At 43.3% G+C, this 288358-nt stretch overlaps 3 protein-coding genes and 1 pseudogene across 6 annotated transcripts; all 4 read left to right on the top strand.

Moving 5' to 3' along the window:
• Positions 1 to 41709: 41709 nt before the first annotated feature.
• LOC148038242 (beta-arabinofuranosyltransferase RAY1-like) lies at positions 41710 to 44458 on the top strand. Its single transcript, XM_087670272.1, has one exon. It carries the CDS (start codon positions 41834 to 41836, stop codon positions 44036 to 44038), a length of 2205 nt encoding a protein of 734 aa, XP_087526398.1. The 5' UTR covers positions 41710 to 41833; the 3' UTR covers positions 44039 to 44458.
• A 59042-nt stretch (positions 44459 to 103500) lies between these two features.
• Positions 103501 to 269247, top strand: LOC148038240 (poly(ADP-ribose) glycohydrolase 1-like). Of its 4 annotated transcripts, XM_087670235.1 has the most exons (12): positions 103503 to 104150; positions 104447 to 104656; positions 123547 to 123650; positions 123754 to 123931; positions 124019 to 124094; positions 124192 to 124232; positions 160533 to 160651; positions 202163 to 202306; positions 227969 to 228035; positions 228199 to 228435; positions 268823 to 268885; positions 268962 to 269247. In XM_087670235.1, exons 1-12 carry the CDS (start codon positions 103890 to 103892, stop codon positions 269091 to 269093), a joined length of 1632 nt encoding a protein of 543 aa, XP_087526361.1. In that variant the 5' UTR covers positions 103503 to 103889; the 3' UTR covers positions 269094 to 269247. The 4 variants fall into 4 exon arrangements, with proteins under 4 accessions (XP_087526377.1, XP_087526386.1, XP_087526361.1 ...); XM_087670251.1 differs by lacking the exon at positions 228199 to 228435 and having other exon boundaries at positions 103501 to 104150; XM_087670242.1 differs by lacking the exon at positions 124192 to 124232 and having other exon boundaries at positions 103504 to 104150; positions 124019 to 124123.
• On the top strand, positions 148452 to 149682 carry LOC148038241 (uncharacterized; annotated as a pseudogene).
• Positions 269248 to 284089: 14842 nt separating the features above from the next.
• On the top strand, positions 284090 to 285485 carry LOC148038239 (uncharacterized). Its single transcript, XM_087670222.1, has one exon. The coding sequence runs from the start codon at positions 284132 to 284134 to the stop codon at positions 285017 to 285019; it is 888 nt and encodes a 295-aa protein (XP_087526348.1). The 5' UTR covers positions 284090 to 284131; the 3' UTR covers positions 285020 to 285485.
• Positions 285486 to 288358: the final 2873 nt, after the last annotated feature.

Below are 288358 nucleotides of genomic sequence, written 5' to 3'. Positions count from 1 at the left end.
CTACATTCTCTTGCACAGGCACATTGATTCGATGCATTAAGGTGTTGTAGCACTGGCTGGAGAAGAGCATGTGCACTAGCTTTGCGTGTAGCCTGGCTTCAACATCAGGGATGTCGTGGATGTTGATATCGTCATTGGTTAGCACCTCCTCTCTTTTCATTTTCAGCACGGTGTAGACATCCCTTTTCTATTTTTTCTCTATCTTCGGTTTCAATCCCAACGCCTTCTCCACCAAGGCTGGGTTCAAGTGCACCTATACCTGTTTAGCATTTTCTCCCCTTCCCACCGTCACGGTGCCGCACTCCTGGTCGGGGTCGTATGCCTTAGGAAACTCCACAAACTTTGTGTGGTTAGGCTTTTGCACAAATTTCTCCAGGTACTTGGTGAGGTTGCACTGCTCGACGACTCTCTTGGATACTTCCTCCTTCGACACTACTTCTTTGATGTTCCGGATGGTCCAAAACTTCAGTTGATTGTAGGCGCAGTTTTCTAGGGATATGCCATACTGCGCTCTTTCCTCCTCCGTGAATGGGAGTCGATGGGCACGGTCTTGTTGCGACATTTCATGTTCCTGTCATAAATCGTAATTTTCATTAGTGCTTTCCACATAGTAATTTGTTGATTGCTGAAAAAGAAAAACTTTATGCTTTTTGAATGAATTCATTAAGGACCAATGTAGATTTTCCTTTTCAGACTTTGACTTATTGCCCTTTACTTCAAAGTTTCCATGCCCTTTTTCCTACCCCATCCATTTTTTATAATATATGTTTATGTGTTTTACTAATTTTTATTTGATTGGCCTGATTTGATTCACCTTACCCCCTCCCCTTCTAGCTTGAGAAGAATCCTTCCTAGGATTTAGGGTCAGAAGGGCAAGGGCGTTCGGCATGGTGGTGTAGGAGTTACTTGTGAAGGAGCCAATCATAGAATTGGGGGTTGTATTCTAAGTGAGATTTATGGTCCAGATCAAAGGGTCGAATCCCCACTTACTTGATGTATGTGAGACATCTGCTAGGAAGTAACCAAAGTTGACACGGCTAGCAATGTGTAACTCTTCCTCAGTCAACAAGCGATCGAGGTAGGGGTGTCCTTTGATGTGTTCTTCCATGGGTCAGCCCCGAAGAGTGGTTAACACTCTATACGAGGTTGGCATGACATATGTGGGGTCGTATTCCGTTGTTTTGATAGCGCGGCGCTACTCAGTGTTGGTCATTATGCGGCACACTTCAACTTCCCATTGCAGCCTAAGAGTGTACCAATGCCTCAAGAACGGGGAGTCAGTATCAGCGAGCTTTGATAATGCTGTGATTTCTTGATCAGTGATAGCAAAAGCGGTTCACTGATCGTATGACGTGATGAGGCGTTGTTTGATGGCTTGCTCCTTGGAGATCTCGCGAATGTGAATTCAAAGGTCTCCCAAGAGCATGGCATCGTTTTAACTTCAGTTGCAAAGGGTTCCTCTAGTAGTCCTAAGTCCAAGCGGTCGTAGCTTAGTACTAGCGACATGAAGGTGGTGTCTAGTTGTTTAATGCATTCCACCAGATCATCCTCGGTATCCTCAACGAGGTTGACGGCCAGCGCTAAAAAGGATTTGTGTTCATAGGAGGGCGTAAGGCCGACGAGTGGTCAAGGTTTGCTAGAACTAGAGCCTATGACAATGAAGAGTTGCAGTTAGGAGTGTTCTTGAGTCTGCAGTTGGGCTGCTTGGATTATGGGTGGATTAGGAGCAGCCACGAGAGACGGACCGCTGCCTGCAGGTTGGATTTGGGGAGTTGGATTGACTTGGTTGGGTGATGAATTTTGTGACGGAGTCTGTTGTTTGGGCCGATAGGCTTGTGTGACTCTCTTGGGTTTAGGCGTGGATGAGTCGGATGGCTGTGGATTTGGAGAGCACTACAGCTTATGGTTTGGAGGGTTTATGGGACTTGGGTTGATTAAGCTTGAGGGTGGCGTATGAGTAGTGCCTTTGGCCATGTAGGCCTTAGGGATCCACAGCGAGGTGTTGCCCACATAGTAGCCTTGCGCATGCAAGAGGGCTTCAGGGACCTATCTTTGCTTGATCATGCGGCGCTTTCTGTGACTACATCTTAGCCTCCTAGGTTTAGAGTTTTTGGTTTTATAAGGATAGGAGCATCGACTCCTAGGCGGTGGTTGTGGCTGCTTAGGCTGCCATTGAAATCTAGCCTGTTAGGCCTTAGGTTTTGCTATTATGGGCTGTGATTCATGATATCTAGGAGGTGGCGGCCACGCATTACCCCCCTCCTTGGACTTGGTTACTGATATTTCTACTGGTGGTGCTGCGGATAGTGATGAGGTTGCGCAGCCCTTGCTGAAAGCTGTGACAATGAGAACATTGCCTATTGCGAGGTGGATGCATTGCAACTCATAATCAACATTGCAATGAGTCTGCTTTTTGAAAGTTCGCCCCAGCAGCGACTCTGTGCCTGCATTTTTAGCACTTGGCAATACGTAAAAAATCATTAGGATAGTCTCAAACTCGATAGAAATGGCGGCTTTGCACTTGCCCAGAAGTGCGTAGGAATGGGCCCCATATGGGCTTAATTTCACATTAGTGGGTTGAAGTGGTGGTCTACCAAGTTGAGTCCAATGATCATGAGTTAAGACATTGAAGTCTGCTCCCTCGTTGATCAAAGCGTTGAAAGCGCATGTTTGTTTTGCAGTGACCATGATATGGAGGTATGCGGGATCTATGGCTTCCTCATCCTCATCATCAATGTCAATGATTGTGGCCACTCATATCTTGACAGGCGATTCTAACATCGGGGGCTTGTGCAAAGGATGGGTGGAAGGGTAGTACTTCTTGACATGACTGCCATTGAAGAATCCTATGCCCTCACCGTCTAAGGTCTCGAGCTCGACATTGCCTGTGCGGCTGATTGCACGAACTTTGAAAGGTCGAAGACCTCTAAATTTCATTTTCTGCTTATGCCCCTTAACTAGGTAGAGGAGCACTAAGTCACCCTATTTAAAGTCGCGGCTGCTTGACATGCTTGTCAAACCAACTCTTGCATCAGGCCTTCTCACATATAAGTGCATGGGTGGCTAGAAGGCGAGTCTCTGAGAGGCATTCGAGTTCGACCAGGCGTTGCGTCCATGCATCCTTCCCTTCCCATGGTTCTTGAAGTGCTATTCTCAGGCTAGGAACGAAAAATTCTATTGGTAGAACCGCTTCAGTTCCATAGGTCAACTTGAAGGGGTTTAACCGACAACTGTTTTATAAGCTCTGCGGTAAGCCCACAAAGCTACCATCAGCTTGTTGTCCCAATCGCTACATCAGGCTGAGACCACCTTGGTCAGGACATTGATAAGAATCTTATTCGTGGATTCTGCCTAACCGTTTGCCTAAGGGTAGTATGGGGAGGATTTGCGATGGATGATGAGAAAGGTGGACAGGAGATGCGCTATAACTTTGTTGATGAAGTGCATGCCTTGGTCACTGACTACTTCGATGGGGCAGCCAAATCGCGAGATCACTTGCTCCCATAAGAACTTGGCAGTTGTCCTAGCATCATTTTTTCATGTCGCTCTTGCCTCTGCCCATTTCGTGAGGTAGTCCGTGGCCACAATGATATACTTGGCCTATGAATACTGTGCCGAAGGACTGGTGGATCCTATGAAGTCAATTCCCCATTTTTCAAAGGGGTGTCGTGCAATAACTGGGGTCAACTCCATCTGATCCTTGCGAATTGGGACAGTGGGAGCTTTCGCTCAACCGCCAAGACCCACGGAACGCTTATTGTTTCAAGCATCCCAAGCAAGCTCTAATGGCTATCTCTCACCTAGCTGACACGCCGTCGATCCTACGAGTGTAGTGAGCTTACCTTGGTGCCGATATGAGTTGCCTCCTCTCTCCCACACTCTAGTAGCTCCACGATCCTAGATGCTAGCTCAAGCATCCTCAAGCCTCATCCACCTCCAAGCTCCATCCTCCATAGCCACGCGCAAGAAGAGAGAAGGGAAGAGAAGAAGAGATGGTGAAGAGCTTCACCCTCTTGATCCCTCACTCTCACACTCCCTCTCTCAAGAGCACACACAAGCAAGAAGGTGAGAAGGAGAGAAGAAGAAGAATACTCCTTTTGCCACACACCAAAGAATGATCTCTTATTCACTTTTTGAACTTTATATATACAAACCCTAAAATCCCATGGGCACCCATCCCTTTTTTACATGACCGGCCATTGTAGAAAGGTCCTTTTTCCGTTTCCCTCTTCTAGCCTTGTGCCTCTAGCCTACACCCATCTAATATTTTACAATTGACACAAGAGGGAGCATGGTGCTCTTTTATAAGAATTTTTCTGAGTTTTTTGAGGTGCCTTTTCTTTTAAGGTTGCGCTTTTTGCCCCGGTTTATCTTTAGAGGCCGCCTGTGTATCTTTGCTCTTTTTCCATCTTCCTTTTGCTTTTTCCTCCATTTTTCAGCCATCTCGACTTGGGGTTAACATTACCCCTCCTAGACGGGTACCAGTCCCATGGCACTTTGGCATGGGTGTGAGGGTGAGGGCCACATATAGACTTAGGTGCTTGTGGAAGCTCAAGAATGATGTTCGTCAAAGCAACTCACTAGATTGCATGGGTGGACGAGGGCCTCTGAAGTTGGTGGTTGGGCATTTTTGGTGTACCTGAAGAAGAAGGTGTGGTGCTCTACCTAAGGGGAGTGTTGTCCTCACCATGTTGGTGCAGTGTGCTTGTGCTAGTGGAATGGGGAGGTGGATCTAACCGCAGGTGAGCCCGGGTGATGTCCCACACTTGAGGACCCCATTTGTGCTAAGGGGGTGTGGTGCCAGTGGCTTAGGGTGATAGGTCTAACCATAGGTGAGTGTTACCTCCCTAGGTGTGTCCTACCGTTGATGTGCCCTAAGCGTGACGTGGGGGATCAAAAAGGGCTAGGAGGTTAGGAGCAGAGCTGGCCGACCAAAGCCACTTCACACACCTAACTTAAGGACCCCTAGGTGCAGTGATCGTGCCTTTTTTTCTTCTTTTTTTTGGATACATTTAGGGATAGTATTACATCAGGAGTATGAAAGCCATGTTTAGTTCTCATCGTCGAAATGAGGGGGGAGGGAGGATGGATGGATTTGCATAAAAATTGGTGGCTTTGCATGTATCCTTTCAGGTTCATGCAGATGTGGAGAGAGGTGGTGGATAGGAAGGGGTGATTACACCTAGTGAATTGGCTGTCGCTCATATCCTCTAGGAGAGCTAGGCAAAAGGAAGATAGTAGGCTAGCTCTCATCATTAAGCAGGTCATAGCACAGCTATCAATAGCATTAGGATCAAAAAAGAGGGGAGGCAAGCCGTTTTCTTGCTGTGCGGGATCTTGCTTAAGTAGGAGCTTAAGGAGCCTAAGGTAATTACAGGTGGTTATGAAAGCGGGATCTAGACAGAAGGAGAACTCAGCAAGGAAGCACATCATGTAGGTGGGTAGGCTTCCTAGATCAAAAAGTAGAGCGTCCTCAAAGGAGGTGGCATTGGAATTGTAGATGATAGGGAAGTCATGTCTCCCATGGAGGGTGGCGACAAAATCCATGCCTACCCTATGGGGATACACCATGCACGTGGGGTCGTTCTGCTCATAGGGTAGGGTGTTACAAAATGCCATCCAGGCAAGCATGTTGGTATTACATATTCGCCTTCTCTAGAGGGGTTGGCAGTCGTATCCCCTTACTGTGTGTGGCACCTCGTATACTTTGTCTTGCCAAAATTCGGCCTCCTCCGTGCCCCACAAAATGGGGGTCCATGCCCTGTCATCCAGCCACCTTTGGCCTAGTCAGCTGCCAGCCGTGATCAGCTCCTCCATCACTTTGATCAGCAGGACCCTTTACAAGCTGTCAGGCATAAGGAAGCTAAAAGAGAAGGGGTCCTTTTTTATTTCCTGTCATTTCGAGACCACTAGTTCTGCGTGGAAAAGCATTGGGAGGTCTTCGGGGCATGGTGGGAGGGATGGCCTACAGCCTTTTTCTAGCTTCTTCCACTAGCTTTTTCCGTCGCTCCTTGAGGGTGACCTGTCTGTCCAGGAGTGGGTCGGGTTGTTGCTAATCCTGATCATGCGGCGAGGGGGGTTGCGGGATTACATCTTCTCTAAATCTGTTCATGTCGACTTCGAGTTCGACTTCCTCCCCGGCAATCAGGAAGTGGTAGAGACTCCTTTCTATTCTAAAAGCTGTCTTGTACTAATCACCTTCCTTCATCCTGATTTGGTGGCTGCCTAACTTCAAGTCAATCTTAAAAAACATCTTAGTATCCTTGAGTTTATCCAACAGATCATCAATGCAATGGATTGGATACATGTTCTTTTTAGTGCTCTTGTTGAGGTCCTTATAATCAATGCACATCCTAGAGGATCTATCTTTCTTCCTAGCAAGTGGTATGGGAGAAGAAGATGATTGACTAGGGTGAATAAACCCCATTTTAAGAAATTTTTTAACTAGTTTCTCAACTTCTTCTCTTTCATATTTTGACAATCTATAAGGGGGTTTGTTAATAGGTTTAGTGTCAGGTGCCAAATCAATAGGATGTTCTACTTGTCTCTTGGGTGGTAATGATGTAGGAGGCCAAAATATATTTTAAAATTTTTCTAAAATGTGGTGCTCTTTCTTCAAAGCCGAGGGCATCTGCCTCCTGGGTTGTTAGGCTGGCCAGTAGTAGATACTTTTGCTGCTCCTCTAAGCCCAGCCTAACCTCCGCAGGTTATGGTGGCATCTATAGCCCCGCATGCAGGGCTCTGCGTGCGATGCTTAATTTCTTCTTCACCACCTCCAATGGCTCCTTTCCCTCTGGTTGAGTTGTATCCAGTAGTGTATTGAGGAAGGCCTATTGCTGGGCAATGAAGGCTATCTGGGCGGCATCCACTTTGCTTTCTGCCAAGATTTTTTCCTTCTCCACCAAGGCGAGGCACCGTGCCAGTGCCTTCACCCGTGTCTCGTTCTGCGTAGCCCATTCCTTGGCCCTTTTGCGCATTCCTTCCATGCTCTCCCCCTGCTTTTGAGCTAGGGTTATGAGCTTCTGCTCATGGGCCTTGAGCTCTTTGCTCATGTTGTCTTGCTCTTTCTTCCCGAGGTGCAGCTGATCGATCATGGACTCGATCTCCTTTTGTTGTTGCTCCCTCTCTTGTCTTCTCTCCTCTTCTTTGGTGCTCAGCTCCTCCATCATCTTCTCAATGGTGGTGGTCTTTGACTCCAGTTCCTTATATTGCATCAGGAGGAGCTTGTACTCTTGCTGCATCTGCACGAGTTTCTATTTCTTGTCCTCCAGCTGCTTGTAGCTTTCTTCCCTATCCTCTTTGGCTTTCAACACTTGCTTGAGTTCAAATATTTGGCGTTGTTGCATGGCGATGATGCGGGTTTTCTCCAGTTGGAAAGCTACTACTGAATCTTTTTCTGTCACCAACTCAACCACCACCATTCTTTTTTCCTCCTTCTCTCTCTCCAGTTGGGAGAGCAGCTCAACAACGTATTCATCGTAACTGGCTGGTGGCATCATTGTTGTGTGGGTGGGGGTGGTTGAGGCCTCCATACATGGATGCTGGGGTCCTGCCTCGATTCTGCATCTGCAGCTGGCCTTTTTGGTCTCGTGATCATGGTTTCCGTGCTTTTTCCTTGGGTCATTTCCTTGCTAATGAAGTATTGCATCCAGGCCACCAAGTTGGACACTTCCAAGCTGGTGAGGATGCTAGGGGTGAGCGTAGTGGGTTCAGCAAGGGGTGCCATGAGGGTGGGGATAGGATGGAGGGTGCTTTGCCTTTTCCTTTTGGAACTTCGGGGGGTGCAGGTTCTGGTACCTGCATGCTAGGGCTAGGCCTCTCTTCCCTTGGCTGATTCCAGGCTTCTTGGTCATCTGCCCTGCACTGCTGCTCGATGGACCGGCATGTAGCCTCGGCCAGGTCCTCCTCCTCCTTTCTTCTTAACTCCTCTTTCTCCTCCGCGACTCTTCTTTTCCTTTCCTCTTTGGTCATTTTGTATCTAGTTTTTCTTTTTCCTCCTGTTCTTCTCTTCTTCTCCTTTCATCCTCTTGCTTGGACACCTTTTTAGCCTGCCTGACTTGCTCCGTTGTTTCTTCTTCTTCCTGCTTTCTCTTCCTTTCTCTCTCCTCTGCCTCCTTGAGGGATTGTCGTTTCGCTTTCTCCAAGTCTTCCCTCTCCTTTCTACTGCCTTTATCCTGTTTATTTTTCTTTTGCGCTACTTTTTTCTTGGTCTCCTTGACCTGCATTTTGATTTTCTGTTCTTCCCCTTCTTCCTCGGTCTCCGTCCTATCACTGGACCTCTCTTGGTGTTGATGAGGAGGTGATCTGTCAAGTGTTTTCCCCTCCCCCTCTTCTTCTTCCTTCACGGCCTCCTGGATAAGCGCCATTAAGATGCCCCCGTATGCGATGAACGAGGCTTTGGAGGAGGCTCTCTTTCTTTCTACGGCCTTAGACATCGGGGATTCTCCTCCTGCTGTCATGCTTCCTAAGGCTAGCGCTCGAGCTGCCAGGTTGATAGTCGCAGTTGCGCATGTAGTCGTTCCAGTCGACTTCGTGCAGGGTATGGGCTGCTACATTTTCCAGTATTGGTATGATAATCCAGTGCATCAATGCATTGTAGCGTTGGCTAGAAAAGAGCGCATGTATGAGCTTCGCCTGTAGCCTGGTCTCTACATTGGGGATGTCCTGGATACTGACGCCGTCGTTTGTCAGCACATCCTCCTTTCTCATCCCCATCATGGCGTATACGTCCCTCTTCTGCTTCTTTTCCACCTTTGATTCCAGTCCCAATACCTTCTCCACCAAGGCCGGGGTTAGACGAACCAATACTTGCTTAGTACTCTGTCCTTTTCTCACTGTGACAGTGCCGCATTCGCTGTCGGGGTCGTAGGACCTAAGAAATTCCACACAGCTCGTGTGATCGGGTTCTTGTGTGAAACTTTCCAGGTACTTCTTGAGGTTGCAGCTCTCTACAACGCTCCTAGCCACCTCTTCCTTCTCCACTAATTCTTCCAAATTGTGAATAGTTTAGAATTTCAATTGATTGTAGGTGTGGCTCTCCAAGTTGATGCTGTACCACGTTCTCTCCTCCTCCGTGAAGGGGAGTCGGTGGGCTTGGTCCTAATTTGACATTTTTTGTTCCTGTCATAAACCGTAATTTTCATTAGTGCTTGCAACATAATAATTGCTGGAAAAAAAAAACTCTATGCTTTTAAATGAATTCATTAAGGTCTAATGTAGATTCCCTTTTTTAGACTTTGACTTTTTGCCCTTTAATTCAAGGTTTTCATGCCCTTTTCCTACCCCATCCATTTTTCACAATGTATGTCTACGCGCTTCATTGACTTTGATTTGATTTACTGATTCTGATCTAATTCACCTTACCTCCTCCCCTTCCAGTTTGAGAAGAATCATTCCTAGGATTTGAGGGTTAGAAGGTGAAGGGCTTTCGGCATGGAGGTGTAGGGGCTACTTGTGAAGGAGCCAAGTATAGAAATTGGGGTTGTATTCCAAATGGGCTTTGCAGTCTAGGTCGGAAGGTTTAATCCCCACTTGGGTGATGTATGTGAGAACATCAGTTAGGAAGTCCCCCAAGTTGACTCGGCTAGCAATGTGTAACTTCTCCTCGGTCAACAAGTGGTTAAGGTAGAGGTATCCCTTGATGTGTTCTTCTATAGACGGCCCTACAGCCTGGTTAACACTTGATATGAGGTTGGCGTGACGTATGTGGGGTCGTACTTTGCTATTTTGATGTCGCATCGTTGCTCAGCGTTGGTCATTATTTGGCATCCTTCATCTTCCCATTGCAGCCTAAGAGCATACCAATGCCTTAAGAACTGGGATTTTGTCTCAGCAAGTTTTGAGAGCTCTGTCACTTCTTGGTCAGTGATAGCAGAAGTGGTTCGCTGATCATACAACGTGATGAGGCATTGTTTGATTGCTTGCTCTTTTGAGATCTCACTACTGAGCAACTTAGCAGCAGAGGTAGCGGCTTTTGCAAATGCAAATTCAAACGTTTCCCAAGAACAAGGCATCGTTTGAACTTCAACTGCGAAGGATTCGTCCAATAGTCCTAAGTCGAGGTGATCATCCTAGCTCAGAGCTAGCGACACAAAAGTGGCATCCAGTCGCTTAATGCAATCCACCACATCGTCCCCTGTTTCTTCAGCTAAATTAGTTGCTAGTAAGAGAAAGGATTTCCTCTCGTAAGAGGGCCTAAGGCTTGCGGGTGGTTGAGGTTTGGTAGGACTTGAGCCTTTGGCGACGGAAAGTTGCAGTGATAAGTGTTCTTGAGCTTGCAATTGGGTTGTTGGGACGAAGGCTATGTTAGCAGAAGCCTCGAGTGACGGCCTGTTGCTTTCAGGATGGATTTGGAAAGTCAAATCGACTCCGGTGGGTGGTGACTCTTGAGATGGCGGTTGTCGCTTGGGTTGACAGGCTTGGGCAACTCACATGGGTTTGCGCGTGGATAAACTTGATGGTTGCGGGTCAAGGAAGCTCTGCGGCTTGTGGTTTTGAGGTTCTACGATTTTTGGGATGACCAAGCTTGAGGTTGGTGTAGGAGTGGTGCCTCTGGCCATGTGGGCCTTAGGTATCCATACCAAGCATTGCCCTCATAGTAGCCTTGTGTGTGCAAGAGGGCCTTGGGGACCTATCTTTGACTGATTACATGTCTATTCCTATAACTGCGTTTGGGCCTCCTAGGTTTAGAGTTTCTGGTCTTATGAGGGTAGGAGCGTCAACTCCTAGGCGGCTGTTGCAGTTGTTTAGGCGTCCACTGAAGGCGAGGCTATGGGGCCGTAGATTTGACTGCTATGGGTTGTGGTCTATGAAGATCGGGGAGTGGCAGCCGCGCACTATCCCCTCCTTAGACTTGCCTACAGGTGTTTCTATTGGTGGCTTGGTGGCCCATGATGAGGTTGAGCAACCCTTGCTAAACGCTGTAGCAATGCGAATGTTGCATATTGCGAGGTGGATGCACTGCGACGCGTAGTCAACATTACAGTGGGTCTGCTTTTTGAAGGTTTGCCCCAGCAGTGACTCTGTGCCTGCGTTTTTAGCATTTGGCAATATGTAAAAAAAACATTGGAACAATCTCAGACTCGATAGAAACGGCTGCTCTGCACTTGCCGAGTAGTGCATAGGAATTGGCCCCATATGGGCTTAATTTGGCAGTGGTGGGTTGGAGTTGTGGTTTGCCAAGTTGAGTCCAATGATCATGGGTTAAGACATTAAAGTCTACTCCCTCATCGATCAAGGCGTTGAAAGCACATGTTTGTTTTGCCATGACCGTGATACGGAGGTATGCGGGTTCTATAGCCTCCTCATCCTCGTTGTCGATTTTAGTGATTGTGGCTACTCGTACTTTGACAGGCAGTTCTAACATCGGTGGCTCATGCAAAGGATGCGTAGGGGGGTAGTACTTCTTGACACGACTGCCATTGAAGAAGCCTATCCCTTCACCGTTTAGGGTCTGAAGTTCGACATTGCCCATTTGGCTGATCGCACGAACTTTGAAGGGTCCAAGACCTCTAAATTTCATTTTTTGCTTATGCCCCTTAATTGAGTAGAGGAGCACTAGGTCACCCTGCTCGAACTTGCGCTACTTGATGTGCTGGTCAAACTAGCTTTTGCGTTGAGATTTCTCACAGATCAGTGCATGGGTGGCGAGAATACGAGTCTCCGAGAGGCGTTTGAGCTCAACTAGTCGTTGCGTCCATGCTTCCTTCCCTTCCCATCGCTCTTGAAGTGCTATTCTCAAGCTAGGAACGAAGAACTCTAATGTTGGAATCGCTTCTGTTCCATATGTCAGTCTAAAGGGGGTTTGACCAATAGCCGTTTTATAAGCGATTTGGTAAGCCCACAAAGCTGCCATCAACTTGTTGTCCCAGTCTCGCTGCGTGACGTAGAGACAGCCTTAGTTAGGACATTGATAAGAATCTTATTCGTTGATTCGGCCTGGCCGTTTGCCTGAGGGTAGTATGGCAAGGATTTGCGATGGATGATGAGGAAGGTGGACAGGAGATGCGCCACCACTTCATTGATGAAGTGCGTGCCTTGGTCACTGACCAGTTTGATGGGGCAACCGAATCATGAAATTACTTGCTCCCATAAGAACTTAGACGTCGTTCTAGCGTCGTTTTTTCATGTGGCTCGCGCTTCTACCCATTTAATGAGGTAATCCGTGGCCACAATGATGTACTTAGCTTGCGAATACTATGCCGCAGGACTGATGGGCCCAATGAAATCAATTTTCCATTTTTCGAAGGGTTGTCGAGCAATAATTGGGAATAATTCCATTTTATCTTTGTGAATTGGGACCTTCGTCCGCTGGCACTCATCACAATACTTGACAAATTGTGTTGCGTCGCGGAAAAGTGTGGGCCACCATAGTTAAAACTACAACACTTTTCATGATGTCGTGTCTCCGCTAAAGTGCCCTCTGGCAATGCCACCGTACACTTCTGAGAGCACATCATGCATCTCATATTTGCACCCGCATCTGTGCAACAATCTGTCTTGCCCCAGCCTATAGAGTTGGCTTGCAATCAGCTGATAGGGCTGGATCTTAAGGATTAATCGCCTAAGTTGGGCTTTTTCTATTGGTCGGTTAGGCAGTCCATGCTCAAGCACTTGGACTATGTCATCTGTCCAATACGGCATTAGATCGGCCTTAAATAGATCTCTCTTGCTGGAAAGGTTAAACAGATGGGCATCGGACAGTTAATCAATAACACCTTGTCCAGCAGCTTCTCCTGTGGGAATGCGCGACATGTGATCAGCTATGTAATGTTGTTTTACCTTCCGTACCACTACGGAGAAGTCAAACTCTAAAAGCAAGAGCCATCGAGCTATGTGTCCTGTAGCACAAGGTTTGTTTACTAGATAGAGCAAGGCTTGATGGTCCACAAAGAAGGTGAAGGGCGTGGCCAAAAGGTAATGTCGGAATTTCTTCACTGCGAATACCATGGCTAATCCCTCTCTTTTCGTCGTCGAGTAATTCATTTTCGTCTCAATGAGTTGTCTGCTAGTAAAGCTCACTCGATAATCTAAATTGTGTTCGCTAGGCTGGCACAACACTGCCCCCACGGAAAACTTAGAAGCATCGATATGCACGTGGAAGGTGATGGTCCAATCAGGGGCTCGTAGGATTGGTGCTATGGTTAGAGCCTTGTTCAACTCTTCATATGCCCATTGGCATGCCTCAGTCCATTCAAAGACAATAAGCAGCTTGTACAATGGTTTGGCTATCAACGCATAATTGAGTACAAACCGCCGATAGTACTCAGTATGGCCTAGGAAGCATTGAACTCCCTTGTAGTTTCTTCGAGGTGGAAGGTCAACAATGACCCTGACCTTCGAGAAGTCAGTGGCCATGCCGTTCTTTGACACCACGTGCCCTAGGATGCATCCATGCTTCACCCAAAACTGGCACTTTAAGGGGTTCAAGGAGAGACGATATAAATGACACCGCTTGAAGACTGCTCAGAGTTTATCTAAGTGTTCGATCCAGGTCGAGTGGACATAGAGGTTGTCGACAAAGACTTCTAACTCCTTGCGAAGCATGTCCTTAAAGATAGTGCACATGAGGCCTTGGAAGGTGGTAGGGGCATTAGTCAACCTGAAGAGCATGACTATGTAAGCAAAGATGCCCCATTCAGTGGCAAAGGCAGTCTTATGCCTGTCCACATGATGCACTTGCACCTAATTGTACCCTGAGAAGCCATCCAAAAAACTGTAGGCTTCCTTGCCTATCACTCTCTCAAGCATGTGCTCGATGTACGGCAATGGATAGTTGTCCCTCTTGGTGGCAGCGTTTACCTTGTTGTAATTGACGCACACTTGGATTTTTCCATTCTTCTTCATCACGATGACTATGGGCGATACCCAGTCTGTGTGCTCAATCTCATAAATGAATCCTGCTCTCATCAGCTTATCAATCTCTTCCTTGATAGCATGAGCGTGTTTTGGATTCATAGGGTACGGTTGTTGCTTAACCAATATTGCGTCTGGCGTCATGGGTATGTTGTGAGTCACGACACTCGGATCTACCCCCTTAAGCTCTTCTAAGGACCAGGCGAACACGTCTATGTACTCTCGCAAGAGAGCAAAAAGACTCGTTTCTTCTTCATTAGTCAAGTCATCAGCAATGAAGACTGGTCGGGGTGGTTCCCCTTCTTGGGCTAGGTCCACCTCCTTGACCTTGGCTGGTACGTTTGCTTGTCTGTGCTTGACATTTGGCACCTAATAGAACTACCACCCTATCCCCTTTTTGAATTTGGTAAATCGTTATGGAGGTCCTAGGGTTTTCGTTGTTCTTCCGTTTGAGCATCCCTAGGTTGTTTTGCCTTTTCCTGTCTTAATCGTCTGCGCCTCAGGTGGACAGATAGGTCCCCCTTGGTGCATCTGGTTGTGGGCGGCCTAGGGATCTCTGGATCACTATCCAAACTAACCTCCCAAATCCCCCGCCTTTGCTAGAAGAAGTGGTCTCCCCTGGTGGGCGCAGTTTAGATGGTGATTCAGTTCTAAATACTAATGTCATTCCTGGTCGGGTCTAAGGCTCCTACCTGTTCCAACCAGGTGCGGTCACATTCCACATGCATGACTCCTTGCTCCATCCTGAAGATACTCTTTCTCTGCGGCTTGGAGTCTGCTCGTATTTTCTCTATTTCTTGTCCTTCAGTGTTGTATTCCATGGTATCTACCTCACCCTCACTTTCATCACTGAAGGATTGGCAGTCTTCGTATTCGTCATTAGAATTTCCTTCATCACACTGCTCGTCGTCCCCTAGGACTAGGTCTATCTCTGGTCGTTGGTCAGGAACCAGGGCCTAGTTATACATGAGGTTTAAGTCATGCACTCTAGTCCATTGCCACTTGGATTCATCTAAGAGATCCTGGAGTGGTTTGAGATTTGCAGCTGGATTGCCAGCTAGCTTGTCCGATAGATATTGTAGTACCTCTTGGAGTTCCCTTTTGTTGGCTGGGACGTGGCAATTGACGGCGGGCTTCCGTTTCCCATGAAGGCTTCCTACCAATCATGTAGACTGGTACCGAGGGTGTGTCGTTAGCCTTGCCGATTGTTTTGATGGCTTGCTCATATGCCTCGTGATCAGAGAACATTAGGTCGATTGTAGCAAGGACATGCATCCAATCGTGCTCGTCCTCTGGGCATGGAATATACTTGGTCAAGGGCCCATAGGACTTCTTGACCTGAGCATTACCCTTGAGCATAGCAGAGATGGCATCTTTCCAAGTGTCCATCTCTACTCTCACGGTCTCCGTCCTATTGGCAAGGAAGATTAAGCCGTTACCCCAATCTTCCATGACACTAGTGTTGTGCATCCAGGGGCGGCCTAATAGGATGTCGTAGTCCACTCCCTTCATGACTATAAAGTTAATGGAGAACTGGACATTTGTGATCTTCACTAGCCAATTCTTAAGCACCCCGAATGGCTTGACTCTCACATCGTTTTCTAGTGTGACATTAAACCTAGCAGTCTCAACAGGTGGGTTTCCCTAAGTCTGAAGCACTGCGTGTCTAAGCACACTAACCCCAGCCCCCATAACTACGATTCCGTTCCTCGTTGTATCACCTAGGGCTAAGACTGCATGCATCTCGGAGCCTTCCCAGAAGACATTGACGTGCAAGGATTTAGGTATAGAGTGCAACGTCAAACTCAGTATTTGTGTTTCTGCCTCATGGTCATGAGGGTCTGTCATGACGTGCTCTTGTGACCCTTCAACCCACTGCTTAAGATCTTGCCATAGGGTGGGGTGCTGCCTAAGCAAATCTCCCAAGCTAAGTGTTACAGGGGTAGTCACCAACATGGTTAGGAGATCGTTGCGTGTTTATCTCTCTCCTAACCTGGATTGTCCTGGCGAGTGGTCGTGATCGAGTTGCAGCCCTATAGTAGCACCGAGGCTTGGCCTTAGTGGCACCGCTTGTGGTGCAATTGCTTCTCTTGACTTTGGTTGTGGGGGCCAGGTTGGCGTACTTATGCTGGCGAGATCATCGATCCCATCCTCTATGATGGGCTCAGTGCCTTTTAGATATTCTTGGGCTTCCTTCACCCATTCTTTCACCTTTTCTATGGCCTCTAATTTTCGCTTCGGGTGCGGGTATTCCCCTACCTTAGCGCTTCCCTTTTTGGTCGTCTTAGGGACTGACGTCTCTGCTTCTGCGTCAAAGACCTTCTTCCCAGCGGGTAGAGTTGTAGCACTCTCTGTTTTTAGTGCGATTTTAGCTTCCGACTTCCTCCTCTGCCGTCTACGGCTCTTCTTCCCTATCGAGGCTGCATCGAGATTGCTAGGTCCTGGCAGAGAGATGCCGGCCTGCTTCATTTGGGCATAGGTCATGACCCGCAATGGGATAGGCGTGGCCTCCCCATCATGGTTCTTGACACCAAACAGCCCCAATGGGACAGATGGCTCGTTGGCTGAGCTAGATGACAGCTTCCGCCTTGGGCAATCGACGAAGAGATGGGTGATTCCGCACTCAGCACACCTTTGGTCAGCCTTGTCTCTATTTTGCTGCTCCCTTTTAGGGCAGCGTGATGAGACATGACCTGGGTGGCCACAAGTCCAATAGGTGATTGGATCCTGCATCTGCCCTCCTAAGCCTTTACCTCGTCCTCTTCCTAAAGCCATCACCAGTATGGGACGATTATCCATGAGGACAGTGTTGCCCTCATCGTCATGCGAAACGTAAGGGCATATGTAAGCTTCCTCCTTGATTGGTTCTTCCACATAGTGGACAGGAGCGTCACTCGATGGATGGGTTACGTAAGGACCAGATAGCCTAGGAATGCCTGTAGGATTTATTTCCATCCTAGGAACGGCCGACTTAATGTCGCTAGGCGCAGGGAGGGCCAATGGGGCTCCCCTTCTGAAAAATGGTTGTGGCCTGTTTACTAGGCAAGGATGGCTATATGGTTGTGAGTATGGAAGTCTCCTTTTGGCAATCTACAATGTGCGACATCATGACCAAACCTACCACAATTAGCGCAAGGTCTTGACCTAGGGTCTTGACACTCAACTAGAAAGTGGTTTCCACCACAGTATACGCATTGGACGTGTGGGCGTGTTGGTCGTCTCAACATGTCTTGCAACTTGGCTAGTTCCATCCTAACGTCAGCCAAGTCTTGGTTCATTTCAATGGTTTTTCCCTTATCCTGGGATGATGGGGCTGATCGTTCACTCAAAGCCGACGCCCTTTCTGAGCTTCGCGAGTTAGTCTCTTCTAGGTTCGTGCTTCTGGAGCTCCGCTCCTTCAGCTGATCGTCAACTCGGATGGCTTCCTCAAAGACCCTAGCTAGCACATCTCGCTGCAAGCTCGAGTTGCCTGCCAAAGCCTTGTATAGTTCCTCGTTCTGAATCCTGCTGATGAATACAGTTGATACTGCTCTTTCAGTTGGCTCTCCAGTAGGGATTCTCTTGAAGAGACTCCGCACATGGGTCACGTAATCGCGAATGTCCTCCTTCTCTTTCTGCTTGACGTCCATCAAGCACACTAGTAGATTATCGGAGTACCCGGGCTCGGCAAATCTCTTAATGAAGAGATCCTTGAGGGCATCGAAGTTGGCTTGCTCTGCGTTATCTAAGCTCGTATAGCACGTCCTACCCTTGTCGCCCAAGCAAAGCCTGAATGCTTGAGAGCATTGAGTCAGGTCGTTGAGGCCATTGGCTTTACAGACTTGCTCGAACTGCTCAACAAAGCTATATGGATCGTCATGGGGTTGGTACTTATCGAGTTTCTTGGCAACAATAGGGATTTTAGCCTGGCTCTTTGAGCCCTGGTTTGCTCCTAATCCTGCGAACAACGATGTCACTAGAGCCGTGGCACTTTGCTCTATAGTCATGTTATCGAGCAACCGCTTCATGAGAAGCTCACTCAGCATTAAGTCTCCTTCTAATGCTCTCTCATGGTCCGTTCAATTCCTACTAGCAAAGTTCAGTACCCGTTGCACCTCTCGCAACTCCATGCCTTGCCTTTGGCTCCTAGCCTGCTGATCCCTATTGTTCTCAGCCATGCTTTGCAATGCTTTGCCGACCAACTTTCTCTCCTCTTCTAGATCTGTGATGATAGTGTCTGCTGTCCTACCATGGTGCTCGTACCGAGCATGAGCATCGTAAGTACTGACCAACTCTGCTGAATAGCATCTAAAAAGGCTTCTAAGTTGAATTCCTCATTAGATCTGTGGTCTGAACTTTCTTCTGCCAACCATTGTCGAGTTGTCGTTCTCCACCAAGCTATCGATCAGGTTCAATAGACTTGTCAGATCCACTTTGTCGACATCGCTTGCTTGGTCCTACTTCTCGCGTTAATGGTTTGTCTATGTATTGGGTTCACTCCTACTTGTGGGTTCCTTGAGTGGTTTATCTGGGTGAGTTCCTTCAATTATTTAATACAGTCCTCAATTTATGGGCACTCAATGTGTCTTTCCTTGTGCACTTGTGCTCAATCAGGCTCTCAGTTTCCTTAAGTATACTTCAAGTGCAAAAATTCAGGGTGAGTGCAACAACCAATTCCTAGACGTCTTACGCACTCTCACATTATTTTGGGCCAAATAGGCTTGTTGGTCAATTTCTTGGCCATCTTGTCAGGGTTTAGGGTTTCTTTAAGGTGTTGTCTCGTTCGTTTTTGGTCTAATCAAGCCTTACAACTTAGTAGTTCGTGTCTAAGCCTCCGGGTCTTGCAACTGCCCACTTCTAGCTGCTAAGTAGCGGCGCCCTATGATTTTGCCTATTCCATGTGCCAGAATCAAGTTCTGAGCGCTCTACGAGCTTTTGATAGTTTGATCTACTGAGTTCTAGCTGGGTCAGGTCAAATTTCTGAAAATCTGGTAAAAAACTACACTCGACCCAACTGGTCCGAATTCCAGAGTCCGAGTGGGTTACTCAGACGGGCCAAGGACCAAGGGCCGAATTTGGGACTTGGAAAGGGTGGACTCGGACGGAGTCACTCGAACGAATTGGCTTGGATGGGCCGAATGGTTGATTCGGACAAGGTTGCTCGAACGGGCCGAGGCAAGTGGGCCGAGGGTCGAATTTGACATGTGGCAAAGGGCCAAATTTGTCCACAGTCCGTATGATAGACTCAGATGGGCCGGATAGGGTTTTGGTCAGATGGGCCGAATGGCAAAGGACCGAGGCAAGTGGGCCGATTTTGGGACTCGGCCCAGAGGTGGCCGTTCGGATGGGCCGAGTGTGGCGCACGTAAACAACGTGAGCTCGATTTTGATCATTTCTCGTGCTTCACTCAATCATACCAAGCACAACCCTCCAGATCCTACCTAAGGGGGTAAGAGAAGGGATTCATATACCTAGATGGAGTGGCGGGCTTGTCATTGGTGCGATCGAATCGAATCGAGCGGTAGCTCTCTCTCTCTCTCTCTCTCTTTCACACTGAAATGGTCGCAAATGAGTGCTTCATTGGCCTCTTGGCTCTTATACCCCTTCCCGGGTATGGTGTTCATGCCCCCAATCACTCACTTGCCAATCTTAAGCATCGCAAGCAAGCTTTTTGCCATTTTTGCACAATTTTTTGCCATGTTTTGCAACAGTAAACCCTACCCTTCTTCGATGCTATTTCCTAATCCTATCCTACTCTAAATGCAACAAGAATCGAAAGCAAAATACTGAAATGATTTCTCCATATTTTCTAATCATCAAACAAACAAAATAACCCAAAATACTTACTTGTTTTGAAGATAAAAAACACCCAAACTTCCTACCTATCTCAAGCTCCTTTTCGGGGATGAATCCCTTACTTCGATGCTCGATATGAGGCGCGCAAGTGCTCAAGCTTGAACCCGTTTGTCCCGGCAACGGAACCAAAATGTGGGAGCTTTCACTGAACTGCCAAGACCCACAGACCGCTTATTGTTTCAAGCGTTCCAAGCGAGCTCTAATGGCTATCTCTCACCTAGCCGATGAGCCGTCGCGATCCTACGAGTGTAGTGAGCTTACCTTAGTGCCAATATGAGTTGCTTTCTCTCTCCCACACTCCAGTAGCTCCACGATCCTAGATGCTAGCTCAAGCATCCTCAAGCCTCCTCCACCTCCACGTTCCATCCTCCATAGCCGCGCGCACAAGAAGAGAGAAGGGAAGAGAAGAAAAGAAGAAGAGATGGTGAAGAGCTTCACCCTCTTGATCCCTCACTCTCACACACACTCACTCCCTCACACTCTCACACCCCCTCTCTCAAGAAGACACACAAGCAAGAAGGTGAGAAGGAGAGAAGAAGAAGAAGACTCCTTTTGCCACACACCAAAGAATGATCTCTTATTCACTTTTTGAACTTTATATATACAAACCCTAAAATCCCATGGGACATCCCTTTTTTACATGACCGGCCATTATGGCAAGGTCCTTTTTCCGTTTCTCTCTTCTAATATTTTTTACAATTGGCACAGGAGGGAGGCTGGCGCTCTTTTACAAGAATTTTTCGAGCTTTTTGAGGTGCCTTTTCTTTTAAGGTTGTGCTTTTTGCCCCGGTTCATCTTTAGAGGCCGCCTGCATGTCTTTGCTCTTTTCCCATCTTCCTTTTTCTTTTTCCTCCATTTTTCTGCCATCTTGACTTTTGATTTTTCCGCCATCTTGACTTGGGATTAACAGGGACTTTTGTCCATTGGCACTCATCAGAATGCTTGACGAATCGCGCTGCATCATGGAAAAGCGTGGGCCACCATAGTTGAGATTGCAACACCTTTCATGCTGTCATATCTCCGCTAAAATGCCCTCCAGCAATGCCATTGTGTGCCTCTGAGAGCACATCGTGCATCTCATGTTCGCATACACATCTGCGCGCAGCAATCCATCTTGCCCCAGCCTATAGAGTTGGCCTACGATCAGCTGATAGGGCTGGATCTTAAGGATTAATCGCCTAAGTCCGGCTTTTTCTATCGGTCGATCAGGCAGTTTGTGTTCAAGCACTTGGACTATGTCATCTGCCCAATATGGCGTTAGATCAGCCTTGAATAAATCTCTCTCGCTGGACAGGTTAAATAGATGGGTATCAGGTAATTCGTCAACAATGCCTTGTCCAGCGCCTTCTCCCGTGGGAATGCGTGACATATGGTGAGCCATGTAGTGCTATTTTCCTTTTCATACAACCACGGAGAAGTTGAATTCCAAGAGCAAAAGGAGCCACCGAGCTATGCATCCTGTAGGGCAAGGTTTGTTTACTAGATAGAGCAGGGCTTGATGGTCCACAAAAAAGGTAAAAGGTGTGGCCAATAGATAGTGCCAGAATTTCTTCACAGTGAACACCATGGCTAATCCTTCTCTTTCTATCGTCAAGTAGTTCATTTTTGTCTCAGTGAGTTGTCTGCTAGAAAATCTCACTGGATAGTCTAAGTTGTATTCACCAGGTTGGCACAACACTGCCCCACAGCAAACTGAGAAGCATCGATATGCACGTGGAAAGTAATGGTCCAATCTGGGGCTCATAGAATTGGTGTTGTGGTTAGAGCCTTTTTCAACTCTTCATATGCTCGTTGGCATGCCTTGGTCCATTCGAAGACAATCAGCAGCTTGTACAAAGGTCTGGCGACATCAATGCATAGTTTAGTACAAACCGCCGATAGTACCCCATATGGCCTAGGAAGCATTGAACTCCCTTGTAGTTGATTGGGGGTGGAAGGTCAACAATAACCTTGACTTTTGAGAAATCAGTGGTAATGCCATTCTTCGACACCACGTGCCCTAAGAAGCATCCATGCTTTACCCAAAACTGGCACTTTAAGGGGTTCAAGGAGAGACGATATAAGTGACACCGCTCAAAGACTGCGCGGAGTTTGTATAAGTGTTTGATCCAGGTCGAGTGGACACAGAGGTCATTGACAAAGACTTCCAACTCCTTGCGAAGCATGTCTTTAAAGATGGTGCACATGAGGCGTTGGAAGGTGGCAGGGGCATTAGTCAACCCGAAGGGCATGGCGATGTAAGCAAAGACGCCCCACTTAGTGGCGAAGGCAGTCTTGTGCCTGTCCGCAGGATGCACTTACACCTAGTTGTACCCTGAGAAGCCGTCCAGAAAACTGTAAGCTTCCTTTCCTGCCACTCTCTCAAGCATGTGCTCGGTGTACGACAATGGATAGTTGTCCCTCTTAGTAGCAGCATTCACCTTCTTGTAATTGATGTACACTCGAATTTTTCCATTCTTCTTCATCACGATGACTATGGGCAATACCCAGTCTGTGTGTTTAATTTCGTAAATGAATCCCGCTCTCATCAGCTTATCAATCTCCTCTTTGACAACATGAGCGTGTTTGGGATTCATAGGATACGGTCACTGCTTGACCGGCATTGCATATGGCGATGGGTATGTTGTGAGTCATGACACTCGGATCTACCCCCTTAAGCTCTTCTAAGGACCAGGCGAGCACATCTATGTACTCTCTCAAGAGAGCGACAAGACTTGTTTCTTCTTCCTCAGTCAAGTCATCGGCAATGAAGATTGGTCACGGTGTTTCCCCTTCCTGAGCTAGGTTCACCTCCTTGACCTTGGCTGGTCCCTCGATTGGTTCTCTTCTTTTCCCTTGACCCTTGGCACCTAATAGAACTACTATCCTATCCCCTTTTTTGAATTGTGTAAATTGTTCAGGGAGGTCCTGCGGTTTTCACTGTTCTTTCGTTCGTGTATCCCTGGGTTGTTTTGCCTTTTTCTGCCTTAATCGTCTGCGCCTCAAGTGGACGGTTAGGTCCCCCTTGGTGTGTCTAGCCATGGACAGTCTAGGGATTTCGGGATCACTATCTGAACTAACCTCCGACTCAGAGTCGAACTCCCCGTCCTCGCTAGAAAAGGTGGTCTCCCCTCGTGGGCGCAGTTCGGACGGCAACTCTGTCCTAAGTACTAATGTCGTTCCTGGCTGGGCTAGGCCTGCTTACTCAAGGTCTATGGCTCCTACATGTTCCAACCAGGCATGTTCACATTCCATGCGCATGACTCCTCGCTCTATCCTGAAGATACTCTTTTTCTGTGGCTTGGATTCTTCTTGTATTTGCTCTATTTCTTGTCCTTCAATGTCGTATTCCACGGTATCTACCTCACCCTCACTTTTGTCACTAAAGGATTGGCAGTCTTCGTATTCGTTGTTAGAATCCTCTTCGTCAGACTGCTCCTTGTCTCCTAGGGCTTGGTATATCTCTTGTCATTGGTCAAGAAATAGGGCCCAGATATACATGAGGTTTAAGTCATGCACTCTGGCCCATTGCCACTTGGATTCATCTAAGAGATCCTGGAGTGGTTTGAAGTTTGCAGCTGGATTACCAGATAGCTTGTCCGTTAAGTATTCTAGTATCTCTTGGAGTTCCCTTTTGTTTATTGGGACTTGGAAGTTGACATGCTTAGGTTTTCCACGAAGGGTTCCTGCCATCATGCAGACTAGTACGGAGGTTGTGTCATTAGACTTTCCAATTCTTTTGATGGCTTGCTCATACGCCTCATGATCTGAGAACGGCAGGTTGATTGTAGCAAGGACGTGCATCCAATCCCGCTCATCCTTTGGGCATGGGATATACTTGGCCAAGGGCCCATAGGACTTCTTGACCTGGGTGTTACCCTTGAGCATAGCAGAGATGGTATCTAAGTCGACTGGTGAGGTCTTCCAAGTGTCCATCTCTATTCTCACGGCATCCATTCTATTGCCAAGGAAGATCAAGCTGTTACCCCAATCTTCGATGACTCTAGCATTGCACATCCAAGGTCGGCCTAATAGGATATCATAGTCCACTCCCTTCATGACTATAAAGTCCACAGAGAATTGGACACCTGCGATCTTCACGGGCCAATTCTTAAGCACCCCGAATGGTTTGACTCTCATACCGTTTGCTAATGTGACATCAAACCTAGTAGTTTTAACAGGCAGATTCCCCCAAGTTTGAAGCACCGTGTGGCTAAGCACACTAACCCTACCTTCCGTGTCCACGATTCCCTTTCTCGTTGTATCACCTAGGGCTAGAACTGGTAGGATCGCATGCATCTCGAAACCTTCCCAGAAGGCATTAACGTGTAAGGATTTAGGCATAAAGTGCAGTGTCAAACTCGGTATTTGCGTCTCTGCATCATGGTCATGAGGGTCTGCCGTGACCTGCTCTCATGACCCTTCAACAGATTGATTAAGATCTTTCCATAGGGTGGGATGCTGCCTAAGTAGATCTCCTAGGCTAAGTGTTATAGGGGTAGTCACCAACGTGGTCAGGAGATTGTTGGGTGCTTGTCTTTCTCTTAACCTGGACTGTCCTGGCCAATGGCCGTGACTGATCTACGGCACTGTAGCATCAAGGCTTGGCCTCAGTGGCATTGCTTGTGGTACAGTTGCTTCTCCCGACTTTGGTTGAGGAGGTGAGATTGGCATGCTTATGCTAGAGAGATCATTGATCTCGTCCTCTATGATGGGCTCAGCATCTTTTAGATGCTCTTGAGACTCCTTCACCCATTCCTTCACTTTTTCGATGGCCTCTAACTGTGCTTCGGATGCGGGTATTCCCCTACCTTAGCACTTCCCTTTTCGGCCGTCTTAGGGGCTGAAGTCTCTGCCTCTGTATTAGAAACCTTCTTTCCAGCAGGGAGAGTTGTAGCACTCTCCATTTTAAGTGTGATTTTAGCTTCCAACCTCTTCTTCTTCTACCTGTGACTTTTCTTTCCTATCGAAGCTGCATCAAGGTTGCTAGGTCCTGGTAGTGATATGCCGGCCTGCTTTGTCTGGGCACGGGTCATGACCCGCAATGGGATAGGTGTAGCCTCCCCATTGAGGTTCTTGACACCAAACAGCCCCAATGGGATAGATGGTACATTGGCTGAACTAGAAGGCGGCTTTTGCCTTGGGCAATCGACGAAGAGATGAGTGATTCCGCACTCAGCACACCTTTGGTGAGCCTTGTCTCTATTTTGCTTCTCCCTTTCAGGGCAACGTGATGAGACATGACCTGGGTGATCACAAGTCCAACAGGTGATTGGATCCTGTGTCTACCCTCCTAGTCCTCTACCTTGTCCTCTTCCTAACGCCATCAGCGGCATGGGGTGATAATCCATAAGGACAGTGTTGCCCTCATCGTCATGCGAGACATAAGGGCATATGTAAGTTTCTTTCTCATTTGGTTCTTCCATGTAGTGGACTGGAGCATCTCTCGGTGGATGGGTCACATAAGGACCAAGTGGTCTGGGTATGCCAGTAGGGTTTATGTCCATCCTAGGAACAGCTAGCTTAATGTTGTTAGGTACAAGAAGGGCCAATGGGGCTCCCCTTCCAAAGAATGGTTGTGGCCTGCTCGCTAGGTAAGGCTAGCCATAGGGTTGTGAGTGCATAAGTCTTCTTGGTAATCTACAATTCGTGACGTCATGACCGAACCTACCGTAGTTAGCATAAGGTCTTGACCTAGGGTCTTGACACTTGGCTGGCAAGTGGTTTCTGCCACACTACACTCATTGGACATGTGGGCGCGTTGGTCGTCTCAACATGTCTTGCAACTTGGCTAACTCCATCTTTACATCAGCCAAGTCTTTGGTGGCCTTCCCCTTATCTTGGGATGATGGAACTGATCGCTCACTAGAGGCTAACGCTCTCTTTGAGATTCACGAGTTGGTCTCTTCTAGGTTCAAGCTCCTAGAGCTCCGCTCTTTCAGTTGATCATCAACTCTGATGGCTTCCTCAAACACTCTAGCTAGCGCGTCTTGCTGCAAGCTTGAATTGCCAGCCAAAGCCTTATATAACTCCTCGTCTTGAATTCCGCTAATGAATACGGTCGAAATTGCTCTTTCAGTCGGTCACTCGCCCATAGGGATTCTCTTGAAGAGACTCCTCACGTGGGTTACGTAGTCGCGAATGTCCTCCTTCTCTTTCTGCTTGATGTTCATCAAGCGTACTAGTAGATTATCGGAGTATCCAAGCTCGGCTAATATCTTAATGAAGAGATCCTTGAGGTCACTGAAGTTGGCTCATTCTGCGACATCTAGGCTTGTATACCAAGTCCTTCCCTTGTCACCTAAGCAGATCCCGAACGCTTGAGAGGGTTGAGTTAGGTCGTTGAGGCCGTTGGCTTTGCAAACTTGCTCGAACTGCTCTACAAAGCTGTCTGGATCATTGTGGGGTTGGTATTTGTCGAGTTACTTGGCAATAATGGGGATGTTAGACTGGCTCTTTGAGCCTTGGTTCGCTCCTAATCCTGCAAGTAGTGATGTCGCTAGTGCTGCGGCACTTTGCTCTGCTATCATGTTATCTAGCAGTCGCTTCATGAGAAGCTCGCTCAACATCAAGTCTCCTTCTAGGGCTATCTCATGATCTGTTCGGTTTCTACCTACTAAGTTCTCAGCACTTGCTGTACCTCACACAACTCCATGCTTTGCCTTTGGCTCCTAGCCTGTTGGTCCCTATTGTATTTGACTATGCTTTGCAAAGCCTTGTGGGCTAGTTTTCTCTCTTCCTCTAGGTCTGCGATGATAGCATCTGCTATCCTGCCGCGGTGCTCGTGCCGGGCGTGTGCATGCTGACCAACTGCTGAATAGCCTCTGGGAAGACGTTCAAGTCGAGTTCCTCATTAGGCCTATGGTCTGAGCCTTCTTCTTCCATAGTCGTGTTGTCGTGCTCCACCAAGCTGTCGATCAGATTGAGTAGATTTGTCAAATCCAAGTCGTTGATGCCACCTGCTTGGTCCTATTCGCGTGTTGATGGTTTGTCTAATGGCCAGTTAATCTATGGTCCCGTGAGAGAATCAGTCGAGCTCCATCCTCTTCCTCTCGAGATCTGCTGATCATATCCTTCGTACTCACTAACCAACTGAGGGTTTGAGAAATAGAAGTGGCAGGAGATGGAAGTGGAATAAGTAAAAGATGGTGAAGAGATGGGTAGGAAAAATCATAAAAGGAGGAATAAGCTAAAGAAGGAGTGGCTGAAAATTTAAGTGAATCAGTTAGGAAATGTGTCAATTGATAAACAGGAAAAGTAGAAGGGATATGGATAGATGGAGAAGGGCATGGTGGAGAAGGGGAAACAACTCGATCTTCAATGAAAGAATAATAGGTAAATATAGGAATTTGAGGAAAACCCTGAGGTTGGAAAAGAAGAGATAAGATAGCTGCTGAGTTGGATTGATAAAGGGAAATATAAGTATCATAGCGATGAGCCATTTGTTGATAGTACAATAGGCTAGGAACAGAGGGACCTAAAACAAATTGTCTCTGGTAGGCATCAAAGAAGGATAAATCAAATGGATAGCGGCCGGCATATCATTGCTAGGGCCTAGTAACCTTGATGCAACCTTGATTGGAAAAAAGAGTCAGAGACAAAGGAAGAAAAGACCAGACACTAAGGTCACCCTCAAAACCAAAAGTGCCACAACACTGTCAGTTGGAAGGAAAGTCATTGATGCAAAGGAAGAAATGTCGGCCCTGTGGACGGCTGAAAAGGGAAGTGCTAAGGTTGGGGAGTACCCCAACCCAAAGCGCCAACTCGAAGCTATCAAGACGGTGAAAGAGTGGATGAAGGAGGCCCAAGAGCACCTAAAGGACATTGAACCCATACTAGAAGAGGAGATCAATGATCTCTCAAGCATGACCATGCCAATCTCTCTCCCACCACCAAGATCGAGGGAGGCGATGGCATCCCAAGCTGGGCCACGTGGACAAAGTCTAAATGATTCGGGCTAGCAAACCAGTAAGGCCATTGGCCAAGAACCACAGACTTAGGCAAGTGACTAACAACCTCCTCAATACATTGGTGACCACCCCTATAACTCTAGGCTTAGCGACCTGCTTAGGCAGTATCCAATGTTATGGCTAGAGCTGAAATAGTGGGTTGATGAACCAAATGAGCCAATTGCCACAGACTTTCCTAAGCATGATGCAGAAACTCAAATACCGAGTCCGAGGCTGCACTCCATATCTAAATCCTTGCACATCAATGCCTTTTGGAAAGGCACAAAGATGCATGCAACCCTACCAGTCTTAGCACTAGGGGACGTCACCAAAAACGAGATAATGGACATAGGGGTAGGAGTGAGTATGCTAAGCCATGCAATGCTTTGAACCTAGGGTAACCCACCAGTCAAGACTGCTAAGTTCAACATCACACTAGCTAATGAAATGAAGGTGAGACCGTTTGGAATATTAAAAATTTGGCCAATGAAGATCACAAGAATCCAATTCTGTGTTGACTTTATAGTCATGAAGGGAATGGACTACGACATCTTGCTAGGCCAACCTTGGATGTGTAATGCAAGTGCTGTAGAGGACTGGGCCAATAATCTTATCTTCCTCGGCAATCGAACAGAGGCTGTAAGAGTGGAGATGGACACATGGAAGACTACATTGATCGACTTGGATGCCATCTCTACTATGCTGAAGGGCGATAGACAGACTAGGGGATCCTATGGGGCCTTTACCAAGTATATCTTGTGCCCTAAGGATGAGGAGACTGGATGCATATTCTTGCTACCATCAACCTACCGTTCTCACACACTGAGGAGTACGAGCAAGCCATCAAGGCAACTGGCAAACTCAAGGATACACTTTCAGTGACCGTCTGCATGATGACAGGAAGCCTACATGGAAGACCCAGCCCTATTACATTCCAAGTTCCGAACAATAGACAAGAGCTCTTGGAGATCCTAGGATACTTGATCGACAAGTTGGCTGGTAATTCAGCAACGAAGCTTAAGCCACTCCGAGATCTCTTAGGACGAGCCTGAATGGCAATGGTCCAAAGTGCACGATTTAAACTTGAGATACAATTGGGCCTTAATCCTCAACCAGCAAGAAGAGATGCGTCAAAAGAACGATGAGCAATCGAACAAGGATAGCTCTAATGACGAATATGAGGACAGTTTTGCCTTCAGTGATGATAGCAAAAGAGAAATTGATAACATAGAATATGACACTGGGGGACATATAATCAAACAAATACAAGTAGACTCAAGACCACACAATCAAAGTTCCCTTAGAGTAGAGAAAGGATTCAGATAGAAGGATTGCAATCGAACTTGGTTGGAGACACAATTGCAATCAACTATGAGTAGGCAAGTCTAGCCCAACCAAGCGATGCGCCACTGCTGCGAACGGACTCACCTTCTGAGCTACGACCGCCAAGAGAGAGCCCCTCCTCTAGTGAAGACGGCAAGTTCGATTCTAAATTAGAAGTCAGCTCAGATAGTGATCCTAAAATACCTCAACCTCCCAAGACTAGACGCACCAAGGGGGACCTACTCGTCCATCTAAGACGCCGATAGTTAAGGGAGGAACGACGAAAGCTACCTAAAGAAACATAGATAAAAGAACATAAAAAATTGCAAGACCTACCGAAACGATTCAGGAAGTTCAAAAAGAGAGATAGGGTGGTGATCTTGCTGGGAGCCCAACGACAGGGGCAAGCAAGCAAACCAATCGAGGGACCCGCCAAGGTCAAAGAGGTCAATTTAGCCAAGGAAGGGGAGACCCCACGACCTGTCTTCATATAGCCGATGACTTGGCAGAGCAAGATGAAGCAAGACTCATTACTCTCTTGTGGGAGTATATAGACGTCTTTGCTTGGTCCCTAGAAGAGCTCAAAGGGGTAGACCCAACTGTGGTGACCCACAACATACCCATGACACCCGATGCAACGCCAGTCAAGCAGTGACCATATCCCTTGAATCTAAAGCACACCCATGCTATCAAGTAAGAAATCGATGAGCTAATGAGAGCAGGATTCATCTACAAAATTGAACACACAAACTGGGTTTCCCCCATAGTCATCGTATTAAAGAAGAATGGAAAGATTAGAGTGTGTATCAATTACAAGAAGGTAAATGCAGCCACAAAGAGAGATAACTACCCGAGCACATGCTTGAGAGAGTGGCTAGCAAAGAGGCCTACAGTTTCCTAGACGGCTTCTCTGGATACAATCAGGTGCAAGTACATCCTAATTATAGGCATAAAACTATATTCGCCACCACTGAATGGTGCATTTTTATCTACATAGTCATACCTTTTGGGTTGACCAACACGCGAGCCACCTTCCAACAATTGATTGTACAATATTCAAAGACATACTAAGGAAGGAGTTAGAGGTCTTTGTGGACAACTTGCATGTTCACTCTACTTGGTGAGAACACCTAGATAGACTCCGAGTAGTCTTTGAAAGATGTCGACTAAACTGTCTCTCATTGAACCCCTTGAAGTGCCAGTTTTGGGCGAAGCATGGATGTATCCTAGGACACATGGTGTTGAAGAATGGCATTGCCACAGATTTCTCAAAGATCAGGGCCATTGTCGATCTTCCACCCCCAACTAATTTCAAGGGTGTTCAATGCTTATTAGGACATACATGGTTTTATCCATGGTTCGTGTTGAACTATACATTGATTGCAAGACCTCTATACAAGCTGTTGATCATATTCGAATGGATCGAGGAATGCCAATGCTTATATGAGGAACTAAAAAAGGCTCTAACCACAGCACCAATTCTATGAGCCCCAGATTGGACACTCACGTTTCATGTGCACATCGGCACTTTGAAATTTGCCGTAGGAGCTGTGTTGTGCTAACCTCGTGAACATAACCTAGATTACCCAGTGAGCTTTGCTAGCTGACAACTCACTAAGACCAAAATGAATTGCTCAACAACGAAGAGAGAGGGCTTTGGCCATGGTGTTTGTCGAAAAGAAAATTTGGCATTATCTTTTGGCTACACCTTTTACTGTCTTCATTGACCATCAAGCCTTGTTATATCTTGTTAATTAACCATGCGCTACAAGACGCATTGCTAAATAGCTTCCTCTGCTTTTGGAGTTTGACTTCTCCGTAGTGGTGCATAAAGGGAAGCACCATTACATGGCTGATCATCTGTCTCGTATCCCCATGGGAGAAGCGGTTGGACAAGGCATTGTGGATGAACTGCCTGACACGCATCTATTCCGCTTATCCACCGAAAAAGACTTATTTAGAGCTGACATGACATTGTATTGGGTAGATGACATAGTTCAAGTGCTTGAGCATGAACTCTCAGAACGACCAATAGAAAAATCCCAACTCAGGTGGCTCATCCTGAAGATCCAACCCTATTAGTTAGGCTGGGACAAGATGGGTTACTGTGCAAATGTGTGTGAGAGCATGAGATGCATGATGTACTGACAGAGGCACACGGTGAAATTGCAGGAGGACATTTCAGTAGAGACGCGACAACTCGCAAAGTGCTGCAGTCCGAGCTGTGGTGGCCTACCCTCTTCTGAGATGCGACACAATTTGTGAAGCATTGTGATGAGTGCTCATGGAGCTAATCCCAATTATCATACGATAACCTTTTGAGAAATGGGGGATTGACTTCATCGGACCCATTAGTCCTATGGCATAATATTCACAAGCTAAATACATCATTGTGGCCACCAACTATCTCACAAAATGGGCACAAGTTCACTCTATGAGAAAAAATGACGCTAGGACCACTGCCAAGTTTCTATGGGAGCAAGTGATCTCACAGTTCGGCTGCCCTATCGAACTAGTCAACGCGACCAAGGCACTCACTTCATCAATGAAGTGATAGCTCACCTTCTGTCCTCCTTTCTAATCATCCATCAGAAATCCTTACCTTATTACCCTCGGGCAAACAATCAAGCCGAATCCAAAAATAAAATCTTAGTAAACGTCATAACCAAATTCATCTCTGCTTCACGGAGTGATTGGGATAACAAGCTAATGAATGGCGGCCTTGTGGGCCTATCGCACGGTTTATAAGACGTCTATAGGATAGACCCCCTTTAGATTGACAAATGGTACAAATGTAATCCTGCCCTTTGAATTCTTCGTATCAAGCCTCAGGATAGCCCTTCAAGAAAGATGGGATGGGAAGGAGGCATGGACAGAACGCTTGATTGAACTCGAATGCTTATTAGAAACCCACGGGCTTCTAGCCACCCATCCATAATATGCAAGAAGACAATATGCAAATGCTGGTTTGACAAGCATGTCAAGCAGCACAACTTTGAACAAGGTGACTTAATACTGCTATACTCAGTCAAGGAGCACAAGCAAAAGATAAAGTTTTGAGGGATAGGACCTTTTAAGGTTCAAACCATCAGCCAAATTGGCAATGTAGAACTCGAAACCCTATAAGGTGAGAGCATAGACTTCTTCAATGGCGATCACATAAAGAAGTACTTCCCTCCCACGCACCCATTGCATGAGTCCCCCAATGCTAACACCCCTTGTCCATGTACAAGTAGCCACTATCACTAAGGTGGACGGTGAGGATGAGGAAGCAGCACCACCAGCTTACCTACGCATGATGGTCACTGCTAAACACACATGCACCAGTAACGCATTCATCGATGAGGGAGCTAATTTTAATATCTTAACCCATGACCATTGGATCCAAATTGGCAAACCCTACTTGCAGCTCACTAATGCTAACCTCACCCCTTATGGAGGCCAACCCTACATACTTTTGGGAAAGTGTAAGGTTGTAGTTTCCATTGAGTCTAAAAGTGTGCCGATAATCTTCTATGTGTTGCCCAACACTAAGAATGCAAGCATGGAATCACTGTTAGGATGAACTTTCAAGAAGCAAGCTCGTTGCAATGTCAACTATGAGTCACAATGTATCCATCTAGCCATGGGCAATGTTTGCATTGTTACAGCTTTCAGCAATGGCGGCATGACTCTTTCCAAGTCTGCAAAGCCACCGATAGAGAAACCCACCATCACATCTAAGGAGGGGGGTTGTGACTTGTGACAACCTACCAAGCCTCAATGCCAGCACCCCACTAGAACCAACGATGAAGCCCATGAACCCCAATTCAAATGGAGCGCCACCTAGGAATAGAAACCCACGGCCTCACAAGGCTCATGATCCGCACTCAAAACCTAAGAAGCCAAGATGAAATGATAAACATCGGTGTACGGTCTAGCCACGATAGGTCCCTAAGGCCTTATTGCAAGCACAAGGCTACTACACGGGTAACACTTGGATTTGTCTACCTAAAGCAAAAACAACCAAAGGCCCTACTTAAAAGCCACCCTCAAGCTTGACCACACAAAACATCATGCCAAAGACACTCAAAACACAAGAGAATCAAGCCGCTAAGTCCATAGAACCTCCAAAGCCTAGCTCAGCAGGGCCTGAACCAATCTATCACCCAAAATCGCAATGTGCTACTGACAAACCGCCCAAACCTAGCCCCGAATGTGCCCCTCAGACCTTAGACGCATCTAGTAGCACCACAACCGCAACTACAACCCAATTCATCTAACATGAGGCCAAGCTACAACCTAAGGAGTAAACCATGCTGCGACCATTAGTTGCTGAACTCTCTAGTTCTGTCAAGCCTCAACCACCCACCACCCGGCTTAGGCCCTCTTATGAGCAATGATCAATTCTAACCTTGGCTGTGGATTTAGGTGAAAATACAATGGATGACTTGGTTGCTTGCCTCCAATGCTTGGACACTACTTTCACGACATTGGCTAAAAGCTATGATCGACTAGACTTAGGCCTCTTGGAAGAACCTATAGCGACGGAAGTAGGAACACTCCCTTTCTCTTGGGAGGAGTCGAAATTTGTATTTATTAAGGATTTTGAACCAGTTGAGGAGTTAATTGCAATCGGGATATCCAAGGAACAAGCAATGAGATAGCGTCTCATTACATTGTGATAGTCTAGTAAGGATAACCAAGCTTTCTGCACTCCCTAATGCCAATAGGTATGTTCCATATTCTGTCAACTCTCTTTTGGGTTGATCTAATTAACCCCACTTCATTCAATGCAAGCTCCTTCAAGATCTTAGTACTTGTGTCATGGAAAGTAGATTGGTCATTCCCTATGCAAGCATTGAATCTCATACTAGTAAGGCATCCCCAATACTCTTGAATCTCATTATGCCCTTGTAAGGACCAAGTCTTAAAGCCCCATTATAGTTCTAAATTGTCATACGTAGGGTCTCATAGGCTACACACTTTCATGCAAACCAACGCTCACTCGCTTGTCATGATATACAATAGACTTTCCTTCTTTTCTTGCCTCAAGAATGTGTGGCATGTGCTCTCTCTTGAGCACTACTTGAGTACTAGGATCCTCATTGAGGAATATTTTTTTTCCCTTTGAATGTATTTCTCTGTGTCAAGAAAGCTTTCTTATTTTCTATATCCACAAATTTGAGGACTAGAATCTTTCCTCGACTATCCCCATCTTTACCGACATGCCATGAATCCATGATGGGCATCTCTGTTTCCTTGATTTTACTACTTACTAACTTTGCATCCTCACGTGGGTGCCTTTCTTAGCGTGTCGCCTTATCACCTATACTCAAAGTGCACGTATCTTTTTTTTTTGCCTCTTCCCCAAGTGTGCCATTTATCATTTCTAGCTTGTTCCCTGGCACTCGTTCACACTTCTTGACTAATTCTATCCATGGAGCATTTTCCTTCATTACATTTTCTGCATTTTCCATCTTTTTCTTTTCTCTTGCTACCATATCTATACTTGTATGGGCATCATTTTTCAATCCCTCCATATTTATTTTCAGCTCAAGTATCACTAGTAGTTCCCCTTGTACTTTCATTGCTCATCCCTTATGTGAGTTTAGCTCTTCTTTTAATTACAAGATTTATGTCTTGCAAGCATCTATAGTTTTTTGCATTTTGGTTTTCATCATGTTAGTTTCAATTCTAATGATGGTTGCATTTGTATTTCCTTTTCAATTCTAATGATGGTTGCATTTGTATTTCCTTTTCCATAGTTGCATTTATTTCTTTATGCATTCTTGTCATCTCTTCTTGAAATTAAGCCCGCACCTTTTCACAGATTTCTTTCTCCATTTCTTGCCTCATGATCCGCAACTCTGTATGCATCATGATTTGTATCTCCGTGTAACTAGATTTATTAATGGTCCTTCAAGTCTTCCTAAGCCTTTTTTATCTAGGAGAGATTGTTCATTCTGAGGCTTTTTGGCCATATGTTTTATACCTTATACTTTTGGTGGACAATGGAATATAACTCCCATTATTGGGTCCTCAAAGGCCTTCCCCATGTATGCATTGACCATAATGGGAGTGGCCACATTGTTTGGCATGTTTGGCATGTTTGACATGTTTGGTACATTTTTCAATTTTGCATCCACAAGTGCATTGATCACAATATTACTATATGCAATCCTTACTTTGTGTTTCAACAATCTAGACTAAATGTGTAGTATATATGCAATGTGTGCCTTCCCTAAATCATTAGACTATTTACTAACATTGTTGCTATGTCAGACATGATCTTATTGTCTATATCAAAACTACATTACTGACTTGTGTATTCAATCCTACTAGCATTCATAGCATTTAATCACAACTTGAATATTCAATTCCCCTTTAGCATTTAGATTCACAAAAGTATTCTAGTCACACTTGAGTATTTGATCACACACATGGAACATTCATGCTTGAGCATTTCGGTCACATGTGAGTATTTTTGGTCACACACATGGATCATTCAGGCCATGACAAAACTAGTGCCATTCACTAGAATAGCTAGATGTGAGACGAAGTTGGAGATGCTTTGCATTTTTCATTCTCTGGTGCTATAAATAAGGCATCATTACCCGTACTCAACCTTGTGGATACATTGTGCAATTAGCTTCCACATTCGCCTATCAAACGGACCATAGTCATCCCAAAGCACTCGATTTGATGCCACAAACTTAATTTCCTTAGAGAGCATTTCATCGAATCACTTTGTCACTTCCATTTTACGTCTCATCACTAAGAAAAGCATCACTGCATTTTGAGAGAGAGATAGAGAGAGAGACAAACGGACAAACAAAAAAAGATGGGGAAAGAAAGAGGAGGAGGAGGAGGAGGGGGGGGGAAGAGAGAGAGAGAGAGAGTAAGGAAGAAAAAGAGGAGGGAGGTAGAGAGAGAGAGAGAGTAAGGAAGAAAAAGAGGAGGGAGGTAGAGAGAGAGAGAAGAAGAAGAAGAAGAAGTAAGAGGGTAGAGAGAGAAAGGAAGAAAATAGGAGAGAGAATATAATTTTATTCATTTAATTTTTTTGAACTAAGAGAGTGGGAGAGAAATTAAAAATCATCTATAATGTTTAAAAATAGATAGACAGAGAGAGAAGAAGAAGAAAAAGAAGAAGAAGAAGGAGAAGAAGAAAGGGAATAGCAAGAGAGAAAGAAAAGAAAGAAAAAAGGGAAAAGAGAAAGGAGAGAAGGAAAGAGAGAGAGAGAGAGAGAAATAAGAAGAAGAAGAGAAAGAGAAAAAAGGGGATAGAGAAAAAAGAAAAAAACACACACACACACTCTGTGTGTGTGTGTGTGTGTGTGTGTGTGAGATGAGGGAACATATGATAGAGAGAGAGAGAGAGAGAGAGAGAGAGAAGAAGAAGAAGAAGAAAAAAAAAGAGGATAGAGAGAGAAAAGAATAAATAGAGAGAGATATTATATTTTCTTCCATTTAATTCTTTTAAACTAAGAGAGAGGAAGAGAAATTTAAAAAAAAGTTCTGACTATTATTTATACTTTTAGATATAGAGAGAGAGTGAGAGAAGAATAAGAGGAGGAGGGGGGGTTTTAGGGAAAGAGAGAGAATATGAAGGATATAACTTCACTTTCCTTATAATGCTACTTCACAACATCATGTGAAGTTGTCACAAATCAACTTAGTGTTCCTTGCACCCAAAGCACAGTAAGGAATGGTGGTTGTTCTTATTGAAGTGTACTATGTACTCACATCATTTGTTGAAGGCAGAGAGACAGAGGAGGAGGAGGAGGAGGAGGAGGAGGAGGAGGAGGAGGAGGAGGGGGCAAGGGGGAGAGGGGTGGTTGGGGAAAGAAAGAGAAGATGAAGAATATAACTTCGCTTTCGTTACAATGCTACTTCGCAACATCACATGAAGTTGCCATGAAGTGGCCTAGTGTTCCTTGTGCACAAAGCACAGTAAGGAACACTAGTTGTTCTTATTGAAGTGTACTATGTGCACACGTCAATTATTGAAGGGAATTGATTTAAGTAATGGGATATATTAAATTTTCCTACTTTATAGATAGCAAACCTTTATGAAAACTAAAAATTTCACCTAAACAAGTTAACCATCGTGAAGTTGTGTGTGTAAAAGAATCTTAAAAGGGGGTTATCCAATGAATGATTCAATACTAATCATCAAGATGAGCTAAATTAGTGTGTACATGAGCTTGAGGGGGAAAACCTCTTGAGGAGGAAAATAATTTGAGGAGTCTAAGTATGTTAATAGGGATTGTCATTTTGCAAGTGAAAACCAATGGGATGATGTGCTATGGGTCATAATATAAGTTCAAAATGGTCAATATTGCAATTACTAATACCATTTTTCAAATATCTTATGGACAAAAGTCCCTTGAAAGAACATTATTATCAATTTCTATGTAAGCACAACAAATTTTAAGGTTTACAAATGTGGACAAACATAATAGATACTTGGATATCCTTAGAGGAACTTATGTTTATAGGTGTGGCTTCTTGTAAGAATTTCCTTGCAGGAATCAATAAGTTTTTTAAAAGGCATATCATGGTTCTCAAATACTTAAAATACCAATCTCAATACTTTTATCAAGAAAATGTTAGAATGCTAGCTTTTAGAGTCACCTTATACAATATAAACACGTGTATCTTTTAATACATGACTTGCTATATCATATTTAATACAATATTTGACTAAGGAAACGTGCTTAGGTCACAATTTCCCTTTGATTTGAGTTTTTGAATGACTACAAGTCAGTAAGTGCACATATCTATATATTGAGACATCATTAATATATTAGATTCCACACTTTCTAGTGATGTAAAATGAATGACCTAATGCATATCAACATGAAGAAGTTTATTGGGGATAGATGAAAGATAATGCACATCTATAGTTTAAGGACTATCTCATTTTTAGTTGGAAAATTAACCTACTAATGTTGTGAGATGGGCCATCCTCCTTACAATGTAAAGGTGTACAACAACATAGAAAAAGCCATAACCAACAAAAGATACATTTGTTTCTTGTAGTTGCTCAATTAATTTGTCAATTTGAGAAATTGTAAGTTGAAATTCTAGTGAGCAACAAGTCTATCTAACTAGTAAGAGAAATGAGGCAAATAAACCTACAAAGGCAAGGTAACATCAATGTAAGAATACCTAGATGATTATGATTTTTGATACATAGTTTCCTTCTACAACTAAAACCAAAATAAGTAGTAGGATTTCGAAGGAAAATAGCACTATTTAAACATGTACAAAAGTATCTTTAGATATGGTGCATTATTAAGTACACCTCAAAGTAAAAGTCTCTCATATATTATGCTATATATCTCAAAGCGTGTCTTCAGGTAGTAGCAAACACTTGCAACCTTTAAATGTCATATATATGATATCTACTTAAGCAATATGTACCTAGATTCTCCTAGTGCTTCATGCTTGTGTTCTCTTATGCTTCGTAATGGGATTTGAAAGCGCATTTTATGTGGCAATAGGACTCATGGGAGGTTGGTATAAGGAACACAGTTCAAACTTCAAAAGCGTTGGTAACTTAGACTAATACAATGTTAAATGCAAAAAAATGCAATATATGGGGATGTGACAGTCACAAATGTATATGGAGTAAAAGACCAGCATTAACGACATCAAGTCTAAACTATATCTCCAAAAAAACCTTGTGACCATTTCTCAAAGTTTCTCAAAGACAAACACGTTTAATGGTGATTTCTATTCATATTGAGCCTATCATTGTATATATATTATCCTCGTATATATATATACATATACATACAAATATATGTATATACATATATATATAAATATATACATACATACATACATACATACATACATACATACATACATACATATATATATATATATATATATATATATATATATATATATATATATATATATATATTAAGATAGTGATAGTTATTAATTAATACATGAGAAATTTTATGAATATATTAATATATATTAATTTTATATATTAATCCTATTTTATTTAAATAGTAAAATAATAATTATTATACATAATAATTAAGTATTAATATGTAATATAAATGTCAACTATAAACATATGTATTGATATATATATTAAGTATAACTTACATAATAACGATTAATAATTAATGATCAATATGTAATCAATGTGTGGATGTAGGTGTGGTAATATGTGTATAAATCTCTCTCACACACACACACACACACACAATTTTTTCTTTTTACCTATTCTTTTTTTTCTATGCTTTGTAAGTGTGTATGTGTTTGTGTTTAATATATGTGTGTCTATTTGTGTGGTCTCATAAATGTGTATCCTCTCTCTCATCATTTTTATTTTCTTTCATTTCTTTTTCTTACTATTGCATCTCTTCTTACTTTACCTCATATGTGTACATGTACACACACACATATATTTTATAAGTCTCTCTCTCTCTCTCTCTCTCTCTCTCTCTCTCTCTCTCTCTCTCTCTCTCTCATATATAGTTACGTGTGTATGAGCATGTCTGCACATATGCATACATGTGTGCATCTCTCTCTCTCTCTCTCTCTCTCTCTCTCTCTCTCTCTCTCTCTCTCTCTCTCTCTCTCTCTCTCTCTCTCTCTCTCTCTCTCTCTCTCTCTCTCTCTCTCATATATAGTTACGTGTGTATGAGCATGTTTGCACATATGCATACATGTGTGTATATATGCATACATGCGTATGTGTTTGCACATGTGTGTACACGCTTACATGTGTATATGTGCATATATTCTTAATGTCTTTTCATAGTTTATGTGCATTTGTGTATGGTTTTAGAGTACGTATACATTGCATGAATATTTTTAATCATTAAAATTATTATATCATCTCATGTTTAATTGTTAAAAAAAGACAACTTTGTTTTTATAGTGTGTGCATTTGTAAAAAAAATTAAGAATATGTACACATTGCATGCACATGTTTAACTATTCAAATATCTTTTCATTTCATATGTCTAATTAAAAAACAAATTCATAGAGAGAGAGAAAGAGAGAGAGAGAGAGCTATATACACATTTTCAAAGACTCGTGTTCTCACTTTCCATGATAATATCCTATATTTAGTTCAAAAAGAAAAAGAGAGTGTGTGTAAATGTGTTCTATTAGGTAGGGGAAATAGTAAAAAATAAATATAAGCCCCACTCACCCTTCAAGAAAAAGCCATCTTTATTTCTTAAATATGAATCTCCTCCTTCTCCTTGTGCCACAATATAGGCTTGGGAGCCTTCTGGTTAGTTTAAGATCCCCAAGGCAAAGCTCTCAGTAATATAAAGAATAGATACCTCAAAAAGAAGTAATCACTTGAAACTCCATAATTTTGAAGAGTTCATACTCTAAAGTCTATTCTAGATAAACATAGTCATATGACTTCTTGAAGAATTTGTATTAAACTATAGGTAGACAATCATATGACTTCTTGAAGAATTTGTATTAAACTATAGGTAGACATAGACATATGACTTCTTAAAAGAATTTGTATTTGTAAACTCTTATAATAGTAGACATGGTCATATACTTTTGCAAAATGAGGGCAACATCAACATGGCTATCCATAAACTATGGATGTTTATATTTTGACATAAGAGATAAAGATAAACTATGAGAAAGTGTTATAAAGCATGTGGAAGAAAGTTTTCCTACGTGAGAAAATGCATTTGCGCTCATGCAATCTTGTATGAATTCAAAACAAAATTTTCGCATACATGCATGGAGCACCAGCAATATGAGAAGTAAAGGATTTAACAACAAAGAACCACAATAATTTTTGCTCGATATTGGGATTCTTGGTTTGACTCTTTACTTGGGCAACTATTTGTACCTTGGTAGTTTGTCTTAGTCTTATGAAAGACAATCTTAAGATAAATTATCATTCAATTTATGGGCATAAGTTATTGAATGTGATAGGATAAGAAAACTTTACTAATGACAGGTTTTGAAGGTATGTATAGTCATTTTTTACTGAGTGTTAGTTTCTTGTTGCATAAGCACAAGCTCCTTCTCCTCACTTTTTTCTCCCCAAACTCCTCCTCCTCACTTGGAAGGAGTTGTCAAAGGAGAAAGCACAAACCCCTTCTCCTGACTCATTCACTGAGGAGGAGGAGTTGTCTTGTCAAAGGCATGGGTCCAAAACCCTCTTTGAAAGGTCTATACCTTCTCTCTGAGGGAAAGTGAAGCACCCTTTGAAGGATGTTCTAACCTCTCACATTTGCGAGTAGCATGGCAACCGCATGTAGACAACAACACATCTTCATGATAGCGATGACTACCAACAACAAATTCAGGATAACCTAAATCAAAGAGTACGTGCCGTATAGATTCACGTTACGTACCATGAGAGAATTGTCAATGCAATTGCACAATAACATGTTGTGCTCATGATCTCGCGTCATCACCGCGTGTAGTAAGGCTACGACTGATTGTCAATTGAGTGTGTGCTGTGTGAGGAGTCAGGACTGATGATTCTTGCGTAGGTGTACTATATTAGGACTTGATTGTCGCTAATTATTATGATTGGTCGTCTACGTATGTGTTAGGAGCGTACCCAAACACACCAGATATTGTTATCTGCAATAGTGTTGTAACCATGAGTTCTTTTTGTGTGTTAAGAGCCCATTAACCAACAGACACAGAGTACTCTCTCTAATGGGAAGTTGAGGTGGTGGATGAGAAGCGTGTTGATTGAAAGTTTCATCAGACAAATTTATAAAAATTTGCATCTTAGACGGATACTTTAGAACCAACCCCCGCCCACCCCCTCCCCCCCCCCCCCCAGCCAAAGTCATATCGCAACCGGTCTCTCTAGTCTCACTTCAAACACCTGACTTTGATATTCTTCTGTCATTCTCCTCCTCCTCCTTGTGCTAAATCCCAGCATGATCATAACCTCCCTGCCCAAGCTCAAGCTGCCATGGCACCTCCTCCTCCTCCTCCTCTCTGCCACCATCATCGCCCTCTCTTTCCTTACCCCCCTCAATGACTTATATGACTGTGGAGCATTTCATCCCACTTGCCTTCATCATGGCATCCAAAAATCCCTCTCCAGTCACTACAAATCAGCCAGCATGCCCACCATCACCATCTTCACTGCCCCTACTCCCCCCTTCTCTGATTCGCCTGATGATCCACAACACCAAGCTTTGCTTTCTTGGCTCCGCCTCCTGCCCTCTCCAAAGGTTGTGTTGCTTGGGGCAGACCCATCTTTTGAGAGGGTCTCCCAGCTCTACTGCGGCAAGGTCTTTGTGGAGCCTGCCATAGATTACAATTTCAAGGGCACCCCCCAATTCCACAGCATGTTTGCTAGAGCCCAGCAAGAGAGAGGCAGGGGCATCACTGTGCTCATCAATTCAGACATAATTCTGCTGCAGGACTTCATGGATGGGCTATACAAAGCAGAGTCAGCCCAGCAGGGATGGATTGTGTTCGGGAGGCACTGGACGCTGAGGGAGGGATCTGCGACGCCTGTGTCATTCGTGAGAATGAAGGAGCAGGGTAAAGTTCATGTGGAGATGCAGGGAGGCTCCCTGAATGTGTCTGCAGAATGCAAAGACATAACAAACCTTATTAGATCAATGAGATCAATGCAAATCGATTCAGAGATAGACTACTGGGCATGGAACTATATTGGTCATGCTGCCAACTCTCCTCTTCTTACAACCCCAATGCCTCCTTTTGCCCTGCTCAGAGGCACATATGAGAATTGGGTCCTGCAGTACATGATCAAGGAGGCCAAGTCCAGGAGTGTTATCGATGCAACAGAAGCCATTGCAAGCCTTCGTGCAATCTCAAACACCAGCTCTGACCGATTCTCAGGTGAACCAGGAGGGGCATCAACCTGGGAGAGGTACATCAATTCACATCTCTCAAACTCATCAACGGATGTCAGGATTAATGGCAGACTGATGAGATTAGTACCCTGTGCAGAGGCACGAGCCAACAATCTATGCATGATGGAAGAAGATGAGCTCAGGGCAGCAGCGAGCATGATCTATGGCAGGAAGGAGGATATCAAGCCAACCAGGTTTGAGGGAGGCCAGGTGGTCTCTTCTTCTTCTCCGGACAATTATTCTGATCAGTCAGGGGATAAGCAAATGAGAACAGTTCACCCATGGAATCATGTGGCAGGTCTACCTGAGACTCTAGAGCAGCTCCTCCCACAAGTGGCAGATGAGATGGGAGTGGTGGTGATGGTGGGGGGCACGTCCAACTATAAAGAGATGCTCCTCAGCTTCATATGCAGGGCCCAAGCCTTGGGTGTGAAGAAGGTGCTGGTGGCAGCCTTCGATCAGGCCCTCTTTGAGTATGCCGCCATGCAAGGCCTCCCTGTCTACTTGGAGAGCACCGCCCGTGACTACCAGTCCCTAAGTGGCAATGATGACCCCCACTGCATCTTCGCCTCCGAGTGCTTCAAACATGTGTCCAAGTTGAAGTCGCGGTCGGTCCTGCGCGTACTCCGCAGCGGCTACTCTGTCCTCTGGAGCGACATCGACATTGTCTGGTTCCGCAACCCCCTCCCGCACCTCCGTGCCTTGCTTGGCTCCGCGACCCTCGCCATACAGAGCGACGAGCCCGATGAGAAACTGCCCGAGAACAACATCCTCGGTGCCAACTCCGGGTTTTATTTTGTGCGTGCGGACGAGAAAACCGTGCGGACCTTCGAAGCCATCGTGCGTCATGCCATGGGAACAGACACCACCGAACAACCTAGCTTCTATCACGTCCTATGTGGTGCTAATGGTGAGAGAAGAGTGGGCACGAGAGAATGCAAAATGGATGAAGGTGGGGTGAGGACTCTTTTCCTAACTCATGGCCAATACCCTAATGGGCATGTCTTTGGGCACTGGAAAGCAAATAGTCCTGCTACCTCATGCAAAAGAAAGGGTTGTTTCCTATTGCACAATAACTACATCGCTGGAAAGGACAAGAAGCTGACACGTCTTGTCATGCATGGCCTTTGGTTTTATGATGTGCAAAACCGTATGTGCCTTCACCCTTGGCACCGCCTAGGCCCTTCTTGTGCCTCACCCTCGACTTACCATAAATACCACCTTAAGGCCCTCAACATTACCATCCCTTCATGAACTTTTTAATGCGTGTAGACTTACACACATCATGGCTCCACTAAGCTTGCACACGATGACATTCAATAGGCCTTCCAATCCACATCTATGTCGAAGCCTCATATACTATCCTCTCATAATGGTAACAACCATGTGCACAACAATGCCATTGGAAGTCCTTCACAAGTTCATCCATATTGGAGCCTTGTACAACTATCATTGGTCATGGTCTACACTACAAAAGTAATTGAACTTAGATTACAATATTGGAGTAAAACTCTCAAACAACACATTTCAAAGATTGAGCACTATAATGTTCCTCTATTTCAACCACTACAACCCAATGTAGGAGTTGTTCGTATCTAGGTTAAAACCTAGTTTGAGTTCCATTTAAATTAACATTATTCGCTTTTAGTTCTGACATTTTAAATTAGAATATTGCTACCTTTTCATGTATTCTCCATTTTTCATGAATAAAGTAATGTTTTTCCACCCTGTTGTGCCAAATTCTCTTCTCTTTTTTCTCTCATATATATTCATATATACACATATGTATACATGTCTGTGTGTGTGTGTGTGTGTGTGTGTGTGTGTGGTGTGCAAATCGGATGATGTACGCTCGCGTAGTGAATGCCGAAAGGTTCCCAAGAACAAAAGAACTCTTCTTTTTGCACAAAACTCAAGGTAAAAAACATGCACGACATGAACAAGAGACCAATTGGGTGCAATCTCCCCCCATGCCTTGTGTGAGCGCTCCACAAAGCATGTATTTTTATGTATTAATCATCTTCAAGCTCAAATAATAGCCCAAATTACAAAATAGCAAGCTTTTGGCTTTTGAGTTTGCTTTAGCACAAAATAGAAATAAAGCTAATGGGCGGTGCCCAAAGAGTCAGGCATACCCAATACAATGTCCAAGTACAAATAACATAATCGTGCGCCCATGCGCATACAAAATAATAAATAAATATCCAACGCCTCAATAAATAGGCGTGACAAAATATAGGCGCCATGCCTAAGGTATGTGCCCATCAAAATATAAGTGATAAATCGAATACTCGCTATCCTCCAATGCTTTCCTCCGCCACTGCTGCTATCTCTACACATCAACTGAAGCATTCACAATCGTTAGTAAAATAATACAATTAAACCGACAAAAGTGAATATCTAGCAATCTTTAGCTACATAAATAAATCAACTAGTTAGAAATCAATCCTAACCTTAATTTATTACGAGTGCGCACTCTAAACTCATAAACGTTTATTAATTTAATATGCATTTTGCGGAATCACCCGCTATGGAATCACCCATGTACACACTAAATTAATGAAACGCCCGAAAAGGATAGGCGTCCCCATCAACTTCTCGCACAAAGAATCCACTTTGTGTATGAGCCCCGGTCAACAAAGTCTACGGAATCCACCGTAAAACCTCACGAAATCCACCATGGCACGGAATCCACCGTAAAATATGCCTCCTGGCATCATATCCTCGGGGTGGGATAGCAATTGACCTCAATTGCTATTAGCTCAATGTAGAGCTAGCAGAGTGGGGAAAGCATTTAAGTCTCTAGCGTGCATCCATTGGGCTTCTTCTACATGATGGTTCTTAAATTTGACTAGATATCTAGAATATCTTCGGTCAGTTCTAGTGGTCATAAAGTCAATATCTATGATAGCTTCAGGTTCAAGTATTTCAGTCTCTTCCTCTAACAAATGTGGGTTTTCATAAACAGGGTGTTCAGGTAATTGGCCTCTAAAAGGTCGTAATAAACTAATGTGAAATGTGTTGTGAATTTTTCAGTGAGGTGGTAATTCTAACTTGAATGCATTGTCATTAATTTTGTGAATGATCTTAAATGGTCCATAGAATCTAGGTGCTAATTTGACAACTGGATGTCTATCTACACTTTGTAATCTACGTTTTTCTATTCTCAACCAAACATAGTCATCAACTTTGAAATTCATTGCTTGACTTTTCTTATTGGCTTGCTTGGTATATGATTGCTGGGCTTTGGCAATCATGTCTTTAACTTCATCAAAAATAGTACCGTGCATAGTAGCAATATCATCAGCACTCTGAATTCTATTTGATAAAGATGCAACATGTGTAGACAATCTATAACCATACATCACTTCAAACGGTGCTTTCTTTGTAGATGTGAATGGTGTATTGTTATATGCAAACTGCAGTAAATGCAAATGTGTGTCCCATGTTTGTGGTTTAGAAATAGTGTAAGCACGTAAAAGATCTAGAATAGTATTGTTAGTGGCTTTTGTTTGTCCATTAGTTTCAGGATGAAATGCAGATGAGAAATCAATTTTTGTTCCTAGGTTAGCAAACAAAGTAATCCAAAAGTTGTTACAAAATCTAGAATCACGATCAGAAATAATAACTTTTTCAATCCATGGTTAGTGAAAGTTGTTTTCAAAAACAATTGTGCTGCTTGTGAGGCTGTTAAAGTTTTCTTACATGGAATGAAATATGCTTGTTTACTAAACCTATCTACTACAGTCCAAATCATATCATGGTTAGCTTTAGTATTAGGTAAACCAGTAATAAAATCCATAGAAATTTGTTTCCATGGTCTCGATGGAATAGATTTAAAAGGCATAAGTAATCCATACTGTTTACCATGATGTCTCTTAACTCTTTGACAAATCAAACATTCAGAAACAAAGTTAGATATATCAGTGTCCATATGCGGCCAATAAAAATCTTCAGTTAATGTACGTAAAGTAGATATGATACCTCTATGACTTTGATATGGAGGATAATGAATCTCATTCAAAACAAAAGATCTGAATGGAACTGTAACACATAATCTCTTTTCATAAAACATGAATCCATCATTATAAGACAGTGAATCAATAGGAATCCACTTATTTCCAACTAATTTATTCCAATCAGCATGAAAAGTAATGTCCTGATGATAAGTATCTTTCATAGTTGTTAAAGAATCACATGATATAACAGAAATATTATGAATGGTGGGTCTTCTACTTAATGCATCAGCCACCACTACATTTTCTTTACCGGGTTGATATTGGATAATCGGATGAAAACTCTGAATAAAGGCTGCCCATTTGATATGTCGATCAGATATTTGAGGTTGGCTAAGTAAATGTCTAATACTTTGTTGATCGGTCTTAATCATAAATTCAGAACCCATTAAGTAGTGTTTCCATTGTCTTAGAGCTTGTACTATAGCTAATAATTCTTTATCATATGTGGAATATTTAAGTTCGGAGGGTTTCAGTTTACAACTAGAATAGGCTATGGGATGATTATCTTGCATAAGTACGGCTCCTATTCCAGATCCGCTAGCATCAGTCACTACTAAAAAGAATGGTCTATTAAAATCAGGCAGTTGTAATACAGGAGCATGGGTTAATGCATGTTTCAATAAGTCAAAGGATTTCTGTTGATTATTGGACCAATGATAAACAATACCTTTCTTTAAAATTTTGGTCAAAGGCAAAGCAAGTAATAAAAAATCACGCACAAACTTCCTGTAGAAACTAGCAAGACCTAGGAATGATCGTAACTCATGCACATTTTTAGGTATAGGCCAATTCAATATTGCGTCTATTTTCTTAGTCAACCTTAATACCATCTGATGATACGATATGACCTAAATATTCAATTTCTGTTTTAAAGAACTCACTCTTTTCCGGATTAGCATACAGTTGATTATCTTTTAATAACTTGAAAACCAAGGACAAATGTTCATAATGTTCTTTCTCATTCTAACTAAACACCAAAATATCATCAAAGAAGACAATAACACAATACTGATATTTCAAAAATATACGGTTCGTCATTCTACTAAATGTAGCAGGTGCATTAGTCAATCGGAAAGGCATCACTAAATATTCATAATGACCAAATTGTGTTCTAAATGCAGTCTTGAATATGCCTAACTTATCTAATCTCACCTGATGATAACCAGATTTAAGGTCTATTTTACTAAATATAGCAGAACCTTGCAGTTTATCCATAAGGTCATCGACTCTAGGAATTGGATATCTATTCTTTACTGTGATCTTATTTAAAGCACGATAGTCAATGCACATACGATAAGTATTATTTTTCTTCTTTACTAACAAAACAGGTGCACCAAATGGAGAACTACTAGGTCTAACTAATCCTCTATTTAGTAATTCCTCAGCTTGATTTTGAATTTCTTTTTGCTCTATTTGGTTATGTCTATATGGTGCTTTACAAGGTGGTTGTGTACCAGGAATCAAATCTACTTTATGGTCTTCTGGACATAAAGGAGGTAAACCAGGTGGTAGATCTTCTATAAAATAGTCTTTAAAGTGTGCAAGAAATTCTTTATGCCTAAGGTGAATATGATTTTCTTTAACTTGCAGTTCATTCACCCAAATGAGATAAGATTTACTACTTTTGCGTAATGCACGTTTAGCTTGAGTATGCGAAAGCAGTGGAAAAGCATTAGATGCATACATACCATACAATGTAATATGTTTTCCTTGAAATTGAATATTAATTGAAAGTGTGGAATAATCTATATCAGGGTTATGCTGATGACGCCAAGGCATACCTAAAATAATATCACTGGACTGTAATGGTACAACTAGAAAATTCCTTCTTTCAGTGTATTCACCAATTTGAATTTCTAAGTCATGCACTTCTTGTGTTCCATTATACCTAGTGCCTAAGAATGCTGCTTTGATGCGATAATGCATAGGAACAATTTATAACTTCAATTCTTTTACTAGCTTTACAGAAAATCATGAGTACTACCATCATCATGCAAAATAATCTTTTCCTTTCCATGCACTAGACATTTCATTGTCAATAAAGAATGCGGAGTTGGCATACCTGGTAAAGTATCCGAAGGAGTAGTAATGTCATCCTCATCTTCCATGAAATCAGGCATTTCTTCATGTTCTTCATCTTCCATTGCTCCAAGATAGTTAATATGGACAGGTGGCTTCTTCGAATGGCAATTTGATGCTAGATGTCCAGGTTGGTGGCATTTATAACACATTGTAGGTTTGGCTTTGGTTACATTGTTTGCAATGGCAGGAAGTCTAGGGATATTAGGATTTGGCTATGGAATGGGCTTGGGGTTTTGATTGGTATTCGATGGTAAAGCAGGTGGTTTTGCCCAAGTTTTACGGAAAGATGATGAAGGAAAACGACCTTGATTAAATCTTCTAAAATTTGAGTTGAATTGCTTAGATCCATAGTTACCATTGGTTTGGAATTGCTGTGGACGCTTGTCTCTTCCTCGAAGCTTGTCTTCAGTGTCATGAGCTAAAGAAATTGCGTCTTCAAGAGTTGCAAGCTTGAACATATTAACTTCAGCGTAGTAATGCCCAAGTAATCCAGACATATACTTGTGCTTGTGAGTCGCTTCAGGTACATCTTCAAGCATGCGTAACTGGAGTAATACATCCCAAAAGCGTTCGGTGTACTGAGGAATAGGCTCACGATCTCGTTGCTGAAGAAGGTCCCATTGCTTTATGGATTTTACATGGAATTGTGGAGAAAGGAAATTCTGCATAAACTTCTTCTTGAAATTCTCCCAGGTAGTAGGACAATCTATACTTTTACGAACCACGGTCCACCAAAGAGATGCTCTATCCACTAAATGATTAGTGACACACTTGATTTTATCTTTTTCTGCATATGTTTCCTGAAGAAAGTAATCATCAAACTAACTGATGAATGCAAGAACACTTTTTCCCTCTCGAGTGCCATTGAAAGTACGGAATTTGAAATTTCTTTTACTTATCTTTGTTTCCTTGCGGATGGATTGAGCTTCAAGAGTCGCGTCGATGGTACGTCGGATAAGGTTTTCATATTGAGGTTCCTCTTTGTCGATAGTCGATCTTTGTAAATTAGCTAATTGAACTTGCAATGCTTGCCTAGCTCATCGTTCTTCATCCAATTGCATCATAATTAAGTCCAGCTTTTGCTCCATCGTAGGTTCAGGAAGATCACCTTCAGCCATTAAATCATCCATATGTGATTCCGTCATCCTTCAAAACTTCAAAAAGACCTCACACTCTCAAAATCCAATTAGCGGGATGAGCATAGCTCAAGATCGGGTGTACAAGGCTTCTTTTTTTTTTGTGGCTTTCACAATCTTCGTCTTTGACTATTGTGGGATTTGCAATCTTTGAAAAATCTACGTTTTAATCTTCTACGCGTGCTGAAAATGGTTCAGTAGACCTGCGTATGCAAACAGTACCTTCCAATGAACAACTTTGCAGTTTGGAGTTTCTGCGCAGGAACAGCCCTTCTATGAGTTTTGAACAGAAGTCAGTTTTGACTTCAGATGACTTGTCTGACTTGCAGAGTTGCAGACTTATGTGACTTGCAGAGTACCAGAACTTGTAGAACTTAGTTGATTTAGCAGACTTGCAAAATTTATGAGGCTTGTGTGATTGAGAACTTGGATGATTTAACTTGTAGCTTAACCGAATCAAAACGGCGAATTTTAGGGGGGGGGGGGGGGGGGTTTTCGCCCGGCGGAAATTTCGCAATCATCCTCTGACACGCCGATTTGAAATTGAGAAGCTTTTAAGCTTCTTTAAGCTTTATAAGCTTTGTATTAAGCTTTGAAGATTATGAAATTTTTGAAGACTTATCTCTGTAACTCCACGACTTGTATGAGAGGATGTAGGAGTGGTCCTCCGCTGCTGCAGGCCGGTCCTTCGCGATTTGAGGATGGAAACTGAGGTTCTTGATCGCCAGGAATCCACCCGTATCGACTATTCGCGACAAGATTGACCGTAGAGCTCGATCGTTCCAGGAGCTCCGCCTTCGCACAAGATAGGTAGCGATTGGAAGCTCTTGATCTCAGCTTTACTCTAATATCACTGGTACGCAGATCGAATGCTGTATGCTCGCGTAGTGAATGCCGGAAGGTCCCCAAGAACAAAAGAACTCTTCTTTTTGCACAAAACTCAAGGTAAAAAGCATGCACGACATGAACAAGAGACCAATTGGGTGCAATCTCTCCCCTTGCCTTGTGTGAGTGCTCCACAAAGCATGTATTTTTATGTATTAATCATCTTCAAGCTCAAATAATAGCCCAAATTACAAAATAGCAAGCTTTTGGCTTTTAAGTTTGCTTTAGCACAAAATAGAAATAAAGCTAATGGGCGGTGCCCAAAGAGTCAGGCATACCCAATACAATGTCCAAGTACAAATAACATAATCGTGCGCCCATGCGCATACAAAATAATAAATAAATATCCAACGCCTCAATAAATAGGTGTGACAAAATATAGGCGCCATGCCTAAGGTATGTGCCCATCAAAATATAAGTGATAAATCGAATACTCGCTATCCTCCAATGCTTTCCTCCGCCACTGCTGCTATCTCTACACATCAACTGAAGCATTCACAATCGTTAGTAAAATAATACAATTAAACCGACAAAAGTGAATACCTAGCAGTCTTTAGCTACATAAATAAATCAACTGGTTAGAAATCAATCCTAACCTTAATTTATTACAAGTGCGCACTCTAAACTCATAAACGTTTATTAATTTAATATGCATTTTGCGGAATCACCCGCTATGGAATCACCCATGTACACACTGAATTAATGAAACGCCCGAAAAGGATAGGCATCCCCATCAACTTCTCGCACAAAGAATCGACTTTGTGTATGAGCCCCGGTCAACAAAGTCTACGAAATCCACCGTAAAACCTCACGGAATCCACCGTAAAATATGCCTCCTGGCATCTGTGTGTGTGTGTGTGTGTGTGTGTGTGTGTGTGTGTGTTCTCCTTTTAACTTCTTTATCTCCAATCTCTTCTTATGTTCTCTCTCTCTCTCTCTCTCTCTCTCTCTCTCTCTCTCTCTCTCTCTCGTCACATTTCTCTCTCCTAAAAACACTTATGCACAAGTATACTCTTCATATTTCTTGTCATATTGAAAGGAATTTTTGAACTATTTGTGGATTCTAAGAAATAATCTATAGGTTAACTCATGGATGTGTGCACTAGACCTCCCCCAAGCTTAGTCTCACTAGGCTCTCTTCACCAAGGAGCTAGATTACCACTCCACATGCAAGAGGTCTCTTCGTAGGGACTTTTCATTTAGCTAGGAGGTTCCAATGAGACACAGAGGACCTAATGATTATTTTTAGGTGTTCTAGAACTAGCTTAATCTCTAAACCCTAGGACGAATCTTCCAGATGGCCTCGATGCTAGCCGATAGTGGACTTGGTGGTTTGTTTGCCTTCAGACAAAGTCCTACTATGGAGAGAGAGAGAGAGAGAGAGAGAGGAGTATTAGGTCTCAAAGATTATATGCCACCCGTATCGTGTTGTAACATCTAAGAGGGGTTTCCTACAACCCTTTTTTTAATGTAGAGAAAGCACTTTACAAATGGACTAAATCCCAAAATATAGAGATTTCTTTGTTGATTTTGTTACTTTTGCAAATATGTGGTAGGCCTGGTTGTTCCTTTCTCAACTTAGTGGCATACAACTAATGATAACAAACAACAAGATTGTGCTTACTCCAAATATGACCTCGTAGCTACCAATACTAGGAATAAGCATTTCCTGCATCAAAAAGGCCATCTATGAACTATGTTTCTTATTTGGCAAGTGTTTCAAACTCACTTTGTGAAAGCTCTCTCAACAAATTTTTAATAGCATGAATCAATTGTGTGTGATTGGTGGTAACCCACAACAAACTTATGATTATTTTAACCGATCGATATGTGTGGGAAAACCATCTGTCCACACTATATTATCTGTTTAGCTACTTGAAACCCCTTAAAACAAATACAAAATATACGTTTGCATCTACCTATGCTAACAAAAGTCATAAAAGAGGAAAAAAATATTCAAGGAAACATGTGTCTTACATGTGTGGTCAACTTTCGTAAGTCATTATCACCTATCTTGTTTTATTCAAAATAAAAGGGTTGACATCTATAGATGTTGCCTATGAATATTTAAGCCTAGATGCTTTCATTGAAAACTTTGTTGTTCGGCCTCCTAATTTATATTTAACATATCTCTAATTGTGTTTGGACTCATTATTACATATGTTAATGCAAATTTCTAACATGGCCTTAATAATGCATCTTTTTTACTAGAAGATATTATTTCCATCCTAGAAGAATTGGTTGCAAAAAGTGTTAAGGGGAAATTTGGTTAGAGTTGATGAATTTTAGAGTGCCTAGGGGGATCCCAATTTTACATATTAAAATTATGAAGGGTGGGCTGCCTACACATATAATTAGAAGGTCGGAGTTTTTTGTTGTTATTAATAGGAAAAGGTGATCCTAAGGGTAATATTCAAGGACATTGGGCCCATCAATTTCCAACAATCTTGTAGCTACTTTTTGCTAACAAAGTGAGATCTTTTAAATGAAATCTTTTCTTATTGACTTTTTGAATTAGAAAATGTTCTCTTTTTAATTTTTGGCTCCAAACTCTATACAATTCACCTGAGATTCAAAGGCTCATTCTCAAGTCTATTTCTTCATATTCTTATAATGAAGGATCACCTCATGCATATTGTCTTCTCACTTTGATTTCCTCCTTTGTTTCTCCTTTCTTTATATCTTTGTTATATTCATGTCACAAACAAGCAACACCATGCCTAGAAAGTGGATTTCCAAAACCTTTTCCCTATAAAAAATCCATTGTGGTGATCAAGAAATTAGGAAATAAGATGTTGGATCCAATCATGTGGATACAAGGAAGGAAGGAATATCATTAATATATGTTGCTAAAGTTGCATTGTAGCACCCTTGCGTGGTTGGAGAAGGGAACACGTCAAGCCTCTCTCTCTCTCTCTCTCTCTCTCTCTGTGCCCATAGTCATTATGACTATATTTATTTCCAAGGGGAGCTTTATGACTCCAATTTTCATGTATTCTCTACACTTACCAATTGAGGGTGGTGAGGGATAAGGGTGCATTTTTCTATCTTTCAAATTATTTTCTTTGGATGATTCAAAAGAAGAGAAGTGTTTTGATTTGGATGAGGTGGATGGACAAGAGGGAGTCCCAAAAGAACCCAATGATGACTTATCAAGCATCTCATGACATATTTGGGTGAGAAGAGGGATGACCTACTTGGCTATTGGTAATGTTTGATGCATGCTTAAACTTTGGGGAAATTTTTAGTCCAATGGCTATTTTTTGGAGGTTTTGTGGAACCAAGGATAGTATTTTAGGGTTTAGATCTTTGAAAATAGCCAATATATATATATCGTGTGTGTGTGTGTGTGTGTGTGTGTGTGTGTGTGTGTGTGTGTGTGTGTGTGTGTGTGTGTGTGTGTGTGTGTGTGTGTGTGTGTGTGTGTGTGTGTGTGTGTGTGTGTGTGTGTGTGTGTGTGTGTGTGTGTGTGTGTGTGTGTGTGTGTGTGTGTGTGTGTGTGTGTGTGTGTGTGTTAGGGTTATTTTCTTACTATACTAAGGCGCTAAATTGTTATTCATCTATTTGGTCCTCAATATTTATTTAGTGGTTTTATAAATGTTATGGTAATATATGATTTGTAACATAGCAAATCTTTGCAAAATTGACATGTGTGTTAATCATAATTTGTATCTCAAGTAAAATCTAGTATAAGTTAATATATTATGGGTATCCTTATTATAATAAACCATCAAGTTTAATTTCTAGGCCCACAATTCAATTTGAGTGTATTATTGAACTGTGGGCATGGAAGATTTATTTGACATTGGGTGCATTCTTGTCCACGATGCCACATATTCTATGGAAAATTATCTTCTTAAGATAATCTACAATAGTAACTATATTTGTGTCCATAGAACACATGCAGTTGCATGAAGTTTCTTTACACAAGAATGACTTCATTTTACTATGCTTTCAACATTCATCTCTAAGCATGACCCTTGCATCTTTTGTCTAGTGATCATGATTGTGGCATAGTTCACCCAATCTTTCTCTCTTTGAGAATTTCTTCTTCATGTCCTTTTAGCTATTCAAGGAAAAGAAGGAGAGATGTAGATAGATAAACTACAACACCCTACTAAATTATATGCTACACACATGCTACTTCAATCCATGGAATAGTGGCACTTCGTGCTTCAAGTTAATGTGTTTTGGCCAAAGGTATCCTCCCCTCCGCCTATAATTTCTCCATGAGTTGTTTCCATGACAAAATAAGTTTATGACATGAATGCACTCACCAAATGGTAGAATTTGATCTATTTCAAAACATTGATTTGATGAGTCTTCCCTAAGTTTTAGATTATTCCCTCACAACCTTTGCTTAGCATCATATATTAAACCCTTTATTTGTTAAAGGTTCAAATATTAGTAAAATGTTACCATTTTTGTGACATTAATAACTACTTTGGAGAATAAAAATCAAAGTTCATTTGCCAAAATTTTGCTACTTCTATGAGCTAGTTATCCATTTATTTTAGACAAGTATTCTCAATAAGCATTAAACCATGAAGTAGATGGTATTCTTGTAAACTAGAAAGTTTTAGAATATGGAATTTTATATCACTAAAAGTTGGCCCCGAGACAATAACAATATAATTATATAAAGATATGTCGTTTGTTGTCTTAGGCACTTACTCATGTCCATGTTGAGATAATAGAATATGGCATGTTCTCTAAAGAATTTCTATCTAGAATAACATTCAAACTACAATTCTCTTCCAACATTCTAGTTTTCTTATTCCAACATAGTCTTTTGTCAACTAAGCTCAATATCAAGCAGTTTATTTTAAGGTCTTGTTTTGAACATGATAGAAGGCCTTCATAGCTTGAGATTGTCTCAAGGGCACATGCTTTTTTTAATTTTGTTTCAAATCAATATTTATTGTTGGATCATGAATGCTTATCAATTTAGTCTCTTGGGTTGAAGTCTTTTGATTAGTTGTTTATGCACAAGTAGGCTAAGAATAGACCCTTTTTTCAATGTGAGATTCTCATGTAATTTCATTTACAACTGCAAAATAAAGCCCTACAAAACACCACAAAAACGTATATCTCAATAAAGACTTATTTGTGTTTACAAATCTAAACTATTTTTAATTTTATTTATAAATCCAACTTGAACATGTAAAGTAATCTTAACATCTTCATCACAACTTAAATGTATTAAGATTACTTGTGCTTTGTTTTTGCAGTATGATATTGAAATATTAGGAATGTAAAACTCCATAGCTTGCTAGCTTGTAGGTTTTAGGTTAGAACATGGCAAGCAATATCAATTCACTAAGATAACCCTCCAAATGGAATGAGAGATGCAAAATGTCTAAATAGAAATATGTATATATTCCAAAATAAAATTTTTGGTACCAACAAAGACGCTCAAAGATGGCTTTAATATTTTTTATGAGGTATAATTAAGAGTAACTTATTGTTATAAACAAAGTTGTGCCAAAATATGTTTCACTATCACTTTCAAATATTTAGGTAAATTTTTACATTTGATAAGACTTATTGAAGAATATTACAATGCTTACAGTCTCACACTCAATCTTTATATGGCATTAAAATATGCTCATAAGGTTGCTAGACATGGATTGACAAGCTATTATCAAAGGACATGGGAAATGGAGTTCTAGAGAATGGCAATATGAATTTACAAAAATTTATAGTGCCTCTTAATCTATAAATAAGAGCCAAATGGGTGCTTTGGTTCTTACCTTACATAATCAAATCAAAGTGCATGGTTGTTGCAACAACTACACAACATTAAACTTCCTAATAGGGTAAAGGGTAAGGTACAACTTTCATAAAAGCATACAACACCCATCAAGTATCATATATTATTTTCTAATCTCCAAATGCTTCAACCTAAGTAATGTGACTAAAATGAAGCCAGTATTTTCATGTGATATATACAAAATGGAAAGAGGAAGGTGATATTGACATATTAATGAGGGTAGAAGGTACCAAGATAGAAAAATTTGTATGTATAAATATATTTGCTATATGTGAACATACCAAGCTCCAAAATAAAGGTTCTTGTAAGAACTTGACATAATCAATTAAAATCGTAACTAGAAAAGAGCTAGGAACATTTTGAATCACAAGTATAGATGCTTTGAATATTGGCTACTAACTATAAGACCATGATGACCTTGCAAAGCCCGAGGAAACTCTTGCTTACTCAATACCAATGCAGTGTGGAAGATTGCCTAGCAAATGCAAGTTTACAAAGATAACTTGGCAAGAAATTTCAAAAACATGATTAGATCCAAAAATTATGATCAGTATGAAAACTTGGCATACTTTTAGGGACTAGAAACATTTAGCATATTACGCAGATTTGTGGAGCATTGATTGTTGAGACAGCAAGCTCAACATGTGTAGATATTGATGATGGATTGCCTAGTTAGATGGGTCTACACATCTACACTTAGCACATTGGTGGTCATTTGTGACTCTTACATGGCTGCTAACTTATCACTTATTATATTTGGTGTGTTACAACTATCTAAGCTGGCGTAGTTATAGCACCAATCAATTAGTATAGTCTACTATGCACTATTTGACTCACTAGGCCACTTTCTTTTATGCTATATCTTATCTATACTTTGTATACATTGAAAATTATGTAAAAGAAGAAGAAGAAACCAACAAGAAAATGTTTTGGGCTCCATCTCTCTTTTTGTGTTGCTAAGTGAGCTTCTCCTTGTGTGTATTGTGTGTGTTTGATGCACCAACTTGAGTAAGTCCCCCCAACACATGATTTGTTGCATGGTATCATAGTTGCACCACTGATAGAGGATGAAGTAAAGGATCAAAAGCAAGGATTTGAGCAAGCAAGCAATGGGTAAGAAGCTCTCCCATTCTTCTACTCTTTCTCTTGGTGGCTAGTGCCAATGGAGGCATTGGAAACATAGTTGAGTAAAAATCTCAAATTGCTGTGAGATTTCATGTGTAATTAAAGCATTGTAGATTTTGTAGATAAGCTCTTTAAGTCTTACCATAGCTTTTTTTACCATATAAGGCTGTTTTGGACTCTTTTTTAGACCCACAAGGTTGCGATAGCAATTTCAAGTTATACTAAAATTTCAATTGTATCAACCAAAAGTGGATGCACAAGTTATATATTTCAAATTTGTAAGTTACGAGTTATTTTTTAAGAATAAAACTTACTTTTTATCTACAAATAAGTTATAGATTACATGTAATGTTGAGGAGTTAGTGAAAAAGGCTCCTTAATGTGTTGTTGTATGCTTATTGTGAAAGGTTGCACAAGACTTGCTTGCTATTTTGTATCAATCTTGTGATAATAGCAGAGAACAATGGAAACCCTATCATTGAGAAGTTAGACAAGAACAACTACCTATCATGGAAGTTTCGTGTGACAAACTTCCTTATTGGAAAAGGTCTCTTTGAGTTTGTTTCAAATAAAGAAAAGAAGCAAGAGCTGAGTGACCTTGCAATTGCAGAGATGAGTTAAAACATGGAAATGTAATTACAAAGGTTGCCATAAAGTTTGGCTATCCAAAGTGCCCACAACCACTATCATAGCACTAGCTCAAGCATTAATCCCAAACTCATCTCGATAGTCAAGAGACCAACACATCAACCAATTAGTCTCACTTGTGATACTCATAATCTTGAATAAGGCTCCATATCACACTCTTCTCTTACCAAACCTCCTTCTCTACCTTCCACATCCCCCAAGGAGAACCCAATTTTTCAATCCTTAGTATTGACCACTATCACCCCTCAAGTGGGCTTGCTACCTTTGAAAGAGGAGATCCTCTTTGAAATCTATCAATCACCCCCATACAGAATGAGTGAGTATTGACACTCTCCATTGGCTACCCTAAAGAAGCCATGACAATGCTACTTGATCTATTAAATGGCTGAAGACTTATTAGTGCTCGCTAAAAATCCAACATCTAATTTATTCTTGCAATTGGACTCCACATTTGGCACTTTTGCCAAACTATTTACACTGATCAATTTAGGTTTGGCCGATGTAGACATACTCTTACTTGCATCTTAGCGGCATTCCAATTGGAGGAACATGAACACCTCTTCTCCAAAAGTATTGTAGTACTAGAACAATTGGCTCATGAAATTCCACAACAACAATTAGAAATGTGATGAATACTTCTTTTCCATACAAAAATGACTATCCTTTGTGCTAGTGACAGCCTATATCATCTTTCAACTTGACTACTCACTTCCTTAAGAAATGGTGTACACTTCACCATGAGGTTGTCACCCTAGGGAGCAAAGTAGTCACCATCACTAAACAACACAGAATTGTTAGCCTCTTAAAGTATGATCATGCATATTGTGAAACCACATCATTGCAAGTGATCATTAAATATCATGGGCTTACATCGCTGAAAAAGCTACTATGTCACCCACTCATTGATAAGATCTTGACCAAGGAGGAGCTCCATGTTGCAAGTTGATTCAAGGGACCTTTACTCCTAAATGACCTCACTTCATATCTTTGTGAGCTACTTGTTCGACTTGCCATCTAGATGCTCTTACCAAATTGGAGTATAACCTCAACTTTTATGACTGGTGGGTTCTATGCCCTTCTCCTATTGTGCAAAAATCAACCCTCCATTCCTTTGTAACTAATGATAAAACTATAAACTTCATAACTATTACGAACATTTTGCACATACTATGTCTCTCCTAAACTAGGAAGCTTACCTCAATTTTGCAAGGGGGAGATAGACCAATCAATAGACCACAATAAGCCCACCATCAAGACCATTCAAACTTCCAAATGAGTTCAAGCTACCAAGACCAACCCACCAAGTAATCAAGAAGGTAAGAAGATGGGCAAGATTATGAATTTCAAATGTGCAATGGTATTCACGTAAAAAATATATTTTGGATATAAAATTGAAATGGTCTTTCACAAAATTTTAAAGAAGAAGAAATGAGAATTTCATTGGCTTTACAAGAACTAGGAAAAAAGGAACAAGCCCATCCTCATCAAGGACACTCTTAATGAAGATAAAACCATATTCACTTCCCAACAATGTGCTGACTTTGGCATAACAATGAATACATATGAAATGGGCTACATGCAATTCCAGACCATGAGTAGTATAGAAAAATTGGTAAATCATTGCAAGCACTCAGAGAATTGATATCAAAGTGCAAATTGGGAATCTACCTCAAAGCAACAGCTAGCCCCATCCATTATCCAGCATGTGAAGCCACCATTTACTACCATCTCAAAAGAAAAGCCTTCAAGATCGCATTCAACATTCAAAATAGAGACCTAACCTCAAATGCCCTGATTGAGCTGAATTTGGTAGAAAAAGATTTTGGGGCAAACTAAAAATCAAGAAGATACTTAAAATCTTAGAAGTTGGTGGAAGTACAATAACATTAGAAGGATCGACTTCTTAGCCAAAAGGGAGTGCTACTACCTAACATGGGAGATGAGGTGTTGAGAGTCACTGCACATGTGTTCATTGACTAGCCAAACTAGAATACCCTAGTGGCTCATGGAGGACATCCTCACAAGAAACTTTGTAAAGCAAGATTTGAATGCATTATAGCTAGAATGCATCATGGAATCCCTAGCCAAGGCCCACAAGTCCTACTCTAGGAAGACAACTAGCAAATTGAACTACATTGAAGCAAAAAACACCATGACTAATTATGGCAATGCACTATCTTACCTCATAACTACTCATATGGGCATCGGATATAGTGCCACCCCCACTACCAAAAGGAAGATAGAGAAGAAATGAGCCAATCACAAAAGGTATAGAGAAGATGACAATGATGAGGAATCAAAGGATAGGGATTTTCTTGAAAAGGCCCTTTATTAGTCCAAGGAAGAATTTGATAGGTGGGAAAATCTCATTAATGAAAGAATGGGAAGAATACTAGGTGGCCATGAGGGCTTTCAAGGAATGCATGTGGAAGAAAATGGGTAAAATTATTGTAGAGAGAGGAGAAAGTAGCTTTGGGAAAGGGAAGGAAAAGATCACCAAATAAGTCAAGCCACTCAATGCCAAACTCTTGCAAAACCTACAAGAATAGATGGAACTAATGCAAACGCAAATGTTAGAGCTAATGCAAGCATAAACATGAGAATTGGCTAAGGTTAAAACCCTCTCCCAAGGGCACCATCACTGGGCAAGAAAAGAGTACCCACCCAAACACTTCCACAACAAATGCACAAGAAAAAGAGAAAAATGCTATTGGGAGAATTGGAGCCCCTGACCGAATGATCAAAGAGCTCACAGAGGATAAGGCCAATGCACTAAAAGCCAACCAAGAACTACGTGGAAGATTGGAAAGGATACAAGAGGAGTATAAATTTTTTTTACGAGAGTTGCAGAAGAAAACAAAGGAACTCCAAGCTCAGTTTTGTAGGCTCACAACAAAGCATTTAAAGAAATTCAGGAAAGGAAAGAGCAGGAACTTCAAATTTGGCTAAATGAGGATAACTCATTGATTGCAAAGCTTCAAACCCAACTACAAGAGCATAAAGTTGCATTCAAGGATCTCAAAGGAAAATAGGTCCAAGAGCTTAAAAATATATTGAAGGAGCATAAGACAGTGCTTAAGAAACTTTGGGAGCAATTAGAAGAGTAGAAGGCCATTGTGAGTAAGCTTCAAGACCAACTTAGAGGACAGATTAGTCACTTGCACCATACAAAACTGAAAAAGGGTGAGATGAACACAAAATTAACAGTGCTTAGCTACTAGCTCACAAAGGCCAATATTAGAATAATCCAAGAAAAGAAAAAAATAGATTTGAATAAAATAAGACAATTAGAACACCAACAAGTGAAGGGACAAAATGGAGTGCCTTCTACGCAGGCTGACAAGAGACAATTTCCAGTAGTTTGACAGGGGCTATGAGCCTAGTGGAACAGGACAAGTAGAAACTTTACCAAGGACTTGGGAGTAGCACTATACAATAAAAGACAACATTGAGTCCAACTATAAGCCTACAAATTCCTAATGAAGAAACACAAATTGTCCAAGGAGGTTGTAATGATAGCCTACATGCCACAATCAGAGAATTTGGAAGGACTCAAGGCCCAATTGGGGTTGTTTTCAAACACATTAGCAAGTATGGAGAATATTCAAGGAATCAACATGATGATACAAGGGCACAACCAAGAAGACATAATCCAACAACTAATGCAAAAGGGTTACTAGGAACATGAACTAGAGGCAACAAGATTAATACAAGCATCTTGTCCTATTGCCATGGAGCCACCAACCATCATGATGCCACCCACGACCTACCTCATCTACCAAATTTTGATCTTGAAGAATTGGTAGAGCAACCAACAAAGGAAACCCCATAACAAAATGAGGCTTATGAAGCCATGATTGAGGAATTAAAGCCATAACCATAGAAGGTAATAGATTTTTCCCTCATATTTGAACTTCTAGTAGAAGAAGAGCAAGTAAACCTTGAAGAAGCAATATAGAAATTCAAGGGCAAGAAGAATCTAGAAGTGCTGTGATTTTTTATTTCAAGGTGGATGAACAAGAGAGGTTCAAGGAGCCTTTTCTGCCATGAGGAGTATGAGTGCTCATTCAAGTAGCCAAATACATAGTAGAGAAGTGGGTAGGACAACGTGACATTGAGGCCTTTAAGGAATCTTGTCAAGCCACAAGTAGCAAGAGCAGATACCTTACCATGAAACTACAAAAAGCTTGGCCATGACCACAACTGGAATGGACATATCCTATTCTAGAGAATGATAAGGTGGCATAGCAAGCTTTTTTTTGCTCATGTGATAGTATAAAGGTAAGCCCACTTTATTGGCGACATGACAAGGAACACAAGGAAGGATAACGTGGTAGATATAACTTTTCAAAGATCCCAAATGTGCAAGCCACTAAGAAGAAAAGAATCTACATGTTCCAGCATTTTGACTTCATCCCATCTTTCATCCATTTTGTAAGTCAATTCAATAATTTCACATATTCTTCCTTTATCACAACGGGTAACTATCTCTACCTTTCATCAAATTACTCTAGCAACGCGTCACGTCGTGTGAGGAAAGACTATTGCCATTATTTTTTAATGTAAATGCAGGTATTGATTAGGTAGCAATGGTATGACTACATCTCAAGGAAACACTTCTACCTACTTATTGCATATACCTATTATAAGATATGTTGGACAATAGATTCATGTTGTGTATACATCCTTTCTTTCTAAAATCATGCCTACGACATGCACTTAGGCCAATCCCTAAGTAGTGTAAATGCTTGTTCAAAAAAAAAGCACAATACACATTCACTGACTAGGGGTCCACCCCTTAGTCCATGCCCCCACATTACAACCTCAAGACATATAAAGGGCAGGACAACTGGAGCATGCTCAATAGACCTATCACCATGGTATCATGCTACACCAAACCTTTCACCAACTGGGTTCTCAAGTGTAGGAAAACATTCCAAGTATACTTGGAACTCAATTCATCTCTTAGTTGCACTATATGAGCACATCTCAATGCACATGATAGGTAGGCACACCCCTAAGGGAGAGCACAACAACATATAAGCACATGGTTGCATCGAGAACTGTCAACATCGGTAGCCTACATCTCTCACTTTTTATGATCCCTCCATCTATAGCAACCACCCTCCTCTGCAACAATCACACTTGATAAAATCCCATCATCTTCACCTTTCCTTCATGACCATCTAGGAACCCATTAAAACATGTGCATCCATCCCAATACCACTTACAAGCTACACCATGCAAGAGTGTGCCATGGGACTGGTACGCATCTAGGAGGGGGAAAATGTTAACCGGATGAGGATGAAAGACATGGAGAAAAAGAAAAATAAGACTAATTTTCTCTCTTTTTCAATAGCTATCTCACAACTTCCTAAAAGATATTAGGTTCCTTGATTTCTAACTTAGTCCTTACCTCTCCATTAAACTTCTCTACAAATTGTTTGGCCTTTACCATTTTATGTACTCTCTCTCCAATTCCAAGGGATCATTCCAATTCCTCTACTATTACCATTAAACTTCTCTACAAATCGTTTGGCCTTTACCATTTTATGTACTCTCTCTCCAGTTCCAAGGGATCATTCCAATTCCTCTAAATTGGTCAAGGAATGATTGCATGGTAGCCTCATATTCTAATGGAATAGGGGGTCTTCTCTAACTCAAAAGCCTCTCATGGTCTTCAATCTTGTTCATGCCCTCACCCAAGAATTCAAATCTCAGGATCTAAACCTTTAGTATAGGGTTAGTAATGAGCTTGATAATACATCGAGCTCAAGTTTCTTAAGGAATCATTGAGAATCATATCCTTTTGTGCCATGAAGTTGTGAGAAGGATTTTCTATTCATTTTACAAATTGATCCGCAAGTAGATGATCTAGTCTGATTCATTGCATTTAACAATTGCTCATGCCTCGATCGTTGTGCTCACACAAGGTAGCATTCAATTGACTAACCTTCCCATGCATTTGACATCACCTAGGGGTCGTTGGGTATCATTCTCTAAAAGGAAATCTCTAATTTACAGTGCATGCTTCTCTAGAGCCTTATTTTTACTCTTATGCCTTAGCATGAGGGTGCAGTCCTGCAGTACCTAATCATCAAATTTGCAATAACTTTGCTAGGGAACTTTGATTCCCAGATTTCATGATGCAAATGGAAGCTTACTTTTTCCTCTTCAAATGGAGCACTAACTTTTTGGTTAGTATAGAAGAAGTTTCAAGTACTAAAAGTTGGGTGATAAAATTCACCTTGGACTTCTCCCTATCTAAATAGACATGTGCATGAACTATATGCTCAATTACATCCTCGTCAAACCTTGTGGAATCACTCCATGGACTATAAACACATTGTAGAATAACAAAAGACCTATGAATCACCTATAAGAGACTCAAAAAAACTTGTAACACATGTCTTTTAACCTATAGCCATGTTTCCCACTATAACACCTATAATGACTTATGTAGCTTGTAATGAGCTTAGTGATCCCCTATAAATCACTATGAGAGCTGACAATATAATTGATTCTTCAATTATGACTTTGTCTTTAGTCCTCCACAATGTTGTATCCTTATGAGGAATAAACTGGTATTGTTGGCTCCCTACATAAGCTATGAGATTTGAGGGATGTGCAAATTTCCTTCTCAAGCCAAGTTATGCATCCCTTTGAGATCTTTGATGGGAGGGTCACCTCTCTTTTGTTCCATGAATGACTCAACATCCACATTTTCCTCATTGCAATTCAATTCTAGGCTAAGCAAACATTGATAATATACATGGATTGAATCAAAATCTTTTAGATTTCCATTAAATACATAAAAATAAAAGGTAGATTACCTTTAACAATCAGTGTCTCACTAAATTGCTTACTTATCCTTTATCATTTTTGGATCAATAATGATCAAGAAAACACCCAAGATTAGAAATTAAGAAATCCATGAAGTAAAATTGACTTGAATTATGAATTTAGGTAGATTCTACAATGAATAGCTCAATCAATTCAAGATTTAATAATCATAATTATTTCAAATCATGTAAGATCAAGAATGGGGCTTAAGTTGGATTAATCCCTCTATAACAAAGTGGATTAAGAGAGATTAGGATGAAGATTTCAAGAAGTATTTTTTATTGGATGAGTAAAAGCTTGAATATACCAAATAGGCCCAATGTTTGATTCTCCCAGGTAGATTTCTTCAAGAATAGCTCCAAAGCACTCTTACAAGGCATAGAAAGTTTTCTTCACTATGAAAACATTGGCTAAAATTAATATTTCCCCCAAATTTTTAGCTCTATGTGATCAATCTTTAATAAATAACTCCATGAAAGCTTACAATCTTGAAGACCCTTCAATGTCCTCTTGAGGTGTGTCCTTTACCAATATTTGTAGGTCTTCTTGATTAGTCTTTAAGTATCCATTTCACAAATACCTTGCTATCTATAGAGCATTTGAAGAAGAGTAGAGCTCAAAAGAAGAATAAATGGCTCAATATTTTAATGAATGGAAGGCAAAATGAGCAATAGATCAATTCACTAAAGCATTAGAGTGTTGAATCTTCTTTATTTGAGAATCACCCCAAGAAATAGCATGTTCTAGTTCTACTATAGCTAGGGTAATGAAGAAAAGGCAAAATGATCAAAGGATGGAAGAAGGCCCTCAAGACTCAAAGATGATAACTATAGCAAGTAGGAAGCATGTGGGATCACGTAATCATCAAATTGTGGCTTCTTATAACATCATTTGCTATTGATTAGGCCTGACAAAAAAAACAAATTATGATTGGCTTCATGACATCCACATGGAGTTCATCTTCATCAAAATGGTTTTCTCCTTGCGTGTGGCAAGTAGAATCAGGGTATATAGGCTATTGAAGCCATAAAGAAAGAAATTTTACCATGGAGGCTTTAAAAGATCTTGAAGGAAAAATGAAAAAAATTATTTCTCAAAAGTAATTGGGACTTAGACCTCTATTAAGTCCTATAACCCCCCTTTTTAACTCGAGTCCCTTCAAAATGGCATAAAGTTTGATGACAAGATGCTACTTTAACTAATCTAACTCCAACTTTATCACCCAACATGGAAACCAATGTTACCCAAAGATGCTACCATTGGAATGAACCAAGGCACTTCAAAAGACAATACCCCAAGCTGATACAAACCTCTCCATCAAGGGTAGTTCCTTGAGAAAAATAGAAGGGCAACAACAAAAGGGAACGGAAAGGCTATTATAGCTACTTGCAAGATAGATAAAGAAGAGAAAGAATCCAAAATGGAAGCAAAAATGGAAAGAGGAACGGTCCATGCTATTGTCAATAAGAAGGGACCAAATTGCTAGTTCTCAATCGTTAAAACATCTACAAACCATCAAGGTAAACCCTTTATGATTTTGATAGATTGTGGAAGCACTCACTCCTTTATTTTCTGAAATTATGAAATAAATTAGGACTAGAGATTGTAGCTACATCCAAGCTTTTAGTGGAGCTACCTAATAGGAAAGAAATGTTCTCGCATGAAACTAGGAAAGTGGAATTTGATGTAGGTAATGAGCTCACTAGCATAGGGCTCTATGTCATGAACTTGGGTGCTTATGAGTGCATTTAAGAATGGATTGGTTGATCTGTCTACATCCACCATTATAGGAAAGGTCAAGTCTTGTTACAAAACTTGAAAGGAAATTGAGTCATTCACTACACAAGGTAAAGATATTGTGTGAAAGGCCAAGTATTACTATGAAACTTGAAATAAATTCAAGTGGTGACTACATAAGATAAAGCTAGTAAAATGAAGATTCAATTGGCTAAAGCTTTATGCATCTTGCAAGGGTTAAGAAAAGGATTACCTATCTATTTGATTAACCTCAACAAGAGTATCCAAGATAAAAAGGCAAAAGAGAAACCCTCTTGGATTAAGGAGTTCACAAATTTCTTCCCTTAGGGAGAACTAAGAAAACTTTTTCCCAAGAGAGAAGTCGATCATGAGATTAAAACTTATGCCAATAGTAAGCATATGAGCCATAGATTGTCTTTTCCTGCAATGTGTTAAAAACAAATTAGTGATCATACCAAGAAACAATAAGTGTTCCATCTCTATAATAACAGGAGCTTTAGTAAAATACTCTTTATCACACTTTAAGGCAATAACCACTCCCCATAACTTCTTTTGATCTGGGGATACCTTCTTTGTTGTTGATTTACTCTTTAATCACAAATCTTATAACATGCCTATTTTTCTCTTCATCATCCTATCCAATGGCCCAATCAATCCCTATAGGAGTCATATTTATCGATAGTAATAATGATGGACCTTCCACTTGTATAGTTTGCCTTGACATTGTGATAACCTATATAGCTCAAGAATTGCTATAGCATATACATCAAAGTATCTACTCCAATAACACTTGCTACATATAGAAGGAACCAACAGAAAGCTCCAAAATTATGAAATCTATAATTTGCAAGCTGCGCCAAACTACCTATAACTTGAAATTGCTTGTTTCTAACAATCTATTTTATATTACTGATGTGCAATAACCTATATACAGCATCTTTACAATGGATACTTAGTCTTCTTATCGTGCACAAGACATATTTGATTAGTTTGGGAGACAGGTCGAACTCTAAGCAAGCTGAGAGTATTGTCTTGCACTTGAGGACCCAAACTGTGCATATACTTTGGTGCAGATATTATGTAAGTGCTCGTGCATACTTAGATATTACATAGTTAGAAGACCGTGGGCTAGTTTCTCTTAACAATTCGTGGATGAAGCAAAGTTGTCCATGTGGAGAAGGAGTACGCGTGAAGGCATAGGAGACATCCTTTGCATTGTGACTGCACGATGTAGCATAATGAAATACAAGGACACCGCACTTTTAGTAGCTGGAAACTATTGGACTCGCTTGATGAGTACGGTGTACTTTTCATGGCCAATCGTGTGGTGCTTATCACCACTAATTGCAATGGTACGAAGGCAGAGTGCAAAAGAAAATTGTGCAAGTGGGTCAGGGTGACAGGTCTAACCCTAGGCGAGACAAGCTCCCCAGGTATGTCCTGCCCTTGATGTGCCCTGAACAATTGTGGGTGAGTGTAAGGGGCTAGGGGACTAGGGACGAAGCCGGTCAACCAAGGTCACCAGACGTACCTAATTTGAGGACCCCTAGATGCTGTGCTGTGATCGTGGGTGCTTCTTATTTTTCCATTCATTTCTTTTCCTTTTCTTTTCCTTTCTTTTCGGTTCTTTTTCTTTTTCTTTCTTTCTTTTCTTTTCTTTTCTCTCTCTTTTTTTTTTTGGTGCCTGAGTACAACCATTACAATATGTTGAGGCTATCAGCCTTTCAATGGGTTGGAAAATGTCAAGCTTTGAAGGCTCAGAAAATGAATAGTACAATGATGATTGTGCCCTAGCCTCGCTGTTAGAGAAACATTTGGTGAAAGGGGGAGATACACTTGAGATATTGCAACCCTCCTTGCGGCACATGCGATGCTGGTACAATTGAGGTAACGATTGCCGTGAGCCAACAATAGAGCCTGACCCAGAAAGGGGGCGTGGCAATGTGGGCGATTGGCAAGGGTGCTTTTGGCAGCATGGCTTTGTCGCGGCTCGCTATGGGGTTGTGGGTGTTGCAGTGATTGGGCATTGAGCATTTTCGCACAAGGACCTGTATTATCCTGCATCCACTTGTCGCTTCATGAGAGGATATGCATTGTGTATGCCGCAACTATAATAAACCAGTGCAATGCAAGGAGACATCACTTATTTAAATTCTATGGTGTTGACTAGATATTTATCACCTGCGCTTGATTAGCTTTTTCTTTTGCTAAAGGCATAGCATATATTAAACGCAGATATGATAAGTTCATACAAGTCAGGAACATGTCAACACTTAACAAGTCGGGAACATTTAACCATTTAAAAACAAAAAGCCCTGGCCAGTTATCATTTGGTAAGCCCCTTGTGCATTATGGGCTACTCAATTTGTATGAGGCGGGGCGAGTCTGGATGGCCGGGTGATTGGGGCTCTGCTGGTGTGGGACTCCCGTGGGGGTGAGCAGGGAACATGTCGGTCGAGATATGAATGGTGTAGTCCCGGCTCGCTACCGTCTCCAGAATTTCTTTAAATAATTCATTTAATTCTTCTTTTTCCTGAGCTGCCCTTTCTGCCTTTGAGCGTTTGGGGCCCAAGCAGGAGCTGGGAGTGCGCACCACTAGTGTTGCCACCTGTTGCGCATTTCGAGTCTCGACTTTCTTGACTCGAGGATTCTTCGGCCTTCGCCCTGGGCAATGTCGCTTAGGGCCTCGCTTCTTGGCATACCTCTTGATGGTGGGCACATAGCGCTCCGGCGGAGAGGGGCGTGCCACATGCTCTCGCCTTCTGCGAAGAGCATCTTTGCAAGCCAACTCTCCATGATTCTCCATGCGTTCCGCCAAAAAAGGAACCCTGCAAGGTGCGAACCAAGGGTTAGACCTTGATACAGGACACAATTGTTCGCATGGAAGGGATTTTAGTATGGTTTATCAAGTGCATATGACAAGAAGGGGAGGGGTGAGGCATGCGGTGTTTGTTGTAGGGGAATGGTCCCCATGCTGATGTTCGTGTTGCCTCCAATCATTAGCGGATATTAGTTTATGCTAAGTTGCATAAACTGGTTGTCGTGGAGTGGGACAGGGTACATCCTCATGAGGATAGACCAAAAAGGGAATAAGGTGTATAGGAAGGGACTACACCCTGTCTACACCATCAGAGTTGTTGGTCAAGGCCTCCTATGGCGGCAATATGGGTTGCATGCCCTTCACTTGGAGGTGGGGCTGGTCCCCCGACTTGTAAAAGTGTGATGTGAGGAGGACCTGAGGAGCTTAGCCTGTCAAGCCCGACTCTTCTCCCTATGCTTGACTATCATTGCTTGTGTGTGTTGATATTTTTTTATTCATGGTGACACAAAAATCAGTGTTTATTTATATACATATCTATGAATCCATGTCACATCACGAGGATAAGAACCAAGTGTAGAACTCGGGGTTGTACCGGAGCATGGCACACGCATCTAGTATTCATGGCAGCTGACTTAATACTGATAGATATTTTGCCACGTCGAGTAGCATGGAACCTTGACCGAGTCTACTGGCAATATGTAACTCCTCTTCGGTGAGAACCTTATCAATCAAAGGGCCCTGTAGCCTAGTCCCAGCCAAGTCCGCACCCCGAATGTCAGTGAGCACTCGAAGGGAAGTTGGTGCCACATAGGTTGGGTCTCTTTGAGACCGCCATTTGGCCAATAGCTCTTTTGAGACCGTCATGATCTGAGCCCCTAGTTCGGCCATTACGACGCGGCTTTTGCACCAACGCCGCTCAAATTGACTCTGGCCTGCTGATAGTCACTTTAGTAGCTCTATGTCTACGAGATTCGGTCGACAGAGCACTTCATTGAACGTGACGGTTAAGCGTAGTTCATCAGCCTCCTCGTCAGGGATGAGTCGCATCTGTTCATGCAAGAGCCTGTCGTAGTGCCCGTTAAGATGTTCTTGTTCTTCCCATGATAGAGGAAAGGTCAAGTACTCTCCAAGCTGCTCCTTGGGGATCGTGCCCACATCCGCAAGGACGTAGACACATGCGACCACTTTGAGCTTAGCCTCCAACTCAGTTAAGCATTCTGCGACATTTCTATGTTCAACGAGGGCTTGCTCGGTTGCTATCTCATGCAAAGTTCTAAGAGTTTCCTTAGGCTTTAGCATGACTGGGGGCTCAGGCCTAGATGAGCAAGATTGGTCAATGCTAGGATTTCTTATGCTCTTGGGGTTCTCACGTTTCTCCTGAGGTTTTGCTACCATTTTGTCATGGTTTTTCTCGGATGTGACTGGTACAGATTTGTCGCCCTGTTGTGACAGCGTTGTATCCACTCTTGATTGATCAATGTGAGTTCTATTGTCAATGGATAGAATGTTGCAAGCAACTGTTGATGGCAATTTTTGCTTTGGTTTGTCAGAGCACACAGGTGTGTCTGAGGTTTCACCGCTATTAAGAGAGGCATCAGTGGGTCCATTGGTGGATGGACTCGATGCTTTATTCATCTTCTCTTCGTCTCAATGTTCTTGCAGTTCACAACCTCCTGCAACTGTTGTTGTTTTCGTTGTTTTCTCCTCTTTTTCTTGGTCAATGCAGGTGCATCTAATGGCTCAGGACCTTGGGCTAGGTCGACCGCCGATGTGCTTGGTTGGGCCTCAGCATTTCCCTTCTCTAGTGTGTCCTCATGGGACATAGCCGTGGTTTGCTGAATAGCCTTGCCCGGTTGTGAGGGCACAACTGCCGCTCTTTTCGAAGAGTCTAGCTTTTCAACCAACTCCCTTGCATTTAACTCCTCCGTCCTAGGCTTTAGGCACTTTGAAAGTACTGGAGTCATTGAGGGATTTGGTTGCAATACCTTCTCCACAAGGAGACTACTAAGGACACGTCCCACAAGGGGCATTGTCACAACCAAGGGCTGTGACTGCTGTGATCCCTGATTAGAAGTAGTGGCAGCTAGTTTAGTGGGCTGGCCCCCCTTGGTGGATTGCGGTGTCAAGTCCATAGGGCGATCGAAAGTGGCCGTGTTTTTTGTTGCCCTCAGAGCATTCACTTGCGTAGATTGAGTATCCATTGATCTAGCCACGGTGGATTGCACAGACACATCCTTAGGTTGAGGGCTAAGGGTGGTGTCATGTCCTGCCTCTTGGACATTTGGAAGCTTTGATGTAGGTTGAGATTGGGATTGAGTAGCCGCACTTGACGACTGCTGTTGTGCTTCCTGTGTCCGTTTGGCAGAAGAGGATGTAGGAGATCTAGGACTCTTAGGTGGGCTTGGCACTGGTTGAATGATTTGCTCGAGGCTATTAGACAATTGTGCCATTTGCTTTGTTGAGTGATCAGCCTTGCCTTGAGCAATGTTGTGCCTATGATGCTTGTTCTCCCCTTGGGAAATCAAAGGCTCCTTGGGCACTAACGATTTTTGTGCCTGCTCAATGGCTACATCTGATGTCCACTTGTCAAGCACACTAGGCTGAGGATCTACTTTTTGATAGGCCATGTTTGGTTTCTTGATTTCAGTAGTGAGGGGCTCAATCACTCCAATATTTTTGGTTCGAAACTTGGCCTTTTGTTTAGTTTTCCTCCTACGCCTCTTTGCTTTGGACATAATTTGGGCTTCTGATAGAGGTGGCTTAGCAAGGAGTTTGGGTACCCAAATCCAATGATTGCCTGCATAATACCCTTGAGCACGAAGCAACGCCTTGGATATCCATCGCGGCGTTGTGCTGACCCTCCATCGATGCCTGCGTCTATAAGGCTTGGACTTCTTTCGTGGTCTTCTACGATATATGTAAGTCCAAAGCCCATCCTTGGCATTGTCTCTTGACCTTTTTGTTTCAAGCATGGCCTCACTCACCGGTCCTCGTTGTTCGACCTGTGCTTGTATCAACTCTTCCAACAAGTCCTTGCCCTCGTTAGTAGGCTTGACTGTTACGTCAGCACCTTCCTTGCCTTTCCCTCGAGGTTTGATGAGGTCACCCTTGCTAAAGGTTGTGACTATCCTCACACCCGGTAGTGTTAGGTGTATCCTCTGTGCTACATAGTCAGCCTCACACTTGGTCGCCCTTTTGAAGGGTCTTCCTAGGAGGGTTTCTTTCCCGCAGCTAGCACTATTTGGAGGAACATGAAATAGGATAGGCAAGCTTTCTGTTTCAATTGTCGCAAGGATTTTGCACTTCCCCATTAGTGCTTGTGGTTGTCCCCCATTAGGGCTAAGAGTTGCACTAGTCAATGTGAGCTCCGGTTGGCCCAGTAGGGTCCATGATTCATAGGTCAAGATATTGAAATCTGCTCCTTCATCAATCAGAGCATCGATAGTATGCTCTCTTTTCGCGGTGAGTTTGACCCTAAGATAAGCAGGTGGTACTATGTCTTCATCTTCCGGGTCCTGGCTTGTAAATTTAAGCCTTCTGACAGATGCCCTTGAGTTCTCGACTGCACGACCAGATGTGGATTCTCCACTACTGTCTTGGATCGTCAGTGCAGTGCTATTCAAGGTACATCTCTCGTCAAGAGTGTCATGTCTAATCATCTTCGCATTTGTAGCTTGCTAAAGTTGCATTCTGCTCTGACTAGTCACGGTTTGAACACAATGTTTTTGTGTTCTCGTGGTGTGGCCTTTTTGCCCTTGATGGCTAGATTGGCCCATTGCTGTTCTAGGGTCTCTATTTGTCTCTATTCAGGTACGGGCTTTTGGTTGCTCTATTGCAAGTGGGACTCCATGCTCATGTAGAGCCATTGCTACGCTAGGGTCCAATTTGGAGGACCTGTCACGGCGCGCGTTTTCTCTCCAACCTACTCAGGGGAGGTGCGGAGGAGCCCCCTCTGCGGGGGTCCGGGGGGGGCAGTCCCCCCCGGCCCGCAGGGCCGTTACGATAGACGTCATATGCAATTTGGAGGACCTTTTATAGCCAAATTTTGAACTACGTGCTCTAAATTTTAGCCAAATTATGGATCTGTGATGTGCCTTTAGCTCTACGTAGCCCTTGGGGTCAATTTCGGGGTTTAGATGCGTCAGAATTTGTGTTCTAGGTACATGTCTGATTCTGGCAGTTTTCTGTCCGATTCTCAGATGTCCGATTTTCAGGAGTCCGATTTTGGTCACTTCCGATTCTGGGAGTCGGACCAAAAAGTGGTCCGATTTTCAAAGAGGTCCGATTATGGGAATTGGATCGGACAGGGTGGTTCGATTCTGGGACTCGGACGGCCTGGTCCGATCGTGAGTGGTCCGATTATGGACTCGTCTGAGTGTCCGAGTCGGACAGATTGGTCCGAGCAGTCCGATCAGACAGGATGGTCCAATCGGATGAGCGTCCGAGTCCGAGTGGTCCGAGCGTCCGATTCTCAAAATCGGACGGGTTGGTCCGAGTGCCACGTGGCACGTCCGATCTGGCTGGTCCGATTCTGGGAATCGGACAAGGCTGGTCCGACTCTAGTACTCGGACGCGGTCTGATTCTGGGACTGGTCTGATTCTGGGACTCGGACAAGGCTGGTCCGACTCTAGTACTCGGACGCGGTCCGATTCTGGGACTGGTCCGATTCTGGGACTCGGACGTCTTGGTCCGACTACACGGCCGACGGCCCGCGAGTTGCACGCGATGCCTCTAGACTAACGTCTACTACACCGAATCGTCTAGCACCTTCCAGATGGGTGCAAGACACTACAAGGGAATGCTAGACATGCCTGGAACCACTGTGGTGCTCGAATAGAATGGCACTCCAAGGATCTGTGCCCCTATTTCCCTGTTTTAGCCTGTTATACGGCAACAAAGAACCCTACTGTTTGTTTCTTTTTTCTTCTTTTTCTTTGTTTTTTCCTACCCTATATGCATCCAAATCACAAAATAAATACCTATACTACTCCATTCCACAACATAAATCACAGAAAGCAAAAAACCTACTTGCCAAGGAGATCGAATACCATCTTCAACCCCCTCCCTTCCTACCTATCTACCTCAAGCACCGGTTCGGGGGAAACCCCTTACTTTGATGCTCGATTCGAAGTGCGCAAGCGCTCAAGGCTTGAATCCGTTGGTCCCGGCAACGGAACCAAAATGTGGGAGCTTTCGCTCAACTGCCAAGACCCACGGACCGCTTATTGTTTCAAGCGTTCCAAGCTAAGCACTAATGGCTACCTCTCACATAGCCGACGCGCAATGCATACCTTAGGGGTGTAGTGAGCTTACCTCCGTGCCATTCGAGTTACCTCCTCTCCCACGCACTCCGGTAGCTCCACGATCCAAGTGCAAGCTCCAAGCAAGCTCGATCCTCCTGCTCCAAGCTCCAAGCTCCATTGCCGCGAGCAAGACAAGAGAAGAGAAGAGAAGAGAAGAAGAGAGGAGAAGATGGAGAGCTTCTCCTCCTCGGTCCCTCACCCTCACACTCTCACACACTCTCTCTGAAGCACAAGCTCAAGCAAGCAAGAACAAGAAGAAGAAGAAGAAGAGGAGAGCTACTTTTGGCCACACACAAGAATGAGCTTTTCATTCACTTTTCCACTTTATATACAAAACCCTAAATCCCTTTTGGGCGGTCATCCCCTTTTCCCCTTTTTACATGGCCGGCCATAGCCTAGGCCCTTTTTCCCATTGTCCTTCTATCTTCCTAGCTTCCTTTCCACCGCCCGTCTACATTTACAAATTGCACGGGTGAGAGCCCGGCACTCTTTTACAAGATTTCAGGGTGCGCCTTTTTATTTTAAAATGCACCCTTCCCCTTTTGCCTTTGCCTTGGACTTTTAAGGTTGCCCTTGTGCTTTTGGCCTTTTCTCCTTTTCTTTCTTCAGTCGGGCTACCTTTTTTCCGCCTTTGCCCTGCGTCTTTTCCACTTCCTTTTGCTCTCTTCGTGTTGGGGTTAACAAGCATTACATGTTAAAAATGGAGTTTGAAACAACCTCACATTGATAAATGGAGTAGATTAAGCCCTTATGGGATGTTTTGAGAAAATTTCCACCTCTTTGTGCTTGCCAAATCTCATCCACAATAGAGATCATGAAGATTTTTTTAGGCAATGTTGATTGGAGACTTCCTCTTACTTTGATACTAATTGTTGGAGCTACAAGAAGAATGGAGATTGCATATAGTGGGGGCATAGAGAGAGAGAGAGAGAGAGAGAGAGAGAGAGAGAGAGAGAGAGAGAGAGAGAGAGAGAGAGAGAGAGAGAGAGAGAGAGAGAGAGAAGATGTTATATTTGTGGCACCTCTAATAGCTCTCTTGTAAGCAAGACCTTAGCATATACATATATCATTAGGATTAGTGAGTAAGAAGAGTAGCCAACCATATTGACCTTTACCCTAATACTACTTTCATAAAGACTCTTGACCATAACATTAATTTCAAATCCATAATCAATCGAAGCAATATAAAGCACCTTAAAATCTCCCACTTTAACTAATGTCTCAGTGGTTTCTCTAGCCCAATGATTCTACACATAATGGCTTTTAGATATAAGACCTTCTACCTTTTATTTGTTGAAATGCAATTTGACATACTCCTCTCAAAGTATGGCCACAAACTATTGCATTTTTAGTATCTAAAAATGCTCTTTTAGAATCAATAATTGCATTTGTAGCATCAGCAATTGTATTTTTTGCATCCTCATCCTCTTCTTACATTGCTTTTATACCTTGTAAACTTGATTCTTCTTTTTCTTGAACAGTAGAATGCATTGGATCCCCAATGAATAACTGCTCTCTCTTGATAATATCAATAATCTCCTTGTGAAATTCCCACTTGACAAGGCTAAAAATTTCACCCAATATGAATTCTATTTTACTATTCAAAATCTGCCTTTCATATTCTATTTTACTATTCATTTTGATACATCTTCCATATACTATACTTAGACAAAGACTTTACAAGAGGTGAAGTCTAATTAGACTCAAGCCTGCCATTCCCTTTGGCTACCACCTTTGATATCACTAGATTCCCACCATCTTGCTTCCTCTTTTCCTCTAGAATAACCTCAATATTTTGGGTTTTGGCAAGATATGCATATACAAAGAGAGAATCAATTGGAGCACCCTATTGTGTTATTTACAAATACAATTGTTTGCCTTATTCAACTCGTCTCTAGGAATCTTCCCTTTCAATATAGTATACATTACATGTGGCCAAGGTTCCATTTTCTTGCCAAACATAGCCTCATATATCCAAAATCCTTCTTGGAAATTTTATGAATTATAAGCCAAAGGTTGCAACCTCTATTATAGATATTCATTGTTAACATCCATTTCATCTACCAAATTTTATATACCACCCTTTTCAAAGTTCGTTTGAGTGGTAATCAATTTTATGTAGATGAATTGTTCCATCTTTGAAGAAATTTAGATTTTCATCCAAAGCATCCTTATATGTTTCACAAATACTGTGTTCAGGGTTTGTACTATCGCACCAAATACATCTATGCATAAAGCCTTCATGAGTAAACTTTAGTCTTGTAGATTGCACTTTTTCTTCCAATTTTGCAAATTTCAGCTATAAGTCTCACATCCCTTTCTCCAGCTCATCCATTACATCTTCCTTCATTAGAGTCACATTAGAAATAGATTGTTTACCTATTAACTCAATTGCCTTATTTGTAGGTGAAGGAATGGATACCACCTACATGCATCTCTACTCTTCTCCTTTGTTGCTTCACCATTATAGATACAACATCGTTTACATTTTTCCAGAGTCTAACTTTAATCATTGCTTTATAGTTTCATCCTTCAAGACTCTATGGCATGTTGGGGGTAAAGGCGCCTCTGCGTAGCCACCCATGTATTACTACACTGATAGTCACCGCCACTGCACACTGCAGGTGGCGGGCACCCGTCATCGTCACTTTATTCTTGATTCTTTTAGTGACAGTTTGAATAAAGGAAGGCCCGGTCACACATTGTGACTGTTGGAGTTCCCATTTCTAGTCCCTCCCTTTCTTGCTCTTGCTCTCTCGCCATAGCTCTTGAGTTCAACCTTCAATCCGTCGCTCCCTTTCAACTGGTATCAGAGCTTTGCTTTCTGACTCTTGAGCTTGGTTCGTGGCATTCTCAGCATCCCATCGACTCCCTACTTGCATTGGGTCTCCTTCCCGCGGCAGCCATATCCGACTCCTTCGAGCTCCCGTCACTCCCCGGCTTCCCGAGCACCTTCTCAGCATTGTTGGGCACCTTCAGGGCATTACATCAGAGGTATTTGATCATTTTCTTTAGGGTTTACTTCAGTTCTCAGGTCTCACAGGCTGTAAACAAGATTGGGACAGGCACCATTGAAGCTCCTTGCTTCATATCTCACTTGCCTTTGAACAAGACTTGCTGGAGCTTGTTTGAGGCCTTCCTTGGCTTTAACCTGACCCTTCCAAAGATTGGCCACCATTTTTTGCATCCCCAAGACTAGCATTTACAGTTGGCAGAATCACGCAACCCTCCCATATGTGTCTTCAACATTGACAATCACAACAGCAGCTCTCCCCCTCCATTGGCACTTGGAAAGGCTCCATTTCGGGCATATGAACATACTTTGATGCTTAGTTTTAATGGTTGATGTGTTGGCATAGCATTTGGACTAATTTAACACTGTTTTGGGACTATCATATCAGTCCACAGGATTGGCATTGTCATTTGATGCTCGGTTGGTCCCATTTGATGCCCGGATGTTAGGGGAATGTATGTCTATCGTTTGGCAACCATTTGGAGCTGATTTTGGTGCTAAAATTCTCAGTTTTGAACAGTAAATCATTGCTATACACAGTTGGGCTGAAGTCATTTTACTCATGTATACTTATGCATATGCTTTTCGGGCTATGTTTCGAACATATATGGTGATGTATTGACACTTGGGGCTCGACATAGAGCTTGGTTTTGATTCGGGATCCTTGGTTGACCTTGAGCTCACTTTGCAAAGCATTTGGATGATCTGTCTTGGATGTACTTATGACATGTATATTGCTTATGTCTAACCGGTCTTGACATGCTTAGCCTATGCCATTACTACATGCTAGTTACATTGTTTGGAGCCTATTGCTACTGGAGCTTCTCGGAGCTTACTTGAGCTATTTATTGGCTTGCCAGAGTTGTATCTTGGGATGTACTTGATGTCTTACATGCTTATGGATGCTACATACGGATGCTCTACCGCCTACATGTTCGTATATACTATTGATGTATTGTCTTGGACTTAAGTCATTGGCACTGTGTCTTGCCTTGGTTTGAGCTCTTGAGATCGTACATACGGCTTTTGTGCCAGTGGAAGCATTCTTGAATGCTTATCAGACATTGAGCAAGTGGTACTTTTATGCATTGAGCCGTTACATGCTATTGAGTAGTTACAAACACTTGAGACTTTGGGACTTCTTACCTTTTGGGATGATACATCATATATCTTGGTTTACTATATGCTTATGAGCTAAGTCTCAGTTTTGGATCCGTATCTTTGCGAACTGACACCTACTTGTGTCAAGTTTTGGTAGTGGCAAGAACACTTTGCCCCGTTGCCTGGGCGGTGTGCCTACTCACTGGCAGATGTTTGTATGACATACTTGGATGTTGGATTCATGCTTATCAACCATCGTATGCTTATGCTATGCCTGCATGATGCCAACTTTGGTCTTGGCAATATCTTATTGCCTTGGGATCCGATTTTGGCACTGTTAGCTCTCTTTTACTGAAATCTGAAATTTATTATAGCAAGCATATATGTATGGATTGATATGGATTTTTCATGCTGAAACACTCTGAAATGATGTACTTTCACTAGTACTTGGTAGGCAGCAGCTTTGGTTCCACTTTCTTCACCATTTTCCCTCAATTTTTGTGATTTTTTGGTCATTTTCTGCAGTAAACAACAAGCTTTTTTAAACTGTCTACAGTCTTCCAGCCTGCATTATGGCGAGTTCGTCCACTGATCATGCTATTTTCAACATCACTAAGCTTGATGGTATGAATTACTCTTATTGGAAGAGCCAGATTTGGTAGGTGTTGGTGCAGAAATCACAAATCAAACCTTTGAGGTTAAGCGGGCATCCGCCTGCAACTATGCCAAATGAGGAATGGCTTGAGCTTGATGAGTTATGCAAGTCCACTATTGTATTGTCTCTCACAGAACAGGTTCACTATAATGTCTTTGAGGAAGAATAGAGTGCATGGCAGTTGTGGGAAAAGATAAAAAATCTCTATGACAAGAAAAGTCCAACGAGTCAGATGTATTGGCTGAAGCAGCTTATGGATCTGCGCATGAAGGAGAATGTGACTATGTCTGCTCACTTGAGCCAGTTCCATGCTTTACTCAAGAACTTGACTTCGCAGGATATCACTTTTACAGAGGATGTCACTCCTCTTTTCTTGCTTAGTACTCTTAATAAGTCATGGGATGTATTCCGCACTGCATTATGTGCCTCTACTACTACCTTGAAATTATCTGATGTTGAGAGTGCTCTTTTGCAGGAACAAGTTAACCGTAAGAATTTGGATGCCTCTCGTGTGTCTCATGCTATGACAGTTAGAGGCAGGAATGATGGATATGGAAAGCATGGCAGTGGTAGTGGCCGTGGATGGGATTCTCAAAAATCTCGATCCAAGTCTCGTGGGAAGTCACGTAGCAAATCCCGTGGCAGGAATGCAGATGTTACTTGTCACCATTGTGGGAAAAAGGGCCATATTAGGCCACAATGCCATGAATTGCGCAATGAAAGGCGTAAAGATAAGGGGAAAGACAAAGTGCAGGATACGTCTTTTGATCGTAGCATAGTATCTGCAAAGTCCAGTGTTAAAATTGAAGAGATCAATGTTATGCAGCCTGAGAATGTTGATGATGATGATTATATCCTAGCAGCTTCGTCTAGTGCTTCACAAACGACAGAGATACACTCTATGTATGCACAGTGTTGGCTCTTGGACTCAGGTGCGTCCTTTCATGTGACACCTTGCCGAGAGTGGTTTCATTCATACTGTACTGTTTCGGGTTTTATACGCTTGGGTGATGACAGCTCTCTTGATATTGTGGGCATTGGTGATGTTAGGCTGCAGTTTCCTTTTGGCAGCAGTTTTCTTATGCAGGATGTACATCATGTACCTACTTTGGCATGCAGTCTCATGTCAGGTGGATAGCTTGATGACACAGAATATCATGTATGTTTTGAAGACTCTACATGGAAGATTACTCGTGGCAGACTTGTGATTATGAAAGGTGCCAAGGCTGGCAGTCTCTACCCCTTGATTGTATCAGCTTCTTCCCTTGGTCATGTTTTGTCTGTGGGTTCTATCCCACATGTATCTCTTTGGCATGCCCGTTTGGGCCATATGTCTTTGAAGGGAATGAAAATGCTTTCTGGTTTGTAGTACTTACCGCTCCTTGATTATGCATGTTTTGATTCATGTGAGCATTGTCTTTATGTTAGGCAGACTAGGTCTATGCATAAGAAGTCTGGTAGGCCACGCATGAGTGAGCCCTGGGCATTGGTACATTCGAATGTCTGTGGGCCCATGTCTTGTCGGTCTATGGGTGGTGCAAAGTATTTTGTTATGTTCATAGATGATTTTTCACGAAAAATTTGGGCTTATCCCATTAAGCTGAAATTCGATGTCTTGGCTGTGTTTCAGAGATGGCTTGCATTGGTTGAGAACCAGTCTGGGTATAGACTAAAATGCCTAAGGATAGATAATGGGGGTGAGTATGTCTCACGTGCTTTTGAGCAGTTATGTGATGAGAGGGGTATTAAGCATCAGTTGACCACCCCCTACACCCCCCAGAATGGTTTGGCTAAGCGGATGAATAGAACCATCCAGGAGCGTGTACACAGTATGCTTAGCTATGCAGGCCTACCACAGAGCTTTTGGGCTGAGGCAGTTAGTACAGCTATGCATGTCATAAATAGATCACCCTCTAGTGGTTTGGATTTCCAGGTTGCAGAGGAGGTATGGACAAGAAAACCTCCCTCTTATGTGCATCTCCATGTCTTTGGATGTGAGGCATTTTTCCATGTGCCCAGGGATAAGAGAAGTAAGCTGGATCCCAAGAGTGTCAAATGCATTTTCCTTGGTTATGGAGATGCAGGCGAGATGGGTTATCGTCTCTGGGATCCGTAGGCGCGGAAAGTCATCCGCAGTCATGATGTAGTCTTCCATGAGGACAAAATGCATAGGTAGCCTGAGAGTGTTGTTGAGATCCGCAAGGTCATATTTCAGGAGGAGTCGAGAGCTCTCGCACAGCCAGTTGGACAACCTACAGCTGCACAGCAGATGCTCATGGTCAGGGTGTTGAACAAGCAGCTAGGCAGGCAGCAGAGCCTGCCGTGAGATGATCTACTAGAGATAGACGTCCACCTTATATATTTCAGCCCTCGATGCATTATGTCTTGGTTAGAGATGCAGGAGAGTCTTTTACCTATGATGAGGCTATGCGCAGGGCTGACAGTCACTCCTGAGAGAGGGCTATGCAGTCTGAGATAGACTCCCTGCATAAGAATGACACTTGTTGGGATTTGGTTTCCTTGCCTACGGGCAAGAAGGCTTTGCCATGCAAGTGGGTGTACAAGCTAAAAAGTACCCTGGACACCCCAAGTCGGCATACAATGCTAGATTGGTAGCAAAGGGTTTTAAGCAGGAGCATGGTGTGGACTTTGACGAGGCCTTTTCTACTGTGGTTAAGATGACCACCCTGCACTTAGTCTTGGCTTTGATTGCTTAGCTTGACTTGGATTTATACCAGATGGATGTCAAGACGGCTTTCTTACATGGGGACTTGTATGATGAGATTTATATGGAGCAGCCTAAGGGCTTTGCAGAACCTGGTAGGCAGCACCTAGTGTGCAAATTGAAGAAAAGTCTTTATGGCTTGAAACAGGCACCTAAGGAGTGGTATCATAAGTTTGATGCCTTTATGCAGTCACAGGGCTACAACAGGAGTCCTATGGATCCGTGTCTTTACACGAAGAAAGCCCGTGATGGTTCTTTATTGATTTTGGTACTCTATGTGGATAATATGCTGATAGCAAGGAAAGCTCATGATGAGCTAGATGCTCTTACGGCTCAGCTCAAGAAGAGCTTTGAGATGAAAGATCTGGGACAGGCCGCTCACATACTTGGTATGCACATTAGACGCGACAGGCATCAAGGACTCCTCTACTTGTCACAGAGGGAGTACATTCATAAAGTCCTTAAGCGCTTCCACATGCACAATGTAAAGCCTATTGGCTGTCCATTGCCTTCTTATGTAAAGCCTATCCGCAGACAAATGAGCAGAGGGCCAAGATGGCCAAGATTCCCTATGCATCCGCAACGGGCAATCTTATGTATGCCATGATAGCCACACGTCCAGATATTGCCTTTGCAGTTGGTGTTGTGGCACGCTATATGGCTACACCTAGCAAGAAGCATTGGGATGCCATGAAGGGTATCATGAGGTACCTGTAGGGCACTGCAGATATGTGCATATGCTATGGTAGCCAGGATACAAGAGTCGTGGGGTACACTAACTCTGATTATGCAGGACATGCAGATAGTAGGAAGTCCACTTCCAGCTATGTATTCACCTAATGCTGGAGGTGCTATTTCTTGGATGTCCAAGGTGCAAAAATGCAAGGCCCTTTCTACTACAAAGGCCGAGTATGTTGCAACCACTGAGGCTTGCAAGGAGGCCATTTGGTTGGGTCGTTTAGTTGCTGACCTTGGTATTGATGCTATCCCTACACTACATTCAGATTCTATGAGTGCTATTAAGTTAGCCAAGAATCCAGTCTTCCATGCAAAGACAAAACACATTGAGGTGAGGTATCACTTCATATGTGGGGTCATTGAGGACAAGTCTATTGATCTTGTCAAGATCTAGACTGACCAGAATCCTGTAGATCTGCTCACGAAAAGTCTCTCTACAGAGCGCTTTGCCTTCCTCAAGAGGTTGATGGGCATGGGATGAGATTACGTCTTTCCTCATCCTGTTGTACATGTGTACATGTTGTACTGTCTTTTTTCTTTTTCTTTTCACTCCTCACTGGGGCAGATTCACCTTTAAGTTGGAGGCTGTTGGGGGTAAAGGCGCCTCTGCCTAGCCGCCTGTGTATTACTACACTGACAGTCACCCACCACTGCACACTGTAGGTGGCGGGCGCCCGTCATCGTCACTCTATTCTTTATTCTTTTAGTGACAGTTTGAATAAAGGAAGGCCCGGTCACACATTGTGACTGTTGGAGTTCCCATTTCTAGTCTCTCCCTTTCTTGCTCTTGCTCTCCTACCATAGCTCTCGAGTCCAACCTTCGATCCGTCGCTCCCTTTCATGGCAATATAGAGTCTGCCAAGTCTAAATAAACAACTTAATCTTTTTGTATTCAAGAGAGTGATGTACTATGTCATCCACATGGGCATATCTCTACTTAAATTCATGAAGCAACTATGTTTTAGAGTGAACCCTTTATTGGGCTTTGCAATCCCCTCCAAGAAGGCTTTCTTTATGATCAACATTGTATCTTCTATAAAATATTCTTCCTTTAGTGCTTTTCTTGAAATCAGCCCATGTGTTTCCATGAACTTCATAAATTTCTTTTATGTGTAACTTAAGCTCATGAATCGCAACTCGCACAAAATATCGACCCATGTGGTTTGTAGGAATTCCAAAAAAGCTCAAATTTTTTGCACATTAACCTTCAAATACTTTGATACACTTTGCCATCAAATAGTTTCACTTCATTTTCCACAATCTACAATGGTTTTTTCACTATTTACTCATGTTTAGCAACAACCTATTGTTGTTGTTGTAATTGCTTCTTTTGTTCTTGTTGCAAATACATATTGAAGGTCTAAAGCCATTGCATTATGTCTTTCGATTGCACTATATTATCCCTCATCTTACAGAACTCTTCCTTTGGCCTTTCACATTGCATTCTCCAAAGGTGTTAGGGGATTTTCCATCTATGGAAAAAAGTCACAGAGACTCATCTAAGAAGAGCAAGACAAGGAGAAATAATTCCAAACTTGTAAAGTAGAGAAGTATTGATAGTTATGAAACAGGGGTCTAAGATGTAGGCTCAAAACCAATCTTTGTTTCATAAAAGTATCCAAGATTCATAGATTTGAATCGTAACTAGCATATACATTAGTTGTGGGGTCCATATTTCATCATGGACATATCCAATATTAGCCCAAAATCCATATACATCATTATGGTTATGAGTAAAATAGTATATACTGCTTTATGCTTCAAGAAAAATCCATAGAATAGTATTGTTCTATAAAAATGCACATACTTATAAAAGCCCTTGCATAAGTGCAAGTTCAGTCCACAAAAACATCCAAAATCCTTGATTTTGTCTTCAGGACAAGATACATACAAGAACATTTCAAAATTGTCCAGTTATTCTTCTCAAAACAAGGCTTCATGAGCATGGAGCTATTGGAGGATGTATGTAACAATAGTGCTACCCTATGGTAAAACAATCCACATGCATTCAGAATTCCTTGTTTAGGGGCAAGAATAGCCTATAAGAACTCCTCCTATCCCTACTTTAATTATTCTATTAGTATACATATATGATGTTGCTATCAAAATAGTTCATAGATCTCTTCAAACACGCAATTCAAGAGCAAGTAACTATAGGGAAATTGTGGAAATGTGTGGGAGCATGGCTATGGAGGCTTATAGACATAAATTGAACTCATGATGGCATTGACCAAGGACTAAAGACCAACTATTACACAAGTGAATTAGGTTCCAAGATGATAGCTTGGGCTCATAAACACAATCTTGTGTAGGACTAACAAAGACAAGACACTTAATTGAAAGTACAAAGCATCATGACATTGTATTCATTCCATATGAAAAGTGGTAGTCAAGTACAATGCTTTATAGTTGCTGGATAAGTAGCAGTTTTCCCTCTCTGTGCATATGGGGTTCAGTTTGCCTACATGTTCTAAGCCCAGAATTGCCTCATACAAAGAGGCTACATTAGGTGTGATTGCACATATCTCAACACCCCTCCTCAATCACAACCAAAAAGTACAAAGTGTAAAGAGGCTTTACTGAGAGCAACACATGCAAAGTGTGGGCACACCATAAACATGATAAAACACCAGAGGCTATCGCAAAAAAGGCTAAGTGTGGGTACCACAAACATGATGGTCATCCAGAGGCTGTAGCAGGGGCCTTAGAGAGGCTGTAGTACAAAGCTACATGAGGACTTTACAAGCTTATGATAAAGACATTTGGGCTAGGCAATACAAGGCTAGAAAAATCAGTAGAAAATAAGGTCAAGGATCGGCAGGCTCTTGTAGTTTTCAACATTTCTTTTGACATAGATCTTCAATTCATTGTAGGTCTTCTTATTGGTGTAGTCCAGCTTGCTCTTTTTGATCTTGTACTTGTTCTTCACTTTGCTTGCAGCTTCAGTGTCTTCATGGTTGATCTTTTGGTCCTCTTCTTCTAGGTCCTCTTTGCTTGCAACAGTTGCATCAATCTTCATGTTCATGTCCCCCTCAAGCAAAGGTATCATCTTTGAGGCAACGAAAATGACTTCAAAATTTTGCACTTTCCTGTCTTCAAGGTCTTCAAATGGATACATTGATGGCATTTGGATATAGGCAACTCCATGTCTTCCTATAAGTAGAGTAACATCTTCTATGTAGTATATATGGGCCATAAGATACCTGTTACTGAGAGGTACCACCTTAAAAATCTTCATGTTTGGCATTGAAACTCAACTTCAAATCCTTGACTTTTTGACTAGCAAAAAAAGTTGAAACCTAATGTGTCAAAGGACATAAGAAGGTAGTGTGAAAGACACACTATGCTTAGTGCTAACAAGCACTATCTTGATGGTTATGCTTCTTGTGTGTCAGCTTGCAACTACCTTTTAATCTTCCTTGAACTCTTCCAAATCTTCAGCAACCTCCAAGGAATGTAACTTAGTGATTAAAATCACTTCTGATGACTCCAATGAGAAGAAATAGTGAGAAGATGAAGTACAAAAGGAGCTTGAGTTTTGATGTTGGTGCTTGAGGCCTTCCAATCTTCACAAAGAAAAGCTTCAAAGAACTCCAAGAAGTTCCCCTTCTTGATGCAAGAATGAGCTTGAAGCTTGAGTGGCTATGGAGTCCAAAATAGGGTTTCAAACAAGGGTCTGATTTTTTTAATGTAGCAGCTCACAGAAGCTATCATTTCAAGAGATCTATGAGTTGAAGAAGGCTTACATATGGAGCTTCCAAAGCCCCATAACCAGCACACAGATCGTGGACCGCAGACACGGTGGTAGCAGTACGACCTCTCACAGGCGCAATTCTGGCAGCGATGATGAAATCATGCAATGCTGGCTTGAATGATCACCAATGTCTAACTATGATGTACATGGGAGCTTCGCCAGGAGTAGAGGAACATTTCTCTAGAAGGAATAATGAGCTGAAATGGCCTTAATGAAGAGATCCAAGGGCTCAAAGGAGGCAAGGTGCAGAGTAGTTATGGTTGCCACAAGCTTTGATTGAGGATGAATTTGAAGAATGAAGTCATACACTGATCCTGAGCTGGGCAGAGATTGAGAGGAACCAAGAGAGGCTAGAGAGGCAGTGCCATTCCCGACTGGGCTTTAATACCATGTGGAAATGTGGATCTAGAGCATGGCTATGGCGACTTGTAGACATAGACTGAACTCATGATGACATTGACCAAGGAGTGAAGACCAACTGTTACACAAGTCAAGTACAATGCTTATAGTTGGTGGATGGGTAGCAGTTTTCCCTCTCTATGCATATGGGATTCAGTCTCCCTACATGTCCTAAGCCTAGAACTGCCTCATACAAAGAGGCTACATTAGGTGTGACTGCAAATATCTCAACATAAATAAGTATTACAATAGTGCTACCTTGTTTCTTTGCATATACAACAATATATTTAAGTATACATGATATTTCAAAATGACCCTTGATTAGCCCTAAAGTGATTCTCAATGTTTAGCTTAATGCATGTAAAGGATGCCCTATAAAATACTTATTTCTTTCCTCTTAACCAAGAATAGTCTTCTTCCCTTTAAATCCCTCCAAAACAAATGCCTAGAATAATCCAAAAACAAGTGTCGATAGCCTTAGACAATAGCCCCACTTTTTTTTTCTCCCACAAAAAGCATGCCTAACATTCAAGTAGAGTCCTCTTTTTTTGTAAGTAAAGACACTATGCATATTTGGTTTGGTTCATGAAGATTCAAGGCATGAAAGAACTTCATGTTTTCTTGGCATACTGGATACTTGGCAAAGACTCTTTGCTAGGTTATTTAATTGGCTTAACTCTTGGATGTTGTTTAGTGTCTCATTTGTATACAAGTAGAACAATATTGTAGATGGGCCTTTCCACTACTTTCTTCCATTGAACCTATGGACACACAACGATGTGATAATGTCATAGTGGGTAGATTCAAAGCCTTGCATCTGCCCCTTCTGATTGGTCTTTATGACTCACAATCACTAAATGTCACAAATCACATGGTGGGGGGGCTTGCTCAAGCTGTTATGCTGAACACACACAATACACACAAGGATAAGCTCACTCAATAACACACAAAAGGAGATGGAGGCCAAACATTTTATTACTGGTTTCTTCTTTTTCTTTTACACTATTTTATATGTGTACAAAGTATAGATAAGTTACAACATAAAGGAAAATTTCCTACTAAGTTGAACAATACATAATGGACTATATTAATCAAGTGGTGTTATAATTATGCCATTTGTAAATAGGCTTAACAAACTAAATATAATAAGTGATAAGTCACTAGCCATATAAGAGTCATAATGCTCTTATAGATGAGGGGTCAGATTACAATTACTACTATTGGAAAACCTCAAGCAACCATAAATACAACCAATAAACATGAAGCTAAATCCATACAAAGGGACTATTATATTTCTTGTTAGGCATATGTAAATTGACAGTCGTTATTGAGACTAAGAATAGTATTATGCTCCTCTTTTATGTTCTACTAAACACCGAATGGGTTGGCACTAATATTCTCTTGGGATGTACATTCAAATTTTTGATCCACTACAAATATGTTTATCTTGCTGCCATTAAAGTGGCTAATAGGCTAGCTATCTAAGGTTTTCATTTCAACATTCCTTATTTTCTTGATTATGCGAATACAAAAATTTATGAGGCCTCAAAGTTTCAACTTCTACTTATGGCCTTTTATCAAGCAAAGTGACATAATATCCCCCTTGTTGAAGGATCTTTGTTTGGAATGTGTGTCAAACCAAGCCTTATATCATGCCTTCTTAGCAAGAAGGGTGTGACTAGCTAGCAAATACATTTTTGCCAATAGCATTCAAACTCTTCCAAGTGATGCTACCATGCCTTCTCAATGCTCTTGAACAATGATTTGTAGACTAGGGATCAAGAATTCTATTGGCATAATGGCATCACTACCATAGATAAGCCTAAATGGAGTTTTTCCTATGGAATTTTTGTAGGCTATACGATAGGCCCAAAATCTTTCCATAAGCTTATGATCCCAATTCAAGCATGACACTGAGACCATCTTTGTCAAAATGCTAATAATAATTTGTTTGTAGCTTTTCCTTGGTCATTCGCTTAAAGATAGTAAGGATTGAACTTCCTATGGATAACCAAGAACACGAAAAATAGATGCTCAATCACTTCATTACGAAAGTGTGTCCCCTGGTGAACAATGAGTTTGATGGGACAAAATCGAGTTGTGGTTCTTGTGTCATTTTTTCACATTTCCCTAGCCTCAAACCATTTTTCCATGTATGGCTACAATGATATATCTTAGCCTATGTATATCATGCAACTTATCATAGTGCTTGATAAAGTGGGCAACTTATCATTCATCATAGTGCTTGATAAAGTGGGCCGTGTCTTTAAAGAGGGTGAGCCACCACAATTGGAATTGAAGCACTTTGCATGCTATAATTATTGCATCAAAGTTCCCTCCAACAATGCCACCATGTGCCTCCTACAACACATCATTAATTTCATGTTCATAGATGCATCTCTTGAAGAGATCATCTTGCCCTAAATAGTGCAATTGACCAACAATCTATTGGTAAGATCATCTCTTAATCAGAAGGCGTGTGACTCGTGTCTTTTCTATTGGTTGCACAAGTAGGCCCTTCTCAAGGACATGGACAATGCCATGTGCCAATTGAGGTGTCAAATAGGTCTTAAAGATCTTAGCATCCTATTGAATTTAAAAGAGTTGAGCATTTGAGAGTTGGTCGTCAACCTTGTGGCCTTCTTGCCACTTGTCACTCTTGATAATTGATCTACAATGAATTGTTGTCTTCCCTTGCATAAAATAACAAAAAAAAGGTAAACTCTAATCGTAGTTAAAGCTAGCAAAGCAATAGGTTTGGTGGCATAAGGCTTTTCATAAGATAGAGCAAACCTTGATGATCAACGAAGAAGGTGAAAGGCATAGCAAGAAGATAATCTCAAATTTTCTTTACAACATAAACCATTGCTAGTCCTTCTCTTTTTGTGGTCAAATAGTTCATCTCAACCTCAATGAGTTGCCAACTAGCAAAACTCATGAGAAAATCCACATTATGTTCAGTGGGTTGGTACAATACTACTCTAATGGAAATTTTGAAAGTATCAATATGTACATGGGATGTTATTACCCAATTTAGGGCTCATAAAATAGGAGCAAACATGAGAGTCGTTTCTAGTACTTCATAGAAAGCTAACACTCCTCGACCGCTACCAACAACTTGTAGAATGGTCATGCAATAGTAGTGTAGTTAAGCACAAAGTGGAGATAGTACTCAATATGGCCAAGGAAGCATTGTGTCCCCTTTGGTTTGGTGGGTGGAGAGAGATTCTTAATGACTTTAATCTTAGCTACATTATTTGCAATTCCATTTTGGGATACAACATGGCCTAAGATGATGCCATGTTTTATCTAAATTTTACTTCAAGGGAGTCAAGCATAGGTTATATCACTGACATCTCTCAAAGACAAGTTATAGTTTCTCAAGGTGTTTCCTCCAACTAGAAGGGACACAAAGATCATTGACTAACACTTCAAGCTACTTTTGCAGCATGTCTTTAAAGATAGTGCACATGAGTCATTGGAAGGTTATTGGAGCATTAGTCAACCCAAATGACATGACAATGTATGAAAATATCCCCCATTCAGTAGAGAATGTAGTTTTTGGTCTATCGTCTGGATGGACATATACCTAATTATATCCTAAAAACCCATCTAAGAATGTGTAAGACTTCTTTTTTGCTACCCACTCGATCATATGATCTATCAATGGCAGGGATAGTGATTCCTCTTAGTCATGGCATTTAGTTTCTTGTATTGATGCATACTCAAATCTTTCATTATTTTTTAGCACCACAACAATTAGTGATACCCAATTAATATGCTCAATTTTATATATGAATCTTACTTTTTGTACCTTCTCAATTTCTTCATTGACATGGTGGGCCTATTGAGAATTCATAGGATATGGTCGTTGCTTGACATGCTTAGCACTTACCTTTAAAGGAATTGCATGTCTTAGGACTTGTACTCCCCTTATAGTGGTGTACCCTTAAGGTCAAAGTAGTTTCAAGCAAACACGTCTCAATATTCTTTTAGTAAGTCAACAAGTCATGCTAAATTCCCTCTACTAAGGTCCTCATTAATGTCTTAAGCTCTACAATATTCACTTCTTTGACTTTTGATGGTCTTTCAATGGGTTCATTGGATGTTTCTTCACACATTGCCCCAAGAAATATGACTACCCAATCACTCTTTTTGATCCTTGTAAATCACAAGGGAAGGTCAATTGTTTTTTCTGAATGCGAGTTTGAAAGTTATCATTGTGGTTAGCATGTTTTACGTGCTTTCTGCTCAAATGGACTGGGAGTTTGGTTTTAGATTTAATATATTGGGTTGGTTAGGGAATCTAAATGTCAATTTTGTTGTTTTCTTTTGTGTCAATGTCAGAATTGGTGGTGTTCTCTTGAACTTGTCGTGCATCATCCTCAACCATTAATACTCCAAGGTCTTAACATAGGTCAATGAGTTGATGTCCCATTTGTTTGTAGTGAAGTATCTTGAAGTATTCAAGTTGTTCTAGTTATGAATTCAATCATAAAATGCATGCACCAATGAGTAAACTCTTAGTTTGAGAGGGTTTGGGACCCATAAGGACTTACTCAATGGAACAATCATTAGTGTCATAGTTTGTTGTACCTCAATCAAAATTGTCATCATCCTAAATTGACATATCATCCTTGGAGTCATTCATTTCCTCAATGTGTATGCATTGTTCTTGCATTAATGAGACTAAGAGATTATTAATAAGGAAATCAAATAAAACTTGGTATAAGTCTTGTCCATTGCCATGTGGGGTCATTCATCAATTCCAAAAATAGTTTCATTAGTATTTGATTAATTACAGAAGCATGGCTTTCATTGGCAAGGATTTTATGCAACACAAGCATATTTGTTGGGGCTAGATAGCCTTGGAAAGTTGTGGTTGCTGACTCAGGGGCTATCATAAAGAGAGACACACATATAGATTCTATGGAAGGTTCGACAATAAGGGCTAAAGTATCTTGTATACCCTTCTGACTCATGCATTCATAGGCAAAGCGATATTCAATTTCCTCAAAGGATGGTAGTTCCAATGTCGGAAGAATGTGCATCCAATCTTGCTCATCCTCAAGGAAGGGAATATATCTAGCTAAGGGTTTGAAGTCAGAGGATCATTAGAGTCTCCTTGTAATAGGATAGTGTCTAGGTCAACATGTGATGTTTTCCAAGATTCCATCTTGATGCCAACTATCTCCTTCCTATTTCTGAGGAAGACTAAGCCATTTCCCCAATCTTCAATTGGATGTGCATTGTGCATCCTTAGTTGACCAAGCAATAGATCATAGTCAACCCCCTTCATGATAACAAATTTAACCTTGAATTGTACCCTAGTGATCTTGATTGTCCAATCCCTTAACACTCCAACTAGTCTAACTTTAAATCTATTGGGTATACTCAAGTTAAAGTGCACATGTTCAATTGGTGGATTTCCCTAGGCTTGTAGCACACTCTGGTTGGCTATACTCACACTGTCCTTAGTGTCCATGATGCCTTGATGAGTAGTGTCTCCAAGGGTTTCCATAGAGAGCACAACATGCCGCTCAGATCCTTCCCAAAAAGATGGTGGAACATGGTGAGATTGGGTAGCAAGATTTGTGCCTTCTACCCATACTTTCAACCCTTGCCAAATCAATGGATTACTTTGAATAGAGTTCCAAGTGGAATGGTAACTTTTTTCAGTGCAAGGACTACTAATATCTTGTTTTGTAGGTTGTGGATCATTGGGTGGCTCAATTGTGGTCTCATCTAGTTGTTACAATTTTGCTTGACAAGATGCATGAGGCAAAGTTGGGATGTTGAGTATCTTGTTGGCCTGCTCTATTTGCAACTCCTCTTCCATTGCCTTCACCCATTCCTTAACCTTGTCAATAGCAACTAGTTGCTACATTGGGTCAAGATATGAGTTATTATTGGTGAGGGTTTCTTTTATGGTCTAAGGTGTTATTGTAGCACTCTCTGCAAGCACTAGAGATGGGAGTAGTTTGGAATAGTGTTGAGAGTCCTTCAATTTTAATTTTGAGTTCAACTCTTTTTCTCCTCTTTTTGCCACTATTTTTGCCAATTATTGAGCCATTCATTATCATAGGACCTTGTATGCTTACTCCCCCAACCTTGCTTTGCATGTGAGTAATAGCATATACTAGAATGGAAATACATCCTCATCATGTATCATTGCCGCTACAATGCTTGCCTTGCATTGTGGATAGTTTGGGTACATGTGTGTGATTCTGCATTCCAAGAAACACTAACCATCTTCATTTCCCTTTGCTTGCTCTTGTTTCTATGAACACCTCAAGGAAACATGTCTTGGTTGCCCACAATTTCAACAAGAAATAGGGTCTCTAGTTGAAGGCATGCCTTGCCCTGGCATCATCTCAATATCAAGATTGGTACGTAAGGACTATGATCAATTGTCTCACAAATAAAAGAATTTGTGTACTCTTTATCCTCAATTGGTTCCTCAATGAAGTGGATAGGGATATCACTAGGTAGGTATGTGACAATTGGCATGGGAGGTCTAGGTATTCCCGAGGGATTAATTTTTGCTCTTGTGCAACTGCTTGATGCTTGAGAGGGGCTAACAATGCCCATTACAGGGCAAGTGGTGGTTGTCTTGGATAATTAATGCCTAGATTATATTGCATATAGGCAAAATTGGGGCAAGTGCCAATGTGAGGCTCTATAGTATGCAATTTCATGGCCAAAATGTCCACAATTTGTACACATCCTTGGTGGTCAAGAACACTCTCAATGGAGCTGGTTACCAAGATGGTGTTCACATTGCAGATGTGGCCTTGATATCTTAAGGGATTCTAACAACTTGAGCAACTCTTGATGTTTCTTTTTTATATCAACAATCAAGTATTGTGTCTCTTCATTCTCTCTATGGGTTTGTCCTATGCAAGTTCCCTAGTGGGATCTCGTTGTTTATTTATCCCTATTATGTTCTTGGTGGATATCTTCCACACAAATAGACCCATCAAGGACATCTTTGATGATGAAGTGGTTTAATTTGAAGTTCCTAGCTAAGGTCTCATATATCATTTCACTGAGTTGTTACTGATGCCCTTAATGCCCTTGATGAAAAGCTAAGGTCTCATATATATCCTTTCATCGCAAATGCCCTTAATGAAATCTTTTGTAATAACCCTAGCTATGGGTCTTTCTACTGAAGGAATTCATTTAAACATATTCTGGACCTTAGAGATGTAGTCTTTCATGCTCTTCCCTTCTAAATATTCAATGTTCATTAGTCACACAATGAGGTTATCCCTATAGCAAACTTCAAAAAAGCACTTAATGAACAAATCCTTCAATAGTATGAAAGAGGCCTTCTCTATGGTATCCAACCCTGTAAACAAAGTTCGTCCCTTTTCTCCTAAGTAAAGTCCAAACTCTTCTACTTACTTAGCATCACCGAGAAGGTTGTTTTCCTCTTAAACGTGCTAGAATTATTTTACAAAACTATAGGGGCCATCACTAGCTCCAATATTTGTCTAACTATTTGGCCACTAAGGAAATTCTTCCTTGGTCTCTATTTCTTGGTATATTGTTCATTCCTGTTAGAATAGATTATATGATATGGGTTCTACTTGTAGTACATCAGTGTGGTCAAAAGAGGCATCTTTGCACAAGATCCAAGAGGGAGTCCTACAACGAGCTTGAAACCCTAGCATTTTACATCCTTTGGATGCTATCCATTTCTTCTTGGATGGTTTTAAGATGCTATTTGGTGTCATTGTTGATGCCAACCAACCAAGTGAGGGTGGTCATTCCCTACACTTGTAGCTCTATAAGCTTACATTTCATAGCCTCTAGGCCCATGTTATTGATATCAAAGCTTGTAGCATGTTGAAAGTTATCGACCCATACCAGCACAGTGGTGAAAGTGCTACCTACCCAAAAGACTATAAAGCATTGTACTTTCCTATCATTTGAATGAAAAGTCATTGTACTTTTTGTCCTTTCAGTCTCAGTGTCATTGTCTACACACACAAGATTGTATTTATGAGTCCAAGCTTCCATCTTGGAACCTAATTCACTTGTGTGACAATCATTATCTCTAAGTCAATGTTATCATGAGTCTTCTCTTTCTCTTCCATCCGCCATAGCCATGCTTTAGATCCATGCATTTCAATAGTCTCTACTAGTGGCGGTCGAAGTTTGAAGCTTGCATCCACTTCGTAAGCACATACGCCTACTTTGTGGGTCTAAATCCTAGGGTTTTTATTGTTTTGCCTCTAGTCAATGTTCACCATCAAATCCCTAAGATAGTTCAAATGCATATGTGTATTATCCTCATTTCAACATCCTTAGGCCAATCTCTTGCAAAGCAAAAGTTATAACTTTTGCATGTTTCGTGATTTTGGTTTAAGTTGACATGTCTTTATGTGAGTATGTTTTGTATGCTAGTTTGTTTTTTTGGTTTTGTTTTTGTTTTATTTATATTTTTGGTTTTTTCCTATTTAACAAAAACCATAAACAATGAGTATGCCCCTAGATTAAACACAGTTCTAACATGCAATGTGTAGGTACATGCATGTCATGCATGGGTTTAGTGTTGAATGGATGTAAGAATGGGTTTGCTTAGGTGACTACATGAACTTGTGTGTGTGTTTGTGTTGTGATGCAAGAAAACATCGGAGTTAAAGTGCAAGGTGTGGGGCCTAAGCGCAGTGTTGATCTACATATGTGACAACTCTACGAAGATACTTGAAGGGTTATCCTCACAAGTGCTTACAAATGCACACTGGTACACACACATATATTATTAATGCACACTCATGTACATAGCTACTCCTAGGTGCATATAAATGCATAGTGTTTTACTAGGTTGTAGGGGGGTCAATGAGCTTAATCCTAGGATATGTTAGAGTTTATGCATCTATGCATCTATACATGGTGCATATTGTTGTGGTGTGCTTAGTCACTACCATGTTAGCCTTGTTTTGCCATTCTTCCATTCTCGTAAGTGTTTGTATTAAAGACATGATGCCAAAAGACTTAGTGTATGTAACTATATCTCAAGATTTTGTAAGTGATAGTGTCTAATGAATTCCCAATACGATCAAAAGAGGGAGCTCAAGACTAAAGACAAGCTACAGTGTGAATAGAGATGAGTTTGTGGATTGCCCATGCCATGGTAAAAAGGGAATCTCAAGGCCAAAAATCAAGAGCATTAAGGGGTAAAGCCTAAAGGTTTTAGGCAAAAATTAAGCATTGAGAAGTAAACACTACTATGCAACCCATAAGTTTAGTGCATCAAAGGATGTTGTTGTTGTGAACAAAGCTATCATGCCACTTTTGAGTCCTTATGGAGGAGAAATAGCCAAAGAAAAGGCTATTCACAATGATAAAACATGGAAAAGGAATTAAAAACATGGGTTGGGTTAGAATAAGTTATCCAATCTAATCATTTGGGATAGATTTGAATAGGTGTTTGGGAGATCAAATCAAGGCCATCGATGCAATGAATAGCAAGGTCATTGGGAAAGTAAACAAAAAGCTCGAGTTTGGGAACACTAAATGAGAATTTAAGAGGATCTGAAACATGAGGATCAAGGATAAACTAAATGTATAGCTATAAAGGAGGGATCTCTATGACTTTGAGAATATGGGACAATTTGATAATCAAGCTATTGCTATGCCTAGGATGGCTGAAGTAAAAGTATGATATCTAGTGTGTCTTTAGACAAGAAAAGACTTGCTTGGGAGTACTAAATAGGGAACATAGGCTACATGTTTGGAAGAACTACTACTATAGGTGAAAGAAAGATATCAGGATTGCTATAAATTGGAGCTTGATGTGGAATTGAGAGAGAGATTTGAATTTGGCTAATACCTAGAAATTTAAACCACTTTTAGATGTTCTTGGTTCTAGTATAGGCCATATTGTAACACAAAGTTTTTTTTGTTGTAGTGAGCTTTACCAAGTTACATAGGGTAGGCAAGCCATATTTTTGTTGGAATATTTCTCAAGCCATCACCTTGAGTACATTGTTTGTATCCAAAGAGTCTTATTGTAGTGGAAGGGCTTCTTCTTAATAAAACATAGCATCTTTTTGGTGTCTATTTCTCTTGTTCCTATCTTGTCCATTTCTTTTGATCCTTTGTGGTTTATGACTTATCACTTATGTTCCCTAACAACATGTGTGTATGTGTCACTATGTTGGCATAGCAAGTATGTGCACCACAATGTGTAGGGTGGTGTGCTTAGGTGTGTTACAATACACTCATGCAAAGTGCATCTCCTACCTCAATGCTTTATGAATTCTCTTCTTCCACTTGAATGGAATCAAGGAGTTTGAGAAAGAGCAATTTATTGCAAGGATTGCAGTATGTTGACACATACCATGTCTATGTGTGCTATATTGTTGTATGTTGGAGAGCTCTTTGGTGTGGGTTGAGTGCTCTATATGTGTGCACTAATGGTTTGAGAAAGAGCAATTTATTGCAAGGATTGCAGCATGTTGACACATACCATGTCTATGTGTGCTATATTGTTGTCTGTTGGAGAGCTCTTTGGTGTGGGTTGAGTGCTCTATATGTGTGCACTAATGGTTGTAGTAAGGTAGTCTACACTCTATTATTGATGTGCATCCTAATATATGTGTGGGTGCTTAGGGTGTTAATTAGCTATAGCTACACATGTACCTACATGTGTCTACACGATGCAATAGCACAATGTCTATTTGGTGCAATGTGTGTAACCTCCCTCTTGTACTCCTCTTGATCCCCCCTTCCCAATAGGGAGGTGACAAGGAGAGAACTGAGAGGTGAGAGAAAGAAGAGCATAGGAGAGAGAAATACTAGAAATGGAGAAAGAAAGACATGAAAGAAGAGAGAGAAGCCATACAAACTATGAACAAGAAGGTAAGGTAAGGGATAACAATGTATTAATGTTCCAAAAAAAATGTGAAAATTTACATGTCTCTCCCTTTTATATTTAGTGTGATAAGGTATTATTATTAATGCACACTAAACATATCTTCTTCCCAACTTCTTACAATCCATCCTGTCCCAAAGGTTTTTGCCCACAAAAACAAACTTACAAGAGTTGGAAAGGATGGATGAAATAGAGTACTACTTTGTTTTCAACTATACAAAGTATGAAAATGAATGAAAGATTGAAGACATATGGACTGAAATGAAGACATGAAAGTAAGCCTCAGATATATATATGATCATGGGTTCTTCAAAAGAGTTTGGAGTCTTTAAGTCTTCAAGAAATAGACTCAAAATGAAGAAGACAGCTTATTGTAAGAACAGACCCTACTGAACCAAATCTACCATAACTTCTTGTAGAAGTATCCAAATAAAGCGTGCCACATGTCAAAATGTAGCTCTTGAATGACCTTATATAGGTGGCATATTTGCAAAAAATTGACAAAATAAAAACCATTCTAAAACAGACAGTTGTCAAGACCCAGTCTGCACCATAATTAGCTCCACAGTAATTATACTTCAGTCCCACTAATGTATCCCAAGACAAGGAACTCATCTAATATAGATTTGGGACTCCAAGAAGCTTCTTTAAGTGGAAAACCTCTCCACCTAACCAAATATTCAATGATAGAGTGAGAACAAAGCTTCTTCTCACATTGACCTATGATAGCCTCAAGGATATTCTAAATAAAACCTTCTTCATCTATAGGTGATGGCTCATCAATTGTATCCATACATGAGAACCATAGAAAGGTTTGAGCTAACTAACATATAATACATTATGAATCTTAGTGGAAGAGGATAGTTTCAATCTATATGCCAAGTCTCCAATGTGCTTGAAGATCATGTAGGGTCCATAAAACCTGTGAGCAAGCTTGTTACTAGATCCATCCTTTAAGGTAGAGTAACGAGACTTGGGCACTTTCAACAAACTCCTTCTTTGAATTCTAAGGGTTGCCTCTTCTCAATCTGCATACATCTTCATCTAATATTGGGCCTTCCTAAGATTCATCTTACACTACTAAAGAAGGGACTGCATTCTTTCCAATTCTTCTTTCCCATGAGGATTGATTTTCTCATTGAAAATGATTGTGGATAAGGGCACCTTACAGCCATATATAGATTCAAAGGGTGAAACTCCAATACTAGCATGATTAGACTTATTGTAGGCAAGCTCAACCAAATGCAAATAAGAATCTCATGAATAATACACATCATAGAGATGGTGAAGGTAAGTCTCCAACCACTTGTTTATCCTTTCTATATGGCCATCAGTCTGTGGATGATAGGCTGTAGAAGGAGCCAATTTAATGCCCATGGAGCTGAAAACCACTTGCCAAAAGTTACTCATGAACTTTGAATCTCTATTATGTACAATCACCTACAATAATCCATGTAATCTAAAGATCTGCTCCATAAAGTGATTAGCCACTTGTGAAGCAATGAACTATGTCTTGGTAGGAATAAAATGGGCTACCTTGGTGAGTCTATCCACCATCACATAGATACTATTCCATCCCCTTTTGGTAGTAGGTAAACTAGTAAATGAAGTACATGGTAATGTGCATCCACTTGCCCTCATGAATAGGTAGTGGCTACAACAAACTACCTGGCTTATGGGTGATGTCCTTATTCTACTAACAATGCATACACTGCATAACTTATTTTCATAGTCCTTTCCAATAAAAGCTTTTGCTGATCTTATCATAGGTCTAAAAAACTCCAAAATATTTAGCTAAAGGCAAAGAATGTAACTCCATAATTTTTCATGTAAAAGAAGAAGTAGAGGAAATAACATTCTTGCCATTTAACCATGTTAGACAATTTTCAAGTTGATAATGTGAGTTTTCCTCCATGAGACCTTGTTGTAATTCTAAAAAACATGGCTGAGCTCATCATCCAAAAGATAGGCTTCCTATAATTCTTCAATCCAGTCACTATATAGCTCAATTATAGCTGAAAATTTACATGCCCACATACGAGAAGAGAATCAACCACTATACTGTCTTTGCCCCTATTATGAGTGATGTCAAAATCATAATTTTGTAGAGTAGCTACCCACCTACGTTGCTTAGGAGTAAGATTGGATTGAGTGAGGAAATACTTTAGGATCTTGTGATCACTTTGAACTCTGAACTGACTGCCATTCAAATAATGGTGCCACTTCTTTATTGCATGTAAGATAGCCAACATCTCTTCGTGATAGACATTCATAGCCATTCCCTTATCTGTAAGCTTGCAACTTTCAAAGGCACTTGTCAAGGAGAAAAATTGAGAGGTGAGAGAAAGAAGTGATGAGGACAGAGAGATACTAGAAATGGAGAGAGAAATACATGAAAGAAAAGAGAGAAGCCATAAAAGCTGTGAAGCAGAAGGTAAGGTAAGAGACAATAATGTATTCCAAAAGAGATATGAAAAATTACATGTCTCTCCCTTTTATACACGTGTCAGTGTGACAAGGTATTATTATTAATTCCACACTAAACATATCTTCTTCCCAGCTTCTTACAGGAGGACTTAGGATTGTTGAGACAAAGCGGTCTTTCTGTGTGGTGCACTTTTGCATGACTATGTGTATAAGCAAACACACAATGGACTATGGATGCATTATGCAATGTGTATGTGGACACCACACAAGCACAACAACAAGGAACATGCTTCATGTCTCACTTTCCTATGATCCACCCTTCCCAATAGGGGGATGTTGGTTGTGGAGAGGGACTATGGGTTTTGGGTGTGCCTATGTATTGATGTGTCTATTCACATGTCGATGTGCTTGTGTTTGTGTAACATGATTTTGTGTGTGTGTGTGAATTACAAGTGCAACTGAGATGCATGTGTATACATGTACACCCATTGTTTCACGAGTGGTAATCAAGACAAACCCCAATTACAACCCGAAAAAATGTGAGAGAAAGGAATGCCAATAAATTGAATGACTTTGCTTAAGTAAAGAGCTTAGCTAAATAAAATGACTAAGCCCAAGTAAATCAACAATATCAATGCCACTTGTAATTTCAAGCTCGCACAATAAATAGATAATCTAGAACCACACAAAAAGAACTCAAAATTATTGAGTTTAGTTTAAAATCATACACACAATAAAGAAGATGATAGTGAACATTCCATATCTCTTTACCTCAATTCCCGATAGTTATGATTTGTTGAGCCATAAAAAATTTCACACCATAGATGTAGTAATAAGCTCTTCATCATACAATGGTATTTAGCCACTTGCCTCCATCTTTCATTTTGGGTGTAACCCTCTTCTCTCATAACATAAGCCAAGTTTCAATCAAGAGAGGGGAGCCTACTTCTTTGTACCTCTCCTTTATATAGATTTTTATTCGCTTCATACATGATAAGAAAAGCTTTAAGCTTTTATCGTTTTTCGTTTAAGGCTTTAAAAAGCATTATTTTTCTTTGAAAAGCTTTGCGATGAAACTTGCCACCACCTCAATCCAATAATGACAAGTTGTGTTTCAAGTTGTCTCCACTCTAAGATAGGATTCTTGATCATATGCTAGTCTCGGAGTGCTCATAAGATCATCATCACCTAAAATATAATATTGTTGTAGCAACTCACTATCAAGGTCGTCTCGTCCTCTTCCTTCCTCTCATGATGAGTAGTAGTTCATCAAATTATGCTAACAAGTCGAAACCTCCTCCAACGACATCAACACTCCAACTACCCCTACTTCATAGAAGCCAGCCTAGTAAGACTTCAACTACCTCTTTAATCACAACATATACATGTCCTAGAAAAACGCGATCAATTTTCCATGACCATTGCCTCTGTGGTTAACAGGATCTCTCAACACGCTCACGTCCAACCCAAGAAGATACGGACTAATGCATCCTATAATGATAGTCACCTCATGAAAGGGAAGCAATGGAAGTGGAGAAGGAGAAGAGGAAGATGCGGGAGAGAAGAGCACACACAATGTAGGTGCTGTCCAATTGAATTGACAACCTTATTGCACTATCATATTATATATGAATAAAGAATGGGTGGTCACAGTGTACACGGGCAGGCCAAGAGGCCTTTTACCCCAACAACCTCCCACTAAAAGGCCAATGTGGCTGCGAAGTGAAAACAAAGAAAAGAAAAAAAAGACAAGGTGAGGAATCATGACATCTCACCCAACACCCAATCGGAAAGCGAGCTGTGCAAGAAGTGTCGGGAACCTCTGCAGAAGAAGAGTCAAGCATCCCCGAGTCCATGACATCTAGGAGATAAGCGATCCCACAACTCCATACAATGGAGCAATCCAAGAATGCTTCTCATGAAGCAAGCACAACTCATCAGTGCACGGTTATAAAGCATCAGAGGCGCACATAGCATCATCGTGACGCACAAGACAATGGAGAGCAGTCAAACTCTCCAGAGTCAATCATTGAAAGAGAGCCAACATCCAGGACACTCGTCCAACGGGGTCTCAAGACTACATGTGGCCTTAGCGAAGTGGAAGATTGATATATGCCTAGCTGTCCCCAGCTTGCAAAACTATAAGAAAATGGCTTTTATAAGCCTGCAATGGGTCTAGCAACTGATCACCAACATCCTGACCCTAACTGCTATGCATAGCTATGTCATCTGGGCCAATAAGTGCCTCATTTTTAGCATAAACAAAAAAGAGAGGCAAGAAGAGAGAGAGAGAGAGAGAGAGAGAGATGGGAAGGGAGAGGAAAGAGACAAAAATGAAGGGGGGGAGAGAGGAAAGTGAAAAAATTGAGAGAAGGGGTGAGAAGAGAGAAAAAATTAAAAAATAGAGAGAGAGAGAGGAAAAATCGGAAGAGAGAGAGAGAGAGAGGAAAAATTGGGAGGGAGAGGTGAGAAGAGAGGGAGAGAGATGGGAAGGAAGAGAAAATAAAAAAAATAAAGGGAGAGAGAAAAGTAAAAAAATTGAGAGGGAGAGAGAGGGTGAGAAGAGACAAAAAAATGAAAAGATAGAGAGAGGAAAAATCAGGAGAGAGAGAGAAGTAAAGTCAATGAGTCTCCTTGCCTTTGGGCATTTGCTCCGTCCAGAGACTCTGACCTTTCCTTCCTCAGGACTACTGTGATCGAGGCAAACCAAAGCTCATGACACATTTTGGGTTTTGTATGAGGTTATAGCGCAGAATATGTGTATATTGGTGCTGTTGCCTTGACCTATGAAGGAATGGTTATCATGAGCAGTCTGTGGAATGCCACAGCCACACACTTGACATATGTTACAGGAATTTAGAGCTCTCAATCTAACAGAAAGGAGAAGGCAAAAGCAATCTAGAAGTATGATCCGAAATAAAAAAATTGTCAGCCCAAGCAGAAGCCCAAAACCTAGATTATTTGAATTGGTAGCAAGCAAGACAAGGTTCGAAACAGTCAATTCCGCTTAAGTAATGGCGCACTCTTCAAGAGAGATGAAAGGGACGTCATCTATCTTGCCCCTTCTCCCCTCTCTTTGCTTGTCAGATTCTGGCACTTTGACATGGCCTTACCAGCTGAGACTTGCTCTGGAATCGGTTGCTTGTGGGCCTGAAACTAGCCTAATATCCAGTGGCCATGCCTGTGGTAAGCTTATATGCAACCTCCGGGAGCAAAGCAGCCTTGCACCCCTTCATTCAACTGCTTTGGATGGGATTAGCTCATATTTTGACAATGTAAGTAAGCTAAATCGTAGAATATTTAACCACATACTGTGGTTGAATTGCTTTAATTTGGGTTAAGCTATGGATGGACTTGCACCATGCCCTTTTGGGGGTGTAATAAAAGCTTATCTAATAACTACAAGAAGTAAATAATATGGTCATCTCTATTTGATTAAAGTCTGACCTTGTGCTCGAAACATTCATGACACATATATTTACTCATAAGACAAGACTTGCATGGTCAGTGGAATAATGCTTACCATTGTCCTTTTTTTTCGTTTTGATTATGCTTGTCCCATATGTGCCAGGTTATTCCATGCACAACTTCTGCAAATTTTTTCAAAGATGTCCTGCCTTTCATGGCCAATCTTGTTCTCTGTCTCCCGGACTTGCTTAATGATCACAACCATAAGTCAATAAATGGCTTGGGTGATTATATGAAGCCTGCTTCTGACTTTCATCCAGTGAACTTACGGGTGCTAAATGCCCAACAAGCGGGTCACATGTTTTTAAGTCAAGTAAGTGTTAACTTCATCTCCTAGCTTACGTCTTTGTCATGAATTCTTTTACTGCAAGAGTGGAATTTCCTCCCTTCTGATTTCATGACTAATTTTACTGCAAGGCTATGGTGTACTATGCTTTAAATTTACAACCTATACGTGTATGCAGACTTTTGTTGTTTTGGAAGTACGGCTCTATATGTCTAAACATAAACATACAAGTTTGAGAGCCTCTGGAGGTGCCATGATGAAGGAATTTAGAAGTAGATGTTCAATTTTTGCTTAGGTTAAAGCAATCTTAGAGCGATTGCTGCAAGGAATGCATAAAGTTGTAGGATCAAAAGCAACATCACCAAAGACCAAGTGATTTCTAAAATTTTCATGTTGTCCGTAAGGAGAGTGAGATCCATGCAGACTAAGTAGGACTAGTGCTAAATGGATGGCTAGCAGTGTGAACAGCAGCATAGCATGTGCAGCAACACTAAATGTGGCAGTTCTTCAAGTCTTAGCATGGGGGGCACGAGGAGGTAAAGTGGTGCTCACTTGAGGATAGATATAAGGTCTAGAGTGCATGATTGGCGTTCTTGGTAGCAAAACATTGCAGGGCAAAGAGGTTCTCACCTAAGAATAGTAAGGAAAAGAAGTCCTAAAAGCTAAAGTAGCGTCTGAACCCACATAAGGTAACGCAATTGAACCTATTTCAAGGAATGAGACTAAATTTGTTTAAGAAGATGCAAAGGAAAGATCCTCCTCTATTGCCATTTATAACTTGGGATGGATCTAGGTCTTGACTCTTCATTGTGACTTATAGTCAGTACTTGCATATTAGATGAAGAACTTAGAGTAAGATATCCAATTGATCGTAAATGAGTACTATGAAAAGGTGGGAAGGGGGGGCTTTGAGATTGGGATACACAATGACAAATTAATTTGAAGTGGAATGTAAAGTTTGAGCTTACTTGTATGGGATCTTCTGCTTCTAGATCCTTTTCTTTAGAAACTTACGTACTATTATGGGTCTGAGTCTCCATGGTGACTTATAGCTAGTACTTGCATATCAAACACAACAACAAAAAGTGGACTTGACTAATACAAACTAGACGGCGTACTTGAACTTGCCATTGGTTCTAGCTGAGATAAAGACATTTGTGTAAAGAGATACTTGAACAAAGAAGATGAACTCAAAGTGTTCAACAAGAACACAGTAGAACTCAGGTAAAGAGAACTTAGAGTGAATGAATATACAATCTATGCAGATATGAATACAATGAACCTCAGACCTCCGTGGACCGGGGAAGAGATGAGTTGGAAGAGGACTCTTTGACAGCTTCAAGAGTGTGTCGTACCTTGAATGAATCCTGAAATGCTGCAAGCAGTCTTTGAATGTGATCAGCAGCACTAAACGTGTGGCCTATTGGCAGTCAAAAGTGCTGGGCAGCAGCACCTAAAACGCACGCTGCAGTCCATGATGTCCCATCCCAAAGTAGTCCGCTGCAGTCCATGATGTCCCATCCCAAAGTAGTCGGGCCATTGGTCAATGGATGCATGGTGGTTGCCTGAGAATCTACCAATACTATAGAAGTGATGGTTATCTTCCCTTTGGAGTCCAAAGGGCCACCCGGAGAAGCCAAGGCATCGGACAAAGGGTGCTCATTGGCTGCCCATTGGCCTACTACGATCTACAAAGGTGATGTAAATTGCTTAGAACTGCATTTTCTTTTCTTTTCTTTTCTTTTTTCTTTTGTTTGAAATTTGTGCTCATGGGGAAAAGGTATGGTTGGCTCACACATTGCAAAACAGCCAATGCATACATAGCCATCCATAAGGGTGTTGGTGATGAAGGAAATATAGAAGTATGGAATGTGTGCCGCTATAATACTCTCCTATGGAGACTGCTATATGAGATGCCACAACTAAGTTGAGACACAGTAGCATCTGGTTTGTTATCCAAATCCATGTCCTCATTTTCAGATCAAATGCCATTAGCCTCATCCCATTGATATAACCACTCCTAGAAGACTGTGCAAATGTATTGTTGATAGGTGAAGGTGCTTCCAAAGTACTAGCATCCGCTAAAGGTCCTCTCTGAGATCGTATGATGTGAGATGTAGTAATCTCCTTGTTCAACGTGGTATGGATATCTCTCTCCTCTCATGGATAATTTGGTATCTCTTTGCATTTTGTGATATCTATCTTGTTGGGGTTGACTTGGCAAGGCTTGATGGTATAGTTGGTTTGCACAGGAAACTCATAGTTTGCAATGGCAAAAGATTAATCTCTCCAATTGTTGTGTGGAGAGTATGCTTTTCTTCTAGTATGGAGCAAGGCCCATGTACTCTTGCTTCTCTCGGTGCCCAAAGCTACAATCTTGTTAGAGAATCCTCATTGCAATGTGTCTTTAAAAGGAAACAAGATAGAAAGTAGTTCTCATATTACTAATTAAAAAGCAACATGGTTTTGGATCAAATCTTTACTCTTACCAAGGTAGATTTCTTGATGTGATATTTTTTCCACCAAGTGATTGGTTGCAACCAAGTCTCTTGTCACATTGCAATGCATGATCCAAATAGACCACTCCAACTACTGAAAAGAAGATGTTTGTACTCGAGCTTCAAATATTAGATTATGATTCTTTTATCTATGATCAATGCAAACGGATAGAGGAGAATGACCTGGCAGATTATCTTCCGTGTTGCACTTTACCTTGATGTGCTTTAGTTAGAGCTAACTTTGGATTTGGACCCTTTCACGGGTAGCAAAGTATAGAAGATCTAGAGTATTGCCTAATACTCAAGGGAGAGGTTGCACCTCCACTCCCTTAGTGATGGATAGCTCAATTATGTAGCGGATAACAGAATTACTAGGTTTGCATCTAGGATATTGTATGATGACAATATTTTTTCCATTGGACTCATTCCAACGGTTGGGAGAGGGGGAGAGAGAGCTTTTGCTGCAACTTTCTAGCCATTGGTAATCAATCCAGCCATTGGAGATTGTCAAAAGCTGATTAAGAGGCCATTGGAGGTAGGTGACAACCCTTGTAGGCTGTCCACAGGCAAGTGAACAATTTTGGGGCCCACAAGGGCAGGTGACTACATGTGGCACTCTTGTTGATGGTGGGTTGCAATCATTTAGTCATTCGAGCAAAGCAATAGCACATTTGAGCACTTTTAAATATTTCTCTCTCCTTAGCTTTCTCTTTCCTCTAGAGAATTCCCTCAACAATTCTCAGCCATTTTTAGGCCTTGGTGAAGAGCAGCCGTGTTTTTGATAGTGTAAATCCTAATTTATAGTAGAAATTAGGGTTTAGCAACCACCTTGGTGTGAGAGTGCGCTGCGGAAGAGGAAATACGAACATGGAGGGAGAGAGAGAGAGAAAGCAGAAAATAAGGAAGAGAAATCTGCACTGACTGAAATGAATGCTGAATACACTGAAATGGACTGATCAGTCCCTGCACGCAGCCCACAGCGTCAGTGAGGGCACCAGATCAGGCTGATGATGATGGCAGCACCACCACGGGGGAGAAGGAGTGTCGGAATCTGCAAGAAGACAAGTGATCAAGTGGGGAGGGGGGCTGCCAATAAATAGGCAACGGACAAACCCTAACCCTAACCCTAAAATGGGCGCAAACCCTAAAAGTGCCCTAAAATGGGCGCCCCACCACAGTGACCAAAAAGTGGCCGGGCAGCCAGTGGCTGCCCACTAAAAGAGGCCAAAAAGAAATACACAACCTAAGACAGCCAGTCGAGAGTGACTAGCCTCCCCCATTATAACACATGACAGACATGTCAGAGCTCCTAATGTCCTCGTCTAACTCAGACTGAGGCTCACAGGCAGGAGATGACAAGGCATGACAAACATGATTGCTAACACCCCCTCTCAGATCCTGGATGTGGCTGAAGGCCGAAGAAGAAAGAGATCCTGGGGTGGCAAGAGGAATGCCAATGTTGATGAAGTCCGTTGATGTAGACTGCCGCTAAAGGAGCTCCTCACGATCCTGGAAAGCCCCCTCTAAAACACTAGGGGCCAGGGAATCCACAGCCACATCACCGAGATCGTCCCCCTCTGAAAGGGATGGGGGGTACGAGGGAACCACCGGAGGAGAAGGTGGGGGATGGGAAGGAACCTGTGGAATAGAAGGTGCACAAGCGGGAACGGGTGTAGCAATAGACTGTCGCGGAGGACCTTGCATCAAAGAAGGGGAATGGAGCGTGTAAAGCCCGCTCTCCTGCCAACCTGTAGATAAGACAGCTCCTGTAGAAGAATCCTCAATAACAACGGCATGCTCGGTGAAGATCACTCGTGTGCCAAGCCTCGTAAGGCCATAAACTGAGAGGAGGGGAAGGCCCAAGTCCGGAACATGTAGGGCCTGTGAAAGGAAGCTCGTAGGTCGGTCTGTAAACAAAGGCAATGTGCCAACACCACTAATAGGCACCGATAAAAGGTCACCAACAGTGACTGAACCCTCTGATGGACGGAGATCCTGTAACAAATCACCTCGGGGAGTCATATGACTTGAAGCACCACTGTCCACTAACCAAGGCTGCGCAGAAGACACTGCATCCACGGAAGAAGAATCCTCCTCCAAAGCATGGATATGAAGGAACACTGACTCATGGGTAACAGCTGGTGTAGAGGTAGAAGAAGGCTCCGATGTAGATCCATCCTTCGCTCCCGAACGAAGGTGAGGGTACTTCTTCCAGCACTTCTCCTCGAGATGTGTCCCTTGCCCACAGTGTGGGCACTTCGGTCTCTCTGAATCTGAGTCAGAGCCTGAAGAACTGTCCTTCTGCTTAGCCTTTGACTTCGTCTTCTTCTTCTGTCCTCCCGAACCTGCAACAAAGGCTCTAGTGGAGTCGGATCCACTAGCACTGACCTCTCTGAGTTGCTCGTCATGCTCCAAGACAAGCGGGGATAGCTCCTCCCATAGAAGCTTCTCACGGGTCCTTGATGTAAGAAGGCTGGTGTAGAAGACATTAAACCGAGGCGATGGCAGCTGAGTCAACAGAATCATCGCCATATCCTCAGACGATATCATACGACCGAGGGATGCAAGCTCATCCCTCATATCCTGTAATCTGTTGATGTGGTCCTTCATGGAAGGACTATCATCAATAACGAGCATCCGCAACTTCTTTTCAAGAGATATCCGGTGGGCAAACGTCTTCTGCTGATAGAGAGACGCTAGCTTTTGCCACACGTCCGCTGCAGTCTTCAACCTGTGAACATGAACAAGGACAGAATCCTGCAAACTCAGAAAGAGGAAAGATCGGGCTCTAGAATTGAGCCGATCCCATAAGGCTGGCGATCCATAGATGTCCCATCTGTGGGATCCACCATAGGCCGGGGAGTAGGAACAGAAACAAGCTCCCAAAGATCGAAGGAGTCCAAGATACACTCCACCTTGCAGGACCATAAAGAAAAGTTGGAGCCATCCAACCGGTCCTCTTTGGGCAGCTGAGGAAGTACGGGTACCTGTACAGGGGGTACCAAAGGCTGCATCTTTGGCCCACTGGAAGGGGCTCGCCGAGATACATGAATAGAAGGGGGACGAGAACAAGGAATAGACTCCGTATGACGATCCTCGCGATAGAAATCACGCCTCCGTTCAGATGAATGTCGAGACAAAAGCTCGTCATCTGAATCATCAAAACCTGTAAACTGATGATAAGACATATTCTAAATCTGCAAAACACCAAAACACAACAAGGGAAGGTTGCCGGTGCCGAAACACAAACACCAGAAGCTCCTGAGCTGGCCGCCTTGCACAGAACGCAAGGATGATGTCAAAACGCAAATGCTGACGATGCAATCACCACAGAAAAACAGCCGCCTGCCTGAAAACGCAGCCTGGGAATAGGTCGCCAGCAGGAAAAGAGCCGCCGGACGATGGAACAGCCGCCAAAACAGCAAGGCGCAGGCTGGAGGAGTGTCGCCCAGCTGTTGGAGGGCCGCCCAGGCTGAAAACGCAAGTAGGAAGAGGTGGGTGATGACGTGGCAGCCATTGGAGAAGGCGTCAGCAGCAAACGCAAATATATGGACACCAAAACAGGCCGCCTTGATCAAGGAGATGGTGCAGAAGGTGACGCCTCATCTGTTGGAGATGTCTTGACCAGCAAACGCAAAGTTGTGGGTGTTCTCTCGCGTAAAACTCAGCTCCGTGTACTCTCCTTCGGCTCTGATACCATGTGAGAGTGCGCTGCGGAAGAGGAAATACGAACACGGAGGGAGAGAGAGAGAGAAAGCAGAAAATAAGGAAGAGAAATCTGCACTGACTGAAATGAATGCTGAATACACTGAAATGGATTGATCAGTCCCTGCACGCAGCCCACAGCGTCAGTGAGGGCACCAGATCAGGCTGATGATGATGGCAGCACCACCACGGGGGAGAAGGAGTGTCGGAATCTGCAAGAAGACAAGTGATCAAGTGGGGAGGGGGGCTGCCAATAAATAGGCAACGGACAAACCCTAACCCTAACCCTAAAATGGGCGCAAACCCTAAAAGTGCCCTAAAATGGGCGCCCCACCACAGTGACCAAAAAGTGGCCGGGCAGCCAGTGGCTGCCCACTAAAAGAGGCCAAAAAGAAATACACAACCTAAGACAGCCAGTCGAGAGTGACTAGCCTCCCCCATTATAACACATGACAGACATGTCAGAGCTCCTAATGTCCTCGTCTAACTCAGACTGAGGCTCACAGGCAGGAGATGACAAGGCATGACAAACATGACTGCTAACACTTGGATCTTGTGCTAGGAATTTGAAGGCTTAGTATTTGAAATTAGTTGTTGGAATTCGAGGAATTACCAGATATATCAAGAAGCCAACCATGCCAATTGGATTTGGGGTTCATTTCGACTAGCCAAGGATCAATTATAGGCCAATCCCTCGCTAGATCAAGGGGCAAATCGATAAACAGGCTTGTGGGTCATTTGTGACAGCAGGAGGCATTGGAAAGTAAAGGAGTTTGGAGTAATCTCAGTGTGCTTCATACATTTGCAATGCAAGCCAAAGAAAGACTGCAAGGCATGCCAGTTTTTGGGGCAAATCAGGTGTCTACTGTCCAAGATTAAGTGGTAACATTTGTACGTTGAATGCATGTGGTAGGGGTTAGGGAAATTCCAGGCATGAATTAAATTTTGGTTTGCTGTGTCAATAGTGTAGGTTTGATGTTACTAAGTTTGACATTAAATCGAGTGTGCAAAGATTGGGGGATGTTGGGATTGATGCATGAATAGGGCTGAGGCTTTGTTGAGTAGATTGGAGCAATTTGGAACCAAGATTTGCATTTATTACACATTGTTCATAGTGCATAACAATGTCAATCAAGATTGCATCTCCAATGCACTCCTTCAGGTCAATTGGGTTGAGAACATGTTTTTTAATGCATTACAGTTGCTATAGTGTGAATGGACACATTTGTCTTGCATTTGGCCAAGGTTAGTAGAACGAGGCACCACATGGAGACAAGTTTGGACTGATTCGACTGATTCAAGAGCAAGGCATATGGGAATCTTTGGCTTTGAGAGTGTTGGTTTGTGGAGACATGTCACTTGTGATTTATATAATCTTTGAATAATGATAAATAAATACTATAAGAGGCACCAATGTTTAGGGCCTTTCATGTATCATTTACTGTACAAGACTGCTCTTCTATTCAATGCACTTTTGTTTATTTGCTGATTATTTCATGTGTGCAAGTTGGTTATTATCCATTATTTCTATAGGCCGGTTTCAGTCACATGAAGGACCCATCTCATCCTTTGGAATTCCCAACTTGGCTGTCATCTTTTGAGTAATAAAGTTAGCACGGGCTCTAATATCAAAGACAACCAATGCTGTTTGATTCCTCACTTTGTCCCAAGCATGGCATAACTCTCTAGCATAAGTTATAACCATTTGGCTGTTAATCTGGCTAACGGCTTAGACTTCTTGCCTTTTTACTCCCTTCTTTCCTCATAATTATCCTTGGACTTATGTTGTGGGCATTCACAAGCTATATGCCCCTCTTGTTCACAAATAGAACATTTAATTTTCCAGCAAACAATGCCTTCTTTTTAGTAGGTTCTTTTCCATGGACATGTGCCCTTTTAATTTGCCTACTTGTATTGTATGGTGGCTTGGACTGTTTCCCCATCTTTTGCTTTATCAAGGGATTTAGGTTTGCTACCCTTATTTCTAGAATTCCCCTTTGAAGAAACATTGCTGCCCTTAAAACCTATAAGATGTCCTTTCATCAATGCAAAAGTTGTAAATGCATTTTCAGTCAATCGGGCCATGTTGGTCACTTTGTCTTCATGAGATATTGGTAGATTTCTTTAGGTAGGCCACGAAAACAGGTGTCTATCTACTTTGCCATTATGATCTTAGAAAAAGAGCTGACGAACAACAAAGCTGCCCAAACCTACTGTATGCTGCTCCAAATTAGTGCATTGAATTACATTCAATTTGTGTGAAGTTGTTGTCACATCCACTTTAAAAGTGTTTGTGAACCATTGAGAAGAGAAAACATGTTAAAAATGTACCGACTTTGCTAGTGCTATGTCTTGCATGAAAAGGGTGGTCCACTATTGAAGTGCATTTCTTTTCAAGAAAGTCACTATCTTGCGCACTTTTTGTTAGCAATCATGTTTGTGATACACTGCCATCTTCTACCTGTGAGCTTGAGTTTGAGTCAGACATGACATTCGGAGCTTTGACATTCAGTCTATTATGGTTTTTGATGGAGGAGGCAGCTCTTTCTATAGCATGGATTTCTTTTTCAGTCGGTTTTTAGGTGTGTTCACATTGGCTGAGGTTTATTTCTAGCCTGCATTTCTTTTTCAATGGCTAGTGGGGTGCATAGTTGTGTTTTTAATGGGCGGCCTGCTCATCATTTTCGCCAGCATTCTTTTATTGAATTTATGCTGGTTGGCTAGCATATGTAGGGCCTCCTAGAGCAGGTCGCCATTTTTGGTTGTTTTTGGCTATATATAGGCTGCGCCCAAGCTGTTTGGTCATTTTATCTTGTAGGTTTTAGCACACTTTGATGTTTGGGACTCTACTCCATCTTTTGGTACTGCCTTCTGTCATGGGCTTGATTTGATGCCTTCACTTATGCCTTGAGCTGCGTGCAGGGACTGATCAATCCTCCTTATATTCAGTTTTCTTTCGAAGTTGTGTGTAGATTCTTTTCTTCATTTAATTAATTTTCAGAATTAATTAATTCTAAAAATTAATTCAGCCCTTAATCCATGCCCAGAAAATTGACCTTGCCCATCCAAAAATTATTTGCCTAGGCCATTTGCAACCCAAAGTGATCCCATGCATTAATTGACCCTTGGACAAGCATTAATCCATTAATTAATGCCTAGTCCCTAGTGTTACCACTGACACTTAATGGCCAGTTAATGGTCCTAGGGACAAATTGACACCAAAATTCACCTAGAATCTAACAAGTGTAACTTGTTACAACTTTTGCCTTTGACACCCATCTTTTTCACAGGGTCCTTCGGCCTTCAATAGTGAAAAAGTAGCTTGCACCTCACACATGCATCTTTTAATTGCACATTTGATTAATCCTTTAATCAAATGTCAATTAAACATAAGCAAAACATCAAATTTTCACGTCCTTGTGATAGACCATCCCCTTGAAATCCTTGCAATCGTCCTCGATTGCACTGTAATGTATCAAAGCAAACAATATTGCATTGGAATTTTCACAAGGCATCATAGTCCACACAACATTGGCCACTGCTGGCTAACTCTCTCTTATGCCCACCATTTGCTGAAAATTTCCAGCCAGCATAAACATAGCATAAAGCTCAACAATAGTCCAAAATTGTTGCTAGAAACTCATTGGATGCATCCCAAACTCTTGTTTCTCAAGAGTGCTGACTACACAACCATAGTGAAGCATAAACGGAGCCGAAACCATGGCTGAATTGTCAATGGCATTCAGTACACATGCTGCTGTCCATAGAACTAGCTGAATACCACTGAAACTAATGATCATACATTGGAAACCAACACTCGGTACTCAGTCTCTCATGATCATAACTTGATGCAAATGTATAGTTTCAGAGCTGCAGTGAAAACCATACCCATCTGCATACATACCTACAGTGACTAGTACATTGAATAGTGACCTCATGGCAGACATACTGTCAGTATAGTACCTTGGATGCATGCTGAATACGTCCGAGATCCAGTATACACGAGAGCAATCCATTCCTGGAGGAGTGGAAGTGCTATCTCCCCCTTGAGTATCAGGTGGTACTCTGGACCCTTGCCCTGCTCAACCTAAAAGAGCCCGATCCAAAGTCGGCTCTAACTGAAAGGCATCAAGGCAAAGCTGCAACAAGTGAGGATGGTCTGCCAAGTCATCCTCTTCCATCCATTTAGTATCCATTGGTGAACACTTGTGAAACTTCACCCAATAGCTTATGGAAGCTTTACCTTTGACCTTTTCTCTTTATGTGCCAAAATCTGCTCGGATACTAATATGTCATTCAGCTCCTCTACATTGGATTGAATTTCAACAGATACATCCTTAGGCACATCAGCATAAAAAGGCCTCAACAAGCTCACATGAAAGGCATAGTGTATCCGCTAGTATAGAGGCAATTTTAGCCGATATACCACATCGCTGATCCTCTCTAACACCTGGAAAGGTCCATAGTTCCTCATTCTGAACTGCATATACATTCTCGTTCGCCCTTTCATCTTTTTCAGCCTTGACTTTTCAAAACGCAGCAATACATAATCATCCTTTAAGAAATACAATACACATCCATGGTGATCAGCTGCTCCCTTTTATGTTCCTTAAGTTCTCTGAAACGCATACTTTATCCTTACATAAGCTGTAATAAACTGCGGCATCTTTTGCCTACCATGCTTCACTTGCTAACATACAATACATGTCCGATCTTTCATCACATGCAATCTAGTGTGATATTCCATACATCACTGATTCTCTCATGTGCTATGATCGTTATCAGCTTGTTGTTGATTAGGACAATTCCTAGCAATGTGTCCCTCCTATTCACATATGTAACATTTATTAGCAGCCCTCAATTCTCTATGCTCTGCCACACTTTTCGAAGGTCTTTGCTGTTGTTTTTGCCTCTTTTCAGCCTGATTTTCAGATCTGCCATTTTTCTCAGCCTTCATTTCCTTGACATTTGACTCATCATGGTCTTGAAAGCCGACATCCTTTCCATTGAGAAATGTATCAGCTGTAGTAGCAGTTTCTATAAGTTGAGACATGCTTGAAACAGTGGATTTAATGCAAAAATCCGTGATTCCTTTAGGCAAACCACATACATACTTCTCCACGTGTTCATGAAGGGGAACTGACCGATAAGAAGTGATGGGCAGCAATGCATCCCAAAACTTCTTATTGTATTGCTTTAAATTCTTGCATTCCTTTGCATCAAGCTTGTTCCAAGCTGTCATGATGTCCACCTCAAAGTTACTAGTCAACCAATTCGATGCAAACATTTGCTTGAATTGTACCCATGTTGATGGTGCTCTACCTTGCATCAAGAGCGTGGACCACCACTGCAATGCATTTCCCTTCAAGAAAGTGGCTGCCTTTCGAATCTTAGAGGATTCGGTGAAGTTTCCCCCTGAATAGGCTACATCAAACTACTGAATGAAGGTCAAGGCTTTCAGCCTATCTTGTGCACCATTGAAGGACTCAAACTTCACTGCTTTTCCACCCTCATCATAGTCCTTTGTTGGACCTATGGGGGTCAAATTGTCATATACGGGCTGTTGCAAAAAGGGTGCATTTGCTGTATTTCCATGATGGCAAGCATTAAACGGAGCATTTGCATGACCAGCACTTAAATTACCAGCAAGCCTTTTGGGTCATTTGCCCCTTGATTCACCCAGGACTTCTTCTCCAATTTGACCCTTGGCTGGCCAAATGGTGCCCAAAATCAATTTGGGATGGACTGGCTCCTGAAATCCCTTGATAATCTTCAATTATCAGCTACTGATTTCAGTCCCTTGAGCCTTCAATCTCTAGCACGGATCCCAAGGTGACTGCTAAACCCTAATTTCTACTGTAAATTAGGCTTTACTGCAGAAATTACAGATCAGGCCACCAAAAATGGCTGAGATCTCCTCCGAATGGCTGAGAATTGTTGAGAATGCCTGAACATAGGCTGAAGGAGATGAGCGAATGCTATAGAGAGAGAAAATTCTGAGATTTGTTGCGAAGAACTGATCAAAATCAGTAGCTGCCCTGCCATCAGCCCCAAACGGATACACCAACAACAATGGGAGCATTAGAGTTCTTGGAATAGGTGGTGATAACCTGATTTAAGAGTTAATTACAGCAATAAATAAATGCACATAAAATGAAATACACACTTTACTATAACATTCTTGGATAGTAGACACCCTGTTGGTCCCAAAATTGGTGCCCCTTGCGGTATTTCTTTAGCTTTCATTCAATTGGAAGGAGTACAACTCGAGATTCTTCAATCTCATCTTGCTAACCAATTGCTCTTGCTATCATAAATGACCAACAAGCCTTTTGGGTCATTTGCCCCTTGATTCTCCTAGGACTTCTTCTCCAATTTGACCCTTGGCTGGCCAAATGCTGCCCCAAATCAATTTGGGATGGACTGGCTCTTGAAATCACTTGATTATCTTCAATTATCAATTGTTGATTTCAATCCCTTGAGCCTTCAATCTTTGGCATGGATCCCAAGGTGACTGCTAATTTACTGCAGAAATTACAGATCAACCCACCAAAAATGACTGAGATCTCCTTCGAAAGGCTGAGAATTGCTAAGAATGGCTGAGCATAGGGTGAAGGAGATGAGAGAATGCTATAGAGAGAGAAAATTCTGAGATTTGTCGCGAAGAACTGATCAAAATCTGCTGCTGCCCTGCTGTACCAATCCCAAACAGATGCACCAACAACAATAGGAGTTTCAGAGACTGTGATATTCAAGAGAAAGTACATCAATAGCAATTACCAGCTTCCTAAGGTCAAGAATATGCAATCTCCATCACCAAAATGGTCTCCAATGGCTGGGAAATGGCCCCAGAAGTTGGCAGCAACAGTCTAACACCTCTTCCTAACAGCTCCAAAATGAAAAAAATGAGATTTTCATATCCTTTTAGCCCTATTTAGCCTTTCCCCCACTTGCATGGGAAAGTTTTGCCAAGTGGCAACTTTCTTAATCCATTTTTAGCAATTTTCAGCCATTTAATTAATTTTCAGAATTAATTAATTTTGAAAATTAATTCAGCCCTTAATCCATGCCCAGAAAATTGACCTTGCCTATCCAAAAATTAGTTGGCTAGGCCATTTGCAACCCAAAGTGGTCCCATGCATTAATTGACCCTTGGACAAGCATTAATCCATTAATTAATGCCTTGTTTCTAGTGTCACCATTGACACTTAATGGCCAATTAATGGTCCTAGGGGTAAACTGACACCAAAATTCACCTAGAATTTAACGAGTGTAACTTGTTATAACTTTTGCCTTTGACACCCATCTTTTTCATAGGGTCCTTCGGCCTTCAACTGTGAAAAGGTAGTTTGCACCTCACATGTGTAGCTTTTAATTGCATATTTGATTAATCCTTTAATCAAATGTCAATTAAACATAAGCAAAGTATTAAATTTTCACGTCCTTGTGACACCTGGAGGTTGCCTTGTTGCATTTCGGGATCCATTAGGCTCTTTGTTGGCTGTGTTTTGCAGATTTCTCACTCTCTTGCTTGTTGGGGATATCATTGCCGACATTGATCCAATATCATTGTTTGCTGCGTTTGTTGCTGTTTAACACTTCGAGGTTGCCTTGCTACGTTTTGGGATCTATTAGGAGCATGAAACACTTTCCAACTCATTATCTTTGCCTCAATCCTTGAGACACGAGAGTTCGAGGTATAGTTTTCATTCCCTGCACGGTTTGTTTGTTGCATGAGCATCGTATTATATTTATTCATTCATTTGGATTTTCACTTTGTTCATTGTCTCTGAGTTACCCTAGCCATAACTATGTTTTGTTGAGTTTATGCTTTGTTGTTTGCTTTCATTAATGTTTTATCTTGGGATATGTTTTTCTATGGTATTAGAGCTAGGATATCTTTGAAGAAACCTTTTGATAAATGCTTATTTTGTGCCATTTTTATGCTATTTTTTGGCAAAACTGAAGGGCTTTGGCTCTGTATTATGCATTATTTTTTATAAAATTTAATTAAAAATAAGGTTATCAAGTCGTATTTAGATTGTGTTGAGGTGGAATTAGAAGTTCAGATTCCGGATATTTTTAGATGAAGAATTTAGGGAGCGGAAAAATAATAAGTGATAGAAGGCGGATGCGGAAAATTTTGTAGTGAAAAGCGTAGATATTTTGAAGATGGGTAGAAGTACGTGTATAATTTAGTATGCATACTTGGAGTTTGGGTCAAAAAGCTGTGGGCAGGGACAAATTAGATTTGGAGATGTCAAAGAAACTGGTTCAGATGAAAAAACTGTCATTTTTGAAAAGATGTTATTCAAGAAGTTGAGGGGGAGGGGGGGGGGGGAATGTCATGTGAATAAGGGAGTTAAAGAGAGAAAGAACACAAGAAAAAATGGTCGCTATTATTGGGGAGTGTGTTGCTGATTCTGTTGCAGATGTTGCCTTATTTCCGATATGGATTGGTTGCATTTGATTCTTTCTTACATCTCCTTCAACCTCATATCATTCTTGATTATGATTCTTAAGTATAGAGAGAGAAATTTTAAGTAAGATTAAGAAGAGATTAGTGTGTATTAGTGGGAGAGGCGAAAGATTAAGGATTTTGAGGATTGCTAGAAGTGAAGGGAGAGGAGAAGCATGCACCAGCACTCTCAAATATAGCGGATAATCTTTAATTATCTTCTCAATGAGGTATGAATGCTTTCATTGAAAAGTGAGTAAGAAATGGATAGAATGTATGATTTATGGTTGTATACATTCATTTTATGATCTTTGAAGGTAAAATAAAAAAGAAGAATTAAGGTTGCATCAGTTGCATTGAAATGGTAGAGAAATTGCTAGAATTAGGATAAAAACTGTATTTTTAGTCCATAATTAGAAAAAATTAGGAGTTTTGTCTAATGTTGATATGAAGTAAATTAAAATATTGTTAGAATGCATTGAATGGAACTTAAAAATGAAGTTTTATATGTTGGAGATGAATCTACTAAAAGATATATGCATTTTAGTATAAAAAATGACAGTTTTTGATTGTAATTAGTAATAATTAAGAGTATTAGTGAAAGATTAAGAATGAGGACCTAAAACTGAGTTAAATTAGGTCGTGATGGATTTATCTATTAAATCTTAGTTTAAATGGACTTCTAAAATTAAAGTTATTAAATTTTAATGGTAAAAATAATAGTTTTTGGGTAGTAATTAGTAAATATTAAGAGTAAATAAAAAATTTTATGGATGAAAATTGGTACTCAAACTACATGTAGTATAAGGAATGTCTGGTTAATAAGGTTTGATGTATTATGATTATATATAATTATTATAAATGTTTTTATTTTTCTGGGTAGTAGTAATGTAAAATCAATAACTTTTGATAATGAGTGAGTTAGGAAAAAGATGTGGAAACTAGCATGGAATACAAAACCTTTTTCTCTACACCACCTTCATCTCGATCTCCACATGAGAGAGAGTGGTTGTTGGACAAATTTTCTCCTTGACCATCCATTATATTGCACCTCATGTGCTTTGTTTGTTCAATGAGTTAGTTCATTTCTGCATTCTCATTCTTGAGTTCTTAGTTGTGTGGTTTTTCTTACTTGGCTTTTTTGCTCTATAATCCCTATTGTATCCTCACACCATCCTTACCAGCTGGTTGCAATGACTGAGATGCACTTTCTGAGACCTTGGGTTGATGATACTGAAATTATAAGGAGGTTAGATAGTGCCCCAAGACAAAGAAGGAATATGGGGAACATCCATGGTTGTCAAATGTGCAGGATGGAGCTGCCACTCCCTTGAATCCCCTAAAGATGGGGAAATTGGATGAGAGGCTTGGTCTTTGATGGTGCTAGTGTTTCAGAGGGGAAGGATGAGACATCAAATGTATACATGTGCTTTTGAAAGACCTAATGCTCATAGTAGCTAAGGTGTCAAAATCACCCTGCTCTAATGCCACAACGGAAACATGAGGCTAATAGAGAATGCACAAGAGTGTACGAGCAACACAACTAAGAAATGATTTCTTCGAATCAATGGATGAATGATACAATACTCAACCAACTACAGAAAAATGAAAACCAAGGTGGAGGCTTGTTGCATATGTGGAAGAGAAATCCTAACATGTCTTTGTCTCTCTAGGATCTAGGTGTTTGCTGACAGGGGACCAACAAAGTCATCAATGACACCATGAAAAACAGGAGTGTGTTGTGCCCAGATAGATCCCGAAAGCTAGCATTCAGCTAAACTTGATGTGCAAGGACATATAATCAGCCAGTCAGCTGCAGGGAAGGTGTAAACAGCCAAAACACAGCTCTTCTTGGTTGAGATGATGATGTGGCAGGCTATAACAGCAGCAACACCTCCTGGACATATAATCAGCCAGTCAGCTGCAGGGAAGGTGTAAACAGCCAAAACACAGCTCTTCTTGGTTGAGATGATGATGTGGCAGGCTATAACAGCAGCAACACCTCCTGGACAGTAATACAGCAGTGGCATGGCTGCATTTTGATGATTCTGGCAAGTTTGGGATGCAATATATTCGGGCAGCAGCAGTAGCATTAATTGTAGGTGCAGCAAAGTCAGCAACAGGCCCAAACGCAGTAGTAGAGATGATGTGGCAGGAGGAATGATGAAACTAGGGCAGTGGATAACAGTGCCCCCCCTAGGATGCACTTGCCAGTTGCACAGGATGAGGGCAGGCACTTTGGGATGGGGTGAAGGCTGATGGCTATGGATGGCAAAGATGATGGTGATGGAAGCTGATGATGAAAAATGGCTTCTGGATGTGAGAATTGAGGATGGGATGGTCACACCCCGGGTCAGTCTCAAATTGGCTCCTTTGATTGCCAGACATTTCTCATCCCGGTCAGACTAGCTTTGTACAAGAGCACAGCATATTGGACAATGTCTTCATCTTCTGGGACTCCACCGCTCTTGCCCATTCCAGGAACCATGATTGCATTGTGCTTCTTCTCAATTTCAAGAAGGCATATGATCATGTGGATTGGGAGTTCTTGGAGGGCACCATGCTGTGGATGGGGTTCACAAAGGAGTGGGCCAGAGCAGCTGCAGGCCTATACTCCTGGAATTGATGAAATCTTTGTGTGGACCTAGAATTGATGTATGTGCCTATATAGCCCATGTTAGAGCACCTTTGTGATCAGTCTATGAATATGGGACCCACTGATTTGTATATCTGTCAGGCTACTTTCATGTATTGCTTTCACTTAGAGGGGGATGTTTCACATGATGTTTTGTCAAGACATTGTTGTAGTTGATTTTTTTTGCCCATGGCCACACTTTGGCTGATTGTGACAGTTTGTTGGATTCAGTTACCTATATGCATTTGTGCTTATGGAGTGATGTCGCTCATGGTGCCTCAGGATTGTAATCTGTCTCATTGGACAAGGAAACTTGTACTGCTCACATGTAGATGATGATGTTCATAATGATTTAGAGATTGCTTCTTTGGATTAGGTCACTTGTATTAATCATCTGCTAGAGGATGATCCCATTTCAGCAGATGATGTTACTGAGGAGTTTCTTTGCCACATGCATGAGGATGCTTGATGTTTCTTTGGATTGTGTGCTGGGTCCAGATACTACAAGATTTACAGTGTCAGAGAGACTGCATTCACGGGATGGGAACTTTTTTCAGAACTTCACATATGTTTGGTTACTCGGCAAAAGACAGTTTGGAGGACACAGAGTCTTGCAGGGAGATTCATACTTCAGAGAGGGTCATTTCTATGTGAGAGGGGGACATCCTGTTTCTGGCATTTCAATCTGAATGGGGGACCATTTACATTCAAGGTGTATGGGGGACCATCTACTTCAATGTCCTTGAGGCCATTCTAGTCCCATGTGGGGCTACCATAGTTCTGGAGAAATGTTCTTGAACTATGTTTTGCAAGTTCAAGATATAGCCGATGTTGACATTTCAGAGATCACAGAGAATGAACTCTTCTTTCCAGAGCAGATACTAAATATTCGACTTTTGAGTTTGAATTCTTGATCAAGGCCCAGCTAGGGTTCCAGTTTGGAGGTCTTATGATCAAGACTAAGTATCTTCAGTACCGAGTTGATGTTGGCACAGATGTACCACAAGTTGTGAGTGGGGGTGCTTACCCTCTTTTCTTTAATGCTCCATTTCATGGAACAATTCAGGTGTATCTTTAGTAGTTTTTGCATTGAGAGGGGCATCATCTATTGGTATATCTAGATGATGAGATGCAAGGAGGCTAGAGGGATGCAAACCTCATTGACCTTTTGGATGTATCCCTCTAACTTCATATAAGTTTCTCCATCTTCATTTCTTTCAAGATGTTACTGAGAGGGATATGGAGTCTTGTCCAGCTTCATTTTGGACAACCATGTTTTATCTTGGGTACCTGTCTTTTTCACACACTTCTGCACATTTGCACCTCAAGTGGTTCCCTATCATTGTCTTTTTACAACACTTCAGTTATATACACTGGAGCTAGTCAACTTCATTGTAGATATCGATTTTTCTCGCTCTAAGTTTAGCTTTAAGATTTGTTTTTTAAAGCTTGAAAATTGTTAAACTTGTTAGACTAGTTTCAAGGATTTTTACTGGCTTATCTTGCTAGTTTAAAACTTATCCACAATCAGTTTTGTAGAGAATTTGGTATATAGGTCTTGTATGCCAACTGTTAAAACTGCAAGCAGTTTTTGTTTGATGCTGAATGGTTCTCATCTCAGGAATTGATTGCAGCACTGCTTGCATGTGCATTCTTTTGCATCTATCCGTCCAAGAGAAGGTCTGAGACTGGATTCCAGTACTTCAACTTTGATGGAATCTTTGGGTGAGTGTCTAGTTATTTCAACTTGCTTATTTATGTTGATCAAAATAGGAGTCAATTGTAAAAGTCATTTCTTGCTGAAGCCTCGGGGAAATTGCAATTCCAGGCATGAGCAAAAGCTTCATTGCTTGAGGCACTACTTTGAGCGTGTGTGCAAACAAATGCCTCAAGGTATGGTTTCTTATGAAAGAAAAGTCTTGTCTTGGGTTACAGAGGACAGGTTTGCTTCCGAACCTGACATGAGCTTTTGGAGCAGCTCAAACATGGTCCTTTGCCCAATTAAGGTAAAGTCCTTGATTCAGTGTATTTCTTGTTCTTGGTTCAGGTTTTCAGTTTTGATAGTGGGAATAAAATTTCAAAAACCAATGCAGATATTTGAGAGTGGGACAATTGAAGATGACACTTCAAATGCACTACATGTGGATTTTGCAAATCGGTACCTTGGAGGTGGTGTGCTCTTTCATGGATGTGTACAGGTTAAAGTTGTTCTCTATAAAGCATGATGGCTGGGACTATTTACATTCTTGTAGGCTGCTACTTGCAGAACTTGATTTGATTGATTATGGAGGATGCGAAACTCACTATGTATGGCTCTACATTGTCGTGACACAGTGTGTCCATTTAGTAAAACTCACATATTATATAGAAATACTATGATTTTATCTGTGTATCATGACCAGTGTTTGGCAAGGAAAATGAAAGTTGATTATGTCTTAAAGACTATATGGGAGTATGGTGATAGTTCGGGATATATCAAAGACTTGCCAAGTGTAAGACAAAGTTTACATATGATATACCTCTCAAGTTGGTGACCATGTACTTTGCAAAGGTTGTAAATGGTTAGGACCAAAAGTATCGAGAATAAATGAGTGCTCAAGATAATGTCCACTGTTTATGGAATAAGGGCAAAGTGTCCAAATATAGTGAACATGCAAAGGGTAAGAAGGAGAAAAGTGAGACTTTTGTGTGAAGCCAGTTGTGGACAGCCAGAAAGGGGAAAAAACTGGCTCGATTTTTTCAACCTGCTTGTGGAGAAAAACGTGGAGAGGTTGGGAAGGAGAGCTGTATGCTTCTTATGCTCAATAGGAAGCTCCCAAGACAGGGCAGAAGTGGAAGCCATGAAAGCTTATGATAAAAGGACTTGAAGGAGGGTTTTAGGAGTGATTTCTGAAGTGTCTTTGCGTCTAGAGTAGGGCAAAACAGGGTAGCATGCTGTCCATGAAGTTCATGAGCTTCAAACAGACTTTTGAATGCATTTGCTTATGGAATTAAGCTCTCTAACAATAGAGGAGGTTCCAGTATCATCAAAACTCAAGTTTAGAGTGGATTTATGGGCAGCAAGGAGTGTTTTCTTCTTGCTATAATAAAACTGTCATACAGGGCTGAAGTGGTTTTTGAAGCCCCATAATGGATAAACAGTGGTTTATCACTTCGTGGCATTAATACGCATCATCCACTTCAGAGGTTTGGATGCATGTATAGATTTATGGGGCGCATGTCTTTGATTTGGACTATGTATAGCAGAGATCTTGATGCATGTTAGAGGATTTTTGAGCTAGTCTCAGATTGTGTGTTAGGCAATCGTCCCAAGTGTGTTTGCATGCCTAGGATCTAGGCATCTTATATGGCTGTATTGAGATGTATTGTTGGACCATGTATGGAATAAAATCATTGAGTTAGCTTTGTTGAGCATGCCTTCTTTCAAAATTTTTGCGCCTCTATTATTGTATTTCACTTCATTTGAACACTTGATACTCATTCTTTCTTCCTATTCCATGGCTCACTCTCTTTAAACCCTTTTGTCTCATACCCCTGTGTTAGACCTTCTACCTTACACATTTTGACATTGGTGAATTTGACGTGAAGGTTGGCAGAAGCAGCATTGAGATGGGTGATTCTTTAGGAGCTTCAGGATTAGGTGTAGGTGATGTATTGTAGCAAGTGGCTCAACATTTGACTTTGTTGTATCAGACATAGCAACAACAGTATTAACAACGGTAGCTGCAGTGACAACAACAACAAAGAAGACAGGATTCTAAGAGCTCGAGGTTGTAGTTGTGAATGCTTTGCAAGCAGTTGAAAAAGAGATGAAGTAGTTTAACGGGTAGAATGTATCAGCTTACGTACAGATATATGCATCAAAAATGGATTTTTATGGGGGTTTCTAGTATGCATAGACCCAGTATTTTGCTCGTCTTGCTGTGCAGGCATTGAAAGAGTGACTTGCAGATTTGTATCGAAAGGATGTGGGTTGGACTATCTTTTAAAAAGCTCTTAGAGAAGAGTTTTTTTTGAAGAGACTCGTTCGGTAACACACAAAACTTTCATGGATTGGGTAGATAGACCCAATAAAGGGCTTGCAACTACAGCTTTGCTGTGTGAATTTGAAAGCCGATATGCATAGTTGGATGTTGATGACCAGTAATCGTTATATAGTCAAAAAGTTGAATTGTTCCTAAAAGCTGTGGATCCAGTTTTGCAGGAGAAATTGAGTGACTATTTGGAAGATGAGACATCGGAGACAGGGCTGAAAATTAATTGGGTGCATGTAGCCGAAGTTGTAAATATGATTGTAAAGAGGGAAAGAATGAAATGTGAGTGTCTCCAACATAAAGGAAACACAAATATAGAGATAGAGAAATAGAGATAGACTACAAGAAAAGAAGAAAGAAATCTACATTGAACAAGGAACAAATGTTAAAGAAGGAGGACTGATTAGTTCTTGCACGCATCTCACTGAGTTAGTGAGGGTATCAAATGAGGTTGATGATGATGGCAGCACTAGAGATGGAGGAAGATGACAGAGTCGGAGTGTGCACTTGCAAAACTTGCAAGGGGAGAATGAAAGATGATTTGCCAAGTAAGTGGGAGGTAGCTATAAATAGCCAAACACTCGTAAATCTGGCCGACTTGATATTTGGCACCTAAAATATGGCCATATGACTGACCAACATTTAATGCTGGTTCAACGAGTATTTAATATTGGTAAAAATGCTAGAGAGGCACAAAAAATCCCGAAAATTGTGGACAATATGCAACTGGTGAGGCAGATTGATGCATGCAGAAACTATCTGGAAAATGCACCCAAAATCTTGATTGGAGAATAAATTAATTGAAAGGCAATAAAATGATTGCTCTAGAACAAGCTACCTCCTTCGTCAAACCAAGTGACAAACAGGTCAGAGCTCCTAAAGTCCTCATTTGACTCAAATTAAGGCTCATAAGTAGGAGGTGACAAGGCATGATAGTTATGACGGCTAACATCCCCTCTCAGATCTTGGATGTGGCAGAAGGTCAAGGAAGAATCACATCCTAGGGTGGCAAGAGAAATGCCAATGTCAACGAAATCTGTTGATGAAAACTATCTATGAAGAAACTCCTTAGGATTTTGGGAAACCCTTCCTGAAACACTAGGGGCCGGGAAATCCATAGCCGCATCACCAAGATCGTCCCCCTTTGAAAGGGATGGAGGGTACGAGGGAACCACTAGAGAAGAGGGTGGGAAATGGAAAGAAACCGGTGGAATAGATGGTGCACAAGTGGGGACGGGTGTAGCAATAGACGACTGCCTCAGAGGACCTTGCATAAGAGAAAAAGAATGGAGCCTATAAAGCCCGCTCTCTTGGCAACCTGTTGTAATAACAACTCTTGTAGAAGAATCCTCAATACAAATGGCGTACTCGGTGAAGATAACTCGCGTACCAAGCCTAGTAAGGCCATAAATTGAGAGGAGGGAAAGCCCAAGTTCGGAACATAAAGGGCCTATGAAAGGAAGCTTGACGTGTGGTTGGGAAACAAAGGCAAATTGCCAACACCACTAATGGGCACCCATACAATGTCACCAACAATGGCTAAATCCTTAGAAGGGTGTAGATCCTACAACAAATCACCTTGTAGAGTCATATGACTAGAAGCTCCGCTATCAACTAGTAAAGGCTACTAAGAAAATAAGGCAACCACTGAAGAAAGCTCCTCCAACTTTGGATTTCAAACAAAAGCAAATAGAATCTAATTAACAAGGGCAATACATAGAATTGAAGGGCATTGTCCACAAATATATAAATTTCATCTCTATGAAGAAATTGCGGAAGGATATCAATGCCAAGTCATGTATATTTACTCTTTTGCTCGTAAAAGTAGATGAAGATCAACCACCAACTCAACCATCTTCTTCTCCAAAGAAAAAAGACCCAAGTTTAGAAGAGCTATTGGAAGAATATAGGGATTTGTTTCAGTCACCATCATTCTTGTCTCCTAAACAAGAGGTTGACCATTCTATCAACTTGTTGCCCAACACAAAGCCCATCAACAAACCTCCCTATCACTTATCTAAGTTTGAGAGAGGAGGTGGAGCAATAAGTCAAAGAGCTGCTGCAAATGGGCTTAATTCGGCCAAGTCGATCATTGTTTGCTTCTTTTGTGCTCTTGGTCACGAAGAAGAATGGATCATTTCACATGTGCATTGATTATAGGGATTTGAACAAGTCAATGGTTAAGAATAGGGATCCTATTTTTTGCATTGATAATCTTTTTGATGAGCTTAAGGATGCAAAAGTCCTCACCAAAATAAATCTTTGTTCGGGTTGCCATCGAATTCAAATGAAGGAAGGGGATGAGTTCAAAATAGCTTTTTGGACTGAAAGGAAATTATCACTTCTTGGTTATGCCTTTTGGGCTTTCCAATGCGCTTGCTACTTTTCAAGCCCTTATGAACAAAATATTGTAGCCATTCTTGTTCAAAATAGTCATTGTATTCTTTGATGACATCCTTATCTATAGCAAGTCCAAGGATGGGCATTTGAAGTATGTATGGGAGATCTTTGATACCCTAAGAAGACACGCACTCTTTGCCAAGATGAGGAAGTGTTCTTTCATGGAAGATGAGGTAAAATACTTAGGTCATATTGCGGGAGAGCAAGGAATTAGAGTGGATCCAAACAAGGTGAAATGTGTCAAAGAATGGCCTACCCTTACAAATTCAACATCTTTGAGAGGATTCCTTGGATTATCTTATTTTTATAGGAGGTTCATCAAGAATTATGCTCATGTGGCGGCTCCATTAATGATAGGCTTAAAAAAGCAGCTTTCTTTTGGGACTCCATAGCCAAAAAAAAAGCTTTAATGAGCTGAAATCTCTTTTAATTTCAGCACCTATTCTTGCCTACTTGGACTTCTCCAAGGAGTTTATCATATATGTGGATGCTTGTGGAAGAGGAGTAGAGGAAGTTTTATATCAAGATCATGGAGTCATAGCTTATAAGAGCTGAAAGCTTGATGACAAGGAGCGCTAACTACATGTTTATGAGCAAGAGATGTTAGCAATATTGCATGCTATCAAAAGCGGCATTAGTATATCTATGGTAGCCATTTTAAAGTCAAAGCAATCATTGTATGTTGAAATACTTTCTTTCGCAACCAAATTTGTCTCCCAAGCAATGGAGATGGTTGGCCACTCTTCAAGGATATGACTTTGAGATATTATATATGGCTGGAAAAGATAATGTGGTAGTAGATGTCTTGTCAAGAATGTGGGCGTGTTCCATTTTCACTATTTCTACGGTGTATAAAGATTGGATCCATGACATTCAAGAAGAGTACTTGCTTGATGAGCAAGCATTCAAAATAATAAAGAGTATCCAAATTATAAGTGATATAATAGTCTTCTTTGGTATCATGGACTGTCTATTTGACTTCTTATTCATATTTCAAAGATCATATTTTGCAAGAGATGCACTCTTTACCTTTAGCGGGCCATCATGGTTTGTTCAAGACATTTGATAATATCCATAAGAGCTTCAGGCCCAGGAAGATATCTCTCTCTCTATGGCTTCTAGCCCATAGGAGTTTAGCAGTTGGCACTTGGCTTGGATATGGCAGGGACCCAGTGGCATGTGCGCGATGTGGTGAGCTAGAGGAGACACAGAGACATTGCCTATGGGACTGTTCGAGAGCCTAGGAGATTTGGAGGAGAGCTCTTAGGATAGTATTCCATGGTACAATGGAGTCCATGGTGGCGACGTGGGGGGCTGTAGCTTGGGTCACAGACAAAGGTCGAGCATTTGGCTATGAAGACACTCAGGGGAGCATTTCTTTTCTCATCATTGGATAGCATTTGAGTAGGATCCCTACCCCATACTACTCACAGACATAGTGGACTTAGGGACATTGTCACAGATGGGAGTTGATTTCTAGCATTATGGATTGTGAGATGTAGCCAAGTCATTGATCTTCAGGATATACCCATTGGGGAGTCTTTATTGAGGATTTGGATAGAGATAGTCCACACTCTCCATGGGAGATGGGAGAGGTTACGAGGCAGCTCTGAGAGGATGAGAAAGAAAAGAGAGGCTTTTCTGCAGATTTGGGATTTAGACACCTTTCATACTACCCCTCAGATGGTCTGGCACTTTAGCCCACTAGACTAGTTGTTTACACAACCATTGTATCTTTGATGTACTTAGTTACTTTTCACAGAGTTTCTTGTACTTTGTATTTACCTTAGAGGGCTTTCTCCGAGGTGTTATTAATAGAATTCTCTTTTCTTGAAAAAAAAAAAGATTGTGTTTGATTGTGGCACTAAATTTACAGGCAACTTTTGGAAGAATTTGTTCTTTTCTATGGGGACTATTTTGACTCCTAGTACCACTTATCATCCACAAACGGATCGCCAAACTGAAAGGGTCAATAAACGGCTAGAGGTCTATTTGTGACACTTTTGCTATGATACACAAAATGAATGGGATCATTGGCTTTACCTTGCGGAGTTTTGCTATAATAACACTCATCACATGAGTATTGGTATGTCTCCTTTCGAAGCATTGTATAGTTACAAAGTTCAAGTGCCTTTCGCATTGTTTCATGATGATGTGAATCCTTATGCTCGTGAAGAGTTAGGGAAGATGGAGGTTCTTATGAAGCGGTGCAAAGATAAAATTAGAAAAGCTCAAGAGACAATGAAATCCTATGCGGATGAGAAACAAAGGTATGCAGAATTTGACAAAGGTGAATGGGTACTCTTGAAGGTTCCAAAATTCCATTATGCTTCTCTTAAGGGAGGGTATAATAAACTTGCCCATTGATTTTATGGTCTATACAAAATCATCAAGCAAGTTGGGGATCTTGCCTGTCAACTTGATTTGCCTTCAACTACTCGTATCTACAATGTCTTTCATGTATCTCAACTTAAGAAGTACATTGGCCCTAAAATTCAAGTTCATGAAGAATTACCTCCCCTTGATGAAGATGCTTTGATCATTTACGAATCCAAAAAGATTGTTGGCAAGCAGGAGAAGGTTCTAAGGAATTGAATTCTTGTAGAGTATCTCATTAAGTGGAAGGGTTTGCCTATGGAAGAGTCTTCATGGCAACATGCTTCATATTTGGAACAATTTCCATGTCTTCTTCAAGAGGATACTTTTGCTCATTGAGTAGTAAACAACTTGTTGTATTAAATTTCTGTGCAGAAATTAATTGCCTTATCTTCATTAAAATTAGATTTTGATGGCATGGTTGGATACTACATATTGTCCTCTACATTTCTATAGCTCATACACTGAGATTGGACACTTCTACTTTAAGCTATGGCCAAAATTGTACTGCAGCCTGTTTTGGACAGCCTACAGCAGTTTCTTCAACATATATACTTCTCCTTCATCGACTTATATGATCTTCTTCAACTTGAAGTTTTATTTCAGCATGGATCCATATGTTTCAAGCTATCCGTATGTTTCATTGTATCTTGTCCCAATTTTAGCTTTGAGGACAAAGCTCTTTTACACCGGGATGGCTTGTAATAAAGCAAATTAATACCTTGGCCAATATTTAGCCTTAGGTCTAGGGCTCGATATAAAAGGGCTAAGTTGTAACTTGCCAAACATATTTCACCAATTGTAAACATTTCTTGTTTGAGGTTTCTGTTGGGTTTCACTCACACCAACATTCACAGAGGAGTGTTGGTGATCAGGACATTGGGGCACTTTTTACTCTTTGTACGAAAGGTTTTTTTCCCCCATATTTACTCTCTTTACCTTATGTACCTATGTTAAACATTTATGGGCACTTATCATGTTGCACGCACTTTTGGGTGTGAACATCCTCTTACAATCCTAAGGTTTAAGGGTTGTATTTTGTATTTTCATCTTACACTTTTTAGTCTATTGCATGGGTGTCGTGCTTCACTCTCCACACTATCTACACTCTCAGTTGAGCTTCGATCCTCTCCATCTCTCACATTTGGTATCAAAGTTGAGTTCAACTCAGTCTTCTCTCTTTGTCCTCTGCAACTAGCAACAGGGCTCTGGTCTCAACCTCTAGGATTCCCCGCCAGCTGTCTTGCGCTGTATCTTGGTACTAGTGACTTGCAGTTTGTAATTGCTGCCTGCCTATAACAACGCCTCTTCTAGCTGACCCGCCTGTAGTTGAAATGCTGCCCCACCTAGCTACTTCACCAATAGCACCTCCACCAATTGTCCCGTACGCAACAGAAGTGTCGCCTTAGGCGACAGTTGTCAACCACCACCAGTAGCGTAGCTCTGTTGTGCTGTGGCTGTCCGGTGCCGCTCGTCAGTATCCAGGCTGGTTGCGACCAGTGCCGCCCCTGTGTCTTGAGCCGCCTTGCGTCACCCGCTTTTGTCCTAAGCCGCTTGACCAGTGCTGCCTCCAGCTCAACTAGTGCTGCCTGCCGCCAGCATGACTGCGACGATTGCTACCAATTGCTCTTGACTCTAGACAGCGCTTTCCACTGCCAGGTACAAATTTATCAAAGAAAAATTTACTTTTTTATTTCAGATTAATTTTTGGAAAAAGGGGCTTTTGCCTGGGCAGACACAACAATTTGGATACGTGTCCAGGACACGATTGATGCAAAAATTTCTTGGCAAATAAGTCAAGAATTTTGGGGCTTTTGGATTTTGTGAAGACATTGGTACATGTAGAGTAGTTGCAGTTTGAAATAGACTGTTTTGAGCATTTTGAGGCAATAAATTTTGGGATTTTTGCTTCTATAGTGTTGCTGAGTATTTAATGCACCTTGGACTGCATGCATTATAGATAATTTTGACATAGTATACTTCAGTTTGCTAATTGCAGCAAGTTATTTGCTGTAATTTCTGGGAATTTTGAGATTTCCACGTTGGTCCTAGCTAGGACATTACTCTTTTACTTTTTTTGGCATCGATTATCATGGCAAATCAAGGAGATGATGTATTTACCTATGTGTCCAAGGAGGATAGGTTGGATGGAAACAACTATTCGCTCTGGTCCTTCATGATAAAGAATGTGTTGATTGCAAATAATCTTTCGGACTATGTAAGCGGAGAAGAAGTCAGGCCCGGAGTTCTGCTACTCCTCCAATGGGATGTGGACAGTGGGAAACTCAGCCTGTTCAGCCTTTTCCACTTTAGCCACTTCCCCAACGATCAACAGCTCAAAAGGCATGGGATACATGGGATGCACAGGCTTTGTCGCTCATTGCATTGGCAGTTCAGCAGCCTATTATCCCTCGCATTTGGTCTGCAGCTTCTTCACGAGAAGCTTGGCTAACTTTGGAGCAGATATTTGCTGGTAAGAATGAGACTCGCATCTCTTTCTTAAAGAAAGAGCTTGAGACACTGAAGATGGATGAGGGTGATTCTATGTAGGATCACCTAAACAAAATTCAGGATTTGCGTGAGTAGTTTATGAATGTTGATGAGTATTACTCAAATACACAACTCATATCTACTACATTGAATTCATTGCCACCCTCGTACTTGGCCTTTCATACGGTCTTGAACCTCACCATGAGGATTGCCCCACAGCCAATTGCTTTTCTTTAGCTGGTCAGTTTGCTCTTAGTGGAATAACAGACAAAAAGAAACAATGGTGTGGATGTTATAGCCTTTGAGTAAGCTTTTATGGCACCACAACAAAGAATGCTTCGCAGAGCCTTGGAAATTTAGGCACCTCGCAAGGTAATAAGAAACAGGGAGACACGCAAGCAAAGAAGGGCAAATGCCATTATTTCAAGAAGCCAGACCACTACATCACTGAGTGTACAAAGCATATAGCCAAGGAGAAGAAAAAGGAGTTAGGGATGTTTGTTTTTGATGCTCCTTCCACTGCTACTGAGGTAGAGTTCTTTGTTGCAGACAAGAACTATTGTTTTTATACATGCAGTTATGACTCTTCTTGGGTTGATATAGAGCATTTAGCTCTACTGAGAATGCAGGCACATGGTTTTTTGATAGTGGTGATTTTAGGCACATCACATCTCGCAGAGATTTGTTTGCTTCTGTTGGTGCATCCCCAGTTGGCAAGTTTGTATAGTGTGCCAACAATGCATCATACCTTGTTTGAGATATTAGGGAGATTGTGCTCATAGCCATTGATGGCTCTATTCTCCGCCTACAGGATGCTTTGTTTGTGCCAGGCATAAATAAGAATTTATTATCTATTTCTTCTTTGGCACAGTGTAGTTTGCAGGTCACCTTTGATGATGACAGATGCATGGTGCAAGATAAGGAACACATGACTTTGGTCTTGATTGACACTCTATGTTATGGGTTATATGAGTTGGATGCTCTTTTAGTTGATCAATTGGCATACTTAGCGTCCACTCTTACTCTTGCTATGTTACAGGTGGTGTTATGGCATGCTCTCATGGGGCATGTCAACTATGGTAGCTTGATGCTCTTATAGTATACACAAATGCTAGATGGATTATCTCTTTTGGAAAGACCTCCTGAGCACTTATGCAAGGGATGTATTTTGGAAAAAATGCATCGGTTTTCGTCTCCCCGTGATGTTGCTTTTAGAGTCACAACCATATTATAGTTAGTGCACTTAGATGTATGTGGCCCTATGTAGACAAAGTCATTGGGTGGATGTTACTATTTTGCGACTTTTATTGATGACTCTTTGTTTGGAAGACCGAGGGGGGGAATATATATCCTCTATGCTGAATTCTTTTTTGAAGCAAAAGGGCATTGTTCTCATCAATTTATTATTGCTTATACTCCATAGTAGAATGGGGTTGTAGAGAGGAAGAATCAGTCACTCATGGAGATGGCCAGATGTATGCTGAAAGCAAAGAGCTTGTCATACAATTTTTGGATGGAAGCCATTATGTATGCTCGCCATGTTTTGAACAGATGCCCCACCAAAGCATTAAAGAATGTCATGCCTTTTGAGGTTTGGAATAGCCAGAAACCTTTTGTTGGGCACTTTCATACTTTTGGGTGTCTTGCATATGTACATATTCCCAAGGTACTTAGAAAAAAGTTGGATAACAAGGCTGTTAAATGCATTTTTATGGGGTACAGCAGTAAGAGCAAAGGATACAGACTATATAATTCTGTCTCTAAAAAGGTATTTGTCAGTAGGGATGTACTTTTTGATGAAAAATCAGAATTATTCCTTGTTGGTTTTGTCACATATTAGGCTGCCAGTGATGTATTTGAAGGGCTGCTGCCCATTTCATTTGGTAATTCAGCTGGAGTTTCAGCAAGTGAACTTAATGTTGAGTCAGCTGCTCCATTGGAAAATGCAGAAAATCAGCCAATGGCTGATCTGAATATTCAGCAAAGCGCTGAATCTGAAATTCAGCAAGAGCTTGTGCACAGTTAGGAGGCAAGACAAATGCCTAGATGGTATTTACAGACTATGAAAGATAGTCATTTGGATGCTTCCATGACTGGTCATACTAGAAGGCAAGCTCGTATGCATGATACTGCACATACCATGGAGCTTGTTATGGCAGCAAATACAGCTGATGATGAGGAGCTTGAATGTTTGGAGGATGCACAACATAATGTGCATTGGATGGCAGCAATGCAAGCTGAGTTTGATTCCATCATTAAGAATCAAACATGGGATTTAGTGTCTTTGCCTAGTGGGAAGAAAGCCATTGGAACAAAATGGGTCTATAAGTTGAGAAGGAATGTTGATGGATCCATTGACAAATATAAAGCCAAGCTTGTAGCCAAGGGCTATGCACAGAAGAAAGGCATTGACTATGAGGAGACATTTGCTCCTACCTCTCGTATGACTACCATCAGGTCTATGGTTGCTTTGGCTGCCCATTATGGATGGATTGTGCATCAGTTAGATATAAAGATTGCATTTTTACATAGGGAACTTCACGAAGAAATATATGTTCAACAACCCATTGGTTTTGCAGTTGAGGGATTCGAACACTTGGTATGCAAGCCGAAAAAGGCTTTATATGGCTTGAAACAAGCTCCTATAGCTTGGTACGCAAAGATTGATGCCTTCTTACTCAGGCAAGGGTTTATAAACAGCTCATCAAAGTCTACTCTTTATGTATTTAAAGAGGGGAGATCCATGCTGATCATTTGTCTATATATTGATAACCTTTTGCTTATAGGGACACGTGCTGATTAGATTTCAGCGTTTAAACAGAATTTACAGCAAACTTTTGAGATGTCAAACTTGGGGTCTTTGCATTATTACATGGGCATTCAATTCATACATGATGCTAGAGGTATCGGTTTATCACAATTAAGATACATTGGTAAACTCCTTGAGAGGTTTGGCTTATAAGATTGCAAGCCAGTCTGTACACCAATGAAAATTGGACTGACGCTGTCATTGCATGATGACAGTGATTTGTTTGATATACGCACATGCTCCAGTAGTTGGATACCTTATCTACCTATGCAACACTAGGCTAGACATATAGTTTGCAGTTTTAGCCCTAAGCAAATATATGCATCAGCCTCGCATGTCACATTGGCAAGTTGTCAAGTATATTTTCCATTACTTGCAGGGTACTAGATCTCTTGGATTGCTTTATGCCAAGGGGGGACCATTGCACTTACATGTTTATAGTGATTCTAATTGGATTGGTGATTGTGATTCACGTCACTCTACTAGTGGCAATTGTTTCTTTCTAGGCTCATCTTGCATATCTTGGCTTAGCAAGAAATAGTCCACTGTTGCCACATCGTCATGTGAAGCTGAATACAAGGCAGCTTTCACTACCACAGTTGAATGTGTATTGCTTAGATGCTTGCTAGCTGATCTGGAATGTCACAAAGCCTACTTCTTTGTTCACTTACAGTCAGAGTGCCATTGCAGTGGCACGGAACCCAGTGTTTCATGCACGCACGAAACACATTGAGATACATTATCACTTTGTTAGAGAGAGGCTACATGTAGGAGATATCAGCCTTGTCTATTGTCTTACCACCAGTAATGTGGCAGACATCTTCACCAAAGCTCTTCCTTGCGACAAATTTGAAGCATTTCGCAATGCTTTAAATTTGATCTTCTTTGGTGGCAGATTATCCTTGTATTTTAATCACTTTTCACTCCAGGGGGGTTTGTTGGGTTTCACAAATGTCTACGCTTACAAAGGAGTGTGGGTGATCAGTAGGACATTGGGACATTTTTTACTCTCCGTATGAGAGGTTTTTTTCCCTAGATTTTTTCTCTTTATTTTATGTGTCTATGTTACACATTTACAGGCACTATTATGTTGCACACACTTTCGGGTGTGAACACCCTCTTATAACCCTAAGGTCTAAGGGTTATACCTTGTACTTTTATCTTACACTTTTTAGTTTATTGCATTGGGTGTTGTGCTTCACTCTTCACATTGTCTACTCCACTCTCAGCTAAGCTTCGATTCTCTCTCTCTTAAAGGTTCCACCTCTTACCATCCATTGAGGGTGCATATTGTCACCAGGTGATGATACTTTTTATAGTTGCTTTTTTTATTTACTTATATAAATATTTTATTTTTCTTTTCTTTTGTTGTTGTTGCTTTTTACTCCCCGAGTTCTCTTGGAATAAGCGAGATCTTTGTATGGCCAGAAGAGGCAGCCATTGGGACAAATTGGACTAATGGTTTGTGTGAGCCTTAGGACCAGTTCCATATTGAATGGGCACTGAAGAATAGAATGCCAGTGGTTTGGGACTGTGTGCTTAGCCACTGGAGATGGTGCAGGACAATGAGCCTAGCCAAGATAGAAGATGCACATGTGAGAATGCTCACGGAATAAAAGTCACTGTAATTGAGCCACATTACACCTTTGATGTGGTCGCAATGATAAAAGTTGCACAGAACAAATTGAGGAATGCAGGGGTCACCATCCCTAAAATTTAGGGAGTTACTATTTTTGGACCCCAGAATTTGTTTGCGTCATTGTCTTCGTTTTTATACGAGGATTAATTCTCTGGTCTGTGCCAAGGTCAAATTTTGCATCGACCATGGAGAATTTTGGACCGGCATGTTTAAATGAGAAAATTGTTACATGTATGCCATGTGGCACAAATTCCCAAAAGAGAGAGAGAGAGCATTAAAAAAAAACGTAATAGGCATAAGGGACAGATGGGAGAATGAAGTTCAGAGGAGCTGAGGGCAGATTGCTGCAAGAAAACCAGCCATGGAGAGTACTTCTACGTCTCTGACTCAAGCACGGAGGTAGAGCTTGCTCCCTCTGATCACCTCTCTCTCTCTATTCTCAGAAGAAATACTTTGCATGATGGATTGATTCCATTGAAGTGAACTCTGCACATGCTGAATAAGAACAGTGAGCTCTGCTCATGCTGAATGAGAACAGTGAACTTTGTTCATGCTGAATAAGAACAATGAACTTTGCACATGCTAAATCGTAAGAACAGTGAACTCTGCTCATGCTGAATGAGACAATGAACTCTGCACATGCTGAACAGTAAGAACAGTGCGTTGGACAATAAGAACAGTGAATTCTGCACATGCTGGACAATAAGAACAGTAAATTCTGCTCATGCTGGATAGTAGGGATGTTGATCTGGACATTCTGTACTGTTCCTATGCAGCTGGGATTTACTTAGAAGAGATGAAAACCAACTATTCACGGGTTATGTATTTTGGAACATTACCATTTTTGTAATTTTCTATCTTTTAATTGATAAAGAAATACTGAGAGGGGCTCCGGTCTTCAGGGCCAATTTGGTGTTGAGCGAGGGAGAGAGGTCTATGTTTATGTGTGTGTATGTAAAGTCCAGGTGTTAATTGAAGGAACTACTGCTTTATGTGAGTCATAGACCGGTTGCACATGCTCTTTGGCCACCATCATGACATTGGTGTGGATTTCATGCCCCTCCATAGTACAAGGAGGATATCATGTTGTAGCTTTTCATGAAAGATTCTCAGTCATTGTATCAAGTGGTAACATGATTCATGGCAACCTAGCTACCTTGGCTATGGATTTCTTAGTGTATTTATTTTATTTTATTATTTTAGCTTGTTATGGGAATTAGCTTTTTTACAACTTCCATTTCATCTTCTTTCCCCCTTTTGAACCTGCAACAAAAGTTTTGGTGCATGCTCCAAAACAAGTAGGGCAAGCTTCTCCCATAGAAGCTTCTTATGGGTCCTTGACGTAAGAAGGGTGGTATAGAAGATATTAAATCTAGGAGATGGTAGTTGAGTCAAAAGAACCATGGCCATATCCTCTGAATAGATCATCTTACCAAGGGATGTAAGCTCACTCCTCATATCCTCCAACTTGTTGATATGATCCTTAATGAAAGGAGAATTGTCAGCAGCGAGCATCCGTAATTTCTTCAGGAGAGTAATCTTGTAGGCAAATGTTTTCTGATGGTATAAAGAAGCAAGCTTTGTCCACACTTCCGTTGCTTTCCATAATGTGTGCACATGCACTAGGACAGAATCCTGTAAGCTCATAAAGAGGAAAGATCAGGCTCTAGAGTTAAGTTGATCCCATAGGGCCGATGATTCATTGATGATCCAACAATGAGATCCTCCACGGGACAGGGAATAGGATGGGTAACAAAGTCCTAAAGATGGAGGGTATCAAGTATACACTTTACTTCACATGACCAAAGCAAGTATTTTCAAACATTAAGCCAATCTTCTTTGGGTAAAGAAGAGAGTAGAGGCACCTATATAGAGGGTGCCATGGATGGCATATGGAGCCAACAAAACAAGCCTTCTGTGAAACATGGAGAGAACGGTGAGGAGAGGGTTCCCAAACAAGCGGGCTAGGTGACTTCCGTTCCTCACAATCTGTGTGATATTCTTCGTGCTGAGGAGCCTAAGCATCATGGTAAGTAGCATATATAGTATACTGAGCATGCTTCCAAGCACATTTAAGCATCAGTTTACTCTACCAACAATGCATATGGAAGCCTCAGTGCCATATAAATCTTGCCATTGCTTGGAGGAGTGTTGAGAAAGCTCCTCATTTGTATCATCAAAGCCACAAATTTGATTGTAAGACATCTTCAATATCCTACAAGATACCCACAAAAAATCCGCATTTTGGTTGTAGTAGACAGCCTTGAAATAGGAGGAAACAACTACAGGATCACAAGGAAGTCGATGTAGAGGGTTTGCTTGGGGAGAAATATTGTTGCCTTGCATGAAAAAGCTGTCGCTTCCAAGCAAAAGACTGGGTTTTCAGAAAAATGGTGACGTGTTAAGGCTGCTTGGCAGTTTGGGGTGGTCTCCTCCACAAGAAATGAGCTTTGTCTCTCTCTTAGGCGATGATAACATGTGAGAGTGTGCAGTGGAAAAGAAATACGAACATAGAGACAAAGAAATAGAGAGATTGCAAGAAAATAAAAAAGAAATCAGCACTAAACAAGGAACAAATGTTGAGTGCGAACTTAGTTTGAAGGTTACAAAAATTGGATGAATAATTGGAGGAAAGGGAATGGACAGTAGCCCAAAGACTTGTCAGAGAAGGATTAAAACACAAGTGTATATGGTGTGATGGTCTTTAGCGTGAAAAGTGTGATTGTGCAGCTTATCGTGATGTAGAGGCAAAAAAATTGGTCTTTTGGAAAGAGGAAAAATTCATGCAAGAGAGATAGGGTTGCTTATTGAACCAAATTTTGGTAAAGGAGGCATATAGAAGTGGCTTGAGGAATTGGTAGCGAGAAAGGCATTTGCATCCATAGATGCTGTTACATATGGGTTGTTGATTGAGAAACCTCTTGATTCTCTTGATACATGTAAGGCTGCCATGAAATCTAATGTTTGGTCTCGTGCTTTGGATTGTGCAAAAAAGGGAAAGACAGCTAAGGTTGAATTATCATGTGCTAGTCAAAATATATATACTATGATAGGATGGGATGCTCTTGTGGAATCATTTATAGCCTGTGCATATTTGGCAAAAATGCAAAATATGGATGCTATTGAAGAGGAAAAGAGGAGAAGAGATGATGAGGTTGTAGGTACTTCAAAGCCCATGACATGAAGTAAAATGGACCAGAAGAAGGCTGCTGAAAAAGCCATTCCTGAATACATAATGGAAGATGTAGTGTAGGATAAGAAGATGGAGGGAAAGAAGAGAGAGAGACAACTTGGTTATAAGCTGCAATCAGACATTGAGATTGCTATAGACAATAAAAAGGTACTTATGGAGCGTGTCCTTGGTAATAGGGTCGAGTTTACACTTGGTGAGATACTTGGCATCACTAAGCGTGAATTTTGTGATGAAATAATTGATATCATTAAAGGAAAATGGCAGCTTATGGGAGAGTCTAGTCAAGCATTGATGCATGTTGATGAGGAACTAGATTCGCAAGGTATTCATTGGGAAACTGCTTATAATTCCATTGTTGTCATAAAGTGGGCTGAACTTGAAAAGTAGGTGATTAAGGATGAAAAGAGTGATTATTACCTTAAAATGTCATTGTAAGCAGCACTACTCATAGAGCAGTTATGCAGCAGTAGTCTCATGAAGAAGAGGAAGGTAGTTTCACTCCTAGAAGTCATTACTCTCGCATACAATGGGCAATAGCTATGACTGAAACAGTTGTGAAGATAGGTGAATAGGAAACTCCATGTCTTGCATTATTGGATCATGGGTTTGAAATCAATGTCATGACACATAGTTTGTATGAGAGTGGCGGTTGGCTAGTGGATCTAGACCATGGCAAGGAAATGTGGGTTGCAAATAACTTGCCTGGTGAACTTTAGGTTGCATGCCCCAATGTATGAGTGACTATTAGTGATGTGCACAACGACTAACATTTCTTTGTACAGGATACTTGTAGTTATTTGGTTATCTTGGGGCAGCCATACATTGTGGCAACAAGGACGGAGATAAAAGTAATTGATGATGGATCTTCATTTGTTTATATTAGGAGTAGAGATGACAAAATAACAATACAATTCTTGATTATTTGTGTTAATCATCCACGTGATAGAGAGACTCTCAAGGATTATCCAGTGCCGTCAAATGTCAAAGAATATAAGGGTTTTTAGATGGCACTGCTATAAAAGGGGACCATGGTAGTGCAGTCCGGAGGATATTTGTGCCTTGTGATAAAGGGGATTTTTTTTTACTGCTGGTTTTCATGTATGGACAGCAAATGGTTTGATAAGATTCAAGAGAACTGAAGCTATGTGCAGGGCTGAAAAGATGTATATGCATAAAGCTGAAAAAGAGCTTAAGAAATATGGAATTTTGGTTGCAGATGCTGCATTTCACAGTTGTTTGATGGGATAATTTTTGCTGATATTTTGACTGAAATTACAGCAGCCATTAATGCTAAAAATCGGGCTGAAAACTGTGTCATACATATATGTACTTTGAACATGTTTGAAATCATTAAAGAGTTTACTGAACAGGAATGTAAAGGGTTGCAAAATCGGACTGAAATACTTGTAGAGACAAAGTGCTAAACTATTGACAAAAAGATTAAGCCTGTTGGTTTGTCTTTACCCCCTGACAGTGATAATATATATGAGATAGTCTCCGAGCTGTCAAGTTTAAGGGATCCAAAATTCATAAACTGTTGCATAACAAACAACTATTCACTTCTATCATCATTGTTTTTGCTACTGGATGCATAGTTACCTTGCTCTTTTTTCCCATTTCTAATTTTAGGTTTTTTTTTTGGAAGTAATTTTTAGAAATATGGCCTTTCTGACCACAATGCCAACATTCTCTGTTATTACTAGAATTCTATTGCCTATTAGAATCTGCAACTTGTCCTCTTTGGCTTCCCCTTCCTTGGGATTGTCCTCCTCTGTTTTGTTGCACATCATAACTTTGACCATGATCACCACCTTGGCCTCTGCCATGACCTTAACCTCTACTAGTAGAGTAAAATACCTATTTAGACCTGTTCATGCTTTGAGAAGAAGAGGAATCCAAGCTGAGGTTCTTCAACTCAAGCATTAGCATAGAAATCAAGTGTGTAAAATCGGGGATATTATCCCTCGTATTTATAGATAACGTAAAGCTCTTGTATTCATCTCCAAGTCCATCTAAGTATGTATGCACAATATCATCATCATCTACTACCATACTGATAGATCCAAGAGCTTCCATAATACTCTTGATCTCTAAGGCATAATCATTAATGAATAGTTTACTTTTTTCAGTTGATTAAGCTTTGACTTGAGCTACTACTTTCTCGCTTTTGTATTTACTTCGAATAGCCTTGTCAAATTCTTCTATGTAATAGTGCGAGTTTCAAATTCATGCAATAGCCCATCATGCTATTTGTGACACTAACAAGTAGTCAATACATGACTTCATTGTGTGTTTGCTCTCAATCTTTCTTAGCCTTGAATTGTTATGTAGTAGCATTTTGTGTAGGAACTTCAGATGCTATTGCCATGTCTTTTTCAATGTAACTTCAAACACCTTTGCCCTTCAAGAAATTTGTCATCCTGAACTTCTGTGCAAGATAATTGTTCTTATCAAGCTTCTCGTTGACAATCTGGTTGAAGTTATCAAACATTTTGACCAGGGTTGATTCGTATGGTACGATCCATAGGGTACCATACTGTAGGTATTCACACAATTTAGTATGAAAAAACTAGCACTTTTTGGCCACTCTTCCCTAAGGCTATAACTTTCTTTCTTTCTTTCTCCTTTTTTTTTTCTTCTTTCTTTTTTCTTTCTCTCTTCCCCACCCACACACACACACACACACACACACAACCTTTGTCTCTCAAGTCTACACTGATTTGTATGATCCTTCATGTATGATATATCCACTCTTATCTATGTACTGTACTGTATGTATTAGTATGATTTAGTATGAAAGGATTGGCCCTTTTTGGCCACTCTCCCCCAAGCCTACATATTTCTTTTTTTCTTTCTCCCCTCTCTCTCAATTTTCTCTCTCAAGCCTACTCTTATTTGTATGATCCTTCATGTATGATGTATGCACTCTTATCTATGTACTTGTAACTTGTAGGTAATAGTAGTGCATGTTGAGCATGCGGCATGAGGTTTTGGCATGTTACCCTTAAATATTCATCTTATATACTCTCATAGCATGGCCATTTAGATTTTAAACATCTAGTCTATTATCTTTAGTCCAAAATAATCAAGATTTTTTTTTTTGGGATACTAATATCATACCGTACCTTATAAAATCTTAAGGCACCATTTAGTACAGTATTTTATCGTACCTAACAACTATGATTTTGACAAAACTAAAAACCTTGCAATTTGTAAGCAAGATGATACTAGGTGCACCACAACTAAACACGGAGTTTTTTTCACTGATTGCACAATAATAATTGCAATCTGCAATGTGTATGCAAATACCTTTTGTATCTACAACCTAGCAAACACCTAAAACCACACAGATTTGAAATCTATAACCTGTGTATTTGTAAACCGTGGACACAACCAAAACTGTCGTTTACTCAAAAACTGCTATTGGGACTGCTTGCAGGTCCGAAACGACCTTAGATGCCAAAATCATAGCGGGAATGTCCTAAAGGGCTAATCTATAGTATGTATATTGTTCTTGCTCGCTAAGTTTTACTGCAATTAGAGATTGCAGCCCTGCCAAGCTCAAGAGCCTCTGCGGCTATAACATAAGGCAAATCGAGTAAGTGGAAGAGCTTATTATCCGTTGCTTGCTTGCTTCAATGCCTTCACTTCAGTCTTCAATCAAGCTCTGCGTTGTCATGGGACGGCTTTGATACCATGAAAACAGATAAGAGGGGAGAGAGGGAAGCACCCAAGAGCGCGCACACACAAAAGCGATGGAGACTTGAGAACACAAAGAGATAGGGCTGAAATCTTATTCTTCTTCTTTCTTTTTCTTTACATAAAAAGACTAAGTCTATAACATGATAAAAGACTAATATGAAAGTATTATAACGTATATACATGCAGTCATTAAGTGTGATCTTGCTAGGAAAGAAGAGATGGCATAATAAATGTGCCATAACCAAGGATGGACTATATTGGTGTAGTTCAACTATAGAATCATTGGTGTATCCTCATGTTAGTTATCTAACATGCCAGTAAATAATATTGTGCTACATCACCAAGGCACGTAGTGGATGCTAGCTCATGTAGAGCTCGACATCTCAACAACACAGTGCTATTTTGCAAGGTTTCAAAGCGGTGGTTTGGTCCATATGTGGTACGACGTGGACATGACAATGCTACCTATTCACTTAGTAAGTTGGATGGGATTGCATTGTGGAATCCTATAGTAGGTAAGTGAATCAAGCTCTTCAAGAGATGGGAGTCTGATGCATACGAGATACATGAGCTAGAGATAGGATCTATTCATGATGGTGTGGAAGAGGATGACATGAAGATGGATGATGAGGGCTTTGAACCTATGGATGCTTAACACGATTGTAGTAGATAAGTTAGGAAAGAATTGAAAATCTTGAAAAGTGCTTTATTTTAATGAGGATTTATGGTGGATGACACTTCCAAGATGGGCTTTTATACTTGGGAAGAGGCCTACCAAGTTTGGTTGTCATCCAGGTTGATATGCAAAAGTTACAAGGACGAAAATGTCGATGTTTGGTTGGGACTGCACGTAGTAAAAGATAGCTGTAGGTTGCACAGAAAATTTTAGGGGCTGAAATATTCAGAATTTGATTCTGAATTACCACAAAAATTGTAGGTCGAAAGGGGGGCTACAACTTTGTAGAAGAAAGCTCAGAGATTTGAGGGATTTGAGTTACGGACTGTTTTGCGGGGACAGAGAGACTAAATCTGATGCATGTAAAGTATTGTACGTGACATATGGGCAAGATGAGAGGGTAGATAAAGAAGGTATTGTAGAAGAAGAAGATGATGAACTTGAAGCAGAAGATGATGACTTTGAGCAGATAGTTGAGTTTGGAGATGATGATGGGTAGCCGTGGCCCACCGGAGGACATGCAGGTTTGGAGGGGGTGGATGTCGTGACATAGCGTGTCCATTTAGTAAAACTTACAGATTATATAGAAATTCTATGATTTCATTTGTATATCATGATCAGTGTTTGGCACAAAAAATAAACTTGATTATGTCTTAAAGACTATTTGGGAGTATGAGTGATAGTTCGGGATACATCAAAGATTGTAAGATGAAGTTTTCATATGATATACATCAAAGACTATTTGGGACTATTTGCATAAGAAGATCATTGGAGTCAAATAGGTCTTTAAGACCAAGTACCGCAGTGATGGCACATTGGACAAGCACAAGGCTTGCCTTGTTGCTAAAGGTTTTGTACGGCGCCCAAGCATTGATTTCCATGATACTTATGCCCCTATAGATCGGATGGCCACTATTTGTGCAGTTCTTGCCTTGGCTAGCCACAGGAGATGGCCGGTTTATTAGCTGGATGTGAAGTCTGCCTTTTTGAATAATGGAGAGTTCAAGAAGGAGATCTATGTTGAGCAGCCTCCAGGCTTCGGTTCTTTTAATGGTAAGATGTATAGGTTGTGGAAGGCTCTCTATGGCCTTAAGCAGGCTCCCCATACTTGAAATGAGAAGATTGACTCGTTTCTCCAAGTGAAATTAGGGTATCAACATTCCAAAGCCGACCCCCAGTTGTATGTATACACCTTAGGTGGAGGTCGTGTGTTGTTTGTCCTTTATGTGGACTACTTGATTGTGATAGGTAACCATACTCAAATGGTCAAGTAGACAGGTAGCACTTCATGAGAAGTTTGAGATGATGGACATGGGACTTCTTCACTTCTTTCTAGGTCATGAGATCTATCGGATTCCGAGGGGGATCTTTATTTCCCAGTAGCGGTATGTATAAGATCTCTTGGTTGCATGTGAGATGGAGGGATGCAAGCCTCTTACGACTCCTATGGACTCGAATTGGAAGGCTATAGCTCATTCCGATTCTCCCTTGGCGGATGCTACCCGTTATAGGTAGTTGGTTGGTTTCTTGATTTGGCTTCTTAATACCGGTGTTGATTTATGTTATGCTATAGGTGTGCTAGTTAGGTTTATGAGTAAACCCAAGATGGTGCACTAGCAGGCTGCTCAAAGGGTTTTGCGTTTCCTATGGGGGACTTCCGATTTTGGGATCTATTATCTTGGTGGTATAGATACTTCGGACTTGCTCCTTACAGGTTGGTGTGATTCAAATTGGGCTAGCGATGTGGATCATCGGAGGTTCACCACAGGTTATTGTTTTACCTTGGGTGCTGGTGTTGTTTCATGGAGTAGCAAGAAGGAACCTGCGGTTGCCCTTGCTTTTGACTAAGGTGGAGTATCGGGCGGTGTCTTCTACTACATGTGAGACAATGTGGTTTTGCAGGCTTCTTGAGGAGCTTGGCTACCTGCAAACAAGGCCTACTGTTCTACAATGTGACAATGAGAGTTGCATTGCCTTGGCCAGGAATCTTGTGTTTCATGCTCGGACAAAGCATATTAAGATCCAATACCATTTCATTCGGGAGAAGATTCTGGATGAGATTATTTCCCTGGTCTATTGTAAGACAGAGGACAATCTTGCAAACTTGTTTACCAAGGCACTTCCCTTGGCTTTACTTCAACAACACTCCAGATCCCTTAGCCTTTTGCTATGTCTAGGATCTGAGAGGGGGTGTTAGATAGTAACATCTCCCGGACAGGCAGGGTGCAACGTGGTAGGTAGTCGCATGCACCATGTGGTAGGCAGTTGGCCAGCTGCAGGTGCCATGTGGCATGTAGTCGGACTGCACCAATCGGCCAGCAGTTGGCTGCATTAATTGCAGCCGACCTGCATTCTTTATGGCATTTTCTCAGCCTATTTACAGGCTCAGTTTTCAGCAGCCTCAGCTAGTTGTGTTTCACAAATTTTAGGTTGTAGACTGTGGAGATTGCCCTTGGGGCTGACAGAGTTTGAGATCTTTGAGGTGGAGACATACACATATATTCTCTTTGCACCCGTGTATAATTCTTCATCCTTATATAACATTCTTCATTGCAGATTTTCTGCATTTCATTGTCTCTCTCTCTCTCTCTCTCTCTCTCTCTTCACTCTTTGTCTTGGTCATTCGCTTCCACATTGTTGCACTTTGACATTTAACACTAATTACAACAAGTAATTAATTCACATAAATTGAAAATGTAAATGTTACCACTTTAATCTTGGATAACGGACAGCTTGTTGGCCCCAAAATTGGCGGTCCCCCTTGCAGTATTTCTTTAACTTTTTTGGAGTCATAGTTGTTTTCAGACGTGTTTGAAATGAATTTCAGACGTCTGTAAACGTTTGAAAAACAGACGTCTGAAAACCCCATATCAGACTTGACGTTTTTTTAAATTAAAAAATGTTGACGACTTTACACAAAAGCATATAGAATGTGGTCGCCTTTATCTGCCGACTCTTTCCCTGGATCCAGGCAGTCTAAAACACACAGTCCTGAGGAATCGTGATTGAAAACGACTGAACTCAGCCTGAGGAACTCCACAAACTGTGGAAAACACAGCTCTCTACTTAGAAATACTGCTGCCCCAAACTTTTTGATCATCAGGTAAGATCTCTCTCTCTCTTTCTCTCTCTTTCTCTCTTAGCTTTTAGCCTGATAGAGAAGGGGCCACGATGGGGCTTTTGTATGAGATGACAGATCGAATGATAGAGAAAATGGATTCCATGGAAGGAGTGACTGAGTCTAGGATACAAGAAATCAAAGGCCTTTGTGTTGACAGATGGGATATGATGCACTCACCCTTACATGCTGCAGCCTTTGTTTTGCATCCTGTTTGGAGAGCCAAGAATCTTGATAGTGATAAGGAGGTGCATGAAGGATGGATGAGAGTGATAGAGAGGTACACAAAATATGATGTGGATATGCAGGGTGTTCTATGTGATGAACTTGACATGTATAAGTCGGAATCGGGTGCATTTTCTCGGCCACTTGCAAGAGATGAGAAAAGAATGCATCAGGGTGTGAAATGGTGGGAGACATTTGGCCCATGCGTACCTAGATTGCAGCAATTGGCTTTAAGAATACTCTCACAAGGATCTTGTGCCTCTCCTTGTGAGAGAAATTGGAGCACATTTTCACTGATTCAAACAAAGAGAAGGAATAAATTGCTTCCAAAACGTACTGAGCAGCTTGTATATATTCATAGAAACCTTCGTCTTATTAATAAAATTAAGGAGTTAGGCTATGAAAAGATTGAGGTTATATTGGACATGCTTAACAAGGAGAAGGATGATGATAGATTGCTTGCATTGCAGCAGATATGAGAGGAAGAGGACATCCTAGCCTCATTGCCAGTGCCACAGAGGGAAGCAAGCACTAGTGATGCTCCTGGCTCGAGTTCTCTTGGTCCACATCAGAGGGAGGAGGATGATGATGATGATGATGATGAGGAGGAGGAGGAGGAGGACTGCACTCTTGAGAATGATGAAGATGATGAGTAGATTAGTTGATGACAGATGAATCATGAATCATGATATATGATGTGACTCTATCATGCAGTTTTCAGTTTTGCTTTTGGTTGTTCCCTTTCAGTTTTTAGTCTACTATGCAGTTGGCATTGGGCAACTTGGCTTGAATCTTGATGACAGATGTATCATGTATCATGTCAATTCCTTGAAAGTTGAATGATGAATCATGAATCCTTCTATATTGACTCAAACTCTCGAGTCTCAGTCTTCAAAGTTCAAGAGTTGTGCATTGTTCTTTTATTTTGAAATTAGCACATGTTTATCATGTTTATCATATCTTAAAGTTGTGTATTTTTCTCATATTTTGTTAAGAATATGTTAAAAAATTAGGGTCACGTATGATTCAGGTCTAGGGTCTGAATCATACTCGTTTCATACTTTCATACGCGTTTGCGTTTGACGTTTGATTCACGTATGGAAAAACTATGGATGGAGTATAATTGAGATCCTTTGACCTCCTTTGCTAATCCAAGTGCCTCTTGTTGTGAAAATTGACTAGCAAGCCTCCAAACCAATTTGCCCCTTGGTTTGCTCAGGGATTGGCCTTCACCCTGCTTCAGCCCCAAATCTGGTATTGCTTGGGTGTCCTCTTGAATCTCCTTGAAATTCTTCAATTTTAGCTCCGTTGAAATTCAAGTCCTAGATCCTCAATTCAAAATACGTATCTTGAGGTGACTGCCAAACCCTAATTTCTGCTGTAAATTAGGGTTTACAGCAGAGATTTACTAATATCTCCACCTTTGATGACTCAAATGGCTGGATTCTGCTGAGATAACTTGAGAGATGGCTAGGGGATGGGAGAGAATGTTGTAGAGAGAGAAATTTCAAAGTTTCATTGTGAGAAATGCTAAAAAACTACTATTGCTCCACTCAAACAATTATGGAAGCTATCATCTATAGCTTAGGACTACCAAAAGGACCACTATCTCCCCTTGTATGCTGTTACTTGCACGAAAAGGACCTTGGGGTATTATCACCTACTCTTGGAAGGCTCCAAACTGTTGTCACTTGCTATAGAAATGATCTCTAGGGACTGCAAATCACATTAGTAGCATCTCCTTCCTCTCTAATAGCCTCATTTTCTCTCTCACAAAGGTTGGAATAGACTTCCACTAGCAACCCCAAAAACGTTTTTTCCACTTACATGGATAAGTTTTGTCAAGTGGCAATCTTTTAATCCCATCTTTTAGCATTATCCAACTTATTAAATTAATTTTTAAAAGATTAATTAGAAAAATTAATTTAATAATTATTTTAGTGTCTAGAAAAATAATTCCACTAGCCAATAATTAAATTGGCTAGGCCAATTTGTCTTTCCAAGTATTCCTAAGTAGTTATTGATCCTTAGACTGGCATTAGTTAATTAATTAATGCCTAGTCTCTAATGTCACCATTGACATTAGTGGCCAATAATTTAGTCTAGGCCTAAATCTAACACCGGGTATTACCTAATACTTGTCAAACATAACTTATTACATTTTTTGCCTTTGGCGTCAACTAATATTTTGGGGTCTTGGGTTCCACATTGTGAAATAATTAACTTTCACCTCACATGTGCAAGTCACATCAATAGATTTGATTAACTTTTAATCAAATATTAAGAAAAGCAATAAAATCTCATGTCCTCGTGACAATAGCCCTCTTGTAATCCTTGCAATTGTTCTCGATTGCACTGCAACGTGCCAAAGCACCCATTGCCACTACAAGAAATATATGCTAGTATCGTAGTTAAATATGTGCACCTATTGCTTAACCATGTTCATGCCCTCTGTATGTGAAGCTCCAATCACTTAAACCAGTTATGATCCACATACATGAATCATAACCATTGTTAGAACCATAAGGGATGTATACACATGGCAAAACCCAACACTATTCTGACTACCAAGGCATTGTAATGCATGAATTGTGCATAAACAACACTTCATAGCAATGATGTACCACATGATAGTCTCGTAAAGTATACGTTAGTTGCAAATCGCATGTAACTTATGCAATTGTATTTCTTTTGCATTAGTTACAAATGTACATTGCATACCATCCATGTATCCCATACATGCCTTGCAAAAGTATATCACATCCAAATGTACATTCCATGTATTCCATACATATCAACAACCTTGCAAATGTATAGTTTCAAAGCCTAGGCGCAAACCATATACATTTGCATACCAATTGACAATGGCTAGTACATTGAATAATGATCCCAATGGCCGAAATACTATCAACATACAATACCTTGGATGCAAACCAAGTACATCTAAGATCCACTATATAACTGAATTGTCCAGCATTAGGGAAGTGGAGATGTAATCTTTTCCTTGAGCATGAGGCAATACTTTGGACCTTCTATGCTCTGTTGAACTTGAAAGAGCTTGATTCAAAATTAGCTCTAACTGAAACACATCAAGGTAAAGTGCATCACTGAGGATGATCTACTAGGTTACCCTCCTCCATGCAATTACATGCTTTCATAGGTGAAACAGTGTTGAAGCTTTACCAAGAAGTACACTTGTAACTTCACTTGCCTCAAAATCTCCACTAGGTTCTAGGCCTTTGTCTCTTTGGAGCATGGAGATCCTTTGTACATTCACATTGTTGCAATTGCAACTTAACTAATATGCAACATTTCATCCAGTTGACTAGCCCCTCATGTATATCTAACATGCTAGAAGTACAAATGCATTAGACTACATTCATATTTGCACACTTTGAACCATTGCAATGTGATTGTGCATGGAAATTTGCATACTACCAGTCATATCAAGATACATTTTTCCATACATTGCATGCATTACTGACTACATTTTTCTCATGTAGATATTACTAGTTGCATTTTTTCTCATGACTAGCACTATATAGAGCATTTGCTTGACTAGCATTGATACCAGAAGTCCCAAACATAGTGGGGTGCATATGTGCATTGCTAAACTTGTCACTTGGTGCCCCAACATCATGCCAACATTGCTATATATGGGGTTATGCATATTACTAGCCATACCTGGATACATTGGGCCTTGCACATCATGCATTGGTTGCTGCATACCATAAGGAGTTATGTTATATATCCTCATATGTAGTCCTTGACCCACCGTAGCATGGAAACTAGTACCATTACCAAAGTACCATGGCTGCCCCATCATTGCATGCATGCCTTGATGTCCAAAAAGCATTGGATTGGTACTTCCAAGTTGGCCTTGCATATACATCAATTGCCCCACTTGCATTCATTGCTTATGCTCACTACTCACATTTGGAACATCATGCTATTGTATTGGCTCTTCCTTTGGTACATCTTGCTATCCGAAATCTCATGAACATGATTTTCTCTTCTTGACTTTGTTGTCCGCTTTTAAGGGATACAAAAAGCACATGAATTGAGGATCATTTCCCAATTGCATAACATTTTAGTTGTTGTTTTTGGCTGATCTTTAAATTTGTCATGAAATTCCTCTTTCTCTTGCTGGTCATTAGCTTCAAAAGCCCTAGAAAGATCCATCTCTTGTCCAATCCCCTCATTCTCAGCTTGCTGCCCATACTGCGTGCCTTGTCCAAGATTAAGCATTGCATTTTCCCCAAAACTTTGTGAATTTTCAGATTGAGAGGCATCATCCTTGCTTGATCCCATCTCACTATCTAAAGACATTCTTGTTGTAAGTTCTCTGTTGAACACAATTTCAGCACTAGAGCAAAGCTTTTGACTTCCAATCAAGTGTCTCGCGCCCACTAATGCGAGGGAATTGATGGTATCCTGGCAATGGAACCTTGGAACCAGCCTTCCTCCTCGGATAGGTGGTACTAACTTGATTTAATACTAATTACAACAAGTAATTAATTCACATAAATTGAAAATGCAAATATTACCATTTTAATAATCTTGGACAATGGACAACGTATTGGCCCCAAAATTGGCACCCCTTGAGGTTTTTCTTTAACTTTTATTACAAATGGATAGAGTACACATGAGATTGCATCTTGCTATCAAAATTGACTAGCAAGCCTCCAAACCAATTTTCCCTTTGGTTTGCTTAGGGATTTTGCTTTCACCCTGCTCCTTGAAAGACAAATTCAACCCCAAATTTGGTATTGGCTAGCTAACCTTTTGAATCTCCTTGAAATTCCTCAATTTCAGCTCTGTTGGAATTCAAGTCCTAGCCACTCAATTTTGGGCACGTATTCCAAGGTGGCTGTTAAATCCTAATTTCTGTTGCAAAATAGGGTTTGCAGTAGAGATTTATCAATGTTTCCACCTATGATGACCCAAATGACTGAATTCTGTTGAGATAACTTGAGAGATTGCTAGGGGATGAGAGAGAATGCTATAGAGAAAGAAATTTCAAAGTTTCATAGTAAGAAATGTTGAAAGACTGCTGCTGTCTTACTCAAATAGCCATGAAAGCTATCACCTATAGCTCAGGACTATCCAAAAGATTGTTGCCCCCTCTTATATGTTGTGAGCTCCACCGGAAGGACCTTGGGTCGCTGTAATGTGCTCTTGGAAGTCTCTAAACTCTGTCACCTGCTATAGGAATGGTCCTTGGTAGATGCAAATTACATTAGCAACATCTCCTTGCTCTCTAACAGCCTCTTCTTCTCACAATGACTGGAATAGACTTCTACCAGCCCCCAAAATCATTTTTTCCACTTGCATGGGCAAGTTTTACCAATTGGCATTAACTAGCTTATTAAATTAATTATCAAAAGATTAATTTTAAAAATTAATTTAATAATTATTCTAGTGCTCAGACAAATAATTCCATGAGCCAATAATTAAATTGGCTAGGCCAATTTGTCTTCCAAGTATCCTCGAGCAGTTATTGACCCTTAACAAGCATTAATTAATTAGTTAATGCCTACTCTCTAATGTCACTACTGTCATTAGTGGCCAATAAATTGGTCTAGGCCAAAATTTGACATTGGGTACCACCTAGTACTTGTCGAACATAACCTATTACAACTTTTACCTTTGGCATCAATTGATATTTCTGGATTCTAAGTCCCACACTATGAAATAATTAACTTGCACCTCATATGTGTAAGTTACATTAGCACATTTGATTAAATTTTAATCAAATGCTAAGAAAAGCAATAAAATTTCATGTCCTCGTGACATGTGAAGCTACCTGCTTTCCAAGGAATGCAAGGCTCCAGCCCATCCCATATCTCATCCATCTTAGTGATGCGGTCTTTCATGGTTGGGAAATTCGCAACAAGAGATTCACATACTTCATCTAGAGGGCTTTCTTATGGGTAAAGGTCTTGATCTCATAGAGTGAAGATAGTTGGGTCGAGATCTTAGAGGCCTTGTGAATGTGGTGTACATGGACAAGCACAGAATCATGGAAGCTCATGAAAGGGAAGGAGTGGCCTATAGAATTGAGCTGGTCCTACAAGGCTACTGAATCTGTTGCATGGTTGGGAAATTTGCAACAAGAGATTGTCATATACTTCATCTAGAGGGCTTTCTTATGGGTAAAGGTCTTGATCTCATAGAGTGAAGATAGTTGGGTCGAGATCTCAGAGGCCTTGTGAATGTCGTGTACGTGGACAAGCACAGAATCATGGAAGCTCATGAAAGGGAAGGAATGGCGTATAGAATTGAGCTGGTCCTACAAGGCTACCGAATCTGTTGCAGAACCAATGTGTGGGTCCACAATGGGACGAGGAGTAGGGATGGTGACAAGGTCTCAGAAACCAAATGTGTGGAGGTTGCACTTAATCTTATAAGAGCAATTAGCCCAATGTGAGCCACCCATCTTGTGTTTCTTTGGGAGGTTGGTGAAGATTGGCACTTGCACTGTGGGGGGGTTGTCATGATGGCCATCCATGGAATAGAGGATGCAGAAGGTGGGGGAAAGGAAAGATGAATGGATGTGGATGGGGGCAAGGTTGGTCACAATCCACATCTTTGCTAACACAATTTGCCCGAGATCGAATCTTGCCAAAAAAACCGTATCCAGCAAAATTTGTCATGATCGATCCTTCCAAAATGCCTCAAACTCCAGTAGGTAAGCACAAAATAGCTCTGAGACCACTCAGGCAATCTCAGAACAACATTGGCAGCTTGGAACAACATGGCCATGCTCAAATCAGCTTTCACCCTACTCTAAACAGTGAAAATCACAGTTCACCAAATCCAGTTCTGCCCAAAAATTCATCGCTTAGAACAGCTCAGCCTACTTTGGAACAGCTTTGTCAGGCTCAAGACATTTCCACCTTGTTTTGAAATAGCTTTTGCAGCTGAGGAAATAGCACTATCAGTAGTAGAAACTTCACAATTAGCGATGGCAGGTGAGGATGTCCCCCGACAGCCATGATCTGCCTGGGTATAGGCCTCTTGATGGAGAAAAGTTGTGTTTTCACATCTTTTGTGCATTTCTCTCGCTTTTCTTGTGTTTTGTTAGCTTTTGACTAGAATGATCTAGTCCAATACTAAAATTAAATGATTCAACCATGAATGCATGGAATTTAAGTGTCCCGGCCCAAAACTTTGGACCACACCTAGATTTAAAATATTAAACAAAAACTTTCACTAAGCATTAAGCATTATTCAAATTAAATTAATTAATGTGGCTACAAATGTACACATTAATTACTTTTGTTTTTAACTCATAGAACCTAAATCACTAATGGACCTGCCCATGTCTAGCACAAGATAGTCTCCTCGAGTCCAATGTGTTTGTGAGTAATCTGACCGCCTCTTACATACTTGAGAATGTACATTCTTTCATCTTGGGATATCCCATACGGTTTGGCATTATTAAAATGCTTATTCTACTGGCCTTGCAATAGAGAGCTCCCTTGAGCAGATAGCTATGAAGCTATTGATCCATACACATTTTGTAGTTGGATTGACCTTACTGATGATTATCACTAAGGTGCATACTAAACTGTTTGGTATCATGCTGTGCCAAAAATCTGCTTGTACCTTTTCTCTATAGAGGCTAAACTTCACTTTTAGGCCAAAGTTGAATGGGCTTTCAAGCCTAGATTGAAAAGTGATGGTAATGCAGTGCGCTGATGATACAACACTTATTTTAGAGGATTACCCAATTGATGCTGTGGAGTGCATTGCTGCCACTTACATCTTTTAAATTCAGCTGGATCAATCAGTTGGCTTCCTCAAATATGAAGCCTTAATCTAGGCTGCAATTGGATCCCACAAGGCCAGACTATTTCAGGTTGGCCTTCGGTTCCCTTGGTGCTTGGCTTCATTTTAGGAAGTTTATCTTTAGGGCGTTTGCAAGCACCCTGCTTGTTAATTAGGTAGTGCTTTTCACTGTTTATGCTGTCACCTATTAATGGTGTCTCTATTTGAGTGATATTGGGCAGCTCAAAGCAGCTTCCCAAAACTTTGTGGAATAATTGGATGACATGCCAACATCATCTGTACAGAATGTTAAGAGGTCAAGACCTGAATGACGCATCGTCTGCCATAACAAAATACAATTGATCTATGGTCTGGGTTTTGGAATCGTACACACCTTTCTTTATTGATTTTGCCCAAAGTAAACTTAAATTTTTTTCACACACCTGAGGGTGTTTCAAGTTGACATATTATTCCCAATCATGGCTAGACTCTAGACAAATAACTATCTTGAGTTGCTATCTATCACATGTTATGCTTTAGGTTCAAGAGAATCATCCAAGCCTTGGATTGATGCCCAAGATAACGTAAGATGTTAGCTAGCTGCCAGTTATACCAAATTATATATTGTTGAGCTAAAAATTCTTTACCCTTTGATTAGCTATTTAAAATAGCCCCAAAATAGTAAATTACCAAAAGTTTCATTAAATGGAAGCGGTTCTAGAGAGTTTATGTGTCCCACATGCTAAACCCTAATTTGGGAGGATCCTTCCATGTTTATAAATAGACAGGATGCCCACCGTTCAGCCCCATCCTTGTCTTGCAGGTTTCAGCCATCAGGCCTCTTCCATTGGCTGTCCATCCCCCAACAGTTGCTGCTATGAGGTCTATGTTGTCGCCTAGCCTCCTATTGTTGCTGATGATTAGCTGCCATTATCTTTAGCAAGTTTTTTTTGTGCTTTCAACACTTCTCTTCATTAGCCTTTGCTTCGATTGGTGGTTATTGCACTTGGGATCTGACTTGGGTGGATGACACACATCGATATCTCCCTCATCTCACTCCCACGAGAGCCATTGGCTGTTGGACAGCTTTGCCCTTGAGCTTCTTGTACATTTTTTCCCTCATTTACAACATTTATTCATTTACTTGAGAGCTCTCTGTCTTCTTTGTTTGTGTTTGTGTTTTTGCATTTTGTGTTTTGTGTTTTGCATTTAGGGTTTGTGTTTATTGTGTTACTATTTGAGTTATTGTGTTTTAATCGTGTTCATATATTCTGTGTTTTCTTAGTGCAAACCCTAGCATATCTTCACATGGTATTAGAGTCTGTGCTCTTTTAAAGTGTATCTTGTGTATTGTAGAGGCTTGGTTTTGTGTGAGATACACACTTGACATGTAGCCATTTCACAATGCCTTAGACTCCTTGTTCTTGGGATCCTACTATGTCTTATCAGACTTCTTCATCATTGAAGGCCTTCACCAACTCCACAGGTCACTCCCACGCAAGGATTTCCATCCTTTATCCCATGTGTCCCTATCCTCCCCTCCATGGGCTACTCATGCAGTCACCATACCCATGCCTAGTCAGTCCATTCGTACTTTTGTATCCATTGTGCACACTTCATGCATACATGGTGGGCACTCTGGGATTACTTCCCAACTGCACTCTACTCCCCCACCCTATGTACCCACCCTACCCACCTTTCCCCATCCTATAGCACTACCACTCTTGTTGCTATGGACAAGAATGGCTTCACATATAAGACTTGTTTTAACGGATCAAATTTGACCACTTGGTTGAACCTCATGCAACAAGTGCTTAAATCTCAAGGCCTTTGGAATCTAGTCGGTAACTGGCTCACCTTGATCACGCCCGTCAATGGAGAGCCCATAATGCCACAACCAATGTTGAGCTTTTACAAGGGTTGCTTTTTGAGTTCCACTCTCAATTATAGCATTTTCCCCTCACATCTCAGTGTTGCAGTCAACTCATTGACTGCTATGTAGTGCGAGATCGCACTCGACGTATCAATCTCTTTTTTTATCTTTCCAAGAAAAGAAATTTCCATTAATAACATCTCAGTGAATAATTTGAGGTAAAATACAATGTACAAGAAACTCTGTGAGAGTAGCTAAGTATATCACAAATACAATGGTTGTGTCAACAATCAATCTAGTGGGTTGTAATACCAAACCATATGAGAGACAATATGGAAGAAAGGGCCTAAATCCCATGTATGCAGAAATGCCTTTCTCTTCTCTTCCTCATCCTCTTAGAGCTTCCTTGTATCCTCTCCCATCTCTTGCGGAGAGTGTGAATGATTTCTATCTAGATCCTTGATAGAGTCTACTATGGATACATCCAAAAGGTCAGTAGCATGGCTACATCTTGCAATCCAAATATACCAAGCTATGATTCTGGCAATCGACTCCCATTTGTGGTAGTGTCCTTAGGTCCACTTTGAATGTGAGTAATTTGAAGTGAGAATCTTGCTTAGATGCTGTCCAATGATGAGAAAATAGTAGCTCCCTTGAACATCCTCATAGCCACATGCTGGGCCTCTATTTGTGATCCATGCTACAACCTTCGAGGTAGCCACCATGGTCTTTGTAGTGCTGTGAAATACCATCCTAAGGGCTCTCCTCCAAACCTCATGGGCTCTAGGATAGTCCCATAGGCAATGTCTTTGTGTCTCCATTGGCTCGCCGCATCTCATGCATGCTACCAGGTCTCTCCCATATCCAAGCCATATGCCAACTACTAGGCTCTTGTCAGCTAAAAGTTGTAGGAAGAGAGATACCTTCCTAAGTTTGAAGTTGTCATGTAGCCTCCTTCAAAAGTGATTCTCTCTTTGTGCCAATGGGGGGAGGTTGTTGGCTGTGCTCTGATCTTGCTCATATGTATTCTCCTCCCCAACCTAGTATTGCAGCCAAAGAAGGGCACATCGAAAGGTCTATCAAGAAGCGGATCCCTCCACACCCACTCTCTTGGATCCTAGTGTAATCTCCATAGAGGTCTCCTTTGGTAAGCCCAATATCTCCATCCATCAACCAGACAGGTTGCAAGGACTAGGTTAATGTTCCACTTCCTCTTGAAGTCAGCCACTACTCTAATCCTTTGTTTGGAGCATCCAATCAATGCTATTTGGTCAAGGTTCTCTCGTTGGAGATGACCATTCTCCTCAACCATAATAGTAAATGTCCAGTCTCTACTAGTCACAAATACTGCTAGAAGAATGTCCCCTATAGAGAATAGGCCGATTCAAGTTTGAGAGGTGTTTGTATTTGTTGGCCAATCTAGTGGAACTTCCTTTGTTACAACCTCAATCATAACTCTAGCTCCCTTGAGCCCCTATAGTCTCTATTTGTGAGCCTCCCATGGAAGCTCCTAGAATGCAAAACAATCTCCCACTAATACAACAACCTATAAGAGTTTGTGTCCCACATGCACAACCCTTATTTGAGAGGATCCTTCCATGTCTATAAATAGATAGGCTGCTCATCATTCAGCCCCATCCTTGTCTTGCAAGTTTTGGCCCGTCAGCCCTCTTCCACGAGCTATCCAACCCCCACCAATTGCTACTACATGATCTATGCTATCGCCTAGCCTCCTCTTGTTGCTAGGGATCAGCTGCCATCATCTTCAGCAGGTTGTTTTTGTGTTTTTAACACTTTCCTTCATTAGCCTCTGCTCCGATTGGTGGTTATTGCACTTGGAATCCATCTCCGATGGACGACACACATCAACATCTCCCATAGCCTACTCCCATGAGAGCCATTGGCTGTTGGACAGCTTTTCCCTTGATCATCTTGTACATTCTTTTCTTCATTTACAACATTCATTCATTCATTTTAGAGTTCTCTCTCTTCTCTGTTTGTGTTTGTGTTTTTGTGCTTTGCGTTTTGTGTTTAGGGTTTGCAATTATTGTGTTATTATATTTTAGTTGTGTTCGTACATTTTGTGTTTTCTCAATGCAAACCCTAGCATATCTTCACATATCTTAGGCCCTTTCTAGCTGGGTATGTTATTCCTTGTGTTATCTATAGTCTAGACAAATGATGATTTAGAGAGTAAAAAAAGGGGGTGATTATGACATTGTAATAATTATCATTTTAATAGTATTGATATGTTGTTGTTTGAATACGTATCCACATTCTATCTTTTTAATGTTTGCAGGAGGAAATCCTTTTTGTAATCAAACCTGAGTTATTAGTAGGTATGCTTTTTGTGCCTGCAATGGAGGATAATGAAGCAATAGAAATTGTTGGTGCAGAACGTTTTAGCTCATATAAGGGGTGCGTATTACACATTGTTTTTGTTCTTTTGAGTTGCAAGTATGGCATCTGTGTTGCCTCTTGTTTTGATAGAAAAAAGTTATGGTTTCTATAGGTTGCAGTTTAAATTCGAATTTCTGATAATATTATTGATAAATTAAAATGAAATCCTTTCATGAGTCCATAGCACGAGGTAAAAAAAAAGGATTATGGAGAGTGAGAAACTCCTTTGGTTTAACTTTTGATGCTAACAGTTGGCCAAGGGTGTTAGAATAGTAATCACTGGATGCTTTTCAAGTTTATTGAACAAGAATAATTACTATATTGTTATCTTTATGCTAAGGTTTGTATGAATATTTGTAGACACCTTTTCCAAGTGCCTATAATAATAATTGTATCGATTCATTCTATTTCTTCCAAGTGCCTTTAATAATACTCATATGGATTCATTCTATTTCTTTCAAGTGCCTTGAATAATATGGAAGCTTATGGCTAAGTCACTTCATTTTCATGTGAAGTGGTTGCCAATCAATCATACAGCAGTGAATCCAAATTTGAGGGAACCCAAATGTGGAAATGATTCTTCTTCTCTTACAGACTATGCTCCATAGTGATGGAATATGCCTGTTGTAGTGTCTAGGATAGAGTCTTAGCCCCAGGTATTATAGCAACTTCACTCTTGCTTGTTGATGTTTGGTTCTTTGCTTCTTGTAGAGGCGATCAACCGCCAAGACCCACAGACTGCTTATTGTTTTAAGCGTTCCAAGCCGAGCACTAATGGCTATCTCTCACATAGCTGACATGCTATCTATCTCAGAGTGTAGAGAGCGTACCTTCATACCTGATCGAGTTGCCTCCTCTCTCGAGCACTCCGGTAGCTCCACAATCCAAGTGCAAGCTTCAAGCAAGCTCGATCCTCAAGCTCCACTCTCTAAGCTCCATTGCCACGAGCAAGAGAAGAGAAGAGAAGAGAAGAGAAGAGAAGAGAAGAGAAGAAGAGAGGAAAAGATGGAGAGCTTCTCCACCACGGTCCCTTACCCTCACGCACTCACTCCCTCACATCCTTTGGTGGGCTTGCAGGATGATAAAGGATAAGAATGCAAAGTTGAGTGTTGATGAAGAGCTGATGATACTTTTGCTGGAGTCTTCAATACTTGCAATTGAAAATCTCTCATATGTGGTCTCTCCTTGGGGGTAGTGCTAGTCTTCTTATTGTGCACAAGACGTAGTTGGATTAGTTTGGGAGACAGGCCGAACACTAGGAAAGTGGAGAGTAATGTCCTATACTTGAGGACCCAAATTGTGTATAGATTGTGGTGCAGATATTATGTGAGTGCACATGCATACTTAGATATTACATAGTTAGAAGACTGTTGGTCTGGTTCCTTGTAGCAATGTGTGGATGAAGTGAGGGTTCAATGGGGTGGAACAAATTGTCGATGTTGAGGAGATGTACACTTGAAGGCTTCTTGAGATATTATTTGTGCTTTTGTTAACACGATGTAGGATAATTGAGCTCATTGATGCCGAGATTAGATTGTAGAGGCTGAGATTAGATTTGATCGGGTAGTGGGGGACTATCAATGACAGTGGTTGATTGCCATTGTTGAGTATACCTGAAAAAAGAAAAAGGAAGTGCACTGCCTGGGGATGTGTCTACCTCACTATGCAGTGTCGCATGGTGTCCCGGTGCTAGTGAAATTGGGAGTTGGGTCGAACCTCAGGGAAGCCTATGGTGTTGTCCCACACTTGAGGACCCAATTTGTGTATAGGGGAGGTATTGTGGGTATCACTTAGGGAGACAAATGTAACCATAGGTGAGCAAAAACTCCCTAGGTGTGTCCTGCCCTTAATGTGCCCTAAATGTGAAGTGGGGGTTCAGGAAGGGCTAGGGGGTTAGGTACGGAGCCGACTGACCAAGGCTACTAGACATGCCTAACCTGAGGACCTCTTGATGTGCCCTAAGGGTGAAGTGGGGGACAGGAAGGGCTAGGGGGTTAGTCATGGAGCCGGTTGACCAAGGCCACCAAACATGCCTAGCCTGAGGACTCCTGGGTGTAGAAGAGAGCCTTCCTCTCCAAGAGGATCGCTCTCAAAGGAGAAAAGATCTAACTAGATGAAGACCTCACCCCAGCCCAGATAGCCCACAGGAGGGAAAATATGCCACGTGTTCTAGAGGCACGGAAAGCAAGTAAATGGGCTGTCTACAGAGATGGAAGAGTCATCATCACAGAGAAAAGGACAGCATGACGGTGCGCGGCCTATGAGACCTTGAAGTTCACACTGTGGAATTGCAATGGCTCCCTTAAGATAGATGCAGGTTATTTTGAGGATACTTTCAAAGGGATAGACATTGCTATGTATACTGAGACACATCAATGTAAAGATAGCTGTCTATCTGATGTATATGGATATAGATGGGAAAGTGTATATCGCCCTCAACCTAGGCGGCCTAGAGGGACGAGGGGATCAAGAGGTGTGGTAATTCTATTTAGAGAAGAGCTCTGAGATACAGTCCAAGTGGTACATAGAGATGTAGAGGCAAGATACATGTGGATCAGGTTACGTACAAGTAGAACTCGAGACATGTATATTGCCATATGCTACTTTCCCCCTGCATACTCTAAGTTTGTCCCTAAAGAGACATCCCCGTATACACCACTATATGAGGACATAATGAGATTCATGAGAATTGGGGATGTTCTACTAGCAGGAGACTTTAATGCACGCACAGGAAGCAACCAATCTACTTTCTTTGACACTAGTGATGAGATGTTCAGAGATATTGCATTAGATGAAGTGGGATTAGTTAGATCAGCCCAAGATAGAGAGATAACAGAATATGGAACACACCTACTGGCATTGGGAAGTGCACATGGTTTGGCCATCCTTAACGGGCTGCCACAGTGGCCAAGATCTAATGGTTTCACATGTTGGAATAACAAGAAAGGGTCAAGCACAGTGGACTATTTGATTGGATCACCCAACTTGCTACCTGACATAAAAAGCTTTGAAATCTCAGACAAACCAATTGGATTAGCAGCAGACCATGCTATTCTAGCTTTCACAATGCAATATGGGCATATACACGAAGCACAGCCACACATACCAAAATTACCACGCTATGATTTTGTGGAAGCGACCTCACACATATACAGCACTACTGTGCGAGATGCATTGAGGGAGCTAGACACACAAGTCTCTCTGGATGAGTTTACAGGACAGTTGGCCGAGATAATACACACTTCAGCAGCCTACGCTTTCCCACACACTACACTGTCAGATAAACCTCCACGAGGTAATGCCCCATAGAATGGCTGGTATGATGATGAGTGCAGAGAGACACGAGCACATTTTCAGCGAGAGGTGGCACTTAGCATATGTACACATAAGAATGCTTGAACACTCTTCAGATGATTGGTACGCAAAAAGAAGTGGGAATACGTGAGCAGACTAGAAATAGAAATGTATTCCATGTTCTTGGGACAGGACAGCAAGAGAGCATGGAAAAAGATGCATGAGAACCAACCACCCCTACAGATTACTGGACCGGATGATTGGCATGGATATGCTTGCACACTCTATGATGTTCCTGGCCAAGAGCCTATGCATCAACCTCAAGATCAGCAAATTGCAGATTTTTCACAGAAAAAAAAGTGAGGAATGCCATATGGAAACTGAAAAATGGAAAAGCCCAAGATCATGATGGTTTAGTAGCTGAACACTTCGCGCATGCTTGTGATATCTTGGCACCAACGCTGGCTCACATCTTTAATAGGGCAGTTTGTGAGGGATTTCCAACCTGTTGGTCAGACCATACTATTGTGCCGCTCTTTAAGAGTGGAGACCCCGCGCTACCTAGTAACTATCGAACTATCATGATTGGACACATGCTGGCCAAAATATATGGCTCTATCGTGGAACAAGCATTGAGTGAATGGGCCGAGATGCATGGCCTAAGATCAAAAGGCCAGGCTGGCTTCATGAGGGGATATACAACTCTAGACCATATCTTTACATTGAGGGCAATCATCGAAGAAGGCAAGGCATTCAAGAAAAAGATCTACTGCTGTTTTGTGGACTTTCGCAATTCCTTTGACACAGTGCCATGTGCTAGACTCATGAGAAGAATGCAAAACATTGAGGTGCTTGTAGAGATACAGTGGAGTATCTATGCCTTGTATGAGACAGTGACGGGCAGAGTACGAACACCTGAGGGCATCTCAGATACAGTCAATAGCACCATTGGGGTGAAACAAGGCTGTCCACTTTCACCGACACTATTTGGGTTGTACATAGATGAAATTTCAGAATATGTGGACAGAACTGGTGGAGCCGGAGCCAGCCTAGCTGGAGTGCTGATACCATTACTGCTTTATGCCGACGATATTGTACTTATATCTGACTCACATGAGGGACTAAATAGACACTTGGATGCATTATCAGGCTTTTGCAGAGATAGAGATCTTAAGGTGAACCTTGGGAAAACTAAAGTTATGGTATTTAACACCTCAGCTGCTTGGGTGACAAGAGCTGAGCACCAGTTTACTTTTGATGGAGAGCCAGTGGAGATGGTTAGGCAGTATGTCTATTTGGGGGTCACATTGAAGGAACCACAGTTCTCTTGGAGAGAGACATCAGAGGCTCGTTTGGCAAAAGCATATGCAGCCTTAGGTGCATTGGAGAGGCAATGTGCTCACATACAATTTCATGAGCCGTGCACCAAATTGTGGCTTTTTGGTACCCTGGTTACACCCACACTCCTATATGGGGCAGCTATTTGGGGTCCGAGTCTCTTTCACACGAGGAGACAGCCTTTGGGAGACGAGGATGGACCAGAGAAGGAATACTATGACGGGTGGGAGCATATGGAAAGACCACTGGTCATGATGATCTCACGTATGATACGAGCGAAGAGCTCGACCCCACATGAGATTATCAGAGCTGAGTTGGGAGCATTACCCACGGTGGCTGAGGCCTTGGTCCAGGTAGTGACTTTCATACATAGACTATGGGAGCTCCCCCAAGATAGATACTCACGGCTAGCCTTGGCCTCTTCTAGACAACTAGTAGTAGATGGTGACAGACATTGTTGGTATGCTCAGATGAGTACATGGATGAGTCTACATGGGCTGGAGATTGATAGACTATCCCCCTTTGACTATAGCCTGGATTGCCCTACACTTGACCTAAGCCGATCAGAGCTAAACCATGTGATTAGAGCAGACATACTGAAGTTAGATACGGAGAAGACCTGGATCCTCCCTCCCTCCCCCCATGGCACGAGGATGGCACACTACCAGATCCACTTCCTTCAGGTATCTGAGGATGGTTTCATCACCCGACCTAATTACATGGACACACAGCTGCTCATGGACTATGCACAGTTATTGGTCAGATCCGCACCTCATCCCACCACCTGAGGATTGAGACAGACAGATGGGAGGGTATACAGACAGAGGAACGCATATGCCCACTATGCGACAGAGAGCCAGAGACAGAGGAACACTACATCTGCCGATGCACTGTATATTATGATATACGAGGTAGATACCACTGTCTATTTCGAGAGGGTTTTGGACCCCTGAGACGGATCATGCAGTTTGAGGATCAGAGATGCTTGGGATTCTTTCTCTTGGAGCTCCAGAGGCGCAGAGCAACAATTCTACAGAGTAGGAGGCCCCCACAGCTCGGCTCACATAGACAGAGAGCAGTCAGTGACTTTTTCACTGATACACGACAGAGTATGGCAGATACCACTATTACTGCCACATAGCCTACAAGAGTACATCATCATTGGACCTCATCTTCTGTAGATGTCCCTTTGGATAGAGCAGTGGCACTTAGCCGGTTTAGGCGCCCACGTCCACCCGGACGAAGGCCTAGACATCCACACCACAGACAAATTGAAGCCATCATTGAGCGCCACAGGAGACAGATGCCAAGACGCCTCAGCCATGCAAAGATACACCTCCTTTAGAGGACAAACATATCATTGATGGAGAGTTTTCCTTTTTCTACTTTCACTTTTAGATCATTGACATGTTTCTCTTTTATAGGACATTATTTCATTTTTTCAGTCTTATAGGCATGTTTTTCATCTTTTCTCGTTCCAGATGAGAAACACACTATCATTCTATGTATTGCTTTGGTCTCATAGGCCACATTGGCCTTTTAGAGACGTTAATATACTCTCTCTCTGTCTCTCTCTCTCTCTTTTGAAGAGGTATTGGGAGGGGGCATGCTAGACATCATTTTGATGCTCTACATTAGTTACATTCCAAGGGGGCCTAAGAGATTTACCCAGGAATGCATGGCTTGGTATGGAGCCCTTTTCTTTTTTGATTGTACTTGTTGTGGCCACAGAGGGGGCTTGGTTCTTGCACTCGTTCTTTCTTTCGTCGATTTGATTTAGAGTTACACCCTTCTTTGTGGACTAGCTCCAATGGCTTCTGTTGAGGCGGTTGTATTTGCTGTTTTGGCTCCCCAAACCCCTAGCAAGGAGAGTTCCTGTGAGGTTCAGCTAGTTGAGATTAGGGGTGCACATTGCTCCTCCACTCCTAAGCCAATGTTAGACGTAGGTGTCATGGCATAGAGTCCATGTTGCAGTGATGTGCTAGCTTGTAGGACAAATCTTTGATTCCATTTTCATTAGAGCAATCTCCTTCTCCCTTTTTCCTTAGTCGTTCTTCCTCCTCTTCTGGTGTTTGCTTGCGCTCTTCTTTTAATCTCTTCGATTCCTCCTCCACCCTTTGGAGCTCTCTATTTTCTTTGGAGGCAAATTGAGTTCTTCTTATGGGGATTTTGAGAGTGTGATCTTTTCTTTCCGCTTGACTTGACAAGTTTTTAGCCTTGTTGCTTACAGATTCTCCTCTTGCTCTCTTGCAGTTGAGATGGTTGGTCATTCTCCTTTTTATTAGTAACTCTCTCCATGTTGTCCTATTGTTCCTTGTGGGCTTTGTCTCCCTCTTGTTCTCGGATTGGTGACGGCTCACCCCAGCATGTTATACACATCCCTCCTTGGGCGTTTCTCTGTCTTGCTGCTGGCTAAACCCAAGGCCTTCTCCACCATCGCAGGGATCCACTCCACCTTTACTTGGTGAGCTTCTTCTCCTCTTCTTACTGTCACCATGCCACAATTTCTTTCGGCATCGAAGCTTCTTAGAAATTCTGCGTACTTGCTGTAATCGACAACTTGCCCGATCTTATCTACATACTTCTGCAGGCTGCAATGGTCTAGGAGTTGTTTTATGGCTAGCTCCTCCATGATGGTGTCTTCTAGGTTTAGGATGAGCTTGAACGTGAACTGGCTGAAACCCCTCGTTTCTACCATCAAGCTGTACTTTGCTTGCTCTTCCGCTGCGAACGGGAGCTTACCATTTTAATCTTGCCCTGATGTAGAGTTTGGCCCAGAAATAGAGAGTGGCCAATGACTATGCTTTGGGCCATGCTCAAATGCAATGTGTGCTTTATCTATAGGGGTGATTTTCTCTTTTAGCAATGGGGCTTCCGTCATGGCTCTTTGTTCTTGGTATTTCTGTTGCTTTTTCTGTAATGGCTCTTTGTGGGGTTGGTGGTCTTGTGGTGACTTGGACATTGAACGCTTTCGTACAGAGACCTGTGTCGTCTTGCATTCACTTGGCAACTCATGAGAGTACATGTAAGTCATATGCTTTAATTATAATGGATAGGTGTAGCTCAAAGAGACATCACTTATTTGAATTCCATGGTGTTGACTTCGATGCATATCACCTGTGCTTGATTATCATTGCTTGTGTGTGCTAGCTTTACTTTTTTTGGGTATTATTTATACACAATCATAAAACTCATTGTTTATTTATATACACATTTATGAATCCATGTCACTTCGTGAGGATAAAAACCAATTGTAGAAGAATTGTACTGGAGTATGGCACACGTATCCAGTACTTGTGGCAGCCTACTCAATAACAACAGATATTTTGCAATATTGAGTAGCATGGTACCTTGTCCGAGTCTACTCGCAACATGTAGCTCCTCCTCAGTGAGAATTTTATCAATCAGAGAGTTTTCTTGGCTAGTTTTGGCTAAGTCCGTACCCCGAACAACAGTTAGTACTCTAAAACAAGTTGGTTCCACATAGGTTGGGTCTCTTTGAGACCGCCATTTGGCCAGTCGCTCCTGGGAGACTGCCATAATCTGGGCTCCAAGTTCAGCCATTGTAGCACGGTTTTTAAACCAACATTTTTCAAATTAACTTCGACCCTCTAATTGTCGCTTTAGTTGCTCTATCTCTAAGAGATTTGGTTGGCAAAGCACATCGTTGAATATCACAGTTAAGCATAGTTCGTCAGACTCCCCGTCAGAGATGAGTTGCATGTGTTCATATAGAAGCTTGTCATAGTGCTTGTTAAGATATTCTTGCTCTTCCTAGGATAGTGGATATGGCAAGTATTCCTCAAGCTGCTTCCTAGGGAATGTGTCCATGTCTGTAAGGACGTAGACAAGTGCGAATAATTTAAGTTTAGCATCCAACTCAGTCAAGCACTCTGTGACACTCCTATGTTCCATGAAGGCTTGCTCGATTGCTATCTCATGCAAGGTTCTAGGAGTTTCCCTAGGATTTAGCATAGTTGGGGGCTCAAGCCAAGATGAGTAAGATTTGTCAATGCTAGGGCTGCTTACGTCCTGGGGGTTTTCATGTTTTTCCTGAGGCTTTGTTGTTATTGTGTCATGGCTCTCCTCGGATGTGAATGATATAGTTTTGTCAACTTGTGGTGATAGTGTTGTGTCCACTCTTGATTGGTCAATGCAAGTTCTGTTGTCAGTGGATTGAGTGTTGCAAGTAACCTTTGATGGTAATGGTTGCTTTGACTTATCAAAACACATGGATGTATCTGAGGTTTTACCGCTGTTAGGAGAGATGGCAATGGGTTCATTCGTCGGTGGACTCGATGCTTTATTCCTCCTCTCTTCAGCACTCTTGGTCTCAATCCTCTTGGCATCTACAACCACTTGTAACTACCGTTGTTTTCGTTGTTTTCTCCTCTTTTTCTTGGGCAATGGAGGTGTATCCTTTGAAGACTCGAGACCCTGAACTAGGCCAACCGTTGATGTGTTTGGTTGGGCCTTAGTATTCTCTATCTCTAGTGTGTGCTCATGGGACATAGATGCGGCTTGCTGAACAACCTTGCAAGGTTGTGAGGGTACAACTGCCTCTCTTTTTGGAGAGTCTAGCTCTTTAGCTAATTCCCCTCCGTTTAGCTCCTCATCTAATTGCATTGGCAGTTGCTCTTGGCTAGGCATTTGCTCTAGACTCTTGTTCTTACCCATTGGAACATGCCTCCATTGCTTCTTATCAAAGTGGGTGTTGTGTTTAGAGCTTTTTTTCTCTTGCCCTGGAGGTTTGGGTGACTCTAGTGTAGAACCAAGAGACGGTTTAGGGTTCTTGTTATATCGGCTTGGACAAAACCGGTTGAAAAAGTCAGGGTTATATTGATGGAAAGCATAGAGATCTAGGATTGTAGGGTCTTGAGTGAGGCAAAAGACATATGCACTAACATCAAGAACCATGCTCCCTACCTCCTAGCATGCTAGCCACGTGTAGATCTTCTTCTAGAAGTAGTTTATCATACAAGAAATGTTTTTGGACAGTGGTAGAAAGCTGGACCTCATGGACTGTTGTCAACACTCATAATCAGGTTAGGGCAACGTACGTGGGATCATGTATTGATGTCCAAAGGGCCTTCCTTTGCTCAGCGAGTGTCATTAGTCGGTGGCCAATTTTGGTTGCCAAACTTTAATTGGAGTACTACTTTTGCACAAAGTCACCTTGTCCTTTCTCTTTTTGTTTGATTACTTCGATTTTTTTCTTATTTGTCACACATTGCACATTGAGCAGTATAGAGTGAGGATATTAAGCGCAATTCTCTACCTGTGGCTTTTGGGATGTCCTTTATGAGTTCTTCAGTGACAACTACTTAGCGGGAGCAAACATGTTGTTGCTCATCTCAAGTCAGGGATTCGGCTATGAGCTTTGTGTGCTTTGGTGTTGGCCTTCCGATATCCACATGGACATATGCACGTGTGATGGTTGTTAGCTTGTGATCAAGCTTCATCATCAAGCACTTCATCTCTGGTGCATTGGTCAGATGCGCTATCTCCTTGGCCAAATCTTCGAGGGATTTCTCCTCAAGCCTAGGCTTTAGGTGCTTCGGCACCGTTGGAGGTGTCAAGGATGTTGGTTGCGACACCTCTTCCATAGGTGAATTGCTAAGGATACGTTCGGCAAGAGGCATCGTCACGGCCAAAGGTTGTGACTGCTGTGATTCCTGTTTGGAAGTAGTAGCAACTAGTTCAGTGGATTGGCCACTATTGGTAGACTACGGTGTCAAGTTCTTAAGCAGATCAGAAGTGGCCGTGTCTTTTGTTGCCCTTTGCGCATTCACTTGTGCAGATTAAGCATCAGTTGAGCTAGTCACGATGGATTGTACAGACATATTCTTAGGCTGAGAGCTAAGGGTGGACATTTGAAAGCTTAGATGGAGATAGAGATTGGGATTGAGCAGCTGCAGTTGACGACTGTTGTTGTGCTTCCTATGTCCGTTTAGGGAAAGAGGGTGTAGGAGATTTGGGACTCCTAGGTGGACTTGGTACTCGTTGGAAGATTTACTCATGGCTGTTAGATGATTTTGCCATTTGCTTTGTTGAGCAATCAATCTCACCATGAGCAATGTTACATCTATGATGCTTGTCATTCTCTTGGGAAATCAAAGGCTCCTTGGACACTAGTGGCTTTTGTGCACCCTCAATGATTACATCGTGAGGGGCTCAGTCACTCCAACCTTGTTAAGTAAAGACTTGGATTTTTGTTTAGATTTTCTCCTACGCCTTCGCTTTTGATACAATCTGGCCTTCAGCTGACAGAGGTGGTTTAGCAGGGGGTTTTAGCACCCAAATCCATCGGTTACCTACGTCATACTCTTGAGCACATAGAAATGCTTTGGATATCCATCACGGTGTTGTTTTGGCTCTCCATCGATACTTTTGTCTATAAGGCTTAGGTTTCTTTTGTGGTCTTTTGCGATATTTGTAAGTCCAAAGTCTATCCTTGGCATTGTCTCCTGACCTTCTTGTTTCACGCATGGCCTCTCTCACTGGTTCTCTCTATTCAACACACGCTTCTATAAACTCTTTCAACAAGTCCTTGCTCTTATTACTAGGCTTGCCTGATATGTGAGAATGCTTCTTGTCTTTCCCTTGAGGTTTAATGAGGTCACCCTTGCTAAAGGTTGTGATTATCCTCACACTCGGTAGTGTCAAGTGTATCCTCTGTGCTATATAATTGGCCTCACACTTCGTCGCCTTTTTGAAGGGTCTTCCTAGGAGGGTTTCCTTTCTACAATTAGCACTATTTGGAGGAACATGAAATAGGATAGATAAGCTTTTTGTTTTAATGGTTACAAGGATTTTACACTTCCCTATAAGTGCTTGTGAGTGTCCCCGGTAAGGATTAAGAGTTGCATTAGTTGGTGTAAGCTCTAGTTGGCCTAGTAGGGTCCATGCCTCATAGGTCAAGATATTAAAATCAACTTCTTCATCGATGAGAGCATTGACACTATGCTCTCTTTTTGCGGTGAGTTTGACCCTAAGATAAGCAGGTAGTACTATGTCTTCATCTTCCGGGTCTTGGCTTATAAATTCAAGCCTTCTGATGCATGTCTTTGAGTCCTACACTGCACAACTAAATGTGGATTCTCCACTGATGTCTTGGGTCGTCTGTACAGTGCCGTTCAAGATGCATGTGTCATCAGGACTGTTATATCTAGTCATCCTCGCAGTTGTAGCTTAATGTTGTTACATTTCGCTTTGACTTGATGTAGTTCAAATGCAACCTATACATATTTTTGTGGTGTGGCCTTTTTGCCCTTGTTGGCTAGATTGGCCCATTGAGGTTCTAGGGTCTTTGTTTGTCTTTGTTTGGGTATGGGATTTTGATTGTTGTTTTGCAAGTGAGAATCTATGCTTGTGTAGAGCCATTACTACACTAGGATCTAATTTGGAGGACTTGTCATGGCACACGTTTTCTCTCCAGCCTATATGGGGGAGGTGTGGAGGGGGGCAGTTCCCCCCCGGCCTGCGGACCGTTACGCTAAACACCATGTATGATTTGAAGGACCGTTTGTAGCCAAGTTTTGAACCACTTGCTCTAGATTTCAGCCTAGTGATAGATCTATAATGTGCTTTCGGCTCTATATGGTCTCTGGGTTTGTATTTTCTTGTTTTGGTTTGTTGGTCTGATTTTCAGAATCGGATTGCCGCCGACTGGATTGGGTACGCGATTCCAAAGAGTGGTCCGATTGGTAGTTAGGTCCGAGTCTTATGGTTGGTCCGACTATAAAGTGATTTGATTGTTGTGCATGCCCAACTGGACAAATGGGGTGTCCGATTGGACGGGTGGTCCGATTGGGATCCGGGGTGGTAGTCCATCTCGTGGAGTCGGATGGTCTGATGCTCCTAGTCGGACGGTCCGACTATCCCACTCTAGGAGTCGGCGGACCAAGACCCAGTGGTTTGACTGCGAACCCGATGGTGCAACATGATGATTTTTGGCCGATTTCTCCTAGCGCTCGTCATGGCCCCTTGCCATACCTTCCAGATCACATCAATGGCATATAAGGAAGATCCTTACGTACCTGGATTGGTCGAAAACACTAGAATCAAAGCGCGTGATCTCCTCTGTGATCAGCTCTCTCTCTCTCTCTCTCTCTCTCTCTCTCTCTCTCTCAAGCTCTCTCTTTCACTCAGTCTGCAGAATCGAGCTTCTTCCCCCTAGGGGTTTTAGGGTCCTGTCTTAGTCAGTTCTTATTACCTCCAAACTCACCCTCCTTAGTCATTAGGCCTGGAAGCCTATGTTTTTTCCTGTTTCAGTTTGTTATACAGTAGCAAAAACCCTACTATGTGCTCACACTATTTTTGCTCCTATCCTACCTAAATGTAAACAAAAATCATAAAGAAAACACCTACACTACTCCAACCTGCTTTTCCAAATCCAAAAAACCAAAAACCTTCTTGCGAAGGAGATCGAATACCTGTTCAAACTCCCTCGCTTCCTACCTATCTATCTCAAGCACCGGTTCGGGGAAAACCTTACTTCAATGCTTGATTCAGAGCGTGCAAGCACTCAAGGTTTGAATTTGTTGGTCCCGGCAATGGAACCAAAATGTAGAGGCCATCAATTGCCAAGACCCACGGGCTGCTTTCTGTTTCAAGTGTTTCAAGCCGAGCACTAATGGCTCTCTCTCACATAGCCGACGCGCTATTTATCTCCGAGTGTAGAGAGCTTACCTCCATACCGGATCGAGTTGCCTCCTCTCTTGAGCACTCTGGTAGCTCCACGATCTAAGTGCAAGCTTTAAGCAAGCTCGATCCTCAAGCTCCATGCTCTAAGCTCCATTGCCACGAGCAAGAGAAGAGAAGAGAAGAAGATGGAGAGCTTCTCCACCACGGTCCCTCACCCTCACGCACTCACTCCCTCACACTCTCACACTCCCTCTCTCAACCACAAGCTCAAGCAAGCAACAAGAAGAAGAAGGAGCTACTTTTTGTCACACACAAGAATGAGCTTCTCATTCACTTTTCAACTTTATATACAAAGCCCTAAATCCCTTTTGGGCAGTCATCCCTTTATCTCTTTTTTTACATAGCTGGCTATAGCCTAGGTTCTTTTTCCCATTGTCCTCCTAGCTTCCTAGCTTCCTTCTTACCGCCCCTCTACCTTTACAATTTGCACGGGTGAGAGGAGCTTGGTGCTCTTAAAATAAATCATGGTACGCCTTGTGCTCTTTTACAAGAGTATTGACTTACGCTTTTTCTTGTGCATCTTTCTCCTTGATTTAGGACTTTTTTGCACTTCTTGTGTTTCCATTTTTTTCTTGGCGCGCCTTCGTCTTCCGTTTCACTTTTGCCTTGGCCTTGCCTTGTGCTTTAGATTTTCCGGATTTTCCACCTTGTTCATTTGAGGGTTAACACTTCTTCAGCTGGTCAACAAGTTGGGACTAATACCAATTATAGGACTCTTGTCTCACAAACTCAAAAGAAACAAGAGACGCAAAGTCATAAATGATTCTCCTACTCTTACAGTGTTTAAATTGTAATTATGTGTTCTAATGAGAGAGGATGGCCTGACAGTATATTTATGCAGCACAGCCAGCCCATAAGCAATCCTACATACCATTATGCACCATTTCTACAGAATACTTGTGCTTCCCTATCTAGGAAAATCCTTCATACTCTATATAAGGCACTAGTATCCTCAATGCACATCTCAGAAAAATCAAAGATTCGAAGGCAGAAACGATCCTTTCATTTTATATATTAGAGTAGTGATATGGGTGTATACAAGGAAAATGGCTTCTTCATTCCAGCCCCGAGTGCAATGCTGCACCATCTCATGCTCTAAACCTGCATAACCAAATCCTTGTTGTCTTCTCCTCTTCGCAATATTCATTGGGAGCCATTACCACCCCAAAAATCCATTTTAAGAATCTTTGTTAAACAAGAGCCATACTGCAATACCTCTAGTGCCATGTCATCTCAAGGTGGTTTTGTACGTTTAGTACGATACTTTCAGTACGTGAATATGTACGGTATGGAACATACACAAAAATTTTAAGAATAAAATACGTTGTTTTGTATGCTCATTGAAAAGTACATATAAAATTATATATAAAATCATCCTACACACATAAAATGTGCAACTTAAAGATAGATCATGAAGAGGCCTAGGCATTGTGGAGATGTATGAGGAGAAAGGAGGAGAGAGAGAGGAAGAGGGATTTGGGAAAGGGAGAGGGTGTAATATGTGCGAATGAAACTTGAAAGTGTGAGAAAGGGAGAGGGATAGAGAGGAAAAGGGAGAAGGATAGTGGCTTGAAAGTCGAGCTCAAGAGAGGGAGATTGATGAAGATGGAGGCTCGTTTGTGTGGTGAGATGGGGTGGGAGAGGGCTGGTGAGATGGGGTGGGAGAGGGCTGCCCTTTTATAAGGACTGAGGTGAGGGAGAAGAGAAGAGGAAGGAGTATGAAAGAGGGAGCAATGTGAATGAAGAGAAGTTTAAATGTGTAAGAGGCTAAAAAAACAGGTAAAATTTCAAAAAATGCACCTCTGGACATTTTAAATGATCTTTTTTTTTGGGTATAGTTCAAATGCATGCAAACCGTATGGTATCATACGAAACAAATCTATGGTACGGTATGGTACAAAATGTACCATACCCCCATGAAATGCAACCTAGTGTCATCTACAAAACCTTGGTCCACCACAAGTTATGGGTACTGATGCAAAGAGGACATATCTTTTGGACCAAAACTCTCAATTGCTAAGCCACTTGTTGGTACTAACCCAAGCCATAGTAAGGCCATGACAATGGATCTTGAACTTGATGATTTGGAATTTTGTATGCCACCTTTTGGGATGCTTCCAAAGTTTGATAGTAATTGAGTTTCAGTTCCTTGGAATGACCCATTGTCAAACTTTTACCTTGTCACCTTGATTGAGGACATTCATGATGGTTTTGATCTTTTTTCTTACACTTATTTCCTATGCTTGGGCCATGTCTTGATACTTTGCTTTTGTAGTAGAAAATTGGTTAGGATGACCATCACCTTCGTTAAGGACACTTGTGATGGTTTTGACCCTTTTTCTTGCACCTAAGATAACTTGTTCTTCTCTTGTAGCCATTGTCTCCCATCACAAGTAGTTGTTGCCTTGCAATAGTCTCCTCCTGTGTCTTGGTCCTTTGCTTTTGCGATAGCAAATTGGTTAGGATGACCATATAAGACACTAATGTCCTAATTACACAATTGAATATGATAAGATAGTAGTAACTATGGGGGTTGTTGTCTTTGCCTTTGGGTTCTCTTTAGTCATTGAGTTGTGGAATTAGGTGCCTTATAGTTTGTAATAGAGCCAACACGATGATTGGGCAAAGAAGCGAAGAGCCAAAGATCAATAGGTGAATGTGAAGCGGCCATATAAAATTTTGATTTTGTGTAAGGGTCAATGTGAAGGTGAATTGGTCAAACAAACTTTTTTGTTTTTAGTATAAGGACACATATGCAAAACTCATGGTTGCACAAGTGGGCAAGCAGCTAGTAGTGGCACCCACTCCACATCCGATCCAAGGAATCTCATCTTCAATTCCCTATCGTGGTGAAATTTTGAGGATTCAAAGTTTGCGTTTCTTCTTCTTCTCAATAGTTGCGCTAGGTTGTCTTTGCCATGGAGGCTTCATATGAAGAGCTCATGTTGCAAGTGGAGATGACACATATGAAGGCAACAATGCTTTGCGAAGAACTCGGTCTTCTACAAATCTAGATGAATTCTTTCATCTCCCAATTGCGGGGAGAATTCACCAACATGGTGATGTGTGTGGAGTGAAGGTTGTCTTGAAGACTTGGTGGCTGCTAATCCAACAGACAACTAATTCAATGTTGCAAGATAATCATCTCGATAGTGGCTTAGGCCTCGTGGTAGTGAGAGGGCTAGTGAGGTTTGAGAGGATCACATCATGGCGAATAAGAGTGCTCTTTTACTTCCTCATGTTGGAAGCCTTGTTAAGAGATGATTCATGCCATCTTGAGTGTCCCCATTTGTTAAATCATTGACCTTTTCTTTTTTTGGGGGGGGGGGGGGGGGGGAAGTACCTCTCAATCACATAAACATAGGGGGAACCACATGTTGAGCTAAAAATGCATTAGCTTTACTTAAACAGCCCCAAAACATACTTAATTAATGAATCAAACTTGCTCTTTAAACAGAAATGCGTTCCTAGAGAGTGTCTGTTTCCTATAAGCACAACCCCACTTGGGAGGACCCAAACTTTCTATAAATAGGTATGCTACCCTCCATTTAGTCTATCTCATTTTTGCAAATTGCAGCCATCAATTAGCTCAAATGTGGCAGCCCCTCTTGTAGTGCCCTGGCGCCGCCTTCTAGCTATCACCCAGTGTCTGGCATCACCTTCCAGGCTCCATTTGGCCTCCAGCTACCATTGCCAGCCTCTCCACCATCATCTGGTGCTTGCGTTTGATCTTTATCAACCAGGCGTACTCCACCTACTTGCTTTTGAACCTCCATTAGCCTGGCGACAATGTAGCTGCTGCTCCTCCATCTGGCGACATCTTCTTGCTTGTGTTTGCACTCATCAGGAATCGCTTGACATCACCACACCCTTTTGTAGTTGTCGCCTTTGTCTCCAACAGCCTCTGGTGTCAGCGTTTTGTAGATTCCTTTCTCTTCATAGTTCGACTGGTGGTCACAAACTTTGGATCCGTCTCCGGTGGATGTCACTCTCCAACACACTGCTCTGCCCTTGAGTATTTGTACACTCTCACATTCATTTGCAATATTCATTCACTTCAGAGTTGTGTTCTTCTCTCCCTTCTTCTGTTTGTGTTTGAGTTTTTGCATTTGATTTTTGAGTTTTGTGTTAGGGTTTGAGTTTTACTTTTTGTGTCTATGTCTGTGTCTTTGTGTTTTTGTTGTGGTCATACACTATGTGTTTCCTCTGTGCAAACCCTAGTAGTTTTTTTCACATGGTATGAGAGTTGGTGTTCTTGTGAAGAGTATCTTGCGGATATTGTGGAGAGCTAGTCTTTGTGCGAGGCACACAATACGACTCGTAACCGAATCACAATGTCCCAAACACCTTCTCCAGTTCCCATGATGTTCTATTAGGCTTCTCCATCACTGGAGGCCCTGAGACGGCATTATGGACTCGGCGAGAAGGACGACACTCCACTTTCACCTTCACCTTCTTTTTCTACTCCTATTCTAGATTTCACTAACATGACATAGGAGGACTTTGAGGAATACTATTGCAACAAGTACGGTAATGTTTACACCCCTCCTACAAGCTTTGCTACCACATTTGGACTGGTTGGTGAGGCTTGCCATCTCTCTAGTCATGGAGGATATACGGTGTTTGGAGTGTCTGGCGATCCATCTTCATCATTTCAGTTAGGTCGAGTGTCAGGTTTGTACAACCCTTTTGAGTTGAATGAATTAAAACCCTTGCCTGTTTCTTCTTGAGGTATAGGATCCGGATGGCTTTGCGTATGTGAACTTTAATAGAAGGGCTCATGAAGCAAACATAGTTCAGGTACATATATAGCTTCTGTTTCATTTGAGCATGTAACACATACTTCTCACTTCCCTTCCATCCCACCCTCTTCTACCTCCACCCATGATCATCTCTCTTCATCCTTTCAAAATCTCGGATTACACTCCACATCCTACACAAGGATTTTCATCTTCTGCTTCATGTGTTCCCATCCCACCTCCACCGTGGGTTACTCATATGGCTACTATGTCTATGCCTAGTCAGCCCATTCCTACCTATGGATCCACCTTGCACACAACTTGCATGCTTGGTGGGCACTTTGGGGCCCATTCCCAAGTGCACTCCACTCCCCCATCTTATCCCCATTATACTTTTTCACACTACCCATCTCCAAGCACTACCACTCCTGTTGTAAGGGCTAGGAATGCCTTCACGGATAAGACTCGTTTTAACGGGTTGAATTTCACCACTTGGTCGAATTTCATGCAACAAGTGCTTGAGTCTCAGGGTCTTTGGGACCTCATCATTGGTCTAGAGCCTATGCCAACCCTCAACTAGCTCACCTTGACTACATCCGTCAATGGAGAGTCTGCAATGCCACAGCCAATGTTGAGCTAATGTAGGGATTGATTTCTGAGTTTCACTCTCAATTAGAAAACTTCCTGCTCACATCAGAGCGTTGGAGTCACCTTCTTGACCACTATGCGGACCAATATCGTACTCGGCGTATAAATTTGGACTTTGAGCTTTTAGAGTTCTCTATTAAAGAAGGGGATGATCTGAAAGTCAAGTTGGTTGAATATAGGCGGTTTCTTGCTGAGTTCGCTACTACTAGCTTTCCAAAGTTAGGCGACAATCAAGTTACGTTCTTCTTGAATAAGTTTCCCCGAAAAATTCTTCAATTTCATTCAGCATATCATCTCACAGTCTGGATTGTCAACCTTCTACGAGTTTGAGTGCGAGTTCTTGCGTTACACGAGGCTGCATGATCAACTCCACAAGAAATCCTCATCACAGCCTTATTCAAAGCAGAGGGGGTTGGTTATCTCTTCCTTGGGAGAGAAAACCAATCGTGGCAAGAACTTGCTATTGGGGGTAAAGGCGCCTCTGCCTAGCCACCCGTGTATTACTACACTAATAGTACCCACCACTGCACAGTGTAGGTGGTGGGCGCCCGTCATAGTCACTTATTCTTTATTCTTTTAGTGACAGTTTGAATAAAGAAAGGCGTGGCCACACATTGTAGTTGTTGGAGTTTCCACTTTTGAGTCTCTCTCTCTCTTGGCTCTTGCTCTCCATCCGCCATAGCTCTCACCGCCAAGCTTCTTCCTCCTGGGTTCCACTTTCCTTTCAGCCGGTATCAGAGCAAAGGCATTGGAGCTTGCCCAACATTCTCTTCAGTCCAGATTTAAAGAGCTTCAATGGCAGCCATGGCACCTTCATTTGCAGGTACATTTTGATCTCCCACCTCCTCCCCAAGCTTCCGGACCTTCATCGGCTTCTTCCCGGGCTGCATTGGAGCCCCTTGACCTTGCCAAGTGGCCCTGAGGGCTGTTGTAGATTCCCCAGTCCCCAAGAACAGCCAGTGCAATTTTCGGCGCATTTTTAGGGGGCTGGGCTGATCTGCTCCCCCGCATTTCCTTGCTCTTCGACTTCCCGGCACTCTTGGAAAACTTCACGAGCATTGCTTGACTCCCTGGCATTGGTGCTTGACTCCCGATGATCGATTCGAGTGCTTCCCCCTTCAGCCCTTTGCTGGATACACAGTCCCAGGATTGTCAAAACAGGGCAGCACTTCACATTTACTGTTTAATGTTTCTTGGCATTGCTTGTTTGATACCTATTGATGCTCGGTGATGCCCGGATGTTATGGGATGCTATGTCTATGCTTTGGGACTGATTTGGAGCAGATTTGAGCATTGTTTGAGCTCCATATAACAGTAAATTTCTTGCTGTAATATAGTGGGCTGAAGCTCATTTACTTGGTATATGCATTGGTTCATGGATACGGGGTGCTCACTGGAGGTTTGAATGATCATACCGATGTATTTAGAGGTTGTCAAATGCTTCTTCTTGGTTCCAGAATGCTTTTGAACTTGTATTAAGCTCCAACTTGGTTGTTCTTCACTGGCATTTGGCTTGGCATGCTTTGGACCGATCTATGCCTATTGTCACTGTTTGACATTTAGGCTTCTTGCATTTATACCTTGGTTAGATATGGATGCCACTTGGTTTGCCCATGCTTGATAGTTACTTGGAGCTTCATCTTCAGATGTATTTGAGCATTTTGGATCTACTAGGAATTAAATTTAATTGACAGTTCATGCTCTTTGAATGCTTTGAGGCTTATGCTTTACGGGTTTGAGATAGCTTGGGATTTATGCTCCGGATGTATCCTACTGGGATTTGGCATGTCCGATGCTATGTATTTGATGTATTAGAGCGTTGCTTGCTCTCTTTGCATCTGGCTTCACTTCTAGTGGGAGCTTCTTGGTATATTTGGATGTACACAGAGTCTTATTTACAGATGAGCTTGAGCTTGTGGGACAGTTACATGCATTTGCTCTCTTGAGAGCTTTATGTCTGCAGTTTGTCTGTAGTGGGCTGATTTGATACACCTCTTGGGACAGGCACCTATCTCTGTCACAGGTTTGTCAGTTTTGTATGCATCTTGGATGGTTATGTATTGAGCTTCTTGCTCTATCAGTTGTGCTTGTGCTTGGTCTCTTCTCTTACCCCAAGACCCATTACATGCATGACTTCTGGACCTATGAGATGTCTCTTGCCTGACAGGTTATTAGTTTGATAGTTCTTGGTATCTTCTTGCCCCTGAGAACTCACTGTTGGATGTATCTTGCTACCTGGCAGTTGCAGTGACATATGTATCAGTGATTGCTTCATTTTGGGACAGTTTTACATACTGCTGTCATTTATTACAGCAAGCTGAAATCTGCAGATTTGGAGCATTTCTATGAGGGTAATGCTTACTATTTGATGTTATCTTGGTCATATTTGGTGGGCAGGTACTTCTCTTGGTGAAATCCACCATTTCAGCCAGTTTTAACAGTGGTTTTAATTCTTTTTCTGCTAATTACAGCAACCTACAATTTTACTTTTTTGCTTTGATTTGGGACAATATGGCTGGTCATTTGAAGGACACAGCTCTCTTTAGCATTGCCAAGTTGGATGGTACCAACTATGGGTATTGGAAGTCCCAAATATGGCAGGTTTTGGTGCAGAAATTGTAGATTAAACCCTTGCATTTCAAGGGTGTCAAACCTGAGGATATGGATGATGATGTTTGGATGGAAGTTGATGAGCTATGCAAGTCTACCATTATTTTGTCACTCTCAGAAGAGGTCCATCATAATGTGGTTGAAGATGAGAATCAGAGTGTATGTGATTTATGGGAGAAGATTTAGGAGCTCTATGTGCAGCAGAGTCCTGCGTCACAGATGTATTGACTGAAGTAGCTAATGGACTTTCGCATGAAGGAGGGGACCTCCCTTTCATCTCATTTCAGTCAGTTTCATGCTATCATGAAGAGTCTGTTGTCACAGGGTATTGAGTTCAAATACAACTTGCACCCGTTGTTCCTGCTTGGCACCTTGCCTGAATCATGGGATGTCTTCCGTACTGCCGTATGCACGAACAAGCTTGATGGGCTGAAAATCAAAGATGTTGAGAGTGCTTTATTGACTGAGGAAGTCAACAGGAGAAACAATGATGCTTCCCGCTCTTCACATGCATTAACCATTAGAGGTGGCAGACATGGCAGGCATGATAATGATCATAAGGGCAGGAACTCTCAGAAGTCCAGGTCCAAGTCACGTGGTCATAGTAAGTCCCGTGGACGGAAGTCTGATATTAGCTTTCATTATTGTGGGAAAGCAGGACATATTAGGCCGCATTGTCATAAAATGCACGATGATAAGCGCAAGGAAAAGGGAAAAGAAAAAGTGCAGGAAAAGTCTTTTGAGCGCAGTATTGTACTTGCAAAGTTCAGTGTGAAGATAGAAAAGGTTAATGTCATGCAGGTCACTGATTCAGATGATGATTACATACTTGCAGCTTCTTCATGAGATGCCTTACAAGCCTCTGAGATACATTCTATGTATACGCAGTGTTGGCTCTTGGATTCAGGTGCGTCCTTTCATGTGACACCCTATAGAGATTGGTTTCATATCTATCATACCATGTCTGGTTCTGTGCATCTTGGTGATGACAGGTCTCTTGATATTGTGGGCATTGGAGATGTTAGGCTGCAATTTACTTCTGGCAGTTCTTTTGTTTTGCATGATGTACGCCATGTACCTGCATTGACTCCTAGCCTTATGTCAGCTGGACAGCTTGATGATGCAGGGTATTTTGTGTCTTTTGGAGACTTTGCATGGAAGATTACTTGTGGCAAGTTTGTACTTCCAAGAGGTGCCAAGTCTGGCAGCCTCTATCCCTTATTTGTATTTGGAGCTACATTGGATCATGTTTTGTCTGTGGGTTCTATTCCCCATGTATTCCTTTGGTATGCTGGTTCGGGGAATATGTCTCTTAAAGGAATGAAAATACTCCGTGCTTTGTAGTATCTTCCGCATTTTGACTCTTCGCATTTTGATTCTTGTGATCATTGTTTGTATGGCAAGCAGACTAGAAATACGTATAAAAAGTCTGGTAAGAAACGCATGGGTGAGCCCTTGGCTCTTGTGCACTCAGATGTATGTGGGCCCATGCCCTGTCAGTCACTTGGTGGGGCAAAGTACTTTGTTACTTTCATAGATGATTACTCACGTAAGGTTTGGGCTTATCCCATAAAGAGAAAATCTGATGTCTTAGACACATTTCAGCGTTGGCTTGCATTGGCAGAGAACCAGTCTGGGAAAATGCTAAAATGTCTAAGGTTAGATAATGGGGGTGAGTATGTATCACGTGCTTTTGAGCAGTTTTGTGATGAGCGGGGTATTAAGCGTCAATTGACCCCCTCTTACACCCCTCCCCAGAATGGTATGACTGAACGCATGAATAGGACCATTTAGGAAAGCGTTCATAGCATGCTTAGCCAAGCTGGCTTACCGCAGCACTTTTGGGCTGAGGCAGTTACTACCGCAGTGCATCTCATTAACAGGTCGCCTAGTAGTGGCATTGACTTTCAAGTTGCAGAGAAGGTATGGGCAAGCAAGTCCCCTCTCTTATGATCATTTGTGTGTCTTTGGATGTGAGACATTCTGCCATGTGCCCAAGGACAAACGCAATAAGCTGGATCCTAAAAGTGTCAAATGCATTTTCATTGGCTATGAAGATGCAGGAGAGATAGGTTACCGTCTATGGGATCCGCAAGCACGGAAAGTGATCCATAGCCATGATGCCATCTTTCATGAGGACAAAATGCATATGCAGCCTGAGAAAGTGGTTGAGGTACACAGAGTTATCTTTTAGAAGGAGCCACCTGCTCCCGTTCAGTCCGCTCCACGGCTAGCTAGACAGCGTGCAGCATCACCTAATGCTTATGTCCAAGATTTTAGACATGCTGATGTTAGACAGGATGTCGGTCAAGCAGCAAAGCCTGGCTTGAGACGTTCTACTAGAGATAGACGATCTCCTGACCGTTTTGCGTCCTCTATGGAATATGTACTGGTTATAAATACAGAAGAGCCTCTTACTTATGATGAGGCTACGCACAGGGGTGATTGTCACTCTTGGGAGAGGGCCATGCAGTTTGAGCTTGACTCATTGCATAAGAATCAGACTTGGGATTTGGTTTCCTTGCCTCAGGGTAAGAAGGCTTTGCCATGCAAGTGGGTATACAAGTTGAAAAGTACCTGTGGACACCCCAAGCCGGCATACAAGGCTCGATTGGCTGCTAAGGGTTTGAAGCAAGAGTATGGTGTTGACTTTGATGAAGTCTTTTCTCTTGTGGTCAAGATGACCACTCTACGCTTAGTCTTGGCCTTGGTTGCACAGCTTGACCTGGACTTGTACCAGATGGATGTCAAGACAACTTTTCTACATGGAGACTTGCATGATGAGATTACATGGAGCAGTCTAAGGGCTTTGCAGACCCTGGCAAGGAATACCTAGTGTGCAAGCTAAAGAAGAGTCTATATGGCTTGAAGCAGGCACCTAGGGAATGGTACCATAAGTTTGATGCATTCATGCAGTCACCGGGCTACAGCCGCAGTGCTATGGATCCGTGCTTATACACGAAGAAAGCTCGTGACGGTTCTTTACTGATTTTGGTACTATATGTGGATGACATGCTTTTAGCAGGGACAGCTCATGAGGAGCTCGATGCTTTTAAGGCTCAGCTTAAGAAAAGCTTTGAGATGAAAGATCTGGGGCAGGCCTCTCATATACTTGGTATGCGCATTACACGCGATAGATCTCAGGGACTACTCTATCTATCACAGAGGTAGTACATTCATAAAGTCCTTGAGCGCTTGTGCATGTAGAATGTTAAGCCTATTGGCTGTCCATTACCTTATCATGTGAAGGTTTCACAAGCCGATTGTTCGGAGACAGAGGAGCAGAGGGCCAAGATGGCCAAGATTCCCTATGCATCAGCCGTGGACAGTCTTATGTATGCCATGATAGCCACCCGTCCAGATATTGCTTTTGTAGTTGGGGTTGTGGCACGTTCTATGGCTACACGTGGCAAGAAACATTGGGATGCCGTGAAGGGTATCATGAGGTACCTGAAGGGCACATTACATATGTGTCTTTGTTATGGCAGCCAGGATACAGGAGTCGTTTCATGGTTTGTTGAGCCTAAAAGAGCCTGATCCAAAATCAGCTATAACTGAAAACATTGAGGTAAAGTGTATCACTGAGGATGATTTGCTAGGTCACCCTCCTCCATCCATTTGCATCATTCCATAGGTGAAACAATATTGAGACTTCACCAAGAAGCACATGGAAACTTTACTCTTTGTACTTTTCACATTGCTGCAATTCTATCTTAACCAACATGAAACCTCGCATCTAGTTGACTAGCTGCTCATGTACACTTGACATGCTAGGAGCATCGGATACATTAGGAAACATTCCTATTTGCATTCTTTGGACCTTTGGAATGTGATTGTGCATGAGAATTTGCATATTACCAGCCATACCAGGATACATTATCCCCTACATTGCATGCATTACTAGCTGCATTTTTCCTCATGACCAACACTATATAGAGCATTTGCATGACCAACATTAATACCATGAGTCCCAAACACAATGGGCTGCATATATGCATTGCCAAATATGCTACTTGTGCCCCAAGGATCATATCAACATTGCTATACATGGGATTTTGTATCTCATTCACCATACCTAGATACATTGGGAGTTGTATACATGTATAGGTGATTGCATACCAAATACATTTGGTCCTTGTATCCCCATGGCTGAAGTATTACCAGCTGTTGCTTGGAAAACAAAACCACCACCAAATCTGAGTTGGCCTTGCATATGCATCCATTGTCCCCATGACATCATTTGCTTGTTCTCATCACATGATCCCATTGTTTGGGGAGTTCAAAAAGAGCATAAACTGAGGATCATTTGCCAATTGCACATATATTTTAGTTGTTGTCCTTAGCTAATCCTTAAGTTGGTCATCAAATAACTATTTTCCTTGCTGGTCATCAACTTCAAGGGGCATAGAAGGATCCATTTCTTGTCCATTTCCCGCATTCTCAGCTTGCTGCCCATGCTGCATGCCTTTTTAATGGCTGATTGATTGCAGCCCACCATCAATAGGAGCTCCACATGCAATCGTGTGCCCTTTGTGGACTTAAAATTGTTGTCACCTGCATGTAGATAGCCTACAATGGTTGTCACCTGCTTGTAGATAACCTGCAGGGACTTTCACTTGCCTCCAATGGCCCCCTGATCAGGTAGGGGCAAGATAGCCTGCAATGGTTGGGATGATCACTGATGGCTGGAAAATTGCATTAGCAACTCTCTCTCCTCTTCTCTTGCCTCCACAATGTTGGAATGAGGCTCCACCAATCTCTAATAGCCTTTCCCTCACTTGCATGGGCAAGTTTTGCCAAGTGACAGCCTTCAAAATGCATTTTTCAGTAATTTTCAGCACAATTGAATGAGTTTTCAGAATGTAAATTCTAAAAATTAATTTAATTGTTAATTCTTACTTAAATAATTAGCTATATCAATCAACAATTAAATTTACTAGACCAATTTGCCATCCAACTACTCCTGAGCATTTATTAGCCCATGAACTAGCATTAATTAATTAATTAATTAATGCTAATTAATGCCTAGTTCCTCATGTCACCATTGATGTTAATGGCTAATAAAATGATCTAGACCAGAATCCGTTGCCTGGTACCACTTAGCTATCAAGTACAAGTTATTACAAATTTTACCTTTGACACCCATTGACATCACTTGGCCCTTGGCCCGTCATTGTGAAATAGCTAACTTGCATATCACATGCGCATCTCACTTTTGCACATTTGATTAGCAACTTAATCAAATGCTAAGAAAAGTATCAAAATTTCATGTTCTCATCACACACACACACACACAGATGGATAGAAAGAAGAAAGAAAGATATATTAATGTCTATATAAGGCCAATGTGGTCTATGAGACAAAATCCAAAGTACATCCATGTCTAATGTCATCTGATCAATAAGGTGAAAATAACATTAAAATAAGTAAGTGATCTATGAGACGATGCTAAGAATAACTTTACGACGGGACTATGCTAGAGTAGAACCATGTCTGATATTGTCCCATCGGTAGAAAGAAAAGAAAACCCAAATCTGATAGAACCATGTATAGAAAAATGTGGTGGAGGCTATAGTTGATCTCAAGGTTTGCACATGATCTTAGCTATGATGTAGTCCCTAATTGCTCCATTGATATGCTTGGTTGTGAGTCTTTTGTGTCTCATGATAATGGCTCTGATCCGATTGTGGTGCGGACTTCTCAGACGTGGTTCTAGTAGGCAGGGTCGTTGTGCTCGATAGAGTGAAATGGATCTATCCAATGTGACTCTACGACATGGAATGGGAGGTGTCTAGCGGGGTGGATTTGTCTCTACAAGGTTAGTAGGATCACCTAGGTTGGATCTATGAAAAATGCCTATCATTGCTCTTTGTGCACATCCCTCTGGGTGAGCTAGCCTCTTGTCTTGCAGCAGTGCTATGCAATGCCTTTGGATCTCTAGGAAGAAAAGACCTAGGCATCTCTAGCCCTCATGCTCCATGACACGATGAAGAGGTCCAAAACCATCATGGAGGAGGCTGTGGTATTGTCTTCGTATGTCATAGTATACTATATATGTAACGCTCCTTTGTCTTAGGCTCTCAGCCACAAAGCAAGCAAGTCCTATGCTCTATTGGATATTTGTCCATCTGCCTATCTCCATTTCTAGCCTATGAGAGGAGGTATGAATCTGTTTGATAGCAGCCTATATGGTGTGGGAGAGATGGGTATCCATGTATGCATGAATCCATCATCAAAGAGACATAAGAAGTAACGTGGTAGAACTCCATCCTCAATGCTAGAGGGAGTGGTGGGTGGATCCATGCCCTTGCTCTCTAAGTCCTCAAGATATCAATTCTAGTCACTTGGTTCAACTCCCGTTGAGAGAAGTGTGGATAGTCAAGGTTGTAGTTAAAAGGTGGAAGGCAGTCAATATCCAAACCATGTAGACTCATCCAAATAGTCATCTGTGAAAACCAATAGTTCTTCTCACCCTTTTCTACTACTTGTCTAGATGAAGTTAGTGCCAAGTTGGGAGTATCTATGATGTGGGAGATCCCGTAATCTATACCAAAAGGTCACTGCCCTGAAGAGTGCCTTTGACTATAGGTGCTGCCCCACATTGGGATGTGGGGTGGAGGGCTTGCTCCTAATCACACGTGCTATCATCATGATTAGTGGCCCTTTCCATGCTCTCCCAACCATCATAATAATCTCTCTCTATTAGGATCTGATTAGTGAGTGGATTGAGACACCTGTGGTACAAGTTGCAGTCTCATACCTTTGCTCCATATAGTAGTGTAGGTGTGACTAGGATGTCAAACAACCATAGTTTGGTGGGAGACTCCTAGAATCGTATGTGAGCATTGCAGTGGAAAGTAGTGATATCGCGCCCACGCTCTCTTGCCTGTTATGCCGTTGTGCCCCCCGCCTGCCGTCCGTCGTGCCCCCCGCTTGGTCGTTGCGCCCATTCCTGGCGCTTCGTCGTACGCTAGTGTCCCTGACTTCATCCCTCGCCATCGACTCCCTCCCTCGCCCCCAACCACCAGCGCCAGCGCCAGTGCCAGTGCCATCATTCTTCCCCCTCGCCAACACCTTTGCCACCAGCGCCATCTACTCCCTCCCTCGCCAGCACTATCGTCATCAACAACCCCCCCAACCCAACCCCCCCCCCCTCCCCCGCGCCTATCTTTGTTCCCCCCTCCCAACTCCCCGTCCCCCGAGTACTGCCTTGCCAGGAGGCCTGGCCCGCTATCAGGCTGCAACACCACCGCCATAAAAAAGAGAACCCTCCCCCTTCCCCCCCTTTGCCATCGACACCCCCCTTCCCCCCCCCTTTCCTCCTCCAGTTGCTCCCTCCCCCTGCAGCAACTCCCCATCCAGCAGTACAGCAGCGCGATAGGTAGGTTGTCCCAGAAGGGACGTGCAATGAAAACCTATGGTCAGACGCCGGCGCACTCACCGAGTACCCCCCAGTCGAACACCTTGCGCATAGTCCTCTCTGTGGAGTAGCTCTTAGCCGTCCGAGCTATGGAGCTGGAGCTAATGGAAACAACAATTTATGGTTAGGTAGTAGGACATTTCCTAGCCAGGGCCCAGCTTCGGGACTGGCTCCACTCCACGCTGTGCATCGGCACAACGCAGATCATGGAGGCGGTCCTATTGGGACAAGGGATCTTCATGGCCCACCTCAGTTCGACAGACGCAGCTCACGAGTTGCTCGCTAGTCCACCATATGCATCCACGAAGGGCGTCATATACATGGTCCCTTGGTACAGTGGCTTTACTGTGGAGGCGTTTGCACTCCACAACAGGTTTATTCGGCACCCGGTCACCCTTCTTTTCCCCGGCCTCGCGATTGAGTATCGCGAGTTGGTGGAAGACTTTGGGAGGCTCTTCGGCACTGTCCTTCCCGCGTCCTTCGCGGATGCAGTAACAGTCGCAGGGGTCCCAAAGGTACGGGTGACAGTGAAGGAGATCAAGAATATCCCACAGTTCCTAGAGGTTGAGGCAGGCGGGCATTCCTTTAGGCAACAGGTCATTGTGACTGGGCAACCAGGATAGTGCCTGCGCTACCACGACTTTGGGCATCAGGCAGCAGTTTGTACACATTTCGGAGCCAAGGCGGCTTCGCCCACAGGTCCGTAGGTGGAAGCTAACGGGTTCATATGGGTCCAGAGGCGACAAAGAGGGAGACGGCAAGGGGGGGGTGCGGCCACCCCTCAGGCCCAGCCTCGTCAGCAGGGTGATGGCGGACGAGCGGCCCCCTCTCGGCAGAGTACTCCACAGCCCCCCCTGTCCGCCCCACCCGACAGAACCGCTCCCCCCCACTTTCTCCACATGTGCCACAGACTGCCTCGCCTGAGTTCTCACAGGGCCCCCCCCCCCACACACACACACACACACACATCCCATGCATGTCTAGCCATCCCACCATATCTCGATCCTCTTCACCCACATCACCCCCCCCTACCGAGCACCCCCTTGATCTGCACCCAAGTTAGGTGAGCCCCCCCAGACCCACCCCCTCTCCTCCCACAGGAGGTGATGAGCCACACACACCTACCTCCTCTACACACCAGCAGTCCCCCTCCATCCACGCAGCCACCAGCTCATCTGTCCCTGCCACCCGCCATACTTTCCCGAGACAGGCACAACTGTTGCCACAAGGGTTTTTCCGCATTGGCCCATGGTCCTACCTGCGAGGTGCGGAGTGCAGAGAGTTCCCACTACCTCTAGAGATGGGGATCTTCATGGTTCATAAGTCAAGGAGGGGCAAGTTCCACCTACGAGCACCACCGGATGGACCAAACTACGCCTTTTTTTTCAGTCATCTTACTCAGAGGAGTGGACGACCATACAGATTGAGGAGTTGAAGAGTCAGGTGGCGGATCACATCTCCTAGTGGATGGGAGATGAAGGATTAGCATTGTTTGCACAACAGTGGCCGGGTTGCATGATGGACATTAACTGGTGGGCTGGCGCCGACATCCCGTGTTTGAGCATTATCTTTCCAGCCCTCCCACAGTGGAGAGCGCCGAGGGATGTGATCGAGTGGCCCCCGGCACAGGCGGCCTGCTTCTACCAGTGTACAGAGTCGCGTTTTTCAGCATGGCTAATAGATGCATTGATAGTACCACCTGGAGCATCTATCACCCCTAAGGTCCGGCCGAGGGCCACCATGGGGGATTGGAGCTCACCATCCAGACCGGCGGCAAAACGCACATGCATGTCTCACAATCTCTCTTCCTCATCTGCAGCATCCACACCAAACACATGCCTATTCGGTCAGTCACAGGTTTTCTCATGAGCCTACATCTGGTATCCTGGAATGTGAACAGTCTCCACTACAGTGGGGCACGTGGCTCGAGGAAGCTGATTGTTCGGCAGGACTTGCAGCCTACCCTTGCCGGATGGATAGACATCTTGCTTCTGTAGGAGCACAAGCTCACCCTTGCCCAGGCTCAGTGGGTTAGGAAGGTACTTCCGGGCAACTCGCATACTTACTGGGAGCAAGCCATAGGTGCACACGGTAGGAGCGGAGGCGTATGCACCTCTATTGGCCCGAGTCTCACTACTTGTGTACGATACCACGGGACGATAGTGACAGGAAGGGCTCTATGGATCAGATTGAATATTGGGGACTCGTGTATTGGAGTCCTCAATGTCTATGCCCCTACGGAGGTTAGGACACGCAGCAAGTTCTGGGTGGAGATTGTAGCTGGACTCCCAGAGGTAGACTCCTGGATTGTTGGAGGAGATTTCAACAACTTGGAGGCTTTGGAGGACCAGCAGGGCAGAAGAAGAAACTATCAGGGCATGGCTGGGGAGGAGTAGGAGGCATGGGAGGTCTTTTTGCTTGCAGTCAGCACGGGATGCCTGGAAAGACCTTGCCTTTCACAAGAGGGAGAGGTCGTTGGACTTTTCCTGGGGATACAGGCGGCTAGATGGGAGTAGTTGGACAGGTTTTACGTGGGAGAGTGGGGAGGTTCTCATGGAGGCCAGATTTAGCAGTTGGCAAGCACCACATTATCCGATCACTGCCCGGTTCTCCTGGCACTTGATCCCCCAGCATCTGCCCTAAATACACGATCCTGTTGGATCCGTGAATCGATCTATAGGAGGGAGGAGGTGTCGAGACAAATAGAGCAGATTTGGACCAAAGAGTGGGTCAGGTGGGATAGGATAGCAAAGGAGGTTGCAGAGGTCTTAGCTGAGTCAAGCAGAATTTGCCAAGATGCAACCCTACAGGCCAGGCAGCAACAGTGTTGGGAGGAGGAGAGAGCACTCCGGCAGGACCTAGCAGCTACGTAGAGATTATTGCAGGAGGCACCAGGGGACCCCACCCTCAACGCACACGAGGTGCGTGCGCGTGCAACCATTGCTGGCCTAGAGGACTGGCGCTCGGAGTTCTCTTTCTGCACCTCAGCAGCCTTTTGGGCGTGGAAGGGAGACACGATGTGCAAGGAGTTCTTCCAGGTGCACCAGCCCCGCACCGCAGGAGAGCAAATACGCAGCCTTAGGGATCAGTATGGGAGGACCCGTTCTAGCCGTGATGAGGTGATGGAGATTGCCACTGACTATTACATACGCCTCTTCCAGCAGGAGGCAGCTTCAATTAGAGGACAAAGATCCAGACAACAGATATGGGATCACACCCCGTTCCTCGTCATAGAGGAGATAGGACACGCCCTCCTAGCCCCCTTCACAGAGAAGGAACTAGAGGAGGCTTTCCATAGACAGGATGGGCAAAAATGCCCGGGGGAGGATGGCCTCTCTAAGGCTTTCTTCACTACCTACTTTCTAGGAGATCTTCACCTTAGGACAAATGCTAGGGAAGCTCTCGGCAGGCCTTATCAGTCTTCTCCCCAAAGGGGGAGACCGGTTGGAGCTATCCCAGTGGAGACCGATCACCTTATTGTCAGTGGCCTATAAGGCTCTGGCAAAGATGATTGGTAGATGATTACGTCATGTGCTTCCAGATATCATTCATGACATACAGACAGGCTTTGTCCTAGATAGGAGCATCCTAGACAATGTATTTACATTCTTTGAGGCGACAAAGTGGGCTCAACACAGTGGGTAAATACTGACAGTACTACTCTTGGACTTCGAGAAAGCCTATGATAGGGTGGACTGGGATTTCCTAGAGGGTACCATGGTGAGGTTGGGATTTCCCCACACTTGGATTCGCAGGGTCTCCGGCCTGTACAGATCAGCAACCAATAGGGTTCTCATAGGCGAAAGGCGAGGGGAGGAGTTTCGGCTGGAGAGATCGGTCTGACAGGGCTGTCCCCTGGCCCCATATTTGTTCCTACTCTTCACAGAGGCGATGTCTCATTTCCTCAGGTCACGTGTGAGTGGACTACGCAGCCTCCGACTTCCAGTGAGAGAGGAGACTGAGTTGTTAGACTCAGAGTATGCAGACGACACAGGTCTCTACATAGAGGACGATGAGGTGATGTTGGAAAGAATGAGGCTGGCTCTTGATGTGTTCTGTGCTACAGCGGGTGCGAAAATCGACTGGCAAAAGTCGGTTGGTTTCCTCATAGACCCGGACTCCAGCACGGAGTGGGGCATCCACTTCGGATTTAGATGGGTGAGCAGAGGGCAGACCGTCCGATAACTAGGGTTCCAGGTGGAACTTGATATCACTCCTGCCGAGCAGTTTCTTCCTGTTTTAGATTCTATTAGGAGGAAACTGACCTACTGGAGCACAGTTCGCCTCTCACTAGCCGGTTGAGCCCTGGTGGTCAACCAGGTCCTCCTAGTGACGGCCTGGTACATCGCCTTGTGTTGGTATTTCTCCTCATCGTGCATAGGGTAGCTTCACCGCCTAGTGCGGAATTGCCTTTGGTCGGGGTTTGATGGCTCCAGAGACTCCAGGGCCAAGGTGGCGTGGGCGACCATCATACGACATCGATCAGAGGGAGGGCTTGGCATCATAGACCCAAAATATCAGAGTATGGCCCTCTTGTGCAAGCTAGTTGTCCACGTACTCACACCAAGCGGGTAAACATGGAAGGTCTTACTGCAGGAGGGCCTTCAGGATTGTAAACCGAGGCTTGGCGGTGAGTGGAGGCCATCACTGAGATGGATCTTCACTTCAGCCCAGATCACCCCCCCCCAGATCACCTTTCTTGCGGAGCCTACTCCGCGTGTGGCAGGGCTTGCATAAGGCCCTAATCTAGAGCCCCCAATGTTGCCAAGAGGAAATAGACCGTCAGCCGGTGATCTAGAACTCCCAGGTCAAAGATAGGGAAGGGGGACAGATAGGTAAGCGCCCCCACATCCAGTGGGTTGGGTGGGAGGCCGGCCCGGCTCACTCCATCAGGACATGGCGGGAGGTGTACAGGATGGCAGATGAGGAGGTGCTATAGCGAGTATCAGGGTGCACGAGAGGAGTGGAGTTGAGGAGAAGAGAGATAGACGTAGCAATACCTCCCGAGTGGCTTGCCCCTTCGATACGAGAACCGATAGAGGCCGGGGAGGTATGGGCAGCCAAGTTGTCTCCAGCAGGCATCCCTCCTCAGGTGGCAGGTAGAGTCGGTGGCGCCCCCCAGGGGACCTTTTTCGCCATTCAGGAGGGGGGACGTCTGGCCCTTGACAGAGGGCAACAGGATGAGGGGATTGCCACCCTTTCATGGAGGAGGATTCGGGTGGTGGGTCTTCAGGGGAAGACTTGGCGACTGGACCCCTATGTTTTCTGGATGCAGCTCAAGGAGTGGCGCCTTTGGATCTGGGAGGGTAGACCACTTGATGAGCTGGAGTGGGATCCACTAGAGTGGCTATGGACGGCCTCTGCCGTTGCCAAAAAGCCACCCAGGTTCCTAGAGTATACTACCAGGATTGGCAGGCATGTACTAATGCAGGAGGATATGGACTGGGCACCGTCACGCAGTAGGCACTAGGCAGAGCACAGCATCACGAAGCCCTTCCGACGGACCTTCTGGCGCCGCTTATGGGATAGCTAGAGGTCGAGGAGGGTGTCATATTTTTTATGGTTGATAGCACATGGAGGTTTGGCAGTGGGAAGCTGGCTTGCCGAGATGCAGAAGGAGGGGGGTTGTAAGCGCTACACACAGCAGTCTCTAGAAACCCCAAAGCACTGCCTTTGGTCTTGTGAGGAGACGCAACTTGTGTAGAGAGGAGCATGCCGCATTCTTCGACGTATAGCCCCCAGCCTTGGGTGTATTTCATGGGGAGCTTTCTGTTGGCAGGCAGTTAGCTAGGGCCGTCACCTTTTGAATGAGGCCGGGATGCAGGACACGATATTCATGATCGAGACAGGGTCATGCGCAGTGGTTGGTCTGGAGGCTTTACCCATCCGCCAAGTACTGGAGCCCACAACAGACCGGTCCGAGATATGGGAGATCATAAGGAGTCTTACTGGATGGCATATTTGGAAGGTGCGATGCCAGGTGGCTTTTGGCGGGGAGAGACTTTCAGCACTTGCGACCTTAGGAGAGCTATGGACCTCCATCATTCACTCCCTCTGCGGCCGATGGGATCAGGTGCAAGGCGAGTCCATGGCTCGTCAGGAGCTCCGTGGTCACTTCATGCGTACCTGGGGCAGCCAGGGCCTATTCTTTGTGATGCAGGCAGGCAGTCCCGTTTGGCAATATACTCCCCCCCCCCAATGGCTTCTTGCCCCCATCCCCCCTAGACCGCCTTGAGAGGCTTGTATACATGATGTAGTGGTGACTTTGCATCAGCTCCAGTTAATCTGTTGAGCATGAGCATTTTTTTGTATCGGTTTTTTTGAGTAATATAATCAGCCACATTTTACTTGCAAAAAAGAAAAAAGAATCGTATGTGAGCACATTGATTCTCGAGTGTCTTGTGCAATCTACATGACTGCAGCGAGGCATGTTAGGGTTTGTAGGGTAGCCCTCTAGAAGTCAACTTGTAGAATCGTGTCTAGTCCTCCAGCAAATGTCCAGACCTACAGGCACACTATCCTCAATTGAAGCCTAGACCAGCACACATTGAACCGCAAGATAGCGTGACCCAAAGAAATCAAATTTGTAGTAGATAGCCAGAGAGTAGCTGGAAGGGGAAGAGGTATGGTGGATAGTAGCTGAATACTGAAACCTCACACCATGCCAAAAGCTCAACATGGTCATCATAGATCAGCTGGTGGATCCCTTGGGTCTGATTTGGACAATGAAGAGTGGGAAGAAATGGTTCCTCATACGAAAATGGCTGCCCCTTGTTTGGATGTCTGGCTTGGCGCTAAGATGTAAGCCCTTGCTAAATGCAATAAACATGTCTCTGATGCAGTGATGGAATGCAATGAGCATACCCCTGATGATGTTATGGCCAATTCTTAAGCCCCTCAACAATCCGAGTATTGTGCTCATTCCTATGACTTCCGTGGTTGGGGAGTTCGAGGTCTTGGACTGGGAGCATCTCTTGGAATTTGCCAATACACTGTTGGATGAATATGTTCAACACAACCATGAATCCTTTCCAGCCTACGATAAAGAGGATGTTTTGGATGCTACCATGATACCATGACTATACCATGCTCTTTTTTAGTCTTGTATAAAAGAGGGGTCATCTTCTTTTTCACTAGCAAGATTTTGGTGCTATCTTGGGTCCACCCATGGTTAAACTCCATTTTGCAGGGCAATTGTGTAGAGGAAATTTTTGTTGGCTCACGAGGCTTCTATGAGATATTTCTCGAATCGATAGGCACTCGCGATGACTTCTAGCCAAAGTCCCACTATTCTTTGACAAACACCTGGTGCATGTAGTGGCTTGGAGACCATTGGCGGACTTCCAACGGTTGTTATAGTAGGAACGACCAGTATGGATTGAAGTTGAATGCTGTCCCACAGTCTACTGACCATTGCTTAAGCATGCTATGGGAATGATTGGCACAATATTGCTTCCCCCTAGCTTGTGGGCTGCCAATCTCAACGGCATGTGCATGGTGTGGGGTACCGCCTGCAAAAAGCCGAGCTAGTTGTATCTAAATTGTGCTGGAATGCCTTTGTTGCACTATCATTTGAAGTGGGGAACCTTTGCAAGGCTTTTTTTTTTTCATATGGACAATTGGGGCATTTCATGGCTGAATATCTAGGAAAGACCACTGCTTTGGAGGGGGGGGGGGTTGGGTTAAGTAGTCCATAATGCTCCTATGGTTGATGGCCCTGAAGCAAATGAGACCCTAGTGTGCCCTATTTTGAATAAAGGGAAACAAACTACATGGATATTGTTTGTTCCTTCTGTGCTTTGCCTACTTCATGATCCTCTTCTTTTGTTTTGGTAGTTTTGTGTTTTCATAGCCTTGTGGCTTCATGAGTGTTTGCTGCCTATCTTTGATTGACAAAGGCTGGCTAGAAGGCATAATATAAATACTTAAATACATTAATTCAAACTTCTTCACAAGAAAAAAGAGAGGAATGAAATGAAATGATATATTAATGTCTTCAAAAGGCCAAAATGATCTCTCATCATGTTCATGACTCATTGTTGGAAATTGAAGCAAAGACATTTGTGGTTTGTAAAATGTACTAGTATTGGATGGATAATGCCTTGTCACACTCTCTCATGGGTAGCCACTCTCATGTTAAAACAAGTCATATTAACTAGCCTAACCCTTAATTTTTTGTGTTTTTTAATGACTGTTTGATATTCTTTTATGTATATTTAGTACCATACTAAGTCCACGGATTGGATGGATCTTACTTGACTACCGTGGTATGGATCTATACCTATCAATCTCAATTTTTAATTGATGTGATGAGGTGCGAAGTTGGTCGATAAATATATACATCCTATTGGAAAGGTGGGTGACCATGTATCTTGGCCCTTGGGTGAACAATAAAGCCAACATCTATACTATGGAGAAGATGCCCTTAATAGAAAGCCATCTTTGCCCCCAACTCTTACAGTGTTGCCAACTATATCCTCTTGGTGTCCAGCCAAGTTAGGTCCACCATGATGACCTTGGCAATAGTCTATCCATGCTAAAGCCATGTAACTCAAACCACGCTGTGAAACCTTGAAAGGGCGGTAAATGACGTGATTAAGTACTAATTACAGCAAACATAAAATTCACATAAATTGATATATAAATGTTACCACTTAATCTTGGACAGTTGACACTAGATTGACCCCAACAACTGGCTCCCCTTGCATTTTTTCTTTTATAGAAGATTGAAATACATTGAGACATGTTGTGATCTCCTTCAATCTTCAATACAATGGCAGTCAAGAATGACCAGAGCAATGGGAACAATGAAACCAGTCTTCCTTCTTGGAAAAGGTGGTAATTCTCTGATTAAGCACTTAACTACAGCAATCAACAAATGAATATAACTTGAAATACACAAATTACCTTAATAATCTCGGAATTACTGCTCTTTCTAAGAAGGAAGGTTGGTTTCATGGCTCCATCGTAGGGATATCATAAATTTCCCCGAATTGGTGGGCCTGAGGCACTTGATTGAAGGTCAGAAGCTTTGCCCTAGTGCTGAAATTGTATTTAGCTGAGCATTATAGCAAGAATATCTTCAAATAGTGAGATGGGATCAAGCAAGGATGATACCTTTCGATTTGAAAATTCACAAAGTGTTGGGAAAAATGCCATGCATGATCTTGGACAAGGCATGAAGCATGAGCAGCATGCTGAGAAGGAGGGAATGTGACAAGAGGTGGGTCCTTCTAGGTCTTTAGAAGTTGATGATCAACAAGAGAAAGACAAATTTGATGACTAATTTAAGATCAGATGAGAATAGCAGCTGAAATGTTTATGCAATTGACAAATAATTCTTAGTTCTCCTGCGCTTTTTGAACCCCTTAAAGGAGGGTAGCAAAGGCAACAAGAGGAAACTGTCTTCAAGAGCTTCGGGATAGCAAGATGCATTGAAGAAAGAGCTAATATAGTAGTATGATGTTCCAAATGTGGGTAGTGAGCATAAGCAAATGATGCTAGTGGGGCAATTGATGCATATGCAAGGCCAACTTGGAAGTGCCAATCCAATGCTTTTTGGAGAGCAAGGCATGCACACAATGATGGGATAGCTAGGGTACTTTGGTGGTGGCACTAGTTTTCATGCAATGGTGGTTTAGGGACCTTATAGAGGGACGTTTGACACAACTCCTTATCATATGCAACAACCAATGCGTGGGGTGCAAGGCCCAATGTATTCGGGTATGGCAAGTAATATACATAACCCCATGTAGAGCAATGTTGGCATGATGTTGGGGCACAAAGTGGCAAGTTTGGCGATGCATATATGCATCCCATTGTGTTTGGGACTCATCGTATCAATGCTCATCATGGAAATACTCCATATAGTGTTGGTCATGAGGAAAAATGTAGCTAATAATGCATGCAATGTTTGGGAAAATGTATCTTGGTATGGCTCGTAGTATGTAATTTCCATGCATAGTCATATTGCAATGGTCCAAATTATTCAAACAAGAATGTTTCCTAATGCATCCGGTGCTCCTAGCATGTCAGGTAAATATATGAGGGGCTAGTCAAGTGGATGCAATGTTGCATATTAGTTAAGTTGGAATTGCAACAATGTGAAAGTATTAGAGCATGGTATCATCGCCTAAGTGAGGACGCAATTTGGAGATTTCTTGTAGAAGAGTAGGTTTTCATCGCGGAGGAGCAGCCTATGTTTGCAAAGCGCAGATTTTCAGCCTGCGTTTATAGCTTGAATAGGTGGTCCACTGCTCGTTTTCACCTCTAGAAAGCTAGGCAATAGTCTCCAGGCAGCATCAACTTTTGCGTATTTGCATTTTTTGCAGGTGTTCATCTCGTGGTGTAGGCGTTAGAATGTTTTTGCAAGTGATAGCTTGCTCGGCCTTGGTGACAGCTTTCTACTGTGGATGACAATTTTTTGTGCAGGTGATAGCCTCTTGTTAACAAGCAACAGTTGTTTCTGTGTCCAACACAACTTTCTAGCAAATTGCAAGTTTGAAGATGTCTTATCATTAGTTCATGCTAGTTCATGCAAAGAACGGAGGTCACCTAGCCCATTTGTTCAAAAACCCTCTCCTCCCTGTTCTCTCCATGTTTCACAGAAGGCCCATTGTGTTGGCCTTTATATGCCTTCCACAACAGTCTCTATGCCCAAAGAAAACCGGCTTGATGGTTCCAACTACTTGATTTGGTTGTGTAAAGTGGAATGTATCCTCCATACCTTTGATCTTTGGGAGTTTGTTACCCACCCCATTTCCCGTCAAGTGGAGGATCCCATCGTTGGATCATTGATGGATCGTACGGCCTTATGGAATTGCCTCAAATCCAGAGCCCGATCTTTCCTCTTTATGAGCTTACAAGATTCAGTCATGAGCGTAGGTTACGGAAAACAGCCGAAGTGTGGACAAAGGTTTCTTCTTTGTACCATCAAAAGACATTTGCCCAACGGATTACTCTCGAGAAGAAGTTATGGATGCTCGTTGTTGATGATTATCCTTAAATGAAGGATCATATCAACAGGTTGGAGGAAATGAGGGATAAGCTTTGCCCTTGGCAGGATGATCTGTTCAGAGGATATGGCTATGATTCTTTTGACTCAGCTGCCATCTTGATTTGATGTCTTTTACACCAACCTTCTTACATTGAGGACCCATGAGAAGCTTCTATGGGAACTTGCTCTGCTTGTTTTGGAGTATGACAAACGTACCAAAGAGGTAGCTAGTGGATCCACCTTCACCAAAGCTTTTGTTGAAGGTTTGGAAGAGAGAAAGAAGAAGAAAGGGAAGTCAAAGGCTAAGAGATAGGAAAGTACTTCAAGCTCTGACACCGACTCGGAGAAGCCTTAATGCACATAATGTGGGAAGGGGACACATCCAGAGAAGAAATGTTGGAAGTACCCTCAGCTTTGTCCGCGAGCGAAGGATGGAGCTAAAACACCTAAGCCTTCTACCTCTACTCCAGCGGTTACCCATGAGTCCATGCTCCTTTATATTGTTGACTTGGAGGAGCCTTCTTCAGTGGTTGCCTCATCTTCTTAGAGGTCTTGGTTGGTTGATAGTGAAGCTTTTAGTCGTATGACTCCACCAGGTGATTTGTTGCAAGATCTACGCCATTTTGAGGGTTCTCACTGTTGGTGACATTGTTTTGGTGCCCGTATGTGGTGTCAACACTTTGCCTTTCTTTCCCAACTGTGCATCGAGCTCCCTTTCATAGGCCCTTTATGTTCGGGGCTTGGGCTTTCCACTCCTCTGAGTTTATGGCCTTACTAGGCTTGGTGGTTGTTTTCTTCTGTTTTGGTGGAGTAAAGCAGCGTGTTGAGGAAAGTGTGTTGTTGGGCCATCATAGAGAGCTGGGCAGCCTCTGCCTGATTTTCAGCCAACACTCTATCTCCTTCTGCTTTGGCCAATCGGCGTGCCAGGTCTCGTATCCTCCTTTTGTTGTGGTCAGCCCATTCCTTCGCTCTCTTCTCCATATCTTCCAGGCACTCCCCCTGATGGAGGGTCATAGCCATGAGTCGTTGCTCTTGGTCTTCGAGCTCGCGGTGTAGGCGAGTCAGCTCCTGGTCTTCAACAATTCAGCTTTGCTGAGTTCTGAATTTACTTCCACAATTCAGGTCTGACTTTGAAGTTATGTTGGCTGTTTTCTCCCTTCGTTTGGTGAGTTTGTATAGTACAGTTCAGGGTCCCCTGCTCTACCCAATCAACAATTAAGAATAGTTGATGTTTCAAATAACTTCAAGTATCCTCTCTCATCATGCCTCTCACTCTTCATGTTTGAATCAACACTATTTTCTTGTTTGATTCTTTTAGAAATGAAGCCTATCTGTACTTGTCTATGATGCCTGCAGCTTGTTGTGCCAGTGGCCTACTTTATATACATGACAAAGAGTCATCCCTTCTGTTAGTCACTATCATTCACAAAACTTTAAGGGTTGCCTAGCTAGATGACAAAGTGACCCTAGTTTACATTCAACCTTCAGAAACATGGTTGGAAGTGCTTCTACACATTTCAAAACCAATCTCCATACGATGGTATACATTTGCATGTTTAGATGAACATCAGTGCAGAATTCATAGATTTTTCAGTATGTGTAGATGTAAATTAAACATTTATGCATAATTCATTAGGTTTTGGCATTTGTCATATATCAATATTTATATTTATATATTGTTATTGTAGGTAGAGATGTTTAAGGAAAACATTAAAGTTTCAATGTCAAATTGTGCTTCTTTCTGGTTGGGATGATACGATGTTTATATGGTTGGACAGATACTCCGAAACATTCGCATTTCTGGAAGACTACATTGATAGCAGGCCAAGAGATGTGTTTGGTCGTAGAAAGACAAGTGTTGTTGCTATTGATGCTCTATGCCAACCTGGCAAAAACCAATTTAAAAACTCACTAATGCTTCGGTAAGCAACACATTTCAAATATCAAAAGTGGTTTTTTCTTTGGTGGCTTTCACAAAACTATGCTATCGAAGTTTGTAAATTAAGCAACTTAGGATATATTTGTAAAATTCTAAATTGGGTCATTGTTATTGACTTGCGGTTTCAAACTTCATAGATTGAGCATCAACTATAAGGTATTTCAAGACCTTGTTTTTTAGTGGTTCTTTCGTTGGTGGATCCTTTTAAATAATAGCTTGGTAAAGCTCAAAAGCTAAGGTGGTTACATCAAATCTTATGTTGAACATTTCCTTTTTGGGTGGCATGTGGTTTTCATCTTCATTAGGCTGTGCATAACTTTGTAGTTTAAGCAATGCGGTCTTTCTATTCCTCGTCGATTAGTTGTACTAAGATTATTATTACAACATGTTATCATGCTGTTTCACCCGAAACACTTCATGAACAGGATGCTATTATAGTTTTAAGGTTGACCCTCATCATGTGACTAGCATTTTACATAAACATGTTAAGATGAAGGGTGCCCCTCATCATAAAGACCAAGGAATTAGAACTTAAGAAAAACTGAAGAAAGAGCAGTGACCCAAGGATCAACATGCTCCTTGGCTGAAGTACTGATAGTGACATCTGAAGACAGCCGTCCAAGTAGCATGCCTTGCAAGTGTTGTTGAACGTATCCCTTTACTCCACTATTGGCTTGAAAAACTTTCCATATGCCGTGCAAAAGAAGCATGTGCAGTGAAGTGCATCCCAAATGGTAAACCACCCACAATAGTTGATAAATGTTAATAACTGAAGTTGCATATATCAGAGCAGCTTTTAAGTACCCAATCCATCCATGGATGAAGAGAATCCAAGTGCGAGATGACATCATATCAAAACAGCTTTTAAGTACCCAATCCATCCATGGATGAAGAGAATCCAAGTGCGAGATGACCGGAAATGATATCAATACCTTCTAGACTTGCTTCTCTCTTCTTTGCATGTCTAGTACCTCCAGTTCTTGTCTAGCCACACCTAGCTGCCTTTCGTTGCTTCCTTCTCTTGTGCTGTTCCTTGCTTCCCCTTTTAGCACTTCCTTCTCTCACACAATGGAAACTGACCGTTTGATGCCACTACTTATTGTTGCTCTCAAGTTATCTACCTTGCATATTGTTCTCATAAAGGATTAGTTCCAATCATTTCTAGCCAGGGAAGAGTACTCCAAGACAGGGGTCTTTGGATTGTGGGTCACACCTCCTGGTCATACTTGGCCTCAGACCATTCTCCTTATCTGTGCCTTGCACAGTGCCGAGGCTGCATCTGAAGGATGGGGATATTCAACAATTTTCAACCATGGCAGAACGTTCCCCTTGATTTGGTCACTTTTCTTGTCCCAAGTCTAGTGGAGTGCTGCCACCTGATGAGTGTCTGTTTAGGACAACACTTCATCCTTTGCAGGTTCATCCCAAAGGTAAGGATGGTAACAGTGAACCTTCTAAGAATCCTCTTTGCCATTTCAATCGTGGCAGCTGGCACCTAGACATGTCCATGGCATTATCACTAGGGAGCCAAACCAAGGAGATATCATGAGTTTGGGCCACTAGGGAGCTGGTTACCCCTGGTTCATGGGTGGAAGGCCAGACCTTAAAGACCACATTCTTGACAAATCCCACTAAGAGGTGGTGCCAAGGGAGTCAACATAGCCTAGCAGTTTCATGGTAGGGGTAAGGCTGTAGAGCAAACCTAACAAGCTAAGCAAAGAGCCAGGCCCTTTGATGGTGTGCAGCCTTCAGTGCAACCCTCAGTGCAATAGCTAGGCTCTGCTCAACATACCAGCCTCCTCCCCCTTCTATCCCTGCGCTCAAACGTAGACTTGTCAGTTAACTCCATGCCCCCTGCCATGTGCCCTATGAGTTATTCTCCATCCTCTATTGTCATTGACAATAGTGCCCTGTCAAAGATGGGAGGTGGAAGGGTTGTCGCACTTCATCTTTTTGGCATAGTGTTCATTTCTTCTACCTGCCTAGCTTCTTTCATAAGCTCCGTTTATAGAATTTCTTTTGCTAAGGAGGCACCCTCATCATACTTGAAGGTCAGATTGTTGGTTCTTAAATGAACACTAGTAGTTGGAAGGCCGGATTGCTCCTCCTCTTGGTTTGACATTATGTCATCAAGGAAGATGTGGAGAACACTAGTAGTTGGAAGTCCCCTCATTCCCCATGCAATCCAGCAATGGTGCCTCCTCGTGAATGTTTAAGAGTACCCTCCTCTTGAGGCAGCCTACTTCTACTATACCAGTAAGGTGCAGTTAGGAGTTGGCTTTTGGAGGCTCATTCTGCAGTTCTCAGGGAGTGAATATCACCATTGAGCCAATGAGGTGGATTGGATATTATATGATCTAAAAGAGCAGCTAAGCATCTTTATGGGACCCACATGCCACCGTCTTTGGCTATGTCAAACAGGAACATGTTCTAGCAAAGCTACAAATGAGTATTATTCAGTCATCTGGAATGTCAGTATCCTACTGCAGTGGATGATTGGGGTCCCAAGAAGCTGATTGTTTGGCAAGAGCTTTAGCTAGCACTAGTCATCTGCCTTGACATTTTCCTTTTGCAAGAGTATAAGCTCACCTACCCATAGGCTACATGAGTAGCAAGGATACTGCGAGTGAGTTCTTTACCTTCTGTGAGGATTCAAACCAGATTAGTAATATCTCACAATGCACTGTAGAGGAATGCGTAGTCAAACCATAGTCTCCTCACCCCATCAATTTGTGAAGAAATGCTCTAAACACAAAAACACAAAACCAATCGTACAACAAAGCGCAAACTGATAAACACAAAACACAGTTAGGGTTAAGGTTAGGGTAACTTAGAGACAGTGAACATTGAATAATAAAGTGAATGAATAATGAATATAGAGTGCTCATATAGCAAACACACTATGCAATGAATACTGAACCTTGAACTCTCGTATCTCTGGGATCAAGGCAGAGGTTATGAGCTATAGAGTGCGCCATACTTGGAACGGATCTCGAATTGTAGCAAAGGCAGCCTCCAAGTGTCAAACACCAACAATCGCAGCCAAAGAAGGCTGGATCTGATGAAAATAGTAGTGCAGGAGAGAGAAATACTAAAAATGCAGATACTTGAGGAGAGAAAAGTTGAGCGAGAGCTGATAGGCACAAACACAACCTATGGAGGAGAGAGAAGGTCAGGGCAGTAACTAAAAACTGTAAACGCAGCTTGTTGAAGAGAGAGAAGATTAGCATAGGAGCTTTAGACAGTTGGTGATATCACTAGATGTTGACGTCATCATCAAACACAACACTCAGACAAGAGGTGACAGGTCTAGGTTACCACGCAAAGGCTGCAATCAAGCACCAGATGGTAGTAGATGGCTAGAGGAAGCTCTGTGACAGTGATGTCCTCTGTGAACGAGGTGTGGGTAGTAGAGATACGGCTCTTGAAACCTGCAAAAATGAGATTGAGGGAAAGTGGTTGGTTGCATGCTATTTATAGAAAGTATGGGGCACCCATATTAGGGTTTTGCATGTGGGACACAATACCTCTCTAGGATCGCATTTCTTTTTAAAGTAAGAGTTTTATTCATTAATTAAGTGTGTTTTGGTGTTGTTTAAGTCAGGTTAATGCATTTTTAGCTCAACACCCCTCTCAAACCCAAAACTGAGTTGTGAGAAATATGCCCTTGATAGTAGTTTCTTTTACTCCAAGACGTCCCACTCCAAAGCAGCCAGGGCATCGGGCAAAGGGTGCATGTTGGCTACCCAATGACCTAGCAACACTATAGAGGCAATGATTATCTTACCAAATAAGTCCAATTGATCAACCCAAAAAGGCCAGGGCATCGGACCAAGGGTGCACATCCATTGCCTAAGGGCCTATCAAGTCTTGCAAAGGCAGATGGAATCAATAGTGAACTTTGTGTGTGTGTATTTAAAGGACTTTTGGTATAATTGATTCAAAAGATTTAGCATTAAGTGAAAGTTTCAAGTAAATTTTCATCCCAAGATAAGTGCCTAGGGAATCCTCTGTGTGTGTGTGTGTGCCAATCATATGGAGAATATGTGGAGAGAGGCAAGATGGGTAAGCAAGTAAAACAAAGCAAAAGCCAACATGCAAGCATAGGGAAAATTTTCCTTTGGAGACTACCATGTGCAATGCCACAATTATGGTGGATCCGAAGTCGACCACTCCAAGGGTGGCCGAAAAGGATAAATGCGCACAAATGTATGTTTCCATGAATAGAATACCAATGCATGGGGTAATGCAAAGGAAGATGCAAGTATTCATACTCATGCAGAATGCGATGCAACGATACCACTTGGACAGTGCCCTTGCAGGGAAATTGTTCACTTGTCCAAGCACCCTTTTATAGTCATGCCATCTTGATAGTGCGGATGAAGTTACAAATGTCCATAATATATAATACATAATAAATAGATGTCTGAAAGTAAAAAATTGTAAACAACATCACTGTCACTATCAAGAGAAGAAAGCCGCTCCCTCTCAAACTGGAAGGAGAAGTAAGAGAGAAGAGCCCTCTCCTCGTCAATCGGAAGAAGTAGAGGAGGGTGTACCCAAGCCGATCTATGGTAGAAGATACTATAGAATCGGCTAGTTGACCACCTTGGTTAAAATATCTATAAAGTTGTCACTAGACGGCACGAGCTTTAGGCGAATGGTACCTAGCTCAATCTGCTCTTTGGTAAAGTGGTAATGAACCACCACGTGCCATATCCGAGGGGTGATAACAGGATTTCCTGCATGGGCAATGGCACTTTGATTGTCATAATAGACAATTGTAGGCAACTCGCAAGGAAAGTGTAGTACGGCCAACAAGTTCCTTGGATAGATAGCCTCTGTAGTAGCATCGAAGAGAGCTCGACACTATGCCTCTACCATGGAAGCCGCCACCATCTCTTGCTTATGGCTAGCCCAAAAGATGGGTGCTGTGTCCAAGGTGTAGATGTAGCCTCCATGGGATCGCAGATTGTCAGGATCTCTTGCCCAGTTAGAATTAGTATACCCGTGTAAGCATAAACCATGACCATAAGTTAGTCCATAATTATAGGTACACCTTAAATATCTTAACACACGAAGACAAGCAATCCAATGAAACATTCTAGGTGCATTAAAATACTGACTAAACAAACTAACTGAGAATGCAAGATCTGGTCTAGTATGAATCAACTAGAGTAATTGCCCTATAATAAAATGATAAGTATGAGCATCAAAAGATTGACCCGAGGTATCCTTATACAAATGGAAAGTGGAATCTAGAGGCATGACCACTGGCTATTTAATAAGGGAAATACTGGTACACTAGCTACAGGACGTACTTTTGCTATGATAGAAAGATACTTCTCTTGGATCTGACCATCTCCATCCCCAAGAAATAAGACAACAAACGTAAGTCGGCCATCTCAAATGTAGAGCAAAGCCATGTCTTAATTTCTATGAGAGCTGCAGAATCTGAGCTAGTGAGTAATATATCAACATACAACAGGATGTAGCTGACCCTCCGCACTAGTGGTGCGCACAAATAGATTTGGATCATAGGAGGTAGGATGGTATCCATGAGTCCGTAAGAACTCATCCATCTTGTGGTAGTAAGACCTTGGGACTTGCTTCAACCCATAAAGAGCTTTTCACAAATGAAATACCTTGTCAGTCTAGTCAGCGAAAGAAAAGTTGCTAGGCTGCTCCACATAGACTTCCTCCTCAAAATAATAATTTAAAAATGCACTTTTTATATCCATTTGATAAATCAGCCAACCATGGTGAGCGGCGAGTGCAATCAATAGACGGAATGATATGAACAGAGCGGTAGGTGCGAAGGTTTCCTCAGCGTCAATGTCGTGCTTTTGCTTGACAAGGCAAGCCTTATATTTGTCTTAAGTACCATCAACCTTTAGCTTGGTCCTAAAAATCCACTTCGTTCTAATAACCAATTTGTGACAAGGATGTTCCACCAATGTCCAAGTCCCATTATGATCAATACTATCCAATTCCTTCTCCATAGTCTCAATACTATCTTAAATGATATGAGTGGAAGTGAGGACGAAGAATCCAGTGCAAAGGACTGTACTATGTCCCTCTCATCAAAGATGACATCCCTCCTAACAATCGCCTTGTTTGTCCGAGGATTGAACAAACGATAGGCTTTTTCTTTGTAAGAATAGCCCACAATAATCAAGAGATTTGCTGGAGGGGTGAGATTTTCTATCTTGTCATCAAGAGTATGCATATAAGCATGACTACCGAAAAATCTAAAGTGAGAAATAACAGACCGAGACCCAAAAATGCCTTGTATGGAGTCATTTTAGGGTTCATTGTAGTTGGGGACATTGGTTGAGGATGTACATTGAAGTGTTAACAGCCTTGACCCAAAGGCGCTTAGGGAGCTTTGCTACGAACAACATAGACTGTGCCATATTCAGGACTGCCCTATTTCTACGCTATATGACTCCATTCTATGTAGGGGAGTTGGTAGATATGAGCTAGAGCAATGCCTTGCAACCAATCTGGTTATGGACCAAGCAACACCCAAGCAATGAAATAAGTGAAAGCATCGGACTTGTGCTTGAGGAAATACACCTATATGTATCTAGAGAAATCATCCACTATCAAAAAGAAGTACAATGTGCCATTCAAGGGAACAATGGATATGGGATCACAAAGATTTACATGAATGAGCCTAAGGGGTTCCGCAGCACGAGTGATAGATTGCTAAGGAGAGGATGTACGATGTTGCTTACCTAGCTGACATGCTTTACAGACCTCTCGACATAGTTATAGGCGTGGAAGGCTCTCAACTATCCCTAATGCGGTAGCTCATAAAGAGAGTCATAGCCCAAATGTTCTAAGTGAAAACACCAAAGATGCTTAAGAGTCCATGGGCTTTCATGTGGTGGTCAAATCCTTTTTTTTAATGCAAGTAAAATGTGGCTAAATATATTACTTAGAAGGTTGATTACAACAGAGTGTTCATGCTCAACAAACTAGCTAGAGCTTATGCAAATCACAAATACATCATGTATACAAGCCTCTCAAGGCGGTGTAGGAAGGATGGGGGCGAAGCCATCGGGGGGGGGGGGGGGAGATGTATCGCTATCTAGGGCTGTGTGCCTACATCATGAAGAATAGGTCTTGGCCGCCCCAGGTGCGCAGAAAGTGAAAATGGAACTCTTGACGAGCTTGAGACTTGTCCTGCACGTGGTCCCACTGGCCACGGAGGCAATGGATGATGGAAGTCCGAAGCTCTGTCAAAGTTTCTTGTACTGAAAGGCACTCCGCACCAAAAATCTCCTGACAACGTGCCTTCCAGATGTACCATCCTGTAAGACTCCCTATGATCTCCCATACCTCCGAGTAGTTTACTGTGGACTCTAATACTTTGCGGCTAGGTAAAGCCTCCAAGCCGACCATTGCACAAGACCCATCCTCAATGATGAAAATCATGTCCTGCATCCTGGCCTCATACAAAAGGTGAGGGCCTTGGCTGACTGCCTGCAAGCATAAAGCCCCCCACGAGATACATCTAAGGCTAGGTGCCACACGGCGGAGAATGCGGCAAGCTTCTCTCCACACGAGTTGTGCCGCCTTGCAAGACCAAAGGCAGTGCTTTGGGGTTTCCAAGTGCTGTTGTGGGCAGCGCTTACACCCTCCATCCTACTGCATTTGGGCCAACCAACTCCCAACCGCCAGACCTCCATGTGCCAAAAACCATAAGAAATACAACACCCTCCTCAGCCTCGAGTTGTCCCATAGGCAGCACCAGAAAGTCCGACAGAAGGCATCCGTGATGCTGTGCTCTCCCCAATATCTCCTATGCGAAGGCACCCAATCCATGTCCTCCTGCATCAGTACATGTCTACCAATCCTGGATATGTACTCCAAGAACCTTAATGGTTTCTTGGGGATTGTAGTGGCTGGCCATAGCCTCTCTCCAAGGTCCCACTCCAACTCATCAAGTGGCTTGCTCTCCCATATCCAGAGGCGCTACTCCCGGAACTCCTCCTAGAACACGTAAGGGTCCAGACGCTAAGTCTTCCCTTGGAGACCAACCCCATGAATCCTCTGCTAAGGAAAGACACTGATCTCCTCATCCTGTTGCCCTCTGTCAAGAACCAAACCCCCCCATCCTGCACGGTGAAGAAAATCTCATAGGGGGCGCCGCCCCTACTCCCTGTCACCTGTAGGGGGATACTTGCCGATGAGAATCTAGCACCCCACACCTCACCAGGCTCCACTAGCTCTCGGATCCGGGGGTCAAGCCACTCCCGAGGGATTGTTGAGTCAATCTCCCTTCTCCTCACCTTTGCCGCTAATAACCTGATGCTTGCTGCAACACCTCCTGATCCACCATCCTGTACACCTTGCACGTCTTGATAGTACGAGCGAGGCCAGCCTTCCATCCAGCCCACTGGATGTGGGGGCATTCACCAATCTGTATCCCGTCCCGATCTCTGACATGGGGGTTCCAGACCACGGTCTATCTCCTCCTGGCATCCTAGGGGCCTCTGAATTAAGGCCTTGTAGAGGCCCTGCCACACAGGAAGTAGACTGCGGAGGAAGGAAGATCTGGGCGGTGTGATTTGGGTAGTCGTAAGATCCATCTCAAGGATGACATCCAACCACTACCAAGCCTTGGTCTGCACTCCTGGAGACCCTCCTGCAGAAGGACCTTCGAGGTCCGCCCTCCTCGTGTGAGCCCATAGACTACTACCTTGCTCGGGAGGGCTAGGCTCTAGAACTTTGGGTCTATGATCCCTAGCCCTCCCTCAAACCAATGCCGGATGATGGTCGCCCACGCCACCTTGGCCTGAGAGTCCCTGGAGCCATCTGAGCCGGCCCAAAGAAAATTCTGCACTAGGCAGCGAAATTGAACCACACAAGACGAGGAGAAGCGCCAACGCGAGACAATGTACCAAGCCGTTGCTAGGAGGACCTGGTTGACCGCCAGGGCTCGGCCCGCTAAGGAGAGGCAGACAATACTCTAGTAAGTCGGCTTTTGTCTGATAGAGTCGAGAAGTGGAAGAAGTTGCTAGGTAGGAGTGATGTCAAGTCCCACTTGGAACCCTAGGTATCGGACAGTCTATCCCCTGCACGCCCATGTGAACCCCAAGTGGACGTCCCACTCCGTGCTAGAGTCCAGGTTTGTAAGAAAACCAATTAACATTCCCGAGTTGATTTTCGCTCCAGTTGTAGTGCAAAACACCTCTAGAGCTAGTCTCACTCTCTCCAGCATTAACTCATCATCCTCTATATAAAGGGCAGTATCATCTGCATACTCTGAATCAAGCAGCAGCTCCGTCTCCTCCCTCACCGAAAGTCGAAGGCCACGTAGCCCGCTTACGCGTGATCGGAGGATGTAGGACATGGCCTCTGCAAAGAGTAAGAATAGATATGGGGCAAGAGGACAGCCCTACTGCTCTCTAGCTGAAACTCCTCCCCCCTCTTGCCACCTATGAGAACCTTGCTAGTGGCTAATCTGTAAAGTGCAGAAACCCCGCAAATCCATGCCTGGGGGAAACCCAACCTCGCCACGGTGCCCTCTAAGAAGTCCTAGTCAACCCAGCCATAGGCCTCAAATTCCAGGAGTAGTACAGCCAACCCCTGACCACTGTGCTGGGCCCACTCGGTCGCCTTGAAGAAGGTGAAAACATTCTCTAGGATGCTCCTATCCTGGATAAAACTTGTCCAAAGTGTCATGGATGATGTCTGGAAGCACGGGGCGGAGTCGCCTATTGATCATCTTGGCCAGTGCCTTATAGGCCACTGACAACAAGGTGATCAACCTCCACTGGGATAGCTTCAACCGGTCTTCCCCTTTGAGAAGGAGGTTGACAAGACCTGTCGATAGACTCCCTAACATCTGTCTTGACCTGAAAATCTCTTGAAAGGCCAGCAATAGGGGGTCCTTCACCACCTCCCAGTAGGTAGTGAAGAAGGCCTTAGAAAGACCATCCTCTCCCAAGTATTTCTGCCCATCCTATGCATTGAAGGCCTTAGCTAGCTCTTTCTCTGTGAAGGGGTCTAGGAGGGAGCGACCCATCTCCTCTGTGATGAGGGATGGAATGCAGTCGTAGATCTGCTGTCTATAACGCTTTCCCCTAGGCTGAGCCTGCCTCCTGCTGAGAAAGGTGTTTGTAGTAGTCAGTGGCAATCTCCATCACCTCATTTGGGCTAGAGCGGATTCTCCTATGTTGATGACAGAGGCTGTGAATCTGATCTCCTAAGGTGCGAGGCTGATGCAAATGAAAGAACTCCCTGCACATTGTGTCCCTTTTGCACCCAAAAGGCTGCTGAGGTATGGAAAAAAAACTCTTAGCGCCTGTCATCAAGACCGCCGGTGAGGGCTGCCCATGTGCGCACCTCTTGCGTGTGGAGAGTGGGATCCCCTGGTGCCTCCTAGAGAAGTCTCTTCGTGGCTGCTAGGTCTCGTCAGAGTGCTCTCTCCTCCTCCGAGCTCTGCTGCCTAGCCTATAGGGCTGCCTCCTGGTAGATCCTGCTTGAGTCGGCTAAGACCTTTGCAACTTCCTCTGCGATCCGGTCCCTCCTGTCCCACTCCCTTCTCCAAAGCTGTTCAATCTGCCTCCTCACCTTGTCTCTCCTATAGATCGAGTCAAGGATCCGATAGGATCGCGTGTCAAGGGCTGAAACTGGAGCATCAAGTGAGAGGAGAACCGGGTAGGTCAGACAAGGTGGTACTAGCCAACTGCCCTACCTGGCCTCCTTGAGAGCACCCCCACTCTCCCACATAAAAATGGTGCAATTGTTCCAGAAGAGCTCCGCCCATCCGCTTGTATCCCCAAGAGAAGTCCAACGACCTCTCCCTCTTGTGAAAAGCTGGGTCCCGCCAGGTATTGTGTGCTCGTACGGTGAGGAGGAAGATTTTCCATGCCTCTTGCTCCTCTCCTGCCATGCCATGGTAGTCTCTACCTCTGCCCTGTTGATCCTCTGGGGCTTCCAGGTTCTTGAAGTCTCCTCCAATAATCCAAGAGACCACCTTTGGAAGTCCTGCTGCTGCAATCTCCATCTAGAACCTGCTACGTGTCCTAATCTCCGTAGAAGTGGACATTGAGGACTCCAAGGCATGAGTCCTCCATGTCCAGTCTGATCCATAGCACCCTCCCTTCCACAATCGTCTTGTGGTCATTCACACAGGCAGTAAGCCTCGGGCCAATAGAGGTGCTCACGCCTCTACTCTTGTTGTGGGCACCGATGGAGTATTCCCAGTAGGTGTATGAGCTACGTGAAAGTACCTTCCCTATCCGCTGGGCCTGGGTAGGGGTAAGCTTGTGCTCTAGCAGAAGTAAGATGTCGATCCGTCCGCCGGCAAGGGTAGGCTGCAACTCCTGCCGAACAATCAACTTATTGAAACTATGTGCCCTACTGTAGTAGTGGAGGTTGTTCACATTCCAAGATGCTAGATGTAGACTCATGGGGAAGCCTGTGAGACTGACCAAATAGGCATCTATTCGGTGCGAAAGCTATTGATGAAGAAGAAGAGCTATGGGGCATGCAAATGTGCTTTGCTGCAGGCCTGGAAGGTGAACTCCATTCCCCCATGGTGGCTCTCGGGTGGCGGACCATGGGGGTAATAGATGCTCTAGGTAGAACCACCAGGGCATCTATCAGCCAGAGGCTAAGAGGCACGACTCTGTACAGTGGTAGAAGCGGACAATCTGTGTGAGGGGCCACTCAATCACATCCAGCGGCACTCTCCACTTTGGAGGGGCTCGAAAAATAATGCTCCGATGTGGGACCTTGGCTCCAGCCCACTAGTTAATGTCCATCATGCACCTTGGCCATTGTTGGGAAAAGAGTGCTAGCCCTTCTTCTCCCATCCATTGGGAGATGTGGTTTGCAACCTGACCCTTCACCTCCTCTATTTGTGTCATCATCCAATCTCTTGAATGAGAGGTCTAAAGGAAGAAAGTATAGTTTGGTCATCTGGTGGTGCTAGTCAATGGACCTTGCTGCTCCTTGACTTGCGGACCACAAAGATCCCCACTTCCAAAGGTAGTGGAAACTCTCCATGTTCCACGTGTTCCACAACTCTCAAGTAGGACCACAAACCATTGCGGAAGAACTCCTATTGGAGCAATTGCGCCTGTCTAGGTAGTATGGCGGGCGTCTAGGTTAGATGAACTAGTGGCTATGGGGGGAGAGGGGGGAGGCCTAGGCTACTAGTGAGGAGAAGATATAGGCTTATGAGGCTCGTCATCCCCGTGGAAAGGGGGGGATCAGTGGCGGGGAGGGGGGGTTACATGTATTGGGTGAGGATCAAGGGGACTGATCAACGGGGGAGATGGTGGGGAAGAGGCAGATCCCGGGATGGTTGGGTGATCGGAGGTAGAAGGCGGGTGTGGGGGGGGTGGGTGGCATTGGAAGGGGGAGGGTGTGGTTTAGGGTCGGGGGGGGGGAGGAAGATCCATGAGGAGAGGGCGGTTGTGGGGGCTGTGGGATCTCGGGTGGGGTAGCCTCTGACACCTCCATGCGTGGTGGAGGTGGAGGTTTGTGATCCTGCTGGGTGGGACACGAGCTAGGGGGTGCTCTGCCAGGGGTACGTTACTCGCCCTTGTACTCTCTGCTGCTATGGCTGAGTCTGAGGGGATGACTAAGGCCCCTCCAGTCGTCTCCCTCTGTCGTCACTAGACCCATGAAAAATCGTCAGCATCCACCTGCGGGCCTGTCAGCAGAGCCCCCTTGGCTCCGAAGTGCATACAGTCTGTTGCTTGATGCCCAAAGTCATGGCATCGTAGACACTACCCAGTCACAATAACCTGCTGCCTGAAGGAGTGTTTGTTTGTCTTAATCTCCAGAAACTTTGGTATGTTCTTTGTATCTTTCACTACCACCCGTAATTTTGGGACTCCTGCGGCTATCTTTGCATTCGTGAAGGAGGCATGCATAATTGTGCCGAAGAGCTGCCCAAAGTTACCCACTAACTGGGGATACTCTACTGTCACTCCGAGGAATAGTAGGGTGACGGGGTGTTTAAGAAACCTCTTGTGGAGCGCGAATTCCTCACACTGTGAAGCCACTATACTAGGGAACCATATAGATGACCCCCTTCATGGAGGCATAAGGTGAGCTATCCACCAGCTCATGGGCTGCGTCCGCAGAGGTGAGTTGAACCATGAAGATCCATTAACCCATGAGAATTGGCTCTGCGATCTGCACTGTGCCAATGCGTAGCGTGGAGTGAATCCAATCCCAAAGCTAGGCACTGGATGTGGAATGTCCTACGACACTTGACCAAAGATTGTTGTTTCTTTCAATTCTAGCTCTGTGGCACGGATGGCTAAGAGATGTTTCTCAGAAAGGACGATGTGCAAGGTGTTTGATTGGGGGGCACTCGCAGAATGCACCAACATCTAACAAGAGGTTTTCATTGCGCGTCCCTATTGAGGACGTACCGATCAAGGTGGTGTGCTACTGGGGGGGGGGGGGGGGTCGGGGGGCTACTTGGAGATGAGGAGAGGTCATGTGGTAGGTGGGGGGCGATGGCGAGGAGAGGCAGATCCTATTTTTTGGCGTTGGAGGGGGTGGAGGACGCCATGGATAGCAGGTGCAAGATGGAATCAGTGCAGGGGGGGCCTATAGGATGACGGCCGCAGGGCAGCGCAGGGGGGTAATAGGGCCGGGGGCAGCGCGAGAAGGAGATCGCCTGGCGGGGGGGGTAACAAGGCGGAGGCAGTGCAAAGGGAGGTTCCCTGGTGGTAGGGAAGGCGCAGCGCACTAGGAGGAAGGGGGGGTAACAGGGCGGGAGGAACAGGGGGGAAAGAGGAGATGCGATGGCGGAGCAGCAACACAATGGGCAGGGAACCAGGTGATCATATATATTCTACAGATCAGAAATCTTGTGGCTGTGTTAAGAAAAAATAAATGAAAATCTCTAGTTACAAGTTTTGGTCTTTTAAGAATATACAAGGAGGGATTAGTGGTGGCCTAATCCTAGAAGCAGTGGAACTTTGAATCATCGGCAATCGGCTCGGTAAGAAAGTGAGTCATGTGGTAAAGGCCTTTATGGCTGTGCCTTGCTGCGAGCAAATACTAAACCACTTTGAGAGTCTAGGACCTTGATTGTGGCCGTAGTGAAGAAAACTGCTTGCCCCGTCTAGCAAAGCTGCCGAACGGACAACAAGTTCACCCCAAGCTGGCGGACATGATAGACATCATCGAGCAAAGCGAGATCTTGACCTAGGTCAATGGGAAAACTGATGCGTGCCTGGGCATGGATTGTGACCGAGGAGTTGTTTCCTACATGGACACTCCCGGTTGCAAGGGCTCAAGAAATAAAAATATTCGATCTAGGAGTCAAGTGATGGGTAGCTCCATTGTCCACAATCCAAACAGGTACTAACATGCTTGGCTATAACGAGTGGGCCTCTCCAAGAACCTCATTAGGAGGTAGCTTGCAGATATGAATAAGACTCGTATTCGATATCTCTAAGGAGATGATGCGGGCCTCTGTAGACTACTCAAGCAAACCCTTTGGAGTTGAGTAGTTCGTCGACGGTGATGACTAACCAGTGGCAATGTGGGTTTGGCCTCGCCACTTCCTCTGCTAAGGGTTGCCACCACCCTATTTCCCCTATTGGGGGTTATGCGATTACTCTAAGGAGACCATGTGGGCCTCTGTAGACTACTCAAGCAAACCCTTTGGAGTTGAGTAGTTCGTTGATGGTGATGACTAACCAATGGCAATGTGGGTTTGGCCTCACCACTTCCTCTGCTAAAAGTTGCCACCACCCTATTTCCCCTGTTGGGGGTTATGCGATTAGGGTGTGAGGGCTTGATTCTTGGATTTTGGCTGTGTGCTTCTTGCCTTAGATCGATACTCGTCATCATAATGGCTAGCCTTTTGTTAGTTGGTTGTTTTTTAACAATCTTCCTCGAACTTGCTTCCTAGAAACATAAAGATATATGTTATTAAAAGGTTTTTGCCCAGTTCTAATTCAAAATTTAAGATCTCATGCCACTTTTTGAATTTCTTCTCATATAGAGGAGAATTCGTATCTGCATAAAAAGAATCCAATGATAAGCACATCATCTTTTGTATATCACTACATTCAGCCATATACATTGTTTGCTTCTGAGCAAGCTTCACAAGGACTTTAAGCTTTGCAAGGAGAGGGACAAATCCTATTCTTTTAGGTACCTTTTATCATCCAAGTTTGAGAGAAGATTGAGTGGTTCCTTAGGATTCACTATCCCTGTTTTGATTTTGATTTTGATTTGAGTTTTGTTTGTGTTGGGTATTTCTCTCACTCCTCACTTACGCCTACGCTCACATAGGAGTGCTGGTGATCAGTAGGACACTGGGGCACTTTTTACTCTCGGTAGGAGAGGTTTTTTTTCCCCAGACTTATGGTATTATTTCGTATGTGCTTATGACACACACTTATGGGCACCCCCTACAACCCTAAGGTTTATGGGTTGTACCTTGTACTTTCAATTTACACTCTTTCAGTCTATGGCATTGGGTGTCGTGCTTCACTCTCACACTGTCTACTGGTTTTCTGTGCTGAGCTTCGATCATGTGCTCTCTCACATTTGGTATCAAAGCATTGGCTCTGTTCTGCTCGGGGCAGTTCAGCTCAGCTACGCTCAATCTTTGGGAGCTTTTGGCTCAGTCCAACACTGTTCCCTGTTGCCATTGCCCCCGCCTAGCCAGACGCCTGCTGCTCCGCGAATCCAGACTGCACACGCTCCACTTGTTAGCAGTCACCTTGCCTGAGATCAGCGCCTGCTTGGACCAGTGCCCGCCCCCTGTGCTACGCCACCTACCAGACTACTGCACGCCTCGCCTGTGCTTGCCTGCAGTTGCTAAGCCTGTCAGTACCCGCCTGGCGCCTCCTGTTCGCCCATTGACTGCACTGCGCCCCTATGCCGTTCGTCACTTGTCGTGCCCCTAGTATCACTGCCTTCAGACGTCCCGCTAGTTGATGCACGCTCCACCCGTCAGTCACACTGCCTGGCACGCACCTAAGATGGTCGCCTGTCAGATTGCCTCACCACGTCAGTTGCAGACAGCCCATCTGAAGCACCAGTCAATCCGCCTGACACATGCCACCAGTCAACCCGTAATTTTTCTGGTAAAATTTTTAACTTTTTTTAAATTCTAGCATAAATTTCTGCAAGCAAGGGTTCCTACGCAACAGGCACAGCATTTTGAAACGTGTCTGGGACACTTTGGATGCAAATTTCTTGGGCACATTCATAAATTTTTTTGGGGCTTTCATGTTTTCTGAGGACATTGGCATACGCACTGCAGTTACAGTCACAGAAAGAATGTTTTGAACAAATTTAAGGCAGGAAATTTTCGGGATTTTGCTAGTATAGTGTTGTTGACACTAACTGCACATTGAATTGCTTGCATTATAGACAGTTTTGACAGAGTGCACCTCTGTACACTAATTGCAGAAAGTTATTTCCTGCAATTTCTAGAAATTTTCAGATTTCCAGTGTGGTTCTGCTTCGACATTGCTCTTTTTCTTTTTCTTGGTAATTGATAATCATGGCAAATCAGGAAGGAGATGTCTTCACCTATGTATCCAAAGAGGACAGACTGGATGGAAATAACTATTCACTTTGGTCCTTCACGATGAAGAATGTACTTGTGGCCAAAAGTCTTTGGGATTATGTCAGTGGACAAGAAGCTCGACCTGGAGTTGTGGCTCCAGCTACTCCTCCTCCAGGAGAACGTGCACAACGGGCACGCCAACCTGCTCCACTTCAACCACTTCCCCAAAGAATAGCAGCTCAAAAAGCATGGGATGCATGGGATGCATAGGCTTTGTCGCTGATTGCATTGGGAGTTCAGCGGTCAATCATCCCCCACATTCGTTCAACAGCTTCTTCACGAGAAGCTTTGCTAACTTTGGAGCAGATGTTTGTAGGCAAGAATGAGACTCACATCTCTTTCTTAAAGAAAGAGCTAGAGGCATTGAAAATGGATAAAGGTGATTCTATTCAGGATCACTTGAACAAAATTCAGGACTTGTGAGAGCAACTCATGAATGTTGATGAGTACTATTCGGATGCACAAATGATATCTACCATTTTGAACTCATTACCTCCTTCGTACTTGGCTTTTAATACGGCCTTAAACCTCACCATGAGGATTGCTGCACAGGCAATCACTTTTCTTCAGCTAGTGAGTTTGCTTCTAGAGGAGGAGCAAACAAGAAGAAATAGTGGTGTGAATGCTATAGCTTCTGAGCAAGCTTTTATGGCTAGATAGAAGGACAAAGGCAGCCAAGTGAAGAAGGCTTCGCAGAGTTTTGGGACTTCTACCACATCACAGGCAAACAAAAAACAAGGGGGCATGCAAGCCAAAAAGGGCAAATGCCATTATTGCAAGAAGCCAGGCCACTATATCACTAAGTGCAGGAAGGGAATCGCCAAGGAGAAGGAATCAGGAATGTCTATTTTCTGATGCTCCTTCCACTGCTATTGAGTCTGCGTCCTTTGTTGCAGACAGGAACTATTGTTTTTACACATGCAGTTATGACACCTCTTGGGTAGATCGAGCATTTAGCTCTATTGAGGATGCAGGCACTTGGTTTTTTGACAGTGGTGCTTCTAGGCATATTACATCCCGCAGAGATTTAATTGTTTCTGTTAGTACTGCTCGGGTTGGCAAGTCTGTACAATGCACCAACAATGCATCATACCCTGTTCAAGGTATTGGGAAGATTGTGCTCACAGCCATTGATGACTCTATTCTTTGCCTACAGGATGCTTTATTTATGCCAGGCATAAAGAAGAATTTGCTCTCTATTTCTTCTTTGGCACGTTGTGGATTGCAGGTCACATTTGATGATGACAGATGGATGGTGAGAGACAAAGAACACATGACTTTGGTCTTGACAGGCACTTTATGTCATGGGTTATACGAGTTGGATGCTCTTTCAGTTGATCAGTCAGTGTATTTGACATCCACTCTTACTCTTGCTATGATACAGGCAGAGTTATGGCATGCTAGGGTGGGGCATGTGAATTTTGGTAGCTTGATGCTCTTGCAACATACGCAGATGCTAGATGGATTACCTAAGGCAAGAAACAAGACTTAGTCTAATCAAATGCACATGCCTCCACTTCAACCATGGGTGCTGATCATTGGTGGGATATAGGAGGATGCCCACTCATCTTGTATCTGTTCCTGCCTTTCGGGGTGTGGTTGTCAGGTATCTTCCTTCCAAGTTGGACTTCACACCACAACAGCACATGAATTCATTTGAGTGTTTTCATCTAGTAGAAGCTCAATTAATGGAGTGCTACTCCTCTCATTGGTAGGCAATATTCCTTCATTTATATGAAAAAGCCAAGGAAGACTTATCTAAGGATGATATGGGGCATGCGAAAAATTACTTGCTCTTATGGGATGTTTTATGACAAGGAAAAATATACAAAATTGCATAGATATCTAGATGTAGACGAGGTTATTGTGTATCCGAATTTCACAATTGACATGCTTTTTCATTTAGGAGTGGCATGATTAGTTGGAGCAATAAGAAGCAACCAACTGTTGCATTATCTTCCACATAGGTAGAGTATGAACATGTGAGATTTTTGGGTTAGATTCACTCGTAAAAAAACACTTCGTCGCCTATCACCGCTGACAGCCACCACATCCCTCGCTACCCCTATCTCGTCCAGCGCTGCCCCCTCCAACCCCCCCCCCCCCCCCCCCCCCCCTCCACACCAACCTATCGCGCCATCCCACAACTGCGCGAACTGAAGCTGCTCACCCCCGTCAACCCCTCCCGCCCTGGTTTCCACTGTGGCTCTACGAGTAAACCGCTCCGCATCATCCTTCCCCCTTCGCCCTTGATCCGCTTTGACGCCCAGCCCTTCGCCAATCTTGTGTTGTCCCTTGACACCCAACTTGATGTCCAACCTTACATTTTTTACTTTTGCCCCCATTCTCCCCCCTTTGCGCTTCCTTAATCTGTCGCCCGGTACCCCCAACTCCTGCGCGGTCCCCCGTCCCATTCAACTGGTAGCTCCAGGCCCCTCACCTGCACAACTCCCATCTGGAAACATCTCTCGCGGTGCTTAGTGCTTCCACCATCATCAGAAAATAGAATAGAAACCTCCCCTCCCTTTCGGCAATTTCAGCAGTGTGATCGGCACATTTCTGAGTAGGGACGTGCAATGGAAACCTTTGGTGACACCAGCGCATTTTGCGAGTGCCCCTAGTCAAACACCTTGTGCGTCATCCTCTTGGAGGAACAACTCTTAGCCGTCTGTGCCACAGACTTGGAGCTGAAAGAAACCGCAATCTTTGGTCAGGTCGTTGGTCACTCCCCATCGAGGGTCCAAGTGCGGGATTGGCTCCACTCCACGCTGCTCATTGGCACAGTGCAGATCAGGGAGGCAGTCCTCATGGGCAAAGGGATCTTAATGGTTTGGCTCACCTCTATGGATGTAGCTCGTGAGTTAGTGGAGAGCTCACCCTATGCCTCCATGAAGGGGATCATTTACATGGTTCCTTGGTGTAGCGGCTTCATAGTGGAGACATTTGCGCTCCATAATAGATTTCTCAAACATCAAGTTACTTTACTTTTCCTCGGACTGGCGGTAGAGTACCGCCAGTTGGTGGAGAACTTTGGACGGCTCTTTGGCACAGTTCTTCCTGCCTCCTTCGCAGATGCGGTGACAACTGCAGGAGTCTCACAGGTACGAGTGGCTTTGAAAGACACAAAGAGTATACCAAAGTTCATGGAGATTGAGGCAGGAGGTCACTCCTTTAGGCAGCAGGTCATTGTAACTGGGCAACTAGGGTAGTGCCTGCGCTGCCGTGACTTTGGGCATCAGATAGCAAATTGCACTCATTTCAGAGCCAAGGCGGCTCCGCCGACAGACCCGTAGGTGGACACTGATGGCTTCACATAGGTCTAGAGACGGCAGAGAGGGAGACGGTAGGGGGGTTGCAGCTAGCTCCTCAAACACAGTCTCAGTAGCAGGGAGCAAGAGGGCAAGCGACGCCCCCCCGACGGCAGAGTACTCCATAGCTCCCCCTACCCGCCCCACTCGGCAGGATCGCAGCCCCCACATCCACTACATGCGCCACAGACTACCTCATCGAAGATCCCACAACCCCCACACCCATCCCCCGCCCCCCCACCTCCCATGGATCCCCCACTGACCTTGGCTCATAGCCCCCCCCACACGTGCCACATACCTCTGACCACCCAACCATCCCTCGATCTTCTTCCCCCCTCCCTCCTCCCCTGCCAAGTACCCCCCCTGATCCATACCTAGTACAGGTGATTTCCCCTAGACCCACCCCCTCTCTTCCCACATGAAGTGATGAGCCACACACACCTACATCCTCCTCGCACTAGCAGTCTTGCCCTCCCCACACAACCACCAGCTCATTTGCCTTTGCGGCCCATCACACTTTCCGGAGAAAGGCACAGCTGTTACCATAGGAGTTCTTCCGCAGTGGCCTGTGGTCCTACGTGAGAGTTGCGGAGCGCAGAGAGTTCCCACTATCTCCCATCTTCGTGGTTCGTAAGTCAAGGAGGGGCAAGGTCCATCTACTAGTACCACTGGATGGACCAAACTACGCTTTTTTCTTTTAGTCCTCCCACTTAGGGGATTGGATGACGATAGAGATAGAGGAGGAGGTGAAGTGTCAGATAGCGGACCACATCTCCTAGTGGATGGGAGAAGAAGGACTAGCAGTGTTTTCACAGCAGTGGCCAGGTTACATAATGGATATTAACTAGTGGGTTGGTGCCGAGGTTCCATACTTGAGCATTATCTTTCGAGCCCCTCCACAGTGGAGAGCTCCGGTGGATGTGATTGAGTGGCCCCTGGCACAAGCGACCCGTTTCTACTAGTATACAGAGTCACGACTCTCGGCATGGCTGATAGATGCATTGGTAGTACCACTTGGAGCATCTATCACCCCTATGGTCCTCGATCGAGGGCCACCATGGGAGACTGGTGTAGGCCGTCCAGGCGTGTGGCAAAGCATACTTGCATGCCCCATAGCTCTTCCTCATTAGCAGCTTCCACACCGAACAGATGCCTGTTCGATCAGTCAGAGTTTTCCCCATGAGCTTGCACCTTGCATCCTAGAATGTGAATAGTCTCCACTACAGTGGGGCATGTGGTTCCAGGAAGTTGATTGTTCGGCAGGAGTTGCAGCCAGCCCTTGCGGGATGGATAGACATCCTACTTCTACAAGAGCACATGCTCACCCCGGCACAGGCCCATCAGGTAGGGAAGGTTCTCCCATGCAGGTCACACACCTACTGGGAGTACGCCATTGGTGCCCACGACAAGAGTGGAGGTGTATGCACCTCTATTGGCCCGAGCCTTACCGCCTGCGTACGAGATCATGGGGTGATTGTGGCAAGGAGGGTTCTATGGGTCAAGTTGGATATTGGGGACTCGTGCCTCAGAATCCTCAATGTCTACGCCCCCACTGAGATCAGGGCACGTAGCAGGTTTTGGGTGGAGATTGTAGCAGGACTCCCAGAGGTGGATTCCTCGATTGTTGGAGGAGACTTCAACAACCTGGAGGCCTTAGAGGACCAGCAAGGTAGAGACAGAAACTACTAGGGCATGGCTGTGGAGGAGTAGGAGGCATGGGAGGTCTTCCTACTGGCAGTAGGAGCTCGCGATGCTTGGAGAGACTCAGCTTTCCATAGGAGGGATAGGTCGTTGGACTTCTTGTGGGGATACAGGCGGCTAGGCGGAATCTTGCTAGAGTAGTTGGATAGGTTTTACATGGGAGAGTGGGGATGCACTCGTAGAGGCCAGATAGGGCAGTTGGCTGGCACCACTTTGTCCGATCACTATGGGAGGATTTGCTCTAGCCCAAACGAGGTAATGGAGATTTCCACTGATTACTACAAATGCCTTTTCTTGCAAGAGACAGCCTCAGCCAGAGGACAATGTTGTAGACAGCAGGTCTGGGATCATATCCCGTCCCTCGTCACAGAGGAGATGGGATGCTCCCTCCTAGCCCCCTTCACAAAGAAGGAATTAGAGGAGGCTTTCCACACACAGGACGGGTAGAAATGCCCGGGAGAGGATGGCCTATCGAAGGCCTTCTTTACCACCTTTTGGGAGGTAGTGAAGGACCCCTTACTACTGGCTTTCTAGGAGATTTTCAGCTCAGGTCGTATGACAGGGAGTTTATCGGCAGGTCTTATTAGTCTCCTCCCCAAAGGGGAGACCGGTTGGAGCTATCCCAGTGGAGACCGATCACCCTGTTGCCAGTGGTCTAAAAGGCACTGGCAAAGATGATTGGTAGGTGACTCCGCCCTGTGCTTCCAGACATCATCCATGACACACAGACAGGCTTTGTCCAGGATAGGAGCATCCTAGATAATGTCTTTACCTTCTTTGAGGCATCCTAGACAATGTCCTGTGTTGTTTAGCTTCGCCGCCTAGTTCGGAATTTCCTATGGGCCAGGTCGGACGGTTCCAAAGACTCTTGGGCCAAGGTGACGTGGGCGACCATCAGCCGACATCGGTCAAATGGAGGGCTTGGGATCATTGACCCAGAGTATCAGAGTATGGCCCTTTTGGGCAAGCTTGTAGTCCGCAGTCTCACACCAGGAGGGCAAACCTGGAAGGTCCTACTGCAAAAGGGTCTCCAAGAGTGCAGACCGAGGCTTGGCGGGGATTGGAGATCGTCCTTGACATGGATCTTCACGATGGCCCAGATCACGCCGCCTAGATCCCCCTTCCTACGCAGCTTACTTTGTGTGTGGTAGGGCCTCTGTAGGGCCCTAATTCAGAACCCCTCAGGTTGCCAAGAGGAGATAGACCATTAGTCAGTGATCTGGAACCCCTAGGTCAGAGATCCCGGGGGGGCCCGGGGGGGGGGGGGGGGGGTGTGGGGTCACAGATCGGTGAGCTCACCAAACTTACCGAGTCCACAATACAATGCAATCAGCAAATTGTAAGTGTAGACATCTGGCCTACAACCCAATCTTTGCATGGACTTGTAAAGTAAAATAGCGTCTTCTGGACACTCTGTTTGACAAAACCCAGATATCAGAGAGTTGCAAATGTAAACATCGGGACTAAATCCTTAGGAGATTATGGTAGAGACTATCCCAGGGATTATTTCACCTCAATCCTAAGATTAGCAGAGGGACAAATTGGATATCACTCTAGTGGAGACCAATCACTTTTCTAGGATTTTTCTGTGGCAAAGGGAGCTAGTCTCAGTTCCTCACCTGTGATGCCAATTAGTATTCGCTCTAATTAGATAGGATCTGGATTCCTAAAGGATTTCTTATTAGATGGGAATCTGGATTCATGAAGAAGCGGAGCATCCTTGATAATATCTTCACCTTTTTGGAGATCATGAGCTTAGAGCCACGAGGCAAGACCTTGTTGTATTGCTCCACTCCAAGGCCTATGACAGATTTTACAAGGGATTCTTGAAGGGTATGATGTTGAGGATGGCTTTCTAGAGCATGGAAGCAGAGATGTTTGAGCTCTTTACTTTTCAGCACACATGCAGAGTTACAGAGATTAACATGCAGAGATTGGTTAGATCAAGTTGTCCGCTAGCATCCTTTTCCTATGGCAGAGCCCATGAGCTCTTCCTTTGCAGCGATACAGATGGAGAGGTATCAGGGGGATTAGGTTGTCTATCCCTAACCATGATCAGATCTTAGAGTAGAGTTTGCAAATAGTGCAATCATTTACTTGGATGGTGATGAGTGCCACTTTAGGGCCTTTGTAACAGCCATGCTTAGCTTCAGGTGCCCTCATCAACTGGCACAGGTATTGTGGATTTTGAATTGGTCATATACAACAGCCAGATTGGAAATCTCACTAGTCTTTCAGTTGGGTTCGTTATGGAACCTTGGTGAGATGTCTGGGCTGCCATGTGCCAATAAGGCATTACTTCAGGCAACAATTGGTTCATATTCTGTTGAGAATGGCACAAGCTTTATAATGGAATACAACCAAACTCTCTTTTGCAGGGGACTAGTGGTGGCAAAACAAATTCTTTTGGCACCATGTCATACATCCATTCTTGCTAGGACCTCTCTAGATCCTACATTGGCCAAGCAATTTGTCTCATCCTGAACTTGATTTTGTTTGGAGGAGATGGCAGCCCAGCTAGACTAAAGGTAGCTTAAGATGTCATCATTCAGTTGAGACTCAAATGCGGGCTTGGGATCATTGATCCAGTTTTTAGAGTTGCCATGGAAGAAGCCTGCACTACTACTACTACCAGAAGTGGTGCAGAATCCAGATTTTGGGCTTATTAGAGGACACATCTACAAATATTTAAGTGGGATCAGGGAAAACTCTCCCAGCCCTAGATGTCCCGTTTTTCAATTACCACTACCAGTCTAGGAAAAAGGATATCGATGAGCAAGATCAATACAATTCCAACAGCCATCTAGCATTGGTTTAGACATGGGATCTTTCATTTCTGACTGAGTTTTGGAGATTGGAGTATAGCTTTAGCCCCAAGAAGTTTCCTCTCTTCTTGTAGCTTGTCGACATAGGAATCTAGCAGTAGTAGAGACCAATTGCTTGTTAGATATTTGCGGCAACTGAGGAGACACACAGGCACTGCATTTGGATTCCCCAGGGCTCAAGGTCTTTGGGGAGTCCTAAGACTGAGATTCCACTTTCTTCCACCTAGGAGCTCCCACATGATGTGGTATATTGCAGTTAACCTGAGTGGTTATTCCATTGACATTCTACACGCTTCCTCTGAGCAGAGAGCCAAAAAGATGTCATTTCCCTTGATTCCTTTATATTATTGTATTTTGACAATATGGGATCTTGTACTTTGTGATTTTACTTAGTGATAAGTTTCACATAGGTGCTTTTAATAGAATGTTCTCTTCATGGGGCTTAAAAAGAAGAAAAAAGACATAGAAATGCTGTATACGGGAGGTGTTAAGTGGTGATATAGACCTAGCATATGTGAGGACAGATGAACAGTCTTTCCAAAGCAGACATAAAGAAAGGTATCAGTTCTCAAGGACAGGAGTTGGGATGTATCTTGTGGAAGGTGTTGAAAAAGAAGCTCATTGTAACTGCTTACACATTGGTTCTCCTTCTGAGTTCTGCTCATGTTAGTGTTTCTCAAGCTTTGTAAAAGCCATGTTGATCATAGAGCCAAGATACAAGCCTCTTAGTTCAGACCGGTCCATTAATGTACTTTTAAGCTCGGTCTATGGGAACCTGCAGTAACCAATTTGAATGTTGTTGATCTTTAGAGCGGTCACAAATGGTATTTTGGGCTGGTCACCATGCTGAAGCTGATTGCTGACCTAATGAAACCTATTGGTCAGCTACCCTAAACCCATAACTGCCATCCATAACCCCTACTGCTGCTCGTGAACCCTGCAGTCGCATGCTTGCAAAATCATCCACATGGAGGCAGACACCCCACCCTTTCCCTCTGCAGGTCTTAAGGAGGGAGCCCCTACATGGCATTACACCCTATGAGGAGGCTAGTTGTAACTATTCTCCATTAAAATAGTTATCATAGTCCATCCACCATAGCTGCTGTTGTCCATTGCTTTTAATTCAAAAAGGCGAGAAAAATTTTGATCCTGTTAAAAATCAGTGTGTAAGTGTAGTAGTTGTATCTTAATCATGAGTGATGCAATGTAGTAAGTATCCTTCTGATGAACAGGGAGCTTAATAAAGCCTTTTGTGGGTTCCTTGAGCATACTAGATCCCTTACGAGCCGATGGAAACATGTAAGATTTTGATCAGATTCAGAGTTACAGGTACCTACGTATATGCTTGAGAGAAGCAATTATATGTTTGTTCTTAGCAGGTCTTCTCTATTAAGTATCACAAGTTTTAGCATCCCTGGTCATTATAAAGTTGTAGTACACAATTCCTTGGGAGCCTGTGCAGGTGGTGGGTACATCACAAGATATGGATTCAGAACAATATAAAAACCTTCTGAGTGTTGAGCTGGAGTTGAAAAATGCTTGTCAAGCCATAAAGGGAAAATATGGGGTCTCACATGAAATAAACTCATCCCTCACTGAGAAATCCACACTGGGAATAGCCACTGGAAATTGGGGCTGTGGAGCATTTGGTGGTGATGTTGAGCTGAAGAGCATGCTGCAATGGATGGCTTCCTCTCAGGTAGATCAACATGATGTTTTTGATAAGCTCAAATCCATATCTAGGTTTAATATTCCTAAGCCTAGAAGCCATTGCATGTTACATTGTTCCATTACTCCTTCCAGACGATGGCATATACCAGATCATGGATTCTAAGGAGATTCAAAGTATAGGTTATCTTATGCATTTCTCCATACTATTTTGAAGGGACTTATAAACCAAAGTGATTTATTTTGAAAGATGGTTCTTTTGAATAGTTTTGTATTATTCATGTGACCTTTTTAACGGTAGATTTGGCCAAAATATTCCTGACCTTTGAGAAGCATGTATCAGGTCCATTTTTATTGTACACACACTCTTGGCCATGCATACATTTGAAAATATGAAGAATGTCTGGCCCAAACATACTTGACCTTTTTGGGCCTTAAGAAATGTTATGCCTAAAAGAGTGTACATTTTCTTTCTCCAGGAAATGAAAATCCTCTTAAATAGCACCTATGTGATAATCTCCACCAGCATAAGCATGTGAAGTATGGAATTCGTCTACAAAAGAGAATACACCAAAATAATTGGATCATTCCGGCTGTCTGCTTACAGGGGATATCCAAGCCAATGCTAGTGGAATAACCCCACTTGCACTCCGCAATGGCAACCATGTGTGCAATCCCTTAAAAAAAAGGTCTCAGACTCCCAAGTAAGAAGGGCTATCACTTATTGGTTATTTGATCTGAATCACCTGCAGCTTGCTGCATCTACCTCCACTAAGAAGAGAGTTTTTTTCCAAACAAAAGAAATTTCAGTTAATAGCGGCTTAAGAAAAATCTTCTTCAAGGTAAAATATAAAGTACAAAATAGCTATATAAAGGACTACAGAATACATCAGAAGTACAAGGTCTGAGTAAACCACCACAGCCAGCAGGCTGTAATGCAAGACCATGTGTAATGGAAGAAGGTGCCACAATCTCAAGTACAAGTAAAAAGATCTCTCTGTGCTCCTATCCTCAAGTCATGGTACAGTCGCTCCCATCTCTTGTGGAGTGTGGAAAGACCAAGGCATCTCTGGTCCTCGTACTCCATGACGCGACGAAGGGGTCCAAATCCATCACGGAAGAGACAGTGGTACCGTCCTCGTATGTCATAGTATACTATGCATCTGCATATGTAGTGCTCCTCCGTCTCAGGCTCTCGACCACAAAGCTGGCAAGTCCTATCCTGTGCTAGGGTATCTATCCATCTGCCTGTCTCCATCTGAAGCCTATGTGAGGAGGTGGAAATCTGTCCGATAGCAACCTGTACGCTATGGGAGAGATGGGTGTCCATATATGCTGGCCAAATAGTGAAACCATCATTAGAGAGACACAAGAAATGACTCCTGTAGAACTCCATCCTCAATCCTAGAGGGAGTGGTGGATGGATCCATGTCCTTGCTATCTCAATCCTCAAGATATCAGCTCTGATCACCTGGTTCAACTCTGATCGGCTGAGAGAAAGTGTAGGGCAGCCAAGGCTATAATCCAAAGGTGGAAGACGGTCAATATCCAAACCATGTAGGCTCATCCAAATAGCCATTTGTGAAAACCAATAGTTCTTCTCACCTACTGCTGCTAGTTGTCTAGATGAGGTTAGTGCCAATCTAGAGTATCTATGGCGTGGAAGTTCCCATAGTCTGTGCTAAAAGATCACTACCCTGAAGAGCGCCTCCGTAACTATAGGTGTTGCCCCTAGCTCTGCTCTGACAATGGGATGTGAGGTGGAGGGCTTACTCCTAATCATGCATGCTATTATCATGATCAATGGCCTTTCCATACTATCCCAACCATCATAATAATCCCTCTCTACTCCAATTCGAAGTGAGTGGGCTAAGACGCCTGTGGTACAAGCTACAACCCCATACCTCTGCTCCATATAGTAATGTAGGTGTGACTAGGGTCTCACACAACTAGAGTTTGGTGCGGGGCTCCTAGAACTGTATGTGAGCACATTGACTCAATCCCCCTACCCATAATGTAAAATCTCAGCTCCGCGGCCTTCTAAAATGTTATTAAACTTGGTAACTAATCCTATCGATATTGGGAGGGTCACGATTTAATCAGCTCTATCCGACTTATCGGATCCAGCCAGCCATGGACATTTGATTGTTAGGATCAAAGCCTTCCACTTTCCTCGATTGGGTTTGCTTTAGTTTTCTAATTAGCAAAGTATACTTCCACACTGTTTGAACAAAAAAAAAAACAGCTTCTTTTTATTACTCAGTTAAACTAGGTTCGTTAAACTCAATCTTTAGCACATAACAAACACTTCAAAAATTAAATACTTTATTTCATAATAACAACAGATCCATCACTCCGCAAAGTGATACAAAACTGTCTTTCTGCAAAAAAGACATTGTCCAGCCTAGGATAGGACCTTCCAATCTCATAGGATTGGGTTGTATGTGATCACACTCCGTCTGCGGTCAACAGGGAATTTACTAGCTTAGAGCCCCTCTAAGCTTCTCTTAGCCGCAAGAGCCATCCTACATTGCAAGGGAACTTATCACTCAGCCCTTTGCCCTCTAAGGTGCTTGAGCGATCAAAAACCAAAAACATCTACCTTCCTTGAGAGCATAGGATCCCCACCCGCACGTGAGTTTTTCCACACTCGGCAGAGTGTTAGGGAGCATTTGGTTAGGGACCCCAACGTCCCGAACCACCACAATCCACAACTCGTCCGGATGATTATCTCCGTTCAGCCATCCATTGTGATTACGGGTTATGGCCGTAACCTCAGTTTGTTATGAAATAACTGGTTCTTTGGGTTGAATGGATTCGGGGGTAACTTCCGCTTGTACTTCAGCAACGACTACTTCCTTGCATTGGGGAGCTCTCCAAGCATGATCTTGCTTAGCATCTCAACGTCTCTTGGGAGCCATAGAAGAAGCTTGATGGATTTGAGCAACGCTTTTGCGTAGGTGCGAAGAGAGAGAGGCTCGGTTGATTGCAGCAGAGCTTTGTCGCATTAACAATAGAGAGAATTTTGCATGGGTTGTTTTTTTTTCGTAACCTGACGCTTTATCCCTGTTTATATAGTAATCGGAGGGGGGGGGGGGGGGGTAAAAGAGAGAACGCTTGCTTTTAGCATTTTCGATGATATTATCGATGATTTCAGATAATAGGAGGCTCCATTTTTGTAGAATGGAGATAAAGATAATAAATTATGAATATATGGCAAGCACCGTGTGTCGTGTGTCAAGCAGGCATCACTCCAAGGCTCACGACCAAGGCATAGACCTTGGCATCATGGCCTCGGCATACTTGGCAAAAAGCTACGAAGGCTTCGTTGACGCCGTTGGCTACATGCGAGAAGCTCCCACTAGCTTGTAGGAAAAGCTTCTTGGGAGGTCATTCATCCCAATAGTGTCATCATGCAAGTGCACATAACTGCCAAGTGACTATCCACTAGGCTAGTTGTTTTTGTTATTCTATACTATAAACATAGTTTTAATAAACTTGTCTTAGGAGGGTTTCCCAAGCCTTCCTTCCATGAACTGGCATATAATACCTCATTAATAATAACAATCATCTTCATAGTTAGAGCTAGTTCTAAAAATGTGCAATCTTTACCATTTTGCTTTTAACATAAATCAATTTTTTGGAATGTATACGCACATTGTTTATTAAAATAAACTAAGTAATGGGGACATTACATTTTTTCCTTCTTAGAGAAATCGAGATGTCCTCATCTCGAGAGAAATTGGGGGTATTTTTTCATAAGGGTAGCCTTATCGATTCAAGTGGCATTCTCTTCAGGATAATCCTACCATTATACTAGGTGTTCTCTTAGAATTCTATTTCTTAGAGGTTTCTTCCTTGTATCTAGAATCTTTTCGGGTTGCATTTTCAAAACTCCTTGGGCATGCATGACTATTGTTCGTCATTAAGCACACGATCGGGGTTTGGTACATAACGTTTTAGTAGGCTTACATGAAATACATTGTGAATCTTGAGATAGGGTGGCAATTTAAGCTTGTAGGCTTATCTTCCCATTACTTTCATTACTTCATATGGTCCACAGTACCTTGGACTAAGCTTTTTGTATTTCCCCAAGGATGATAAGCTCTTTTCGGGCCTTACCCTTAGAAAAACCATGTCACCTTCCTTAAATGTTCTTATGGATCTTTCAAGACCTGTATAGGACTTTTGCCAATCTTGAGCAATTTGAACGTCATGTCAGATCAATTGGATTTGTGTGTCCATCTCTTCAAGCATAGCCTTAGAAGCCTCTACCTTGAGAGTGGAATCTGAGAAGTTTAGAGATGTACAACATTCTTGCCCATACAAGGCTTGAAATGGCGACATCTTGATTGTTTGTTGAAAGGCAATGTTATAAGCAAACTCTACCTAAGATAGATATTTAATCCACCATCTCGGTTCTTTGCCACAATAAGACCTTAGAATATCTTCAATGATCTAGTTCACCCTCTCAGTTTGGCTATCAGTTTGAGAGTGATAAGCAGTACTGAAGCATAGTTGTGTTCCAATTGCTTGAAATAGGCAAGTCCAAAACTTAGAGGTGAACCTGGAGTCTCGGTCACTGACTATGCTCTTTGGCAATCCATGTAACCTAAATACTTATTTGATAAAGACTCGAGCAATGTCAAATGACTTATAGATTGTTTTGACTGGGATCAAGTGTGTAACTTTTGTTAATCTATCAACCACTACCATGATCAAATCATATCCACCACCAGCAGTAGGTAATCCAACAACAAAGTCCATACTTATTAACTCCCATTTCATTTGTGGAATGTCCAAGGGTTGTAACTCTCCAGGCATCTTGATCCTTTTTGCCTTGACTCTTTGACAAGTCAAGCACTGAGTTACATACTTTAATACATCTCTTTTCAATCCTGGTCAGTGATAGCTCTTACAAACTGCATTGAGTGTCTTGGTATACCCCGGATGTCCTGCAATGGGACTGTCATGTGCTTTTCATAAGACCTTGGCCTTCACTTCTGGTCCTTTTGGGACACAAAGGGGATCATGGTAATATAAACAACCATTGCTAGCACCATAATCCTTAATCTTACACATTTCTTTGTCAAAGCTTCCTCCTTGAAGTATCTTAGCCATGAGTCCTTCATATTAGCTTGGTATAGAAGCTCCCAAGTATAGGGTTATCAGGTATGGATATAGTTCTTAAGCTTCGAAGTTCGATAATGCTATTAAGAAAGGCTTTTTGGCTTAAGGCATCTACAACAGCGTTCTCCTTCCCTAGACGATGTTTGATTTCAAAATCAAACTCTTGAAGTATCTCTATCCATCTTCTTTGCCTCATGTTTAGTTTAGCTTGGGTGAAGATTCACTTGAGACTTTTATGATCTGTCACTAAAGTGAATTTCCTTCCCAATAGATGTGTCTCCATAGTTTCAAGGCGTGGATTACTGCGAGTAACTCAAGGTCATGAGTGGCATAGTTGGACTCGTAGGGCTTCAATTTTCTGGAAGTATAGGCCATTGGTCTTCCTTCTTGTACTAGCACCCCACCGATTGCAAGTTCACTTGCATCAGTGATCACCTCAAATGGTAGACTGAAGTCAGGGAGTTTTAGTATAAGTGCAGTGGTTACAGCTTCTTTAAGCTTATCAAAGCTTTCTTGATGCTCAATGATCCAAATGATTACTGTGTTTTTCTTCAAAAGTTTTATCAAGGGTGCAGCAATGAGGGAATAATCTTTGATGAAGATTCGGTACCATCCTGTTGGTACCAAAATTCCTTAGATTTCTTATACTGTCTTAGTATTGGCCATTCTAGGATATCTTTTACTTTGGCAAGGTCTAATGAGATTCCATTAGCGGAAACAATGTATCCAAGATATTCAATTATATCAGTGAGAAATATGCATTACTCATCTTAGCATAGAGCTGATTTTCACAAAGTGTTACTAGGGCGATCTTTAAGTGACCATGTTACTCTATTGGTTTGGAGTACACTAGTATATCGTCAAAGAATACTAGCACAATATCATCTAGATATGGTCGAAAGATATCTTGCATTAGATGATTAAATGTGGCTGGGGCATTAGTCAATCTGAATGGCATAACAAAAAATTCATAATGACCATACCTAGTACTAAAGACAGTCTTTGGGATATCTTGTTCCTTGATTCGCATTTGATAGTATCCAGACCTTAGATCAATCTTGGAAAAAACCTTGGCTCCGTGTAGGCGATCTAAAAGTTTATCTATCCTGGGTATGGGGTACTTGTTCTTGAGCGTAACCTGGTTTAGTCCTCTGAAGTTAACGCAGAGTCTAAGTGTTCCATCCTTCTTTTTCTAGAAGAAGACAGGCACTCCCTAAGGTGAATTACTTAGGCAGATAAATCCTTGCTCTATCAGTTGCCTTGGTTGCTCATTAAGCTCAATAGCTTTAAGAATAGACATTTTGTACAGTCATTTTGATACTGGTTCGCAGCTCCAGGAACCAATTCTATTTCATGATCAACCTCACGATTTGGAGGCAATTGAGTCAGTTCTTCTGGAAAGACATCCTCGAAGTCATTGATCCAAGAAGATAGAGTGCCTTCATTAGTCTTTTCAAACTTATTCAACCGAATCATGTAGATTGGTTAACCTTGCTTCAATCCTTTCTTGAGTCGGTTTGCCTTGGCTAGTTGGACTCTAGTTCTTCCAGCTTTCCCATATGCCTTTACAGTTTCTCCTTCCAAGTCTTAAAAGATTATTTCCTCTTTAGCACATAGAATTTGGGCTTTGTTCTTCTTGAGCCAACTCATTCCCAGAATGCAATTGTAGCATCCTAGTGGTAGGATTCAGAATTCTGCTTCAGTTGTATAGCTATCTAACTCAAATTGAAGTTTCCCTACAGTTTCAATTGACGTGATTTCCTTCCTGCTAGCCAATTCTACTATCATTTTCCTTGTCCCCTTGCATTCTAGATGCAATCTTTTAACTGTTTTGGGTGCAAGAAAGAAATGAGTGCTACCACAATCAATCAAGATTACAAACGACGTACCCTTGTAAGTAGCTGGAGATTGAATTACTGAACATTGGTGGTCCGCTCCTTTCCTTTCCATGGCAACATGAATGGATCCTCTTTCAATTTCTTCACCTAATGTGCATTCCTGGGGCTGTCCAATCATGGTATTTACCAGGGCACCAATTGCTATTCCACGTCCATGACCTAGGTTGTTGTTGCCCTTTCCTCGGCCTCTTCCACCAACTTGGTTTGTGTTAGGATTTTGAGGACGGTTAGGACAATTTGCCCTAGGTGTCCAGTCCTTCTGCACTGGTAGCATTGCCTGTTGCCTATCCCACTTGGTTCTTCTGCACTGGTAACATTGCCTATTGCCTCAATCCAAGCTTCTACATCTTGCTCCACCTTAGATCCTTCACCGCTCAACCTAGGTGGTGGTGTCTACTTCAGAAGAAACTTCTTCTCTTGGAGTTCCTTGTATGTTTTATCAATTCGCACTAGTTGGCGATTTTGATTACCACACAAGCTGAATGTTAGATTTAATTTTCCAAGAGTTAAGTATTTACTCTCTCTTAGTCAACTTTAGAAAATAAGATAATCTTTATTTATCAAAAGAAGAAATACAATAGAGATTAGTCATGGACTTCGTGTAATGGTACATTTACAAAGGGGATTTCTTATCTGTCTCTAAGGCTCTATAAGCTGAGGGTAAAGGAGGGTATCCTCTGACAAAGTAGCCATTTTGGGCATGTCTCCCATGGACTACTATAGGTCAGGAGGTATAATTTTGATGACTTGTTCATACACCCAATGATGTTGGGTCATTGTCTCCCCATTAATTGTCACAATATCATTAACCCTCTGCCCTTAAAATAAGAAGCATCGAACTAGTTTTAGTTCTTCAAGCCAACAAATTCTCTTGAGATCAGTCTTGAGGTTCCTTGTATGATCAGGGTTGATCGTGAAAAAGTTACGAGCTATTCTCCATGGCATTCCTCTAAACCAGCCCCATTGGATTTGAATGTAATGAGTCTCTGTCATATTCTCAAGAATTGTCATTATGGATTCTCGAAACTCAATGTTCGAGAATTGGCAAGCAGTATTGTACGTAATCTTGAATAACATAAATCGATTATAAGCTTGTTCAGCATCCTGAAATACCATAATACACTCATCAAAAGAAAAAGAGAGAGATTTTTATTGTCATAAGAAAGTACAAGTGTTTAGCAATGTATCTCTGTAACTTCTTTGTTACAAAACGAGGTGGTTTGGCCTTTGTCTCTAGGAATAGATAAGGTTTTGGGAGATTAGGATACTCTGGAAGCTCATAATTTTTTGACTTTACACGCCCGGTAAGGATGATCCTATTGGGAGAAATAACCTTTATATATTGGTCATACACCCATTTATTTCTCATTACAATTTTCCATTTATATATTTTACATTATCATTTCAAAGAGTATCGTACTTATAAAGTCCTATCAATTTGAGGTCTTCAAGCCATTTCAACAACTTGAGATTGACTTTCACATCTTCGTACAGAGTTGAGTCTAAGTAAGAGTAAGGGTCGTCTTGGGTTCCAATTGTCGCCCCTTTATAAGCTTAAACAACTCCATAGACAAGTCTAAGATAGCCATTGTGCTCTCTCTTAATTCCAATAGATTTGACTGGCAAGCAGTGGAATACATGATCTCAAAAATCAATCGCATAAAGTGTACTTCATTATTAACCTATCAAAGCAACTTAACTATTACCATTAGCTCATAACTCACGCTCTTCAAAAATAATAATGAGACTTTATATTTATAAAAAGTATTTACAAAGATATATTGATCATACTATTATCTACCAACACACCATCTAGACTTGACCGGTTGCCATTCCTCAAGATTAGAGGGGTGGACATCTACAAGACTAACAAATGTTATAATGATAAACCTTAAACCAAGTTCAAGAAAAGAAAGACTTTAAGAATCAAATTCTTATAATTTAGTTTGTGCATTGGAAGATTTTAAGTTCTAGGTTTCAAATATAGCTCTATATGCATAAACATATATTGCACCAGTACCTCTTTTATGCTATTTTTATTTACTCCAAGCTTGAAATCTTGGATTCTACCCTTCCAAACAAAGACGAACGAGCTCTCATATCTTGATTTTTTTAATCCTTTCCTCATGAAAAGTATCAGGGTCTATACTCTCAAATCTTGGTGGATTCTCATGTACATAGCAAACAACATAATATGGTGGCTCTTGGGGGTAACCAAAACATCCCGTGCCAAAATAAGGCCTTCTTGGCACTACAACTCCTCTCTCGGGTGGTACTATTTGTAGCACTTCTTGCCAATATACCCACAAGGTTTTAGGTATAGGCTCATTCCCAATGTCTAGTAACCGTTCAACAAAGGCACTGAACAAAAGGTATATCTTAACTACCCTTAGTTGTTCAACCCATTGAATCCTCCATAGTTTGTAATGAAGAAGAATGTTACGCCCACAATATATCCTCATATGTGATCTATTCCTTGGCTAGAAATCTCTCATGTACCATGAGTTAGGATAAGGTTGCAATACGATTGGAGGAATAAAGATCATTTTCAGTATCTCAAATATAACCTTACAGTATGAGAAATTATTCGACCCTAAGGCTACTTCATACATGATGGAAAAAAATATCCTGCAAACGTGTAGCTTCCTCATCGCTAAGTTCCTGTGGGCACAATGCATGTGCTAGTGTTAGTGCAAGATAATCAACAATAGTTTTTCTCAAACAAGTATGGTTATTTTATTAACTTCTTTTATACGTTGACTACTTAACCTTACACTAAAAGCTCTTTTGAAACCTAAGCTCTGATACCACGTGTGAGGTGTCTCCTCCAACAGACCCGGAGAAGTCTTCTTAGTAGTCAACTGAAATTTATATCCATGCATACCACCATCCAGTCTCCCCATGGGAAATCTAGGACTTAGTTGAACATGGAAATCTCACTTCTACTTCAAAGGGGAAGCGTAGATAAGTCACCCCTAACAGCAATCTAACGCCCATCTAAGAAAGACCACTTTGTAATCAATCAAAGGCAGGAGTGAGGTTAACATCACACTTGGTTTAAAGAGAGTGAGAGACCGGGGAGAGTGTAACTCGATCCCCCTACCCATAATGTAAAATCTCAGTTCCGGCCCCCTAAAAAGGTGTTAAACTTGGTAACTAATCCTACTGATATTGGAAGGGTTACGATTTAATCAGCTATATCTAGTGTTGGAAAGTTATCCGACTTATCGGGTCCACCTAGCCATAGGTGTTTGATTGTCAAAATCGAAGCCTCCCAGTTTCCTCTATTGGGTTTGCTTTGGATTTCTAATTAGCAAAGCATACTTCCACGTTGTTTGAACAAAAAAAAAACAGCTTCCTTTTATTACTCAATTAAACTGGATTTGTTAAACTCAATTTTTAGCACATAATAAACAATTTGAAAATCAAGTACTTTATTTCATAATAACAGAACCATCACTCTGCAGAGTAGTACAAAACCATATTTTCGCAAAAAGACATTGTCCAGCCTAGGATAGGACCTTCCAATCTTATAGGATTGGATTGTATGTGATCGTACTCCATCTGCGGTCAACAGGGAATTTACTGGCTCAAAGCCCCTCTAATCTTCCTTGAGCCTCAAGTGTCTTTCCACATAGCAAGGGCACTTATCACTGCTCGAGTGATCAAAAACCAAAAACACCTACCTTCCTTGGGAGCATAGGACCCCCACCCGTAGGTGAGTTTTTCCACACTCTGTAGAGTGTTAGGGAGCATTGGGTTGGGGACCCCAACATACCAAGCCATCACAATCTATAAGTCGTCTGGTTGATTATCTCTATTCGGCCATCCATCGTGATTACAGGTTATGACCACAACCTCAGTCTGCTGTGGAATGACCAGTCCTTCGAGTTGAATGGATTCGAGGGTAACTTCCGTTTATGCTTCAGCAATGACTATTTCCTCGCGTTGGGAAGCTCTTCAAGCATGACCTTGCTTAGCATCTCAATGTCTCTTGGGAACCATAGAAGAATCTTGATAGATTTGAGCAACGCTTTCTCATAGGTGCGGAGAGAGAGAGACTAATTGCAGCAGAGCTTCATCGCGTTAACAACAGAGAGACTTCTACATGGGTTGTTTTTTGTTTTCCCGATGTGACGGTCTATCCTTGTTTATATAGTAATCAGGAGGGGGGGTGGGAGGGGCAGGTAAAGAGAGAACGCTTGCTTTTACCGTGTTTGATGATATCATCGATGATGTCAGAGAGGGGGCTCCGTTTTTGTAGCATGGAGATAAAGATAAGAATTTACGAATATACAATGAGCACCACACATCGCATCATCGGGCGAGTGTCACTCCAATGCTCACGACCAAGGCAACGTCCAAGGCATAGCTATACCTTGGGATACTTGGTAACGGGCTACGAAGGCTTCGTTGGAGCCATTGCCTACACACGAGAAGCTCGCACTAGCTTGTAGGAAAAGCTTCTCGGGGGGTCATCCATCCCAGCAGTGTCGTCACCCAAGTGCACTTTACTACCAAATAACTATCCACTAGGCTAGTTCTTTTTGTTATTCTATACTACAAATATAGTTTTTATAAGCTTATCTTGAGAGGATTTCCCAAATCTTCCTTCCATGAACTGGCATATAATACCTCATTAATAATAACAATTATTCTTCATAGTTAGAGCTAGTTTTAAAAATGTGCAATCTTTACCATTTTGTTTTCAACATAAATCAATTTTTGGAATGTATGCGCACATTGTTTATTAAAATAAATTAAGTAATGGGGACATTACACTCTGGGATACAAAAGACTAGTGAGGAGCTAGTTCAAAGGTGTCTTCAGATTTGTCTATCAAAGTTTGATGGATTGGTAACTACTCTAAACACTCATCTCCTAGCTTTGACGTTTGAGATTTTTTTTTTTTTTTCCAAATAAAAGTGTGGCTAATTATATTACTTTAGAAAAAACCCCGAATACAAAGAAATGCTCATGCTCAACAGACTAGCTGGAGCTGATGCAGAGTCATAGATATATCAGATGTACAAGCCTCTCAAGGCGATCTAGGGGGGATGGGGGCAACAAGCCATGGAGGGGGGGTGTATCCCCATCTAGGGCTACTTGCCTACATCACAAAAAACAAGTCCTGGCCACCCGAAGTACTTATGAAAGGACAATGGAGCTCCTGACGAGCCCTCGACCCGCCCTGAACCTGGTCCCATTGGCTGTGGAGAGAGTGGATGATGGAGGCCTAGAGCTCTACTAAGGTCGCCTATACTAAAAGTCTCTTCGCCAAAAGCCTCCTTATACCACGCCTTCTAGATATGCCATCCAATAAGACTCCCTATGATCTCCCATACCTCAAAGAGGTCTACTGTGGGCTCCAGTACTTGGTGGATGGGTAAAGCCTCCAAACCGACCATTGTGCACGACCCTGCCTCAATAATGAATATCGTGTCCTGCATCCCGGCCTCATACAGAAGGTGACGGCCCTGGTTGACTGCCTACTAGCAGAAAGCTTCCCATAAGATACATCCAAGGCTGGGTGCTATACGGCGAAGGATACGGCATGCTCCTCTCCACACGAGCTGCACCGCATCACATGACCAAAGGCAGTGCTTTGGGGTTTCCAGAGGCTACTGTGTGCAACGCTTACAACCTCCCTCTTGCATCTGGGCTAGCCAACTTCCCACCTCCAAGCCTCCATGTGCCACCAGCCATAAGAAATACCATACCCTCCTGGGCTTCCAGTTGTCCCATAGGCGGCGCCAGAAAGTGTGTCGGAAAGGCTTCGTGATGCTATGCTTTGCCCAATGCCTGCTACGTAACGGTGCCCAATCCATGTTCTGCATCAGTACATATTTGCTAATCCTGGCAGTGTACTCCAGGAACCTCGGTGGCTTCTTGGCGACCATAGTGGCCGGCCATAGCCACTCTCCGAGATCCCACTCTAGCTCATCAAGTGGCCTGCCCTCCTAGATCCAGAGGCGCCACTCCCTAAGCTCCTTCTAGAAGACATAAGGGTCCAGCTGCCATGTCTTCCCCTAAAGGCCAATCACCCAAATCCTCCTCCATGAAAGGATAGCTATCCCCTCATCTTGCTGCCTCTGTCAAGGGCCAGACGCCCCCCCTCTTGCACAGTGAAGAAAGTCCTAGGTGGAGCGCCGCCCACTCTACCTGCCACTTGTAGGAGGATACCTGCTGGTGAGAACCTAGCGGCCCATACCTCCCCAAGCTCTATCGAGTTTCGTATCAGGGGAGCAAGCTACTCCTGAGGTATTGCTGCGTCTATCTCCCTTCTCCTCAACTCCACTCCTCTCTGGTAGTTTGATACTCGCTGCAGCACCTCCTCGTCCACCATTCTGTACACTTCTCGCCATGTCCTGATGGTATGAGCCGGGCCAGCCTCCCAACCAGCCCACTAGATATGGGGACGTTCGTCAATCTGTGCCCCTTCCCGATCTCTAACTTGGGGATTCCAAATCACGGCTAATATCTCCTCCTGGCAACTTGGGGGACTTTGGATTAGGGCCTTACGGAAAATTGCCACACACGGAGTAGGCTACGTAAGAAGGGGGATTTGGGGGGGGGTAATCTGGGCTGTCATGAAGATTCATCTTAGGGACAGTCTCCACTCACCGCCAAGCCTTGGTCTACAATCCTCAAGACCCTCCTGCAATAGGACCTTCCAGGTTTTGCCTCTTGGTATGAGGCCGCGGACTACTAGCTTGCCCAAGAGGGCCATACTCTGATACTCTGGGTCTATGATTCCAAGTCCTCCCTCTGACCGATGCTGGCAGATCATGGTCGCCCATGCCACCTTGGCCCAGGAATCCCTAGAACCGTCTAACCTGGACCAAAGGAAGTTCCGCACTAGGTGGCGAAGCTGAACTACATAGGATGAGGAGAATCACCAACCGGAGGTGATGTACCGGGTTCTCCCTAGGAGGACTTAGTTAACCACTAGGGCTCGGCCTGCTAGGGAGAGGTGAGCAGTACTGCAGTAGGTCAACTTTCTCCGAATAGAGTCGAGGACTAGAAGAAACAGCTGGGCGGGAGTGCTGTCGAGTCCCACTTGGAACCCTAGGTAACGGACAGTCTGCCTTCTGCTCACCCATCTAAATCCTAGGTGAACGCCCCACTCCGTGCTAGAGTTCGGGTTTGTAAGGAAACCAATCGACTTTCGCCTATTGATTTTCACTCCCACTGCTGTACAGAACACCTCAAGAGCCAGTCTCACTCTGTCTAGCATAAACCCATTGTCCTCTATATAGAGTGTTATATCATCGGTATACTTTGAGTCTAACAACTGCATCTCCTCTCTCACCGGACGTTGGAGGCCGTGTAACCGGCTCACACATGATCGAAGGAAGTGAGACATCGCCTCTGCAAAGAGTAAGAAGAGGTACGGGGCCCTATAAGGACTGTTGGTAGCTAACCTGTAAAGTGTGGAGACCCCACGGATCCATTCCTGGGGGAAGGCCAACCTCACCATGGTGCCCTCTAGGAAATCCCAGTCCACCCTATCATAGGCTTTCTCGAAGTCCAGGAGTAGTACAGTTAGTTTCTGCCCATTGTGCTAAGCCCACTCTGTCGCCTTGAAGAAGGTGAATACATTGTCTAGGATACTTCTATCCTGGACAAAGCCTGTCTATGTGTCATGAATGATGTCTGGAAGCACAGAGCGTAGTCGCCTACCAATCATCTTTGCCAGTGTCGTATAGGCCACTGACAATAAGGTGATTGGTCTTCACTAGGAAAGTTCCAACCGGTCTCCCCCTTTGGGGAGAAGACTGATGAGGCTTGCCGAAAGCCACCCTGGCATTTGTCTTGAAGTGAAAATCTCTCGGAAGGCCATCAGCAAGGGGTCCACAGTGGTGGAAAGTGTAGCCTAGTCTATTCCTATAAAGCATTGTACTTGCTCTCTTTTTGAATGCAATGTCATAGTACTAAAAGTGGGATATGTGCAAGGATCAAGGAGAATCCAAATGTGACGGCTTGAAGATATATTAAATGCATCCAATTGGCAAAATTCAAAACTTGGAGTCAAAAGCATTCATCAAGAGAGAAAAAAGACAATAACATAAATGTGTTAGATGCTCCAAAAAAATGAAGAATTAAAATCATACTGAGAAGGTTCATATAATTTTTTGTAAAGTCACGGTCTAGAGACAACAGAGGGGGAGACGGCAGGGGGGGCCGCAGCCAGCCCCGCAGACACAGCCTTGTCAGCAGGGAGAAAGAGGGCGAGCGACATCCGACAAAGCCGCAAGCCCCCCACGTCCACCACCCGCACCATAGACTACCGCACCGGAGAGCCCACACCTACCCTTCCCCACCTCCCATGCTCACCCCATTGACTCGAGCCCATGCGCCCCCCGCCCCCCCCCCCCCCCCCCCCATCCCACCATCCCTCGATCTTTTTCCCCCCCACCACCTCCCCTAGCGAGCACCCCCCTGATCCACCCCCGGTTCTGGTGATCCCCCCTAGAATCACCCCCCCTCTCACAAGAGGTGATGAGCCTCACAAGCCTACATCCTCCTCGCACCAACAGTTTTCCCCCTCCCATATAGCCACCAGCTCATCTGCCCCTGCTACTTGTCACATTTTTCTGAGACAGGCATAGCTATTGCCACAGGAGTTCTTCCACAATGGCCCATGGTCCTACCTGAGAGTTGCGGAGCGCAGGGAGCTCCCACTACCTCTAGAGTTGGGGATCTTCGTGGTTCGCAAGTCAATGAGGGGCAAGGTCCACCTACTAGCACCACCGGATGGACCAAACTACGCCTTTTTCTTTCAGTCCTTCCACTCAAGGTTTTGGATGACGACAAAGATAGAGGAGTTAAAGAGTCAGGTGGAGGACCGTATCTCCCAGTGGATGGGAGATAAAGAACTAGCAATGTTTGCGCAGTAGTGGCCTGGCTGCATGATGGACATTAACTGGTACACCGGTGCTGAGGTCCCGCACTTCAGCATCATTTTGTGAGCCCCTCCATAGTGGAAAGCTTCGCAGAATGTGATCAAGTGGCCCTTGGCACAGGTGGCCTGTTTTTACTAGTGCACAGAGTCACGACTCTCAACATGGCTGATTGACGCATTGATAGTACCACCTGGAGCATCTATCACCCCTATGGTCTATGCCCCTACAGAGGTTAGGGCACGCAACAGGTTCTGGGTGGAGATCGCGGAGGGACTCCCACAGGTGGATTCTTGGATTGTTGGAGGAGACGTCAACAACTTGGAGGCGTTGAAGGACCAACAAGATAGAGGCAAAAACTACCAGGGCATGGCCAGGGAGGAGTAGGAGACATGGGAGGTATTTTTACTGGCAGTAGGTGCACACGATGCTAGGAGAGGCCCTGCCTTCCACGAGAGGGAGAGGTCGTTGGACTTCTCCTGGGGATACAAACGTTTAGATGGAGCCCTGCTGGGGCGGTTGAATAGATTCTATGTGGGGGAGTGGGGAGGCTCCTGTGGAGGCCAGATAGGGCAATTGGCGGGCACCATGTTGTCCAATCACTGCCTGGGTCTCCTGACACTAGACCCCCCAGCATCTGCCCTAGACACACGACCCTGTCGGATCCCTGACTCGATCTATAGGAGGGAGGCGGTGACAAGACAGATAGAGCAGCTTTGGACTAGGGAATGGGGCATGAGGGATCGAATCATAGAGGAGGTTGCAAAGGTCCTAGCTGAATCGAGCAGAATCTGCTAAGAGGCAGCCATACAGGCCAGGCAGCAGAGCTGGAAAGAGGAGAGAGCACTCTGGCGGAACCTTGCAGCCACCCAGAGATTACTATAGGAGGCACCTGGGGATCCCACCCTCCACGCATAGGAGGTGCGAGTGCGAGTAGCCATTGCGGGCCTAGAGGACAGGCGCTCAAAGTTCTCCTTCCGCACCTCAGCAGCTCTCTAGGCGCGGAAGGGGAATATGATGTACAGGGAGTTCTTCCAGGTTCACCAGCCTCGCACCTCAAGAGAGCAGATACGTAGCCTCCGAGATCAGTATGGGAGGACTCGCTCTAGCCCAGACGAGGTGATGGAGATTGCCACTAACTACTACGGTCCCTTCTTCCAGCAGGAGACAGCCTCAGCTAGAGGATAGCAATGTAGGCAGTAGTAGGTTTGGGATCACATCCCGTCTCTCGTCACAGAGGAGATGGGACGCTCCCTCCTAGCCCCCTTCACAAAGAAGGAACTAGAAGAGGCTTTCCATACACAAGACCGGCAGAAATGCCCAGGAGAGGATGGCCTCTCGAAGGCCTTCTTTACTAGCTACTGGGAAGTGGTGAAGGACCCTCTCTTGATGGTCTTCCAAGAGATTTTCGCTTCAGGAGACAGATGCCAGGGAGCCTTTCAGCAGGCCTCATTAGTCTTCTCCCCAAAGGGGGAGATCGATTGGAGCTTTCCCAGTGGAGACCGAACACATTGTTGTTAGTGGCCTATAAGGCATTGGCAAAAATGATTGGTAGGTGACTACGCTCCGTGTTGCACATCATCCATGACACACAGACAGGCTTTGTCCAAGATAGGAGCATCCTGGACAATGTATTTACATTCTTTGAGGCGATAGAGTGGGCTCAGCATAGTGGGTAGAGACTAGTTGTACTTCTCTTGGATTTCGAGAAAGCTTATGATAGGGTGGACCGGGATTTCCTAGAGGGCACCATGGCGAGGTTGGGTTTCCCACAGGCTTGGATTCATGGGATCTCTGCACTTTATAGATCGGCCACCAGCAAGGTTCTCATAGGTGGTAGGCGTGGGGGGGAGTTTTGGCTAGAGAGATCGGTCCGGCAAGGCTGCCCCCTAGCCTCGTACCTGTTCCTGCTCTTTGCAGAGGCGATGTCTCACTTCCTCAGGTCCTATGTGAGTGGTTTACGCAGCCTTCGACTTCCAGTGAGAGAGGAGTCGGAGTTGCTAGACTCAGAGTATGCAGACGATACAACACTCTACATAGAGGACGATGAGCTAATGTTGGAGAGAGTGAGGCTGGCCTTTGAGGTGTTTTGTTTAGTGGCGAGAGCGAAAATCAACTAGCGAAAGTTGGTTGGTTTTCTCATAGACCCGGACTCTAAGCACAGAGTGGGGCGTCCACCTTGGATTTAGATGGATGAGCAGAGGGCAGACCGTCCGGTACCTAGGATTCCAAGTGGGACTCGACATCACTCCCGCCCAGCAGTTTCTTCTAGTCCTCAATTCTATACGGAGGAAGTTGACCTATTGGAGCACAGCTCGTCTCTCACTAGCCAGCCGAGCCCTAGTGGTTAATCAGGTCCTCCTAGCGACGGCCCGCTACATCGCCTCTTGTTGGTATTTCTCCTCGTCTTGCGTAGTGCAGCTTTGCCGCCTTGTGGGGAACTTTCTCTGGTTCTGGTCCGACGGCTCTAGGGATTCCAAGGCCAAGGTAGCGTGGGCGACCATTATACGGCATCGGTCAGAGGGAGGGCTCGGGATCATAGACCCAGAGTTTCAGAGTATGGCCCTCTTGGGCAAGCTAGTTGTATGCGGCCTCACACCGGGAGGGCAAACCTGGAAGGTCCTACTATAGGAGGGTCTTCAGGATTGTAGACCAAGGCTTGGTGGTGAGTGGAGGCCGTCCCTGAGATGGATCTTCACGTCAGCCCAGATCACCCCCCCTGGTCACCCTTCCTACACAGCTTACTCCGCATGTGGCGGGGCCTCCGTAAGGTCCTAATTCAGAGTCCCCCAGGTTGCTAGGAGGAGATAGACCATCAACTGGTGATCTGGAACCCCCAAGTCAAAGATCGGGAAGAGGCACAGATTGGCGAGTGCCTCCATATCGAGTGGGTTGGTTGGGAGGCCGGCCCGGCTCGTACCATAAGGACATGGCGAGAGGCGTACAGGATGGCGGACGAGGAGGTGCTGCAATGAGTATCAGGCTGCCAGAGAGGAGTGGAGTTGAGGCGAAGGGAGATAGACGCAGCAATACCTCTGGAGTGGCTTGCTCCCTCGAGACGAGTGCCGATAGAGCCCGGGGAAGTATGGGTAGTTAGGTTCTCACCTGTAGGCATTCCCCTACAGGTGGTAGGTAGAGTGGGCAATGCCCCACAGGGGACTTTCTTCAGTGTTTAGGAGGGGGGGCGTCTGGCCCTTGACAAAGGGCAACAAGATGAGGAATTAGTTGCGCTTTCGTGGAGGAGGATTCGGGTGGTGGGCCTTCAGGGGAAGACATGGTGATTGGACCCAAATGTTCTTTGGAAGGAGCTCAAGGAGTGGCGCCTTTGGATCTGGGAGGGCAGACCACTTGATGAGCTGGAGTGGGATCCAAGAGAGTGGCTATGGCCGACCAAGGCAGTAGCCAAGAAGCCACCGAGGTTCCTGGAATACTCTGCTAGGATTGGTAGACATGTACTGATGGAGGAGGATATGGATTGGGCGCCGTCATGTAACAGGCACTGGGCGGAGCACAGCATCACGAAGCCGTTCCGACGGACCTTTTGGCACCGCCTATGGGATAGCTAGAGGCCGAGGAGGGTATCGTACTTCTTATGGCTGGTGGCACATGGAGGCTTGGCGGTGGGAAGTTGGCTTGCCCAAATGTAGAAGGGAGGTTGTAAGGGCTGCACACAACAGCCTCTGGAAACCCCCAAGCATTGCCTTTAGTCATGTGAGGAGGCGCAGCTTGTGTGGAGAGGAGCATGCCACATCCTTCGCCGTATAGCACCCAACCTAGGATATATTTTATGGGGAGCTTTCTGTTGGTAGGCAATGAGCCAGGGCCGGCACCTTCTGTATGAGGCCGGGATGCAGGACACGATATTCATGATCGAGGCAGGGTCATGCACAGTGGTCGGTCCAGAGGCTCTACCCATCCGCCAAGTATTGGAGCCCACAGCAGACCGCTTGGAGATATGGGTGATCATAGGGAGTCTTACTGGATGGCATATCTGGAAGGCGCGGTGTCAGGAGACTTTTGGCGGAGAGAGACTTTCAACAGAGGCGACCTTAGCAAAGCTCTGGACCTCCATCATCCATTCCCTCCGCGGCCGTTGGGATCAAGTGCAGGGCGAGTTCAAGGCTCGTCAAGAACGCCGTAGTCATTTCTTGCAAACCTGGGGTGGCTAGGATCTGTTTTTTTTTATGCAGGCAAGCAGCCCCAGATGGCGATACACCCCCCTCCCCCCCCCTACATGGCTTCTTGCCCCCATCCCCTCCAGACCGCCTTGAGAGGCTTGTACTCATGATGTATTTGTGACATTGCATCAGCTCCAGCTAGTCTGTTGAGCATGGGCACTCCGTTGTAATCAGTTTTTTTGAGTAATATAATCAGCCACATTTTATTTGCAAAAAAAAAAAGATATCTCAAGATTGCTTTAGGCTTGGAAGGCCCTTCAGCATGTGTTGATGTGATAGCTCATAAAGAGAATCATACCAATGTCCTAAGCAAAAATACAAGAGACGCTCCTTGTCTATAGGCTCCTGTACAGTGGCTAAAGCCTGGATGAAATGGAACTCAAAGCCCTCGGCTATCAGCTCAAAAAGAAACTGAGTCATGTGGTATAGATGAGTAGGTTGTGCCTCACTAGGAGTAATCATTAAACGAGTTTGAGAGTCAAGGACCCGACTATGGTTGCTGTGAAGAAGACTACTCGTTCCAACCAACAAAGTTGCTAGAAGGGAGCATACTATAGATCATCTAGTGTAGCATAATCCGGGGCCCCGGTCAATGGCAAAATTGGCACGAGTGTGAGCCTGAATCTTGACCAAAGAGTTATTCCCAATTAGGACTCTCCCGGCTACAGGGGCTCGGGAGATGAAAATGTCCTCTATGGGGGTCATATGATGAGTACCTTCACTGTCCACAATCCAAGGAGCAATTGAAGTACTCGGTTGTGACGATAGGCCTTTGCAATCACCTCGTCAGGAAGCAACTTGCAAATGTGGAATATGATGTGGGCCTCTACAAACCAATCAGACAAGCCCTCTAGCATTGAGAATGTTGCCGACTGTGATGGCTGATGGTGGCAATGTGAGTTTGACCTCTCCACTGCCCTTGAGATTGGTTACCACCACCTTGCCTCCCCTACTGGGGGTTGCCTAATTGAGGAGTGGGTTCTAGGACTTGGGTTTTGGCAGCTCATCAAAATGGCCAATCTTTTGAGAATGTTGACAATACTGTTTTTTCTTCAATACATTCTACCACCCAGGTTTGGGAGATGATTGGGTGTTTCCTTGGGTCTCACTAGATTGATTTTGAGTTCAAGTGGAATTTTGAGTTTTCTTACTCTTCCCTTGCTGCCCCTTGGGAGAAGAAGCTGTGAGAGTGTGCAACAAAAGGATCGCATGAGCACAAAGAGGAAGAAAGAGAGACAACAGGAAGAAGAAGGAAGACATCTGCACTGATTGAAGATGAATGCTGAATACAACATTGTGGGTTGACCAGTCCCTGCATGCTCAAGGCATCAATGAGGGCGGCAGATCAGGCTAAGAATGATGATGACAGCAGCAATATTAGAGACCTACTGTCCATGTGGCCAAAAATGCTGTCTGACCTGCAATAAGTGCAGTTGACAGCAATAAGAAAAACGAAAATGCTGATGTGGCTGCCTAAGCAAAATCACAGCATCCTGGAGCATGGGGGGACCACTGCCAAGTAGGACTAACTGTCACTTGACTGGTAGACACAAGAAGTATGCACTAAAATGTGCACAACCTGAAAAACACACACTAAACTGTCAGAGCTCCTATGTCTCCATCAGATTCTGACAGGAGCTCACAACCAGGAGATGACAAACTAACAAACCCTAAAATAGGCAAAGCTAACACCCCCTCTCAGATCCTAGGAGGGTCTGAAGACCGAACAATCTCATGTAATGAAGCATGGGAGCCTTGGGGAAAGGCTTCATGAAGAGATTGGCTGTGTTGTCCTCTAGGATAGTAGGCCACCGATAACTCCAAATCCATAATGTGCTCTCAAACATAACAGTACTGAACCTTGATGTGCTTCATGTTAGCATGAAACATAGGGTTCTTAGCCAGAGCGAGGGCACTCGAGTTTTCCATATGTAGTTGAGTATGTCTTGTCTGGGGAAAGCCAATCTTTGCCAACTTATGATGGAGCCACACTGTCTGCATAGGAGTCGAACAAAGGGTGCGGTGCTCACCATAGTAGGCTGCTTCTTATTGCTTCACAAGTGACGAGATAGCTTCCAATCCAAGGAAAAAAGTAAAACCTATAGTGGACTATCTCGAATCCACATCACCTACCCAATCAGAGTCACTCCATCCTAAAAGAGTGGCCCCCTCTCCATACATGATCATGTAGGATTGAGTCCCCTGTAGGTAGGGCAAAACGAGCAAAGCGGCTCTCCAATGAGCTTGAGTAGGAGTCTTCACGAAAGAAGATAGCAAAGCCATCACAAAAGATATGTTCAAGTATGAATCAACCATATCAAAGCGCCAACAAGGCATCTGCAATGGGTAGATCTAAAAGGGGATCACTTGCTGCCAATAGATTGGACTCGAGGTCCATGGGGTAAGAAATAGGCCGACACTCAACCATACCAAACTCTATAAGTAACTTGGAGATGTACCTATACTAGAAAACAAAAATGCCCTAAGGCATCTAATAGATCTCCAAACCAAGAAAAAAGTGAAGGATCTGAAGATCCATCGTGGTGAACTCTTGTCGCAATATATCCGGATTTCGATTAACCTCGTGTAAGTCACTCCTTGTGATAATGAGATCATCAACATACAAGATTACCAATAAACACTTGTCACATACAACCTTGTAATAGGGATTGGAATCATGATCCAAATGATGGAAGCCACTCTGTCAGAAGAAGCAACCCATCCATTGGTACCAAGCTTGAGGAGCTTGCTTTAGGCCATAGAGGGCCTTCCACAACTTGTAAACATGGTCCCTCTTCCCTTGCACAAGAAAACTAAGAGGCTGAGAGATATACATTTCCTCCTCCAAGACACCATTTAGCAAGGCCGACTTCATGTCCATTCGATAAACCGGTCAATGGGGGTGAGCAACTAAAGCCAAGATAGCTCGAATAGTGGACATTCAAGCTATATGTGCAAAGGTCTCAAAGTAATTCAAATTAATCCAAACTGACCCTCTGAGAGAGTCCCTTGGCAACAAGCCGAGCCTTATGCCTGTCCAAGGTTCCATCTGTAAGATACTTGGTCTTATAGACCCACTTGACACCAATCACCTTCTACCTCTTTAGACGAGGAACCACCTCTCAAGTTTGGTTCCTCTTGATAGAATCGAGCTTAGCCTGCATAGCATTGCGCCAAACCTCCTACACGAGCCTCATCAATTGTAGTAGATGCTTGTTCCTGAAGAATCTATGACATAAGGACATAGTTCATGTAGAGTGAACTATCTCATTGGGCTCGAATCCGGGCTGATCTGTGTGGGCCAACATGTGTCTTGAGGAACTCAAGAATCCCTAAATCTTGCATCTGATACCACCTTGGAATGATGATCAGCATGCTATGAAGAAAAAAGAGTCCTTTGGTACGTGTGAAGTACCTGTCTGTGGAAGGGACACCCCCTCACTAAGGGAAGATAAATCACCCTTATCCGATGAAGAAGGCTCCCCTCAAACGGCTCAATTTTCCTAGAAAAAACCTGAGGAGATGGGAAAAGGATAGAAACACTTGATGACAAGGTAGAAGAGGAAGGGGCCGTCAAGGCTTGAAGGGAAGAAGGAAAGGGAGAAGAGGAAGAAGGGGGATAGTCGCAAATAGAGGAGGGGCCGTCAAGGGTTGAAGGGAAGAAGGAGAGGGAGGAGAGGAAGAAGGGGATAGTCGCAAATAGAAGAGGGCCGCTAATGGGTAACTTGGAAGGAAGGGGAGGGGCTGATAATGGGCTGATGGTGGATCAAGGTGGGGTGGGGGGTGGTGGCGTGATTGGGTGTTAGTTGATGACGAAGAACCACCTACAACAAAAGAACCATCAATCGGATCTTCGGAGGCCGCGGCCTCATCGAAGTTCACATCCTTGCTCACCTCAATCTTGAGTCTTTGGGTCTTAGAGTCCATAGCTCTTCATGGTTGTACCATAGCCCACAAAGATAAGCTTCTTCAACTTGGCGTCGAGTTTACTCCCTCTTTTCTTCTTGTCCACACAGACATATGCCTTGCACCTAAAGATACGAAAGTGGGATATAGAAGCCTTTTTCCCAAGGAAAACTTGGTAGGGAGTTATATCCTGCAATGACGAAGTAGGGGACCTGTTGCGAATATATACCACGGTAATCACTACCTCACCCCGTAAGGAATGGGGAAGACTCCTATGCTCCAACATTGATACGGGCCATTTCGAGCATGGTCTAATCGGCACGTTCCACTACATCATTTTGTGATGGTTTGTTCGGATTGGAGTACTCCACTCAAATACTGTGATCACTACAAAACTGAGAAAATAGGTTAGAGCAAAACTTGTTGCTATGGTGTGCTCATACACCATGAACTTCGAAAGAGATTTGCATCTCCACAAACACCTTCCACTCACGGAAGTGGAAGTATGCCTCGCTCTTGTACTCCAAGTAGGGCCACACGTAACGACTAAAGTCATCAACAATCAACATGAGGTACTTGGCCTTGCCAAGGAAGGCCGTGGGGGCCCATAGGTCCACAAAGGTCGGTGTGAACCAACTCAAGCGGTGTCAAAGCCCTTTAAGTAGCAACCTATGGATGAGGTTGGTGATGTTGCTTGCCCCTTAAGCAACTAGGGCAAAGACTGTGGATGGGAGGAAAATCTGGAAGTCTCTCCACTATCTTCTTCCAAGAAGCCCGTCAAATAGCATCAAGGTCTGAATTCCCATAACGAGCAGGCCAAAGTAGTCCAAGCTTGTAGAAACATTGTGCAACAAGGGATGTAGCTGTTTAAAGTCCACCCTCTTGTGTACTTGTCTAAAGAGTAGCTCCTGTAGATGCATCCTCCACGGTGACTACATCGTGGGTGAAGATAACTCGAGTACCTAGCTATGTAAGACCATAAACAAACAAAAGGTTAAAGCCCAAATCTAGTACATATAGGACTTCGGCTAAAGAAATATGTTGATCTGGTAATAGGGGAATGGTCCCCACTCCTTGCACGGGGACAAAAGAGTTGTCACCAATGGTGAGGGATCCCCCTCTAGATCTCATGTCTTGAAGCCAATCTTGGTGGTAAGTCATGTGGGAAGAGGCTCCACTATCCACGAGCCAAGGCTTCTCCTTAGAAGAAGAAGTAAGTGTTGTGTCTCTCACCCTTGAACAAGTGTATGAAGATAAACTCAATGGTAGCAGGTGTAGCCTTTGAATCATTGGATCTCTCCTTGGGCTTCAAATGGGGGTACTTATGCCAATAGCTATCCTCTTGATGAGTGCCCTTACCACAATGGAGGCACTTAGGCTTCTTCTTGGAGTCCTTGGAATCATCCTTATTATCCCCCTATTGCTTAGCCTCGGGCTTCCCTTTCTTCCTCCCTCCCACCAAACCTATTGTAAAAGCCTTCTGGAGCCGGATCCATTGGTACCTATATTTGTGAGCTGCTTATCATGCTCCAAGACTAGCGGGGCAAGGTCCTCCCAAAGAAGTGTATTTTGGGTTCGCGAAGTCAGAAGACTAGTGTAGAATACATCAAACTTTGGAGATAATCAACGCTAAGCATTCGAAGCTTCTTCTCAAGGAATACGCGGTGGGCAAACATCTTTTGATGGTAAAGAGACACTAGCTTCTTCCATACATCCACAACAATCTTCAATCTGTGAACATGCACTAGGACAGAATTTTTCAAACTCATAAGAAGAAAAGATCTAGCTCGTGGCTCGAGTCAATCCCATAAGGTAGTATGATCCATTGTTGATCCCACAACGAGATCCTCCATAGGACATGGTATGGGATGGGAATCAAACTCCCAAAGGTCAAAGGTGTCAAGAATACACTCCACCTTATATGACCACTATGAATACTGGAAACCATCCGAGCGGTCCTTGGGTAGAGAAGGAAGTACAGGCACGTGCACTAAGGGTGCCATAGGAGGCATCTTAAGACCATGCTGATGGGTCTTGTGGGAAACATGATGGGAGGGCGGAGGAGAAGGTTGCCGTACAAACGGACTTGGTGACCTTTGTTCTTCTTGGTTGTTGTGAGAACTAGTGCGATAGTCTCTCCCCCTTTCAAAGGAATGATGAGAGACCTCGTCCTTTGAATCATCAAAGCCTCCAAATTGGTGATAAGACATCTTCTATGACCTGCAAAACACCCAGAAAACATGTGTTTGCTGTAAATAGCCCCTCACACAGTAAAATCAGCTATAGGTTCACGAGAGAAATGATGTAGATGATCCACTGGAGGAGAAAAGCCATCACTTGCACACAATGATGATGGGGATTGTCAAGTGCAACCTAGAAATGGCTGCATTTTCAGCAAAATTCTAATGTTGAGTGTCGCCTACTGATGGAGAGTGTCACCTGCTGATGGAGAATGTAGCATGTAGCAAATCGTTGATGCAGAAGGCTGCGTCAGCAGTCTAGGTATGACACCTTAACCCTAGTCAACTCTATGTCCTCTTGTTTGGCAATGATACCATGTGAGAGTGCACAACAGAAGGACACGAACATAGAGAGAAAGAAAGAGAGAGATAGCAGGAAGAAGAAGGAAGAAATCTGTACTGACTGAAGATGAATGCTGAATACAATAGTGTGGACTGATCAGTCCTGGCATGTAGCCTGACACATCAGTGAGGGCACCAGATCAGGCCGAGAATGATGATGGCAGCAGCAGCACCGGAGACGGAGGAGTATGCTCGAGATAGAGTATGTGAATCAACAACCTGAGGAAGATGAATAAATCTGCACCAGCCAGCCAGCTATAAATACTTGAATACTGCCAAAACTGGCCGACCTGCTGTCCACGTGGCCAAAAATGCTGTCCAACCTGCAATAAGTGCAGTCAGCAGCAATAAGCAAAATGAAAAATGATGATGTGGCTGCTTGAGCAAAATCGTAACATCGTGGACCATGGGGGCACCACTGCCAGGTAGTACTAATTGTCACCTACTATCAGACACAAGAAATGTGTACTAAAATGTGCACAAACTGAAAAACATACGCTAAACTGTCAAAGTTCCTATGTCTCCCTTAGACTCTGACAGCAGCTCATGTTAGATATGCTCAATGCCCCACCCTCATAAGGTGCCACCAATGATCCATGGTGCTCAAAGTTGTAAGGCCCCCATTATGAGGAGAAGCCAAATGTGAGCCCGAACATTAGTTGAGTCTTGACTTGTATATTCGATGAGGTTTATGTGACCTATGGAGATAAATGCAAAATTATCCGTTGAGGACACATCAACACTAGCAGACATTGGGAGGTATAGGAGGATGATCGGCAGTCTGATCTACTTATGTAATACCAGACCAGATATCAGTTTTGCTGTTGGTGTTTTGAGCAGGTTCTCAAACAAACCTCATGAGAGACATTGGAAGACTGGGATGCGGGTGCTCAAATACTTGAAGGAAACTCTTGACTATGGTATCACATACAGTTCTGAAACTTCTCTTGTGGGGAATTATAACTCAGATTGGGCAGGAGACAGTGATTCCAAAAAGTCAGTTTCTGGTTATTTTTTCTCTTTGGGTTCAAGAATTGTCCCTTGGATTAGTAAGAAGCAGCCAAGAATGGCATTGTCTTCTACCGAAGCAGAGTACAAGGCAGCTTGTTTTGGTGCATGTAAAGCAGTATGGTTGAGAAGGATCCTATGGTATATGGGAGTGCAGGATAAAGAACCAACTGTGCTGAGATGTGACAATCAGAGTTGCATAGCCATTGCCAAAAATCCAATGTTTCATGCACGCACCAAATATATAGAGGTCCAGTATCACTATGTGCGTGATTTGATGGAGGATGGGATAGTGGAACTGGTCTATTGTCCAACAATAGCGGATGGAATAGTGGAACCGGTCTATGTGCGTAATTTGATGAAGGATGGGATAGTGGAACCGGTCTATTGTCCAACGATAGTGGATGGGATAGTGGAACCGGTCTATGTGCGTGATTTGATGGAGGATGGGATAGTGGAACCGGTCTATTGTCGGTCTATTGTCCAACAAAGGAGAATGGAGCGGATATCTTCACCAAAGCACTTATGAAGGATCTGCTTCAAGTTCATCTTCAAAGACTCGGCATTAGGCCGAGGAGATAGTTCACCTATGGGTGGACATTAAGGGGGGGTGTTAGATATGCTCAATGCCCCACCCTTATAAGGTGCCACCAATGATCCATGGTGCTCAAAGTTGTAAGGCCCCCATTATGAGGAGAAGCCAAATGTGAGCTCGGACATTGGTTGAGTCTCGACTTGTATATCAGATGAGGTCTATGTAACCAGATGGCAAAAAGGCAACCATTGTGGGTCTAATCTTTGGATTGAACTGAGTAGTTAAGCTGGTAGCAACTCGAAGCACATTGCATCGGGGGTCCAAGGGCAGCGTCCCCGGCCCAACGGTAAAGGGAATAATTCTTGGAATATTTCCTAGCCAACTAGTGGAGGCTCATATGGTAGGTCGCGCCACCCTAACCGCCTTCGCAGGCTATAAAAGCTAAGCCTCTTCACAGCCATCGATCATCTATCTTTCACCCAGTCAGAGTTGTTTCAGCTAGCCCTAAGCTCTTCACCTATTTTCTGTCTAGATCGCCATCTAAGCTCCACTATGGAAACGCACAGGTGGACAGAGCCATCTCTGTATCAGTTGTTTGGAGCTAAATAAATTTTCTAATTCTCCTCTTATCTGTTGTGTACTCTCTATCTCTCTCTGTCTCAGATTCTGTTCACTGCGCCATGTAATTTTTACAGCTCACAACCAAGAGATGACACATTGACAAACCCTAAAATAGGCAAGCTAATAGAAGCAACAAGAGCCTTTTCTACAGGAGATGCCCGATGAAACTAATCAAACAATTGAGCATAATGCAATAGCTGACACTCAAATTCATAATCTTTAGGTCACCCCTAATAGTGATTTTGAAGTTTTGTAGCTCATGATCCAAGTTTATGCGACGAGTCCTATCCCAAGCCACATAGTAGTTAGTCAAGTGTTCCCAATGCTTGGATGCTAAGTCAAAGTGCTGAAGTTGAGAATGAAACTTAACCAATAATCTTGCATAAGCTCAACAATAGCGGAGGTGTTCCTAGCCTTCCATGAGGGACCTCGTATGGATTAAGTGCGGAATTAGGTTGGGGTTCCGACCCCTATAAAATATCCCATAGGTTCTATGAGTCAAAGATATGTCTCATCAAATTAAACCAAGTAGTATAGTTAGACCCATTAAAACAAGTCTTATCATTAAATGCATGCTTGGCTAATGAGAACAAAGAACCATGAGGTGTCTAAGAAGATGGGTATGGATAGTGTGTGTAAGGTGGTGGAGATGGAGGTAAAGAAACAGGAGGAGGTAGGTATGTAGAAATAGATTGTAGGTGTCCAATGAGTGCCGATTGATGCAGAGGCTTTGGAACATGAATGTATTCATAAAGTGCTCGTGAAGATAGAGGCACTAGGATATGTAAGCCCTATCCAAATGTTGGTTGGGACACTACAAAATGAGCACGTGTTCCACCACATACAATCATAGAAGCAAACTAAGGTACTAAATACTCCACACTTGAAGCTAGCCCTATAAGGGAATAGCTTGAATGTGTGTGTGTGTGTGTGGAAGGACGAGTCTCCATCATTGATACACAACCCAAAGAGGTCATGAAGGTTGTGCCTAAGTGTGAGGAACCCCCCGGTGTGGTATGTGCAATGTAATGAGGTGCACTCAATTGAGGCTAAAAGGCATGTGCAGCAGAAGATGAGGGAGGAATAGGTGGGAGATTAAATGGATTGGTAATTGGTGTAGTAGTGAAAAATGAGCTAGGTTCCTTTTGTTCATTAAATACAAATGATGATTCACCCAAATCAAATTGACCATGAGATGTAAAAGCAGAAGGAAAAAATGTAGGAAGAGCATTCACCAATGAATCTTGCAACTTTGCTTATCTTTTCTTGAGTTCAAATGGAGAAATCTATCTTTTTTAGGGCTTATGAACCAGTACTTTTTTTTTTTTTTGCAAGTAAAATGTGGCTAATTATATTACTCTAAAGGCTGAATACAACAAAGTGCACATGCTCAACAGACTAGCCTGATACAAATCACAAATCCATCATGTATACAAGCCTCTCAAGGCGATTTCGAGGGGATGGGGCAAAAAGCCATGGAGGGGGGGTGTATTTCCATATGTGGCTGTCCACTTGCATCATGAAGAACAGGTCATGGTCGCCCCAAGTGTGCAGAAAGTGAAGACGACGGAGTTTCTGACGAGCTCGAGACTCGCCCTGTACTTGGTCTCACCGGTCGCGGAGGGAGTGGATGATGGAGGTCCAAAGCTCTGCCAAAGTCGCATATACTGAAAGGCACTCCTTGTCAAAAACCACTTGATAGCATGCCTTCCAAATATGCCATCTTGTAAGACTTCCTATGATCTCTCATATCTTTGAGCGCTCTGCTATGGGCTCCAATACTTGGCGGATGGATAAAGCCTCCAAGCCAATCACTGCACAAGACCCAGCCTCAATGAGAAAAATGGTGTCCTGCATCCCGACCTCATACAAAAGGTGATGGCCCTAGCTAACTGCCTACCAACAAAAAGCCCCCCACAAAATACATCCAAGGCCGGGTGCCACACGGTAGAGAATATGGCAGACTCCTCTCCGCATGAGCTGTTCCGCCTCGCAAGACCAAAGGCAGTGCTCTGGAATTTCCAAATGCTACTGTGGGCAATGCTTACAACCTCCATCCTGCTGCATCTGGGCCAACCAACTCCCACAGGGGGCACCACCCACTCTACGTGCCACCTGTAAGAGGATACCTACCGATGAGAATCTAGCAGCCCACATCTCCCCAGGCTCCACTCGCTCTTGGATTGGTGGATCTAGCCACTCCTGAGGGATCACTAAGTCAATCTCCCTCCTCAACTCAACATCTCGCTAACACCCTGCCCGTTGCAACACCTCTTGATCTGCCATCTTGTACACCTCCTTCCACGTCCTGATAGTACGAGTAGGGTTAGAGCCTCCCAGCCAGCCCATTGGATGTGGGATCACTCACCTATCTGTATCCCGTCCTAATCTCTAACCTAGGGGTTCCAGACCACTGGGTGGCGCCTCCTGGCATCCTGGGGATCTCTGAACTAGGGCCTTGCGAAGGTTTTGTCACACTCCAAATAAACTGCGGAGGAAGGAAGATCTGGGCAGTCGTGAAGATCCATCTGTAGGATGGCCTCCAGCCCTTGCCAAGCCTCAGTCTGTACTCTTGGAGACCCTCCTGCAAAAGGACCTTCCAGGTCGGCTCGCCTGGTGTGAGACCAGGGACCACTAGCTTGCCCAAAAGAACCAAGCTCTGGAACTCCGTGTCAATGATCCCAAGCCCTCCCTCAAAACGATGCTGGATGATGGTCGCCCACGCCACCTTGGCGCGGGAGTCCCTGGAACTGTCAGAGCCAGCCCAGAGGAAATGCCGCACTAGGCGGCGAAGTTAAACCACACAAGACGAGAAGAAACACCAACAAGAGGCAATGTACCAAGCCGTCACTAGGAGGACCTGGTTGACCACCAGGGCTCAGCCCGCTAAAGAAAGGCAGACAGTGCTCCAATAGGTCAGCTTCCACCTCATAAAGTCGAGAACGAGAGGAAACTACTAGGTAGGAGTGATGTCGAGCCCACCTGGAACCCTAGATATCGGACGGTCTATCCCTTGCACACCCATCTAAACCCCAGGTGGACACCCCACTCCGTGCTGGAGTTCAGATCTATAAGAAAACCAACCGACTTTCAGTTGATTTTCCCTCCAGTTGCAGTGCAAAATACCTCCAGAGCTAGTCTCACTCTCTAGCATCAACTCATCATCGTCTACATAAAGAGCAGTATCACCTACATACTCTAACTCCAGCAACTCGGTCTCCTCCCTCACCAAAAGTTGTAGGCCACGTAGCCCACTCACTCATGAGTGGAGTAAATAGGACATTGCCTCCGCAAAGAGTAGGAACAAAGATGGGGCAAGAGGGCAGTCGTGCAAGACAGATCTCTCTAGCCGAAACTTCGCCCCCCTCTTGCCACCAATGAGAACCCTGCTAGTAGCTGATCTGTAAAGTGCCGAAACCCCGCATATCCATGCTTGGGGGAAACCTAGCCTCACCATGGTGCCCTCTAAGAAGTCCCAGTCAACCCTCTCATAGGCCTTCTTGAAGTCCAAGAGGAGTACTGCCAATCCCTGACCACTATGCTGAGCCCACTCGGTTGCCTCAAAAAAAGTGAAGACATTATCTAGGATACTCCTATCCTGGACAAAACCTATTTGGGTGTCATGAATGATGTCTGGAAGCACGAGGCGGAGTCGACTCCCGATCATCTTGGCCAGGGCCTTATAGGCCACTGGCAACAAGGTGATCGGTCTCCACTGAAATAGCTCCAACCAATCTCCCCCTTTGGGGAGGAGACTAACAAGACCTGGCGATAAACTCCCAAGCATCTATCCTAAGCCGAAAATCTCTTGAAAGGCCAGTAGTAGGGGGTCCTTCACCACCTCCTAGTAGGTAGTGAAGAAGGCCTTAGAAAGACCATCCTCTACCAGGTATTTCTGCCCATCCTGTGCATTGAAGGCCTCAACTAGCTCCTTCTCTGTGAAGGGGTCTAGGAGGGAGCGTCCCATCTCGTGACCAAGGGCGGAATGCAATCCCAGACCTGTTGTCTACATTGTTGTACTCTGACTGAGGCTGCCTCCTACTGAAGAAGTTGTTTGTAGAAGTCAGTGGCAATCTCCAACACCTCATTTGGGCTAGAGCAAATCCTCCCGTATTGATCAGAGCCTACAAATTTGGTCTCCTGAGGTGCAAGACTGATGCACCTGAAAAAATTCCTTACACAATCTGTCCCCCTTCCGCTCCAAAAAGCTACTGAGGTACGGAAGGAGAACTCAGAGCGCCTGTCCTCAAGGCCGGCGAGGGTTGCCCGTGCGTGCACCTCTTGCATGTGGAGAATGGGATCCCTTGGTGCCTCCTAGAGTACTCTCTGTGTTGGCAACTAGGTCTCGTGGGAATGCTCTCTCCTCCTCCCAACTCTACTGCTTGGCCTATCCAAAAGAGGGCATGTCCAAAAGAGCTCTGCCCAGCGGCCTGTATCCCCAAGAGAAGTCCAACGACCTCTCCCTCCTATGGAAAGCTAGGTCCCACCAAGCATCACATGCTCTTATTGTGAGGAGGAAGACCTCATGTGCCTCTTGCTCCTCCCCTGCCATACCCTGGTAATCTTTGCCTCTGCCCTACTGGTCCTCTAAGGCCTCCAGGTTTTTGAAGTCTCCTCAAACAATCCAAGAGTCCACCTTTGAAAGTGCTGCTGCGATCTCCACCCAGAACCTGCTACATGCCCTAACCTGAGTAGGAGCATAAACATTGAGGACTCCAAGGCACGAGTCCCCTATATCCAATCTGATCCATAGGACCCTCCTTGCCACAATCGTCTCGTGGTCTTGTACACAGGCGGTGAGGCTCAGGCTAATAGAGGTGCATACACCTCCACTCTTGCTGTGGGCACCGATGGAGTACTCCCAGTAGGTGTGTGAGCTGCTTGGAAGTACCTTCCCTACTCGATGGGCCTGGGAGGGGGTGAACTTGTACTCTTGAAGAAGTAAGATGTCGATCCGTCTGGAAAGAGCAGGCTGTAGCTCCTACCAAACAATCAATTTCCTAGACCCACGTGCCCCACTGTAGTGGAGGCTATTCACATTCCAGGATGCTAGGTGTAAACTCATGGGGAAACATGTGATTGGACGAACAAGCATCTATTTGATGTGGAAGTTGCTGATGAAGAGGAAGAGCTGTGGGACATGCGAATGCGCTTACCTGTAGGCTTGGAGGGTGAACTCCATTCCCCCATGGTGGCTCTGCGGTGGACCATGGGGGTGATAGATGCTCCAGGCGGTACCACCAGGGCGTCTATCAGCCAAGCTGAGAGGCATGGCTCTGTACATTGGTAGAAGCAGGCAGCCTGCGCAAGGGGCCACTCGATCGTATCCATCAATGAACTCCACTCTGGAGGGGCTCAAAAAATAATGCTCAGATGTGGGACCTTGGCTCTAGCCCACCAGTTAATGTCCATCATGCACCTTGGCCACAGCTGGGAAAAAAGTGCTAGTTCTTCTTCCATTCACAGGGAGATGTGGTCTGCAAACTGGCGCCTGACCTCCTCTATGTGTGTCATTGTCTAGTCTCTTGAATGAGAGGTCTGAGAGAAGAAAGCATAGTTTGGTCCATCCGGTGGTGCTAGTAAATGGATCTTGCCGCTCCTTGACTTGTGGACCACAAAGATCCCCACCTCTAGAGATAGTGGAAACTCTCTGCGCTCCACAACTCTCAAATAAGACCACGGATCACTGCAGAAAAACTCTTGGGGGAGCAATTGTGCCTATCGAGGGAAGGTGTGATGGGTGGTCGGCGGACTAGATGAGTTGGTGGCTATGTGGGGAGAAGGGAGGGGAGGAAGGGACACATGTATTGGGTGAAGATCGGGGGGGCCGATCGGTGGGGGAGGTGGGGAAGAGGACAAGTAAGGGATGGTGGGGTGATCGGACGTATGAGGCAGGTGTGAGGGGGGGCAAGTGGCCTTGGAAGGGGGAGGCATTGGGATAGGGTTGGGGGGAATCCATGAGGGGGGAGAGGGAGGCGGGGCATGGGGGCTGGGGAATCTCGAGTTGGGGGGGCTGAGATGCCTCAGTGGGTGGGGGGGTGGAGACTTGTAATCTTGTTGAGTGGGACGAACCGGGGGGGGTTTGTGGGGTATTCTGCCATCGCCCGCCCTCTTGCTCTCTACTGCCGTGGTTGTTTCTAAGGGGCTAGTTAAGGCCCCCCTTGCCATCTCCCTCTCTGTTGTCGCTAGACCCATGTGAAACCATCAGCATCCACTTGTGGTTCTACCGGCTGAGCCACCTTGGCTTCGAAACATGTGCAATCTATTGCTTGATGCCCAAAGTCATGGCATCGCAAGCACTGGCCAGGCTACCCTCTCACAATAACGTGCTGCCTAAAAGAGTGTCTGCCTCTCTCAACCTCAAGAAACTTGGTTATATTCTTTGTATCTTTTACAGCCACCCGTACCTTCGGGACTCCTGCGGATGTCACTATATCCGCGAAGGAGGGAGGAAGAACTGTGCCAAAAAGCTGTCCAAAGTCCACTAACTAACAATACTCTACTACCAATCCCGGGAATAGAAGGGTGACTGGGTGTCTAGGAAACCTGTTGTGTAGCACGAACCATGTAAATGACCCCCTTCATGGAGGCATAAGGTGAGCTATCCACTAGCTCGTGGGCTGCATCCATGAAGGTGAGTTGAACCATGAAGATCCCCAATGCATAGCATGGAGTGAAGCCAATTCCGAAGCTAGGCCTTGGATGGAGTGTGTCGTACGACCTGTCCGTAGATTGTTGTTTCTTTCAGTTCTAGTTCTGTGGCACAGAGGGAAAGGAGTTGTTCTTCAGAGAGGACGATGCGCAAGGTGTTTGATTGGGGTGGACTCGCAGAATGCTTCGGCGTCTGACCAAAGGTTTCCATTGCGTGTCATTGTTGGGAGCTACCAATCTAGCTGTTGTGATACCAGGGGGAAGGGGGCAACAGACGGAGGGAGCAACGAATGCCAATGGTATGAACATGTAGCATAGGATGGAGGCAGTGGAGTAGGTCGACTAGGGAGGTCTTTTGTGCGTGAGGTAGAGGGCGGAACCACCACAGCAGGTCTATGGTCAAGGGGAGATTGTCTCTTCCTATGCCCTACAAGGGTTTCTAGGACATAGCAGACAGGCATGCTCTTATGAACCAGTAATTGGTTTGAAGAGATCCTTCATCATGAGCATCACCTATATCTTGTGGAAAAGAGGAAGTAAATTCAAAAGATTGAGAAGTGTTGTTTTGTGTTCTTGACAAAGGAGAGAATGAAAGTGGAGATGTGTATGGAAGAGATGAAAAAGGTAGATATGGAGATGAAGGTGGTAGAGAGATGAAAGATTTGTACCCCACGCCAGTTTCCATGTTAGGATGGCCGATCCTCTATGGATCTTGCTGTCCTTCCTGCAAAATCATCAGAGCAGTGTATCAAATCTAAAGGGAAAAACTCAGATTTACCTTCAGAGCTCAATGCATAAAGATAAGATCATACTCGGCTCCTATAATCTTGTAAGGTCGAGGGACTCCATGGTAGCCCAATGACTCTCCAGCTATGTCGGATCTTTGCAGAGCAAGATTTGTGACCCACTTTGGTTTGAATCTCAATGTGCTAAGCTTGGGAGCATCATGATGTGGCGAAGATGTGTTCGAAGTCATCTTCCCTTTTGTGGTTTTGGCTTTCATGAGGAGCTTTCAAATCAAGGCTAAGGTTTCTTTGAGAATTCTTAGCTCTAATGCCATATTATGAAATACCCTAACGTAGAAACACAAACAAAAGTGTATGACAAACCATAGACTTAACATAGAACACAATCAGGATAACTCTGAGACAATGAATACACTGAATGAAGAAGTGAATGAATACTGAATATACAATGCTCATGCAACAAACAAACCATGCAGGGAATGAATACTGAACCTCGAACTCTCATGTCTCAAGGACCAAGGTAGAGATAATGAGCTAGAGAGTGTGTCGTACTCCAAATAGATCTTGAAATGCAGCAAGGTAGCCTCCAAGATGTTGGATCGTAGCAAATGCAGCAAAAGATGTGCTGTTGGACAAGCAAAAGAGAGAAAATCGGCAAACACAGCAAAAGATGTGCTGGCGGATCAATGTCAGGAACCAATGTCAGATAGGCAAAAGAGAGAAAACCGGCAAACACAGCCCTTGGTGATGACATGGCAAGCCAATGGCAGCAAAACACAGGTTTGATGACATGGGCAAGCTAATGGAAGTAAAAATGTAGGTATGATGATGTGGCAGTCCATACAAGAGTAGCGGATCATAAACATAGCAATTCAGTAGGTCGCCAATTGTAGATGATGTGGCTGATTAGCAAACTCAGCAAAATCAATGTAGACTATGCGATGGAGGCTGGGAATAGGTGCCGAATGGATGTAGACTTTTCATGAAGGTGCCCTCGGCGAACAAGATGTGGGCAGCAAAGCTAGATCATGTGAAACTTGCAAAAACGAGATTAAGGCTGAATGGAGGGCAATAGTTTTATTCTATTCATCATAGTCCATAAGCTAGACTCTACCTATGGACCAATCTGACTTTAGCTAGCTTTGGGGCCTTCCAAACAATTCTTTTCAATCCATTTCTCATAACACAAATGGGCCTCCATTGCTTTAAAGTTTGAGGTGAGGAGTCTTTGGTAACAAACAAAGCACTGCAATTTTTCAATCTGAGGGCATGCAACCCAATCTCCAAAGTTGTGGACAAAGTCAGGCCAATGGGTTCTTAAGTGGGTCAACATATGTTGAGAATATTTCATTAGGCAAGCCATCCCAACCAGGGCTTTTCCTGTGGGGCAGATGGGACAACACCTCCTCCTCTGTAATATCTGCCTCCATAAAATCTACCCATTCAGGTTTCACCTGGTTACTCACCTTGCCCAAAACATAATTGCATGCAGCAAGAACCGTATCAATGAGAATTTCTTGTGGACCCAGCAAAGATTTAATAGTACTGAAGGCACATCTAGATTATAGAGTGAGGCTTAGTGTGATTAGAATATCCTGCATATCCAACAAGCAGACAATATTCTCCTGTGTGTATTTTTGGCAAAGACGAGCATAAAACTGATCGGGTTGGTAGTTGCTACCGTATATGGCATCCAAATGGGCCGAATCTCAAGGGGAGATGCCTAAGCCAGGCCTTGAAGGCATCCACTGGGGGATGAATCATTTCCAAGCCCAAAGGACAATTGTTTGAGAGAACAGGCTCTCTCTCCACCCCCATATTAAGCTTTGCCTAAAGGAAGGAATCAGTCTAGCAAACATGCATCCTATCCAATCTACCCCATGTTCTAGAATGTTGAAGGGAACAAAAGGTAAACCCAGGCTCGGAAGGATGGAGCCAAGACCACATAACTTGTTTCAAAAAGGCTGTCAAAGCATCCCATGTTTGGCATTCCAGACCATCCATCACAAAATGAGGCGAAGTTGCTTGCTCTGCATACTCACAGGTATTAAAGTCACCCATCACAAACCTGTAACAGGCCAAAGAGAGACATTGTATGTCCACCCAAAGCTGCCGACGATCCTGAGCTATATTGGGAGCATATACCCCCACTAGCCAAAGAGCCTCACCCTCATACATAATCTCCAAAATCATAAACCTGCCTTGAGCATCTTGTCAAATCAAACAAGGCTGTAGGGAAGAGCAAACAGGGAGCATGAACCCAGATCTACCAGGTGCATGACCACTCAAAAACACCGTAAAATCCTTATATTTTATGCGCATGTTGCTTGTTCTCAACTGCACATAAAATATCCCAATTTTCAGCAAAAATAGTCCTTCACATTCTATATAGTTTACTTCTGGATGAGACACCTTTAACATTCCATAAAGCTATCCTTTATCATACATGCTCACCATCCGGTAAGACGGATGCCTTACCCTCATTTGCATGGACATACTCACTCATCAGGCTATTAGCTTGAGCCAGCATACCTTTTTACATGTCCCCTTCTCCTGCAAAGGAGGGCAGTCACCCTACTGCAGGGATTCCAAAGTGCTCATGTTCATGGGATCCACCACTATCTTGCAGCTGCTGGTCAATGAAATCCATATCATTGCCACCTGCCTCTGCGCCTGCAGCCAATTATTCTCCAACACCCTCCTCTTGTGTATACTGTGCCTGCAGCAGATTCACTCCCCTGCCTGCTCCTGTTAAGGTTGATGTTTGACAGGCAGCACCTGTGACTGACTGACTGTGTCTGTCCGTTTGAAGAGCTGTGCCTGCCCACAGCCCATCTGTCCCATCATGCCTGACCTGTCTGTGGCACATCCTCCCTGTTAACAGTGTGATTGAGTGCCCAAATCTGCCCATGCCTGACAGCAGGTTTGCTGGACTCCAAATTTGCACAGGGTTTTCTGTATATTCTGCACGTGCTTGTTAGCAGATCTGAACAATTGGCTGTCCTCTGCAGGGTCATGACCGCCTGCAGAGTGATGGCTGCCTGCAGGGACACATGAGCTGGACTGATTTCAGGAAGGAGGATGTGCTGGTCTGCCCAGAGTGTCACACGGGACTGAGCGAGCAGAGATCATCCTATCTCCTCTCTCTCATCCCCCCTCTCTCTCTCTCTCTCTCTCTCTCTCTCTCTCTCTCTCTCTCATTGCCATTACACCTAGGATGTCTTCTTTGGAAAAGAGACCTATCCAAGTTTGAGAGGTGCTCGGTTCAATCCTCCACTTGGAAGCGCACTCTTGTCATTCTCTCTATCATAGCTTCAACACTGGTAAGGCTTTTTAGACTTTCTTTGTGAGTCCTCTAGTAAATATAGCAAACCACTCTCCCACTATGGAAGCAACTTCTATGGAGAATCTCCCCTAAGAACACTGAGTCCACTATTACAAAGTATTTCTAGTCTCTGATCTCAAATGGAAGAAAAGAGGATGCATCATCTTCTCTTCCATTGTGGTCAATGCTAGCTGGTGAAGGTCTTCCACAGCTCCTCACTTGGAAGAAGACCCCTAGCAAAGCTTCATCAGAAAGACTCTCCTCTGGCAATTTGGATCAATGATCCCAAACCACCTCTTGATATAGGCTGAATGATGATATCCCATGCTACCTTTGCCTTGCTTGGGCTCTCATCTCCTTCTAACCAAGTGAAATTCCTAATCATGCACTTTTCTTGGCCAATACATGGCCTAGAGAATAGGGTGTGATGTACCACATGGTTGCAATAGCAACTCAATTAGCAACAACCTCTCCTTGTTAGAGAAATTATTGCAATGATCCAATAAAGGAGGTCTTGCCTAAGCCTCAAAAGAAAGGGTGCTAGTTGCTCCTTGGATGTGATGTTGTCCCCACATGACATCCAAGATATCTCATGAAGTAAAATGCAGTCAGCTCTTCAAATTTTGCCAGTGATTAAGCCGATTATATCACATGAATTCTGTCATTAGACTGCCTTAATTTGTTCTTAAAGTCTGAAAATTGCTTACTTTTTAAAAAGCTGTCTATAACATGGCTTTGAGCCACTTATTCCTTATTTCCTGTACCTGGTATATTTATTTATAAAATAATCCATATGTAAGCCTTATACCACAAAAATGCTCTTATCAGGCAGTCTTGATTCATTCATTCCTCAACTCCAAATGCTAACTTACATTTGCATAGTTTTCTCAAGGCATCCAAGCGTCCAATTCATTGGCATGTTCTTCATGTTGCAGGCAGGTAGACCTTTTGTACACTTTTATGCATTCGGCAGACGTCATGGCAAGATGCTACAACGGGTAGATCCCACTGTTAATCTGTTTCTCAGTCTTTTAAAGGTAAGCTGCATCAATTGATAGGAGATTATGGTTGCAGGTCACAGAGTGGATCATGAATGAGAAATGGTCTGTTGGTGAATTATGGAGCCGATTACTTACATATGGAGAGGGGAGGTTGAGAGGGAGATGCAAACAAGGTCTATTTGAATGGATCTTACCTAGGGAGTAAAGCAGGATAATTCAACAATCTGAAGCCTTAGGTCTCATTTTTTGTACTTCATAGCTATGGAGGGTTGATGTCTCATAACAATATAATTGAATCTTTTGCATAAAGACATAAGACCAGAGAAATAAGAAAGGAAGAGATGATAGTTTTGTCGTTATTTAAGCTTTTCTTAAAAACCTTTTCTATACTATTAGATTGCCAAGCAAGAATGAACCATCATCCAAAAATCAATTAATATTTAAATATGTTTGAGCAAGTTTTTGTTTAAGTATAATGCCAAACATCTCAGCAAAGATTTATTCCATCATTGGTTGATGCCACATTTTTGACACCTTCAAGTAATGTGAAAAGATATGATGTTTTAGTCCACAACATTGAAATTTTTTAATGTCTCTTTAACACACTCTAGTCAGTGTGCTCTGAACTACAAAAATATTTTCTTAAACGGCTCTCCTGCCCGTCACATCGCCCCGTTGATCGTCATGCCCCGCCCGTCTGATTGTTGTGCCCCGCCCTGCCCCGCCCCGCCGGTACAGCGCCATCGCTAGCGACACCCCCCCTCGCCATCGACAGGAACAGCACCACTCTCCTTGTCATCACCTGCGTCCCATCCCTCTCGCCTTCACCAGGGCCCCCATCGCCAGCTCCCTGCGCGCCGCCTGCGCCCGCCCCGCCCCGCCCCCCCTATCTTTTTCCTCCCCTCCAACCCCCTGCCCCCCCGCGTGCTGTCTTGCCGGGAGGCCTGGCCCTTTGTCAAGCTGCCACACCACAGCCATCGAAAACAGAAATCCCCCCTTCGCCATCGCTCCCTCCCCCTGCTCTTAGCCGTCCGAGCTAAAGAGCTGGAGCTAATGAAAACAACGATTTATGGTCAGGTAGTAGGACATTCCCCAACCAAGGCCCAGCTTCGGGACTGGCTTCACTCCACACTGCGCATCGGCACAATGCAGATCATGGAGGCGGTCCTATTGGGCCAAGGGATCTTCATGATCCGCCTCAGCTCGGCAGGCGCAGCTCACGAGCTACTTGCCAGTTCTCCATATGCATCCACGAAGGGGGTCATATACATAGTCCCTTGGTACAGTGGCTTTACTGTGGAGGCGTTTGCACTCCACAACAGGTTTCTTCGGCACCCGGTCACCCTTCTTTTCCCCGGCCTGGCGATTGAGTATCGCCAGTTGGTGGAAGACTTTGGATGGCTCTTCGGCACTGTCCTTCCTACATCCTTCGCGGATGCAGTGACAACTGCAGGAGTCCCAAAGATACGGGTGGTAGTGAAAGAGGTCAAGAAAATCCCACAGTTCCTAGAGATTGAGGCAGCGGGCACTCCTTTAGGCAGCAGGTCATTGTGACTGGGCAACCAGAGCAGTGCCTGCGCTGCCACAACTTTGGGCATCAGACAGCAGTTTGTACGTGTTACGGAGCCAAGGCGGCTCCGCCCACAGGTCCGTAGGTGGACGTTGACGGTTTCACACGGTTCCAGAGGCGACAGAGAGGAAGACGGCAAGGGGGGGCGCAACCAGCTCCTCTAACCTAGCCTCATCAGCAGGGTGTTGGTAGGCGAGCGACCCCCTCTCGGCAGAGCACTACACAACCCCCCCCTGTCCGTCCCACCCGACAAGACCGCAACCCCTCACATTCTCCACCTGCGCCACAGATTGCCTCGCCTGAGTTCCCACAGGCCCCTCACCCACCCCCCCCCACCCCACATCCCATGCCCCCCCTCCCCCCACTAACCTTGGCCCACAGCCCCCCCTTGCCAGGGCCACCCCCCCCCCCCCCCCCCCCCCACATCCGCCATGCATCTCCAGCCATCCCACCATCTCTCGATCTTTTCCCCCCCATCACCCCCCCTACAGAGCACCCCCCCTGATCCGCACCCAGGTCAGGTGAGCCCCCTAGACCCACCCCCCCCCTCCCACAAGAGGTGATGAGCCACACACACCTACCTCCTCTGCACACCAGCAGTCTTTCCCCTCCCACACAACCACTAGCTCATCCGCACCTACCACCCGCCACACTTTCCTGAGATGGGCATAGCTGTTGCCACAAGAGTTCTTCTACAGTGGCCCATGGTCCTACCTGCGAGTTGCGGAGCGCGGAGAGTTTCCACTACCTATAGAGGTAGGGATCTTCATGGCTCGTAAGTCAAGGAGGGGCAAGGTCCACCTACTAGCACCACCGGATGGACCAAACTACGCCTTTTTTCTTCAATCATCTTACTCAAAGGAGTGGATGACTACACAGATTGAGGAGTTGAAGAGTGAGGTGGCGGATCACATCCCAGTGGACGGGAGATGAAGAATTAGCACTATTTGCATAACAGTGGCCAGGTTGCATGATGGACATTAACTGGTGGGCTGGCGCCAACGTCCCACACTTGAGCATTATCTTTCGAGCCCCCTCATAGTGGAGAGCGCCGAGGGACGTGATCGAGTGGCCCCCGGCACAGGTGGCCCGCTTCTTCCAGTGTACAGAGTCGCGATTTTCAGCACGGCTGATAGATGCATTGATAGTACCACCTGGAGCATCCATCATCCCTATGGTCCGGCCGAGGGCCACCATGGGAGATTGGAGTTCACCATCCAGACCGGCGGCAAAGCGCACTTGCATGCCTCACAGTCTCTCCTCCTCATCTGCAGCATCCACACCAAACAAATGCGTGTTCGGTCAGTCACAGGTTTCCCCATGACCTTACATCTTGCATCCTGGAATGTGAATAGTCTCCACTACAGTGGGGCACGTGGCTCTAGGAAGCTAATTGTTTGGCAAGAGTTGCAGCCTGCCCTTGCCGGACGGATCGACATCTTGCTTCTGCAGGAGCACAAGCTCACCCTCGCCCAGGCTCAGCGGGTTGGGAAGGTACTTCCGGACAGCTCGCACACTTAATGGGAGCAGGCCATAGGTGCCCATGGCAGGAGTGGAGGTGTATGCATCTCTATTGGCCCAAGTCTCACCACTTGTGTACGAGACCACGTGACGATAGTGGTAGGAAGGGTTCTATGGATCAGACTGGATATTGGAGACTCGTGTATTGGAGTCCTCAATGTCTATGCCTCTACGGAGGTTAGGGCACGCAGCAGGTTGCAGGTGGAGATTGCAGCTGGACTCCCAGAGGTGGACTCTTGGATTGTTGAAGGAGACTTCAACAACCTGGAGGCTTTGGAGGACCAGCAAGGCAAAGGAAGAAACTATCAAGGCATGGCTGGGGAGGAGCAGGAGGCATGGGAGGTCTTTTTGCTTGCAGTCGGAAACGTGATGCCTAGAAAGACCCTGCCTTCCACAGGAGGGAGAGGTCCTTGGACTTCTGTTGGGGATACAGGCGGCTAGGTGGAGCCCTGCTAGAGCGGCTGGATAGGTTTTATGTGGGAGAGTGGGGAGGCTCTCGTGGAGGCCAGATTGAGCAATTGGCAAGAACCACGTTATCCGATCACTGCCCGGTTCTCCTGACACTTGACCCCCCAGCATCCGCCCTAGATACACAATCCTGTCGGATCCCTGACTCGATCTATAGGAGGGAGGAGGTGTGGAGACAGATAGAGCAGATTTGGACCAGAGAGTGGGACAGGAGGGACCGGATAGTAGAGGAGGTTGCAGAGGTCCTAGCCGAGTCAAGCAGAATCTGCCAAGAGGTAGCCATACAGGCCAGGTAGTAGTGTTGGGAGGAGGAGAGAGCACTCCTACGGGACCTTGCAGCCACGCAGAGATTATTGCAGGAGGCACCAGGGGATCCCACCCTCCATGCACAGGACGTGCGCGCACGTGCAGCCATTGCTGGCCTAGAGGACAGGCGCTCGGAGTTCTCTTTCCGCACCTCAACAGCCTTTTGGGCACGTAAGGGGGACACGATGTGCAGGGAGTTCTTCCAAGTGCACCAGCCCCGCACTACGGGAGAGCAGATACGTAGTCTTCGGGATCAGTATAGGAGGACCCGTTCTAGCCCTAATGAGGTGATGGAGATTACCACCGACTATTACACTCGCCTTTTCCAGCAGGAGACAGCTTCAGCTAGAGGACAGAGATGCAGACAGCAAGTATGGAATCACATCCCTTCCCTTGTCACAGAGGAGATAGGACACTGCCTCCTAACCCCCTTCACAGAGAAGGAACTAGAGGAGGCTTTCCATACAAAGGATGGACAAAAATGCCCAGGGCAAGATAGCCTCTCTAAGGCTTTCTTCACTACCTACTGGGAAGTGGTGAAGGACCCCCTACTGAGGGCTTTCCAGGAGATCTTCACCTCAGGACAAATGCCAGGGAGTCTCTCGGCAGGCCTTATCAGTCTTCTCCCCAAAGGGGGAGACTGGTTGGAGCTCTCCCAGTGGAGACCGATCACCTTATTGTCAATGGCCTATAAGGCACTAGCAAAGATAATTGGTAGGCGATTATGCCCCGTGCTTCCAGATATCATTCATGACACACAGACAGGCTTTGTCCAGGATAGGAGCATCCTAGACAATGTATTTACATTCTTTGAGGCGATAGATTGGGCTCAACATAGTGGGCAGAGACTGGCAGTATTACTCTTGGATTTTGAGAAAGCTTATGACAGGGTGGATTGGGATTTCCTAGAGGGCACCATGGTGAAGTTGGGATTCCCCCACGCTTGGATTCACGAGGTCTCCAGCCTGTACAGATCGGCCACCAGCAGGGTTCTCATAGGCAGAAGGCGAGGGAAGGAGTTTCGGCTGGAGAGATCGTTCTGATAGGGCTGTCCCCTAGCCCCATACCTGTTCCTACTCTTCGCAGAGGCGATGTCTCACTTCCTCAGGTCACGTGTGAGCAGATTACGTGGCCTCCAACTTCTAGTGAGAGAGGAGACTGAGTTGTTAGACTTAGAGTACGCAGACAACACAGGTCTCTACATAGAGGACGATGAGGTGATGCTGGAGAGAATGAGGCTGGCTCTTGATGTGTTCTGCATTGCAGCGGGAGCGAAAATCAACTGTCGAAAGTCAGTTGGTTTCCTCACAGAACCGGACTCCAGCACGGAGTGGGGCGTCCACCTGGGATTTAGATGGGTGAGCAGAGGGCAGACAGTCCGATACCTAGGGTTCCAGGTGGGACTCGACAACACTCCTGCCCAGCAGTTTCTTTCTGTCCTTGATTCTATTCGGAGGAAACTGACCTACTGGAGCATGGTTCGCCTCTCACTAGCCAGTCAAGCCCTAGTGGTTAACCAGGTCCTCCTAGTGATGGCATGGTACATTGCCTCGTGTTGGTGCTTCTCCCCATCGTGCGTAGGGCAGCTTCGCCGCCTAGTGTGGAATTTCCTTTGGTCCGGGTCTGATGGCTCCAGGGACTCTAGGGCCAAGGTGGCGTGGGCGACCATCATACGACATCAATCAGAGGGAGGGCTTGGGATCATAGACCCAGAGTATCAGAGTATGGCCCTCTTGGGCAAGCTAGTTGTCTGCGGTCTCACACCAGGTGGGCAGACCTGGAAGGTCTTATTGCAGGAGGGCCTTCAGGATTATAAATTGAGGCTTCGCGGTGAGTGGAGGCCGTCCCTGAGATGGATTTTCACGTCAGCCCAGATCACCTTTCCTTCGGAGCCTACTCCACGTGTGGCAGGGCCTCCGTAAGGCCCTAGTCCAAAGCCCCCCAGGTTGCCAGGAGGAAATAGACCGTCAGCCGGTGATCTGGAACCTCCAGGTCAAAGATCGGAAAGGGGCACAAATAGGTGAGCGCCCCCACATCCAATGGGCTAGGTGGGAGGCCGGCCTGGCTTGTTCCATCAGGACATGGCGGGAGGCGTACAGGATGGCTGAGGAGGAGGTGCTGCAGCGAGTATCAGGTTGCATGAGAGGAGTGGAGTTGAGGAGAAGAGAGATAGACGCAGCAATACCTTCGGAGTGGCTTGCCCCCCTGATACGAGAGCCGATAGAGCCCGGGGAGGTATGGGCAGCTAGGTTCTCTCTAGCAGGCATCCCCCTTTAGGTGGTAGGTAGAGTAGGTGGCGCCCCCAGGGGACCTTCGCCATTCAGGAGAGGGGACGTCTGGCCCTCGACAAAGGGTATCAGGATGAGGGATTGCCACCCTTTCGTGGAGGAGGATTCGGGTGGTGGGTCTTTAGGGGAAGACTTGGCGACTGGACCCCTATGTTTTCTGGAAGGAGCTCAAGGAGTGGCGCCTTTGGATTTGGGAGGGCAGACCACTTGATGAGCTGGAGTGGGATCTAGGAGAGTGGCTATGGCCGGCCTCTGCAGTCACCAAAAAGCCACCCAGGTTCCTAGAGTATACTGCCAGGACTGGCAGACATGTACTCATGCAAGAGGATATGGACTGGGCGCCGTCACGCGGCAGGCACTGGGTGGAGCACATCATCACGGAGCCCTTCCGACGGACCTTCTGGCGCCGCCTATGGGATAGCTAGTGGCCGAGGAGGGTGTTGTATTTTTTATGGCTGGTGGCACATGGAGGCTTGGCGGTGGAAAGCTAGCTTGCCCAGATGCAGAAGGAGGGAGGTTGTAAGCGCTGCACACAGCAGCCTTTGGAAACCCCAAAGCATTGCCTTTGGTCTTGTGAGGGGGTGCAGCCCGTGTGGAGAGGAGCATGCCATATCCTTCGACGTATAGCGCCCAACCTTGGGTGTATCTCATGGGGAGCTTTCTGTTGGTAGGCAGTCAGCCAGGGCCGTCACCTTTTGTATGAGGTTGGGATGCAGGACACGATATTCATGATCGAGGCAAGGTCATGCGCAGTGGTCGATCTGGAGGCTCTATCCATCCGCCAGGTACTGGGGCTCACAACAGACCGCTCAGAGATATGGTAGATCATAGGGAGTCTTACTGGATGGCATATTTGGAAGGCGCGATGCCAGGTGGCTTTCGGCAGAGAGACTTTTAGCACTTGCGACCTTAGCAGAGCTATGGACCTCCGTCATCCATTCCCTCTACGGCCGATGGGATTAGGTGCAGGGCTCGTCAAGAGCTCCGTGGTCACTTCATGCGTACATGGGGCGGCCAGGGTTTGTTCTTTGTGATGCAGGCAGGCAGCCCCATTTGGCGATATAAACCCCCCCCCCCCCCCCCCCCCCCCCCCCTCCAATGGCTTCTTGCCCCTATCCCCCCTAGACCGCCTTGAGAGGCTTGTATACATGATGTACTGGTGACTCTGCTTCAGCTCCAACTAGTTTGTTGAGCATGAGCACTCTGTTGTAATCAGGTTTTTGAGTAATATAATCAGCCACATTTTACTTGCAAAAAAAAAACATTGAAATTTTGTCCAAAGAGTGTGAAGTATCGATATATTGTTAAGAATGGTGTTTGCATGGGTGCAATTAAGACCATGTGTCTTCATCAAATATGAAATTGTTGACACATCATCTTGCATTTTCATTGGAAGCAAGACTAAGTCTTTTGAAAATGGTCCTCCAATATATGACACAACTTGACCATGTTTTTAGAGTTTAAGTGATAACTTTGTCTACGACATTTTTTATGCCAATATATGATACTTAAGGTTACCCTGACAATTAAATAGCCTTGGTCCACTTTTTGCATGCATTGAATGTCAAAAGAAACTTGCTTGCTTAAAGGTCATGGTGAAGATACACTATCACAAAATTGTGCTAGCAAAAGGCGCACTAAATGAGATATCGAATATTTAACAGATATTTGATCAAAAGTCCCATTGGTACGAGCACTATTTGATAAAAAGAATTTCACATTTTAGCATGAAAGACCTCTCAATAAACTGCCCTAACTATATATTAACTTAGTTAAGAAATATTTAATGTTGATTTATTTTTTTCTTCATATTTGTATAGGGCAACATTAAAATTGAAAAAGTTAATGGCTAAAGGGAAATTTTTATTTAATGTTGCTTTTCAACATCATATTATTGGAAGCCGAACAAAAAATGAATTGACATACAAGGATTTGCAGTCCTCTACATAACCACTTCATTACTCAGCCTAAAAGTAAGATCACTGTGAACATCTTAAATTTAAAATCTCAATAAATTTCAAACTTAAAGAATACATCCAATTATGTTATCTCTTCCTCTTTCTGTTCATAACTTTAAATATACAAAATAATGCATGGTCTGATCAGCTAATGGATTAGCTATTAATTAAATTGGCATTAGCTTAATCAAAAGCATCTTGTTTGGTTGATTGTAGATTATTTATAGTATTGTTATCTCCAAAAAACACTTTTTTCTATTTTTATTTCTAAATGAGTTAAGCTAGCTCAGCTCATTTGCTTTTTTGAAGAGCACATTACCTTTTGCCTTTAGCTTGCTTGCAATAAGCCAATTGATAATGCCAAAAGCAATTATCATGTCTTGTAAACCAGCTTGGGCTTTGCTTGCTTGGTTATATGTTTTTTTTCTTTTTCTAGTTTATGTTGTCAACATAACATAAGGTTTGCTTTTTAGATTTATGATTGTTTGTATTGTTTGTTGATAGAATATAGTACTAAATAGCCTGCATGGACAAAAACAAGTGTCCACACCTTGGCTTAGTATGCAAATTCTCAAAAAGCAATTCAAGCATAATGGTTGATGGCACTCTAATGAAGTCAAGCAAACACCTAATGTCTATAATCGCTACTGTACCTAGTTTGTTTGTTGGTCTCCAAATCATGGCTATGATTAAACATATTAGTCAACTGTAGGTAATCTTGACTTGGGATTTTTTTCAATTATAAGATAATATAATGTACTATAGAAATATATATGTGAAAAATACATAGATATAACGTAAAAAATGTGTTTATTTATGTAAATAATACACTATAGCATTTTGTTACATGCATAATGGGCAACTTGTAATTCATTGCACATTGTAAAAGGGTCTTAAATTATGTATATGCATGTGCAAGTATTATCCTCTTGCTCCAATCTCCTATGAACCTTCCAAAACTTCATATTATGAATGTGTTCATGTAACCCTACCAAGATGTCATCATATCTATTGCCACATTTATCTATTTAGATGAGAAGTATTATCGTATTTGGTTGTACAATCAAGACTTGAAGAAATAACATCACAATAACCTGAGTTCAAATAGTACTTAACAATCAACAAATATTAAATGTCATAATGAAGAAGTGCCATTGTCCAAAAACTCATTCTAATCTCACCAAATGATGAAGGTTATAAAATATACACAACATCACAAATTGTATGCACATCAAGCTTAGAGGGAATTGAACCCCAAGCATACCAAATTGGTATAACTACCAAGAAATCCCCCACCACCACAACAACCTTAGTTTCATCTAGCAATTGTTACACAACTTTCCCACCCTTTTGGAGTTAACCTTTGTCATGGAGATTGCAACAATGTTATCCTCCCCAATGATGCTAATGTGACACTAAAAGATAATTGAGCTTAATAACATGTTGGCTAAAGGTTCATTGAAGCGAGTTCAAATCAAAGCACGCGATGGTGATCTTGCAACGTCAAACTTGGCTTTTACCGAAGGCAATACCCCTTCACAAAACAAATTAGCAATGTCCAACTACTTTGAATTTGCATGGCTTGAAGTATATGATGGTGCTCTAGTAACATCACGCTCTTTTGTTTTTGCCAAAGGCAAGACCCCTTGAGAAAATGACTTCGCACTGTCAATCTTTGTTGAAGTCCCATGTATTGGAGTTGTGCGACTTTTGCATCATGATACTACGATGACACATTCCCATTGGACATGCATCTTGAGCCTTCCCAAATCCAGTTTCTCTCTTTAGCCTTCTTAGATTCATCGCCCAAAATGTGAGTCTCGTATATGATCTCAAGTGTGACACTCGGTGTGGTGAGTAGTTAATGCCTCTTCGTGCTTCTTGAACCCTAACGAAACGACCTATGTGTAATCCAACCAACAACAAAGGGTGAGCAAGGGTCTTCCCCTACCCAGCAAAAGCGACGGCAAAGGGACTCTACGACGAGGGAGGCTGCAGGCAATGCCATCAAGAGAGAGAGCGAGAGAGCGTTGAAAGAGAGAGAGCCTCTTCACCTTCCCCACCTCATGCCCTAATACTCCGTCACCCCCTTCGTTCACTTGTACTAGCGCACTCAACTCCAACCTAGCCAAGCTCTTACCCATGCACTGCTTGCTCTAAACAATGATAATGGGATGATTCTTGCATTAACATTGTGGTGGGACAACACCATCAAGCCATTGTCCTGGAAGTATGGCACGGCGGGCAGCACTTCTGGCACCATGATCTTGCCCTTGCACCCAGACTGTTCTGCGTTGGTCGGTGAGGATGAGGTCCACGGTTAGACTCCATTGCTTCTCGTTAGTAGGTATCGTTGTCTCCAAAAGCAACGTCAAGCAGCAGTCGAGTGACTCGTCCTTACGCACCATCGGCATTGTTTTTCTACTAAAAAAGCTGGGAAGGCAGTCGTGCATCTGCCTGCATGCATCTCTCTCTCTCTCTCTCTCTCTCTCTCTCAATCCGTTGCAGCCTACGTGCAATTTAATGGCAGCAGAGGCAAAACATTTAGCTCCATCAATCGCTCCGACAAAAGTGCAGAATCCCGCAGTGGGAAAGCCATTGCGGAGGACCCCAAAACCACTGTGTTCGTGGAGGCGGCTACATGTGTGCTCGACAGGTGATAACGTCCTTTCACCTTTGACACACTTGTTCCCCGTGGTAATCGTGCGAGAAAATGTGTTACTGTGCTAGACACGCCAAGTAGAAAAGGGTCTACCACAGTGCCTCTTTTTGCCAAATAGTCTCTCATGTGTGAGCGGTATGAGCACCAGTCTGATTAGCCACGGGCACTCCATGGACATGGAGTAGAGCATTGGAGCAAGGAGAAGAGAGAAACGGTGTAGGGAGGGTGTGGGCAAGCATGAAATGTATGGGCCCTAAACACAGAGGGGGTCAAGGCAAGAGGATGAGCGGTGCATTAATACACCCACCCCACATGTGATTTGGAAAGCACTCTACATGTGCATGTAGGTTCGGGTAGAGCCATGGTATTTCTTTCAATTATAATAGAGTATAGATACATGTACGGGTGCATGCAATGCATACACATATATACACAACATGTATAAATATCATATGAAAAATTATAAGAAATAGGAGGAAGAAAAGAATGGAGATAAAAATGATGAGAGCAAGAAAGAGGACACACTTTTGTAAGACCACACAAATGAACACACATGTATTAAATACACACACACAATTTATACACATATATGTGCACACATACACACATGTATATATGTATGTATACATATTATTCATATACACATGCACATACATATTATTAGAAGGTCTTACAAGCTCCAAGTGACAAACTTCTCATCAACCCCCAAAACATTCTTTCTCTCCATTTCTCTACATTTCTTTCCCATTTTTGTCCTCTCTTCTTTACAAGTGAGGACTCTCTCTCTCTCTCTCTCTCTCTCTCTCTCTCTCTCTCTCTCTCTCTCTCTCTCTCTCTCTCTCTTAGATATTGTATTGTTATTATACTTGAATATTATTATGCAAATTATATTAAACCTATAATTAATACATATATTATAATAAATATCAAATAGTAAGTTAATTATAATTATATGTATTATTATATTTAATAATAATAATATGTATATTATTGTATATGCTAATTTAATAATATACTTATTAATTATAGTTATAAATCTGTTTATGTAATTGATCATGTATTAATTATTAACTATTAGATATTATTATAAAAATTATAATTGACCTATAATTAATATCTACATGTGTAATTAATATTTATATTACATAATAATACCAAGTTATTATGTATAATTATAATTTATAATATATATGTATATGGTAATCACTACATGTTACTATATTATCATATTTATTGTATATATCTAAGCATGTAATAATTAATGTGTCTACATATGATTATGGTTGTATGTATTATTATATTTAATATGTATAATGATAAATAATGATAGTGATAGTTATGATATATTTGTACGATAGTTCAAGAGTATGCGTATTAGTTGTAGTAATTAATACATTACAAATAATTGATTACATATTAATCATTAACTATTAATATATTAATTAATTGTTAATAAAAGATGTATAACATATATATCTATACATATAATAAGCAATAAATAGATTAATATATATTCATACTATATATTATAGAGAGACCTTAATATATAGCTATGATCTATAATATTAATTGATATATTATGGATTTAACTAATTATTACTTTTTATCATTATTCTTAATGTAGTATTTCTATTAATGATAATTGTACCATATGTATTATAATTATTAATATATTAAAGTACCTTATTATATTTATAATAATTAATATGTATAACGATACAATAATATAATTGATTAGATATTAATCCTTAATTATCATTACATAAATTAATTATTAATAAAAAGAGGTATAATTATATTGTGATTAATGTATTGTACATATGTAATTATGTATATATGTTAGTACTTATTAATTATGAGAATTAATTATGAGAGAGAGAGAGAGAGAAGAAGAAGAAGAAGAAAAAGAAGAAGAAATTCTAAATATAGTTTATGGGTTGTTAAATTTATATACTATTATAGGCTCAGTGTATAAGGATAATATGCACGCCATGATAGACTCATTAATGTAAATAAAAATAATTATTAAATGATAGACTCAATATGTGAGGATAACATGCACGATAGGATCAATGTGAATAAAAATCACCATTAAATATGTTTATATTTGACAAACTCTAAGAAATGGTCATAAGGGTTCTTTTGATATATAATAGTCTAAGTTGTCAAAGCTTTTGAAGTTTTGATTATTTTCTTATATCAACCTCCCATGAACCCTCTTTTTATGTGAAATGTGCTTTTGAACCTTAGTGCAAAAACCCAGGTGTGGAGTGCGAAGTAATGATTACTCAAGCTTTTTTATAGTTTTGTCAATCTCTTTTTATAACGCATTATTAAGTATATTAAAAATAGGTATACAAAGTGCTATCAAGTGGCTATTTTAGAGGGGAAGGGTGGGTCCCTCGTGCTCTTTTTAAGGCACTAGAAAAGACCTTGTAGGCTTTGTCCCTTTTTGCAAAGGCTTTACAAAAGGCCAAAATATCACTCCTAAGTACTTGCCACTTGTCAAGAGGGGAAACTAGAGTGCTAATTACAAGAGCTTTGTCCTTTCTTGCAAAGGCTTTATAGAAGGCTAGAATATCACTCCTAACTACTTACCACTTGTCAAGAAGGGAAATCTCTAATAATGTTCCATAACTTCGTAGTGTCCTCATTCTTCTCTTCCTTATCTCCAAAGAGAGCAGTCTTGCAATCCAACCTTTTGTCAAAACCCACTTCGCTTATCCAACCCTTAAGCTTTCTCCATAGCCCACACACTTCAATGCAGTCCCAAAATAGGTGTCGGATTGACTTTGGTTCCAATTTGTAGAAGAGATAGGGGAATGTTCCAAAGACCTTGTGTAGTTTCTCAAGAACCTATTCATGACCAGCCTCCAAAGCTTAAAATTTTACTTCTTAGAGGGGGTAGATCTCCACACCCTTTTCTCCCAAGTTTTGACTTTTGATCTTGGATGCAATCTCCTCCAATAAGCAGCTACTCTCATAAAGTGATCCCTAGACCTGTGTCTAGTGTCTTTAAGCTTCTTGCATTTTCATAATACCTTTTTGCTAGGTGCTTTTAGGAACTTGGTAAGATTGGCATTATATATGATTGATGAGGTAGGCCATTAGGGCTTGGACTTTGCTCATGACTCTTTACATGGATTGAGCTTGCCCCTTAGTTCAAGTTGAAAGTGTTTTTAATAGTATCCTTCTTCTTTCCCATCAAGATCTTCTACTGCACATTTGGTTTCTTGTTTTCATCCATTGAGCTTGCCTCCTTTGTACCCTCTTTGTGACAACAGTCCCTAGCAAAGTCCCCCCCCCCCCCCCCCCTTACACATGCATCAGAGAATGCAGAGAACCTAACCTCAACTAGTAGTTTGATGCCATTTGGGTTGAAGAGCTCCAGCACTTCATGGATATGCTATTTCCTATTCCATAGGATACACACTTTTTTTGTTCGCTTGTAGAAGCTCGTTGGGACTAGTGATATTCAGGAAGTATAGTGGCTTACCAAGCACTTCGGGCCAATACAATAAGTTTTCCATCCATCCATGGCAAGACCCCTAGAAAATTGACCTACATAGGGTTCTTAGATTGCAAAACCTCTTTTGGGTTGAAGTGAGCACGCCATAGTAGTGACTATACCTAGTTTTACTTTGAAACCAACAATTGACCCCAAGACAAAGTCCCTTTTGGCCTGTGATGCAATGAGTGCAAGAAAGAAGCCATGGCCTGCAAAGCAATATTGAACCGATCTTTTATGAGCCCCAAATGTGCCCTAAAACCACCTACCAAACTCCTCCTACATTGGTGGTTTCCCCTAAAAAACATATAGATGCCACTGTTAGAGTATTCAACATACCTCTGCTTGAGTCTTTTGAGCGAGAATGCAACCGACATCTTGAGGACCACCCTATCCTTGCCAAGCTCACCCTTCTTCCTTTGGTTGAATGCTTTCTAGTTTTCTTGTAGTGATCTTTCGATCTCTTTAGGGTCTTCAAAATCAGTGGTAGTAGTAGTGGCAGTGCAATCAACTTCCATATCTTCATCCTTTTTTCTTTGCTTCACTACACTACACTACACTAGTCTAGTCTTCTGCTCCAACTCTATTAGCACCATGCCTATCTCTCTACATGCATAGAGCATAGAGGGTACACATGTCGGAGGGGATTTAAGAGGGGTTAATGCTCTTTATGGGTACTAATGGCCGCCACATCTTTTCCCTAACCCCACTCTAGCTCTACTTGCATGCACTCCCAACTTGCACGATGGTGTTTTCTCTGTAATTTTGTCAATGCCATAGTTAAATGCTCCTACCATTATAAGAGTGCAGTCACACGGAGACTTACCAGACATTTCAGATGTCAAATAGGTCAAGTTTCCATCATGTGACATGCTCTTTTTCTCTCCTACTTACTAAAATTATAATCATCTTTACATCCAAATGCAAATAGTGACTGGCGTGTGGCAGCCTGCAGGAGTTTGATGGTTATTTTTCCTAAGGATCTCAGAGTGCCCATACAGGTTCGTACTGCCGCGAAGATGAGCTTCCTGGCATGCCAGAAGTATCTCTTCTCCCAGCTTCCCTCTCCTCTACCCCGAGCTCTTCCTGGAAACACTAACCCTAATTCGAGCCCTGCTCTGTCAGTGCGCATGGGGAACCACCCGGACTGGCGCCAAATCGACAATAAAATCCGCCGCATGGAGTTCCGCATCACAGACTTCCGCATCCTCAGCAACGACCTGCGCATCAGCCGAGGCAAGCTCCAGTCCGATGACCCTGTCATCGATAGAGAGAGGCTCCTGGAGCACATCCGGAAGACGGAGGAGGAAGTTCTTGCAGAGCGAGCCGCCATACAGAGCGAGATGGAGAAGCTCAGCGTGTACTTCCACAAAGGCGCCGAGTTCGAATACAAGGGCCTGCGCAGGTTCTTCCTCAGCTACCTCTACCACACATCCAGAAATGCCTTCCTGCACCTGCAGGGGGATGAATTCGACCACATGCTCGCTGAAAGCAGTGATGGTATTGCGTATGAGCTGCCGGAGCACGGTGGCAATGTTGTGTTCCCACCGCATCTGTGCAAGAAAATCGCCCTCGGAAAGAAGATCTCTGTATCTGCCAGTGACTTGGACACATCCCCTTTGGCCATTGCGCTGGCTATAGTACAGGCGGGCGATCGGCCCCATTGCAGCACTCCTGGCTGTAGGATGGAGGAGTGCCTTATCTTGAAAGCCGAATATGAGCAGCTATTTGAGGCCTTCTTTAAGCGTAAAGTTAGGCCGTTGATCAACCAAAAAGCTCGAGGGGAAATGCCAGTGCAGTATGATGCCATCTTGAAGATCCAGAGAAGCACAAGAGTTGGGGTGAAGTAAACCTGATTTACATCTTGTGTTTCAGGAGGGCTATGCAAACCTGGAGGCAAGAATGGTGCTACAAGATTCAACAATACTATCAAACAGTGTGACAGAGCATCAAGTAGTACATCAACATTTACTATCATACCACATAGAAAATAGAGAAGATGTTTATCAAGGTATAATGGAGTGCATTCATGGCCTGGCATGATGGTGCGACTGTAAAGATCTTGCTGGGTTTCAAGGCTTAATCACCAAAACATTTTGGAAGATGCAGGAGCTCTCAATCCATCTTGCTTTACTGAGGGATGTAAACTTGTAGCAGAGGTTTCTGTCCTTGCTTGGAAGTGGAGCAGGTACCTGAAAAGCTACAGGTGCAAGTAACAAGAGAGTGCTACATTCTGTATATGATGGCCTCAATTTTGGTTCACAGTGGGTATGCTTTATGACCTGTGCCAAAGGTCAGCCTTTGTGCTTTTGAGCATATGAGTTGTCTTAAAGAAACTTAATATCATGCATCATCACTATTGCAATGTACCATCCCTACCATTTCATGTACTGTTCTAATTGTGTCCTGTGCTGATACTAAAACACAGGTACATTATGGGATTAAGATATGGCATCTGGTGATTGTGAAACTTGAAACACATGGCCTCTTGGCCTAGAGACCTCATTATAGATGCTCCTTGGTATGCTGAGTGTTATACAACCTTTTTTCTGCGCGCTGAAATGCCTCTAGATCTAAGCCATAGTAATCTTCAGGTTGAGTCTGTAGACGAATTTGAACCAGAATTTGGTGGAGAACTGCTGCAATGCATTCAATGAAGATATTGAGGCCCATATTGATGCATATGGAGTCTCTTCCTGTAGAAACTCAAGTGGGAGAGAGTTCTGAAGTACCGATCTGAATGGGAATATTTCAAACTGAGGGGATTGAAGAGCCTTCAAGATATTGGTAAAATTGTTTCTTTCCATTTTCACATTTGGGAGACCCCATGCCAAAAGGAATTAATGGGCTGGAACAAGTATAATGAGTATGCAGGATAGTTGGGGATGTCTTTCACTACCATTTATGTCAAGCATCAAAAAAAAGTTTTGATGATTTCTGAGGTTACATTAAATCTATTTGATTTGAGATTATACTAGGTAGGCCATGCTTCTCACATATGAGCACTAATCAATGTCTTCAACCAGGTCGAAGAGATGTTTGTGGAATATATCACATCCTTTCAGACATAAGTTACATGATGTAAAAATTACACGGCGCAGCGAATAGAATCTGAGAAAGAGATAGAGATAGAGAGTACACAACAGAAAAGAGGAGAATTAGAAAATTTCTTTAGCTCTAAACAACTGATACAGAGATGGCTCTATCCACCGGTGCACTTCCATACTGAAGCTTAGATGGCGATCTAAATAGAAGATAGGTGAAAAGCTTAAGGCTAGTTGGAATAGCTCTGCTTGGGTGAAAGATAGAATGATCGATGGCTGTGAAGGGGTTTAGTCTTTATAGCCCGCGAAGGCGGTTAGGTCGGCGTAATCGACCTACCATATGAGCCTCTACTAGTTGGCCAGGGAATATTCTAGGGATTATTTCCTTTACCGTCGAGCTAGAGGCGTTGCCCTCGAACCCTCGCTAGGGGGGACCGCTGGCCCCCTTAGGACCCCCCAGCCATGGGTCTTTTTTGCGGCCCCCGGATCCCAAAATAGAGACTCTTTTTAACTCCCTTACCTTGTAACTCGATACAACGTGCCTTGAGTTACTACCAGCTTAACTACTCGATTCGACCCAAAGATTAGATTCACAATGGTTACTTTTTTGCCATTCGATCACATAGACCTCATATGATATACAAGTTAGGACTCAATCACCGGGCTCACATTTGGCTTCTCCTCTAATGGGGGTCTTACAACTTTGAGCACCATGGATCATTGGTGGTACCTTATGAGGGTGGGACATTGAGCATATTTAACACTTGCTCTTATTCTCCACCCATAGGTGAACTATCTCCTTGGCCCAATGTGGAGTCTCTGAAGATGAACTTGAAGCAAATCCTTCGTAAGTGCTTTAGTAAAGATATCCACTTCATTCTCCTCTATTGGACAGTAGACGAGTTTCATTATTTCATTCTCCATTAAATCACGTATATAGTGATACTGGATTTCTATATGTTTGGTGCGTACATGAAACATTGGATTTTTGGCAATGGCAACGCAACTCTGATTGTCATATCTCAACACAGGTAGTTCTTCATCTTGCACTTCTATATGCCATAGGATCCTTCTCAACCATACTGCTTTACATGCAGCAAAACAAGCTGCCTTGTACTCTGCTTCGGTAAAAGACAATGTCACTGTTGGTTGCTTCTTACTAATCCAAGAGAAAATTCTTGAATCCAAAGAGAAACAATAACCAGAAATTGACTTCTTGGAATCACTGTCTCTTATCCAATCTGAGTTACAATATTCGATAAGAGAAGTTTTTGAACTGTATGTGATATCATAGTCAAGAGTTTCCTTCAAGTATTTGAGCACTCGCATCCCAGCCTTCCAATGATTCTCATGAGGTTTGTTTGAGAACCTACTCAAAATACCAACAGCAAAACTGATATCTGGTTTTGTATTACACAAGTAGATCAGACTGTCGACCATCCTCATGTACCTCCCCATGTCTGTCAATGTTGATGTATCCTCAACGGATAACTTTGCATTCACCTTCATAGGTATAGCTATCTCCTTGCACTCGGTCATCCCAAATGCCTTCAAAATCTTTCATGTATATTTCTTCTAAGAGATGAAAATCTTTCTTGGCTCTTGTCAGACTTCAATTCCCAAACAGTAGTGCAGCAAGCCCAAGTTTGTTATTTCAAACTCAGAACTCAAAGCCTTTCGAGTTTGGTTGATCTTATCTTCATAGTCATCTGTAATAAGAAGGTCGTACACGTATAGAACAATCACTACAGACTTTTCACCATCGCTCTAAACATACAAGTTAGCATCTGAGGCACATCTTTTGAAGTTTAAGCTTAAAAATAACTTATCTATTCGTTGGTACCATGCTATGGGGGCTTCTTTCAGCCCATACGATGCCTTCTTCAGCTTACACACTTTGTTCTCAGAATGGGGAGCTTCAAACCCTAGTGGTTGAGCCATGTACACCTCCTTGAGGTCACCATTTAAGAACGTTGACTTAACATCCATTTGGTAAACTGGCCACTGCAAGTACTGTGCGAATAGTGGTCATTATGGTAGTTAGAGCAAATGACTCTTGAAAATCAAACCTTTCAACTTGTGAAAATCCTTATATAATCAGTCTAGCTTTGTATTTTTCTAAGGTAACATCACCTTCCAGAGCTA

Source organism: Lygodium microphyllum, chromosome 3 (assembly GCF_053477565.2).
Source record: "Lygodium microphyllum isolate KBCC chromosome 3, Lygodium_microphyllum_v1.1.10, whole genome shotgun sequence".
Taxonomy (NCBI): domain Eukaryota; kingdom Viridiplantae; phylum Streptophyta; class Polypodiopsida; order Schizaeales; family Lygodiaceae; genus Lygodium; species Lygodium microphyllum.
This window is presented reverse-complemented; position numbering and strand designations above follow the sequence as displayed.

Excerpts from the sequence above, each read along its gene's own strand:
- LOC148038239 (XM_087670222.1), top strand. The coding sequence starts at position 284,132 with ATGGTTATTTTTCCTAAGGATCTCAGAGTGCCCATACAGGTTCGTACT.
- LOC148038242 (XM_087670272.1), top strand. The coding sequence starts at position 41,834 with ATGATCATAACCTCCCTGCCCAAGCTCAAGCTGCCATGGCACCTCCTC.
- LOC148038240 (XM_087670235.1), top strand. The coding sequence starts at position 103,890 with ATGGCGCACTCTTCAAGAGAGATGAAAGGGACGTCATCTATCTTGCCC. Across the intron at positions 104,151-104,446 it reads TTAGCTCATATTTTGACAAT|GTTATTCCATGCACAACTTC; the intron begins GTAAGTAAGCTA and ends CATATGTGCCAG. Across the intron at positions 124,095-124,191 it reads TGCAAATCGGTACCTTGGAG|AACTTGATTTGATTGATTAT; the intron begins GTGGTGTGCTCT and ends TGCTACTTGCAG.